Source organism: Drosophila pseudoobscura, chromosome 5, assembly GCF_009870125.1.
Source record: "Drosophila pseudoobscura strain MV-25-SWS-2005 chromosome 5, UCI_Dpse_MV25, whole genome shotgun sequence".
Lineage (NCBI taxonomy): Eukaryota > Metazoa > Arthropoda > Insecta > Diptera > Drosophilidae > Drosophila > Drosophila pseudoobscura.
The window spans coordinates 1-231343 of NC_046682.1; the positions used below are offsets into that span (position 1 = coordinate 1).

The following is a 231343-nucleotide window of genomic DNA, read 5'->3' on the forward strand; positions in this document are numbered from 1 at the left end:
GGCATAAGCACAATATGGCAATATAGCCCCAAAAAAGTGGAACCTCCGCAACTATATGGCACCTGCACTTATATAGAACCCTTCCCTATCCAGCACTGGCATGTATACTGAACCACCGCACCTATATAGCACCACGCTCCAGGAAATGTGGCAGGATCGCATATTTGGGCATAAGCACCAATATGGCAATATAGCCCCAAAAAAGTGGAACCTCCGCAACTATATGGCACCTGCACTTATATAGAACCCTTCCCTATCCAGCACTGGCATGTATACTGAACCACCGCACCTATATAGCATCCACGCTCCAGGAAATGTGGCAGGATCGCACATCTTGGGCATAAGCACCAATATGGCAATATAGCCCCAAAAAAGTGGAACCTCCGCAACTATATGGCACCTGCACTTATATAGAACCCTTCCCTATCCAGCACTGGCATGTATACTGAACCACCGCACCTATATAGCATCCACGCTCCAGGAAATGTGGCAGGATCGCATATTTGGGCACTAGCACCAATATGGCACTATAGCCTCAAAAAAGTGGAACCTCCGCAACTATATGGCACCTGCACTTATATAGAACCCTTCCCTATCCAGCACTGGCATGTATACTGAACCACCGCACCTATATAGCACCCACGCTCTAGGAAATTTGGCAGGATCGCATATTTTGGGCATAAGCACCAATATGGCAATATAGCCCCAAAAAAGTGGAACCTCCGCAACTATATGGCTTCTGCACTTATATAAAACTCTTCCCTATCCAGCACTGGCATGTATACTGAACCACCGCACCTATATAGCATCCACGCTCCAGGAAATGTGGCAGGATCGCATATTTTGGGCATAAGCACCAATATGGCACTCTAGCCCCTAAAATAAGTGGAACCTCCGCAACTATATGGCACCTGCACTTATATAGAACCCTTCCCTATCCAGCACTGGCATGTATACTGAACCACCGCACCTATATAGCACCCACGCTCCAGGAAATGTGGCAGGATCGCATATCTTGGGCATAAGCACCAATATGGCAATATAGCCCCAAAAAAGTGGAACCTCCGCAACTATATGGCACCTGCACTTATATAGAACCCTTCCCTATCCAGCACTGGCATGTATACTGAACCACCGCACCTATATAGCATCCACGCTCCAGGAAATGTGGCAGGATCGCATATTTGGGCATAAGCACCAATATGGCAATATAGCCCCAAAAAAGTGGAACCTCCGCAACTATATGGCACCTGCACTTATATAGAACCCTTCCCTATCCAGCACTGGCATGTATACTGAACCACCGCACCTATATAGCATCCACGCTCCAGGAAATGTGGCAGGATCGCACATCTTGGGCATAAGCACCAATATGGCAATATAGCCCCAAAAAAGTGGAACCTCCGCAACTATATGGCACCTGCACTTATATAGAACCCTTCCCTATCCAGCACTGGCATGTATACTGAACCACCGCACCTATATAGCATCCACGCTCCAGGAAATGTGGCAGGATCGCATATTTGGGCATAAGCACCAATATGGCAATATAGCCCCAAAAAAGTGGAACCTCCGCAACTATATGGCACCTGCACTTATATAGAACCCGTCCCTATCCAGCACTGGCATGTATACTGAACCACCGCACCTATATAGCATCCACGCTCCAGGAAATGTGGCAGGATCGCATATTTGGGCATAGCACCAATATGGCAATATAGCCCCAAAAAAGTGGAACCTCCGCAACTATATGGCACCTGCACTTATATAGAACCCTTCCCTATCCAGCACTGGCATGTATACTGAACCACCGCACCTATATAGCATCCACGCTGCCAGGAAATGTGGCAGGATCGCACATCTTGGGCATAAGCACCAATATGGCAATATAGCCCCAAAAAAGTGGAACCTCCGCAACTATATGGCACCTGCACTTATATAGAACCCTTCCCTATCCAGCACTGGCATGTATACTGAACCACCGCACCTATATAGCATCCACGCTCCAGGAAATGTGGCAGGATCGCACATCTTGGGCATAAGCACCAATATGGCAATATAGCCCCAAAAAAGTGGAACCTCCGCAACTATATGGCACCTGCACTTATATAGAACCCTTCCCTATCCAGCACTGGCATGTATACTGAACCACCGCACCTATATAGCATCCCACGCTCCAGGAAATGTGGCAGGATCGCATATTTTGGGCATAAGCACCAATATGGCAATATAGCCCCAAAAAAGTGGAACCTCCGCAACTATATGGCACCTGCACTTATATAGAACCCTTCCCTATCCAGCACTGGCATGTATACTGAACCACCGCACCTATATAGCATCCACGCTGCCAGGAAATGTGGCAGGATCGCATATTTGGGCATAAGCACCAATATGGCAATATAGCCCCAAAAAAGTGGAACCTCCGCAACTATATGGCACCTGCACTTATATAGAACCCTTCCCTATCCAGCACTGGCATGTATACTGAACCACCGCACCTATATAGCACCCACGCTCCAGGAAATGTGGCAGGATCGCACATCTTGGGCATAAGCACCAATATGGCAATATAGCCCCAAAAAAGTGGAACCTCCGCAACTATATGGCACCTGCACTTATATAGAACCCTTCCCTATCCAGCACTGGCATGTATACTGAACCACCGCACCTATATAGCATCCACGCTCCAGGAAATGTGGCAGGATCGCACATCTTGGGCATAAGCACCAATATGGCAATATAGCCCCAAAAAAGTGGAACCTCCGCAACTATATGGCACCTGCACTTATATAGAACCCTTCCCTATCCAGCACTGGCATGTATACTGAACCACCGCACCTATATAGCATCCACGCTCCAGGAAATGTGGCAGGATCGCATATTTGGGCATAAGCACCAATATGGCAATATAGCCCCAAAAAAGTGGAACCTCCGCAACTATATGGCACCTGCACTTATATAGAACCCTTCCCTATCCAGCACTGGCATGTATACTGAACCACCGCACCTATATAGCATCCACGCTCCAGGAAATGTGGCAGGATCGCACATCTTGGGCATAAGCACCAATATGGCAATATAGCCCCAAAAAAGTGGAACCTCCGCAACTATATGGCACCTGCACTTATATAGAACCCTTCCCTATCCAGCACTGGCATGTATACTGAACCACCGCACCTATATAGCATCCACGCTCCAGGAAATGTGGCAGGATCGCATATTTGGGCATAAGCACCAATATGGCAATATAGCCCCAAAAAAGTGGAACCTCCGCAACTATATGGCACCTGCACTTATATAGAACCCTTCCCTATCCAGCACTGGCATGTATACTGAACCACCGCACCTATATAGCATCCACGCTCCAGGAAATGTGGCAGGATCGCACATCTTGGGCATAAGCACCAATATGGCAATATAGCCCCAAAAAAGTGGAACCTCCGCAACTATATGGCACCTGCACTTATATAGAACCCTTCCCTATCCAGCACTGGCATGTATACTGAACCACCGCACCTATATAGCATCCACGCTCCAGGAAATGTGGCAGGATCGCACATCTTGGGCATAAGCACCAATATGGCAATATAGCCCCAAAAAAGTGGAACCTCCGCAACTATATGGCACCTGCACTTATATAGAACCCTTCCCTATCCAGCACTGGCATGTATACTGAACCACCGCACCTATATAGCATCCACGCTCCAGGAAATGTGGCAGGATCGCATATCTTGGGCATAAGCACCAATATGGCAATATAGCCCCAAAAAAGTGGAACCTCCGCAACTATATGGCACCTGCACTTATATAGAACCCTTCCCTATCCAGCACTGGCATGTATACTGAACCACCGCACCTATATAGCATCCACGCTCCAGGAAATGTGGCAGGATCGCACATCTTGGGCATAAGCACCAATATGGCAATATAGCCCCAAAAAAGTGGAACCTCCGCAACTATATGGCACCTGCACTTATATAGAACCCTTCCCTATCCAGCACTGGCATGTATACTGAACCACCGCACCTATATAGCACCCACGCTCCAGGAAATGTGGCAGGATCGCATATTTGGGCATAAGCACCAATATGGCAATATAGCCCCAAAAAAGTGGAACCTCCGCAACTATATGGCACCTGCACTTATATAGAACCCTTCCCTATCCAGCACTGGCATGTATACTGAACCACCGCACCTATATAGCATCCACGCTCCAGGAAATGTGGCAGGATCGCATATTTGGGCATAAGCACCAATATGGCAATATAGCCCCAAAAAAGTGGAACCTCCGCAACTATATGGCACCTGCACTTATATAGAACCCTTCCCTATCCAGCACTGGCATGTATACTGAACCACCGCACCTATATAGCATCCACGCTCCAGGAAATGTGGCAGGATCGCACATCTTGGGCATAAGCACCAATATGGCAATATAGCCCCAAAAAAGTGGAACCTCCGCAACTATATGGCACCTGCACTTATATAGAACCCTTCCCTATCCAGCACTGGCATGTATACTGAACCACCGCACCTATATAGCATCCACGCTCCAGGAAATGTGGCAGGATCGCACATCTTGGGCATAAGCACCAATATGGCAATATAGCCCCAAAAAAGTGGAACCTCCGCAACTATATGGCACCTGCACTTATATAGAACCCTTCCCTATCCAGCACTGGCATGTATACTGAACCACCGCACCTATATAGCACCCACGCTCCAGGAAATGTGGCAGGATCGCACATCTTGGGCATAAGCACCAATATGGCAATATAGCCCCAAAAAAGTGGAACCTCCGCAACTATATGGCACCTGCACTTATATAGAACCCTTCCCTATCCAGCACTGGCATGTATACTGAACCACCGCACCTATATAGCATCCACGCTCCAGGAAATGTGGCAGGATCGCACATCTTGGGCATAAGCACCAATATGGCAATATAGCCCCAAAAAAGTGGAACCTCCGCAACTATATGGCACCTGCACTTATATAGAACCCTTCCCTATCCAGCACTGGCATGTATACTGAACCACCGCACCTATATAGCATCCACGCTCCAGGAAATGTGGCAGGATCGCATATTTGGGCATGAGCACCAATATGGCAATATAGCCCCAAAAAAGTGGAACCTCCGCAACTATATGGCACCTGCACTTATATAGAACCCTTCCCTATCCAGCACTGGCATGTATACTGAACCACCGCACCTATATAGCATCCACGCTCCAGGAAATGTGGCAGGATCGCACATCTTGGGCATAAGCACCAATATGGCAATATAGCCCCAAAAAAGTGGAACCTCCGCAACTATATGGCACCTGCACTTATATAGAACCCTTCCCTATCCAGCACTGGCATGTATACTGAACCACCGCACCTATATAGCATCCACGCTCCAGGAAATGTGGCAGGATCGCATATTTGGGCATAAGCACCAATATGGCAATATAGCCCCAAAAAAGTGGAACCTCCGCAACTATATGGCACCTGCACTTATATAGAACCCTTCCCTATCCAGCACTGGCATGTATACTGAACCACCGCACCTATATAGCATCCACGCTCCAGGAAATGTGGCAGGATCGCATATTTGGGCATAAGCACCAATATGGCAATATAGCCCCAAAAAAGTGGAACCTCCGCAACTATATGGCACCTGCACTTATATAGAACCCTTCCCTATCCAGCACTGGCATGTATACTGAACCACCGCACCTATATAGCATCCACGCTCCAGGAAATGTGGCAGGATCGCACATCTTGGGCATAAGCACCAATATGGCAATATAGCCCCAAAAAAGTGGAACCTCCGCAACTATATGGCACCTGCACTTATATAGAACCCTTCCCTATCCAGCACTGGCATGTATACTGAACCACCGCACCTATATAGCATCCACGCTCCAGGAAATGTGGCAGGATCGCATATTTTGGGCATAAGCACCAATATGGCAATATAGCCCCAAAAAAGTGGAACCTCCGCAACTATATGGCACCTGCACTTATATAGAACCCTTCCCTATCCAGCACTGGCATGTATACTGAACCACCGCACCTATATAGCATCCACGCTCCAGGAAATGTGGCAGGATCGCATATTTGGGCATAAGCACCAATATGGCAATATAGCCCCAAAAAAGTGGAACCTCCGCAACTATATGGCACCTGCACTTATATAGAACCCTTCCCTATCCAGCACTGGCATGTATACTGAACCACCGCACCTATATAGCATCCACGCTCCAGGAAATGTGGCAGGATCGCACATCTTGGGCATAAGCACCAATATGGCAATATAGCCCCAAAAAAGTGGAACCTCCGCAACTATATGGCACCTGCACTTATATAGAACCCTTCCCTATCCAGCACTGGCATGTATACTGAACCACCGCACCTATATAGCATCCACGCTCCAGGAAATGTGGCAGGATCGCATATTTGGGCATAAGCACCAATATGGCAATATAGCCCCAAAAAAGTGGAACCTCCGCAACTATATGGCACCTGCACTTATATAGAACCCTTCCCTATCCAGCACTGGCATGTATACTGAACCACCGCACCTATATAGCATCCACGCTCCAGGAAATGTGGCAGGATCGCATATTTGGGCATAAGCACCAATATGGCAATATAGCCCCAAAAAAGTGGAACCTCCGCAACTATATGGCACCTGCACTTATATAGAACCCTTCCCTATCCAGCACTGGCATGTATACTGAACCACCGCACCTATATAGCATCCACGCTCCAGGAAATGTGGCAGGATCGCACATCTTGGGCATAAGCACCAATATGGCAATATAGCCCCAAAAAAGTGGAACCTCCGCAACTATATGGCACCTGCACTTATATAGAACCCTTCCCTATCCAGCACTGGCATGTATACTGAACCACCGCACCTATATAGCATCCACGCTCCAGGAAATGTGGCAGGATCGCATATTTTGGGCATAAGCACCAATATGGCAATATAGCCCCAAAAAAGTGGAACCTCCGCAACTATATGGCACCTGCACTTATATAGAACCCTTCCCTATCCAGCACTGGCATGTATACTGAACCACCGCACCTATATAGCACCCACGCTCCAGGAAATGTGGCAGGATCGCACATCTTGGGCATAAGCACCAATATGGCAATATAGCCCCAAAAAAGTGGAACCTCCGCAACTATATGGCACCTGCACTTATATAGAACCCTTCCCTATCCAGCACTGGCATGTATACTGAACCACCGCACCTATATAGCATCCACGCTCCAGGAAATGTGGCAGGATCGCACATCTTGGGCATAAGCACCAATATGGCAATATAGCCCCAAAAAAGTGGAACCTCCGCAACTATATGGCACCTGCACTTATATAGAACCCTTCCCTATCCAGCACTGGCATGTATACTGAACCACCGCACCTATATAGCATCCACGCTCCAGGAAATGTGGCAGGATCGCATATTTGGGCATAAGCACCAATATGGCAATATAGCCCCAAAAAAGTGGAACCTCCGCAACTATATGGCACCTGCACTTATATAGAACCCTTCCCTATCCAGCACTGGCATGTATACTGAACCACCGCACCTATATAGCATCCACGCTCCAGGAAATGTGGCAGGATCGCACATCTTTGGGCATAAGCACCAATATGGCAATATAGCCCCAAAAAAGTGGAACCTCCGCAACTATATGGCACCTGCACTTATATAGAACCCTTCCCTATCCAGCACTGGCATGTATACTGAACCACCGCACCTATATAGCACCCACGCTCCAGGAAATGTGGCAGGATCGCATATTTTGGGCATAAGCACCAATATGGCAATATAGCCCCAAAAAAGTGGAACCTCCGCAACTATATGGCACCTGCACTTATATAGAACCCTTCCCTATCCAGCACTGGCATGTATACTGAACCACCGCACCTATATAGCATCCACGCTCCAGGAAATGTGGCAGGATCGCACATCTTGGGCATAAGCACCAATATGGCAATATAGCCCCAAAAAAGTGGAACCTCCGCAACTATATGGCACCTGCACTTATATAGAACCCTTCCCTATCCAGCACTGGCATGTATACTGAACCACCGCACCTATATAGCATCCACGCTCCAGGAAATGTGGCAGGATCGCATATTTGGGCATAAGCACCAATATGGCAATATAGCCCCAAAAAAGTGGAACCTCCGCAACTATATGGCACCTGCACTTATATAGAACCCTTCCCTATCCAGCACTGGCATGTATACTGAACCACCGCACCTATATAGCATCCACGCTCCAGGAAATGTGGCAGGATCGCACATCTTGGGCATAAGCACCAATATGGCAATATAGCCCCAAAAAAGTGGAACCTCCGCAACTATATGGCACCTGCACTTATATAGAACCCTTCCCTATCCAGCACTGGCATGTATACTGAACCACCGCACCTATATAGCATCCACGCTCCAGGAAATGTGGCAGGATCGCATATTTGGGCATAAGCACCAATATGGCAATATAGCCCCAAAAAAGTGGAACCTCCGCAACTATATGGCACCTGCACTTATATAGAACCCTTCCCTATCCAGCACTGGCATGTATACTGAACCACCGCACCTATATAGCATCCACGCTCCAGGAAATGTGGCAGGATCGCACATCTTGGGCATAAGCACCAATATGGCAATATAGCCCCAAAAAAGTGGAACCTCCGCAACTATATGGCACCTGCACTTATATAGAACCCTTCCCTATCCAGCACTGGCATGTATACTGAACCACCGCACCTATATAGCATCCACGCTCCAGGAAATGTGGCAGGATCGCACATCTTGGGCATAAGCACCAATATGGCAATATAGCCCCAAAAAAGTGGAACCTCCGCAACTATATGGCACCTGCACTTATATAGAACCCTTCCCTATCCAGCACTGGCATGTATACTGAACCACCGCACCTATATAGCATCCACGCTCCAGGAAATGTGGCAGGATCGCACATCTTGGGCATAAGCACCAATATGGCAATATAGCCCCAAAAAAGTGGAACCTCCGCAACTATATGGCACCTGCACTTATATAGAACCCTTCCCTATCCAGCACTGGCATGTATACTGAACCACCGCACCTATATAGCATCCACGCTCCAGGAAATGTGGCAGGATCGCATATTTTGGGCATAAGCACCAATATGGCAATATAGCCCCAAAAAAGTGGAACCTCCGCAACTATATGGCACCTGCACTTATATAGAACCCTTCCCTATCCAGCACTGGCATGTATACTGAACCACCGCACCTATATAGCACCCACGCTCCAGGAAATGTGGCAGGATCGCACATCTTGGGCATAAGCACCAATATGGCAATATAGCCCCAAAAAAGTGGAACCTCCGCAACTATATGGCACCTGCACTTATATAGAACCCTTCCCTATCCAGCACTGGCATGTATACTGAACCACCGCACCTATATAGCATCCACGCTCCAGGAAATGTGGCAGGATCGCATATTTGGGCATAAGCACCAATATGGCAATATAGCCCCAAAAAAGTGGAACCTCCGCAACTATATGGCACCTGCACTTATATAGAACCCTTCCCTATCCAGCACTGGCATGTATACTGAACCACCGCACCTATATAGCATCCACGCTCCAGGAAATGTGGCAGGATCGCACATCTTGGGCATAAGCACCAATATGGCAATATAGCCCCAAAAAAGTGGAACCTCCGCAACTATATGGCACCTGCACTTATATAGAACCCTTCCCTATCCAGCACTGGCATGTATACTGAACCACCGCACCTATATAGCATCCACGCTCCAGGAAATGTGGCAGGATCGCACATCTTGGGCATAAGCACCAATATGGCAATATAGCCCCAAAAAAGTGGAACCTCCGCAACTATATGGCACCTGCACTTATATAGAACCCTTCCCTATCCAGCACTGGCATGTATACTGAACCACCGCACCTATATAGCATCCACGCTCCAGGAAATGTGGCAGGATCGCATATTTTGGGCATAAGCACCAATATGGCAATATAGCCCCAAAAAAGTGGAACCTCCGCAACTATATGGCACCTGCACTTATATAGAACCCTTCCCTATCCAGCACTGGCATGTATACTGAACCACCGCACCTATATAGCATCCACGCTGCCAGGAAATGTGGCAGGATCGCATATTTGGGCATAAGCACCAATATGGCAATATAGCCCCAAAAAAGTGGAACCTCCGCAACTATATGGCACCTGCACTTATATAGAACCCTTCCCTATCCAGCACTGGCATGTATACTGAACCACCGCACCTATATAGCATCCACGCTCCAGGAAATGTGGCAGGATCGCATATTTGGGCATAAGCACCATATGGCAATATAGCCCCAAAAAAGTGGAACCTCCGCAACTATATGGCACCTGCACTTATATAGAACCCTTCCCTATCCAGCACTGGCATGTATACTGAACCACCGCACCTATATAGCATCCACGCTCCAGGAAATGTGGCAGGATCGCATATTTGGGCATAAGCACCAATATGGCAATATAGCCCCAAAAAAGTGGAACCTCCGCAACTATATGGCACCTGCACTTATATAGAACCCTTCCCTATCCAGCACTGGCATGTATACTGAACCACCGCACCTATATAGCATCCACGCTCCAGGAAATGTGGCAGGATCGCATATTTGGGCATAAGCACCAATATGGCAATATAGCCCCAAAAAAGTGGAACCTCCGCAACTATATGGCACCTGCACTTATATAGAACCCTTCCCTATCCAGCACTGGCATGTATACTGAACCACCGCACCTATATAGCATCCACGCTCCAGGAAATGTGGCAGGATCGCACATCTTTGGGCATAAGCACCAATATGGCAATATAGCCCCAAAAAAGTGGAACCTCCGCAACTATATGGCACCTGCACTTATATAGAACCCTTCCCTATCCAGCACTGGCATGTATACTGAACCACCGCACCTATATAGCATCCACGCTCCAGGAAATGTGGCAGGATCGCACATCTTGGGCATAAGCACCAATATGGCAATATAGCCCCAAAAAAGTGGAACCTCCGCAACTATATGGCACCTGCACTTATATAGAACCCTTCCCTATCCAGCACTGGCATGTATACTGAACCACCGCACCTATATAGCATCCACGCTCCAGGAAATGTGGCAGGATCGCATATTTGGGCATAAGCACCAATATGGCAATATAGCCCCAAAAAAGTGGAACCTCCGCAACTATATGGCACCTGCACTTATATAGAACCCTTCCCTATCCAGCACTGGCATGTATACTGAACCACCGCACCTATATAGCATCCACGCTCCAGGAAATGTGGCAGGATCGCACATCTTGGGCATAAGCACCAATATGGCAATATAGCCCCAAAAAAGTGGAACCTCCGCAACTATATGGCACCTGCACTTATATAGAACCCTTCCCTATCCAGCACTGGCATGTATACTGAACCACCGCACCTATATAGCATCCACGCTCCAGGAAATGTGGCAGGATCGCATATTTTGGGCATAAGCACCAATATGGCAATATAGCCCCAAAAAAGTGGAACCTCCGCAACTATATGGCACCTGCACTTATATAGAACCCTTCCCTATCCAGCACTGGCATGTATACTGAACCACCGCACCTATATAGCATCCCACGCTCCAGGAAATGTGGCAGGATCGCACATCTTGGGCATAAGCACCAATATGGCAATATAGCCCCAAAAAAGTGGAACCTCCGCAACTATATGGCACCTGCACTTATATAGAACCCTTCCCTATCCAGCACTGGCATGTATACTGAACCACCGCACCTATATAGCATCCACGCTCCAGGAAATGTGGCAGGATCGCACATCTTGGGCATAAGCACCAATATGGCAATATAGCCCCAAAAAAGTGGAACCTCCGCAACTATATGGCACCTGCACTTATATAGAACCCTTCCCTATCCAGCACTGGCATGTATACTGAACCACCGCACCTATATAGCACCCACGCTCCAGGAAATGTGGCAGGATCGCATATTTTGGGCATAAGCACCAATATGGCAATATAGCCCCAAAAAAGTGGAACCTCCGCAACTATATGGCACCTGCACTTATATAGAACCCTTCCCTATCCAGCACTGGCATGTATACTGAACCACCGCACCTATATAGCATCCACGCTCCAGGAAATGTGGCAGGATCGCACATCTTTGGGCATAAGCACCAATATGGCAATATAGCCCCAAAAAAGTGGAACCTCCGCAACTATATGGCACCTGCACTTATATAGAACCCTTCCCTATCCAGCACTGGCATGTATACTGAACCACCGCACCTATATAGCACCCACGCTCCAGGAAATGTGGCAGGATCGCATATTTGGGCATAAGCACCAATATGGCAATATAGCCCCAAAAAAGTGGAACCTCCGCAACTATATGGCACCTGCACTTATATAGAACCCTTCCCTATCCAGCACTGGCATGTATACTGAACCACCGCACCTATATAGCATCCACGCTCCAGGAAATGTGGCAGGATCGCACATCTTGGGCATAAGCACCAATATGGCAATATAGCCCCAAAAAAGTGGAACCTCCGCAACTATATGGCACCTGCACTTATATAGAACCCTTCCCTATCCAGCACTGGCATGTATACTGAACCACCGCACCTATATAGCATCCACGCTCCAGGAAATGTGGCAGGATCGCATATTTTGGGCATAAGCACCAATATGGCAATATAGCCCCAAAAAAGTGGAACCTCCGCAACTATATGGCACCTGCACTTATATAGAACCCTTCCCTATCCAGCACTGGCATGTATACTGAACCACCGCACCTATATAGCATCCACGCTCCAGGAAATGTGGCAGGATCGCATATTTTGGGCATAAGCACCAATATGGCAATATAGCCCCAAAAAAGTGGAACCTCCGCAACTATATGGCACCTGCACTTATATAGAACCCTTCCCTATCCAGCACTGGCATGTATACTGAACCACCGCACCTATATAGCATCCACGCTCCAGGAAATGTGGCAGGATCGCACATCTTGGGCATAAGCACCAATATGGCAATATAGCCCCAAAAAAGTGGAACCTCCGCAACTATATGGCACCTGCACTTATATAGAACCCTTCCCTATCCAGCACTGGCATGTATACTGAACCACCGCACCTATATAGCATCCACGCTCCAGGAAATGTGGCAGGATCGCATATTTTGGGCATAAGCACCAATATGGCAATATAGCCCCAAAAAAGTGGAACCTCCGCAACTATATGGCACCTGCACTTATATAGAACCCTTCCCTATCCAGCACTGGCATGTATACTGAACCACCGCACCTATATAGCATCCACGCTCCAGGAAATGTGGCAGGATCGCATATTTGGGCATAAGCACCAATATGGCAATATAGCCCCAAAAAAGTGGAACCTCCGCAACTATATGGCACCTGCACTTATATAGAACCCTTCCCTATCCAGCACTGGCATGTATACTGAACCACCGCACCTATATAGCATCCACGCTCCAGGAAATGTGGCAGGATCGCATATTTGGGCATAAGCACCAATATGGCAATATAGCCCCAAAAAAGTGGAACCTCCGCAACTATATGGCACCTGCACTTATATAGAACCCTTCCCTATCCAGCACTGGCATGTATACTGAACCACCGCACCTATATAGCATCCACGCTCCAGGAAATGTGGCAGGATCGCACATCTTGGGCATAAGCACCAATATGGCAATATAGCCCCAAAAAAGTGGAACCTCCGCAACTATATGGCACCTGCACTTATATAGAACCCTTCCCTATCCAGCACTGGCATGTATACTGAACCACCGCACCTATATAGCATCCACGCTCCAGGAAATGTGGCAGGATCGCATATTTGGGCATAAGCACCAATATGGCAATATAGCCCCAAAAAAGTGGAACCTCCGCAACTATATGGCACCTGCACTTATATAGAACCCTTCCCTATCCAGCACTGGCATGTATACTGAACCACCGCACCTATATAGCATCCACGCTCCAGGAAATGTGGCAGGATCGCACATCTTTGGGCATAAGCACCAATATGGCAATATAGCCCCAAAAAAGTGGAACCTCCGCAACTATATGGCACCTGCACTTATATAGAACCCTTCCCTATCCAGCACTGGCATGTATACTGAACCACCGCACCTATATAGCATCCACGCTCCAGGAAATGTGGCAGGATCGCACATCTTTGGGCATAAGCACCAATATGGCAATATAGCCCCAAAAAAGTGGAACCTCCGCAACTATATGGCACCTGCACTTATATAGAACCCTTCCCTATCCAGCACTGGCATGTATACTGAACCACCGCACCTATATAGCATCCACGCTCCAGGAAATGTGGCAGGATCGCATATTTGGGCATAAGCACCAATATGGCAATATAGCCCCAAAAAAGTGGAACCTCCGCAACTATATGGCACCTGCACTTATATAGAACCCTTCCCTATCCAGCACTGGCATGTATACTGAACCACCGCACCTATATAGCATCCACGCTCCAGGAAATGTGGCAGGATCGCACATCTTGGGCATAAGCACCAATATGGCAATATAGCCCCAAAAAAGTGGAACCTCCGCAACTATATGGCACCTGCACTTATATAGAACCCTTCCCTATCCAGCACTGGCATGTATACTGAACCACCGCACCTATATAGCATCCACGCTCCAGGAAATGTGGCAGGATCGCATATTTGGGCATAAGCACCAATATGGCAATATAGCCCCAAAAAAGTGGAACCTCCGCAACTATATGGCACCTGCACTTATATAGAACCCTTCCCTATCCAGCACTGGCATGTATACTGAACCACCGCACCTATATAGCATCCACGCTCCAGGAAATGTGGCAGGATCGCACATCTTGGGCATAAGCACCAATATGGCAATATAGCCCCAAAAAAGTGGAACCTCCGCAACTATATGGCACCTGCACTTATATAGAACCCTTCCCTATCCAGCACTGGCATGTATACTGAACCACCGCACCTATATAGCATCCACGCTCCAGGAAATGTGGCAGGATCGCATATCTTGGGCATAAGCACCAATATGGCAATATAGCCCCAAAAAAGTGGAACCTCCGCAACTATATGGCACCTGCACTTATATAGAACCCTTCCCTATCCAGCACTGGCATGTATACTGAACCACCGCACCTATATAGCATCCACGCTCCAGGAAATGTGGCAGGATCGCATATTTGGGCATAAGCACCAATATGGCAATATAGCCCCAAAAAAGTGGAACCTCCGCAACTATATGGCACCTGCACTTATATAGAACCCTTCCCTATCCAGCACTGGCATGTATACTGAACCACCGCACCTATATAGCATCCACGCTCCAGGAAATGTGGCAGGATCGCACATCTTGGGCATAAGCACCAATATGGCAATATAGCCCCAAAAAAGTGGAACCTCCGCAACTATATGGCACCTGCACTTATATAGAACCCTTCCCTATCCAGCACTGGCATGTATACTGAACCACCGCACCTATATAGCACCCACGCTCCAGGAAATGTGGCAGGATCGCATATTTGGGCATAAGCACCAATATGGCAATATAGCCCCAAAAAAGTGGAACCTCCGCAACTATATGGCACCTGCACTTATATAGAACCCTTCCCTATCCAGCACTGGCATGTATACTGAACCACCGCACCTATATAGCATCCACGCTGCCAGGAAATGTGGCAGGATCGCACATCTTGGGCATAAGCACCAATATGGCAATATAGCCCCAAAAAAGTGGAACCTCCGCAACTATATGGCACCTGCACTTATATAGAACCCTTCCCTATCCAGCACTGGCATGTATACTGAACCACCGCACCTATATAGCATCCACGCTCCAGGAAATGTGGCAGGATCGCACATCTTGGGCATAAGCACCAATATGGCAATATAGCCCCAAAAAAGTGGAACCTCCGCAACTATATGGCACCTGCACTTATATAGAACCCTTCCCTATCCAGCACTGGCATGTATACTGAACCACCGCACCTATATAGCATCCACGCTCCAGGAAATGTGGCAGGATCGCATATTTTGGGCATAAGCACCAATATGGCAATATAGCCCCAAAAAAGTGGAACCTCCGCAACTATATGGCACCTGCACTTATATAGAACCCTTCCCTATCCAGCACTGGCATGTATACTGAACCACCGCACCTATATAGCATCCACGCTCCAGGAAATGTGGCAGGATCGCATATTTGGGCATAAGCACCAATATGGCAATATAGCCCCAAAAAAGTGGAACCTCCGCAACTATATGGCACCTGCACTTATATAGAACCCTTCCCTATCCAGCACTGGCATGTATACTGAACCACCGCACCTATATAGCATCCACGCTCCAGGAAATGTGGCAGGATCGCATATTTGGGCATAAGCACCAATATGGCAATATAGCCCCAAAAAAGTGGAACCTCCGCAACTATATGGCACCTGCACTTATATAGAACCCTTCCCTATCCAGCACTGGCATGTATACTGAACCACCGCACCTATATAGCACCCACGCTCCAGGAAATGTGGCAGGATCGCATATTTGGGCATAAGCACCAATATGGCAATATAGCCCCAAAAAAGTGGAACCTCCGCAACTATATGGCACCTGCACTTATATAGAACCCGTCCCTATCCAGCACTGGCATGTATACTGAACCACCGCACCTATATAGCATCCACGCTGCAGGAAATGTGGCAGGATCGCATATTTGGGCATAAGCACCAATATGGCAATATAGCCCCAAAAAAGTGGAACCTCCGCAACTATATGGCACCTGCACTTATATAGAACCCTTCCCTATCCAGCACTGGCATGTATACTGAACCACCGCACCTATATAGCCCCACGCTCCAGGAAATGTGGCAGGATCGCACATCTTGGGCAATAGCACCAATATGGCAATATAGCCCAAAAAAGTGGAACCTCCGCAACTATATGGCACCTGCACTTATATAGAACCCTTCCCTATCCAGCACTGGCATGTATACTGAACCACCGCACCTATATAGCACCCACGCTCCAGGAAATGTGGCAGGATCGCATATTTTGGGCATAAGCACCAATATGGCAATATAGCCCCAAAAAAGTGGAACCTCCGCAACTATATGGCACCTGCACTTATATAGAACCCTTCCCTATCCAGCACTGGCATGTATACTGAACCACCGCACCTATATAGCATCCACGCTGCCAGGAAATGTGGCAGGATCGCATATTTTGGGCATGAGCACCAATATGGCAATATAGCCCCAAAAAAGTGGAACCTCCGCAACTATATGGCACCTGCACTTATATAGAACCCTTCCCTATCCAGCACTGGCATGTATACTGAACCACCGCACCTATATAGCACCCACGCTCCAGGAAATGTGGCAGGATCGCACATCTTGGGCAATAGCACCAATATGGCAATATAGCCTCAAAAAAGTGGAACCTCCGCAACTATATGGCTACCTGCACTTATATAGAACCCTTCCCTATCCAGCACTGGCATGTATACTGAACCACCGCACCTATATAGCACCCACGCTCCAGGAAATGTGGCAGGATCGCATATTTTGGGCATAAGCACCAATATGGCAATATAGCCCCAAAAAAGTGGAACCTCCGCAACTATATGGCACCTGCACTTATATAGAACCCGTCCCTATCCAGCACTGGCATGTATACTGAACCACCGCACCTATATAGCATCCACGCTGCCAGGAAATGTGGCAGGATCGCATATTTGGGCATGAGCACCAATATGGCAATATAGCCCCAAAAAAGTGGAACCTCCGCAACTATATGGCACCTGCACTTATATAGAACCCTTCCCTATCCAGCACTGGCATGTATACTGAACCACCGCACCTATATAGCATCCACGCTCCAGGAAATGTGGCAGGATCGCACATCTTGGGCATAAGCACCAATATGGCAATATAGCCCCAAAAAAGTGGAACCTCCGCAACTATATGGCACCTGCACTTATATAGAACCCGTCCCTATCCAGCACTGGCATGTATACTGAACCACCGCACCTATATAGCATCCACGCTCCAGGAAATGTGGCAGGATCGCATATTTGGGCATAAGCACCAATATGGCAATATAGCCCCAAAAAAGTGGAACCTCCGCAACTATATGGCACCTGCACTTATATAGAACCCTTCCCTATCCAGCACTGGCATGTATACTGAACCACCGCACCTATATAGCATCCCACGCTCCAGGAAATGTGGCAGGATCGCATATTTTGGGCATAAGCACCAATATGGCAATATAGCCCCAAAAAAGTGGAACCTCCGCAACTATATGGCACCTGCACTTATATAGAACCCTTCCCTATCCAGCACTGGCATGTATACTGAACCACCGCACCTATATAGCATCCACGCTCCAGGAAATGTGGCAGGATCGCATATTTGGGCATAAGCACCAATATGGCAATATAGCCCCAAAAAAGTGGAACCTCCGCAACTATATGGCACCTGCACTTATATAGAACCCTTCCCTATCCAGCACTGGCATGTATACTGAACCACCGCACCTATATAGCATCCACGCTCCAGGAAATGTGGCAGGATCGCATATTTGGGCATAAGCACCAATATGGCAATATAGCCCCAAAAAAGTGGAACCTCCGCAACTATATGGCACCTGCACTTATATAGAACCCTTCCCTATCCAGCACTGGCATGTATACTGAACCACCGCACCTATATAGCATCCACGCTCCAGGAAATGTGGCAGGATCGCATATTTTGGGCATAAGCACCAATATGGCAATATAGCCCCAAAAAAGTGGAACCTCCGCAACTATATGGCACCTGCACTTATATAGAACCCTTCCCTATCCAGCACTGGCATGTATACTGAACCACCGCACCTATATAGCATCCACGCTCCAGGAAATGTGGCAGGATCGCACATCTTGGGCATAAGCACCAATATGGCAATATAGCCCCAAAAAAGTGGAACCTCCGCAACTATATGGCACCTGCACTTATATAGAACCCTTCCCTATCCAGCACTGGCATGTATACTGAACCACCGCACCTATATAGCATCCACGCTCCAGGAAATGTGGCAGGATCGCATATTTGGGCATAAGCACCAATATGGCAATATAGCCCCAAAAAAGTGGAACCTCCGCAACTATATGGCACCTGCACTTATATAGAACCCTTCCCTATCCAGCACTGGCATGTATACTGAACCACCGCACCTATATAGCATCCACGCTCCAGGAAATGTGGCAGGATCGCATATTTGGGCATAAGCACCAATATGGCAATATAGCCCCAAAAAAGTGGAACCTCCGCAACTATATGGCACCTGCACTTATATAGAACCCTTCCCTATCCAGCACTGGCATGTATACTGAACCACCGCACCTATATAGCATCCACGCTGCCAGGAAATGTGGCAGGATCGCATATTTTGGGCATAAGCACCAATATGGCAATATAGCCCCAAAAAAGTGGAACCTCCGCAACTATATGGCACCTGCACTTATATAGAACCCTTCCCTATCCAGCACTGGCATGTATACTGAACCACCGCACCTATATAGCACCCACGCTCCAGGAAATGTGGCAGGATCGCATATTTTGGGCATAAGCACCAATATGGCAATATAGCCCCAAAAAAGTGGAACCTCCGCAACTATATGGCACCTGCACTTATATAGAACCCTTCCCTATCCAGCACTGGCATGTATACTGAACCACCGCACCTATATAGCATCCACGCTGCCAGGAAATGTGGCAGGATCGCATATTTGGGCATAAGCACCAATATGGCAATATAGCCCCAAAAAAGTGGAACCTCCGCAACTATATGGCACCTGCACTTATATAGAACCCTTCCCTATCCAGCACTGGCATGTATACTGAACCACCGCACCTATATAGCCCCACGCTCCAGGAAATGTGGCAGGATCGCACATCTTGGCAATAGCACCAATATGGCAATATAGCCCCAAAAAAGTGGAACCTCCGCAACTATATGGCTACCTGCACTTATATAGAACCCTTCCCTATCCAGCACTGGCATGTATACTGAACCACCGCACCTATATAGCATCCACGCTCCAGGAAATGTGGCAGGATCGCATATTTTGGGCATAAGCACCAATATGGCAATATAGCCCCAAAAAAGTGGAACCTCCGCAACTATATGGCACCTGCACTTATATAGAACCCTTCCCTATCCAGCACTGGCATGTATACTGAACCACCGCACCTATATAGCATCCACGCTGCAGGAAATGTGGCAGGATCGCATATTTTGGGCATGAGCACCAATATGGCAATATAGCCCCAAAAAAGTGGAACCTCCGCAACTATATGGCACCTGCACTTATATAGAACCCTTCCCTATCCAGCACTGGCATGTATACTGAACCACCGCACCTATATAGCACCCACGCTCCAGGAAATGTGGCAGGATCGCACATCTTGGGCATAAGCACCAATATGGCAATATAGCCCCAAAAAAGTGGAACCTCCGCAACTATATGGCACCTGCACTTATATAGAACCCTTCCCTATCCAGCACTGGCATGTATACTGAACCACCGCACCTATATAGCACCCACGCTCCAGGAAATGTGGCAGGATCGCATATTTTGGGCATAAGCACCAATATGGCAATATAGCCCCAAAAAAGTGGAACCTCCGCAACTATATGGCACCTGCACTTATATAGAACCCTTCCCTATCCAGCACTGGCATGTATACTGAACCACCGCACCTATATAGCATCCACGCTCCAGGAAATGTGGCAGGATCGCATATTTGGGCATAAGCACCAATATGGCAATATAGCCCCAAAAAAGTGGAACCTCCGCAACTATATGGCACCTGCACTTATATAGAACCCTTCCCTATCCAGCACTGGCATGTATACTGAACCACCGCACCTATATAGCATCCACGCTCCAGGAAATGTGGCAGGATCGCACATCTTGGGCATAAGCACCAATATGGCAATATAGCCTCAAAAAAGTGGAACCTCCGCAACTATATGGCACCTGCACTTATATAGAACCCTTCCCTATCCAGCACTGGCATGTATACTGAACCACCGCACCTATATAGCATCCACGCTCCAGGAAATGTGGCAGGATCGCATATTTTGGGCATAAGCACCAATATGGCAATATAGCCCCAAAAAAGTGGAACCTCCGCACTATATGGCACCTGCACTTATATAGAACCCTTCCCTATCCAGCACTGGCATGTATACTGAACCACCGCACCTATATAGCACCCACGCTCCAGGAAATGTGGCAGGATCGCATATTTGGGCATAAGCACCAATATGGCAATATAGCCCCAAAAAAGTGGAACCTCCGCAACTATATGGCACCTGCACTTATATAGAACCCTTCCCTATCCAGCACTGGCATGTATACTGAACCACCGCACCTATATAGCATCCACGCTGCCAGGAAATGTGGCAGGATCGCATATTTGGGCATAAGCACCAATATGGCAATATAGCCCCAAAAAAGTGGAACCTCCGCAACTATATGGCACCTGCACTTATATAGAACCCTTCCCTATCCAGCACTGGCAATGTATACTGAACCACCGCACCTATATAGCACCCACGCTCCAGGAAATGTGGCAGGATCGCATATTTTGGGCATAAGCACCAATATGGCAATATAGCCCCAAAAAAGTGGAACCTCCGCAACTATATGGCACCTGCACTTATATAGAACCCGTCCCTATCCAGCACTGGCATGTATACTGAACCACCGCACCTATATAGCATCCACGCTCCAGGAAATGTGGCAGGATCGCATATTTTGGGCATAAGCACCAATATGGCAATATAGCCCCAAAAAAGTGGAACCTCCGCAACTATATGGCACCTGCACTTATATAGAACCCTTCCCTATCCAGCACTGGCATGTATACTGAACCACCGCACCTATATAGCATCCACGCTCCAGGAAATGTGGCAGGATCGCACATCTTGGGCATAAGCACCAATATGGCAATATAGCCTCAAAAAAGTGGAACCTCCGCAACTATATGGCTACCTGCACTTATATAGAACCCTTCCTATCCAGCACTGGCATGTATACTGAACCACCGCACCTATATAGCATCCACGCTCCAGGAAATGTGGCAGGATCGCATATTTTGGGCATAAGCACCAATATGGCAATATAGCCCCAAAAAAGTGGAACCTCCGCAACTATATGGCACCTGCACTTATATAGAACCCTTCCCTATCCAGCACTGGCATGTATACTGAACCACCGCACCTATATAGCATCCACGCTGCAGGAAATGTGGCAGGATCGCATATTTGGGCATGAGCACCAATATGGCAATATAGCCCCAAAAAAGTGGAACCTCCGCAACTATATGGCACCTGCACTTATATAGAACCCTTCCCTATCCAGCACTGGCATGTATACTGAACCACCGCACCTATATAGCATCCACGCTCCAGGAAATGTGGCAGGATCGCATATTTTGGGCATAAGCACCAATATGGCAATATAGCCCCAAAAAAGTGGAACCTCCGCAACTATATGGCACCTGCACTTATATAGAACCCTTCCCTATCCAGCACTGGCATGTATACTGAACCACCGCACCTATATAGCATCCACGCTCCAGGAAATGTGGCAGGATCGCACATCTTTGGGCATAAGCACCAATATGGCAATATAGCCCCAAAAAAGTGGAACCTCCGCAACTATATGGCACCTGCACTTATATAGAACCCTTCCCTATCCAGCACTGGCATGTATACTGAACCACCGCACCTATATAGCATCCACGCTCCAGGAAATGTGGCAGGATCGCATATTTGGGCATAAGCACCAATATGGCAATATAGCCCCAAAAAAGTGGAACCTCCGCAACTATATGGCTACCTGCACTTATATAGAACCCTTCCCTATCCAGCACTGGCATGTATACTGAACCACCGCACCTATATAGCATCCACGCTCCAGGAAATGTGGCAGGATCGCATATTTTGGGCATAAGCACCAATATGGCAATATAGCCCCAAAAAAGTGGAACCTCCGCAACTATATGGCACCTGCACTTATATAGAACCCTTCCCTATCCAGCACTGGCATGTATACTGAACCACCGCACCTATATAGCACCCACGCTCCAGGAAATGTGGCAGGATCGCATATTTTGGGCATAAGCACCAATATGGCAATATAGCCCCAAAAAAGTGGAACCTCCGCAACTATATGGCTACCTGCACTTATATAGAACCCTTCCCTATCCAGCACTGGCATGTATACTGAACCACCGCACCTATATAGCATCCACGCTCCAGGAAATGTGGCAGGATCGCACATCTTGGGCATAGCACCAATATGGCAATATAGCCCCAAAAAAGTGGAACCTCCGCAACTATATGGCACCTGCACTTATATAGAACCCTTCCCTATCCAGCACTGGCATGTATACTGAACCACCGCACCTATATAGCCCCCACGCTCCAGGAAATGTGCAGGATCGCATATTTTGGGCATGAAGCACCAATATGGCAATATAGCCCCAAAAAAGTGGAACCTCCGCAACTATATGGCACCTGCACTTATATAGAACCCTTCCCTATCCAGCACTGGCATGTATACTGAACCACCGCACCTATATAGCCCCACGCTCCAGGAAATGTGGCAGGATCGCACATCTTGGGCACTAGCACCAATATGGCAATATAGCCCCAAAAAAGTGGAACCTCCGCAACTATATGGCACCTGCACTTATATAGAACCCTTCCCTATCCAGCACTGGCATGTATACTGAACCACCGCACCTATATAGCACCCACGCTCCAGGAAATGTGGCAGGATCGCATATTTTGGGCATAAGCACCAATATGGCAATATAGCCCCAAAAAAGTGGAACCTCCGCAACTATATGGCACCTGCACTTATATAGAACCCTTCCCTATCCAGCACTGGCATGTATACTGAACCACCGCACCTATATAGCATCCACGCTCCAGGAAATGTGGCAGGATCGCATATTTTGGGCATAAGCACCAATATGGCAATATAGCCCCAAAAAAGTGGAACCTCCGCAACTATATGGCACCTGCACTTATATAGAACCCGTCCCTATCCAGCACTGGCATGTATACTGAACCACCGCACCTATATAGCATCCACGCTGCAGGAAATGTGGCAGGATCGCATATTTTGGGCATAAGCACCAATATGGCAATATAGCCCCAAAAAAGTGGAACCTCCGCTACTATATGGCACCTGCACTTATATAGAACCCTTCCCTATCCAGCACTGGCATGTATACTGAACCACCGCACCTATATAGCATCCACGCTCCAGGAAATGTGGCAGGATCGCATATTTTGGGCATAAGCACCAATATGGCAATATAGCCCCAAAAAAGTGGAACCTCCGCAACTATATGGCACCTGCACTTATATAGAACCCTTCCCTATCCAGCACTGGCATGTATACTGAACCACCGCACCTATATAGCCCCCACGCTCCAGGAAATGTGGCAGGATCGCACATCTTGGCAACTAGCACCAATATGGCACTCTAGCCTCAAAAAAGTGGAACTCCGCAACTATATGGCTTCTGCACTTATATAGAACCCTTCTCTATCCAGCACTGGCATGTATACTTAACCACCGCACCTATATAGCACCCACGCTCTAGGAAATTTGGCAGGATCGCATATTTTGGGCATAAGCACCAATATGGCAATATAGCCCCAAAAAAGTGGAACCTCCGCAACTATATGGCACCTGCACTTATATAGAACACGTCCCTATCCAGCACTGGCATGTATACTGAACCACCGCACCTAAATAGCATCCACGCTGCAGGAAATGTGGCAGGATCGCATATTTTGGGCATGAGCACCAATATGGCAATATAGCCCCAAAAAAGTGGAACCTCCGCAACTATATGGCACCTGCACTTATATAGAACCCTTCCCTATCCAGCACTGGCATGTATACTGAACCACCGCACCTATATAGCATCCACGCTCCAGGAAATGTGGCAGGATCGCACATCTTGGGCACTAGCACCAATATGGCAATATAGCCTCAAAAAAGTGGAACCTCCGCAACTATATGGCACCTGCACTTATATAGAACCCTTCCCTATCCAGCACTGGCATGTATACTGAACCACCGCACCTATATAGCACCCACGCTCCAGGAAATGTGGCAGGATCGCATATTTTGGGCATAAGCACCAATATGGCAATATAGCCCCAAAAAAGTGGAACCTCCGCAACTATATGGCACCTGCACTTATATAGAACCCGTCCCTATCCAGCACTGGCATGTATACTGAACCACCGCACCTATATAGCATCCACGCTGCAGGAAATGTGGCAGGATCGCATATTTTGGGCATGAGCACCAATATGGCAATATAGCCCCAAAAAAGTGTAACCTCCGCAACTATATGGCACCTGCACTTATATAGAACACTTCCCTATCCAGCACTGGCATGTATACTGAACCACCGCACCTATATAGCATCCACGCTCCAGGAAATTTTGGCAGGATCGCACATCTTTGGCATAAGCACCAATATGGCAATATAGCCCCAAAAAAGTGGAACCTCCGCAACTATATGGCACCTGCACTTATATAGAACCCTTCCCTATCCAGCACTGGCATGTATACTGAACCACCGCACCTATATAGCATCCACGCTCCAGGAAATGTGGCAGGATCGCATATTTTGGGCATAAGCACCATTATGGCAATATAGCCCCAAAAAAGTGGAACCTCCGCAACTATATGGCTTCTGCACTTATATAAAACCCTTCCCTATCCAGCACTGGCATGTATACTGAACCACCGCACCTATATAGCATCCACGCTCCAGGAAATGTGGCAGGATCGCATATTTTGGGCATAAGCACCAATATGGCACTCTAGCCCCTAAAAAAGTGGAACTCCGCAACTATATGGCACCTGCACTTATATAGAACCCTTCCCTATCCAGCACTGGCATGTATACTGAACCACCGCACCTATATAGCACCCACGCTCCAGGAAATGTGGCAGAATCGCATATTTTGGGCATAAGCACCAATATGGCAATATAGCCCCAAAAAAGTGGAACCTCCGCAACTATATGGCTTCTGCACTTATTTAGAACCCTTCCCTATCCAGCACTGGCATGTATACTGAACCACCGCACCTATATAGCCCCCACGCTCCAGGAAATGTGACAGGATCGCATATTTTGGGCATGAGCACCAATATGGCAATATAGCCCCAAAAAAGTGGAACCTCCGCAACTATATGGCACCTGCACTTATATAGAACCCTTCCCTATCCAGCACTGGCATGTATACTGAACCACCGCACCTATATAGCCCCCACGCTCCAGGAAATGTGGCAGGATCGCACATCTTGGGAACTAGCACCAATATGGCACTCTAGCCTCAAAAAAGTGGAACCTCCGCAACTATATGGCACCTGCACTTATATAGAACCCTTCCCTATCCAGCACTGGCATGTATACTGAACCACCGCACCTATATAGCACCCACGCTCTAGGAAATTTGGCAGGATCGCATATTTTGGGCATAAGCACCAATATGGCAATATAGCCCCAAAAAAGTGGAACCTCCGCTACTATATGGCACCTGCACTTATATAGAACCCTTCCCTATCCAGCACTGGCATGTATACTGAACCACCGCACCTATATAGCATCCACGCTCCAGGAAATGTGGCAGGATCGCATATTTTGGGCATAAGCACCAATATGGCAATATAGCCCCAAAAAAGTGGAACCTCCGCAACTATATGGCACCTGCACTTATATAGAACCCTTCCCTATCCATGCACTGGCATGTATACTGAACCACCGCACCTATATAGCATCCACGCTCCAGGAAATGTGGCAGGATCGCATATTTGGGCATGAGCACCAATATGGCAATATAGCCCCAAAAAAGTGGAACCTCCGCAACTATATGGCACCTGCACTTATATAGAACCCTTCCCTATCCAGCACTGGCATGTATACTGAACCACCGCACCTATATAGCATCCACGCTCCAGGAAATGTGGCAGGATCGCACATCTTGGGCATAAGCACCAATATGGCAATATAGCCCCAAAAAAGTGGAACCTCCGCAACTATATGGCATCCTGCACTTATATAGAACCCTTCCCTATCCAGCACTGGCATGTATACTGAACCACCGCACCTATATAGCATCCACGCTCCAGGAAATGTGGCAGGATCGCATATTTTGGGCATAAGCACCAATATGGCAATATAGCCCCAAAAAAGTGGAACCTCCGCAACTATATGGCACCTGCACTTATATAGAACCCTTCCCTATCCAGCACTGGCATGTATACTGAACCACCGCACCTATATAGCATCCACGCTCCAGGAAATGTGGCAGGATCGCATATTTTGGGCATAAGCACCAATATGGCAATATAGCCCCAAAAAAGTGGAACCTCCGCAACTATATGGCACCTGCACTTATATAGAACCCTTCCCTATCCAGCACTGGCATGTATACTGAACCACCGCACCTATATAGCATCCACGCTCCAGGAAATGTGGCAGGATCGCATATTTGGGCATAAGCACCAATATGGCAATATAGCCCCAAAAAAGTGGAACCTCCGCAACTATATGGCACCTGCACTTATATAGAACCCTTCCCTATCCAGCACTGGCATGTATACTGAACCACCGCACCTATATAGCATCCACGCTCCAGGAAATGTGGCAGGATCGCACATCTTGGGCATAAGCACCAATATGGCAATATAGCCCCAAAAAAGTGGAACCTCCGCAACTATATGGCACCTGCACTTATATAGAACCCTTCCCTATCCAGCACTGGCATGTATACTGAACCACCGCACCTATATAGCATCCACGCTCCAGGAAATGTGGCAGGATCGCACATCTTGGGCATAAGCACCAATATGGCACTCTAGCCTCAAAAAAGTGGAACCTCCGCAACTATATGGCACCTGCACTTATATAGAACCCTTCCCTATCCAGCACTGGCATGTATACTGAACCACCGCACCTATATAGCACCCACGCTCTAGGAAATTTGGCAGGATCGCATATTTTGGGCATAAGCACCAATATGGCAATATAGCCCCAAAAAAGTGGAACCTCCGCAACTATATGGCACCTGCACTTATATAGAACCCTTCCCTATCCAGCACTGGCATGTATACTGAACCACCGCACCTATATAGCATCCACGCTCCAGGAAATGTGGCAGGATCGCATATTTTGGGCATAAGCACCAATATGGCAATATAGCCCCAAAAAAGTGGAACCTCCGCAACTATATGGCACCTGCACTTATATAGAACACTTCCCTATCCAGCACTGGCATGTATACTGAACCACCGCACCTATATAGCATCCACGCTGCAGGAAATGTGGCAGGATCGCACATCTCGGGCAATATAGCCCCAAAAAAGTGGAACCTCCGCAACTATATGGCACCTGCACTTATATAGAACCCTTCCCTATCCAGCACTGGCATGTATACTGAACCACCGCACCTATATAGCATCCACGCTCCAGGAAATGTGGCAGGATCGCATATTTGGGCATAAGCACCAATATGGCAATATAGCCCCAAAAAAGTGGAACCTCCGCAACTATATGGCACCTGCACTTATATAGAACCCTTCCCTATCCAGCACTGGCATGTATACTGAACCACCGCACCTATATAGCATCCACGCTCCAGGAAATGTGGCAGGATCGCATATTTGGGCATAAGCACCAATATGGCAATATAGCCCCAAAAAAGTGGAACCTCCGCAACTATATGGCACCTGCACTTATATAGAACCCTTCCCTATCCAGCACTGGCATGTATACTGAACCACCGCACCTATATAGCATCCACGCTCCAGGAAATGTGGCAGGATCGCACATCTTGGGCATAAGCACCAATATGGCAATATAGCCCCAAAAAAGTGGAACCTCCGCAACTATATGGCACCTGCACTTATATAGAACCGTTCCCTATCCAGCACTGGCATGTATACTGAACCACCGCACCTATATAGCATCCACGCTCCAGGAAATGTGGCAGGATCGCATATTTTGAGCATAAGCACCAATATGGCACTCTTGCCCCTAAAAAAGTGGAACCTCCGCAACTATATGGCACCTGCACTTATATAGAACCCTTCCCTATCCAGCACTGGCATGTATACTGAACCACCGCACCTATATAGCACCCACGCTCTAGGAAATTTGGCAGGATCGCATATTTTGGGCATAAGCACCAATATGGCAATATAGCCCCAAAAAAGTGGAACCTCCGCAACTATATGGCACCTGCACTTATATAGAACCATTCCCTATCCAGCACTGGCATGTATACTGAACCACCGCACCTATATAGCCCCCACGCTCCAGGAAATGTGGCAGGATCGCACATCTTGGGAACTAGCACCAATATGGCACTCTAGCCTCAAAAAAGTGGAACCTCCGCAACTATATGGCACCTGCACTTATATAGAACCCTTCCCTATCCAGCACTGGCATGTATACTGAACCACCGCACCTATATAGCACCCACGCTCCAGGAAATGTGGCAGGATCGCATATTTTGGGCATAAGCACCAATATGGCAATATAGCCCCAAAAAAGTGGAACCTCCGCAACTATATGGCACCTGCACTTATATAGAACCCTTCCCTATCCAGCACTGGCATGTATACTGAACCACCGCACCTATATAGCATCCACGCTCCAGGAAATGTGGCAGGATCGCATATTTGGGCATAAGCACCAATATGGCAATATAGCCCCAAAAAAGTGGAACCTCCGCAACTATATGGCACCTGCACTTATATAGAACCCTTCCCTATCCAGCACTGGCATGTATACTGAACCACCGCACCTATATAGCATCCACGCTCCAGGAAATGTGGCAGGATCGCATATTTTGGGCATAAGCACCAATATGGCAATATAGCCCCAAAAAAGTGGAACCTCCGCAACTATATGGCACCTGCACTTATATAGAACCCTTCCCTATCCAGCACTGGCATGTATACTGAACCACCGCACCTATATAGCATCCACGCTCCAGGAAATGTGGCAGGATCGCATATTTTGAGCATAAGCACCAATATGGCACTCTAGCCCCTAAAAAAGTGGAACCTCCGCAACTATATGGCACCTGCACTTATATAGAACCCTTCCCTATCCAGCACTGGCATGTATACTGAACCACCGCACCTATATAGCCCCCACGCTCCAGGAAATGTGGCAGGATCGCACATCTTGGGAACTAGCACCAATATGGCACTCTAGCCTCAAAAAAGTGGAACTCCGCAACTATATGGCACCTGCACTTATATAGAACCCTTCCCTATCCAGCACTGGCATGTATACTGAACCACCGCACCTATATAGCACCCACGCTCTAGGAAATTTGGCAGGATCGCATATTTTGGGCATAAGCACCAATATGGCAATATAGCCCCAAAAAAGTGGAACCTCCGCAACTATATGGCACCTGCACTTATATAGAACCCTTCCCTATCCAGCACTGGCATGTATACTGAACCACCGCACCTATATAGCCCCCACGCTCCAGGAAATGTGGCAGGATCGCACATCTTGGGAACTAGCACCAATATGGCACTATAGCCTCAAAAAAGTGGAACCTCCGCAACTATATGGCACCTGCACTTATATAGAACCCTTCCCTATCCAGCACTGGCATGTATACTGAACCACCGCACCTATATAGCACCCACGCTCTAGGAAATTTGGCAGGATCGCATATTTTGAGCATAAGCACCAATATGGCAATATAGCCCCAAAAAAAGTGGAACCTCCGCTACTATATGGCACCTGCACTTATATAGAACCCTTCCCTATCCAGCACTGGCATGTATACTGAACCACCGCACCTATATAGCATCCACGCTCCAGGAAATGTGGCAGGATCGCATATTTTGAGCATAAGCACCAATATGGCACTCTAGCCCCTAAAAAAAGTGGAACTCCGCAACTATATGGCACCTGCACTTATATAGAACCCTTCCCTATCCAGCACTGGCATGTATACTGAACCACCGCACCTATATAGCCCCCACGCTCCAGGAAATGTGGCAGGATCGCACATCTTGGGAACTAGCACCAATATGGCACTCTAGCCTCAAAAAAGTGGAACTCCGCAACTATATGGCACCTGCACTTATATAGAACCCTTCCCTATCCAGCACTGGCATGTATACTGAACCACCGCACCTATATAGCACCCACGCTCTAGGAAATTTGGCAGGATCGCATATTTTGGGCATAAGCACCACTATGGCAATATAGCCCCAAAAAAGTGGAACCTCCGCAACTATATGGCACCTGCACTTATATAGAACCCTTCACTATCCAGCACTGGCATGTATACTGAACCACCGCAACTATATAGCATCCACGCTCCAGGAAATGTGGCAGGATCGCATATTTTGGGCAGAAGCACCAACTATATGGCACCTGCACTTATATAGAATACTGCCCTATCCAGCACTGGCATGTATACTGAACCACCGCACCTATATAGCCCCCACGCTCCAGGAAATGTGACAGGATCGCATATTTTGGGCATGAGCACCAATATGGCACTCTAGCCCCTAAAAAAAGTGGAACCTCCGCAACTATATGGCACCTGCACTTATATAGAACCCTTCCCTATCCAGCACTGGCATGTATACTGAACCACCGCACCTATATAGCATCCACGCTCCAGGAAATGTGGCAGGATCGTATATTTTGGGCATAAGCACCAATATGGCAATATAGCCCCAAAAAAGTGGAACCTCCGCAACTATATGGCACCTGCACTTATATAGAACCCGTCCCTATACAGCACTGAATGTATACTGAATCACCGCACCTATATATCACCCACGCTCCAGGAAATGTTTCAAGATCGCACATCTTGGGCACTAGCAACAATACGGCACTCTAGCCTCAAAAAAGTGGAACTCCGCAACTATATGGCACCTGCACTTATATAGAACCCTTCCCTATCCAGCACTGGCATGTATACTGAACCACCGCACCTATATAGCATCCACGCTCCAGGTAATGTGGCAGGATCGTATATTTTGGGCATAAGCACCAATATGGCAATATAGCCCCAAAAAAGTGGATCCTCCGCAACTATATGGCACCTGCACTTATATAGAACCCGTCCCTATACAGCACTTGCATGTATATTGAATCACCGCACCTATATATCACCCACGCTCCAGGAAATGTTTCAAGATCGCACATCTTGGGCACTAGCAACAATACGGCACTCTAGCCTCAAAAAAGTGGAACTCCGCAACTATATGGCACCTGCACTTATATAGAACCCTTCCCTATCCAGCACTGGCATTTATACTGAACCACCGCACCTATATAGCACCCACGCTCTAGGAAATTTGGCAGGATCGCATATTTTGGGCATAAGCACCAATATGGCAATATAGCCCTAAAAAAGTGTAACCTCCGAAATTATATGACACCTGCACTTATATAGAACCCTTCCCTATCCAGCACTGGCATGTATACTGAACCACCGCACCTATATAGCATCCACGCTCCAGGAAATGTGGCAGGATCGTATATTTTGGGCATAAGCACCAATATGGCAATATAGCCCCAAAAAAGTGGAACCTCCGCAACTATATGGCACCTGCACTTATATAGAACCCGTCCCTATACAGCACTTGCATGTATATTGAATCACCGCACCTATATATCACCCACGCTCCAGGAAATGTTTCAAGATCGCACATCTTGGGCACTAGCAACAATACGGCACTCTAGCCTCAAAAAAGTGGAACTCCGCAACTATATGGCACCTGCACTTATATAGAACCCTTCCCTATCCAGCACTGGCATGTATACTGAACCACCGCACCTATATAGCATCCACGCTCCAGGAAATGTGGCAGGATCGCATATTTTGAGCATAAGCACCAATATGGCACTCTAGCCCCTAAAAAAAGTGGAACTCCGCAACTATATGGCACCTGCACTTATATAGAACCCTTCCCTATCCAGCACTGGCATGTATACTGAACCACCGCACCTATATATCCCCCACGCTCCAGGAAATGTGGCAGGATCGCACATCTTGGGAACTAGCACCAATATGGCACTCTAGCCTCAAAAAAGTGGAACTCCGCAACTATATGGCACCTGCACTTATATAGAACCCTTCCCTATCCAGCACTGGCATGTATACTGAACCACCGCACCTATATAGCACCCACGCTCTAGGAAATTTGGCAGGATCGCATATTTTGGGCATAAGCACCACTATGGCAATATAGCCCCAAAAAAGTGGAACCTCCGCAACTATATGGCACCTGCACTTATATAGAACCCTTCACTATCCAGCACTGGCATGTATACTGAACCACCGCACCTATATAGCATCCACGCTCCAGGAAATGTGGCAGGATCGCATATTTTGGGCATAAGCACCAACTATATGGCACCTGCACTTATATAGAATACTTCCCTATCCAGCACTGGCATGTATACTGAACCACCGCACCTATATAGCCCCCACGCTCCAGGAAATGTGACAGGATCGCATATTTTGGGCATGAGCACCAATATGGCACTCTAGCCCCTAAAAAAAGTGGAACTCCGCAACTATATGGCACCTGCACATATATAGAACCCTTCCCTATCCAGCACTGGCATGTATACTGAACCACCGCACCTATATAGCATCCACGCTCCAGGAAATGTGGCAGGATCGTATATTTTGGGCATAAGCACCAATATGGCAATATAGCCCCAAAAAAGTGGAACCTCCGCAACTATATGGCACCTGCACTTATATAGAACCCGTCCCTATACAGCACTTGAATGTATATTGAATCACCGCACCTATATATCACCCACGCTCCAGGAAATGTTTCAAGATCGCACATCTTGGGCACTAGCAACAATACGGCACTCTAGCCTCAAAAAAGTGGAACTCCGCAACTATATGGCACCTGCACTTATATAGAACCCTTCCGTATCCAGCACTGGCATTTATACTGAACCACCGCACCTATATAGCACCCACGCTCTAGGAAATTTGGCAGGATCGCATATTTTGGGCATAAGCACCAATATGGCAGTATAGCCCTAAAAAAGTGTAACCTCCGAAATTATATGACACCTGCACTTATATAGAAACCTTCCCTATACAGCACTTGCATGTATATTGAACCACCGCACCTATATAGCACCCACGCTCTAGAAAATTTGGCAGGATCGCATATTTTGGGCATAAGCACCAATATGGCAATATAGCCCCAAAAAAGTGGAACCTCCGCAACTATATGGCAACTGCACTTATATAGAACACTTCCCTATCCAGCACTGGCATGTATACTGAACCACCGCACCTATATAGCATCCACGCTCCAGGAAATGTGGCAGGATCGTATATTTTGGGCATAAGCACCAATATGGCAATATAGCCCCAAAAAAGTGGAACCTCCGCAACTATATGGCACCTGCACTTATATAGAACCCGTCCCTATACAGCACTTGCATGTATATTGAATCACCGCACCTATATATCACCCACGCTCCAGGAAATGTTTCAAGATCGCACATCTTGGGCACTAGCAACAATACGGCACTCTAGCCTCAAAAAAGTGGAACTCCGCAACTATATGGCACCTGCACTTATATAGAACCCTTCCGTATCCAGCACTGGCATTTATACTGAACCACCGCACCTATATAGCACCCACGCTCTAGGAAATTTGGCAGGATCGCATATTTTGGGCATAAGCACCAATATGGCAATATAGCCCTAAAAAAGTGTAACCTCCGAAATTATATGACACCTGCACTTATATAGAAACCTTCCCTATACAGCACTTGCATGTATATTGAACCACCGCACCTATATAGCACCCACGCTCTAGGAAATTTGGCAGGATCGCATATTTTGGGCATAAGCACCAATATGGCAATATAGCCATAGCTATATATATAGAACAGTTCCCTATCCAGCACTGGCATGTATACTGAACCACTGCACCTATATAGCATCCACGCTGCAGAAAATGTGGCAGGATCGCACATCTCGGGCATAAGCACCAAAAAAGTGGAACCTCCGCAACTATATGGCTTCTGCACTTATATAGAACCCTTCCCTATCCAGCACTGGCATGTATACTGAACCACCGCACCTATATAGCACCCACGCTCTAGGAAATTTGGCAGGATCGCATATTTTGGCCATAAGCACCAATATGGCAATATAGCCCCAAAAAAGTGGAACCTCCGCAACTATATGGCACCTGCACTTATATAGAACACTTCCCTATCCAGCACTGGCATGTATACTGAACCACCGCACCTATATAGCACCCACGCTCTAGGAAATTTGGCAGGATCGCATATTTTGGGCATAAGCACCAATATGGCAATATAGCCCTAAAAAAGTGTAACCTCCGAAATTATATGACACCTGCACTTATATAGAAACCTTCCCTATACAGCACTTGCATGTATATTGAACCACCGCACCTATATAGCACCCACGCTCTAGGAAATTTGGCAGGATCGCATATTTTGGGCATAAGCACCAATATGGCAATATAGCCCCAAAAAAGTGGAACCTCCGCAACTATATGGCACCTGCACTTACATAGAACACTTCCCTATCCAGCACTGGCATGTATACTGAACCACCGCACCTATATAGCATCCACGCTCCAGGAAATGTGGCAGGATCGCATATTTTGGGCATAAGCACCAATATGCCACTCTAGCCTCAAAAAAGTGGAACCTCCGCAACTATATGGCACCTACACTTATATAGAACACGTCCCTATCCAGTACTGGCATGTATACTGAACCACCGCACCTATATAGCATCCACGCTCCAGGAAATGTGGCAGGATCGCATATTTTGGGCATAAGCACCAAAAAAGTGGAACCTCCGCAACTATATGGCTTCTGCACTTATATAGAACCCTTCCCTATCCAGCACTGGCATGTATACTGAACCACCGCACCTATATAGCATCCACGCTCCAGGAAATGTGGCAGGATCGCATATTTTGGGCATAAGCACCAATATGGCAATATAGCCCCAAAAAAGTGGAACCTCCGCAACTATATGGCACCTGCACTTATATAGAACACTTCCCTATCCAGCACTGGCATGTATACTGAACCACCGCACCTATATAGCACCCACGCTCTAGGAAATTTGGCAGGATCGCATATTTTGGGCATAAGCACCAATATGGCAATATAGCCCCAAAAAAAGTGGAACCTCCGCTACTATATGGCACCTGCACTTATATAGAACCCTTCCCTATCCAGCACTGGCATGTATACTGAACCACCGCACCTATATAGCATCCACGCTCCAGGAAATGTGGCAGGATCGCATATTTTGGGCATAAGCACCAATATGGCAATATAGCCCCAAAAAAGTGGAACCTCCGCAACTATATGGCACCTGCACTTATATAGAACACTTCCCTATCCAGCACTGGCATGTATACTGAACCACCGCACCTATATAGCACCCACGCTCTAGGAAATTTGGCAGGATCGCATATTTTGGCCATAAGCACCAATATGGCAATATAGCCCCAAAAAAGTGGAACCTCCGCATGTATACTGAACCACCGCACCTATATAGCATCCACGCTGCAGGAAATGTGGCAGGATCGCACATCTCGGGCATAAGCACCAAAAAAGTGGAACCTCCGCAACTATATGGCTTCTGCACTTATATAGAACCCTTCCCTATCCAGCACTGGCATGTATACTGAACCACCGCACCTATATAGCATCCACGCTCCAGGAAATGTGGCAGGATCGCATATTTTGGGCATAAGCACCAATATGGCAATATAGCCCCAAAAAAGTGGAACCTCCGCAACTATATAGCACCTGCACTTATATAGAACACTTCCCTATCCAGCACTGGCATGTATACTGAACCACCGCACCTATATAGCATCCACGCTGCAGGAAATGTGGCAGGATCGCACATCTCGGGCATAAGCACCAAAAAAGTGGAACCTCCGCAACTATATGGCTTCTGCACTTATATAGAACCCTTTCCTATCCAGCACTGGCATGTATACTGAACCACCGCACCTATATAGCATCCACGCTCCAGGAAATGTGGCAGGATCGTATATTTTGGGCATAAGCACCAATATAGCAATATTGCCCCAAAAAAGTGGAACCTCCGCAACTATATGGCACCTGCACTTATATAGAACACTTCCCTATCCAGCACTGGCATGTATACTGAACCACCGCACCTATATAGCATCCACGCTGCAGGAAATGTGGCAGGATCGCACATCTCGGGCATAAGCACCAAAAAAGTGGAACCTCCGCAACTATATGGCTTCTGCACTTATATAGAACCCTTCCCTATCCAGCACTGGCATGTATACTGAACCACCGCACCTATATAGCATCCACGCTCCAGGAAATGTGGGAGGATCGCATATTTTGGGCATAAGCACCAATATGGCAATATAGCCCCAAAAAAGTGGAACCTCCGCAACTATATGGCACCTGCACTTATATAGAACACTTCCCTATCCAGCACTGGCATGTATACTGAACCACCGCACCTATATAGCACCCACGCTCTAGGAAATTTGGCAGGATCGCATATTTTGGCCATAAGCACCAATATGGCAATATAGCCCCAAAAAAGTGGAACCTCCGCAACTATATGGCACCTGCACTTATATAGAACACTTCCCTATCCAGCACTGGCATGTATACTGAACCACCGCACCTATATAGCACCCACGCTCTAGGAAATTTGGCAGGATCGCATATTTTGGGCATAAGCACCAATATGGCAATATAGCCCTAAAAAAGTGTAACCTCCGAAATTATATGACACCTGCACTTATATAGAAACCTTCCCTATACAGCACTTGCATGTATATTGAACCACCGCACCTATATAGCACCCACGCTCTAGGAAATTTGGCAGGATCGCATATTTTGGGCATAAGCACCAATATGGCAATATAGCCCCAAAAAAGTGGAACCTCCGCAACTATATGGCACCTGCACTTATATAGAACCCTTCCCTATCCAGCACTGGCATGTATACTGAACCACCGCACCTATATAGAATCCACGCTCCAGGAAATGTGGCAGGATCGTATATTTTGGGCATAAGCACCAATATAGCAATATTGCCCCAAAAAAGTGGAACCTCCGCAACTATATGGCACCTGCACTTATATAGAACACTTCCCTATCCAGCACTGGCATGTATACTGAACCACCGCACCTATATAGCACCCACGCTCTAGGAAATTTGGCAGGATCGCATATTTTGGGCATAAGCACCAATATGGCAATATAGCCCTAAAAAAGTGTAACCTCCGAAATTATATGACACCTGCACTTATATAGAAACCTTCCCTATACAGCACTTGCATGTATATTGAACCACCGCACCTATATAGCACCCACGCTCTAGGAAATTTGGCAGGATCGCATATTTTGGGCATAAGCACCAATATGGCAATATAGCCCCAAAAAAGTGGAACCTCCGCAACTATATGGCACCTGCACTTATATAGAACACTTCCCTATCCAGCACTGGCATGTATACTGAACCACCGCACCTATATAGCACCCACGCTCTAGGAAATTTGGCAGGATCGCATATTTTGGGCATAAGCACCAATATGGCAATATAGCCCTAAAAAAGTGTAACCTCCGAAATTATATGACACCTGCACTTATATAGAAACCTTCCCTATACAGCACTTGCATGTATATTGAACCACCGCACCTATATAGCACCCACGCTCTAGGAAATTTGGCAGGATCGCATATTTTGGGCATAAGCACCAATATGGCAATATAGCCCCAAAAAAGTGTAACCTCCGAAATTATATGACACCTGCACTTATATAGAACACTTCCCTATCCAGCACTGGCATGTATACTGAACCACCGCACCTATATAGCATCCACGCTCTAGGAAATTTGGCAGGATCGTATATTTTGGGCATAAGCACCAATATGGCAATATAGCCCTAAAAAGTGTAAAGTGTAATAAAATTGCGATATGTTCTTTAATGCGTGACATCCAAATTGCAAGTGTGGCTTGCCTGCCCTTTACATTGCCGCTCCGATCGCTGAGCGCAGCTTCGCTCGGCAGACGTCGGTAGGCAGACGCAAAGCGGAGATAGCGAAGAGCGAGCTGGCAGAGAGCGTTTAGCAGGGCAAGCAAGCGCAAAGCTTGAACAAACAAATGAGTGACATAGACATAAGTAACAAACAAAATAAGCGGCTGAGGGCCAGGAATTAGGTGCTATTTGGCAAGCAGCTAATCGGCTGGGTTCTGCTCCGAACATTCACCCCCCGTTGGAAGGCAAAGGCTTTCAACAGATCCATCCTGAAGATGCTTGCTTGGGCGCAGCTGGCGGCTACGCTGGGATGATCGTCGAACGCAGCAATCGGCGCTTCTTTACGAAGGCGGCTTGTCGTGATTACGTCTTGATCATCGGGAACCTCTGTAATTGCATAGAATGGCAGGAAATTTGGCAATGTAGAAATTGTTGAAAGTTGAATTTCATTTAGCGTGGATATGTAGGTTTTTAATATATCGAAAAGTTCGCGCTGCAGTTCCTGATTCTCCGATCGCAGTTTTTCCACTTGCACCTGGCATTCGAGCAGCTGCTTCCTGCACTGCTGCTCTAAGTTTTGGTCCTCCAGCGTTGTGGGCCGAAAATCGTCATTAGAGATGGAGGAGGAATTTTCAAAAGCGGCTAAAACTGCACGCTTATTCTCCGAGCTATCAATGCTTCCTGACACTATCCAACCAAGTTTTGTCTCCTGCAATGTTGGCAATTGGTCTGATAGTCGAATCTGTCCGACGCACATTAAATCGAAGAACAAACCACCACCTATCAACAGATCGATACGTTGGGGCTTGGAGAAATTAGGATCAGCTAGTTTTAGATTATTCGGCATGGGCCAATCCTTTGCGTCTAGGCCGAAGTTAGGCTGCATTTCCGTAATTGAGTTGGTGACAATTGCAGCGAAGGAAGCTCGATAGCCTGCGTCCTGGGATTGTACAACTATATGTACAGACTTGCTCGAAGGTAGAATGGAATCTCCGATTCCAGAGATGTGAACATAAGACGAGCGATGATCCAACTGCAACTGATCAGCAAGTCTAGATGTTACAAAGTTTGCCTGTGACGCAGAATCCAAAATGGCACGACATGGGATAAGTGCTCCATAACGATCTGTTACATGGACGAGGGCAGTAGGTAGCAACACGTTCTGGCTAGGCCGAGATTTCTGGATCGAGGGGGGAGGGCTAGAACACCCGCTTGCTAGAAGCACAGTCGCGGCCTCTTGCTGGATCGATTCCTCGGCCGGTGAAGAGGAAGATGAAGCACCAGTTCCCGATGGAATGTGGAGTAGCGTGTGATGTTTGGCCTGGCAATGCCTGCAAAGTCCTGACCTGCACCTCTGCAATTCATGGCCTTTGTTGAGGCAGTTCAAACACAAGCGGCTCTTCTTTGCTTCTTTGTATCTTTCAAACGCAGAGAGATTCAGGAATGCCTGACATCTAGATATGTAATGCTCGGAGGAATTGCAATGGTTACATATGGGGTTAGGATGGTCGTTACTGGAGGTGATAAGGGTGACAGGTTTGTCTTCTCCCACCTGTTGACTAGGACTTGTTGCCATGGCTGATCCCAAATTCTCCAGCATCCGACATCTCGCTTCCAAAAATGAGGCCATGCTTGACCACCGAGGCAATCCTGACGTCGGCAAGTTCTCTTCCCATTTCTCTTTTGTTTTGTGGTCCAGTTTCGTGCCTATGATGAAGATCAGCAACCCATCCGAAAAATCTCCTGCGGGGTCGCCAAGGTCTGAAGTGCACGCAAGTGCGAATTGATTTTGTCGCTGAGCGCGCGCAAGCCGATAGCTGAGCCCTTCTCCACCCCTTGCAGCCCGAAAATAGCCTTGACGTGTGCCTGAAAATGTAACAGTTTATTATCGAATCGCAACATTAGCAAATTCAACGCCTTGTCGTAATTCTCCTCAGAAAGTTCCAAGGAACGAATCGTATCCAGCGCAGCACCATCTAGACATCCACGAAGATATTGGAATTTTTCGATGATTGGGATACGATGGTCTTTGTGCACCATTGTCGAGAACATCGAGTGGAATTCTGGCCAATCCATGTAGTTCCCACCGAATCGCGGAAGCTGCAACTCGGGCATTCGAGAACGGCCTATACTATTATAGGCGAACAACGGCGAATTCCCCTCGAGAGTATGCCGAGCTGTTGAATTGGCAACATTTACCGTGCGAGCAGCCATCAACTCCCGCGACAGCCTGGACCTAACCTTGACATAAACATTCGCAAAGTCCAGCCGGGCATCATGGGTTAACTGCAGGAAATCCAACCTTTCAAGGCTCGTTTGAGCGGCATCGAAATCCGCATTCATTCGCTCGATTTGCTCTAAGCGAGCTTGAAGTTCTGCCTCATCTAACTCGGCAAGCTCTTCCTTGGTGAGAAAGCGATCCATGGCCTTTAGTTGGCGCGCGATGGACTCGGCCTTGTGCCTGTAGAAATCAACATCACTCGGCATTGCTGCGTTCGCGACATTGGTAGGCTCAGGTGCTGCCATGTTGAGGTTTTAAAAGAGTCACTCAGCACGACCGAAAAAGACACCCTGTATACGTATAAACGTGCGAACCGAAAGCAAAGGGATTACAGCTAATGCCTTTAGCTGTGCGGCTGTGCGAGCTGTCCGATTCCGCTTTGTACTCCGCTTGTGTGTATTAGTGAGTTCGCTGCACTGCACTGACCGAATTGTCGCGACAGAGAAATTAATAGCCAGCAATTCGTGTATGTAGGTGTATGTAAGTATGTTTTAGCACCGAATTGTGCTTAACCGCCGAAAATTTGTTAAGGCTAACGAATGTCGATCGCGAATGATAATTAATTGACACTGCAACTCAGAGATCACGTCGGGGTCACCAAATTTTATGTGGAGATAATGTTTTTTATCCCCAATCGGCCGACTAATTATTCCAATTATTCTCGGCGCAGAAATAAAATTGCGATATGTTCTTTAATGCGTGACATCCAAATTGCAAGTGTGGCTTGTCTGCCCTTTACATTGCCGCTCCGATCGCTAAGCGCAGCTTCTCTCGGCCGACGTCGGTAGGCAGAAGCAAAGCGGAGATAGCGAAGAGCGAGCTGGCAGAGAGCGTTTAGCAGGGCAAGCAAGCGCAAAGCTTTAACAAACAAATGAGTGACATAGACATAGGTTAGGTTAGGTTAGGTAGAGACGGCCGCCAAGCTCGCTCGGAGCCCAGCACACATAGGCCGGTTTCGGCCCGTTGTGATACCGTTTGGGATCATTCCCTCCCTGCAGATGAGACTTCATGTCAACAGTTGTCCCATCCAGATGCCCTTATAAAGTTGACGATCTTTCTGGGACATAGCGTGGACATCTCCGAGATGTCGTTCAGAAAGGCAGAGCCCAAGTAATGCAGCCTCCTTCTGCTGAGAGCTTGCAGGTGGCCATAGGCATACAAATATCCTCCTTATCTTGGAGAAGGGGGGTTGTAGTGCCAGATCTGGCCAGCTCGTCCGCTATGCAGTTGCCCTCGATATCCCGGTGACCCGGGACCCATATAAGGCTGATAGCAAATTGCTGAGCCATCTCGTGAAGAGATCTGCGGCACTTCGCCACAGTAGCCGAGTTCGAGGAGATCGCGTTAAGTGATCTGATCGCAGCTTGGCTGTCGCTGTAGATGTTTAGATTGGTTGCCGTGGTGGTAACCGTATGAAGGCAGTACAGAGCCTCCCTGATTGCTGTAACTTCCGCTTGGAAGACGCTACAGTGATCCGGAAGCCTGAAAGATTGCCTTATGTTAAGTTGTTCAGAGTAGATTCCTCCTCCAACCCTGCCGTCCAGCTTTGAGCCATCCGTGAAGATGCTTATGGAACCGTCTGGGCCGGGGGGTCCCTCGAGCCAATCGTCTCTATGAGGGATGATTATGCTGAATGGAGTCTCCGTGTGCTCCATTGGAACTTGATAGTCCATTCTTGCTGGGACCTTGTTGTTTTTGTTTAGTATAGATGAGTGACCTATGTTCTGGGGTACCCATTGTTCAGAGTCCCTAAGACGTATTGCTGCCATTTCTGCCCGCTCCTTTCCTGCAAAGTCAAGGCTCTGAAGGCATAACATGGCGTTTAGCGCATCATTTGGTGTAGTTCGAAGAGCTCCACTGATGCAGAGGGCGGCTGTTCGCTGAACCTTGCCCAGCTGATTGGTTATTGTCCTTTTCGCTAGGGCAGGCCACCAGACAGTAACTCCGTAGAGTATTATAGGTCTGACTATTGCCAGATATATCCATCGGACTATGCTTGGGTTCATGCCCCACTTTAGGCCGATAGCTTTTTTGCAAGTATAGAGTGCTGTCGTTGCCTTCCTCACTCTATCCTTGACATTCAGGTTCCAGCTAAGCTTTTTGTCAATTACCAACCCTAAGTAACTGGCACTGTCGCTGAAGGAGAGCCTGTATCCGTTTAGTGTTGGTGGGTTGAGGGGCGGGACCTTGTATTTTTTTGTGAATAACACTAGTTCCGTTTTCGAGGGATTTAGTCCCAATCCGCGCGATTCTGTCCATTGGGACAATCGAGCAAGCTTTGTGGTCATTAGGTCGCATAGTGTTTGGGGGTATTTCCCCGCAAAGATAATTGCAACGTCATCCGCGTATGCCACTACTTTACAGCCCCCCTCTTCCAGGTCGCAAAGAATCTTATTGACTGCAATGTTCCATAGAAGAGGAGACAGAACTCCCCCTTGCGGGGTTCCTCTGTTGACATACCTTGACTGGGTGGACGATCCCATCGATGATGTCACCGTCCTGCGTATGAGCAATTGATCAATGAGCATCACCAAGTGACGGTCCACCCCCAGGTCAGTCAGGGCTTCTGTAATGGCGCCCGGTGTGACGTTGTTGAAGGCTCCCTCGATATCGAGAAAAGCTATTAGTGAGTATTCTTTGAGATGCAGGGATTTTTCTACACTCGAGATCACTTCGTGAAGTGCCGTTTCCGTGGATTTTCCTTTCCGGTAGGCATGCTGCGCACTTGAGTACAGCTGGGGACTTATGGTGGTCCGTAATTGTAACCCGATAAGTCTCTCAAAGGTTTTGAGTAGGAAAGACGATAAACTGATTGGTCTAAAGTCTTTTGGGGTTGAGTGTGAGGCTTTGCCTGCTTTAGGGATGAAAACTATCCTAGCCTTAAGCCACGCTTGCGGTATTGTACATACCGCCAGTATCTTCCTGAAGATACTATGTAGCCAGTTGATGGCCGTCTCCCCGGCCCTCTGAAGCTGGGCCGGGATTACCTGGTCCGGGCCTGGCGATTTAAACGGGTTGAAGCTGTTTACTGCCCAACTTATGTTCCGTTTTGTAAGGATATGGTCCATCGATTCTACCGATCCCTCTCTTGGGAGGTGAGACGGCTCGGTGGATGTGCATCCGGGGAAGTGCGTGTCGAGCAAAATGTGCAGGGACTCCTCACTAAAGTTGGTCCACGTGCCATCATTCTTTTTGAGGTACCCTACCGAGGGGATGGTTTTTGAGAGAACTTTCCGGAGTCTTGCGGCCTCCGAGGTTTCCTCGATTTCGGAGCAAAATTTTTGCCAGGAGGCTCTTTTAGCCTTCCTCGTTTCCTTTTTGTATAGTGCTAGACTGGTTTTATAGTCTGCCCAGTGAGTATCCTCCTTAGTTCTTGTGGCTCTGTTGAATAGAGTCCTGCAAGTTCTACGAAGGGTGTCTAGTTGCTTGGACCACCAGGGGGGTTTCTTTTTTCCCCTTGGTCTGGTAGAGGGACATGCTGCCTTGAAGGCTTTGTTGCACGCATCCGTAAACCTGTACACAAGACGGTTTAGGTTGTCTTCAGTGGAGGGAGGGAGTAGCTCCTCCAGCGTTGTGCTATATTTTTCCCAGTTGGCTTTTCTAGGGTTGATATAGTCTGTTGGTTTGGGAATATCGAAGGATAATATCGTCTCGATATACCTGTGGTCCGAGAAGGAGTGGTCTCCTAGGACTCTCCAGCTCTTGATTGTGTCCAGCAGTTTGCTTGACACTAACGTGAGGTCAATGACCTCCTGCCGATTTTTAATTATAAAAGTGGGGTCATTACCCCGATTGCATATGAATAAATTTGAGTTCAGGATGAAGCTGAACAGTGTCTCACCCCTTACATTCGTGTCCGTACTCCCCCATTGGGTGTGGTGGGCGTTGGCATCGCAACCTATAAGTAGGTCTTTGTCCGTCCTTTCGCTGTCGCTGGCTATTTTGCGAACAAGGTCGCTCGGAGGATCATCCTCCTCGTGGGCCATATAGGATGCCACCAGCCTGAGATGATGACCTCTTAGTTCTAGGCTTGCCGCCGTGTTATCTCCATCGCTATAATTGTGGAGCAGAAAGATATTTAGGTGCTTTCTAGCAAGTATGCAGGTATGGATTTTACCTTCATTTTGGGATACAATGATCTTGTATTCCCTCGTCCCCAATCCACAGACCTTGCCTCCTACCACCCAAGGCTCCTGGATCAGGACTACGTCGGCTCCGCTTGCGTCTAGGCGGAGTATGAGAGCAGCCGATGCTGCTTTACAGTGGTGGAGATTTATTTGAAGGATCCTTAGGACCATCTTCAAGATTCTCCACCACCGTGATGTCCGCGTCCGAGTCATCTGAGACTCTCTCTCGGCACATTGACTCGAAGTCGAGCATCAGTTCTGTATCTGAGGAGAAGCCTTTCTGGTCTGGCTCCAGCTCGTCGTCAGGCGCTTCGATCTCCGCAACGACATCCTGCACGTCTGGGTTGACGACAGGAAGCGCCGCGGCCGCCGCGTCCGATTTGTACACCTTGATGGTGACCGAGCTGAAGCCGAAGTTGAGCTCTCCTTTTGCTGCCTCTATCGGGGCCAGCGACTCTTTATTGAGAACGAGAACTGCCTGGTTAGTCGGCCCTTGTGTCGTCTCAACTTTGGCTACCTTCCAATCGGAGGTTGGTAGTCCTGGGTTGCACCTCTGCAACATCTTGATGATGCGTTCTGGCTCCTTAAAGGTAGCTGGCACCCAAATTCTGGCCCTCGGTCTGCTGGGCACCTCGCTCCAGTCGACTGCGACGAGTTTCGCCCCAGCATAAACCTCGCCGACCTGCGCTACCGCCGCTTTGTACAGCTTCACAGAGCGCTCGTCTTCGCAGGCAATTATCTTTACATTGCCCTGGAACCACCCCATGTCCTTGCAGACTGGCGGAGGTCCAGGGTCTTTGTCGAGGAGTTCGAAGCAGCGGTCGGCCAATGCCGCTTCCACCCACTTCCACTGACTCCTTGGGATTCTCCCCTCTGCGCTGCCTTTGTCGAGGACACCAATTAGCGTCCTCTCCTTGGCAATCTGCGCAAAGGAGACATTTGGCAGCACTCTGGAGCGCTTTGCTACCGGTCCCGGTGTCTCCTGCGAGCGCTGCCTCTTGGCTTGGGGAGCCACCTTTTTCTGTTCTAAGGTGAACTCCGGAAGTACGGCCGAAGCCCATTCCACCTTCTTCAGCCATTCGGCTGATGGGCTGGCTTCACTGCTGGCGTGTTGCCGACGGAGTATGTGCCCTGCACTCCTCTTTTCGGCATATGAGTATCGTCTGGCTTGGGCACTTGTCGACGGCAAGTCAACCCCCTCCGCTTTACCAGAAGGTCGGGCAGCCGCAATATTGCTTAGCTTCCCTTCCAAGGTGTCAGCTTCGGGAGTTACCTTGCCACCCACACCGGATTCGGGATGGGACCCCCTCGGGTTCGCACAGGCACCTTCCACCTTGTGGGTATTCCCCACTATAGAGCCGGTTGGGCCAGGCCTTTGGGCCGCTGCCTCATTTGTTTTTTTGTTGGTTTTGTTTTTATTGTTATACATCTTGTTCCCACGAGATACAGAGAAAGGGAAAGGTCAGCCCGGGCAGAGATCCACGTTGCCCGGGTAAGGCATCATTAGAACAGGGGGCTGCCAAGTCCCTGAGCCCTCCGTTAGAGACTGGGCTATTTTTTATACCGGGCCCCCAGCCAGGCTGACTCTCGGCACGGGTCGAGTAACACACTTAGTCCGGCCCGGTGTGAGGTGGATGTGGGGGTTGGGATATGGGTAGGTATTGTGTATGGATGGGAGTGTGTGAGCTACTTATTGAGGCGGCACCACAAGCGCATCGTCAGTGTTGCTGCTTCGCGAACACCCGCTGGCTGTCCGGGACTGCTTATTTCGGTACTCTCCCGTGAGGGATGCCCGCTTATTCGCAGCTGACCTACCGAGGTAGGCCGTTCGCTATCCGCAACCCGCGACCCATCCGGTGGCCTCAGCTAGGCCCCCTTTGAGCTAGCTCACAAGCTCATCAGACCAGAGACATAGACATAAGTAACAAACAAAATAAGCGGCTGAGGGCCAAGAATTAGGTGCTATTTGGCAAGCAGCTAATCGGCTGGGTTCTGCTCCGAACAATGGCAATATAGACCCAAAAAAGTGGAACCTCCGCAACTATATGGCACCTGCACTTATATAGAACCCTTCCCTATCCAGCACTGGCATGTATACTGAACCACCGCACCTATATAGCATCCACGCTCCAGGAAATGTGGCAGCATCGTATATTTTGGGCATAAGCACCAATATGGCAATATAGCCCCAAAAAAGTGGAACCTCCGCAACTATATGGCACCTGCACTTATATAGAACCCTTCCCTATCCAGCACTGGCATGTATACTGAACCACCGCACCTATATAGCCCCCACGCTCCAGGAAATGTGGCAGGATCGCACATCTTGGGAACTAGCACTAATATGGCAATATAGCCCCAAAAAAGTGGAACCTCCGCAACTATATGGCTTCTGCACTTATATAGAACCCTTCCCTATCCAGCACTGGCATGTATACTGAACCACCGCACCTATATAGCACCCACGCTCTAGGAAATTTGGCAGGATCGCATATTTTGGGCATGAGCACCAATATGGCAATATAGCCCCAAAAAAGTGGAACCTCCGCAACTATATGGCTTCTGCACTTATATAGAACCCTTCCCTATCCAGCACTGGCATGTATACTGAACCACCGCACCTATATAGCACCCACGCTCTAGGAAATTTGGCAGGATCGCATATTTTGGGCATGAGCACCAATATGGCAATATAGCCCCAAAAAAAGTAGAACCTCCGCAACTATATGGCACCTGCACTTATATAGAACACTTCCCTATCCAGCACTGGCATGTATACTGAACCACCGCACCTATATAGCATCCACGCTCTAGGAAATTTGGCAGGATCGCATATTTTGGGCATAAGCACCAATATGGCAATATAGACCCAAAAAAGTGGAACCTCCGCAACTATATGGCACCTGCACTTGTATAGAACCCTTCCCTATCAAGCACTGGCATGTATACTGAACCACCGCACCTATATAGCATCCACGCTCCAGGAAATGTGGCAGGATCGTATATTTTGGGCATAAGCACCAATATGGTAATATAGCCCAAAAAAAAAGTGGAACCTCCGCAACTATATGGCACCTGCACTTATATAGAACCCTTCCCTATCCAGCACTGGCATGTATACTGAACCACCGCACCTATATAGCACCCACGCTCAAGGAAATGTGGCAGGATCGCATATTTTGGGCATAAGCACCAATATGGCAATATAGCCCCAAAAAAGTGGAACCTCCGCAACTATATGGCTTCTGCACTTATATAGAACCCTTCCCTATCCAGCACTGGCATGTATACTGAACCACCGCACCTATATAGCACCCACGCTCCAGGAAATGTGGCAGGATCGCATATTTTGGGCATAAGCACCAATATGGCAATATAGCCCCAAAAAAGTGGAACCTCCGCAACTATATGGCTTCTGCACTTATATAGAACCCTTCCCTATCCAGCACTGGCATGTATACTGAACCACCGCACCTATATAGCATCCACGCTCCAGGAAATGTGGCAGGATCGTATATTTTGGGCATAAGCACCAATATGGCAATATAGCCCCAAAAAAGTGGAACCTCCGCAACTATATGGCACCTGCACTTATATAGAACCCTTCCCTATCCAGCACTGGCATGTATACTGAACCACCGCACCTATATAGCACCCACGCTCCTGGAAATGTGGCAGGATCGCATATTTTGGGCATAAGCACCAATATGGCAATATAGCCCCAAAAAAGTGGAACCTCCGCAACTATATGGCTTCTGCACTTATATAGAACCCTTCCCTATCCAGCACTGGCATGTATACTGAACCACCGCACCTATATAGCATCCACGCTCCAGGAAATGTGGCAGGATCGTATATTTTGGGCATAAGCACCAATATGGCAATATAGCCCCAAAAAAGTGGAACCTCCGCAACTATATGGCACCTGCACTTATATAGAACCCTTCCCTATCCAGCACTGGCATGTATACTGAACCACCGCACCTATATAGCACCCACGCTCCTGGAAATGTGGCAGGATCGCATATTTTGGGCATAAGCACCAATATGGCAATATAGCCCCAAAAAAGTGGAACCTCCGCAACTATATGGCTTCTGCACTTATATAGAACCCTTCCCTATCCAGCACTGGCATGTATACTGAACCACCGCACCTATATAGCACCCACGCTCCAGGAAATGTGGCAGGATCGCACATCTTGGGAACTAGCACCAATATGGCACACAAGCCTCAAAAAAGTGGAACTCCGCAACTATATGGCACCTGCACTTATATAGAACCCTTCCCTATCCAGCACTGGCATGTATACTGAACCACCGCACCTATATAGCATCCACGCTCCAGGAAATGTGGCAGGATCGTATATTTTGGGCATAAGCACCAATATGGCAATATAGCCCCAAAAAAGTGGAACCTCCGCAACTATATGGCACCTGCACTTATATAGAACCCTTCCCTATCCAGCACTGGCATGTATACTGAACCACCGCACCTATATAGCACCCACGCTCCTGGAAATGTGGCAGGATCGCATATTTTGGGCATAAGCACCAATATGGCAATATAGCCCCAAAAAAGTGGAACCTCCGCAACTATATGGCTTCTGCACTTATATAGAACCCTTCCCTATCCAGCACTGGCATGTATACTGAACCACCGCACCTATATAGCACCCACGCTCCAGGAAATGTGGCAGGATCGCACATCTTGGGAACTAGCACCAATATGGCACACTAGCCTCAAAAAAGTGGAACTCCGCAACTATATGGCACCTGCACTTATATAGAACCCTTCCCTATCCAGCACTGGCATGTATACTGAACCACCGCACCTATATACCACCCACGCTCTAGGAAATTTGTCAGGATCGCATATTTTGGGCATAAGCACCAATATGGCAATATAGTCCCAAAAAAGTGGAACCTCCGCAACTATATGGCACCTGCACTTATATATAACCCTTCCCTATCCAGCACTGGCATGTATACTGAACCACCGCACCTATATAGCATCCACGCTCCAGGAAATGTGGCAGGATCGTATATTTTGGGCATAAGCACCATAAGCACCAATATGGCAATATAGCCCTAAAAAAGTGTAACCTCCGAAATTATATGACACCTGCACTTATATAGAAACCTTCCCTATACAGCACTTGCATGTATATTGAACCACCGCACCTATATAGCACCCACGCTCTAGGAAATTTGGCAGGATCGCATATATTGGGCATAAGCACCAATATGGCAATATAGCCCCAAAAAAGTGGAACCTCCGCAACTATATGGCACCTGCACTTATATAGAACCCTTCCCTATCCAGCACTGGCATGTATACTGAACCGCCGCACCTATATAGCATCCACGCTCCAGGAAATGTGACAGGATCGCATATTTTGGGCATGAGCACCAATATGGCAATATAGCCCCAAAAAAGTGGAACCTCCGCAACTATATGGCACCTGCACTTATATAGAACCCTTCCCTATCCAGCACTGGCATGTATACTGAACCGCCGCACCTATATAGCATCCACGCTCCAGGAAATGTGACAGGATCGCATATTTTGGGCATGAGCACCAATATGGCAATATAGCCCCAAAAAAGTGGAACCTCCGCAACTATATGGCACCTGCACTTATATAGAACCCTTCCCTATCCAGCACTGGCATGTATACTGAACCACCGCACCTATAAAGCACCCACGCTCTAGGAAATTTGGCAGGATCGCATATTTTGGGCATGAGCACCAATATGGCAATATAGCCCCAAAAAAGTAGAACCTCCGCAACTATATGGCACCTGCACTTATATAGAACCCTTCCCTATCCAGCACTGGCATGTATACTGAACCACCGCACCTATATAGCCCCCACGCTCCAGGAAATGTGGCAGGATCGCATATTTTGGGCATAAGCACCAAAATGGTAATATAGCCCCAAAAAAGTGGAACCTCCGCAACTATATGGCACCTGCACTTATATAGAACCCTTCCCTATCTAGCACATGCATGTATATTGAACCACCGCAACTATATGGAACCCACGCTCCAGGAAATGTGGCAGGATCGCATATTTTGGGCATAAGCACCAATATGGCAATACAGCTCCAAAAAAAGTTGAACCCCGCTACTATATGGCACCTGCACTTATATAGATCCCATCCCTATCTATCTCGTGCATGTATATTGAACCACCGCACCTCTATAGCACCCACGCTAGAGGAAATGTGGCAGGATCGCACATCTTGGGCACTAGAACCAATATGATACTATAGCCCCAAAAAACTGGAACCACCGCAGCTATATGGCACCTGCACTTATATAGAAACCTTCCCTAACTAGCACTTGCATGTATATTGAACCACCGCACCTATATAGCACCCACGCTCCAAGAAATGTGGCATATTTTGGGCATAAGCACCAATAGGGCAATATACCCCCAAAAAAGTGGAACCTCCGCAACTATATGGCACCTGCACTTATATAGAACCCTTCCCTATCCAGCACTGGCATGTATACTGAACCACCGCACCTATATAGCAGCCACGCTCCAGGAAATGTGGCAGGATCGCACATCTTGGGAACTAGCACCAATATGGCAATATAGTCCCAAAAAAGTGGAACCTCCGCAACTATATGGCTTCTGCACTTATATAGAACCCTTCCCTATCCAGCACTGGCATGTATACTGAACCACCGCACCTATATAGCACCCACGCTCCAGGAAATGTGGCAGGATCGCACATTTTGGGCTTTTGTAAGCCAAAAGCCGCGGTATTTTGTCAGGTCACATATTAAGGTGACTGCATATTCATTTCCTTGTTCTGATTTAGAATGTGGACCGATCGTATCCACTATTACCCTATCAAAAGCCATGTATGGTGTATGATGTATTACAGAAATAATAGTCAATGGAGTTATTGTGTGCTTGGTTACTTTAGCTTTTTGGCATTTCGGACATTTTCGTATGTAATTGGTTATTTCTTTAGTCATACCTTTCCAAAAATAATGTCTTTTGACCTTGGCCAAGGTTTTTGTTATGCCTGAAAATCTTTCTGAAAATCTGGGTACTGTAACTGAGTGGGTTCCATAAGTTTATCTTTTAAATATTGGAATGCATTTTGAAATTCAGTTGACCACTCAAAGGGGGCATTCTTTTTACATAATCTAGTTATGTGCCGGGAATAGTCGGCGAAGTTTTTAATAAAACGTCTATAATAATTGCAAAATGCAATAAATTGTCTAGCGCTGTCCGCATCATGTGGGACTGGATAGTTTTTGATGACGTCATATTTCTTGTCATCTGGCAAGATTCCTTTATCTGTGCATTTATGACCAAGAAACGTCACTTCATGCAAAAAAAGTTAACATTTTTGTGGATGTAATTATACCCGATACTCAAAATGAGTATTGGGGTATATTAGATTTGTGGTAAAAGTGGATGTGTGTAACGTCCAGAAGGAATCGTTTCCGACCCCATAAAGTATATATATTCTTGATCAGCATCAATAGCCGAGTCGATTGAGCCATGTCTGTCTGTCCGTCTGTCCGTCCGTCCGTCTGTCCGTCCCCTTCAGCGCCTAATGCTCAAAGACTATAAGAGCTAGAGCAACGATGTTTTGGATCCAGACTTCTGTGATATGTCACTGCTACAAAAATATTTTAAAACTTTGCACCGCCCACTTCCGCCCCCACAAAGGGCGAAAATCTGTGGCATCCACAATTTTAAAGATACGAGAAAACCAAAAACGCAGAATCGTAGAGAATGACCATATCTTTTAGACTGCAGAATCTGAATTGGATCGTATTATTATTGTAGCCAGCATCAAGAAAACAATTTCATTTTTTCTCGCCCTGTCTCTCTCTAACACACACGTAGCATAGGCGGCTTTGCTTAGAGTAAAACATTAGCGCCTAGATCTCAGAGACTATAAAAGCTAGAGCAACCAAATTTGGTATCCACACTCCTAATATATCGGACCGAGACGAGTTTCAAAATTTCGCCACACCCCCTTTCGCCCCCGCAAAGGATGCAAGTCTGGGGATATTCACAAATCTCAGAGACTAACCAAATTTAGTATCCGCACTCCTGTTAGATCTCACTATAAAACGTATATCTCAAAATTTCGCCCCACCCCCTTCCGCCCAGAGAAAGGACGAACATTTTTTGCATCCACAATATTGCAGATTTGAGAAAACTAAAAGCACAGAATCATAGATAACGACCATATCTATCAGATTGCAGAATCTTTGTCAGATCAGATCATATTTATAGCCAAAAGGAACAAATCAATTTGCACTGGCTACGCAGCGCCCGACGTCACGCTCAGACTGATTTTCTGTCTCTCTCGCACGCACTCTTTGCCGTGTCGTTTAATATTAGCGCCGTCTGCCGGAGGAGAGCCATACTGACTTAGTATCGGGTATAACTGTAGAGTTGCGGTGTCCGCAGCAACTCACAACGTTCAACGTTCAACGTGGCAATATAGACCCAAAAAAGTGGAACCTCCGCAACTATATGGCACCTGCACTTGTATAGAACCCTTCCCTATCAAGCACTGGCATGTATACTGAACCACCGCACCTATATAGCATCCACGCTCCAGGAAATGTGGCAGGATCGTATATTTTGGGCATAAGCACCAATATGGCAATATAGCCCAAAAAAAAAGTGGAACCTCCGCAACTATATGGCACCTGCACTTATATAGAACCCTTCCCTATCCAGCACTGGCATGTATACTGAACCACCGCACCTATATAGCACCCACGCTCAAGGAAATGTGGCAGGATCGCATATTTTGGGCATAAGCACCAATATGGCAATATAGCCCCAAAAAAGTGGAACCTCCGCAACTATATGGCTTCTGCACTTATATAGAACCCTTCCCTATCCAGCACTGGCATGTATACTGAACCACCGCACCTATATAGCACCCACGCTCCAGGAAATGTGGCAGGATCGCATATTTTGGGCATAAGCACCAATATGGCAATATAGCCCCAAAAAAGTGGAACCTCCGCAACTATATGGCACCTGCACTTATATAGAACCCTTCCTTATCCAGCACTGGCATGTATACTGAACCACCGCACCTATATAGCATCCACGCTCCAGGAAATGTGGCAGGATCGTATATTTTGGGCATAAGCACCAATATGGCAATATAGCCCCAAAAAAGTGGAACCTCCGCAACTATATGGCACCTGCACTTATATAGAACCCTTCCCTATCCAGCACTGGCATGTATACTGAACCACCGCACCTATATAGCACCCACGCTCCAGGAAATGTGGCAGGATCGCATATTTTGGGCATAAGCACCAATATGGCAATATAGCCCCAAAAAAGTGGAACCTCCGCAACTATATGGCTTCTGCACTTATATAGAACCCTTCCCTATCCAGCACTGGCATGTATACTGAACCACCGCACCTATATAGCACCCACGCTCCAGGAAATGTGGCAGGATCGCACATCTTGGGAACTAGCACCAATATGGCACACTAGCCTCAAAAAAGTGGAACTCCGCAACTATATGGCACCTGCACTTATATAGAACCCTTCCCTATCCAGCACTGGCATGTATACTGAACCACCGCACCTATATAGCACCCACGCTCTAGGAAATTTGTCAGGATCGCATATTTTGGGCATAAGCACCAATATGGCAATATAGTCCCAAAAAAGTGGAACCTCCGCAACTATATGGCACCTGCACTTATATATAACCCTTCCCTATCCAGCACTGGCATGTATACTGAACCACCGCACCTATATAGCACCCACGCTCCAGGAAATGTGGCAGGATCGCATATTTTGGGCATAAGCACCAATATGGCAATATAGCCCCAAAAAAGTGGAACCTCCGCAACTATATGGCACCTGCACTTATATAGAACCCTTCCCTATCCAGCACTGGCATGTATACTGAACCACCGCACCTATATAGCATCCACGCTCCAGGAAATGTGGCAGGATCGTATATTTTGGGCATAAGCACCAATATGGCAATATAGCCCCAAAAAAGTGGAACCTCCGCAACTATATGGCACCTGCACTTATATAGAACCCTTCCCTATCCAGCACTGGCATGTATACTGAACCACCGCACCTATATAGCACCCACGCTCCAGGAAATGTGGCAGGATCGCATATTTTGGGCATAAGCACCAATATGGCAATATAGCCCCAAAAAAGTGGAACCTCCGCAACTATATGGCTTCTGCACTTATATAGAACCCTTCCCTATCCAGCACTGGCATGTATACTGAACCACCGCACCTATATAGCACCCACGCTCCAGGAAATGTGGCAGGATCGCACATCTTGGGAACTAGCACCAATATGGCACACTAGCCTCAAAAAAGTGGAACTCCGCAACTATATGGCACCTGCACTTATATAGAACCCTTCCCTATCCAGCACTGGCATGTATACTGAACCACCTATATAGCATCCACGCTCCAAAAAATGCGGCAGGATCGCACATCTTTGGCATAAGCACCAATATGGCAATATAGCCCCAAAAAAGTGGAACCTCCGCAACTATATGGCTTCTGCACTTATATAGAACCCTTCCCTATCCAGCACTGGCATGTATACTGAACCACCGCACCTATATAGCATCCACGCTCCAGGAAATGTGGCAGGATCGCATATTTTGGGCATAAGCACCAATATGGCAATATAGTCCCAAAAAAGTGGAACCTCCGCAACTATATGGCACCTGCACTTATATATAACCCTTCCCTATCCAGCACTGGCATGTATACTGAACCATCGCACCTATATAGCACCCACGCTCTAGGAAATTTGGCAGGATCGCATATTTTGGCCATAAGCACCAATATGGCAATATAGCCCTAAAAAAGTGTAACCTCCGAAATTATATGACACCTGCACTTATATAGAAACCTTCCCTATCAAGCACTGGCATGTATACTGAACCACCGCACCTATATAGCATCCACGCTCCAGGAAATGTGGCAGGATCGTATATTTTGGGCATAAGCACCAATATGGCAATATAGCCCAAAAAAAGTGGAACCTCCGCAACTATATGGCACCTGCACTTATATATAACCCTTCCCTATCCAGCACTGGCATGTATACTGAACCACCGCACCTATATAGCACCCACGCTCCAGGAAATGTGGCAGGATCGCACATCTTGGGAACTAGCACCAATATGGCACACTAGCCTCAAAAAAGTGGAACTCCGCAACTATATGGCACCTGCACTTATATAGAACCCTTCCCTATCCAGCACTGGCATGTATACTGAACCATCGCACCTATATAGCACCCACGCTCTAGGAAATTTGGCAGGATCGCATATTTTGGCCATAAGCACCAATATGGCAATATAGCCCTAAAAAAGTGTAACCTCCGAAATTATATGACACCTGCACTTGTATAGAAACCTTCCCTATCAAGCACTGGCATGTATACTGAACCACCGCACCTATATAGCATCCACGCTCCAGGAAATGTGGCAGGATCGTATATTTTGGGCATAAGCACCAATATGGCAATATAGCCCAAAAAAAGTGGAACCTCCGCAACTATATGGCACCTGCACTTATATAGAACCCTTCCCTATCCAGCACTGGCATGTATACTGAACCACCGCACCTATAAAGCACCCACGCTCTAGGAAACTTGGCAGGATCGCATATTTTGGGCATGAGCACCAATATGGCAATATAGCCCCAAAAAAGTAGAACCTCCGCAACTATATGGCACCTGCACTTATATAGAACCCTTCCCTATCCAGCACTGGCATGTATACTGAACCATCGCACCTATATAGCACCCACGCTCTAGGAAATTTGGCAGGATCGCATATTTTGGCCATAAGCACCAATATGGCAATATAGCCCTAAAAAAGTAGAACCTCCGCAATTATATGACACCTGCACTTATATAGAAACCTTCCCTATCAAGCACTGGCATGTATACTGAACCACCGCACCTATATAGCATCCACGCTCCAGGAAATGTGGCAGGATCGTATATTTTGGGCATAAGCACCAATATGGCAATATAGCCCAAAAAAAGTGGAACCTCCGCAACTATATGGCACCTGCACTTATATAGAACCCTTCCCTATCCAGCACTGGCATGTATACTGAACCACCGCACCTATAAAGCACCCACGCTCTAGGAAACTTGGCAGGATCGCATATTTTGGGCATGAGCACCAATATGGCAATATAGCCCCAAAAAAGTGGAACCTCCGCAACTATATGGCACCTGCACTTATATATAACCCTTCCCTATCCAGCACTGGCATGTATACTGAACCATCGCACCTATATAGCACCCACGCTCTAGGAAATTTGGCAGGATCGCATATTTTGGCCATAAGCACCAATATGGCAATATAGCCCTAAAAAAGTGTAACCTCCGAAATTATATGACACCTGCACTTATATAGAAACCTTCCCTATCAAGCACTGGCATGTATACTGAACCACCGCACCTATATAGCATCCACGCTCCAGGAAATGTGGCAGGATCGTATATTTTGGGCATAAGCACCAATATGGCAATATAGCCCAAAAAAAGTGGAACCTCCGCAACTATATGGCACCTGCACTTATATAGAACCCTTCCCTATCCAGCACTGGCATGTATACTGAACCACCGCACCTATAAAGCACCCACGCTCTAGGAAACTTGGCAGGATCGCATATTTTGGGCATGAGCACCAATATGGCAATATAGCCCCAAAAAAGTAGAACCTCCGCAACTATATGGCACCTGCACTTATATAGAACCCTTCCCTATCCAGCACTGGCATGTATACTGAACCGCCGCACCTATATAGCACCCACGCTCCAGGAAATGTGGCAGGATCGCATATTTTGGTCATAAGCACCAATATGGCAATATAGCCCCAAAAAAGTGGAACCTCCGCAACTATATGGCACCTGCACTTATATATAACCCTTCCCTATCCAGCACTGGCATGTATACTGAACCATCGCACCTATATAGCACCCACGCTCTAGGAAATTTGGCAGGATCGCATATTTTGGCCATAAGCACCAATATGGCAATATAGCCCTAAAAAAGTGTAACCTCCGAAATTATATGACACCTGCACTTATATAGAAACCTTCCCTATCAAGCACTGGCATGTATACTGAACCACCGCACCTATATAGCATCCACGCTCCAGGAAATGTGGCAGGATCGTATATTTTGGGCATAAGCACCAATATGGCAATATAGCCCAAAAAAAGTGGAACCTCCGCAACTATATGGCACCTGCACTTATATAGAACCCTTCCCTATCCAGCACTGGCATGTATACTGAACCACCGCACCTATAAAGCACCCACGCTCTAGGAAACTTGGCAGGATCGCATATTTTGGGCATGAGCACCAATATGGCAATATAGCCCCAGAAAAGTGGAACCTCCGCAACTATATGGCACCTGCACTTATATAGAACCCTTCCCTATCCAGCACTGGCATGTATACTGAACCACCGCACCTATATAGCATCCACGCTCCAGGAAATGTGGCAGGATCGTATATTTTGGACATAAGCACCAATATGGCAATATAGCCCCAAAAAAGTGGAACATCCGCAACTATATGGCACCTGCACTTATATAGAACCCTTCCCTATCCAGCACTGGCATGTATACTGAACCACCTATATAGCATCCACGCTCCAGGAAATGCGGCAGGATCGCACATCTTTGGCATAAGCACCAATATGGCAATATAGCCCCAAAAAAGTGGAACCTCCGCAACTATATGGCACCTGCACTTATATATAACCCTTCCCTATCCAGCACTGGCATGTATACTGAACCATCGCACCTATATAGCACCCACGCTCTAGGAAATTTGGCAGGATCGCATATTTTGGCCATAAGCACCAATATGGCAATATAGCCCTAAAAAAGTGTAACCTCCGAAATTATATGACACCTGCACTTATATAGAAACCTTCCCTATCAAGCACTGGCATGTATACTGAACCACCGCACCTATATAGCATCCACGCTCCAGGAAATGTGGCAGGATCGTATATTTTGGGCATAAGCACCAATATGGCAATATAGCCCAAAAAAAGTGGAACCTCCGCAACTATATGGCACCTGCACTTATATAGAACCCTTCCCTATCCAGCACTGGCATGTATACTGAACCACCGCACCTATAAAGCACCCACGCTCTAGGAAACTTGGCAGGATCGCATATTTTGGGCATGAGCACCAATATGGCAATATAGCCCCAAAAAAGTGGAACCTCCGCAACTATATGGCACCTGCACTTATATAGAACCCTTCCCTATCCAGCACTGGCATGTATACTGAACCACCGCACCTATATAGCATCCACGCTCCAGGAAATGTGGCAGGATCGCATATTTTGGCCATAAGCACCAATATGGCAATATAGCCCTAAAAAAGTGTAACCTCCGAAATTATATGACACCTGCACTTATATAGAAACCTTCCCTATCAAGCACTGGCATGTATACTGAACCACCGCACCTATATAGCATCCACGCTCCAGGAAATGTGGCAGGATCGTATATTTTGGCCATAAGCACCAATATGGCAATATAGCCCAAAAAAAGTGGAACCTCCGCAACTATATGGCTTCTGCACTTATATAGAACCCTTCCCTATCCAGCACTGGCATGTATACTGAACCACCGCACCTATATAGCACCCACGCTCCAGGAAATGTGGCAGGATCGCACATCTTGGGAACTAGCACCAATATGGCACACTAGCCTCAAAAAAGTGGAACTCCGCAACTATATGGCACCTGCACTTATATAGAACCCTTCCCTATCCAGCACTGGCATGTATGCTGAACCATCGCACCTATATAGCACCCACGCTCTAGGAAATTTGGCAGGATCGCATATTTTGGCCATAAGCACCAATATGGCAATATAGCCCTAAAAAAGTGTAACCTCCGAAATTATATGACACCTGCACTTGTATAGAAACCTTCCCTATCAAGCACTGGCATGTATATTGAACCACCGCACCTATATAGCATCCACGCTCCAGGAAATGTGGCAGGATCGTATATTTTGGGCATAAGCACCAATATGGCAATATAGCCCAAAAAAAGTGGAACCTCCGCAACTATATGGCACCTGCACTTATATAGAACCCTTCCCTATCCAGCACTGGCATGTATACTGAACCACCGCACCTATAAAGCACCCACGCTCTAGGAAACTTGGCAGGATCGCATATTTTGGGCATGAGCACCAATATGGCAATATAGCCCCAAAAAAGTAGAACCTCCGCAACTATATGGCACCTGCACTTATATAGAACCCTTCCCTATCCAGCACTGGCATGTATACTGAACCATCGCACCTATATAGCACCCACGCTCTAGGAAATTTGGCAGGATCGCATATTTTGGCCATAAGCACCAATATGGCAATATAGCCCTAAAAAAGTAGAACCTCCGCAATTATATGACACCTGCACTTATATAGAAACCTTCCCTATTAAGCACTGGCATGTATACTGAACCACCGCACCTATATAGCATCCACGCTCCAGGAAATGTGGCAGGATCGTATATTTTGGGCATAAGCACCAATATGGCAATATAGCCCAAAAAAAGTGGAACCTCCGCAACTATATGGCACCTGCACTTATATAGAACCCTTCCCTATCCAGCACTGGCATGTATACTGAACCACCGCACCTATAAAGCACCCACGCTCTAGGAAACTTGGCAGGATCGCATATTTTGGGCATGAGCACCAATATGGCAATATAGCCCCAAAAAAGTGGAACCTCCGCAACTATATGGCACCTGCACTTATATATAACCCTTCCCTATCCAGCACTGGCATGTATACTGAACCATCGCACCTATATAGCACCCACGCTCTAGGAAATTTGGCAGGATCGCATATTTTGGCCATAAGCACCAATATGGCAATATAGCCCTAAAAAAGTGTAACCTCCGAAATTATATGACACCTGCACTTATATAGAAACCTTCCCTATCAAGCACTGGCATGTATACTGAACCACCGCACCTATATAGCATCCACGCTCCAGGAAATGTGGCAGGATCGTATATTTTGGGCATAAGCACCAATATGGCAATATAGCCCAAAAAAAGTGGAACCTCCGCAACTATATGGCACCTGCACTTATATAGAACCCTTCCCTATCCAGCACTGGCATGTATACTGAACCACCGCACCTATAAAGCACCCACGCTCTAGGAAACTTGGCAGGATCGCATATTTTGGGCATGAGCACCAATATGGCAATATAGCCCCAAAAAAGTAGAACCTCCGCAACTATATGGCACCTGCACTTATATAGAACCCTTCCCTATCCAGCACTGGCATGTATACTGAACCGCCGCACCTATATAGCACCCACGCTCCAGGAAATGTGGCAGGATCGCATATTTTGGGCATAAGCACCAATATGGCAATATAGCCCAAAAAAAAAGTGGAACCTCCGCAACTATATGGCACCTGCACTTATATAGAACCCTTCCCTATCCAGCACTGGCATGTATACTGAACCACCGCACCTATATAGCACCCACGCTCAAGGAAATGTGGCAGGATCGCATATTTTGGGCATAAGCACCAATATGGCAATATAGCCCCAAAAAAGTGGAACCTCCGCAACTATATGGCTTCTGCACTTATATAGAACCCTTCCCTATCCAGCACTGGCATGTATACTGAACCACCGCACCTATATAGCACCCACGCTCCAGGAAATGTGGCAGGATCGCACATTTTGGGCTTTTGTAAGCCAAAAGCCGCGGTATTTTGTCAGGTCACATATTAAGGTGACTGCATATTCATTTCCTTGTTCTGATTTAGAATGTGGACCGATCGTATCCACTATTACCCTATCAAAAGCCATGTATGGTGTATGATGTATTACAGAAATAATAGTCAATGGAGTTATTGTGTGCTTGGTTACTTTAGCTTTTTGGCATTTCGGACATTTTCGTATGTAATTGGTTATTTCTTTAGTCATACCTTTCCAAAAATAATGTCTTTTGACCTTGGCCAAGGTTTTTGTTATGCCTGAAAATCTTTCTGAAAATCTGGGTACTGTAACTGAGTGGGTTCCATAAGTTTATCTTTTAAATATTGGAATGCATTTTGAAATTCAGTTGACCACTCAAAGGGGGCATTCTTTTTACATAATCTAGTTATGTGCCGGGAATAGTCGGCGAAGTTTTTAATAAAACGTCTATAATAATTGCAAAATGCAATAAATTGTCTAGCGCTGTCCGCATCATGTGGGACTGGATAGTTTTTGATGACGTCATATTTCTTGTCATCTGGCAAGATTCCTTTATCTGTGCATTTATGACCAAGAAAGGTCACTTCATGCAAAAAAAGTTAACATTTTTGTGGATGTAATTATACCCGATACTCAAAATGAGTATTGGGGTATATTAGATTTGTGGTAAAAGTGGATGTGTGTAACGTCCAGAAGGAATCGTTTCCGACCCCATAAAGTATATATATTCTTGATCAGCATCAATAGCCGAGTCGATTGAGCCATGTCTGTCTGTCCGTCTGTCCGTCCGTCCGTCTGTCCGTCCCCTTCAGCGCCTAATGCTCAAAGACTATAAGAGCTAGAGCAACGATGTTTTGGATCCAGACTTCTGTGATATGTCACTGCTACAAAAATATTTTAAAACTTTGCACCGCCCACTTCCGCCCCCACAAAGGGCGAAAATCTGTGGCATCCACAATTTTAAAGATACGAGAAAACCAAAAACGCAGAATCGTAGAGAATGACCATATCTTTTAGACTGCAGAATCTGAATTGGATCGTATTATTATTGTAGCCAGCATCAAGAAAACAATTTCATTTTTTCTCGCCCTGTCTCTCTCTAACACACACGTAGCATAGGCGGCTTTGCTTAGAGTAAAACATTAGCGCCTAGATCTCAGAGACTATAAAAGCTAGAGCAACCAAATTTGGTATCCACACTCCTAATATATCGGACCGAGACGAGTTTCAAAATTTCGCCACACCCCCTTTCGCCCCCGCAAAGGATGCAAGTCTGGGGATATTCACAAATCTCAGAGACTAACCAAATTTAGTATCCGCACTCCTGTTAGATCTCACTATAAAACGTATATCTCAAAATTTCGCCCCACCCCCTTCCGCCCAGAGAAAGGACGAACATTTTTTGCATCCACAATATTGCAGATTTGAGAAAACTAAAAGCACAGAATCATAGATAACGACCATATCTATCAGATTGCAGAATCTTTGTCAGATCAGATCATATTTATAGCCAAAAGGAACAAATCAATTTGCACTGGCTACGCAGCGCCCGACGTCACGCTCAGACTGATTTTCTGTCTCTCTCGCACGCACTCTTTGCCGTGTCGTTTAATATTAGCGCCGTCTGCCGGAGGAGAGCCATACTGACTTAGTATCGGGTATAACTGTAGAGTTGCGGTGTCCGCAGCAACTCACAACGTTCAACGTTCAACGTGGCAATATAGACCCAAAAAAGTGGAACCTCCGCAACTATATGGCACCTGCACTTGTATAGAACCCTTCCCTATCAAGCACTGGCATGTATACTGAACCACCGCACCTATATAGCATCCACGCTCCAGGAAATGTGGCAGGATCGTATATTTTGGGCATAAGCACCAATATGGCAATATAGCCCAAAAAAAAAGTGGAACCTCCGCAACTATATGGCACCTGCACTTATATAGAACCCTTCCCTATCCAGCACTGGCATGTATACTGAACCACCGCACCTATATAGCACCCACGCTCAAGGAAATGTGGCAGGATCGCATATTTTGGGCATAAGCACCAATATGGCAATATAGCCCCAAAAAAGTGGAACCTCCGCAACTATATGGCTTCTGCACTTATATAGAACCCTTCCCTATCCAGCACTGGCATGTATACTGAACCACCGCACCTATATAGCACCCACGCTCCAGGAAATGTGGCAGGATCGCATATTTTGGGCATAAGCACCAATATGGCAATATAGCCCCAAAAAAGTGGAACCTCCGCAACTATATGGCACCTGCACTTATATAGAACCCTTCCTTATCCAGCACTGGCATGTATACTGAACCACCGCACCTATATAGCATCCACGCTCCAGGAAATGTGGCAGGATCGTATATTTTGGGCATAAGCACCAATATGGCAATATAGCCCCAAAAAAGTGGAACCTCCGCAACTATATGGCACCTGCACTTATATAGAACCCTTCCCTATCCAGCACTGGCATGTATACTGAACCACCGCACCTATATAGCACCCACGCTCCAGGAAATGTGGCAGGATCGCATATTTTGGGCATAAGCACCAATATGGCAATATAGCCCCAAAAAAGTGGAACCTCCGCAACTATATGGCTTCTGCACTTATATAGAACCCTTCCCTATCCAGCACTGGCATGTATACTGAACCACCGCACCTATATAGCACCCACGCTCCAGGAAATGTGGCAGGATCGCACATCTTGGGAACTAGCACCAATATGGCACACTAGCCTCAAAAAAGTGGAACTCCGCAACTATATGGCACCTGCACTTATATAGAACCCTTCCCTATCCAGCACTGGCATGTATACTGAACCACCGCACCTATATAGCACCCACGCTCTAGGAAATTTGTCAGGATCGCATATTTTGGGCATAAGCACCAATATGGCAATATAGTCCCAAAAAAGTGGAACCTCCGCAACTATATGGCACCTGCACTTATATATAACCCTTCCCTATCCAGCACTGGCATGTATACTGAACCACCGCACCTATATAGCACCCACGCTCCAGGAAATGTGGCAGGATCGCATATTTTGGGCATAAGCACCAATATGGCAATATAGCCCCAAAAAAGTGGAACCTCCGCAACTATATGGCACCTGCACTTATATAGAACCCTTCCCTATCCAGCACTGGCATGTATACTGAACCACCGCACCTATATAGCATCCACGCTCCAGGAAATGTGGCAGGATCGTATATTTTGGGCATAAGCACCAATATGGCAATATAGCCCCAAAAAAGTGGAACCTCCGCAACTATATGGCACCTGCACTTATATAGAACCCTTCCCTATCCAGCACTGGCATGTATACTGAACCACCGCACCTATATAGCACCCACGCTCCAGGAAATGTGGCAGGATCGCATATTTTGGGCATAAGCACCAATATGGCAATATAGCCCCAAAAAAGTGGAACCTCCGCAACTATATGGCTTCTGCACTTATATAGAACCCTTCCCTATCCAGCACTGGCATGTATACTGAACCACCGCACCTATATAGCACCCACGCTCCAGGAAATGTGGCAGGATCGCACATCTTGGGAACTAGCACCAATATGGCACACTAGCCTCAAAAAAGTGGAACTCCGCAACTATATGGCACCTGCACTTATATAGAACCCTTCCCTATCCAGCACTGGCATGTATACTGAACCACCTATATAGCATCCACGCTCCAAAAAATGCGGCAGGATCGCACATCTTTGGCATAAGCACCAATATGGCAATATAGCCCCAAAAAAGTGGAACCTCCGCAACTATATGGCTTCTGCACTTATATAGAACCCTTCCCTATCCAGCACTGGCATGTATACTGAACCACCGCACCTATATAGCATCCACGCTCCAGGAAATGTGGCAGGATCGCATATTTTGGGCATAAGCACCAATATGGCAATATAGTCCCAAAAAAGTGGAACCTCCGCAACTATATGGCACCTGCACTTATATATAACCCTTCCCTATCCAGCACTGGCATGTATACTGAACCATCGCACCTATATAGCACCCACGCTCTAGGAAATTTGGCAGGATCGCATATTTTGGCCATAAGCACCAATATGGCAATATAGCCCTAAAAAAGTGTAACCTCCGAAATTATATGACACCTGCACTTATATAGAAACCTTCCCTATCAAGCACTGGCATGTATACTGAACCACCGCACCTATATAGCATCCACGCTCCAGGAAATGTGGCAGGATCGTATATTTTGGGCATAAGCACCAATATGGCAATATAGCCCAAAAAAAGTGGAACCTCCGCAACTATATGGCACCTGCACTTATATATAACCCTTCCCTATCCAGCACTGGCATGTATACTGAACCACCGCACCTATATAGCACCCACGCTCCAGGAAATGTGGCAGGATCGCACATCTTGGGAACTAGCACCAATATGGCACACTAGCCTCAAAAAAGTGGAACTCCGCAACTATATGGCACCTGCACTTATATAGAACCCTTCCCTATCCAGCACTGGCATGTATACTGAACCATCGCACCTATATAGCACCCACGCTCTAGGAAATTTGGCAGGATCGCATATTTTGGCCATAAGCACCAATATGGCAATATAGCCCTAAAAAAGTGTAACCTCCGAAATTATATGACACCTGCACTTGTATAGAAACCTTCCCTATCAAGCACTGGCATGTATACTGAACCACCGCACCTATATAGCATCCACGCTCCAGGAAATGTGGCAGGATCGTATATTTTGGGCATAAGCACCAATATGGCAATATAGCCCAAAAAAAGTGGAACCTCCGCAACTATATGGCACCTGCACTTATATAGAACCCTTCCCTATCCAGCACTGGCATGTATACTGAACCACCGCACCTATAAAGCACCCACGCTCTAGGAAACTTGGCAGGATCGCATATTTTGGGCATGAGCACCAATATGGCAATATAGCCCCAAAAAAGTAGAACCTCCGCAACTATATGGCACCTGCACTTATATAGAACCCTTCCCTATCCAGCACTGGCATGTATACTGAACCATCGCACCTATATAGCACCCACGCTCTAGGAAATTTGGCAGGATCGCATATTTTGGCCATAAGCACCAATATGGCAATATAGCCCTAAAAAAGTAGAACCTCCGCAATTATATGACACCTGCACTTATATAGAAACCTTCCCTATCAAGCACTGGCATGTATACTGAACCACCGCACCTATATAGCATCCACGCTCCAGGAAATGTGGCAGGATCGTATATTTTGGGCATAAGCACCAATATGGCAATATAGCCCAAAAAAAGTGGAACCTCCGCAACTATATGGCACCTGCACTTATATAGAACCCTTCCCTATCCAGCACTGGCATGTATACTGAACCACCGCACCTATAAAGCACCCACGCTCTAGGAAACTTGGCAGGATCGCATATTTTGGGCATGAGCACCAATATGGCAATATAGCCCCAAAAAAGTGGAACCTCCGCAACTATATGGCACCTGCACTTATATATAACCCTTCCCTATCCAGCACTGGCATGTATACTGAACCATCGCACCTATATAGCACCCACGCTCTAGGAAATTTGGCAGGATCGCATATTTTGGCCATAAGCACCAATATGGCAATATAGCCCTAAAAAAGTGTAACCTCCGAAATTATATGACACCTGCACTTATATAGAAACCTTCCCTATCAAGCACTGGCATGTATACTGAACCACCGCACCTATATAGCATCCACGCTCCAGGAAATGTGGCAGGATCGTATATTTTGGGCATAAGCACCAATATGGCAATATAGCCCAAAAAAAGTGGAACCTCCGCAACTATATGGCACCTGCACTTATATAGAACCCTTCCCTATCCAGCACTGGCATGTATACTGAACCACCGCACCTATAAAGCACCCACGCTCTAGGAAACTTGGCAGGATCGCATATTTTGGGCATGAGCACCAATATGGCAATATAGCCCCAAAAAAGTAGAACCTCCGCAACTATATGGCACCTGCACTTATATAGAACCCTTCCCTATCCAGCACTGGCATGTATACTGAACCGCCGCACCTATATAGCACCCACGCTCCAGGAAATGTGGCAGGATCGCATATTTTGGGCATAAGCACCAATATGGCAATATAGCCCCAAAAAAGTGGAACCTCCGCAACTATATGGCACCTGCACTTATATATAACCCTTCCCTATCCAGCACTGGCATGTATACTGAACCATCGCACCTATATAGCACCCACGCTCTAGGAAATTTGGCAGGATCGCATATTTTGGCCATAAGCACCAATATGGCAATATAGCCCTAAAAAAGTGTAACCTCCGAAATTATATGACACCTGCACTTATATAGAAACCTTCCCTATCAAGCACTGGCATGTATACTGAACCACCGCACCTATATAGCATCCACGCTCCAGGAAATGTGGCAGGATCGTATATTTTGGGCATAAGCACCAATATGGCAATATAGCCCAAAAAAAGTGGAACCTCCGCAACTATATGGCACCTGCACTTATATAGAACCCTTCCCTATCCAGCACTGGCATGTATACTGAACCACCGCACCTATAAAGCACCCACGCTCTAGGAAACTTGGCAGGATCGCATATTTTGGGCATGAGCACCAATATGGCAATATAGCCCCAGAAAAGTGGAACCTCCGCAACTATATGGCACCTGCACTTATATAGAACCCTTCCCTATCCAGCACTGGCATGTATACTGAACCACCGCACCTATATAGCATCCACGCTCCAGGAAATGTGGCAGGATCGTATATTTTGGACATAAGCACCAATATGGCAATATAGCCCCAAAAAAGTGGAACATCCGCAACTATATGGCACCTGCACTTATATAGAACCCTTCCCTATCCAGCACTGGCATGTATACTGAACCACCTATATAGCATCCACGCTCCAGGAAATGCGGCAGGATCGCACATCTTTGGCATAAGCACCAATATGGCAATATAGCCCCAAAAAAGTGGAACCTCCGCAACTATATGGCACCTGCACTTATATATAACCCTTCCCTATCCAGCACTGGCATGTATACTGAACCATCGCACCTATATAGCACCCACGCTCTAGGAAATTTGGCAGGATCGCATATTTTGGCCATAAGCACCAATATGGCAATATAGCCCTAAAAAAGTGTAACCTCCGAAATTATATGACACCTGCACTTATATAGAAACCTTCCCTATCAAGCACTGGCATGTATACTGAACCACCGCACCTATATAGCATCCACGCTCCAGGAAATGTGGCAGGATCGTATATTTTGGGCATAAGCACCAATATGGCAATATAGCCCAAAAAAAGTGGAACCTCCGCAACTATATGGCACCTGCACTTATATAGAACCCTTCCCTATCCAGCACTGGCATGTATACTGAACCACCGCACCTATAAAGCACCCACGCTCTAGGAAACTTGGCAGGATCGCATATTTTGGGCATGAGCACCAATATGGCAATATAGCCCCAAAAAAGTGGAACCTCCGCAACTATATGGCACCTGCACTTATATAGAACCCTTCCCTATCCAGCACTGGCATGTATACTGAACCACCGCACCTATATAGCATCCACGCTCCAGGAAATGTGGCAGGATCGCATATTTTGGCCATAAGCACCAATATGGCAATATAGCCCTAAAAAAGTGTAACCTCCGAAATTATATGACACCTGCACTTATATAGAAACCTTCCCTATCAAGCACTGGCATGTATACTGAACCACCGCACCTATATAGCATCCACGCTCCAGGAAATGTGGCAGGATCGTATATTTTGGCCATAAGCACCAATATGGCAATATAGCCCAAAAAAAGTGGAACCTCCGCAACTATATGGCTTCTGCACTTATATAGAACCCTTCCCTATCCAGCACTGGCATGTATACTGAACCACCGCACCTATATAGCACCCACGCTCCAGGAAATGTGGCAGGATCGCACATCTTGGGAACTAGCACCAATATGGCACACTAGCCTCAAAAAAGTGGAACTCCGCAACTATATGGCACCTGCACTTATATAGAACCCTTCCCTATCCAGCACTGGCATGTATGCTGAACCATCGCACCTATATAGCACCCACGCTCTAGGAAATTTGGCAGGATCGCATATTTTGGCCATAAGCACCAATATGGCAATATAGCCCTAAAAAAGTGTAACCTCCGAAATTATATGACACCTGCACTTGTATAGAAACCTTCCCTATCAAGCACTGGCATGTATATTGAACCACCGCACCTATATAGCATCCACGCTCCAGGAAATGTGGCAGGATCGTATATTTTGGGCATAAGCACCAATATGGCAATATAGCCCAAAAAAAGTGGAACCTCCGCAACTATATGGCACCTGCACTTATATAGAACCCTTCCCTATCCAGCACTGGCATGTATACTGAACCACCGCACCTATAAAGCACCCACGCTCTAGGAAACTTGGCAGGATCGCATATTTTGGGCATGAGCACCAATATGGCAATATAGCCCCAAAAAAGTAGAACCTCCGCAACTATATGGCACCTGCACTTATATAGAACCCTTCCCTATCCAGCACTGGCATGTATACTGAACCACCGCACCTATATAGCACCCACGCTCTAGGAAATTTGTCAGGATCGCATATTTTGGGCATAAGCACCAATATGGCAATATAGTCCCAAAAAAGTGGAACCTCCGCAACTATATGGCACCTGCACTTATATATAACCCTTCCCTATCCAGCACTGGCATGTATACTGAACCACCGCACCTATATAGCACCCACGCTCCAGGAAATGTGGCAGGATCGCATATTTTGGGCATAAGCACCAATATGGCAATATAGCCCCAAAAAAGTGGAACCTCCGCAACTATATGGCACCTGCACTTATATAGAACCCTTCCCTATCCAGCACTGGCATGTATACTGAACCACCGCACCTATATAGCATCCACGCTCCAGGAAATGTGGCAGGATCGTATATTTTGGGCATAAGCACCAATATGGCAATATAGCCCCAAAAAAGTGGAACCTCCGCAACTATATGGCACCTGCACTTATATAGAACCCTTCCCTATCCAGCACTGGCATGTATACTGAACCACCGCACCTATATAGCACCCACGCTCCAGGAAATGTGGCAGGATCGCATATTTTGGGCATAAGCACCAATATGGCAATATAGCCCCAAAAAAGTGGAACCTCCGCAACTATATGGCTTCTGCACTTATATAGAACCCTTCCCTATCCAGCACTGGCATGTATACTGAACCACCGCACCTATATAGCACCCACGCTCCAGGAAATGTGGCAGGATCGCACATCTTGGGAACTAGCACCAATATGGCACACTAGCCTCAAAAAAGTGGAACTCCGCAACTATATGGCACCTGCACTTATATAGAACCCTTCCCTATCCAGCACTGGCATGTATACTGAACCACCTATATAGCATCCACGCTCCAAAAAATGCGGCAGGATCGCACATCTTTGGCATAAGCACCAATATGGCAATATAGCCCCAAAAAAGTGGAACCTCCGCAACTATATGGCTTCTGCACTTATATAGAACCCTTCCCTATCCAGCACTGGCATGTATACTGAACCACCGCACCTATATAGCATCCACGCTCCAGGAAATGTGGCAGGATCGCATATTTTGGGCATAAGCACCAATATGGCAATATAGTCCCAAAAAAGTGGAACCTCCGCAACTATATGGCACCTGCACTTATATATAACCCTTCCCTATCCAGCACTGGCATGTATACTGAACCATCGCACCTATATAGCACCCACGCTCTAGGAAATTTGGCAGGATCGCATATTTTGGCCATAAGCACCAATATGGCAATATAGCCCTAAAAAAGTGTAACCTCCGAAATTATATGACACCTGCACTTATATAGAAACCTTCCCTATCAAGCACTGGCATGTATACTGAACCACCGCACCTATATAGCATCCACGCTCCAGGAAATGTGGCAGGATCGTATATTTTGGGCATAAGCACCAATATGGCAATATAGCCCAAAAAAAGTGGAACCTCCGCAACTATATGGCACCTGCACTTATATATAACCCTTCCCTATCCAGCACTGGCATGTATACTGAACCACCGCACCTATATAGCACCCACGCTCCAGGAAATGTGGCAGGATCGCACATCTTGGGAACTAGCACCAATATGGCACACTAGCCTCAAAAAAGTGGAACTCCGCAACTATATGGCACCTGCACTTATATAGAACCCTTCCCTATCCAGCACTGGCATGTATACTGAACCATCGCACCTATATAGCACCCACGCTCTAGGAAATTTGGCAGGATCGCATATTTTGGCCATAAGCACCAATATGGCAATATAGCCCTAAAAAAGTGTAACCTCCGAAATTATATGACACCTGCACTTGTATAGAAACCTTCCCTATCAAGCACTGGCATGTATACTGAACCACCGCACCTATATAGCATCCACGCTCCAGGAAATGTGGCAGGATCGTATATTTTGGGCATAAGCACCAATATGGCAATATAGCCCAAAAAAAGTGGAACCTCCGCAACTATATGGCACCTGCACTTATATAGAACCCTTCCCTATCCAGCACTGGCATGTATACTGAACCACCGCACCTATAAAGCACCCACGCTCTAGGAAACTTGGCAGGATCGCATATTTTGGGCATGAGCACCAATATGGCAATATAGCCCCAAAAAAGTAGAACCTCCGCAACTATATGGCACCTGCACTTATATAGAACCCTTCCCTATCCAGCACTGGCATGTATACTGAACCATCGCACCTATATAGCACCCACGCTCTAGGAAATTTGGCAGGATCGCATATTTTGGCCATAAGCACCAATATGGCAATATAGCCCTAAAAAAGTAGAACCTCCGCAATTATATGACACCTGCACTTATATAGAAACCTTCCCTATCAAGCACTGGCATGTATACTGAACCACCGCACCTATATAGCATCCACGCTCCAGGAAATGTGGCAGGATCGTATATTTTGGGCATAAGCACCAATATGGCAATATAGCCCAAAAAAAGTGGAACCTCCGCAACTATATGGCACCTGCACTTATATAGAACCCTTCCCTATCCAGCACTGGCATGTATACTGAACCACCGCACCTATAAAGCACCCACGCTCTAGGAAACTTGGCAGGATCGCATATTTTGGGCATGAGCACCAATATGGCAATATAGCCCCAAAAAAGTGGAACCTCCGCAACTATATGGCACCTGCACTTATATATAACCCTTCCCTATCCAGCACTGGCATGTATACTGAACCATCGCACCTATATAGCACCCACGCTCTAGGAAATTTGGCAGGATCGCATATTTTGGCCATAAGCACCAATATGGCAATATAGCCCTAAAAAAGTGTAACCTCCGAAATTATATGACACCTGCACTTATATAGAAACCTTCCCTATCAAGCACTGGCATGTATACTGAACCACCGCACCTATATAGCATCCACGCTCCAGGAAATGTGGCAGGATCGTATATTTTGGGCATAAGCACCAATATGGCAATATAGCCCAAAAAAAGTGGAACCTCCGCAACTATATGGCACCTGCACTTATATAGAACCCTTCCCTATCCAGCACTGGCATGTATACTGAACCACCGCACCTATAAAGCACCCACGCTCTAGGAAACTTGGCAGGATCGCATATTTTGGGCATGAGCACCAATATGGCAATATAGCCCCAAAAAAGTAGAACCTCCGCAACTATATGGCACCTGCACTTATATAGAACCCTTCCCTATCCAGCACTGGCATGTATACTGAACCGCCGCACCTATATAGCACCCACGCTCCAGGAAATGTGGCAGGATCGCATATTTTGGGCATAAGCACCAATATGGCAATATAGCCCCAAAAAAGTGGAACCTCCGCAACTATATGGCACCTGCACTTATATATAACCCTTCCCTATCCAGCACTGGCATGTATACTGAACCATCGCACCTATATAGCACCCACGCTCTAGGAAATTTGGCAGGATCGCATATTTTGGCCATAAGCACCAATATGGCAATATAGCCCTAAAAAAGTGTAACCTCCGAAATTATATGACACCTGCACTTATATAGAAACCTTCCCTATCAAGCACTGGCATGTATACTGAACCACCGCACCTATATAGCATCCACGCTCCAGGAAATGTGGCAGGATCGTATATTTTGGGCATAAGCACCAATATGGCAATATAGCCCAAAAAAAGTGGAACCTCCGCAACTATATGGCACCTGCACTTATATAGAACCCTTCCCTATCCAGCACTGGCATGTATACTGAACCACCGCACCTATAAAGCACCCACGCTCTAGGAAACTTGGCAGGATCGCATATTTTGGGCATGAGCACCAATATGGCAATATAGCCCCAGAAAAGTGGAACCTCCGCAACTATATGGCACCTGCACTTATATAGAACCCTTCCCTATCCAGCACTGGCATGTATACTGAACCACCGCACCTATATAGCATCCACGCTCCAGGAAATGTGGCAGGATCGTATATTTTGGACATAAGCACCAATATGGCAATATAGCCCCAAAAAAGTGGAACATCCGCAACTATATGGCACCTGCACTTATATAGAACCCTTCCCTATCCAGCACTGGCATGTATACTGAACCACCTATATAGCATCCACGCTCCAGGAAATGCGGCAGGATCGCACATCTTTGGCATAAGCACCAATATGGCAATATAGCCCCAAAAAAGTGGAACCTCCGCAACTATATGGCACCTGCACTTATATATAACCCTTCCCTATCCAGCACTGGCATGTATACTGAACCATCGCACCTATATAGCACCCACGCTCTAGGAAATTTGGCAGGATCGCATATTTTGGCCATAAGCACCAATATGGCAATATAGCCCTAAAAAAGTGTAACCTCCGAAATTATATGACACCTGCACTTATATAGAAACCTTCCCTATCAAGCACTGGCATGTATACTGAACCACCGCACCTATATAGCATCCACGCTCCAGGAAATGTGGCAGGATCGTATATTTTGGGCATAAGCACCAATATGGCAATATAGCCCAAAAAAAGTGGAACCTCCGCAACTATATGGCACCTGCACTTATATAGAACCCTTCCCTATCCAGCACTGGCATGTATACTGAACCACCGCACCTATAAAGCACCCACGCTCTAGGAAACTTGGCAGGATCGCATATTTTGGGCATGAGCACCAATATGGCAATATAGCCCCAAAAAAGTGGAACCTCCGCAACTATATGGCACCTGCACTTATATAGAACCCTTCCCTATCCAGCACTGGCATGTATACTGAACCACCGCACCTATATAGCATCCACGCTCCAGGAAATGTGGCAGGATCGCATATTTTGGCCATAAGCACCAATATGGCAATATAGCCCTAAAAAAGTGTAACCTCCGAAATTATATGACACCTGCACTTATATAGAAACCTTCCCTATCAAGCACTGGCATGTATACTGAACCACCGCACCTATATAGCATCCACGCTCCAGGAAATGTGGCAGGATCGTATATTTTGGCCATAAGCACCAATATGGCAATATAGCCCAAAAAAAGTGGAACCTCCGCAACTATATGGCTTCTGCACTTATATAGAACCCTTCCCTATCCAGCACTGGCATGTATACTGAACCACCGCACCTATATAGCACCCACGCTCCAGGAAATGTGGCAGGATCGCACATCTTGGGAACTAGCACCAATATGGCACACTAGCCTCAAAAAAGTGGAACTCCGCAACTATATGGCACCTGCACTTATATAGAACCCTTCCCTATCCAGCACTGGCATGTATGCTGAACCATCGCACCTATATAGCACCCACGCTCTAGGAAATTTGGCAGGATCGCATATTTTGGCCATAAGCACCAATATGGCAATATAGCCCTAAAAAAGTGTAACCTCCGAAATTATATGACACCTGCACTTGTATAGAAACCTTCCCTATCAAGCACTGGCATGTATATTGAACCACCGCACCTATATAGCATCCACGCTCCAGGAAATGTGGCAGGATCGTATATTTTGGGCATAAGCACCAATATGGCAATATAGCCCAAAAAAAGTGGAACCTCCGCAACTATATGGCACCTGCACTTATATAGAACCCTTCCCTATCCAGCACTGGCATGTATACTGAACCACCGCACCTATAAAGCACCCACGCTCTAGGAAACTTGGCAGGATCGCATATTTTGGGCATGAGCACCAATATGGCAATATAGCCCCAAAAAAGTAGAACCTCCGCAACTATATGGCACCTGCACTTATATAGAACCCTTCCCTATCCAGCACTGGCATGTATACTGAACCATCGCACCTATATAGCACCCACGCTCTAGGAAATTTGGCAGGATCGCATATTTTGGCCATAAGCACCAATATGGCAATATAGCCCTAAAAAAGTAGAACCTCCGCAATTATATGACACCTGCACTTATATAGAAACCTTCCCTATTAAGCACTGGCATGTATACTGAACCACCGCACCTATATAGCATCCACGCTCCAGGAAATGTGGCAGGATCGTATATTTTGGGCATAAGCACCAATATGGCAATATAGCCCAAAAAAAGTGGAACCTCCGCAACTATATGGCACCTGCACTTATATAGAACCCTTCCCTATCCAGCACTGGCATGTATACTGAACCACCGCACCTATAAAGCACCCACGCTCTAGGAAACTTGGCAGGATCGCATATTTTGGGCATGAGCACCAATATGGCAATATAGCCCCAAAAAAGTGGAACCTCCGCAACTATATGGCACCTGCACTTATATATAACCCTTCCCTATCCAGCACTGGCATGTATACTGAACCATCGCACCTATATAGCACCCACGCTCTAGGAAATTTGGCAGGATCGCATATTTTGGCCATAAGCACCAATATGGCAATATAGCCCTAAAAAAGTGTAACCTCCGAAATTATATGACACCTGCACTTATATAGAAACCTTCCCTATCAAGCACTGGCATGTATACTGAACCACCGCACCTATATAGCATCCACGCTCCAGGAAATGTGGCAGGATCGTATATTTTGGGCATAAGCACCAATATGGCAATATAGCCCAAAAAAAGTGGAACCTCCGCAACTATATGGCACCTGCACTTATATAGAACCCTTCCCTATCCAGCACTGGCATGTATACTGAACCACCGCACCTATAAAGCACCCACGCTCTAGGAAACTTGGCAGGATCGCATATTTTGGGCATGAGCACCAATATGGCAATATAGCCCCAAAAAAGTAGAACCTCCGCAACTATATGGCACCTGCACTTATATAGAACCCTTCCCTATCCAGCACTGGCATGTATACTGAACCGCCGCACCTATATAGCACCCACGCTCCAGGAAATGTGGCAGGATCGCATATTTTGGGCATAAGCACCAATATGGCAATATAGCCCCAAAAAAGTGGAACCTCCGCAACTATATGGCACCTGCACTTATATATAACCCTTCCCTATCCAGCACTGGCATGTATACTGAACCATCGCACCTATATAGCACCCACGCTCTAGGAAATTTGGCAGGATCGCATATTTTGGCCATAAGCACCAATATGGCAATATAGCCCTAAAAAAGTGTAACCTCCGAAATTATATGACACCTGCACTTATATAGAAACCTTCCCTATCAAGCACTGGCATGTATACTGAACCACCGCACCTATATAGCATCCACGCTCCAGGAAATGTGGCAGGATCGTATATTTTGGGCATAAGCACCAATATGGCAATATAGCCCAAAAAAGTGGAACCTCCGCAACTATATGGCACCTGCACTTATATAGAACCCTTCCCTATCCAGCACTGGCATGTATACTGAACCACCGCACCTATAAAGCACCCACGCTCTAGGAAACTTGGCAGGATCGCATATTTTGGGCATGAGCACCAATATGGCAATATAGCCCCAGAAAAGTGGAACCTCCGCAACTATATGGCACCTGCACTTATATAGAACCCTTCCCTATCCAGCACTGGCATGTATACTGAACCACCGCACCTATATAGCACCCACGCTCTAGGAAATTTGGCAGGATCGCATATTTTGGCCATAAGCACCAATATGGCAATATAGCCCTAAAAAAGTGTAACCTCCGAAATTATATGACACCTGCACTTATATAGAAACCTTCCCTATCAAGCACTGGCATGTATACTGAACCACCGCACCTATATAGCATCCACGCTCCAGGAAATGTGGCAGGATCGTATATTTTGGGCATAAGCACCAATATGGCAATATAGCCCAAAAAAAGTGGAACCTCCGCAACTATATGGCACCTGCACTTATATAGAACCCTTCCCTATCCAGCACTGGCATGTATACTGAACCACCGCACCTATAAAGCACCCACGCTCTAGGAAACTTGGCAGGATCGCATATTTTGGGCATGAGCACCAATATGGCAATATAGCCCCAAAAAAGTGGAACCTCCGCAACTATATGGCACCTGCACTTATATATAACCCTTCCCTATCCAGCACTGGCATGTATACTGAACCATCGCACCTATATAGCACCCACGCTCTAGGAAATTTGGCAGGATCGCATATTTTGGCCATAAGCACCAATATGGCAATATAGCCCTAAAAAAGTGTAACCTCCGAAATTATATGACACCTGCACTTATATAGAAACCTTCCCTATCAAGCACTGGCATGTATACTGAACCACCGCACCTATATAGCATCCACGCTCCAGGAAATGTGGCAGGATCGTATATTTTGGGCATAAGCACCAATATGGCAATATAGCCCAAAAAAAGTGGAACCTCCGCAACTATATGGCACCTGCACTTATATAGAACCCTTCCCTATCCAGCACTGGCATGTATACTGAACCACCGCACCTATAAAGCACCCACGCTCTAGGAAACTTGGCAGGATCGCATATTTTGGGCATGAGCACCAATATGGCAATATAGCCCCAAAAAAGTAGAACCTCCGCAACTATATGGCACCTGCACTTATATAGAACCCTTCCCTATCCAGCACTGGCATGTATACTGAACCGCCGCACCTATATAGCACCCACGCTCCAGGAAATGTGGCAGGATCGCATATTTTGGGCATAAGCACCAATATGGCAATATAGCCCCAAAAAAGTGGAACCTCCGCAACTATATGGCACCTGCACTTATATATAACCCTTCCCTATCCAGCACTGGCATGTATACTGAACCATCGCACCTATATAGCACCCACGCTCTAGGAAATTTGGCAGGATCGCATATTTTGGCCATAAGCACCAATATGGCAATATAGCCCTAAAAAAGTGTAACCTCCGAAATTATATGACACCTGCACTTATATAGAAACCTTCCCTATCAAGCACTGGCATGTATACTGAACCACCGCACCTATATAGCATCCACGCTCCAGGAAATGTGGCAGGATCGTATATTTTGGGCATAAGCACCAATATGGCAATATAGCCCAAAAAAGTGGAACCTCCGCAACTATATGGCACCTGCACTTATATAGAACCCTTCCCTATCCAGCACTGGCATGTATACTGAACCACCGCACCTATAAAGCACCCACGCTCTAGGAAACTTGGCAGGATCGCATATTTTGGGCATGAGCACCAATATGGCAATATAGCCCCAGAAAAGTGGAACCTCCGCAACTATATGGCACCTGCACTTATATAGAACCCTTCCCTATCCAGCACTGGCATGTATACTGAACCACCGCACCTATATAGCACCCACGCTCTAGGAAATTTGGCAGGATCGCATATTTTGGCCATAAGCACCAATATGGCAATATAGCCCTAAAAAAGTGTAACCTCCGAAATTATATGACACCTGCACTTATATAGAAACCTTCCCTATCAAGCACTGGCATGTATACTGAACCACCGCACCTATATAGCATCCACGCTCCAGGAAATGTGGCAGGATCGTATATTTTGGGCATAAGCACCAATATGGCAATATAGCCCAAAAAAAGTGGAACCTCCGCAACTATATGGCACCTGCACTTATATAGAACCCTTCCCTATCCAGCACTGGCATGTATACTGAACCACCGCACCTATAAAGCACCCACGCTCTAGGAAACTTGGCAGGATCGCATATTTTGGGCATGAGCACCAATATGGCAATATAGCCCCAAAAAAGTGGAACCTCCGCAACTATATGGCACCTGCACTTATATAGAACCCTTCCCTATCCAGCACTGGCATGTATACTGAACCACCGCACCTATATAGCATCCACGCTCCAGGAAATGTGGCAGGATCGTATATTTTGGACATAAGCACCAATATGGCAATATAGCCCCAAAAAAGTGGAACATCCGCAACTATATGGCACCTGCACTTATATAGAACCCTTCCCTATCCAGCACTGGCATGTATACTGAACCACCTATATAGCATCCACGCTCCAGGAAATGCGGCAGGATCGCACATCTTTGGCATAAGCACCAATATGGCAATATAGCCCCAAAAAAGTGGAACCTCCGCAACTATATGGCACCTGCACTTATATAGAACCCTTCCCTATCCAGCACTGGCATGTATACTGAACCATCGCACCTATATAGCATCCACGCTCTAGGAAATTTGGCAGGATCGCATATTTTGGCCATAAGCACCAATATGGCGATATAGCCCTAAAAAAGTGTAACCTCCGAAATTATATGACACCTGCACTTATATAGAAACCTTCCCTATCAAGCACTGGCATGTATACTGAACCACCGCACCTATATAGCATCCACGCTCCAGGAAATGTGGCAGGATCGTATATTTTGGGCATAAGCACCAATATGGCAATATAGCCCAAAAAAAGTGGAACCTCCGCAACTATATGGCACCTGCACTTATATAGAACCCTTCCCTATCCAGCACTGGCATGTATACTGAACCACCGCACCTATAAAGCACCCACGCTCTAGGAAATTTGGCAGGATCGCATATTTTGGGCATGAGCACCAATATGGCAATATAGCCCCAAAAAAGTAGAACCTCCGCAACTATATGGCACCTGCACTTATATAGAACCCTTCCCTATCCAGCACTGGCATGTATACTGAACCACCGCACCTATATAGCCCCCACGCTCCAGGAAATGTGGCAGGATCGCATATTTTGGGCATAAGCACCAAAATGGTAATATAGCCCCAAAAAAGTGGAACCTCCGCAACTATATGGCACCTGCACTTATATAGAACCCTTCCCTATCTAGCACATGCATGTATATTGAACCACCGCAACTATATGGAACCCACGCTCCAGGAAATGTGGCAGGATCGCATATTTTGGGCATAAGCACCAATATGGCAATACAGCCCCAAAAAAAGTTGAACCCCGCTACTATATGGCACCTGCACTTATATAGATCCCATCCCTATCTATCTCGTGCATGTATATTGAACCACCGCACCTCTATAGCACCCACGCTAGAGGAAATGTGGCAGGATCGCACATCTTGGGCACTAGAACCAATATGATACTATAGCCCCAAAAAACTGGAACCACCGCAGCTATATGGCACCTGCACTTATATAGAAACCTTCCCTAACTAGCACTTGCATGTATATTGAACCACCGCACCTACATAGCCCCCACGCTCCAGGAAATGTGGCAGGATCGCACATCTTGGGAACTAGCACCAATATGGCAATATAGTCCCAAAAAAGTGGAACCTCCGCAACTATATGGCTTCTGCACTTATATAGAACCCTTCCCTATCCAGCACTGGCATGTATACTGAACCACCGCACCTATATAGCCCCCACGCTCCAGGAAATGTGGCAGGATCGCACATCTTGGGAACTAGCACCAATATGGCAATATAGTCCCAAAAAAGTGGAACCTCCGCAACTATATGGCTTCTGCACTTATATAGAACCCTTCCCTATCCAGCACTGGCATGTATACTGAACCACCGCACCTATATAGCAGCCACGCTCTAGGAAATTTGGCAGGATCGCACATCTTGGGAACTAGCACCAATATGGCAATATAGCCCCAAAAAAGTAGAACCTCCACAACTATATGGCACCTGCACTTATATAGAACCCTTCCCTATCCAGCACTGGCATGTATACTGAACCACCGCACCTATATAGCCCCCACGCTCCAGGAAATGTGGCAGGATCGCACATCTTGGGAACTAGCACCAATATGGCAATATACCCCCAAAAAAGTGGAACCTCCGCAACTATATGGCACCTGCACTTATATAGAACCCTTCCCTATCCAGCACTGGCATGTATACTGAACCACCGCACCTATATAGCCCCCACGCTCTAGGAAATTTGGCAGGATCGCACATCTTGGGAACTAGCACCAATAGGGCAATATACCCCCAAAAAAGTGGAACCTCCGCAACTATATGGCACCTGCACTTATATAGAACCCTTCCCTATCCAGCACTGGCATGTATACTGAACCATCGCACCTATATAGCACCCACGCTCTAGGAAATTTGGCAGGATCGCATATTTTGGCCATAAGCACCAATATGGCAATATAGTCCCAAAAAAGTGGAACCTCCGCAACTATATGGCACCTGCACTTATATATAACCCTTCCCTATCCAGCACTGGCATGTATACTGAACCATCGCACCTATATAGCACCCACGCTCTAGGAAATTTGGCAGGATCGCATATTTTGGCCATAAGCACCAATATGGCAATAAAGCCCCAAAAAAGTAGAACCTCCACAACTATATGGCACCTGCACTTATATAGAACCCTTCCCTATCCAGCACTGGCATGTATACTGAACCACCGCACCTATATAGCAGCCACGCTCTAGGAAATTTGGCAGGATCGCACATCTTGGGAACTAGCACCAATAGGGCAATATACCCCCAAAAAAGTGGAACCTCCGCAACTATATGGCACCTGCACTTATATAGAACCCTTCCCTATCCAGCACTGGCATGTATACTGAACCACCGCACCTATATAGCCCCCACGCTCCAGGAAATGTGGCAGGATCGCACATCTTGGGAACTAGCACCAATATGGCAATATAGTTCCAAAAAAGTGGAACCTCCGCAACTATATGGCTTCTGCACTTATATAGAACCCTTCCCTATCCAGCACTGGCATGTATACTGAACCACCGCACCTATATAGCAGCCACGCTCTAGGAAATTTGGCAGGATCGCACATCTTGGGAACTAGCACCAATATGGCAATATAGCCCCAAAAAAGTAGAACCTCCACAACTATATGGCACCTGCACTTATATAGAACCCTTCCCTATCCAGCACTGGCATGTATACTGAACCACCGCACCTATATAGCCCCCACGCTCCAGGAAATGTGGCAGGATCGCACATCTTGGGAACTAGCACCAATATAGCAATATAGCCCCAAAAAAGTGGAACCTCCGCAACTATATGGCTTCTGCACTTATATAGAACCCTTCCCTATCCAGCACTGGCATGTATACTGAACCACCGCACCTATATAGCACCCACGCTCCAGAAAATGTGGCAGGATCGCACATCTTGGGAACTAGCACCAATATGGCAATATAGCCCCAAAAAAGTGGAACCTCCGCAACTATATGGCACCTGCACTTATATAGAACACTTCCCTATCCAGCACTTTCATGTATATTAAACCAACGCACCTATATAGCACCCACGCTCCAGGAAATGTGGCAGGATCGCACATTTTGGGCTTTTGTAAGCCAAAAGCCGCGGTATTTTGTCAGGTCACATATTAAGGTGACTGCATATTCATTTCCTTGTTCTGATTTAGAATGTGGACCGATCGTATCCACTATTACCCTATCAAAAGCCATGTATGGTGTATGATGTATTACAGAAATAATAGTCAATGGACTTATTGTGTGCTTGGTTACTTTAGCTTTTTGGCATTTCGGACATTTTCGTATGTAATTGGTTATTTCTTTAGTCATACCTTTCCAAAAATAATGTCTTTTGACCTTGGCCAAGGTTTTTGTTATGCCTGAAAATCTTTCTGAAAATCTGGGTACTGTAACTGAGTGGGTTCCATAAGTTTATCTTTTAAATATTGGAATGCATTTTGAAATTCAGTTGACCACTCAAAGGGGGCATTCTTTTTACATAATCTAGTTATGTGCCGGGAATAGTCGGCGAAGTTTTTAATAAAACGTCTATAATAATTGCAAAATGCAATAAATTGTCTAGCGCTGTCCGCATCATGTGGGACTGGATAGTTTTTGATGACGTCATATTTCTTGTCATCTGGCAAGATTCCAAGATTTCCTTTAGATGCATTTATGACCAAGAAAGGTCACTTCATGCATAAAAAGTTAACATTTTTGTGGATGTAATTATACCCGATACTCAAAATGAGTATTGGGGTATATTAGATTTGTGGTAAAAGTGGATGTGTGTAACGTCCAGAAGGAATCGTTTCCGACCCCATAAAGTATATATATTCTTGATCAGCATCAATAGCCGAGTCGATTGAGCCATGTCTGTCTGTCCGTCTGTCCGTCCGTCCGTCTGTCCGTCCCCTTCAGCGCCTAATGCTCAAAGACTATAAGAGCTAGAGCAACGATGTTTTGGATCCAGACTTCTGTGATATGTCACTGCTACAAAAATATTTTAAAACTTTGCCCCGCCCACTTCCGCCCCCACAAAGGGCGAAAATCTGTGGCATCCACAATTTTAAAGATACGAGAAAACCAAAAACGCAGAATCGTAGAGAGTGACCATATCTTTTAGACTGCAGAATTATTATTATTGTAGCCAGCATCAAGAAAACAATTTCATTTTTTCTCGCCCTGTCTCTCTCTAACACACACGTAGCATAGGCGGCTTTGCTTAGAGTAAAACATTAGCGCCTAGATCTCAGAGACTATAAAAGCTAGAGCAACCAAATTTGGTATCCACACTCCTAATATATCGGACCGAGACGAGTTTGTTTCAAAATTTCGCCACACCCCCTTCCGCCCCCGCAAAGGATGCAAATCTGGGGATATTCACAAATCTCAGAGACTAACCAAATTTAGTATCCGCACTCCTGTTAGATCTCACTATAAAACGTATATCTCAAAATTTCGCCCCACCCCCTTCCGCCCAGAGAAAGGACGAACATTTTTTGCATCCACAATATTGCAGATTTGAGAAAACTAAAAACACAGAATCATAGATAACGACCATATCTATCTGTTTCCTACATATCTCAAAAATATCTGTTATGTTTTTCGGAACAACCCATGACTATTAGATCGTCCATATACAGGAAGGCTTGCGAAGCTTCAAGTCCAGAGAATGCTATAGTCATCATTCTTTGAAATGAATTCGGCCAATGAAACCAAATGGTAGTCGCTTGAAGCGATATGAGCAATTGCTCGTTGAAAAAGACGTTATATTTCGCGAACTTTCTTCTAGTTCGATTTGATGAAAACTTGACATTAAGTCAAGGCATGAGAAACTTTGCTCTACCTAGTTGATCCAAAATGTCATCAATTCTAGGTAGTGGAAATTTGTCGGCCAGGATTTTTTTGTTTATTTGACGATAGTCAACTACTAATCGCCATTTCTTTTGTTCTGAGCCCGGAAGGGCTTTCTTTGGGACAAGTAGAAGTGGGCTGTTGTATTCTGATACGGATGGTTCGACAATATTGTCGTTGGTTAATTTTCCTACTTGTTTTTTAATTTCCTCAACTTGCATATGCGGGCTTCGATAGTTCTTTATATATATAGGTTCGTCATCCCTCAATCTCAATTTCTGTTTATAAAAATTATTTTTTGTGATTGATTCGGTTTCAAGCCCGAATACGTCACTAAAATTGGTGCACAATTTAGTTAATTGCTTCTTGAATTGTACTGGGAAATGTTTGCTTAATTCAGCTATGACAGTTTTTTCTCGGATTTTTTGAGTTGTTTGAACTACCTTGTAATTCGAATGTGATTCATATTGTATGTTATTTATATGTACTAATTGGTTGGTACTGGTTGTATTCAGCAATCGGACAAATGTATTATTTTTGAAGTTATTGTATTTGCTACATAAATACCAGGTTGAATTTCCTGGTTTGGGATTAATATGGTTTCTATATCGGACATTTATTGTATTTTTCGGACAACTTGTGATCTTGCTGGTAGAGGAATTGTATTGTTACCAGAACTGTATGTTATTGGAACATAAATTTTAATTTTTATATTATTTGGTCGTATTATTAACCAATCCTCTGAAGGTTTTAAGTCTATTAGGCAGTTTAATTCTTGTATGAAATCAATGCCTATTATTCCATCACACGGAATTGCAAAATTCTGATTAACTAAATGGAAATTGTGTAGAATTATGTACTTATCTGTCTGTAGCTCTCTTAGGGCAAGGCCTTGGGATGTTATTATACCTTCCCCTATTCCTTGAATATCTATTTTATTTTTTGTTTGAATGTCGTTAAAGACATCTGAATTTTCTTTTAATAGTGATATATTGGCACCTGTATCTATAAGGAATGTAAGTTGTTTTCCTGTTTTAGAATTGAGGAATGCCACGAATATATTGAGATTGAGGTTGATTGTGTGAACCGCTGGATATTTTAATTTAGTGTATCTAAGGGATCTTGGGAGTTTCCCGAAGCTGTCTGGGTAACACGAACATTGTTCTGTCGTGTGTTTCCATTGCTATTGTATCTTTGGTTGTTATAGGTTCCACCGTTATTACGGTTATTTCCCCTATAGCCACCACGACCTCTATTGTTATTATAATTATTGTTGTTGTAAATATGGTTGTGGTTGTAACCACGACCATTTCCTCTACCACGATAGTTACCTCGAAAGTTACTACCGCGGTAGACTTGTCCTTGTCTGGTGTACAATATTGAACTTGCACTACCAGTCATCTCTGTACTACCAAAGACTATACAATACCAAGATGTTGCATGAGGAACAAATTCTTTTTCAATTTTCGTTTGAAGCTTCATGGTACGGGCGCGCGGGGCTATTACTTCAATTCTCTTTTACGCTAGCTTCGCCTCCGAAATGCTACTCGGCTTCGTCAATGCCTCGGTCAGAGTCGAGTCGGTGTGTCTCGAGAGAAAGAATACAAAAACAAAATATGAATCGTCTGCGTGCCGAAACCGTAGGGCAGCGTGGTCGCTGATGTCTTTGGCGCGGCACAGTGGGGCGGAAATAGTGAAAAAAAATTGTATGAGTGCTTTAGATAAATTTAATGTACGCATCTAATAGTGTGGCGCGGTTCTTATTTTACTTTTATTCTCTTCTTTATTTCACGTCTCTCTTATCTTCTTGTCGATCCCAATGAATTGCCCGTGACTTATCGCAGTATTATATCGCATCAAAACTATCGCATAAAACCTATCGCATAAAACCTATCGGGATCGGGGTTAATATCGGTAAGGGCTAATATGGGGTTGGTTAGGGTTAATATGGGGTTGCCTTAGGGCTAATATGGTGTTGCCTTACAGCTCGGCCATCCTGACAAATGGATCGCCCTCGATCCTTACAATTGGTTACTTTTATTTTCTACTAGGCTAAAATTATAAAATACAGATTAGTAAGAGATAGTTCTACTCTGATCACGCCAATTTACATATTTCCGAAGTCGACAGGCTTCTATTACACCGTCGTACGGAATCTGAGATACTTGACAATTATCAATGTCAGTTATAACATATCGATCATTTGGTAAATTTTTTTTGATAATGTATGGTCCTTTAAATTTTGGTATAAATTTCTTATTTGTACCTATCGTAGTGTCAACGTTTCGTACGAGAACAAAGTCTCCTTCTTTAAATTCTATATGTTTTCTAATATTTTTATCATAATAGTGTTTTATCTTAGTTTGGTTTTCAGTTATTTTATCTAATGCACCTTTCCGAATTGCTATTAAGTCTCTATTTGGTTTTGGATTATTTTTGTCTTCTAGAAATTCCGTTAAAGCGTCAATATCACAGCCTCTTTGCTGAACACCGAATAGTACCACCGATGGTATTTCCCCAGTAAACGAATGTTTTGAATTGTTTATTGCATATTCCGCTTTTGTGAGTAGTTTACACCAATCTGAATGTTGCAATGGTTCAGTTATCTTTGCTAACATACTTTTCATTGTTCTATTTACTCTCTCCACTTGCCCATTTGCCTGTGGTGAGGCAGTTGCTGCTCTAACATGTTCAATGTTGTTACTTAGCATGAACTCGCTGAATTCCAACGATGTGAAACATGAGCCCCTATCACTGACAATTCTCCTAGGTCTGCTGTAATTTTCAAAATATTTCGTTAAGCATGCGCAAACTTCCTTAGTACTAGTTGTGTTTGCAGAATACAATTTGACAAACTTTGTGAACCCATCAATGACTACCAATATGTGTTTCTTTTTATTAATGACTGAGGGGAGAGGTCCGAAATGGTCAATATGCAATGTGTCGAATGGAATTGGTCTTTTCGGTATACTATGTAATGAGCGATTGTTGGAATGGGACGGAAGGCTAAATGTAATACACTTAATGCAATTTTTTATAAAACTATCAACTTTTGCGGTCATATTCGGAAACCAATAATGTTTCTTAATTTCAGTTACACATTTTTCAACTCCCAAATGGCACAATTTTTCGTGAACAGTTCTTATTAAATTATTTTCCATTTCTGACGGGACATAAAGCAATTCGAAATCAGCATATTTTCTATAAACAATATCATCTTCCAATACGAAATTTTTTACTGGTTCTCTTTCTAACTTATCCTTTAACTGAATTATAGTGCTATCTCTATTTTGCGTGACCTGAAGCTGGAAATTGATGTCATCTATATCTATAACTGAAACTATTCGATCCTTATTATTGTTTTCCTGAACTGAAACTTTTGGTTCGTAACTGAATTCTGGACTTATTGTGGGGTATCTACTTAAGCCATCGACATGGGGCATGTTTTTACCACTTCGATGATTCACTGTGTAGTCATAATTTTCAAGTTCAAGGGCCCATCTAGCAATTTTTGAATTTACAGTTTTCTTACATAAGGTTAGAGTAAGGGCATTACAATCGGTTATTATTCGGAACGGTATTCCTTCAAGGTAAATCTTAAATTTATTCAATGAGTAGATTATGGCTAGAGTTTCTAATTCATAACTATGATACCTACTTTCTGCTGGCGTTGTTGCTTGAGAAAAATATGAGATTGGATGAAATTTGTTATCATCCTGTTTTTGTAATAAAATTCCTCCAAACCCTTCGGCACTAGCGTCACAATGCAGTTCTGTTTCCTTAGTCGGACTATACAGGGCTAGAACTGGTGCTGAGGCCAGTCTCTCACAGAGATAATTAAATATTGTAACACATTTGTCATCTAACTCAAATTTCCCTATAGTTTTTGTCAGAGCTTGCAATGGTTTGGCAACTTTCGAGTAACCCGGAATGAATCTCCTGAAGTAAGAGAAGAGTCCTAAACATTTTTGCATATCTGCGGAATTAGTAGGTTTCGGAAGGTGCTTAATTGTCGTGATGTGATCATTATTTGGCTTAATTCCATCCTTGCTTAATGTGAATCCCAGAAATTCTATACTAGTGTAACAAAACAGTCACTTGCTTAACTTGATTTCTAATCTATATTCTGCTAGGAGGCGTAATACTTTACTTAAGACAACAAAGTGTTCTTCTATAGTTTTTGTTCCGATTGCAATGTCATCCATGTATACAACTACATTTCCTTGTTTTATTAATGGGCCGAATATATTGTTTACAAATCGCTGAAAGACAGCTGATGCGTTTCGCAAACCTAATGGCATGCTAAGATATTCGTATTGTCCGTTTGGTGTCACAAAAGATGTAAATTGAATTGAATTCTCTGCCACCTTCACCTGGTGGAAACTACTTTTCAGATCCAGAAGGGAGAAATACTTATTACCTTCCATTCTCTCTATGCAATCATTTATAAGTGGCAATGGGTACCCATCCCTTACTGTTATCTTATTTAATTGTCTATAATCAACGCACAGCCTTTTCTCACCTGATTTTTTTTTTGTCAGTACAATTGCAGAGGTATAAGGGGAATCACTCGGTCTGATGTGGCCTTCAGTCAGCAATTCAATAAGTTTGTCAACTACTCTTTTGTCATGATATGAAAGCTTTCTTGGTGTTGAATATATTGGGGCTTGTGACATAATTTTTATCTTCATTTCATACTTATGTTCAATGGCTGGTATGTTGGGCAGGTCTAAATAATTAAATTCAATTAATGTTCGGATTTCACTACGCGAGTTTTCACTAAGTTTGTAATCAATATTGTAATCCTCAATGTCAATTTGTTCTATATTGTAAATATTCTGAATATCGGAAGTTTGCTCAATTACATCTAGAAGCGCATTACTTATCGGAAGTTCACTGTTATTCGGGGGTTTTTTTTTAATGCTACCTGCTGTCTCATTCCCTAATTTGTCTAATTTATGGTCTAATGTTTCTGAATTATTAATTGGTGTTTTTGATTTTTGAAGGGGTTCATAACTATTAGCAGTGTCAACCGGATGCGTGGGAATTAGTTGATCTAAGGCTATATCGTTGGAAACAATTATGCTGGGCGAAATGGTTTTTTTCTCACTTAATTTGAAACTTAAATTTTCAATTTTATTTGTCTCGGGCTTATGATGTTCATAAAATGATAATTTTAACTTATACTTCTTCAAAAAAGGTCTACCCAATAGCAAATCTTCTGACATGTATTCATCTGGCATAATGTAAAACAAAATCATATTTTCAATGTCATGATAGGTTACGTGTAATTAAATTTTTCCGTAAGTGAAAAGATGTGAGCCGTTGACGCTACGTAGGTTTGATGGTAAAAGAGTGTATTTTTTGATGTTTTGGAATCGTAATGTTGAAGCTCTCACAATATTAACGGCGCTGCCCGTGTCGAACATAGCGGAAAGAATATTTTTATAAGTTTTGCGTTTTGGATCAGTGTAAAAATATACTCCTACCTGGTCAAATATCGGAACAAATGGGTATTCGTCGCTGTCTTCATATCTGGGAGTTTTCGGTTCCATTGCTGATTTGGTGTACTTTTGCTCCGGACACGTCTTTATAGTGTGGCTGAGAGAGCCGCAACGGATGCAGGACCCCTTCGCACGTTTGGGAGCCTTGCAATCTGAAGCGTAGTGTCCAAACAACGAACAATTGTAGCATCGCATCTCACCATTCGATGTTAATGAAGATTGTGCTGAAGCTGAAGTTAAAGCTGAAGAGATAGTCGATGAGTTCCACTTTGGTTTGTTTTTTGCTCTTAAGTCTGCATATCGATGAGATAATTCCTTAAGCTCATTGAAGGTCTTCGCTCCATACAGCAAGGCAAAGGCTGGCGACGTGTCACGGAAACCGTCGATGATAAAGTGGACTGCTTCAATCTCACATACACTTGCACGCAACGCCAACTCTTGCATCTGCAAAATGTACCCCATAACGGATGTTTTTGCCGGAATGTAGAAAGTTTTCTGAAGTTGCATCACTAATTCGGTTGTCGAACATGCCTTGTCAAATGTTTTCAGAAAGTTGGTTTTAAATTGATCATAATTTTCTGAAGTGTCAAGCCGCATAAATGTGTCTGCCTCTGAATTTGGTGCCATTAATAAGCGTGCGCATCGTAGCTTGTAGGCGTCACTTTCATCAACAGCAGAACAAGCACGCTCTAATTTCATAATCCACAATCCAGCGTCTTGGTCCCTCGGATTCGAGAATGGGACCATTGCACGGATCACTTCTTTGACGCTGCTGCTCTCCGCCATTAGTTTTGTGAGCAAAGCCCTTTTTTGTAATATTCTAATGGCGGCATCTAACTCTTCTTCTTCTGGTATGCGTGCCTTGCCGACCACCGGCGTCAGCGTGTCGGCGTCGTTTTCCAAATTAGGGTCGGCCGGAATGTCAGGGTCGTTGTCGGATGAAGCGTTAAATTTGGTCTGAACTACAGGGCTGGTTGGACGATCAGGGACATAACCATTCTCGTACGCGAGTTTCTGCAGCTGCCGCAAAGTTGCATTGCTCGAGTGCGCAATTCCTTGCCCGTCCATCCAGTTCAAAAGCTGCTGCTTCTCAATGGCAGCGGGGTTCATACTGACTTTGATTAAAATTTGAATAACTGTAGGCGTTTTTAAAGTAGCTTTGGATTGCGTATCCCACTTCTGAAGTTGTGGCGCGGTTCTTATTTTACTTTTATTCTCTTCTTTATTTCACGTCTCTCTTATCTTCTTGTCGATCCCAATGAATTGCCCGTGACTTATCGCAGTATTATATCGCATCAAAACTATCGCATAAAACCTATCGGGATCGGGGTTAATATCGGTAAGGGCTAATATGGGGTTGGTTAGCCATGGCCAAAGGTCCCACTGTGCCGCTCCAAAGACATCGGCGATCCGCGACCACCGCTTCGACGGTGCTGAGGCTCGAGAGTCCAGAATTGCCGAACAGACGAAACCGATGGGCAGCGGGGTCGCGGTAGAGACGAAGCCGTGCTCGCAATTTTTAACCATTGTACTAATGGCCTCTTTGCAGCTGAACTGCAAACAAAATGTTGTCTATTTTTTCGATTGTGATGGGTCAATTTTTAGCTTTTTTGTTGTTGATAGCGACGACAAAATTTTGTCGATTTTTTCGATAGTGGTGGGGGAATTTTTTGCTTTTTTTGTTGATAGTGATGACAACATTTTTTCGATTTTTTCAATAGTGGTGTGTGAATTTTTTGCTTTTTTTTTTTTGATAGTGATGACAAAATTGTATAGATTTTTTCGATAGTGATGGGTGAATTTTAAGCAATTTTTTTTGATAGTGATGACACAATTCTGTCGATTTTTATACCCGATACTCAAAATGAGTATTGGGGTATTTAGATTTGTGGTAAAAGTGGATGTGTGTAACGTCCAGAAGGAATCGTTTCCGACCCCATAAAGTATATATATTCTTGATCAGCATCAATAGCCGAGTCGATTGAGTCATGTCTGTCTATCCGTCTGTCCGTCCGTCCGTTCTTCCGTCTGTCCGTCCCCTTCAGCGCCTAGTTCTCAAAGACTATAAGAGCTAGAGCAACGATGTTTTGGATCCAGACTTCTGTGATATGTCGCTGCTACAAAAATATTTCAAAACTTCGCACCGCCCACTTCCGCCCCCACAAAGGACGAAAATCTGTGGCATCCACAATTTCGACGATACGAGAATACTAAAAACGCAGAATCGTAGAAGATGACTATATCTTCTAGAGTGCAAAATCTGAACCAGATCGTATAATTATTATAGCCAGAATCAAGAAAACAATTTCATTCTTTATCGTTCTGTCTCTCTCTTACACACAGGTTTCATGGTCGGTTTTGCCAATTGCAAAATATGAGTTCAAGGATTTCAAGTTCAAGAGAGTTCAAGAACCAGAGCAACCAAATTTGGTATCCACACTCCTGTGATATCGGACCTTGACCATTTTGTGTCAAAATTTCGGCACACCCCCTTCCGCCCCCGCAAAGGACGAAAATCTGAGGCATCCACAAATCTCAGAGACTATTAAGGCTAGAGTAACCAAATTTCTTACACATACTCCTTTAAGATGTCACTATAAAACGTATATCTCAAAATTTCGCCCCACCCCCTTCCGCCCCCACAAAGGACGAAAATCTGTTGCATCCACAATATTGCAGATTCGAGAACTAACGAGAGGGAACGTTGTGAGTTGCTGCGGACACCGCAACTCTACAGTTATACCCGATACTAAGTCAGTATGGCTCTCCTCCGGCAGACGCCGCTAATATTAAACGACACGACAAACAGTGCGAGAGAGACAGAAAATCAGTCTGAGCGTGACGTCGGGCGCTGCGTAGCCACTGCAAATTGATTTCTTGCTTTTGGCTACAAAAATGATCCCATCTGATCCAGATTCAGCAACCGGATAGATATGGTCATTCTCTATGATTCTGCGTTTTTAGTTTACTCGAATCTGCAATATTGTGGATGCAAAAGATTTTCGTCCTTTCTGTGGGTGGAGGGGGGTGGGGTGAAATTTTGAGATACACGTTTTCTAGTGAGATCTAACAGGAGTGCGGATACTAAATTTGGTTAGTCTCTGAGATTTGTGAATATCCCCAGATTTGCATCCTTTGCGGGGGCGGAAGGGGGTGTGGCGAAATTTTGAAACAAACTCGTCTCGGTCCGATATATTAGGAGTGTGGATACCAAATTTGGTTGCTCTAGCTTTTATAGTCTCTGAGATCTAGGCGCTAATGTTTTACTCTAAGCAAAGCCGCCTATGCTACGTGTGTGTTAGAGAGAGACAGGGCGAGAAAAAATGAAATTGTTTTCTTGATGCTGGCTATAATAATAATACGATCCAATTCAGATTCTGCAGTCTAAAAGATATGGCCATTCTCTATGATTCTGCGTTTTTGGTTTTCTCGTATCTTTAAAATTGTGGATGCCACAGATTCAGGGTCGAGTTCCTCCGTAGGTAGAACCGACGGTCGTGGGACGAGGTCCTTGACAACTTTCACCATCTCGTCAAAGGACAAGCGGCGGAGTGGTATTGGCAGGAGTGGTATTTGTCCGAGAACGGCCTCCGGAAGTATGGGATGATTTGAAGGTCGAGTTGGTGTCCCGGTTCCGAGCAGTGGGTGGCGAGTTCGAGCGGCTACGCACCTTGCATGAGCGACGACAACAATCTGGCGAATCTGCGGAAGAGTACTTTAGAGCGATGCGCAGGCTGGCAGCTAGACTCACCACACCATTGGTTGAGTCCGAAATGGTGCGAGTCTTGAAGAAAGGACTCGATGACGAGATCGCCCGCTACGTTTACGCGATCCGAGTCCGAAACGTGGAGCAGCTGAGGGAAGAGTGCCTGGAAGTGGAATACCACTTCCGCGGACGCGAGCAGAAGTCGACGTTCCGTCCTGCGCCGAAATTCCAATCAGCCGGGAAGCGAGTGGAGGAGCTAGAGCCGGAAACGGAGTTTCTGGATGAAGACGAAGCAAGGATAGTAAAGAAACTCACCTGGCGAACAAACCCAGGCTGTGTTGCTGGAATTGCGTCCAGTTCGACCACGGGTTCCGAGACTGCATGGCGAAGGAACGCAAAATATTCTGTTACCGCTGCGGAAAGCCAGAAATGTTTACTCCAACGTGTCCAAATTGCTCGGGAAACGCACGAGCGGGCATGATGAAAGCGGGAGATCAGCGCTCGGGACAGAAGCCCGCGAAAAAATGAACGATGGTCCTATAATCAATATAGAAATTAAGAATAATAGCCCAAATAAATTTAATAAAAATAGTTTGAAGTTCATACCGGCCGAAGAGAGGATGAGGAGATACATACAAATTCGAAACCAGATCTTCGATGACAGGCAGCTGGAGGGGATGCGCGGTGTCAGTCGTGGACTCCAAAAGGCCCGTTCCAGATTTAAGGAAAGGCGACAGACTCTCAAAGAGGTGGCCGAGGCAGTCAGACGAGGAGCAGGACGCGATCCCAGAGTGTTTGCCGAAGTGCATATAAGAGGACATCGGATTGCTGGACTCCTAGATACTGGGGCATCCGTTAGTGTCTTAGGAAAGGGCAGCCGTGAACTCCTTGCCGACCTCGAGGTGGAAATGGACAATTATGTCTCGATCATTAAGACAGCCTCTGGAGAAGACAGGTCCATAATCGGCAAAACCAAACTCTGCGTAGGATATAACGGAATGAATAAAGAGATTTTGTTTTACGTATGCCCATACCTAGAGCAAGCCATGTACTTGGGTATTGATTTCTGGAGATCCTTCGCGCTGGCTCCCACAGTCCTCGGAGAAGAGCCCAGTAGATCCAGCGAGGCCCAAGTAGGCGAGATGCAAATGTCACAAATCAGCCAGTACGCGGAACATCGCCAGGAGGACGCGGATGTGGAGGCTTGGACCCCGGAAGACACAGAAACCGAAGAGCTGGAGAAGGTAAAGAAGGAGTTTCTGACCTATGAGGATGCCGGATTAGGAACAACGACGGTAGAGCAGCATCGGATCCAGTTGATCGAGGGCGCAGAACCATTTAAAGATCGGCATTACCCTCAATCCCCAGCGATGCATGAAGTGATCTGGACCGAGGTGGATAAAATGCTGGAACTAGGAGTGATCGAGGTCAGCGATAGTCCATGGAGCAATCGGACGACGGTGGTGCGAAAGCCAAACAAAAATAGATTCTGTTTGGACGCGCGGAAACTGAATCAGCTCACCGTAAAAGATGCTTACCCTCTTCCTAGCATCGAGGGTATACTGTCCAGGATTGACCAGACATATTACATTTCCAGCGTCGACCTCAAATTCGCATTCTGGCAAATTAAATTGGACCCAGAAAGCCGGAAGTGCACCGCATTTACCGTTGCAGGCCGTCCGCTGTATCAATTCGTGATGATGCCCTTCGGTCTGTGTAACGCTGCCCAGAGATTATGCAGAGTGATGGATAAGGTAATCCCGACGCAGCTCAGATCAAACGTTTTCGTTTATTTGGACGATCTTTTGGTAATAGCCCCGGATTTCCAGACGCATCTGCGATATCTGCGATTGGTGGCCCAGTGCCTGAAAAGAGCGAATTTGACAGGTCTAAAGAAATCCAAATTCTGCTTTAAGTCGCTGAAATACCTGGGGTTTATCATCGGAGGCGGCAAAAGATCCCGATCCCGAGTTCAGTGAAGGAGCTACGGAGCTTTATAGGAACCGCAGGGTGGTATAGGCGCTTCATCAAGGACTTCGGCACCATCGCGGTACCGTTAACAGATGCTCTGAAGAAGCATCCGCGCGGGAAGTTTTCCTTGCCAACGGAAGCGAGGGCGGCCATAGAATCCCTGAAGAAGGCACTCACCACGGCTCCTGTATTAGTCCATGCCGACTTTAAACGCCATTTCTACATCCAGTGCGACGCCTCCAATTTTGGAGTGGGAGCAGTGCTTTTTCAGCTGGATGATGACAAAGCAGAACGCCCAGTGGCATTCTTTTCCTCCAAGCTGAACAAACATCAATAAATTATTCGGTAACGGAGAAAGAATGCTTAGCTGCGGTATTGGCGATTGAAAGATTCAGGCCATATGTGGAATTGATGCCGTTCACGGTAATCACCGACCACGCCAGCCTTAAATGGCTAATGTCACTCACGGACCTGAATGGGCGTCTAGCTAGATGGTCATTGCGACTGCAGAGGTTCGACTTTGAGATCGAACACCGCAAGGGTGGTCCTAGACCCAACGGAAATCTTCGGATTTCAGACGACGGAATTCAAATCAACGGAATACGAGGAGCTGAAAGAAGAAATCTGCAGGAACAAAGAATTATTGCCTGACCTGCGAATAGACGGGGACCTGGTATTCAAGCGAATGGCCTTCGCGCAAATCGACGACCAAGTGAAAGGTTCCATATGGAAATTATGGATTCCCGCGTCACTGACGAAAACCCTCATCGCGAAGGCCCACGAAGTCCACACAGCTGGACACGGTGGAATGAAGAAGACCTTGCATAGGTTAAAAAGGCACTACTACTGGCCGGCGATGACGGCACAAGTGCGGGAATACGTCCGAAGCTGCACCGAATGCAAGGAATCCAAAGCCCCCAATTACCGTAGCCAAGTCGGGATCGGTCAGGAAGTGGTCACTGAGAGGCCACTCCAAAAGATCTACATAGATTTCCTGGGAAAGTATCCCAGGTCAAAAAGGGGACAGGCCTGGATTTTCGCCGCAGCCGAGAGAGTAAATCGGACGATACTCGCTGCAATAAGGACGTATTTGGAAAAGGATCACAGAGACTGGGACATCTACCTACCGGAGATCGAAGTTTCAATCCGTCACTCGGTACACGAAGCCACAGGCGTAACGCCGTTTTTCGCTGTATTTGGACAACAGATGTTCCTGAATGGGAACTGCTATAAGCTAGCGAGGAAGGTGCAGTCTTTGACGGAACACGAAGTGCACGCAGAGACTGGGACATCTACCTACCGGAGATCGAATTTCAATCCGTGACTCGGTACACGAAGCCACAGGCGTAACGCCGTTTTTCGCTGTATTTGGACAACAGATGTTCCTGAATGGGAACTGCTATAAGCTAGCGAGGAAGCTGCAGTCTTTGACGGAACACGAAGTGCACGCATTAGATCCCGCGGATAAGCGACACCTCATCCGCGAGCAAATTAAACGCAGCCTACACCAAGCGTATGAGCGGAGCAGCCAGCGGTACAACAAACGGGCCCGAATCTTTTTCGCCAGACCTGGCCAAGAAGTCTACAGGCGCAACTTCACCCTCAGCGACTTTGGCAAAAGCTACAACGCCAAGTTCGCCCGGAAATTCCTAAAATGCAGAGTCGTACGTCCAGTAGGGAATAACGCCTACGAGCTGGAGGATCTGTCGGGGAGGCCGGTGGGGATTTTTCACGCCAAAGACCTAAATTTGTAGCGAAAGGCCAGCAGTTTTAGGGAAACGCGTATTTCTTCGATTGTTGCGAATAATTCTCCGCGGCCATGGTCGCTCGAATTTTTGCTAGGTGTTGCATGCGAAGATATCGATAGGTGATATCCCATAGTAGCGGTGATGAGGAAGGAAGTTCGAACATAGTGGCAAGGCCAAAATTTGAGGGGAAAAGGTTAGCAAGAGTGGCGCCACCTGGTCCTGGAGAGTGAGAGTTCCGCGCGCTCTCCGGAGCCGTTATGAGAGAAGATTTCCGATCTCATCCCATAACGGAGTCCCAAAGCCAACTCACCCATACCCCAAAGAAAAGAGAGCCGCCAGCAGCCCGAATCAGGCCATGCCCTTGAACCTAGTTCAAGGGCGATAGAAGAGAGAGCGATGGGGATCGCGGCCCGGGAGCATTAAACAGAGCGGCTAAGCCAAGAGGGGGTTCAGAGAAAGAAATTCCCGCAACGGAGGAGCATGCGCGCCGGTCATTTTGATCTAATGATTTTTTTTAGTTTGAAAGAAAAAGTGAGTGGGATGATGATGGAGTAGTGGCCATCACCCGATAAAAGATAAATAAATCTGTGATTCCAGGGGATCAAGATCAGTGAAACACCAGGAACTTTGGAGCTGACCAGCGGGACGGAAAGTAAACCCGAAAAGCACAAGAGTGAGTCCGCTCCAAAGGGGGAGTAAAGAAACCCCAAATTTATTCTTTTTGTTGGCAAATCCATAGGGAATAGGCCACAGCTCCGCTATCCTGGCTTGGTTTTGCTGGTCTCGATGAAACTATCCTGGCCACCTAGTGCGGGTCCCTCGCTCATTTAGGGAGAAAAAAAAGCATCAATTAACTTATTTACTCCCATTATTTATTCTTGTTAGACGTCTCCAGTTATATGTATATATTAATCCCCTAATTTAAGTCCGTCCATATTATATCTATATGTAACTTATTTATATTTATTATATTAATTATTTCTATTTATCTATTTATTTATTAACCGCCCGTAGTGATAAGATGAGGGGGGTATGAATAGGCAGGCTTAGTGTAGCGATGATACCGTGTAAAAGTAGGAAATTGAAGTGAAAATTATAAGGAAGAAAATGAATTGCTAAGCCTTTCATATGGGGGGAAGAGGAGCAACGACAACGAGAGGGTAAGGCTGCTGCACATGTCAGGGAGATCCAGAACGTCGTGATTCGGATCTCAGGTAGGGTGGGTACGTCACGGGTAAAAACATCGACCCCTCGACCTGGTCCACGTCTGTGTTGAAAGAGGTTACTATCATGTTGTTTGTCGAGTAGTGTCCGTTTGCAGTTTTTTTGTCGGTTAATTTTGTTGTTTCAATTTGTTCGAGATGTCCAATTAGTTGGTATATTGTGCGACCTGAGGGCTTGGGAAGTACCCAGCCCTGGGATGACTGGCTAGCCGGCCTTGCCCCGAAGAAAACAAAGGTTCGTAACAAGTTGCGGTGTCCGCAGCAACTTATACCCTTCCCCCTCGTTTCGATTGTGATGGGTGAATTTTTAGCTTTTTTTTTGGTAGTGAGGACAAAATTTGATCGATAGTGATGGGTGAATTTTTAGCTTTTTTTTTATAGTGATGACAAAATTTTGTCGATTTTTTCGATAGTGATGGATGAATTTTTAGCTTTTTTTTTGATAGTGACGACAAAATTTTGTCGATTTTTCGATAGTGGTGGGGGAATTTTTTGCTTTTTTTTTATAGTGATGACAAAATTTTGTCGATTTTTTCGATAGTGGTGGGGGAATTTTTTGCTTTTTTTTGATAGTGACGACAAAATTTTTGTCGATTTTTTCGATAGTGATGGGTGAATTATTTGCTTTTTTGTTGTTGATAGTGATGACACAATTTTATCGATTTTTTCGATGGTGGTGGGTGAATTTTTAGCTTTTTTTTGTTGATAGTGAGAACAAAATTTGATCGATATTGATGGGTGAATTTTTAGCTTTTTTTGTTGATAGTGATGACAAAATGTTGTAGATTTTTTTGATAGTGATGGGTGAATTTTTAGCTTTTTTTTTCATAGTGAGGAGAAAATTTTGTCGATCTTTCGATAGTGGTGGGGGAATTTTTTTGCATTTTTTGTTGATAGTGACGACAAAATTTTTGTCGATTTTTTCGATAGTGATAGGTGAATTATTTGCTTTTTTGTTGTTGATAGTGATGACACAATTTTATCGATTTTTTCGATGGTGGTGGGTGAATTTTTAGCTTTTTTTTGTTGATAGTGAGAACAAAATTTGATCGATAGTGATGGGTGAATTTTTAGCTTTTTTTTGTTGATAGTGATGACAAAATGTTGTAGATTTTTTCGATAGTGATGGGTGAATTTTTAGCTTTTTTTTTCATAGTGAGGACCAAATTTTGTCGATTTTTTCGATTGTGATGGGTGAATTTTTAGCTTTTTTTGTTGATAGTGAGGACAACATTTTGTCGATTTTTTCGATTGTGATGGGTGAATTTTTAGCTAAAAAGCTTTTTTTTGTTGATAGTGATGACAAAATTTTGTCCCTTTTTTCGATAGTTATGGGTGAGTTTTTAGCTTTTTTTTTGTTGATAGTGATGACAACATTTTTTCAATTGTGATGGTTGAATTTTTAGCTTTTTTTGTTGATAGTGATGACAAAATTTTTTCGATAGTGATGGGTGAATTTTAAGCTTTTTTTATAGTGACAAAATTTTGTCGATTTTTTCGATAGTGATGGGTGAATTTTTAGCTATTTTTATTTTATAGTGATGACAACATTTTTTCGATAGTGATGGGTGAATTTTTAGCTTTAACAGTATTGCTTGCCCTATAATCAAGAATATGCGTTATTGGGTCGGAAACGATTGCTTCTGGGCTTAAAAAATAATTTAAAAATCTCTATATGGGGGGATGGTGGGGATTTTTCACGCCAAAGACCTAAATTTTTAGCGAAAGGCCAGCAGTTTTAGGGAAACGCGTATTTCTTCGATGTTTGCGAATAATTCTCCGCGGCCATGGTCGCTCGAATTTTTGCTAGGTGTTGCATGCGAAGATATCGATAGGTGATATCCCATAGTAGGAAGGTGATGAACCTAGTTCAAGGGCGATAGAAGAGAGAGCGATGGGGATCGCGGCCCGGGAGCATTAAACAGAGCGGCTAAGCCAAGAGGGGGTTCAGAGAAAGAAATTCCCGCAACGGAGGAGCATGCGCGCCGGTCATAGTGATCTAATGATTTTTTTTAGTTTGAAAGAAAAAGTGAGTGGGATGATGATGGAGTAGTGGCCATCACCCGATAAAAGATAAATAAATCTGTGATTCCAGGGGATCAAGATCAGTGAAACACCAGGAACTTTGGAGCTGACCAGCGGGACGGAAAGTAAACCCGAAAAGCACAAGAGTGAGTCCGCTCCAAAGGGGGAGTAAGGAAACCCCAAATTTATTCTTTTTGTTGGCAAATCCATAGGGAATAGCCCACAGCTCCGCTATCCTGGCTTGGTTTTGCTGGTCTCGAAGAAACTATCCTGGCCACCTAGTGCGGGTCCCTCGCTCATTTAGGGAGAAAAAAAAGCATCAGTGATGGGTGAAGTATTTGCTTTTTTGTTGTTGATAGTGAGAACAAAATTTGATCGATAGTGATGGGTGAATTTTTAGCTTTTTTTTGTTGATAGTGATGACAAAATGTTGTAGATTTTTTCGATAGTGATGGGTGAATTTTTAGCTTTTGTGAGGACAAAATGTTGTCGTTTTTTTCGATAGTGATTGGTGAATTTTTAGCTTTTTTTTCATAGTGAGGACAAAATTTTGTCGATTTTTTCGATTGTGATGGGTGAATTTTTAGCTTTTTTTTGTTGATAGTGAGGACATTTTGTCGATTTTTTCGATTGTGATTGGTGAATTTTTAGCTTTTTTTTGTTGATAGTGATGACAAAATGTTGTCCATTTTTTCGATAGTTATGGGTGAGTTTTTAGCTTATTTTTTGTTGATAGTGATGACAACATTTTTTCAATTGTGATGGGTGAATTTTTAGCTTTTTTTGTTGATAGTGATGACAAAATTTTTTCGATAGTGATGGGTGAATTTTTAGCTTTTTTTTATAGTGACAAAATTTTGTCGATTTTTTCGATAGTGATGGGTGAATTTTTAGCTATTTTTATTTTATAGTGATGACAACATTTTTTTGATAGTGATGGGTGAATTTTTAGCTTTAACAGTATTGCTTGCCCTATAATCAAGAATATGCGTTATTGGGTCGGAAACGATTGCTTCTGGGCTTAAAAAATAATTTAAAAATCTCTATATCTCTATCTCTTTACTAATCTATCCAATTTATCAAAATAAATTTGATAAAAAGTTGTATTTAGTTACCTAGCCTCTTATTATGTTTCATGGTCTTAGAACGCTTATTTCTGGCTGTTATATCCTTGTACATTTCCGAAGTCGGCTTGGACTTTGTCGCGCTTAGAGACTATATGAAGTCCTGAAGGTCCTCAGCGGGCCCTCAGCGGTTGTCCGGATAGGGGGGTATGAACCGTCGCGGCAGTGTTTAGGGGATTTTAAAGTCCTCGAGAATCGAGGTAATTTTCGCATAGGCCAGTAGTTGCTGTGGCGTCCTCTTGGAGGCATCTTCCAGTGATGCCAGCACTGCCGCGCCCAGGAATTTCCTCCTTTCACTTAAGAGAGCAGGACAGTTGCAGCTGAGATGTTTCAGCGTTTCGGTTGCCCCAGGCTCTTCACATTTCCTACAACTGTCTCTGTTTGTGATGCTTAGCTTTGTTGCATGCGCCGCAGCCAGACAATGGCCCGTTAGTATTCCCACTAACAATCTGCAGTCCTTCCGTGGTAGGTGCAGTAGGTAGTGGCTAAGTTTCTCATTGCGGTCCTTGCACATTTCGGTTTGTGATCTGGCCTGCTTTTCTAGATCGCTTTTCAGCGTTCTAAGAGAGACAAGCACATATTCGACAGCCCGACGCATTCCTTAGCTTCCTCTGCGTCTTCGAGCGCAAGACCCTGGGCGGCCTCCACGATGGACTTGAGACGTAAATCCCTTTCCACCTCGCCTGCCTGTAGGGTGTGCGCGTCCTTGTCTCCGGGGTGGCGCTTTTTGAGGCGCAGGTAGACGCTACCCATGCCGCCGCCATCTTCCCAAATTTGGGGTACAGCAGTTCCTCTGCTTCCTTATTTATTTGGAGGATCACACATTGTCCCCCTCGTTGGGTTGTGGGCTACCAATGTGGAAGATCCTCCAATCGGTCGTTTGCACGTCTGCGTTTTGCCGCTGAAGAAGATTCAGCGCTCGGTCCCCCTGGATTGTGATGGGGAAGAGTACCTTCGGCTTAGGTTTGGACGGGATAAGCTCCCGGTCCACAACCTCCAGCTTGGCACCCTCTTAAATCGCCTCCAATTGGCAGACCGTGCGCGTCAGCCACCTTAGGGTTGGATCGTCGTTGCACTTTAGGATTTTAACCCCATTTAGCCAACCAGCACCATCGAAAGTGGGGATTGGGGGCGGCGGGGTCTTCCTCCATATCTGCAAACAGTGCGTCGACGAGACGCATCTTGCCGTTCTCCTCGCTACGGTCGATGAGTGCCACGATCAGATGTCGCTTGGTCACATCGCTGACCTTCGCTTTTGGCGAAGGGGAGGGGCTGCACTCTTGGGCCTGCGTTGCCGCTTGCTGGCAGGAGTGTATTTAATGGCACTCTCAGTCAAGCGTTGCCTCTTGGTGGCCATCATCCCCTTCCACCTTATTGGCAAATTCGCCATTCGACGCCCTCATCTGTGGCATCTGAGCGTAGTGTAGCTGGCCCTCCTCTACTCGCTGCTCGGCCCAGGCTAGACTTTCTCATCCTGGGAGATGTCTGCTTTACCTTGCAGCCGGCTTTTGATGTTGATGGCCGCTTTGTACTGTGCTTTGGCCTTCATCCCCACTTTGGGACGAAGTGTGACCGCTGGCGACATGCAGAGAGGATTGCTCCTCCCCGTGCCCGCCGGTGGTAGCAGTCACGCTTCCCACCGACGTTTGGGTTGACATCCCAGCCCGTGCTTGATCCAGTAATTTAAATTATCTATGTAGTAAATTAATTTATCTATTTATTTCTTTTATTTTACATCACACAAAAGAGCAACACCACGCAAGATCCAATGATCTGGTGGCTTATTTGATTGCAGCCATAGGGGGCAAATATAATTCAAGTCGGTACGATTGATTTTTTTGTAAACAGGGCAAGTGTATAATTTTGGATTTTTTGCAGCTGTTGAAAATATGGCATATATGTGAACCACAGGCATTAGAGTAAACAAAACCTTATTTGTTGCTTCTACCAATCGAGATGTGCGTCTATCCCAACCAGCGCCATCTACGTATAATCCATATACAAATACTCCTTCCTTAGGTGGTTTCTTGCATTCTTCTGTACCAACTTTAAGAACGTCATTGTGCATTGTAACTTGATCTAATGCCCATCCTTGGTGAGCCCGAGCTACCTCTTGTCGCATTGCCGTCAAAAAACCTTGGGGATTAAAAAAGCCTGACATCCAAAAGACTACGGGACGAGAACCAAAACACCAGTTATTAAATTGAGTGTGACGTTCAACAAGTTCAGTAAACCAAAAACCCAAACTAGATGACAGCCAGCTTCCGCGCTTGAACACTGTAGGAACGCGAGCATTAAAAATGTTATCCAGAGCATCGCGCAAGGTTTCACTCATTATTATAGTTCCTTCAACAGCAAGTAGTAAATCTTTCAACGTTGTACGTACAAGTATGATTATCTGAAAATAAAGAAAGGTCAATTGTTACAGAGCTCATTTAACAGTTGCTAACAACATCAGACGTTTATTTATATCGCACTGTCGTATGACTTAAACATGGTGCAGTTAAGCATAAATTAATTTGTGAAAAGACGCTCAGGTAATGCATCCAAATATCAAGTCTGGACAAGCAATTGACATCTTGTAAGAGCACACACTCTGTTTGCAATAAACACAATAAACACGAACGTCGACTCTCGTAAATCAGCAACAACGCTTACTTCTCAATACATGCACTCGAGGGTGTTGTTGGTGAACAGAAAATACTTTACTGTAAGTTAACGCGAAAAGAGTACGCTCTCTCCCATATGATATTATGCAGCACGTAGCAAAGTAAATTGTCGAATGCCCAGTGCACGTCCACGACCAAACTATCTTACCAACTAGTTCCTGATAAAAAAATCGACCAGTTTCTTAAAACAGTGACTTCGACTTCAACAAAGACAATGACAACAACAACAACAGCAGTTTCTCAGCGCCCAGCATTGTCGACTCGTTGCAACAAGCTCCCCCTCTCCCAACCAAAAGGTACGCAAAACGCTGTCGGGTCAAGCAGCATAAATATTGTAAATTATAGCCAGTGGTGCGGCCCAAAGGAAATGCATTTGTTGTTGCTTGCCATGTGCAATGCCCACTGTAAGTATTATTTGTTACCGCATACGCTTACGCACGGCAGCGAAGTTCTTTCGTCTCTTTATATCGCCTCCATTAATCTTTAGTACTTAGCTTAGCAGCAGCCCAGAGCAGCTCTAACGCTCTCGCTCTATCCTCCCCTGGGGCCGGCAATTTGGCCCGTCAGCCTTTTGAATTTTTGTCTGGAGCATCTATTAGATTAACATTCTCGCATCAACAATAATAATATGCAAATAAATTGTAAATATTATTCAAACTTTCGACTAAGAATTGCGGCCGCATGTCGTTTCATTCTACCTCGGCATGAAGAGAAACACTACGGTTTAGTTTGCCAACTCGAAATTTCTACCTCACCGTAGACAGTTACCAACCCTGTCGCCTATACATTTGCAAACGTTTAGCGGCAAACATGTAAACTAGACGGATTTTTATTTAATGTTTGTCACCATCATCGACAGACAACCTGACTTAACAAACATAGAAAAGCTCCAGAATTTGCGTTCCTGTCTGCGGGATTCGGCATTGGAGACTATTCGGTCGCTGGAAATCTCGGATGGCAATTATGCAGTGACATTAGCTTTGTTCAAACATGAATATATTATCGTCAAAACCATGCCACTTTCGACCCCTTGCAGAATGTTCAAACATAAACATATTATTGTATACATTCACTCATATATCCAAAAAACTGATCTCTAAAGAAATCACATCAAGTATCTACAGTAATGACAGTTCGGGTGTAAACAAAGATCTATAACCCATTAAAAGATACCACAACAAAACACAAGTGGAGAACACAGTTAACCAATGGTTGTCCACACACACAACCACACTTATCCTTTGCGTAGGTCTAACGATAATTATAGAATACAAAATTGTACCTAAGGAGGTAGGACTCATTGTCAAATCACATATAACGCTCTGATTTTAAGAATAAAATTTAGTTTGAATTTACAACTCAAACGCGCAAATGTCTAGACTTTTCTTTTAAGGTAACATTTTGGTTCTTCGAGACTCTCCGTTGTTTCCCCCCTGGGGTAAGAGCACGGATTTAAAACAGCGCCTTTGAGACTGAACAAGTGTCAAGTTCACTGACAGCTAGAGTTAGCAGAATAAAAATTCTGATTTCCCTCCTGTAGGAAGAAACAGAGTATAAAATAAATTAATGAGACGTAAGATTCAATTAATAAATTGAAAAAATACTGCATTCTGTATTCGTAATAGATTACTTGGTAATCTAAAAATAAAACGAGGGGGAACGTTGTGAGTTGCTGCGGACACCGCAACTCTACAGTTATACCCCATGCTAAGTCAGTATGGCTCTCCTCCGGCAGACGCCGCTAATATTAAACGACACGACAAAGAGTGCGTGCGAGAGAGACAGAAAATCAGTCTGAGCGTGACGTCTGTCGCTGCGTAGCCAGTGCAAATTGATTTGTTCCTTTTGGCTATAAAAATAATCTGATTTGATCCAGATTCAGCAATCTGATAGATATGGCCGTTATCTATGATTCTGCGTTTTTAGTTTTCTCGAATCTGCAATATTGTGGATGCAAAAGATTCTCGTCCTTTGTGTGGGCGGAAGTGGTGGGGCGAAATTTTGAGATATACGTTTTATAGTGAGATCTAACAGAAGTGCGGATACTAAATTTAGTTACTCTAGCGTTAATAGTCTCTGACATTTGTGGATATCGCAGATTTTAGTCCTCTGCGGGGGCGGAAGGGGGTGTGGCAAAATTTTGAAACAAAACGGTCAGGGTCCGATATCACAGGATTGTGGATATCAAATTTGGTTGCTCTAACTCTTATGGGTTCTGAGATCCTTGAACTCATATTTTGCAATTGGCAAAACCGACCACCTGTGTGTTAGAGAGAGACAGAGCGAGAAAGAATGACATTGTTTTCTTGATTCTGGCCATAATAATTACATGATCTTGCAGATTTTGCACTCTGGAAGATATAGTGATCTTTTACGATTCTGCGTTTTCAGTTTTCTCGTATCTTTGAATTTGTGGATGCCACAGATTTTCGTCCTTTGTGGGGGCGGAAGTGGGCGGTGCGAAGTTTTGAAATATTTTTGTAGCAGCGACATATCACAGAAGTCTGGAACCAAAACATCGTTGCTCTAGCTCTTATAGCCTTTGAGCACTAGGCGCTGAAGGGGACGGACAGACAGACAGGGCTCAACCGACTCGGCCATTGATGCTGATCAAGAATATATATACTTTATGGGGTCGGAAACGATTCCTTCTGGACGTTACACACATCCACATCCACATTCACCACAAATCTAATATACCCCAATACTCATTTTGAGTATCGGGTATAACAAAAAGCTATCCAATTCAGTTCCGAATAAAATAAAAATTTGTTCCTTTTGTTTTGAATAAACAGCCGGTGTTTTCCTAACTAAATTCTAATTATACTTCCTAACCAGACAACAATCTGGAAACCCATTCTATTACGCGAGTGCATGCCTTTTGATTTGTGTTAAAACATTATTTAACTTTTTATTTTTCGGCGTCGGCTTGTGTTTGTGTTGTTGCAGTGAGTGAGTACGCATTACATTGCATTGCAGTCCGCTCTCGTCTGTTAGCTTTTGTTGTTTTATCACTCTCTCGCTATCACCTCAACTTCAATAACTGTTCTTTCTCTCTCGGTCTTGAAACTTTCTGAGCAATAGCGCTCTCTGTTTAGTAGCTCTCGCTATAACCGCTCTCCACTATGCTCTCTTTTTTTTTCTTACCAATTCCGCTTTGAGCGTTGTCTGGCACATTGGTCTGATACCAATTTGTTTTGAAAATTTTAATTTTTCTTCGTAAATTTTCTTAAGAAAATATTTAAATAATAAAAATGGAATTCGCTTTGGTCTGCGCCAAAAAAACCTGTGAGAAGCAGATCACTCACGATCAGCCGAATGTCCCCTGCTGGCTCTGCGACAGCGTAGTCCACGCAAAATGCGCGGGATTTTCTGGCCTCGTGAGTGATGCTATAGCCAAACGTAATGGCTTGCATTACAGTTGCGAGGCATGCCGTGCGGTGGAGAAAGACATGGTATCTTTCATGAGGCAGACGCGGAGTGGCTTTAAGGAGCTGACCGTTGGTTTCAAAAACCAATACGATCGGCTCCTAGCCATGGAGGCTCAGTTTAGCGGTTTAAAACTGCTGAATGAGTCTCCGAGACGCAAAAAGGTCACTCCGCGGGATCTGCAATTGCCAACCGTCACTCAGCCGTGCGCCGCCGAAAAACTGACTCCGACCACTCCAAGTGTGCAGCAGTTGATCTCGTTTGCCACTCCAAGGGCAACGACAGCTGCTGGCGATGCAGATTCGGTAGCCGAATTCATCGCTTCGGAGAATGTGCAGCCAAGTACGTCTGCAGCGTCCGTGGTGTCCTCAAGTTCGCTAGTTGTCCCGTCTATCCCGATCCCACCAGTAAATAGACGTCCGTGTCCGTGGTGTCCGCAAGTTCGCTAGTTGTCCCGTCTATCCCGATCCCACCGGTAAATAGACGTTCCGGACCTGCGGATATTGCCACCACAGGTACTAGACCTGTGGTGACTAAACCACTGGTGGGAGTCCCACCAAAACGACAAGTTTTTGTTTCACGGCTGGTTCCTGACCTCACATCTAATGATGTAATTGCTTTTATTCAAAGCAAAATAAAAGCCGTGGGTTTAAAGGTGGAGAAATTTAACTTCTCTTATGCCAGGGAGATAGCCTCGTTTAAGATAAGCATCTCCCCAACTCAATTTGACACTATTTGCTCCGCCAAATTTTGGCCGGAGCATTTGGTGGTGAAAGAGTTTAAGGCTAAGAAGAAGAATAGGCCCCCCATATCCCTTCCAAATCTTTCCAGTGTGCCACCCCCAACCTCAACTTCCTCTTCCTCAACTTCCCGTCTTGCTTTCCAAAAAACTAACTTCTCTTTTAGTAACCTATCAGAATGTAAGAGGCTTGCGTAGTAAGCTCAGCATTCTTTTCCGGGATAGTGTTGCATTTGCTTCCCACGTTATTGTGTTTATTGAAACCTGGTTAAAGCCGGACATTCTTAGTTCCGAGGTTTTGGCAGGGCGGTACACAACTTTTAGAAAGGACCGTTCGTCTCGACGTGCAGGAGGGGTTCTAATTGCAGTGGACTCTTACTTCACGTCAGAACACTTCACAGTCCAAGTTCAACAGGAACTGGAATTCCTGTGTGTAAAACTGATTCTTCACGCTTTCACTATATTCATTACTTGCTCGTATATCCCACCTTCTTCGGATATTTCAATTTATGAGCAGCACTTGTCCGCTTTAACCGCTGTTTCTTCCTCGCTATCTGATAAAGATCGTATGATAATTATTGGTGAGTTCAACTTGCCAGGAACTGTTTGGTCTTCGGTAAACGAGTCTAGTATCCTAGTGCCCATGTCACGACATGACTTTGTTGACGGCTTGCTTGACCTGTCCCTGTCTCAAGTCAATCATGTCAAAAATTCCTTGGGTCGATTGCTTGATCTATGCTTTGTATTGATCCCGAGCCCTTCCGCTCACTATACCTGAAGACGCCTACCACCCTACTTTCGAGGTGTCGCTAGACATAGGACCAACTGTATTGGATCGGTCCAGTAGACTACCTGAACGTGTCCGCTGCTTTCGTAAAGCCGAGTTTGCGAAGCTTAATAACCTAATTAGGGATTTTGATTGGTCCGCTTTGTACTTGTGCACTGATGTCACAAAAGGCACAAACATTTTTTACAATGCTCTTGGCAAATTTTTTGATTCTTGTGTCCCGCTTTCTTTTCCGATTAGATCTGGGAAACCCCCTTGGTTTACCAAAGAGTTATCCAGTCTAAAAAACTTAAAATCAAGCCTTTATAAAAAATTTCAGGAAGTGGGCTCTCCTACTACTCACTCTCGTTATGTAATAGCTCGGTCAAACTTTTCAGTTCTTAATGCTCAATGCTATAAGAACTACCTATCTCGTTGCAGGATACGTTTTTCTCAGGACCCTAAACAGTTTTACTGCTTCGTAAACAGTAAGCGTAGAACATCCGCACACCCATCCTCGCTATCATTTTGTAATACGTCGGCAAATAATGATCAGGCATTTGCCGATCTTTTTGCCCAGTTTTTCCAAACCACCTATTCTGAGGAAAGCTACTCTGGTCAACCGTACCCATACGGATTACCGAGGTCGAACGGCATTTTCAGTCCCTTGTTAAATGAATATTCCCTACTTCATGATCTTTTACTAGTTAAGCCGGTGTTGTTACCGGGTTCAGACGGGGTTCCAGGTTGTGTACTCAGGTACTGCGCCGAGGATCTGTGTGGACCATTGCTTAAACTATTCACCCTGTCCATTGATTCCTCTTGCTTCCCCCCAATCTGGAAGGAATCGTTTATAATTCCTCTCCAAAAAAAAGGTAGCAAGTCTGATGCAAAAAATTATAGAGGTATAGCAAAGTTATCCGCTATTCCCAAATTTTTTGAGAAGGTTTTAACTCCGCACTTGCAACATCTCTGCAAGTCACTTATATCTCCAACTCAGCATGGATTTATAAGGCGGCGATCAACCACCACGAACTTGTTAGAGTTTACCTCTTTCATTATTAAAGGCTTTCAAGGTAACTTACAGGCGGATGTTATTCACAACGCTTTAGTAGAGCATTCGACTCTGTAAACGATTCCCTTTTAGCACAAAAACTTTACCTTTTAGGGTTTCCGCCCAACCTCCTGAGATGGATTTCTAGCTATCTTTGTTCTAGGACAGCCATCGGGTGCTACAGGGGGACAAACGGATGACGGGTCGGCTCGCACAACTGTGAACTCGGAACTGAGGCGCAGCCGCTCCGGTTAGTAATACCCGGTGCGGTCTGCGTCTCACCCCCTTAGGACACAGAGGGTTGCGAGCGAACCGTCACCCGCCGTAACTGTGCACACCGGTGGAAGTGCGACTATACTCTCCCCGTGAGGGCGGCTGGAAACAGGTCCTAGCACGGTCATGTCTCTGCTAGGATGCTGGCGAATGGTAGTCGGGCGGAGAGAAGAAAACTCTCAGTGAAATTACCCCAATCCAAGGTGACAATGTTATATGCTGAGGGATGCATGGCCGGGGGGGTGCCCGGTCGCTAATATACGGACTCTGGATACCTGCCGACCTCCAGTTTAAATCAGGCTTCCCGGGGCAAGCGGGCTATGCCTCGGGTGACCATCCCTTTCCCGCCTACTCGTGGGAACTACTATGTCAAATACTCAAAATATAAAAACAATCAAAACCGCAAAGGAACTCGGTACTCCTCTTAAAGTACCGGAGGGACAAGCCAATCCCTCTGCACCAGCGCCTGGTAAACCGGGTCCAAAGAAGACGGGGAAGGAGACTGAGTCGGTGCACCGTCTTCAGGCAGCAGCCGCAGCGAGGGGGGGCCCGAAAAGCCAATCGGGTCCCTCCAAGTCGGGTGGCTCCAAGGGCGAAGCGGATACCGGGGTGGCTGCTAAGCAGAGCGTAATCGCGGCTGGTAAGCGCACCGGGACCGAAGAACCCATGGGAGCCCCGGCGGGCAGCGTCTCTGCAGGAGACAGGAGACGAGCGGCTTTCATCCTGTCCAACGAAGACCCGAACTTCAGGGCGTCAGCCGAAGGAAAGGAGCAGAGGCTGTGGGCCTCCTCAATCCTTCCACTGTTCCAGCCAGCCAAAGCCGGAAAGGGCGCAGCCAAGGCCCCCAAAAAGCGGCAACCCTCAGCGGTGGACCCCCCGAATTAGCCAGGCCAAGCCCAGCAAGCCAAGCAGGTGAAGGCCCACCTCACGAACCGGTCGTTCGCTGAGGTGGCAAGGGGCAGGACCCTGATCGGTGTCCTGGACAGGTGCGCCGAGGACGGCAATGTCCCTCGCGATAAGTGGCACCTGGTGGAGAACGAGCTCCAGGACCGGTTCCTACTGGAACTGGAGGAGAACGGCGGACCACCGCCAAATTGTGAGGACGCAGGTGACATCAAGGCAAGGTGAAAGCCATCGCCTGCCAAGACGCTCGCTCTGCGGCCCTTTACATGAAGGCGGTGGCGGCCTGCAAAGAGGTATATCCAGGGGCGAAACTGGAGGCCGTGAAGTGGGAAGATGTCCCTAGTCGCCCGAGAGCCAGACCGTGGGTCTCGGCTAAGCCTGCAGAGCCTGAGAAGATCCTCAGGTTACTGCAGGTCTGCAACCCCCACCTTCCTACAGCCGATTGGAAGGTGGCAAAGGCGGAGGATATCCAAGGGCATAGGCGCCAGATCATCCTCGTCCTAAATGAGGAATCCATTGATCTCCTCGCAAAGTCGGACGGTGTAGTGGATTATGGCTACAAGAAGGTCACCATATCCACTTACAAGTCCGATCGCAAGGGCAGGCAAGCGGAGGTCGAGCCAGACCCGGAGCTGCCGGAGATCCCGAAAGAGGGGCCTCGTGCGAGGTAGACAACCCGGCGTCGGATGCAGCGTCCGTGATGTCGGACGACATCTTGGACGACTACGCGTTCGACGAGAGCGAAGACCTAGCCAGAGGTCTCAGCCACATCGTTGTCGGGGAGGAGCCGGAGTCCCCTGACAGCGATCTAGATCTAGAATCAACAATGGTGGAGGCGAGCCTCAGAAATGTCGTTGACGCTCCTGCAGATAAACCTCCACCATTGTAAGGCAGCATGCGCTGCTGTACTGCTCCACCTGGCCAAGGGTGGAGCCGACATAGTCCTCATTCAGGAGCCCTGGGTCCTCGGAAACAGGGTCTCCGGTCTGAGGACTTCTGACTACAAGCTATACGTAGCTGAAACCGCAGGTAAAATTTGTACCTGCATTCTTGCAAAAAGAGAGTTGCACTTATTTTTGCTCCCAAATTTCAGCAATGAAGACCACACCGCAGTGAGCCTCGAAGGCCAGGAGCGCAAGGAGGTCCTGGACCTCACGCTTTCCTCTCATGAGATACAGCGTAACATTGTATCCTGGAGGGTCCTGGAAGAGCACTCCTTCTCGGACCACAGGTAGGAGCCCCCATCTGAGGAGGAGTTCTTCACTGAGGCCACGACTCGTCTTCTTAAGATCTTTACCGACGCCTGCAATAAGGCGCTCGACAAAGCATGCCCCTCTGGCAAGAACAGAGGCCGGAAGAAACCTGAATGGTGGAATCCAAAACTGGGTGAACTCCGGAAAGCCTCCCGGAGACTCTTCAATAAAGCTAAGGCTGAAAACGTTGAGCAAAACTGGGCCGAATACAAGGACAGTCTGTCAACCTACAACAATGAACTTAGAAAAGCCAAACGCGCCTCCTGGCGTAAGTTCTGCAGCGAAATCGAGAGTAACTCAGAAACCTCACGCTTGCGCAGAGTTCTCTCGAAGACAAAACCCACCCTGGGATACTTGAAGAACACCGTAGTCGTGGACTACGTCCAGCGATGAGTCGCTAAATCTTCTCCTAAATACCCACTTCCCTGGCTGCGATGAAAACAGACCCAACTACCTCACGCCTCCTTCTGTCGCCTCAAATGCCATCCTGAGACTGTTAAGCCAGGAGAACATTTCCTGGGCGATCAGAAGCTTTAAACCCTACAAGTCCGCGGGGCCAGACGGCATTTTCCCTGCCCAACTGATTCACGCGGGTCATAAAGCCATTAACTGGCTCAAAATAATTTACGAGGGAATCTTCTCCCATTCCTGAAACCTGGCTTCAGACCAAAGTCGTATTCATACCCAAGGCAGGCAAGCCCTCGCACACTGCCCCAAAAGATTTCAGACCCATAAGTCTATCGTCTTTTCTTCTAAAGGCGATGGAGCGGCTCCTGGGGCTGCATCTCACGGCGTGCATTCCGTCCAGTCTGATCTCAGACTCCCAGCATGCCTCTCGGAAGAGAAGATCCACCGAAACGGCCCTACGCTCGATCACATCGATCATCGAAGCGTCCCTTAACTTTAAGGAGTACACCCTAGTAGCCTTTCTCGACATAGAAGGCGCCTTTAACAACATCCTTCCAACCGCCATCACGGGTGCACTGACGGATCTGGGCGTTGACTCCAGGACGGTGAGCCTGATCGATCAGATGCTACAATTCAGGACGGTTGAGGCATCACTGGGGACGACAACGTGTACCAGATTTGTCAGGAGAGGCACACCGCAGGGCGGAGTCCTCTCGCCCCTCCTATGGAACGTGGCAGTGAACACACTGCTGCGGGAAATAGAGGGGGGTGGCTGCCGTGTGGTGGCGTACGCGGACGATGTTGCCATAGCTTTCTCCGGAAAATTTCCGCAGACGTTGTGTGAGTGCATGACAAGTACTCTCACGAAAATGTCGAAATGGGCAGACAGATGCGGGTTAGGCGTTAACCCGTCTAAAACGGAACTGGTGCTTTTCACTAGGAAGTACAAAGTTCCGGTACTGATTCCCCCAAGACTATGTGGGGAAACGCTAGTCTTCAGCAACAACGCCAAGTATCTTGGCCTAATCCTCGATAGAAAGCTCGATTGGAAATTGAGCGTAGAGGATAGAGTAAAGAAGGCCACAGTGGCCCTCTATACTTGCAGGAAAGCCATCGGACTAAAATGGGGAATGACCCCCTATATAGTTCGGTAGCTCTACACCGCCATCATACGACCAATCATGCTCTATGGAGTGGTGGTATGGTGGCCAGCCTTAGACAGAAGGACATGCCTCAATAAACTCATCAGAGTTCAACGCATGGCAGAGCTATGCATAACTGGCGGGCTACGCACTACTCCAGGGGAAGCCCTGGATACTGTGCTGGACCTCCTCCCTGTTGATCTCATGGGAAAGAAGGTGGCAACACTTTCCGCCCTCAGAATGAGAGAAGCCAGACTGTGGAAAGCATCCGCGGTTGGGCACTCGGGAATCCTGATGATCACCTCTCGACGGTCCACTTCTACACTGATGGCTAAAAGCTAGACGGCCGCGTGGGAGGCGGAGTCTACTGCAGCGAGCTGAACATCAGTCATTGCTTCAGGCTCCCGGATCACTGTATTGTGTTCCAAGCGGAGGTTGAAGCCATCAGGGAGGCCATTTCGATCGTCTCCAAACTACTTCTAGATACGCACTTAGTGTGCGTCTTCTCGGACAGTCAAGCAGCTTTCAAAGCTCTAGGCTCAATATCGTCGAACTCAGCGACTGTAAATGACTGCCGCAGGTCTCTGCACGAGATCGCAGAGCAGTTAGATCTCTTCCTTATATGGACCCCGGCCACAGGGACATCGAGGGGAACGACGCCGCCGACGAGCTAGCCAGGCAGGGTAGTACGATTCCTCTCCTATCGGAGAGGGAGCAAGTAGCGATTCCCTTGACTACGTGCAGGCTCCTAACGCACGAATTGTTCGAGCAAAATGCCAATAGGAGATGGCAGCAAACCGTTTCCTGTAAAGTCTCAAGTTTGATATGGCCATATCGATCGAAGAAGCGCTCAGCAGAGCTGTATAAACTCAGCAGAGCACAGTGCTCTGCAGTTACTAGAACCATTACGGGACACTGGCAGATCGGCACTCATGCCTCTAGACTGTCAATCCCTCATAACGACTTCTGCAGGAGTTGTCGCGACGAGGAGGAGGAGGAATCCGTCCCCCACTTCTTCTGCCACTGCCCAGCCCTTGGAAATCGTCGTCTTCGTATTCTCGGGGCCGCTTTCCTCACGGACATTTCGGACCTGTCCGAAATCAAACCAGGGACCTTGTCCAAATACATCCAAGCCATCGGATGGGACTGCCCTTAACCTGCAGTAGCATGCTCTCACGGTTCAGGCAACGCGAAGGGGCACATGCCCATGCGGCAACACAACGGACCTTTTATAGGTCCAAGTGAGCTTGGGGGCGGACGGCTCTTATCCCCCCCCTCCCGGCTGACGCCTTAACCTAACCTAACCTTGTTCTAGGTCTCAAAGAGTCCTCTTCAAAAACTCCCTCTCTTTACCAGTAAAGGTTTCTTCGGGAGTACCAAAGGACAGCCATCTAGGCCCCTTACTCTTCACACTCTTTATTAATGACTTACCTTCAGTATTAACATACTCTCGAGTACTTATGTATGCGGATGATGTTAAACTCTGTGTCCAGTACAAGGACATTTCAGAGGCATAGATGTCTGCCCTCTGGTACTCCCGAAGAAACCTTTACTGCTAGAAATCCATCTCAGTAGGTTGGGCAGAAACCCTAAAAGGTAAAGTTTATGTGCTAAAAGGGAATCGTTTACAGAGTCTAATGCTCTACTAAAGCGTTGTAAATAACATCCGCCTGTAAGTTACCTTGAAAGCCTTTAATAATGAAAGAGTTAACTTTAACAAGTTCGTGATGGTTGATCGCCGCCTTAAAAATCCATGCTCAGTTGGAGATATAAGTGACTTGAAAAAAAAACCTCAAAAATTTTGGGAATAGCGGATAACTTTGCTATACCTCTATCATTTTTTGCTTCAGACTTGCTACCTTTTTTATGGAGAGTAATTATAGACGATTCCTTCCAGATCGCGGGGAAGCAAGAAGAATCAATGGTCAGGGTGAATAGTTAAAGGTCCACACAGTGAGTCGGCGCAGTACCTGAGTACACAACCTGGAACCCCGTCTGGACCCGGTGAAAACACAGGCTTAACTAGTCGAAGATCATGAAGTAAAGAACATTCATTTAACAAGGGACTGAAAATGCCGTTCGACCTCGGTAAACCGTATGGGTTCGGATGACCAGAGTAGCTTTCTTCAGAATAGGTGGTTTGGAAAAATTGAAATTTTTTGTAAAGTCTTGATTTTAAGTTTTTTAAGTTTCTGGTCTGATGAGCTCGTGAGGTAGCTCAAAGGGGGCCTAGCTGAGGCCGCCGGAAGGGTCGCGGGTTGCGGATAGCGAACGGCCTACCGCTATCAGCTGCGAATAAGCGGGCATCCCTCACGGGAGAGTACCGAAATAAGCAGTCCCGGACAGCCAGCGGGTGTTAGCTAGGTAGCAGCACTGACGATGCGCTTGTGGTGCCGCCTCAATAAGTAGCTCACACACTCCCATCCATACACGATACCTACACACATCCCAGCCCTCAAACCTACCTCACACTGGCCGGATTAGGTGTCTTACTCGACCCGTGTCGAGAGTCAGCCTGGCTGGGGGCCCGGTATAAAAACTAGCCCAGTCGCTAACGGATGGGTCAGGGACTTGGCAGCCCCCTGTTCTAATGATGCCTTACCCGGGCAACGTGGATCTCTGCCCGGGCTGACCTTTCCCTTTCTCTGCATCTCGTGGGAACAAGATGTACAACAATAAAACAATAAAACAAAAATGAGTGCGGCGCTCCCCAAATGCCAACCGGGAGCAATCCCAAGCACGGATAGGCAGCAGCCCAAAGGCCTGGCCCAACCGGCTCTACAGCAAAGAATACCTTTAAGGTGGAAGGCGCCTGTGCGAACCCGAGGGGGTCCCATCCCGAATCCCGCGTGGGTGGCAAGGTAACTCCAGAAGCTGACACCTTCGAAGGGAAGCTAAGCAATACTGCGGCTGCCCGACCTTCTGGTAAAGCGGAAGGGGTTGACTTGCCGTCGATAAGCGCCCAAGCCAAACGATACACCTGTGGCGAAAAGAGGACTGCAGGGCACATACTCCGTCGGCAACACGAAAGCAGTGAAGCCAGCCCAACAGCCGACTGGCTGAAGAAGGTGGAATGGGCCTCGGCCGTGCTCCCGGAGTTCACCTTGGAACAGAAAAAGGTGGCTCCCCAAGCCAAGAGGCAGCGCTCGCAGGAGACACCGGGACCGGCAGCAAAGCCAAATACCAAGAACCCCAAGGAGTCCGTGGAAGTGGGTGGAAGCGGCACTGTCCGACCGCTACTTCGACGTCCTCGACAAAGGCCCAGGACCACCGCCAGTTTGCAGTTGTCCCGCCCCTCAACCCCCTAATACTAAATGGATACAGGCTCTCCTTCAGCGACAGTTCAAGCTACTTAGGGTTGGTAATTGACAAAAAGCTTAACTGGAACCTGAATGTCAAGGATAGGGTGAAGAAGGCAACGAAAGCACTCTACACTTGCAAAAAAGCTATCGGCCTAAAGTGGGGCATGAGCCCAAGCATAGTCGGAGATGTCCACGCTATGTCCCAGAAAGATCGCAAACTTTTTAAAAGCATCTGGATCCCATCCAACTGTTGACATGAAATCTCACTGCAGAGAGGGAATGATCCCAAGCGGTATCACAACGGGCCGACACCGGCCTAAGTGTGCCGGGCTCCGAGCGAGTTTGGCAGCCGCCTCTACCTAACCTAACGTGAGTTTTTTAGGCTGGATAACTCTTTGGTAAACCAAGGGGGTTTTCCAGATCAAAGCGGACCAGAAAGCGGGATACAAAAATCAAAAAATTTGCCAAGAGCATTGTAAAAAATGTTTGTGCCTTTTGTGACATCAGTGCACAAGTACAAAACGGACCTATCAAAATCCCTAATGAGGTTACTAAGATTCCCAAACTCGGCTTTACGAAAGCAGCAGACACGTTCAGGTAGCCTACTCGTTCGATCCAATACAGTTTGTCCTATATCTAGCGACACATCGATAGTAGGATGCTAGGCGTCTTCAGGTATAGTGCGCTGAAGGGCTCTGGTTAACAACACTATGGTCGGAACCGATACAAAGCACAGATCAATCCATAGACCCAAGGAATTTTTCACATGATTGACTTGAGACAGGGACAGGTCAAGCAAGCCGTCAACAAAGTCACCAAGGACTATTATACGATCTTTATCTGATAGCGAGGAAGAAACAGCGGTTAAAGCGTTAGCGGGAAGAATTAGTTTTACACACAGGCGTTCCGACGTGAATTTAGGGTCCACTGCAATCAGAACCCCTCCTGCAAATCGAGACGAACGGTCCTTCCTAAAAGTTGTGTACCGACCTGCCAAAGCCTCGGAACTAAGAATTTCCAGCTTTAACCAGGTTTTTGTGAACACAATAACGTGGGAAGCAAATGCAACACTATCCCGGAAAAGAATGCTGAGTTTACTACGTAAGCTATATATTGCCGTATTCGTGTGCAAGGCGATAAAGGCGATTAATTTGGAAGTAGTAGAAGTAGTAGCAGTAGAAGATTTTTCTCAAGAGGAGGAAAATGTGCAAAAATCTTTTCCGATAATGGTACGAACTTTGTGGAACCAAAGAGCCCTCAAAAACAACATTAAAGTGGTTCCAATATTAGAAAGAGAACAGATCGAGTGGCATTTTACTCCCCGGGCAGGACCGGAGGCACATCGGAGGTTTTGGGGAAGCTGGGGTAAAATCAGTGAAATATCACTGGGGACAATAATTTAACCTATTAGGAAGTGGCAACTCTATTATGTCAAATTGAAGCGGTACTTAATTCACGCCCTACATATGATATTGACGATCTGGATGTATTAACACCAGGTCATTTTTATACCCGATACTCAAAATGAGTATTAGGGTATATTAGATTTGTGGTGAAAATGGATGTGTGTAACGTCCAGAAGGAATCGTTTCCGACCCCATAAAGTATATATATTCTTTATCAGCATCAATAGCCGAGTCCATTAAGCCCTGTCTGTCTGTCCGTCTGTCCGTCCCTATCAGCGCCTAGTGCTCAAAAAGACTACAAGAGCCAGGGCAACGACATTTTATATCCGGACTTCTGTGATATGTCGCTGTTAAAAGTATATTTCAAAACTTTGCCCTGCCCACTTCCGCCCCCACTTCCAGTCGAAAATCTCTGGCATCCACAACTTCAAAGATACGAAAAAACAGAAAAGGCAGAATCGTAGAGGATGACTATATCTTCAAAATCTGAACCAGATCGTATAATTATTATAGCCAGAATCAAGAAAACAATTTCATTCTCTCTCGCTATGTCTCTCTCTAACACACAGGTTTCATGGTCGGTCCTGCCTATTGCAAAATATGAGTCCAAGGATCTCAGAGACTATAAAAGCTAGAGCAACCAAATTTGGTAATTTCACAGGAACAATACGGGAATCTGGACAGGTGGAGATTAATTCAGAAATTTAAAAGAGATAACCACTAACCACTAACCAATAATTTGTATATTCCAAGCAGAAGAAGTTACAATAGCCAGGACGTCAGTAAGTCTCAAAGCAAATAATTATCAAAGTGCCGAGCCACGATTTCATCTTTCAATTAAATTACGACTATAATAATTATCATGAGATGCAACAGAAACAAACAGGGGGAAGGGAGGCTGGGAGGTTACAGTGGTTTAGATGTTGAAGCCGGCGTTGCGCATGCACTTCTTATGCGCCTCAATCTGTTCAGTGCAGTTCTCCTCGCCGCGCTCTACCATGCACTGGTCACGTGCCCGCTTGGTCTCGGGACAGACGCAGCATGCATTGCACTTGGGTTTGGCACCACCACCATTTGTCGCGGCGACGGGTTCTGATGCAGCGGATTGAGCGACTTCGACACCCTTGGATGTGCTGCTGCCCATTGCTGAGGAAATTGTGTATGTCTGGACAGGCCTTGATACAGGTTCAAGATAGAGGCAGATATTTCACCACAATTGTGTTTGTCGCCGAATTCAAGTTCACGCACACTCCCTAAAGAGCTCATAGAATTGCCGAGCTGTGAAGTATATTTTCTCACCTTAATATTTAACTGTCATAACAATGATCCAAAGGATTCATCCGGAAAGGACAAGTCCCAGACAGTCTCCTGCCGTGCCTATCAAAGACACTTGAAAAGCTGCTTCTGAATCATATCAAGCAACACCCACACAACAACAGTGCAATCCCAATGCACAAATTTGCTATTCTCAAAAAACATGGAAGTATTGAACAAGTAAACAAACATGTCACCTTTACCCTAAACAGACAAACTTGCCCACCAGTGCCTCTGAACAACATTAAGATTCCACAAACCAACGAAGTAACATACCTTGGTGTCCATTTCGATAGACGGCTCACTTGGCGTCAACACATCGAAGTTAAGAGAAATCTATTTTCATTTAAATCTAGTAAACGTCCGTTCACCACTAAAACTGCATTACTTTTGTAAAATGCAGTTCTCAAACCTATTGGGAAAATGAGAAATAATCCATAGAGCTCATTCGAAGATAATTAGAGCTATCAGTGAATCAAAATTTTCATAAAGGCGAATATGTAATCGACAAAGAGTCGGTGAGAGAGAGAGACAGAAAATCAGGCAGAAAGTGTAGAGCGCTGTATGTCTATTTGGCTATAAAAATGATCCGATCTGACCCAGATCTAATATATATGGGCCATTCTCTATGATTTTCGTTTTTGACTTTCTCGTATTTTTAAAATTGTGCATGGCACAGATTTTCGTCCTTTGTAGGGGCGAAAGGCACGAAATTTTGAAATACATTTGTAACAGTGAGATACCATAGGTGTGGTTCAATTTGGTTTCTCTAGATCTTATAGTATCTGAGATCTAGGCGCTCATAGGTATGGACGGGCAGACGGACAGACAGACACATCTTAATCGACTCTGCTGTTGATGCTGAACAACTATACATATATATATGTAAGAACGAGTGGACCAGCCAATTGAGTGGGCAGCGGTGATAAGCAACAGCAGTAGTAACAGCAGCAGATCAACAGCGGACAGAGAAGAAGAGGAACCGAGCGAAGCAGTGAAAAGGAGAGAGCAGCAGCATACGGACGCGAGTCAAGCAGCAGCAGAAAATCAGCAGAAATAAGCCGTAACATTAAGAACTTTTGTAAGCACACCTACCAGGCCACCGCGATAATAATACGAATAAACAATACTCTAAATAATATCTTACATTTGGGGGCTCAACCGGCCGCGTACTGCCTGTGTAAAGTGGAAAAAATCTAAAATTGTGTGTCTCATGTCTCAGAAGCCGGCAGCAGACGAAGCGAGACGGAAAAGCAAAAATTCGGTGCAAAAAAACTGCGCATTTGACTCTCAGAAGCCACAAGCAGAGGAAACGAGTCAGCGAGTGGGTGAAAAGAACCGAGAAAAAAGGGTTGTTTCAAGCCGGCTGCCCACAAGAGTATTGCGCAGTATAATTATAATGGAAAATACAAGTGGACCACCAGCCGGAAATATGCAGCAAAACGAAGGCCCAAGTGGATCAGAAGAAAACAGGATCAATCGCCGGCAAAACGCGAACGAGGAAGCGATGAGGTCAACACTCCTAGAAGAAAACACACAGACGCTCCAACAGCTGGTTCAACTGCTCTTGATGAAAATAAATGCTGATGAAATAGACAAGAAAAATAATGCAAAGCTGGTAGTGGAAAATTTTGCCAAAATTATTCCAGAATTCATCGGAGAAAATATGTCGGTACAGCAGTGGTTTATTAACTTCGAGCTGAACGCTGAAGCGTACAGACTAAATGACAAACAAAAATACGTGCAAGCCCGAGCAAAGATGACAGGTACATCCGCTCTTTTTCTCGAGTCCACAGCAGTCTATGAGTACGGCCAATTGCGTCACCAACTTTTACAGGAGTTTGAGTGTGAGCGTTCATGCAGTGCGCAAATTCACAGTCTATGCGAGTGAAGATTGCCGGCGAAAGTTTTCACGAATATATACTACATATGAAACGCATTGCTGCACGTGGGACAACAGAAACGAAGTCGGTGATTCGATACATTGTCGACGGACTGAATTTAAAAACGGATTATAAGTACACCTTGTATGGATGCAGCTCATACAAGCAGCTGCGAGAGAAGTACGAAATCTACGAAAGAACGCTCGCGGTTGATGGGGGTTTGGCCCCGAAACAAAAAGACTCACAGCCGTTCGGAAAGAAGTCCAATTTCACCAAATATGAAAGGAAGCAACACTACTAAAATTGTGGATCCCAGGAGCATCTACGCAGTGATTGCCGAGCTGCATTAAAGTGTTTCCGCTGCAATCGGACTGGACACATGTGAAAAGATTGCCCGAGTGCTGCTGCCGTAAACGTTGCATACGAGGAAAAACACCTGAAGTCTCTTAAAATTATCGACGTGCAAGTCAAGGGGCTCATAGACACCGATGCAGATGTTTCCCTATTAAAGATGTCAGTGTTCTGCAAAATGAGTGGTATCCATCTGCAAGCCAGTTCGTCAACTTCGAGGGGACTTGGAAAGAACATCACACGCTCCGCTGGGCAGTTTACGGCAGAAGTGGAGATCGACGGAATGCGACTGGCACACAAATTCCTTGTGGTGGCCGATCATGCCGTCGGATGCGAATTGTTGCTTGGACACGACTTTATATCCAAGTTCACAATGACATCAACGCCAGGAGGATATAAGTTTTCTCCCCTGCCGGCAAGTCGAGTGGCCATCAGCGAAGCCGACGTTGTCAAGCAGCAGATCGATGAATGGGCCAACGTTCCTGTGGAAGAAAGCAGCAAAAAATATACGGCGTTCATAACGAAGGAAGGCCTCTTTGAGTTCAACCGTGCGCCTTTCGGTTTTTGCAATTCGCCAGCAGCTTTCAAAACCTTATAAATGAAAACATTCTTGACCTGTACATGGACGATATCGTTATACACGCTGAAACCGCCGACGAATGCCTGGGAAAGCTGAAGAAGGTTTTTGATGCTGCAGCTGAATACGGGCTGAAGATGAAGTGGAAGAAGTGCCGATTTCTGCAGTCGACCATTACATTTTTGGGTCATCAAGTTGGAGGAGGTGAAATCAAGCCTGGATTGGAGAAAACCAAAGCCGTCAGCAAGTTCCCGATGCCGAAAAACATAAAGGCTGTGCAGTCGTTTTTAGGATTAACTGCGTTTTTGCGTAAATTCATAAGAAACTATTCGCTAATCGCCAAACCACTGACCAATCTGCTGCGAAAAGATGTCCCATTTAAAATGAGTCTGGAGGAGCAGCAGGCGTTCGCTACATTAAAGGAAGCATTGGTGAAAGAGCCGGTCTTGAAACTTTATCGCAGGAATGCAAAAACCGAGATACACTCTGATGCGTCAAAGGACGGGTTTGCAGCGCCGTTGTTACAATGGCACGAAGGACAATTGCATCCGATCTTATTCTGGAGTAAGAAAACCTCGGAGTCTGAAGCACGACAGCATAGCTATATACCAGCCAAAGCCAAAGCCAAAGCAATTTTCCTAGCGTGGAACCAACTTTAAGCTCATAACGGATTGCGCTGCTTTCAAGCAAACGTTAAGCAAGAAGGACGTTCCGCGGGAGGTAGCCCAATGGGTCCTTTATGCAGGACTACGACTTTGAAGTGGAACACAAACCAGGAGAACGGCTGAAGCATGTGGATTGCCTGAGTAGGTACCCAATTGATGTCATGATGGTATCTTCGGAAGTCACAGCAAGAATTAAGAAAGCCCAGCAGGAGGATACGATGATCAAAGCAGTTTCCGAAATTTAGAAAAGTAAACCATATGACAAAGCTGGTCTCGTATACAAAGTGGTGCAAGGCACGGACTTGCTGGCAATACCGAAGTCATTAGAAAAAGAAATAATAACCGACGCACACAACGCAGGACACTTTGCCGCTCAAAAAACAATGCATACCGTACAGCAGAGCTATTGGATTCCACATCTGGAAGGAAAAGTAATGCAGATCATAGGAAACTGTATGAATTGTATAATCTACAACAAAAAGCTTGGCAAAAAAGAGGGGTTTCTGCATCAAATCGACAAAGGACCACAGCCGCTGTATACTATACACGTGGATCACCTTGGGCCTATGGATGCTACTTCAAAGCAGTACAAGTACATCTTCGCAATGGTTGATAGCTTCAGTAAGTTCGTATGGATGTATCCCACAGAGACAACAGGAGCAGACGAAGTTCTCAAGAAGTTAAGGGAGTGGTCTGATGTATTTGGTAATCCGGCACGCATAGTAAGCGATCGTGGAGCAGCATTTACATCTTCAAGCTTTGAGGAGTTTGTCAAGGAAAAGAACATCGAACACATATGGAGCACTACAGGGGTACCAAGAGGAAACGGACAAATTGAACGCGTAAACCGATCTATTCTGAGCATCATTTCCAAATTGTCGTCGGAGGAACCTGGAAGATGGTATAAGTTCGTACCGCGAGTTCAGAGGGCTATTAACAGCGTTGTCCATTTGAGCTGATGATCGGGGTAAAAATGCGTTGTGGACCGGATAGCGACATACTTCAGCTAATAGAAAAAGAGATGGTTGATAATTTTGAAGACGAGAGGCAAAAGATGCGACAAGAGGCAAAAGAAAATATTCAGCAGGCCCAGGACAGATACAAGGAACAATTCGATAACAAGCGGAAATGCGAATACGGATACAACGTCGGAGATCTCGTAGCCATACGTAGAACACAATTTGTAACCGGAAGAAAGATGGCCAGCGAATCCTTAGGGCCATACGAAATAACCAACGTGAAACGAGGCGGACGCTATAATGTTCGGAAGACAGCAGACGTCGAAGGACCAAGCAATACGACCACAAGCAATGATAACATGAAACTATGGAGCTTTTCTGTAGAAAACGAGGACGCATGGTCATCACGGACCGATGACTAATCAGGTTGACCGAGTGTAAGAAGGAGTGGACCAGCTGGCCTATTGAGTGGGCAGCGGTGATAAGCAACAGCAGTAGTAACAGCAGCAGATCAACAGCGGACAGAGAAGAAGAGGAACCGAGCGAAGCAGTGAAAAGGAGAGAACAGCAGCATACGGACGCGACTCAAGCAGCAGCAGAAATAAGCCGTAACATTAAGGACTTTTGTAAGCACACATACCAGGCCACCGCGATAATAATACGAATAAACAATACTCTAAATAATATCTTACATATATGTTTATACACCCCTATATTCATTTTGATTATCGGGTATAATTAAATGATATGATATCATTAACAACACCCTAAGGTCATTCTACATTCTAAGGTCAATGAATTATATTTATAGGTAACAAAAGGTTTAAAAACTGCTGAGTCTATAGAAGCCTTCGTTATGTGTTCGGTGAAATGGGTGCCATTTATCAGTTCGATAACAGTGGCATGTTCATTTCGTAATATTACCTATGCATAATTCTGCAACAGAACCAGTTTAAGATTAATTTGACTTACGCGTTGCATTCTGTCGATTTCCTGGCGAAGGAATATGTTCATCGAACTGGTCGCTCCCATAGCAAGAAGATGGTGCCTTACGTCAAACATATCAAAAGCTAAAGGTGTTTTGACTAACATCTCCTTTACTTGACGAGCTACACGATCTTCTCTTGTTTCTCCAGTGCCCGATGAAGACTCTGTGTAAAATTCGCAGAATTATTTATCGAATTTTTAACTTAATATAAAATAGCTAAGAAAAATACAGTACAGCCCTATTGAATTTTATTGTGAATTCTAATAGTGTACACATCAAAATTAAGTGTATCTGTTAATGTACACGAAAAGGACCTTGTAGAATGAGAATTGAAATATAATTTAAAAAGAGAAAACACTTCTGTTCAGCCTTTTGGTTTTGTTCGGAATGAATCCAATTTATTCTTCATAAACTTCTTTAGCCTAAGGTTCATAATATTCTTGGTTGAGATCTGTCGCTAAGAGCAGCGGAAGAACGGGATTATATAGCATGCCATATGTATGTGTATATTTATGTTTGTAAGAATGGAATGCTCATTTGGCAACTTGGAATATATTGCCGACACTGCAGTTCTCACGATGCAGGCCAGTCCACATATAAGGGACTGATCGTATTACAGCTCTTGAGTGCGGTTGTGTTACGTAAACATTGCGACAAAGTGTCTTTATGTTTATGAGCGTGATACTCTACATTAACTTTGACCACTTGACATATTGTATACACTACAATACTGTGGGCATATGTATGCTTATTTGGCATACAACACCAATACGACACCTCCCTTTTTAGAGAAATAACGTAATATAATTATGTAGTTTTTTTAAAAATAATTTTTTTTTATAAAAGTGGATGTGTGTAATGTCCAGAAGGAATCGTTTCCGACCCCATAGAGTATATATATTCTTAATCAGCATCAATAGCCGAGTCGATTGAGCCATGTCTGTCTGTCCGTCTGTCCGTCCGTCCGTCTGTCCGTCCGTCTGTCCGTCCCCTTCAGCGGCTAATGCTCAAAGACTATAAGAGCTAGAGCAACGATTTTTTGGATCCAGACTTCTGCCCCGCCCACTTCCGCCCCCACAAAGGGCGAAAATCTGTGGCATCCACAATTTCGACGATACGAGAAAACTAAAAACGCAGAATCGTAGAAGATGACTATATCTTCTAGAGTGCAAAATCTGAACCAGATCGTATAATTATTACAGCCAGAATCACGAAAACAATTTCACTCTTTCTCGCTCTGTCTCACTCTAACACACAGGTTTCATGGTCGGTTTTGCCAATTGCAAAATATGAGTTCAAGGATCTCAGAACCTATAAAAGCCAGAGCAACCAAATTTGATATCCACACTCCTGTGATATCGGACCTTGACCGTTTCCTGTCCAAATTTCGCCACACCCCCTTCCGCCCCCGCAAGGGACGAAAATCTGAGGCAACCACAAATCTCAGAGACTATTAAAGCTAGAGTAACCAAATTTGGTGCACACACTCCTTTAAGATGTCACTATAAAACGTATATCTCAGAATTTCGCCCCACCCCTATCCGCCCCCACAAAGGACGAAAATCTGTTGCATCCACAATATTGCAGATTTGAGAAAACTAAAAACGCAGAATCATAGATAATGACCATATCTATTAGATTGCTGAATCTGGATCAGATCAGATCATTTTTATAGCCAAAAGGAACAAATCAATTAGCAGTGGCTACGCAGCGCCCGACGTCACGCTCAGACTGATTTTCTGTCTCTCTCGCACGCACTCTTTGTCGTGTCGTTTAATATTAGCGGCGTCTGCCGGAGGAGAGCCATACTGACTTAGTATCGGGTATAACCGTAGAGTTGCGGTGTCCGCAGCAACTCACAACGTTCCCCCTCGTTTTTTTATTGGTATTATTTTTATTTTTATATCTTTATATACTATGTTGTATTTAAAATTTTTTGGTATTTTGAAATATATATATACATACATTCGGTTTGTTTTTTTTTATTTATTAATCTTTTTAGCCTACCCTTATGAACTTTTTGTTCCTTATCTTTCTTATTCTTCATAATTATATTATTATTGTTTTCTATACCAACGACCTCAAAAGGTCCTATATAAGAGGGTTTTAATTTATGACCTGTTTCATTTTTTAAGTAAACTTGGTCTCCTATTTCTTTTTAAAATCTGATACTTTCTTATCATTTATTTCTTTTTGATTGATTTTATGTTTTTCTAAAAGTATTCGCGCTCTTTTATACGCGTTTTCTAGTCTAAACTTAACTTCTTTAGAATAATCTTCTATATTATATATTGGCTCTATGATATCTACGCTGTTAAATTGTATTGGTAAGTTATTTTGGCTTCCAAATACTAGTTCATATGGACAATAATTATGACTTACTGATGGTGTTGTGTTAAAACAATACACGAAATATTGTAACCATAAGTCCCAGTCAGTTTTATCTACTGATATATATGAGCGAATGTACTCATTGAATGTCGTTTGACTTCAACGGTACCTAATGTCTGGTGGTGGTGTGCTGTAGGCGTTATGTTTTCTATTTTTAAATATTTTCACAAGTCAGTTATAACGGAACTTTTGTATTCTGTTCCCATGTGCGTAACGAACGTCTTCATTGGACCGTACTTCAAAATAGTGTTTCGGCTAGTATTTTGGCTAGTTTTTGACGTCAGGCATGTACTCTTTTACATGTTTAGTCATGTTTTTCCAATAATATTGTCTCTTTATTTTTGCTAGCGTTGTATGACCTCATTGAATTGGATCGTCATGGAATGTAGACAATATTGCTTCTTTTTCTTTTTCATTATTTGTTTGGTTCACCGGCTTGAGTAGCGCTACTCTTAATGATTTTAAATTTTCTTTGCCCAATTGTTTGAAAGTATCTATTGAAATTGATTCAAAGATCTTTTCGCTCGGTGCCACTTTTAGTTGGCTGATTTTAGATACACCGGCTTGCCATTCAAGCCTTTGGAAAAACTGACCTAACTCAAGAATTCCATTGTAGTATAAATTAGTATATTAATTCTTGCTACAACTGTTTTTCCATGTTTCAATAAACACGTGGATTCTGTTATTCGCAAAGTCACTACTTTTCTTACCTCGTCATTTGTGATGACTTCGTATACGTTGGGCTTAGAAGCTTTTTCAAGACTTTCTTGTTTATTTCCTCCGCAGGAATTGTTTTGTCTACTTTGTTGCCTGGTAGTGATCTTCAGGACTTTTCCATTCATGTCAATTAGGTCGGATATTGTTATCCTTGACAAGGCATCTGTCACAAAATTGTCTTTTCCTCTCAAATACTCTACTGTAAAATCATATTCTTCTAGCTCGAGTTGCCTGCGGTTTAATTTTGAACTTGGGTTTACCACAGAAAATAAATATGTTAAAGGTCTGTGATCTGTTTTAACTGTAAAATGTTTGCCATATATGGTCGAAAATGTGTTATTGCCCCCAATGTATTGCTGCTAGTTCTTGTTCTGTAGCTTCTCTTATTGCTTTCACCTTAAGTGAATGTTCTTGATGCACATGCAACTGAGAGTTGGAGTCCATTATAGTTTTGAGTTAAAACTGCTCCACATGCTTGCTTGCTTGCATCTGTGATTATGCAAAATTCTTTGCTAAAATCTGGGTACTGTAATACATTTGGCTGAACAAGTTTATTTTTTAGGTACTGGAATGATTTTTCACACTCTGTTGTCCATTCAAATGGGACATTCTTTTTACATAATCTTGTTATGTGCCGTGAATATTCGGCGAAGTTTTTTATAAAACGTCTATAATAATTGCAAAATGCAACGAATCTTCTAGCGCTGTCAGCGTCCGTAGGGACAGGATAATTATTGATGACGTCAAATTTTTTGTCATCTGGTAAGATTCCTTTATCTGTGCATCTGTGACCTAAAAACGTCACCTGCATAACAAATTAACATTTTTCTGGGTGTAATTTCAGATTGTGTTTTCTACAAAGATGAAAACATCTGTTAAATTTTTAATTATATGTTGCTCAGAACAAGGAAAACTTGTGTAGGCTCAAGGCCTGAGAAAGCAATTGTCATCATTCTCTGAAATGAATTAGGCGCTATTTTTAAACCAAATGGTAATCGCGTGAAGCGATATGAACCATTGCTTGTTGAAAAAGACGTTATAATTCTTGAGTTTTCCTCAAGTTCGATTTGGTGGAAGCCTGACATTAGATCAAGGCATGAAAAATATTTAGCTCGACCCAATTGATCAAGAATATCGTCAATTCTTGGGAGTGGAAATTTATCGGACAGCAACTTTTTATTTATTTGCCGATAGTCAATTACTAATCGCCATTTTTTCTCTGTAGAACCCGGAAGGGCTTTCTTTGGGGCTAATAAAAGTGGGCTATTATAGGGTGAAACAGACGGTTCAACAATATTTTGTTCGATCAACTTTCCAACTTGATGCTGGATTTCTTCTATTTGGCTTTGTGGACATCGATAATTTTTTACTGGTTATACTGGTTCATCATCCTCAGTTTTTGCTTATAGAAATTGTTCGTAGTTATTGGTTCGCTTTCAAGTCCGAACACATCGCTATACTGGGTGCATATTTCTTCAAGTTGTTTCTTAAATAAAGTTGGAAAATTTTTCTTTAATGTATTATTTACAGACTCTTTTCTATTGTCTTTGATATTTTGAACTAACTTGGTAGGATAACCCCTATCACTCAGTACGGCAGCCCCATTACAACCTATACCAGCCAATACAGCATCCATAGCTTACATTAAGAATCCGTAAATGTACGGCCACTCCAGGAAAATACCGAAGAGACGGCCAAATGAAAAGTATGGAGATGGACGCTTGAATAAAGACGTGCTCGGAAAAATAAACCATCTAAATCTATTTCACTCTCACAATCTCAGAAGTGGGCCCTACTCACAATGTGAGACATCTAATTAAACCAATTCTCGGTAGTGCAACTAAAGAGGTGGATGTCTGGACTCGGGCTATCAACCCAAGGCTCGAAAGCCGAACTAATCGCACGTGTTAGCGCACGCGGCGACCCACCGAAGGTTCGATCTGCCAAACGGCCGCAACTGCAGCAGCAGTTGGCAGGTTAAGCACCAACTTTGGCGCCACCAGTCGTAGAAGACATCGGTTCAAGACATGCAGGAGGAATTCCTACTCTGCACGGAACAGCCAAGCGCAGTAGAAGCCGAGAACGACGCCCTGATGAAATTACACGCGGAGATAGATGCAGGCAAAGTCTTGCTAAAAAAATTCATGACGAAATAAATAATATCGGGCATGTCGGCCAAGCCAATGACGTCATCAACGAGGGCAACGAAGCCACCAATATCGATAACAGTGGCAGCGCTAACAGCACCACAGTTAACAGTGGCTGCGCTAACAGCACCTATGTTAAAAGCACCATCGACTACAGTGATGAAAATGACTACGATTCAGACAGTGTTACAAAACGTCAGGACACAAATGTAAACAACATATGGGGATCTTCGGCAACATCGCTCACATTGGCAAAGGAAGTGACTATGGAATTCGACGGGACACAGTGCGCCAAAAACTGGAGAATATTGCCGAAATCTATAAGCTGGACAAAATCACTAAACTAATGCTCCTGATTGCTAAGCTCAAAGGAAACGCTCAGAGTTGGCTCCATGCAGATCCCGCACGTATATTGGAATCAGCTCATTACTTGTGCGAGCAATTGATCGTGGCATTTGGGGCAACCTTGTCTAAAGGAGATCAAAGAGACAGATTCCAAAATCGTCAATGGCGTTCAGAAGAAAATTTTGCCAGGTATTTTGAAGAAAAAATGATGCTGGCCAGAAACATCAACATAGACACAGAGGAGTTGAAGGAAAAGATAATCGATGGAATCCCGGCTTCGGGCTTCCGAGATCAGGCTCGCATTCAGTGCTTCTCGGATCCGAAGCAAATTCTACGTGCATTCTCGGAAATCCGCCTTCCGCAGCAGAAGCTGCAGCTAACAAGGGTTTAAACTGCGCCAACTTCAATTCATGTGGTCATTTCGCCAAGGACTGCTTCAAGTCAAAAAGGGAGCCTGGATCATGCTCCGCATGTGGGGCATTTGGCCACCTAGTCGGACAATGCCCGAAGATTAAAAGCCAAAGTTGATCAAATTGTTAGTGATACCGTTAGTAAAGAGTTGATGAAATTGTTAGTTATACCGTTAGTAACGATGATAATGAAATTGTTAGTGAAGCTGTTAGCAAGGATATTGAAGTTGTTACGGAAGTAGTCAGTGAAGCAGTTACTGAAAATTTAACCGATCATACCATACCAATAAGTTATATGAGTGAAACAGATACTTCGATAAATGACGAAGCGGTGGTTACTGATGAAATCGTTGCTCAAGACATTTTTAATATCAATTATTTGGATGATGAGAGGAGAAAATGTAAGTCATATGCTGAAATGTCAACTAAGGCAAACAATCGAAGGTAATGTCGGTAAGGCGGTAAGGCCAATGGAACCATTAGTCAAAAGCGAGATAAAACTTAATTTAGAACGAGGGGGAACGTTGTGAGTTGCTGCGGACACCGCAACTCTACAGTTATACCCGATACTTAGTCATTATGGCTCTCCTCCGGCAGACGCCGCTAATATTAAACGACACGACAAAGAGTGCGTGCGAGAGAGACAGAAAATCAGTCTGAGCGTGACGTCGGGCGCTGCGTAGCCACTGCAAATTGATTTGTTCTATTTGGCTATAAAAATGATCTGATCTGACCAGATTCAGCAATCTGATAGACATGGTCATTATCTATGATTCTGCGTTTTTAGTTTTCTCAAATCTGCAATATTGTGGATGCAACAGATTTTCGTCCTTTGTGGGGGCGGAAGGGGGTGGAGCGAAATTTTGAGATATACGTTTTATAGTGAGATCTAACAGGAGTTAGAGTTAGGATACTAAATTTGGTTACTCTAGCTTTAATAGTCTCTGAGATTTGTGAATATCCCCAGATTTGCATCCTTTGCGGGGGCGGAAAGGGGTGTGGCGAAATTTTGAAACAAACTCGTCTCGGTCCGATATATTAGGAGTGTGGATACCAAATTTGGTTGCACTAGCTTTTATAGTCTCTGAGATCTAGGCGCTAATGTTTTACTCTAAGCAAAGCCGCCTATGCTACGTGTGTGTTAGAGAGAGACAGGGCGTGAAAAAATGAAATTTTTTTCTTGATGCTGGCTATAATATTAATACGATCAGATTTTGCACTCTAGAAGATATAGTCATCTTCTACGATTCTGCGTTTTTGGTTTCCAAACGATAAAGAAAAATGTTCCGGTCATATTGAAAATTGTTTGAAGTGCGTTGCGTTTTCGCCTAAATCAGAAAAAGAAGGATATTTACACTCCATTCCAAGAATGTGATTTACCTATTTCAGTCTGAGGTAAGCTCAGTCCCGTCTAGGGGTCAGTCCACAACAAATTTGTAGAATGGATGGAACCTTAAGGGCGGCGTCAGGGGGCGGCCTATCGCAGAGCGGTTGATCGGGGCTAGAACGGGCGTCGCTCGTAGTGTATACAAATGGCTGCGTAGACTCGGGGTGGGGTGGCGTCGGTGCCTCGACTAATTAGGGGGAAATTACGCAATCGGGGGTTTTTCTTTGATAATTTGACACTTTATTTTACTTATTAGTAGTTTAAATGAACTTATTTTACTTCGTCGCCGATGTCTTCTCGTGTGTTCCGGGCACCGCGTCTGTACTCCGGACCGGGTCTCTGCGTAAGTTTTGGTACAACGACCGTACCGTGAGCCGGATTTCTGCGTAAGCTGCTGTTTGGTTCTCGTCGCCGTCTTTTTATAGGCCCGTATTGCTGGGTCTGCGAGTTTGACAAATGCACTTCCGCGTCGGGGTGCACTTTGCCGTTCTTGGTGATAGTCGCAGATTTTCGCGGCGTCGAATTTCCTCCGTCGATGAACCCGGAAGACCGGGTTGACTCGGGTAGATCAAAAAAGCACATATTAGTAGTTTTTGTTGTACAACAAGAACAACGAATACACGAAAGGTCATCGTTTCGTTAAAAGACGACTTTAAAGCATACAGCAAACCCATCAAATGAATTCGACGAGTTCATGACAGAAACTGATATTAAACACATTAAAATCGCAACAGGATCGCCTCAGGTGAAATGAGTCAATAGAACTCTTGGGCCAATGATAGCGAAATTAGTAGAGCCAGAAAAGGGATGTAGTGATAGACAAAGTAGAACATGCATTCAATAACACACAGCACAGGAGCACACAGAAAGTGCCCTGTAAACTTTTATTCGGCATAGAACAGAGATGAAAGAGATGAATTCGTTGAAAGACGAATTAAAAGAAAAACTAGAAGAGTTAAATGAAGTACAAGAAAACAAAGATCTTACAGAATTAAGAGATTAAGTTTCTGCATCTAAAAAATTAATCCCCAAAAACAAAGGCCCCTATGTAATCGAAAAAGTTTTAAAAAATGACAGGTTTTTGTTAAAAGATGTAGAAGATTTTCAAGTATCCCGTAAGCCGTATCAAAGTGTTCGGAGTATAAAAAACATAAAACACTGGATAGTGTGAAGGCATAAGCCTCCACAAAAGAGGACCAACACGAAATAGAGACGCATACTACGCAGCAAAGAGAGCCAGCAGGGAAGAGAGCGAAGCGGCAGAGAAGCCGTCGATCGGTCTTACGCCCACGCAGCCGAGGGAGAGAGCCGACGGCGAACCATGCAAACACCCCCGAGCCGAGGCCGGCAGCCGAAAGCTGCGCAGCAGCGAAGCGGCAGAGAAGCTGCCAAAAAGAAAAGCCGAGGCCTGGCACGGTCCTGCGCGGGCCAGGCTCGGGAGTGATCTCCAAGTGCTGAACCAGAACGGTTGGGAAAAAATAAACAGTGCCCCGACCCCGCGATAAGTGAGAAAAAAATATATAAGTCGTGGCCTCATCACGGTGGCGAGGACCGGCCGCCGGACCCAAGGAAGGGAAAGCAAGGGTGATCCACCTCACGTATGTGAGCTCTGGGGGGGATAGATCGGTGTAGTAGGCAGTAGGGTGTAAGCTCCGGAGTAGAAGTTTCCCAAAATGTTAAATGCGTATCGAAATCCACATGGTAGCTATTAAATTTTTGTCGTTTATTCCCCCACAATAAAGACACCCACCGGTTTCAGAACTTTCGCCCGTAGGATTCCCTCAGCCCCTCTCTTTCCTATTCCCTGGGGCCCGGCGAAGTGGATGTGAGTCGTGGATCATGCGGCATCCACCAAGCCGGGCTTCCCTTTCCCATACCTTTCTCCCCTGGGGACCCGGCGATGCTGGATGTGAGTCGTGGATTCACGCGGCAACCGCAAATTTGGGTTCCCTCTCCTACACTTTGGCTGCGAACGGCTCTCCCCTTAGGTCCTCACACAACAAATTTTTCTGTGGGGAAGGACCGGGCCCTGGACAGACTGAAAAGCTGTACCTCGGCCTGAGAATTTCCTTACAGATGGCGCCCGAGCAGGGACGCACGAGGGGAGAGTCGGTGAGCATAGGGGAGAAGTGAAAAGCAGTGAAAAGTGAAAAGGGAACTAAGCATCAGCAGAAAACTTCAAATCAGGGATTAGCAGCCCAAAATCAGAGCCCCGGCGAATAGCCAGCACCAATTTTTGATCCCTCGACTTGTGTACAGCTGAGGCTGGTTTACCTAATACCCCCCAAGCAACAGCCGCCGGCACGTGTCCCAGACGCGCCGGCGAAAACCACGCGGAAAATCACGCAGCCAGCCACCTACGCAGTAGAAAGAGACGGGGAGAGACGCCGAAGACACCACGTGCCAGGAGAAAATGGCCGCGGACGGCGCCTAGAACTTTGGCACGCGACGGCGACAAAGCGGCACCAGCGATAGAGCAGCAAAGCAGCAGAGACAGAACAGAGAGACAGCGGCAGAGCGGAGAAGAGCAGCATCGACAGAGCAGCGAGCCAGCGGCAGAGCGGCAGAGCGGCGACAGAGCAGCAAAGCAGCAGCGACGGAACAGCGAGACAGCGGCAGAGCGGAGAAGAGCAGCAAAGCAGCAGCGTGACAGCGGCAGAGCGGAGAAGAGCAGCAAAGCAGCAGCGACAGAGCAGCGAGACAGCGGCAGAGCGGAGAAGAGCAGCAAAGCAGCAGCGACAGAGCAGCGAGCCAGCTTCAGAGCGGAGAAGTGCAGGAAAGCAGCGGCAGCGGCGCAGTGACAGAGCAGCAAAGCAGCAGCGGCGTCCCAGCGACAGAGCAGCGAGGCAGCGGCAGAACAACGGAGCAGCGGAGGACAGAGGGCGAAGGCAGAGGAACAGCTAGATAGCAGAGGAGCCCTCGGTCACAAAGGAATGGTCACGGCCAATATAAGGCGGAGCAGGAACACGAGTCAGGGAGTTACCACCGAGCAGTCAGGGAGTTACCACCGAGCAGTCCGGGAGTTACCGCTCGGTGGTAGTCACTAACGAGCAGTGAAGGAGTTACCACCGGACAGTCAGACAGTTAATATCGAGCAGTCAGAGAGAGATTACCGAGCTTCCACAGGAAACCGTTCCCTGTACCGTGCCCCATATCCTTCGACAGGATCATCCAACCCAGTGCTGTGTATCCTAGTACTCCGGTATTAGACGACTTCATCTTGGGACTCGACTTCCTCTGTGGCATCCGCGCAAGAATCCACTGTGGACGGGCATATCTACAGCTGAAGTTGCAGTAGAAACCCGCCGGGACGATACCATCATGCACCGCCCAGCCACGCCCACGGCCAGGGCCAGCTCGTCGAACCAGGAGTCACCAACAGGACAAAGCAGGAAGCAAGGGACTTTGGCAGAGACAGCTACGGCTCCACTGGATCAATCTAGGGCCAGCTCGTCGAACCAGGAGTCACCAACAGGACACAGCAGGAAGCAAGGGACTTTGGCAGAGACAGCTACGGCTCCACTGGATCAATCCAGGGCCAGCTCGTCGAACCAGGAGTCACCAACGGGACACAGCAGGAAGCGAGGGACTTTGGCAGAGACAGCTACGGCTTCATTGGATCAATCCAGGGCCAGCTCGTCGAACCGGGAGTCAGCCACAGGACCCAGGAATCACCAGGATACTCCAGCAAAGATAGCTGCGGCCCCGCGGGATCAATCCAGGGCCAGCTCATCGAACCGGGAGACACCACGTAGTCACCCAACACGACAGACATCACGCAAGCCACGAGCCCCGATACCACAGGACGAGATCACAGAAACCCCGACGACGGACTACCAACTGGAGCCATTAGCCGACGCCGAGATAGCTCGGCAACGCAACCCGATTCGCCCAGCCGACTCGGATGACTACGAGAACGCGATCTTGGCCACCATTACCGCCCTGGAACTGGAGGACCTATCGCCGTGGCAGTAAGACCCAGACCCCGAACCACCCCCCACGCCGTGGGCAGGCAAGTAAGACTAACTGGAGTCTCCCCCATCGTCGAACACACGATCACAATGCGAGACAACAGGCCCGTGAAGCAGCGCTACTTCCCGAAGAACCCGGCCATGCAGAAGATCATCAACGCAGAGTGGACGAGATGCTCCGGGACGGAAGGATCGAACCATCCCGAACTCCCCACAGTGCCCCAATCGTTTTGGTAGGAAAGAAGACCGGAGAAATGCGAATGTGCGTGGATTATCGCCAGCTAAATGCCCGCTCGGTGCCTGACGCGTATCCGCTGCCACGGATTAACCACATTCTCGAGAGACTACGCCACGCTCGCTACATCTCCACGCTGGACCTCAAAAACGGATACTGGCAGATCCCGGTGGCCAAGAGCAGCAGAGAGGCAACAGCATTTACCGTCCCGGCAGAGGACTCTTCCAGTGAAAGGTCATGCCTTTCGGCCTGCACTCAGCCCCAGCGACGTTCCAGCGAGCCTTGGACAGCGTCATCGGACATGGAGCCGTACGCGTTCGCGTATCTCGACGACATCATCGTCATCGGAGCCACACTAGAAGAACACATCGACCACCTTCGCGAGGTCTTCAGGAGGCTGTGTAGTTTCTTCAGGAAGAGTTTAGTCCACCTCGGCCATGTCATCAGCGAACAAGGCATCCACACGGACCCAGACAAGGTCAGCGCAGTCAAGAAACTAGCACCGCCCACCACACTGAAAGAACGGCGACGCTGCATCGGGATGGCATCCTGGTACCTACGTTTCGTCCCCAACTTCGCCACGGTGGTCCAGCCCATGACCAACCTGCTCAAAAAGGATCAAAAGTGGGAGTGGACAGACGAACAACATCAGGCATTCGAGACTCTCAAGGAAAGACTCACGCAAGCACCAGTCCTGGCATGCCCCGACTTCGCCGAGCGATTCGTACTCCAAACGGACGCCAGTTCGTATGGCCTCGGAGCAGTGTTGACACAACAGACCGACGGAGCAGAAAGAGTCATCGCCTACGCAAGCCGTCGACTACTCAAGGCAGAGGAAAACTACTCGGTCACCGAGAAAGAGTGCCTTGCCATAGTATGGGCAATTAGGAAGCTCCGATGCTTCCTGGAAGGATACCACTTCGATGTAATCACCTCGCCTTGAAGTGGTTGAACTCCATCGATAATCCAACAGGACGCATCGCCCGCTGGGCCTTAGAGCTCCAGCAACTACCGTCGAGGAAGCCAGAACGTTGTGGCTGACGCCCTCTCGCGACAGCCAGTAGAAACCCTGCAGCGAGTGGACGAGGACCGGGACCCCTGCCCCTGCCCCTGGCTGCAGAAACTCCGCAAGCGGATCCAGGAACAGCCGGAGAGGCATCCGGAGTTCATCATCGTATACAAACGAGCCAGCAGCAGGACCAGCGAAGAAGATCCTATGGAATGGAAATTATGTGTCCACAGGGACCACCGCCGACCCGTGCTACAAGAGTGCCACGACCATCCGACAGCAGGACACCTCGGGATCAGGAAGACAGCGACACGAATAGCCCAGTGGTACTACTGGCCCGGGCTTCACACGGCAGATATCGCCCGATATATGAGGCAGTGCGCCAAGTGCCAGCAGTACAAGGTAAGCCAAACCAAACCAGGAGGAAAGATGCAAGCCCAAGTACCATTGGACATCGTCTGCGCCGACCATTGGACCATTGCCCGGACCATTGCCCCGATCCAAACACGGCAATACTATGTTGCTGGTGTTCTTCGACACTTTCAGCAAGTTTCAGCAAGGAAATTCGTATGCGACAACGGGACCCAATTCACAAGTCGCTCTTTCCGAAAGTTTTGCAAACTCGCAGGCATGGAATTGGAGTATACGGCGCCCTATACCCCACAACAAAACCCCACGGAACGAGCCCAGTACATCGATGGAGACCAGCGGACATGGGACGAGCTGCTGCCCGAACTCAGCCTAGCCATCAACAGCAGCACATCGGACACCACAGGCTTCAGCCCAGCATTCATCAAGGACTCAAGGAAATCCTCGCCATCGTACAGGAAAATACCCAGCAGGCATCACAGACGCAGAGCAGGAACTACAACCTACGTCGACGCGAATGGAGACCCACGATCGGGACGCTCGTGATGCTACGCCAACATCACCTGTCCAAAGCGGCGGACAACTTCGCTGCCAAACTGGCTCCCAAATATGAGGGGCCTTACAAAGTAGTAAAATTTTTTCCCGCACCATAGCACGACTCCAGAAGCATCCGGGAAGACAACGACGAAAGGCCGGACTAGCCGACCTCAAGGCCTACCACGACCACGAGCACACCCTCACCAGCGACGACGATGAGCACACCCTCACCAGCGAAAACGAAGAAGACAACGATGAGGACGACCCCAGCACCAAGAAAACCGCGAGTTCATGAGGGCCACTTATAATAGTGCGCTGCCGTAATGTCCTCGCCCCACAAGGGGCAACCGCGTACACACGCAATAAGATAGCTTAACTCCCCTTAAGGGATTAGAGTAAGAAATAGTCAGAAAACTAGAAAACGCACCGATCAGGAAAACCCGGACCCGACGGGCTGCACAGCCCAAGAGGCCGAACCAGGAAACCCGAGTCACCCAAAGGAGGACATTGGGCTTGGAAGAGGCAGAGGCGGGCATACTGCTCACAGCGTTCGAGGAGATGCCCGAGGAAGAGAGCCGACGGCGAACCATGCAAACACCCCCGAGCCGAGGCCGGCAGCCGAAAGCTGCGCAGCAGCGAAGCGGCAGAGAAGCTACCAAAAAGAAAAGCCGAGGCCTGGCACGGTCCTGCACGGGCCAGGCTCGGGAGTGATCTCCAAGTGCTGAACCAGAACGGTTGGGAAAAAATAAACAGTGCACCGACCCCGCGAGAAGTGAGAAAAAAACGAGGTGGAACGTTGTGAGTTGCTGCGGACACCGCAACTCTACGGTTATACCCGATACTAAGTCAGTATGGCTCTCCTCCGGCAGACGCCGCTAATATTGAACGACACGACAAAGAGTGCGTGCGAGAGAGACAGAAAATCAGTCTGAGCGTGACGTCGGGCGCTGCGTAGCCACTGCAAATTGATTTGTTCCTTTTGGCTATAAAAATGATCTGATCTGATCCAGATTCAGCAATCTAATAGATATGGTCATTATCTCTGATTCTGCGTTTTTAGTTTTCTCAAATCTGCAATATTGTGGATGCAACAGATTTTCGTCCTTTGTGGGGGCGGATGGGGGTGGGGCGAAATTCTGAGATATACGTTTTATAGTGACATCTTAAAGGAGTGTGTGTACCAAATTTGGTTACTCTAGCCTTAATAGTCTCTGAGATTTGTGGTTGCCTCAGATTTTCGTGCTTTGCGGGGGCGGAAGGGGGTGTGGCGAAATTTGGACATGAAACGGTCAAGGTCCGATATCACAGGAGTGTGGATACCAAATTTGGTTGCTCTGGCTTTTATAGGTTCTGAGATCCTTGAGCTCATATTTTGTAATTGGCAAAACCGACCATGAAACCTGTGTGTTAGAGTGAGACAGAGCGAGAAAGAGTGAAATTGTTTTCGTGATTCTGGCTGTAATAATAATACGATCTGGTTCAGATTTTGCAGTCTAAAAGATATGGTCATTCTCTACGATTCTGCGTTTTTGGTTTTCTCGTATCGTCGAAATTGTGGATGCCACAGATTCTCGCCTTTTGTGGGGGCGGAAGTGGGCGGGGCAAAGTTTTGGAATATTTTTGTAGCAGTGACATATCACAGAAGTCTGGATCCAAGACATCGTTGCTCTAGCTCTTATAGTCTTTGAGCATTAGGCGCTGAAGGGGACGGACAGACGGACAGACGGACGGACGGACAGACGGACAGACGGACGGACGGACAGTCAGACATGGCTCAATCGACTCGGCTATTGATGCTGATCAAGAATATATATACTTTATGGGGTCGGAAACGATTCCTTCTGGACGTTACACACATCCACTTTTACCACAAATCTAATATACCCCAATACTCATTTTGAGTATCGGGTATAATATATAAGTCGTGACCACCGTGACGAGGACCGGCCGCCGGACCCAAGGAAGGGAAAGCAAGGGTGATCCACCTCACGTGTGTGAGCTCTGGGGGGGATAGATCGGTGCAGTAGGCAGGGTGTAAGCTCCGGAGTAGAAGTTTCCCAAAAAATTTAAATGCGTATCGAAATCCACATGGTAGATATTAAATTTTTGTCGTTTATTCCCACACAAGAAAGACACCCACCTCAACCCACCGGTTTCAGAACTTTCGCCCGTAGGAGTCTTCAGCCCTTCCTCCTCTCTTCCCTATTCCCTGGGGCCCGGCGAAGTGGATGTGAGTCGTGGATCATGCGGCATCCACCAAGCTGGGCTTCCCTTTCCCATACCTTTCTCCCCTGGGGACCAGCCGATGCTGGATGTGAGTCGTGGATTCACGCGGCATCCGCAAAGCTGGGTTCCCTCTCCTACACCCTCGCCCTGGGGAACCGGCAACGCAGATGTGAGTCGTGGATCATGCGGCATCTTCTAAGCTGGGCTCCCCTCTCCCCTACCCTTCCGACCCCAGACCAAAACCCCCTCCTCCCGCCACGCATGACCCCCAACGCACGTCTCTTCAGCTCCCCAAGCACGGGTTCACCTACGCCTCGATCCACCCCACGGGTACGCTTTCGCTGCGAACGGCTCTCCCCTTAGGTCCTCACACAACAAATTTTGCTGTAGGGAAGGACCGGGCCCTGGACAGACTGAGAAGCTGTACCTCGGCCTGAGAACAATAGGTAACAGAAATAAAAGCTAATATATATATAAGAAAAAATTTAATACATACTAAGAATACGAATTGTAAGCCACAATAGAATTCCCTTATCTTTAAATGGATCAAGTGATCCAGCAGTCAGGATGGCCGAGTTGTGTTGGATAAACCCTATCACTCAGTACGGTAGCCCCATTACAACCTATACCAGCCAATAAGACATCCCTAGCTTACATAAAGAATCCATAAATGTACGGCCACTCCAGGAAAATACCGAAGAGACGGCCAAATGAAAAGAATGGAGATGGACGCTCGATCATTCTAAATGGCGGATGAGTTAAATAAAGACGTGCTCGGAAAAGTAAACCATCTAAATGTATTTCACTCTCACAAAAGTGATTCAAATTTTAAATTATAAATGCTTACTATTTGGCATGTATCTGTTGTATTTAAGAATCGGACGAAGGCATTCTGGGCTGTTGCAATCGTGTTTGCAACATAAACAACCGGTTTAATTTCCTGACTGGGAATTAATACGTTTTCTTCTGCTGAAGACAACTCTAATTTGCGTATCACTTGGGATCTTGCTGGTAGAAGTGCTGAATTAGTACCAGAACTAAATGTTATTGGAACATAGATAGGATACTTTAGGTTTTGCGGTCTAATTATAAACCAATTCTCGGAAATATTGTAATCTAATTGGCAATTAAATGTTTTTATGAAATCTAATCCTATTATTCCATCGCAAGTAGTAGATGTAGATGAAAATTGTATGGAATAATGTATTTGTCTGTTTGGAGTTCAATTGAGGCTAGTCCTTTGGAGTTTATTACTCCTTCACCTATGCCTCGAATGTCTATAAGTCTATTGATTTGGATGTAAAGAAAGACATCAGAATTTTCTTTTATAATTGAAATATCTGCACCTGTATCGATCAAAAATGTTATTATACCCGATACTCAAAATGAGTATTGGGGTATATTAGATTTGTGGTAAAAGTGGATGTGTGTAACGTCCAGAAGGAATCGTTTCCGACCCTATAAAGGATATATATTCTTGATCAGCATCAATAGCCGAGTCGATTGAGCCATGTCTGTCTGTCCGTCCGTCCGTCCGTCCGTCTGTCCGTCTGTCCGTCCGTCCGTCTGTCCGTCCCCTTCAGCGCCTAATGCTCAAAGACTATAAGAGCTAGAGCAACGATGTTTTGGATCCAGACTTCTGTGATATGTCACTGCTCCAAAAATATTTCAAAACTTTGCCCCGCCCACTTCCGCCCCCACAAAGGGCGAACATCTGTGGCATCCACAATTTCGACGATACGAGAAAACTAAAAACGCAGAATCGTAGAAGATGCCTATATCTTCTAGAGTGCAAAATCTGAACCAGATCGTATTATTATTACAGCCAGAATCACGTAAACAATTTCACTCTTTCTCGCTCTGTCTCACTCTAACACACAGGTTTCATGGTCGGTTTTGCCAATTGCAAAATATGAGTTCAAGGATCTCAGAACCTATAAAAGCCAGAGCAACCAAATTTGATATCCACACTCCTGTGATATCGGACCTTGACCGTTTCCTGTCCAAATTTCGCCACACCCCCTTCCGCCCCCGCAAAGGACGAAAATCTGAGGCAACCACAAATCTCAGAGACTATTAAGGCTAGAGTAACCAAATTTGGTGCACACACTCCTTTAAGATGTCACTATAAAACGTATATCTCAGAATTTCGCCCCACCCCCATCCGCCCCCACAAAGGACGAAAATCTGTTGCATCCACAATATTGCAGATTTGAGAAAACTAAAAACGCAGAATCAGAGATAATGACCATATCTATTAGATTGCTGAATCTGGATCAGATCAGATCATTTTTATAGCCAAAAGGAACAAATCAATTTGCAGTGGCTACGCAGCGCCCGACGTCACGCTCAGACTGATTTTCTGTCTCTCTCGCACGCACTCTTTGTCGTGTCGTTCAATATTAGCGGCGTCTGCCGGAGGAGAGCCATACTGACTTAGTATCGGGTATAACCGTAGAGTTGCGGTGTCCGCAGCAACTCACAACGTTCCCCTTCGTCTTTTTATTTGTTGCTTAAGTTAACAGTATATATTTCATTATTTAATAATTGTTTCTATTTTGGTTATTGCCTCGGTTGTAATTATTCCTACCTCTGTTATAACTTCGTCCACCTCTATAGTTGTTTCTGTTATTGTTGTAATTATTGTTATTGTTATAGGAATTGTAGTTACCGCGGCCATTGCCGCTACCTCTTTGCGGTGGGTAACTATCTCCTCTATTGTTGCGGCCTCGTTGAAATAATATTGCACTAGAACTTCAAGTCATTTCTGTGCTACAATGTATGTATTTACCCATTACATCATTGAGAGTAACGAAATTACCAGCTTCCAATATCATTTTAAACTTTTCATGCTCGCAATTTCGTGTCATTGCAGTTATTGATTCCTTTGTGGAGAATTGTTCTGCATTTTCTGGGTCTAAGCCATCATCAATATATGATGCTTCCAATTGCATTCGCAAATTGTCGATTTCCGTTGTATATTGTGATGCTGTTTTGCCCTTTTGTTTAGTATTTGCCAATTTAGCTTTGAGTACGTAAGAAGGTTCTCCTTTTACGTTACTGCTCAGCTTGCTAATGATTCCGGATATAGTAGTTTCGTCTTGTACTTTGTACAAAATTGTGCTGGTTATTTTTGATTTAATAACCTCAACTGCTATATCTTCTTGGTTGCCTTTGGTTCCTTCCACAATGCGCAAAGCAGGTAGGAATCTGTTTAGTGATAGTTTTTTACCATCAAATTCAGGGACGGAGCAGGAAACCTGCTTCACATATTCCCTATCTAAGGTTACTTGGTTAGTCATTGTAATTTCTGTATTTTCCTGGCGCGTTTCGATAACACTATCACTATCTGGATTGATTATTGGTTTAGATTCATCTAAATCTTGTAACTGGTTCTCGTTGAATTCAGCTAGCAGATTTTGATTTTCTGGGATTGTTATTACAATAGAGGCGATGCAGTTACTGCACCGTCAAGTGGCCCGTGTGACACCAGCAGAAGGCTGTTACGCGCGGATCCCTGGCAAAACGCAGCCCTCCTCCCGCCCAACCGACCGAGGGGCGCTGCCGCATGACGCGCGGTGCGTAGCCGAACCAAACCCGAACATGCAAGAAAGAAAGATATTAGACTAACATTCGAGGAAAATTAGCACTAAACTTACTAAGAAACTAAGCATGCAATCAAAATACAAATACCACTACAGTTACTAGTTAATAGAAAGGTGTGTAAGGATTAATAATTTAATAAGAGGAAGAGAATTAGTGTTGGATATAATATGGTAGAGGGAATTATAATCCGAGCATATGACCCTAAACGGTTCATGCAAGGAATAATTCGATCTACAAAGTGGAAGGAACAACGGTATAAAATTTCTAGTCAGTGTAATAGGAATCGTAAAGTTTATGCGGCTCAACAGATCAGGGCTGTCTATGTCACCCCTGATCAAGTTTTGCATAAATATCACACCAAGCATTTTAGTACGGTTAACTAAGGATGGGAGGTTTACTAATAGTAGTCTACTAGAGTAAGATGGGAGTCTTACACCCGCATCCCAGTTAAGGCCCCGCAGAGCAAAGAGTAAAAAGTTTTTCTGTACTGATTCTATACGGTCCTGGTGTACTTTGTACTGAGGGCACCATACACAGGAGCCGTATTCTAAGATCGGACGAACAAGCGAGGTATAGAGAGTCTTTGTTATATAGGGGTCGTCAAATTCCTTTGCCCACCTCTTTATAAACCCAAGCACGCCCATGGCCTTATTTACCATGGTAGAAATGTGTTCGGAAAACTTTAACTTGGGGTCTAACATAACACCCAGATCATCCACCAGGGTAATTCTCTCAAGAGAACCCCCAAATAGGGTGTAGGGAGCCAACAAAGGGCTATATCGATGAAATGTCATAACTTTGCATTTCAAGGCATTAAGGTGTAACAGGTTTGCACAACACCATGACTGAAAGCTATTGAGATCGGATTGCAAGCGAGAATGAAATGAAATGTCCTTGTACTGGACACAGAGTTTAACATCATCCGCATACATAAGTACTCGAGAGTATGTTAATACTGAAAGAAAGTCATTAATAAAGAGTGTGGAGAGTAAGGGCCCTAGATGGTTGCCCTGTGGTACTCCCGAAGAAACCTTTACTAGTAAAGAGAGGGAGTTTTTGAAGAGGACTCTTTGAGACCTAGAACAAAGATAGCTAGAAATCCATCTCAGGAGGTTGGGCGGAAACCCTAAAAGGTCATGTTTATGTGCTAAAAGGGTTTTAAAATGGTTTACAGAGTCGAATGCTTTACTAAAGTCGGTATAAATAACATCCGTCTGTAAGTTCCCTTGAAGCCTTTAATAATGAAAGAGGTAACCTCTAACAAGTTCGTGGTGGTTGATCGCCGCCTTATAAATCTATGCTGAGTTGGAGATATAAGTGACTTGCAGAGATGTTGCAAGTGCGGAGTTCTCAAACAATTTGGGAATAGCGGAATACTTTGCTATTGCTTGTTATTGTATTTACTATGTTATTGTATTTGCGGGTGATGTATCAACGTATCTGATCTTATTGTTTTGTCAGAATTGATATATTTGTATGATTTCTCTTAATAATCATGTATTTTTCTCTCTAATGCATTCCATTCCATTGTTCGATGGACTCTGGAGTTTCTAGCAGTTTAAGCGCAGCATCAATATGGTTGTGATACCTAGTATTGCATGTGTTTTTTACTGATTATTTTGATCATTACGTACGATAATGTACTCAATACCATGGCTTTTTCAGTTTTTGAACAATTGATTAAACGGCTTGCGATTCTTTGGAAGGTTTTTATATATTCATTCGCGAATTCAACTATTTTGATGAATTCGCGATGTTTTTGCAATATTCGCAATGCATTTATTCTAAAATTTGGTTCGCTATTATAGATTTCATTTATTTTGTCCATAATTTTACTTCTACTTGCATATTTTTTCTTTATGCACTTATTGTGCAACTTATATAGCTTGGCAAGTGCATTTGCAATTATTATAAGCATAACTTTTATTACCTTTAAGTCGACTGAGGCAGTTTCGACATTGTTAATTACGTTTGCGGTTGAGTTCGCTACTTTAGACTCGTGGTCCAACATCTTTCCTACTTCTGATATATTATCCTCTTTTGGGATAGAATTTGAACGCAACTAACTTTTAATTTTTGTTTAAAAAAAAAAAAAAGAATATATACATATATTGTATTAAATGTATTTATTTTTTTTTTTTTAGAGAAGGAAATATTTTTTTTTTGATTTGTTTGTATTAGTAATTACTTAAAAAATTGTATTTTCATTTAATGTCAGTTTATTCGTATTCGATCAACGCAGTGATCTCCTGTCTAATATTTCATATGGCTTCACAGGCCATACTCTATTACGAGCAACGCAATTATCGCTCAGTATTACAAAGGGTTCTTTTACATTTCATTTTTATACCCGATACTCAAAATGAGTATTGGGGTATATTAGATTTGTGGTAAAAGTGGATGTGTGTAACGTCCAGAAGGAATCGTTTCCGACCCCATAAAGTATTAATTTTCTGTGATTTTCAGTGTCTCTCGCACGCACTCTTTGTCGTGTCGTTTAATATTAGCGACGTCTGCCGGAGGAGAGCCATACTGACTAAGTATCGGGTATAAATGTAGAGTTGCGGTGTCCACAGCAACTCACAACGTTGAAATAGAATTTAAACAGAGAAAACACTTCTTTTGGTTTTGTTCGGAATGAATCCAATTTATTCTTTATAAACTTCTTTAGCCTAAAGTACATAATATTCTTGGTTGACTTCTGTCGCTAAGAGCAGCGGCAGAAGGGGATTATGTAGCATGCCATATGTATGTGTATATTTATGTTTGTAAGAATGGAATGCTCATTTGGCAACTTGGAATATATTGCCGACACTGCAGCTCTCACGCTGCAGGCCAGTCCACATATAAGGGAATGATCGTAATACAGCTCTTGAGTGCGGTTGTATTACGTAAACATTGCGACAACTCTACATTAACTTTGGGCATATGACCACTACAATACTACAATGACCACTATACACTACAATGCTGTGGGCATATGCTTATTTGGCATACAACATACTACAACCTACCGGGAGACCATGCCGAACAAAATTCAGTCCACTTGAAGGAGGCCAACAAACCAGCAGTACGCGGTCACCAACTTTGCTGTTTAAAAATGGTTGTATTATTTTTTTAGAAATATGGCCGTCTGCCATCGGGTGCTACAGGGGGACAAACGGGTGACGGGTCGGCTCGCACAACTGTGAACTCGGAACTGAGGCGCAGCCGCTCCGGTTAGTAATACTCGGTGCGGGCGCGACTACACTCTCCCCGTGAGGGCGGCTGGCAACAGGTCCTGGCACGGTCATGTCTCTGCCAGTATGCTGGCGAATGGTAGTCGGGCGGAGAGAAGAAAACTCTCAGTGAAATTACCCCAATCCAAGGTGACACTGTTTTATGCCGAGGGATGCATGGCCGGGGGGGTGCCCGGACACTAATACGCGGACTCTGGATACCTGCCGACCTCCAGTTTAAATATTAGGCTTCCCGGGGCAAGCGGGCTATGCCTCGGGAAACTAACCCCTTCCCGCCTACTCGTGGGAACAAAAATGCCAAACAAATTAAAAATAACAAATAAAAAAACCGCAAAGGAGCTCGGTACTCCTCTTAAAGTACCGGAGGGTCGAGCCAATCCCTCTGTACCAGCGCCTGGGAAACCAGGTGCAAAGAAGACGGGGAAGGAGACTGAGTCGGTCCGAAAAGCCAATTGGGTCCTTCCAAGTCGGGTGGCTCCAAGGGCGAATCGGAGACCGGGGTGGCTGCCAAGCAGAGCGTAATCCCGGCTGGTAAGCGCACCGGGACCGAGGAACCCATGGGGGCCCCGGCGAGCAGCGTCTCTGCACCACGGGGAGGAAAGCCGTCGTACTAGGACAGGAGACGAGCGGCTTTCATCCTGTCCAACGAGGACCCGAACTTTAGGGCGTCGGCAGAAGGAAAGGAGCAGAGGCTGTAGGCCTCCTCAATCCTGCCATTTCAACAACTCCTGCCCCCAACAAGCGGCAACGCTCAGCGGAGGACCCCGCTAACCAGCCAGGCAAGCCAAGCGGATGAAGACCCACCTCACGAACCGGTCGTTCGCTGAGGTGGCGAGGGGCAAGACCCTGATCGGTGTCCTGGACAGAAGCGCCGAGGACGGCCATGTCCCTCGCGATAAGTGGCACCTGGTGAAGAACGAGCTCCAGGACCGTTTACTACAGGAACTAGAGGAGAACGGCGGACCACCGCCAAAGTGTGAGACCACCGTCTGCAACCGCACCTTCCCACAGCCGATTGGAAGGTGGCCATGGACATCCAGGGGCAGAGGCGTCAGATTATCCTAGTCCTAAATGAGGAGTCGCTAGAGCCCCTCGCCAAAACGGACGGTGTGATCGAGTACGGGTACAAAAAGGTCACCATTACCACCTATAAGTCGGATCGCAAGGGCAGGCAAGCGGAGGTCGAGCCAGACCCTGAGCTGCCGAAGATCCCGAAAGAGGGGGCCTCGTGCGAGGAAGACAACCCGGCGTCGGATGCGGCGTCCATGATGTCGGACGATATCCTGGACGACTACGCGTTCGACGAGAGCGACCCAGAGGTCTCAGCCATATCGTTGTCGGGGAGGAGCCGGATTCCCCCGACAGCGATCTAGAAGCAACAATGGTGGAGGTGAGACTCAGGAATGTCACTTGCATTCTTGCAAAAAGGGAGTTGCACTTATTTTTGCTCCCAAATTTCAGCAATGAAGACCACACCGCAGTGAGTCTCGAAGGCCAGGAGCGCTCACTGAGGATCTGCTCCGCATACATGGGGCATGATCAACCAGACCCCCCTCCACACGCGCCTCTTCGGGCTCTAATCGCAGAATGTTCGGCCAAAGACATCGGCCTAATTGTGGGGTGCGACGCCAATGCACATCACTGTCAGTGGGGAAGCACTGACACAAACGAAAGAGGTGAGTACCTTTTCAGTTAAACCGGGGTAGTAATCCTGGAGGGTCCTGGAAGATCACTCCTTCTCGGACCACAGGTACGTAGAAGCTGTTTTCTCATTCTCAGTACCGAAGCCAGTTCGTTTCCGGAACATCAGACGGACAAACTGGACTCGGTACTCTGATAACCTCTGTCGTATTCTCCCCGAGCAACCATCTGAGGAGGATTTCTCCACGGAGGCCACGACCCGTCTTCTTAAGATCTTCACCGACGCCTGCAATAAGGCGCTCGACAAAGCATGCCCCTCTGGCAAGAACAGAGGCCGGAGGAAGGTATCGTAGGGAAACCTGAATGGTGGAATCCGAAACTGGATGAACTCCGGAAAGCCTCCCGGAGACTCATTAATAAAGCTAAGGCTGAAAACGTTGAGCAAAACTGGGCCGAATACAAGGACAGTCTGTCAACCTACAACAATGAACTTAGAAAAGCCAAACGCGCCTCCTGGCGTAAGTTCTGCAGCGAAATCGAGAGTAACTCAGAAACCTCACGCTTGCGCAGAGTTCTCTCGAAGACAAAACCCACCCTGGGATACTTGAAGAACACCGTAGTCGTGGACTACGTCCAGCGATGAGTCGCTAAATCTTCTCCTAAATACCCACTTCCCTGGCTGCGATGAAAACAGACCCAACTACTTCGCGCCGCGTTCTGTCGTCTCAAATGCTCTCCTGAGCCTGCTAAGCCAGGAGAATATTTCCTGGGTGATCAGAAGTTTTAAACATTACAAGTCCGCTGGCTCAGACGGCATTAACTGGCTCAAAATAATTTACGAGGGAATCTTCTCCCACGGGTGCATTCCTGACACCTGGCTTCAGACCAAGGTCGTATTCATACCCAAGGCAGGCAAACCCTCGCCTACTACCCCAAAAGATTTCAGGCCCATGAGTCTATCCTCTTTTCTTCTAAAGGCGATGGAACGGCTCCTGGGGCTGCATCTCACAGCGTGTATTCCGTCCAGTCTGATCTCAGACTCCCAGCATGCCTATCGGAAGGGAAGATCCACCGAAACGGGCCTACACTCGATCACATCGATCATCGAAGCATCCCTTACACCCTCGTAGCCTTCCTCAACATAGAAGGCGCTTTTAACAACATCCTTCCGACCGCCATCACGGGTGCACTGACGGATCTGGGGGTTGACTTCAGGAAGGTGAGCCTGATCGATCAGATGCTGCAATGCAGGACGGTTGAGGCATCACTGGGGACGTCAACATGCATCAGATTCTTCTGCAGAGGCACACCGCAGGGCCGAGTCCTCTCGCCCTTCCTATTGAACTTGTCAGTGAACACACTGTGGCGGGAGATAGAGGGGGTGGCTGCCGTGTGGTGGCGTATGCGGACGATGTTGCTATAGCACTCTCCGGAAAATTTCCGCACACGTTGTGTGAGTGCATGACAAGTACTCTCACGAAAATGTCGAAATGGGCAGACAAGTGCGGGTTAGGCGTCAACCCGTATAAAACGGAACTGGTGCTTTACACTAGGAAGTACAAAGTTCCGGTACTGATTCCCCCTAGACTATGTGGGGAAGCGCTAGTTTTCAGCAGCAACGCCAGGTATCTTGGCCTAATACTCGACAGAAAGCTCGACTGGAAATTGAGCATAGAGGACAGAGTAAAGAAAACCACAGTGGCCCTCTATACTTGCAGGAAAGCCATCGGACTAAAATGGGGAATGACCCCCTATATAGTCCGGTGGCTCTACAACGCCATCATACGACCGATCATGCTCTATGGAGTGGTGGTATGGTGGCCAGCCTTAGACAGAAGGACAGCAGAGTTCAACGCATGGCAGAACTTGTGCTGGACCTCCTCCCTGTAGATTTCATGGGAAAGAAGGTGGCAACACTTTCTGCCCTCAGAAAGAGTCTACTGCTGCGAGCTGAAAATCATTCATTGCTTTAGGCTCCCGGACCAATGTAGTGTGCTCCAAGCGGAGGTTGAAGCCATCAAGGAGGCCATTTCTATCGTATCCAAACTACGTCTAGATACGCACTTAGTGTGCGTCTTCTCGGACAGCCAAGCGGCTATTTAAGCTCTAGGCTCGAACTCAGCGACTGTAAATGACTGCAGCAGGTCTCTGCACGAGATTGCAGAGCAGTTAGATCTCTTCCTTATATTCCTTCCCAGCCACAGGGACATCGAGGGGAACGACGCCGCCGACGAGCTAGCCAGGCAGGGTACTACGATCCCTCTCCTATTGGAGAGGGAGCAAGTAGCGATGCCCTTGGCTACGTGCAGGCTACTAACCCACGAATTGTTCGAGCAAAATGCGAATAGGAGATGGCAGCAAACCGTCTCCTGTAAAGTCTCAAGATTGATATGGCCATATCGATCGAAGAAGCACTCAGCAGAGCTGTATAGACTCAGCGAGCACAGTGCTCTGCAGTTACTCGAGCCATTACGGGACGCTGGCAGATCGGCACTCATGCATCCAGACTGTCAATCCCTCATAACGACTTCTGCAGGAGTTGTCGCGACGAGGTGGAGGAGGAATCGGTCCCCCACTTCATCTGCCGCTGCCCAGCACTTGGAGGTCGTCGTCTTCGTATTCTCGGGGCCGCTTTCCTCACGGACATTTCGGACCTGTCCGAAATCAAACCAGGGACATTGTCCAAATACATCCAAGCTACCGGATGGGACTGCCCTTAATCCTGCAGTAGTCTGTTCTCACGGTTCAGGCAACGAGAAGGGGCACATGCCCACGCGGCAACGCAACGGACCTTCTATAGGTCCAAGTGAGCTTGGGGGCGGGAGGCTCACATCCCCCTCCCGGCTACCTCCTTAACCTAACCTAACCTTTTAGAAATATTCTCCAGGAAGATGACTACGCAGTTTGAAAGGCTTAACCCAACCAAATTCTTGACCAACAAATTTATTTGGTAGATGGGAACAAAAATATGTACCGAATTGTATAACAATAGTCTATATCAGCCAATATCACATTTTACATGTTTTCGGCACAATGATCTTCTAATTAGTTTGTCATTGATCTTCAAACAACGTGCACTAGAAATGGAGCGCTAACCAATAGTTCGCGTTATATTTCCTACATAAAAGACTGTAGTGTATCCGTGGCTGACAAACAAAATGAGTCTGGCACTCCCCAAATGCCAACAGGGAGCAATCCCAAACAGGGAAAGGCAGCGGCCCAAAGGCCTGGCCCGACCCGCGAATCAGCAGTGAAAACCTGCGCGGCGGAAGATGCTAGGGAGAGCCCAAAGGGGTCCCATCCCGGTGTCGGGGTGGGTGGTGAATTGGCTCCCAAAACCGATACCTTGGCAGAGTGGCTATGCAATCCTGCGGCTGCTCTGCCTGCTGTTAAAGTGGCGGGTGATGAGTCACCATCTACTAGTGTCCAAGCCAAATCTTTTACATATGCCGATAGAAGGAGTGCTGGCAATATACTCCGTCGGCAGAACGCAAGCCAGATGTCCAGCCCAACGGACAAATAGATAAAGAAGGTTGAGTGGGCCTCGAAGGTGCTGCCGAACTTTGGCAAGGAAGCAACGAAGAAGGAAGCCCCTCAGCCAAAAAGGCAGCGCTCGCAAGAGACTCCGGGGCCAACACCGAAGCGCTCCAGAGTACTGCCTAACACATCATTCGCGCATCATTCGACAAGCCAGTCGAGCAGGACGCTGCCTCGGAGATCGAAGCACCCGACGATCACACAGAGATATACTCAGAGGGCTACTCCACCGATGGCACGACTTCGAGGCGGTGTGTTGCCACGAGGAAGTCGAGGACGATCCGGATGCCGACATTACAGTGGTGAAGAACACTAAGGATGTCCTTGAGGCTCCTTCAGATCAATCTCCACCACTGTAAAGCAGAATGCGCTGCTCTTATACTCCGCCTCGAAGAGAGCGGAGCAGACGTAGCCCTGATCCAGGAACCTTGGATAGTGGGAGACAAGGTTTGTGGACTAGGGTCGAAGGAGTACAAGAGAATTGTAGCTCAACATGAAGGTAAAACCCGCACCTGCATTCTCGCCAGAAAGCACCTTAATATCTTTCTGCTCCATAATTATAGCGATAGCGACAACACGGCGGCAAGCCTAGAGCTGAAAGGGACACATCTAAGGCTGATGTCGTCCTACATGGCCCATGAGGGAAACGATCCTCCCAACGACCTTGTTCGCAAACTAGCCAGCGACAGCGAGAGGTCGGACATAGACCTATTAATAGGTTGCGATGCCAACGCTCACCACACTCAATGGGGGAGCTCGAACACAAATGTAAGAGGTGAGTCACTTTTCAGCTTCATCCTTAACTCAAATCTATTTATTTGTAATCGGGGCAACGACCCCACTTTTATAATTAAAAATCGACAGGAGGTTATTGACATCACCTTAGTGTCCCCCAACCTGTTAGACATAGTCAAGAGTTGGCAAGTCCTTGATGACCACTCTTTCTCTGACCACAGATACATCGAGACCACACTATCCCTCGAGTGTCCGAAACCTAAGGACTACATTAATCCCAGGAAAGCCAACTGGGAAAAATATAGCTCAGCCCTGGAGGACTTACTCCCCTCCAAAGCACCATCATGCCTGGACACAAAAGACGACCTAGATCGCCTAGTGAACAGGTTCACAGAAGCATGCAACAAAGCCTTCGCGGCAGCATGCCCCTCTAGCAAACCTAGGGGGAAAAAGAAACCCCCCTGGTGGTCAAAACAAATAGACATCCTACGTAAAAGCTGCAGGACCCTCTTCAACAGGGCCAAAAGCGCGAACGAGGAGAGCCACTGGGCAGACTACAAAATCAGTCTGTCACTATATAAAAAGGAAACAAGGAAAGCAAAAAGGGCTTTCTTGGGCTCTCTTGGGCTTATTTGCTCGGAAATTGAGGAAGCGTCAGAGGCCGCAAGGCTTCGCAAGATTCTCTCAAAAACTAACCCCTCGGTAGGGTATCTTAAAAGGAATGACGGCACGTGGACTAACTCCAGTGAGGAGTCCCGGCACATTCTACTAGACACGCATTTTCCAGGGTGCACAACCATCGAGACGGTATATCTCCCAGGAAAGGGACCGGTAACCTCGATGGATCACATCCTCACAAAACGTAACATAAGCTGGGCAATAAACAGCTTCAACCCGTTCAAATCGCCAGGCCCAGACCAGGTAATCCCGGCCCAACTTCAGAAGGCCGGGGATACGGCCATCAACTGGCTACAAGGTATCTTCAGGAAGATACTGGCTGTGGGTACCATCACCAAGCAACTGGACAAAGTCCATCGGACTGCCGCCCTATGTATCAGCGGAGCTCTTCGCACCACCCCAAATGATGCGATAAATGCCATCCTATGCCTACAGAGCCTTGACCTCGCAGGAAAGGAACGGGCAGGAGCAGCAGCAATACGTCTAAGAGACTCAGATCAATGGGTGACACATTGCATAGGTCACTCATCCATATTAAATAATAGCAGTACCGTCCCCTCAAAAACAGACTACCAAGTTCCAAGAGAGTACACAGTCACTCCCTTTGACACAATCATCCCTCACAGAGATGAATGGCTCGAGGGACTCCCAGGCCCAGATGGGGCCATAAACATTTTCACAGATGGATCAAAGCTGGACGACAGAGTCGGAGGGGGAATCTACTCTGAACAGCTAAACATAAGGCATTCCTTCAGACTCCCAGATCATTTCAGTGTCATTCAAGCGGAAGTCATAGCAATCAGGGAGGCTCTAGACTGCATACAAGCGGCTGCCGTTACGGCAACCAAGCCAAACATTTATAGCGACAGCCAGGCTGCGATCAAATCGCTAAGTGCGATTTCCTCGAACTCGGCCACCGTGGCAGACTGCCGCAAATCTCTGCACGAGATGGCTCAGCAATTTGCTATTAGCCTGATTTGGGTCCCGGGCCACCGGGACATCGGGGGCAACTGTATAGCGGACGAGCTGGCCAGATCTGGCACTACAATCCCCCTTCTCCAAGACAAGGAGGATATCTGTATGCCAATGGCCACCTGTAAGCTCATTATAAGGGAGCAATACAAGCGACTAACAAACGATATGTGACAAACAGTGCCACGATGCCGCAGCGTAGTCATACGTTCCCTCACGGGATACTGGCTAATAGCAAAGACTATACAATAACGATTTTTGTCGCAGCTGTAGAGACGAGGAAGAGGAGGAGACAGTGGAACATCTGTTCTGCTCCTGCCCAGCTCTCAGCAAAAGAAGGCTACAGCACCTGGGCTCAGCCTTTCTACACGACATCTCAGAGATGTCTAAACTATGTCCCAGGAGGATAGCGAACTTTGTGAGAGCATCTGGATGGGATAATTGCTGACAGGAAGTCTCACAACGCAGGAAGGAATGATTATATGCGGTATCACAACGGGCCGAAACCGGCCTAAGTGTGACGGGTTCCGAGCGAGCCCGGCAGCCGCCTCAACCTAACCTAACCGAACCATCCGTGGCTTTGTCCAAAAATGGCGTGAGCACTCAAATGAGTCACGAGTGCAACCACAACAATGCTTTTTCCTACGAAAACTTCGTTCTCGTTCGTATATCAGACGCGTTTTTGCTTTGCGCTTCGCATATTTTCCATTTTATTTTTGCATAAACAGTAGTGTTGGGTAAACATTGCTCATTTTGGTGAACATGTTCACTTGTTCTTTTTTAGTAAGTGAGTCAACTTACTCATACTGCTCACTTGCACTCTTAGATTGCTTAGCTATTCACTTGCTCACTTGCTCAGTTGCTGACTTGCTCACTCAGTTGTTCACTATTCATGCACAGATGATACCAAATTTCACTATACTTTCGAATTAGCGACATACTGAATTTTTGAAAGAGTAAACAGCTTTGCCGGTAATACAAAAAGTGTGAAGTAAACGCAAATATGAGCAACAGCCGCAAAATGCCCTTTGAGGAGCAAAATTGCGAAAAAAGTGAGTAGAGAACAAAGAACAAGTGAGCAAAAAAGAACAAGTGAACAACAAAGAACAAGTGAACAAAAAAGAACAGTTTGGAAGGAACATGTTCAGTTGCTCACTTAAGTGAACAATTCTTTTTTTCACTCACTCATGAGCAACACAACACTAATAAACAGCCGGTGTTTTCATAAAAAAACTTGAATTAACTTCCTAACCAGCCTACAATCTAGAAATCTATTCTATTCCGCGAGTGCATGCCTTTTGATTTGTGTTGTTACCGTGAGTACGCATTACATTGCATTACAGCTCTCGTCTTGTAGCTTTTGTTGTTTTATCACTCTCTCCTATCACCTCAACTTCAATAACTGTTCTTTCTCTCTCGCTCTCGTAACTTTCTGTTTAGTAGCTCTCCTCTATTAGCTGCAACTATTCTCCTCTCCTCCTCCTGGGACCTCACATCTAATGATGTAATTGCTTTTATTCAAAGCATAATAAAAGCCGTGGGTTTAAAGGTGGAGAAGTTTTTCTCTTCCTCATCTTCCCGTCCTGCTTCCACCCTTCCAAAAAACTATCTTCCCTTTTAGCAACTTATCAGAATGCTAGAGGCTCAGCGTTCTTTTCCTGTCCTTTTACTGAAACTTGGTTAAAGCCGGACATTTTTAGTTCCAAGCTTTTGGCAGGTCGGTACACAACTTTTAGAAAGGACCGTTCGCCTCGACGTGCAGGAGGGGTTCTGATTGCAGTGGACTCTAATATCACGTCGGACCACTTCACAGTCCAGGTTCAACACGACCTGGAATTCCTGTGTGCAAAACTGATTCTTCCTGCTTACGCTTTAACCGCTGTTTCTTCCTCGCTATCAGGTAAAGATCGTATAAAAGTCCTTGGTAACTTCAACTTGCCAGGAACTGTTTGGTCTTCGGTAAACGAGTTTAGTATCCTAGTGCATATCCTATCACGACATAACTTTGTTGACAGCTTTCTTGACCTGTCCCTGTCTCAAGTCAATCATGTGAAAAATTCCTTGGGTCGATTGCTTGATCAGGGAGGCTCTAGACTGCATACAAGCGGCTGCCGTTACGGCAACCAAGCCAAACATTTATAGCGACAGCCAGGCTGCGATCAAATCGCTAAGTGCGATTTCCTCGAACTCGGCCACCGTGGCAGACTGCCGCAAATCTCTGCACGAGATGGCTCAGCAATTTGCTATTAGCCTGATTTGGGTCCCGGGCCACCGGGACATCGAGGGCAACTGTATAGCGGACGAGCTGGCCAGATCTGGCACTACAATCCCCCTTCTCCAAGACAAGGAGGATATCTGTATGCCAATGGCCACCTGTAAGCTCATTATGCTTTGTATTGGATCCGCTCCACGAGCCCTTCCGCTCACTAAATCTGAAGACGCCTACCACCCTACTTTCGAAGTGTCGCTAGATATAGGACCAACTGTATTGGATCGGTCGAGTAGGCTACCTGAACGTGTCAGCTGATTTCGTAAAGCCGAGTTTGCGAATCTTAATAGCCTCATTAGGGATTTTGATTGGTCCGTTTTGTACTTATGCACTGATGTCATAAAAGGCATAAACATTTTTTACAATGCTCTTGGCACATTTTTATACCCGATACTCAAAATGAGTATTGGGGTATATTAGATTTGTGGTGAAAGTGGATGTGTGTAACGTCCAGAAGGAATCGTTTCCGACCCCATAAAGTATATATATTCTTGATCAGCATCAATGGCCGAGTCGATTAAGCCCTGTCTGTCTGTCCGTCTGTCCGTCCGTCCGTCTGTCCGTCCCCTTCAGCGCCTAGTGCTATAAAAGACTATAAGAGCTAGAGCAACGATGTTTTGGTTCCAGACTTCTGTGATATGTCAGAAGTATAGAGAATGACCATATCTTTTAGAGTGCAGAATCTGAAATGGATCGTATTATTATTATAGCCAGCATCAAGAAAACAATTTTATTTTTTCTCGCCCTGTCTCTCTCTAACACACACGTAGCATAGGCGGCTTTGCTTAGAGTAAAACATTAGCGCCAAGATCTCAGAGACTATAAAAGCTAGAGCAACCAAATTTGGTATCCACACTCCTAATATATCGGAGCGAGACGAGTTTGTTTCAAAATTTCGCCACACCCCCTTCCGCCCCCGCAAAGGACGAAAATCTGGGGATATTCACAAATCTCAGAGACTATTAACGCTAGAGTAACCAAATTTAGTATCCGCACTCCTGTTAGATCTCACTATAAAACGTATATCTCAAAATTTCGCTCCACCCCCTTTCGCCCCCACAAAGGACGAAAATCTGTTGCATCCACAATATTGAGGATACGAGAAAACTAAAAACGTAGAATCATAGATAATGATCATATCTATTAGATTGCTGAATCTGGATCAGATCAGATCATTTTTATAGCCAAAAGGAACAAATCAATTTGCAGTGGCTACGCAGCGCCCGACGTCACGCTCAGACTGATTTTCTGTCTCTCTCGCACGCACTCTTTGTCGTGTCGTTTAATATTAGCGGCGTCTGCCGGAGGAGAGCCATACTGACTTAGTATCGGGTATAACCGTAGAGTTGCGGTGTCCGCAGCAACTCACAACGTACCCCCTCGTTTGATTCTTGTGTCCCGCTTTCTAGTCCGATTAGATCTGAAAAACCCCCTTGGTTTACTAAAGAGTTATCCAGCCTAAAAAACTTAAAATCAAGACTACAAAAAATTTCAATTTTTCCAAACCACCTATTCTGAAGAAAGCTACTCTGGTTCACTGTACCCATACGGTTTACCGAGGTCGAATGGCATTGTCAGTCCCATGTTAAATGAATGAATGGATTTTTAGGGCGGCGGCGGTAACTTACAGGATGTTATTTAAACCGCTTTAGTAGAGCATTCGACTCTGTAAACGATTCCTTTTAGCACATAAACTTTACCTTTTAGGGTTTCTACCAATCTACTGAGATGGATTTCTAGCAATCTTTGTCCCAGGTCTCAAAGAGTCGACTTCAAAAACTCCCGATATTCACCAGTAAAGGTTTATTCGGGAGTACCAGAGGGCAGCCATCTAGGCCCCTTACTCTTCACACTCTTTAGTAATGACTTTCTTTCGGTATTAACATACTCTCGAGTACTTATGTGTGCGGATGATGTTAAACTCTGTGTCCAGTATAAGGACATTTCATTCCATTCTCGCTTGCAATCCGATCTCAATAACTTTCAGTCATGGTGTTGTGCAAACTTGTTACGCCTTAATGCCTCGAAATGCAAAGTAATGACAATTAGGGTCTTGAGCTCGGATTATAATTCCCATTACCATATTATATCCACCACTAATTCTCTTCTTCTTATTAAATTAAAATTACTAATCCTTACACACCTTTCTAGTAATTAGTAATTTTAGTGGTATTTCTATTTTGAATGCATGCCTTATTCTCTTAGTAAGTTTAGTTCTAATTTTCCTCGAATCTTAGTCTAACAGCTATCTTTCCTGCATGCTCGCGTTACAGCCTTCTTCTGGTTTCAGAACGGCCAGTAATTGCATCGCCTCTTGCAAGATGCAGTCATTACATGTCAACGTTCAAGAAGAAGACGGTCTGCTCACTGAGCAGAACACTTTTGTCTTTCCCTTGTGTTAGATGTTTCCGGCTTTCGGTTGAGCCGATACGATCGTGAGGGAAACATGAAACAGGGAAAAATCTTTAATCGACCGTCTGGCGGCTCCTTTCTCCTGGCAAAATTCGAATCGAATCCGGCAGCGCATTGTACTGGGGAAGAGTCTTACAGATGGGCTCATTATTTCTATAGTTGGGCCTGGCGATCAACCACAAGATATGCATATGTACACATGGCTCTTGACAGATAAAGATCTGGTCCGCAAAGGCCTTTTTATCCTCGAGAGATGTACGAGACGATGTCTGCACTCATAAGACGTAAACGGGATTGAAAAGTGCACAGGCTTCAGACAATGAGTGTAGGGCTTCGCCTCATATATAGGTGCCCAAGCGGGGATGCATTGCCATGTATACGAGGACGACATATCATCGGCCCTAGTAGGAGGCACATATAACAACTAGAACAACTTAGGTACGCAGACAACACGGTCAATATAAGAAATTATCGATTAAGGGATACGAGAGCTTTTAAACAGCAAAAAAGCTCATTCGATTTTAATTTAAGACGAGCGGAAACTTTTATACCCGGTATTCAGTTAATATATATGTGATTTATATTTTATATGTCACTTGGTATCGCAATTAAAAAATCGGTATTAGAAAAAAAAAGTTCTCTCGTCGCTCAGAGGCTACGCCTCGTCCGCAACACAAAACGGGTTCACACTTCTGACTCACTTTCGCGTAAAAGCGTTACCTGTGGACATGGCTGCGCATCGGACTCGCTCGACTCGCTCAGTGGCTACCTCCAGGCGTGGATCCGTTGGGCAATGGCTGGAAGCTCTGACTCGGCGTCCGCCACGTCCACCACACTCAGCACCGCACGCAATGTGCTTACCCTTCTCTTATACTCACATCTAAGCAAGGAACTCTGCAGTAATTATCGCAAGTTTCTTGCCTTTGGTCCTGACTCTGTTGCTAAGTGTATTTATCGCACTTTTATTTTACTCGCACTCGCTTTGGCGGTGGTAAATTTCCGTCGGTGTCTCCGTACGTTTCCACTCCATTCTTAACGGGATCCTGACGGTGGCGTGATTTTGTAACACTGCATATATATGCTCAGGGCTACTGCCGGCACAATCCCACCGTTCCTGACCTCTCACGTAGACGCCCGCGAGCGCCGCTCCATGCTTGCTCCTTCATTTCATACTCACGTAAGGGGATGCGCTGGGCCACTGCCATCCCGATCCCGACGGTCCCTCTCTCTTACGTCACCATCCTCCGCTAAGCTTCTCGTTGGTGAATCCACCGTAGCAGCCGACCTCATACCCTTACACGTGTGTTGCTAAGAACATTGATTCCTCAGAATATTGTGCATAGGTTTTGAATATAAAATCTATTCGAATTTCCAGCTCAACTCAGTTACCAAATCATGTTTTCGATTTAGATTCATTATAGATCTGGAATAGAGAAGTCAATCGAGCTTCTGCTTTTTGCCCCCAAGAGTGGAAAACAATTCGAAGACACTAGCACCAGAAAACGGAGAAACTGAAATGACGATACTAAAGCTCTGATCTCCGCCAAAGGAGGAAGAGTCAGATTATATAAAATCGCAAATGAAGTCTATTGTCATACAATCCGAGATTTCCTGCGATTGAACAGTTTCCAACACCGAATCACGCAGACAAAGCCGAAAATGCTGAATATTTGTACAACCGATACTCAAAATCACATGGATCCAACTAATTTTCGGTCTCTCTGGCACACACTCTTTGTCGTTCAATGTTAGCGCCCTCGGGTATAAATGTAGAAATGTTACCTACATTATGCAGTCCGAATGGAATTTTAATTTTATTTTGATTTAGACAACCAAAGCCTCTTTGAAGAATTGTTGTCAAGGTATTATTTGTCAAAATATCAAAAAATTGAATTTAGTGAAAATCGATTTTTTGCAGCGGTAGTGAGCAAAGTATAAAACTAAAATGAACAACTAATAAGAAAATAATTGAATTGCAGCTTAAGCATTTAAAATTAGTGAGTTGTAAATGTGTACTCGATATAATAATGATAAATACCTTTAGGTTGAATCGATATAATTTCGTCTAAAATATTCCGCATTGTATTAGTTTGGTAGGTAATTTCGGCATTTGAATGAAATCCATACACTTGAGGGGGATCTACATTTAACATTTCATCTATTGATAACAAGTATGCTTCCTGCTCTTTAAAACTGTACACTTTATAGCCTTTAAAAAATTGAAAATTATCTTCGAAAAGATTATCATGGAACCACACTCTTGTAAATGTATTTAATAAACGTTTGTCGTAGTCATCAGTAACTCGGCCACCATATTGGACTTCACCTAGCATATATCGTACCGTTACCCAACTTATCCCTTTTCCTTGTTCGAGATCATCAAGATGATTTTGAACAAACAAACAACTGGCATACCAATCAGAAGAATTAAATTCATATGGGATATTCCAACCAAGCGGGCCAAACTTTCGCCGCTCTTGTACAACAGTGTGTAGAAATGATATTGAGTAGACGAGAGGCAAGTAAAAAGGTGATTGTGAGTAGTCCAAAAAATCTTGTGACAAATTTGTATAAGTTCTTTTTAAACCAGCACGAATTCCAGCAGGTGGCTCATTGGTATACTTCAAAGCCATTTGCAGTAATGTTATTGGAAACTTTGGATGCGGCTCTGTTGTTATCCATATACGAAAATTAGGGCTGACTGGGGCATCTTTACCCTGGCGTTCAAGCTCCAAAAGCTGTACTGTAAGCTCTGTCATATATTCCAATCCTAAATGACAATTTTGCAAAAGCACCCATCCCCCATCCTCCAAGCAGGCCAAAATCAACTTTCGTGCATGTATTTCCTGACCCTGGCCCATAGATATGGGGTGACATTTAAGCTCATTTTTCTTAGCAAGAAGTTCAATGTTCGAAGAAGGATCCGACCCAAGTGATAAAAAACATATCATAGGCATTAGTATTCGACTTTCCAGCAGCAGCTCCTCAAAATTTAACACAACTGGTTCTGCAAACCGTTCACCTAAAGAATTAGCTATATATTTCCGACTTTGAGCAATTGTTCGATCCATACACCATGAACGTATTAGAAGCATCTTACGGAATGGGTCTAACGAATTAAAACCATCTGGGACTGATTCATTTTCGGGAGCATCTTTTTTATACCACGAAAGCCAAGCACGTTCATTTCCACTCACTTTTGTCAATATGTTAACGAAAGGAGTTAAGTTAGTAAGCTGAACCAGGTTGAGCCATGTTTCATCTGTCACCCACCGAAATGGTACCGGAGGGCAGTCGTTTAGATTTAATGCTGCACCTCCTTTGATAAATGTTTGAAACTCATCAAATGTTATTAGCTCAAGCTGGCGATCAATACTCAGTGCCATTAACAATACAAGCAAAAACTTATCTTTTTCGTATAGACCACGAGATTTATATCGATAGATTTCGAATGTTAGGTAATTAACAATTCGCCTTATGCGTTTCTGTGTTATATGAGTTTTTGCTGAATTATACATTGATGCGTCAAAACGTTCTAAGAACTGTACTAGAGATGTCTGATACATGTTGTTTACCCTTGCCATACTACATACGAGAAAATACAAGACGCTACCACGGGTTGCAACAACTCGATATTCTTCACGAGCGGTATTTATTTTAGCCTCAGTTACTTTTGCTATTTCAATTTTCTCTTTGACTTCAATAGCGGTATTTTTACTCGTGTTTAAAACTTCAATCACTGTAACATCATCAAGCAAACTACCCTGTGTAGTTGAAAGTTTATGAAGCAAATTTGCTTCTAATTCTTTCATTTTTTTCATATTTCCAGTAACAGTCTCAACCAATTGTACGCGTTCATCTTCAAGCTCCTTTCTTTCTGCAAGAATAACTCTGCCTAGGAGTTGGTCCTCCAGGCCACGCATGGTTACAGTAAAGTCGATAATTGATGTTCGAGCGAATATCTCAGGTGTATATGCTGGGTTTGGTAGCTTTGTGGTAATGTAGCACCTAAATGCAGAATTCCAATCCACTTCTTTATCGCCGATTTTTATTTTATACTGAGTACCGACTTTAAGAAGATTACGATCTAATAGATTATCCAAACAAGGATCCAATTCTTCTGCAACATCTTCAATAATAATAGGTAGTCCCATACTAACTGAGTCTTCTAAATGGTTCCTAAAATACTTATGATTTAAGGTGGTCACTATTAATCTATTTTGCTTCTCCTTGTTTTTGATCCAGACTTTTCCTTGCGATTGAGGGTCAATAAGTAGAGGGAATCTCATTGCCTTTGTAGCAATTATTCCATTTTGTATAGAAAGTTCATCCGTTGGTAAGCCTTGTATATTCCATTCGCCAATCTGAGAGCGATCGGTAAGGTTTTCAATTATATTAATATTGGCTGATATTGGTATCATTTTTTCAATAATTTGTTTTGTCCATAAGCTTTGTAGGTCACTACGAAATTCTTGATTAAATGGACCAGTATATGATAGAAATGCAGTCAAGAGTACGACGTCGCCTACCAAACGATCAGTCTCGCTTTTAAATGAAGCGATCTGTTCAGTCCATCGAATTTTTTCTCCGGCCAATCCACCAATCAGGGCCGTTGCTGCGTCCATTTTATCCTGACACTTTTTAGCTTCGCCCAAAACGGCGTCTTTCTTGGATACTGCTTCCTCTAATGTTTGCTGGACTTCAGCTAATTCATTTTCTTTCTGCTGAAGCAGTTCTTCAGCTTCTTTCAGATCACCAGAAGCTTTTTGATATTTAGCCTCTTGTACGGCTAGATTGGCTTTTAACGGTAGAACCTCCTTGTTAACTTCAAAGTATTTTGCCATAGCCATTGTCCAGGATAATAAACCAGCTACGTTACCACAAGCCACCTTAGCAGCATCAAATGTATATTGCCTGAAAATAGATAAAAATATATACATTTTTTTTTTCTTATAATAAAACAAGTTGGTAGGTTATGAGTCACAGGCATTAGCTCACAAATTAATATTAATTGTTCCGCTCATCCGAAAGATTAGTGCTGATTAGTGGACAAAGAATGTCCCTATTGTCAAACATGATTCAGATGGTATGTGTTGGGTATCAGGAAGAGGGAAACTAACAGATTTTTGTATCCACAGTATCCGAATATCCTACACATAATATAAACATAATCAAGTATGATTAACTGTACTTGTGTGTGTACGTATTTTGTGGATGTGAAAGGTTGGCATGCCGATTTTCATCAGAAAGAATAGCAATGTCGTCAAATTGTGTGTGCTACAGTAAACAATGCCAGATAGACGAAAGTTCCATCATTGGCCGTCGAACGAATAATTTAATAAACATGAGAAATAAGACATCTGAATGATCAGACGAACAAATTCAACACAATAACGAAAATATGCGTGTGAGCTTCTCTCAATTGGTTAAAAAATGGCAGCGATTATTACGTGCAATGTCCAACTACTGACTCACAAAGAACAAAATTATTTATATCTACGCATTATCAGTTTCGATAGGACAAGTTGGATTACTTTGATTCCATGCAGGAAAACGAGCTCATTCAGCATTTATTGCTGAATATTGATCATAATACAAACTGAGTGAAACAAACAAACCAGTGGAAACGTTGTGAGCTATGGTTAGCGGACGCGGCCTTGTACTCAGGTAGTATATAGATAAGCTTATGATTTATCTAAGTTAAGCAATATGTTTTATCAGTCAGGTTCCGGTTTTTATACCCGATACTCAAAATGAGTATTGGGGTATATTAGATTTGCGGTAAAAGTGGATGTGTGTAACGTCCAGAAGGAATCGTTTCCGACCTCATAAAGTATATATATTCTTGATCAGCATCAATAGCCGAGTCGATTGAGCCCTGTCTGTCTGTCCGTCTGTCCGTCCGTCCGTCTGTCCGTCTGTCCGTCCCCTTCAGCGCCTAATGCTCAAAGACTATAAGAGCTAGAGCAACGATGTTTTGGATCCAGACTTCTGTGATATGTCACTGCTCCAAAAATATTTCAAAACTTTGCCCCGCCCACTTCCGCCCCCACAAAGGGCGAACATCTGTGGCATCCACAATTTCGACGATACGAGAAAACTAAAAACGCAGAATCGTAGAAGATGCCTATATCTTCTAGAGTGCAAAATCTGAACCAGATCGTATTATTATTACAGCCAGAATCACGTAAACAATTTCACTCTTTCTCGCTCTGTCTCACTCTAACACACAGGTTTCATGGTCGGTTTTGCCAATTGCAAAATATGAGTTCAAGGATCTCAGAACCTATAAAAGCCAGAGCAACCAAATTTGATATCCACACTCCTGTGATATCGGACCTTGACCGTTTCCTGTCCAAATTTCGCCACACCCCCTTCCGCCCCCGCAAAGGACGAAAATCTGAGGCAACCACAAATCTCAGAGACTATTAAGGCTAGAGTAACCAAATTTGGTGCACACACTCCTTTAAGATGTCACTATAAAACGTATATCTCAGAATTTCGCCCCACCCCCATCCGCCCCCACAAAGGACGAAAATCTGTTGCATCCACAATATTGCAGATTTGAGAAAACTAAAAACGCAGAATCAGAGATAATGACCATATCTATTAGATTGCTGAATCTGGATCAGATCAGATCATTTTTGTAGCCAAAAGGAACAAATCAATTTGCATTGGCTACGCAGCGCCCGACGTCACGCTCAGACTGATTTTCTGTCTCTCTCGCACGCATTCTTTGTCGTGTCGTTTAATATTAGCGGCGGAGGAGAGAGGAGATACATACTGACTTAGTATCGGGTATAACCGTAGAGTTGCGGTGTCCGCAGCAACTCACAACGTTCCCACTCGTTTTTACTTACTTTTGCGGATTATATTTGGTATCGATGTGTTTAATTATATCCGATACTTAAAATGAGTATAGGGGTATATTAGTTTTTTGGTGAAAATGGATGTGTGTAACGTCCAGAAGGAATCGTTTCCGACCCCATAAAGTATATATATTCTTGATCAGCATCAATAGCCGAGTCGATTGAGCCCTGTCTGTCTGCCCGTATGTTCGTCTGACCGTCTGTCCGTCCCTATCAGCACCTAGTGCTCAAAGACTATAAGAGCTAGAGCAACGACATTATAGTATCCGGACTTCTGTGATATGTCACTGTTACAAGAATATTTCAAAACTTCACCACGCCCACTTCCGGGCGAAAATCTGTGGCATCCACAATTTCAAAGATTCGAGAAAACAGAAAACGCCGAATCGTAGATTATGACTATATCTTCTAGATCGTGTAATTATTATAGCCAAAATCAAGAAAACAATTTCATTCTCGCTCGCTCTGTCTCTTTCCAACACACAGGTTTCATGGTCGTCTTTGCCTATTGCAAAATATGAGTTCGTAGATCTCAGAGACTATAAAAGCCAGAGCAACCAAATTTTTTATCCATATCGGACCTTGACGAGTTAGTTTCAAAATTTCCCCTTCCGGAAGGGGGCAGGGCGCAGTTTTCAAAAACACTTGTAATTGTGACATATCACAGAAGTCAGGATACAAAATGTCACTGCTCTAGCTTTTATAGTCTCTGAGCACTAGACGGTCATAGGGACTAACAGAGGGACAGACGGACAAACAGACATGGCTCAATCGACTCGGAAAAGCTTTCGTCTAGACGTTACACACATACAATTTCACCACAAGTCGAATATACCCCTATTTTGAGTATCGGGTACAAAAATTCGTGTGATTTGTATATCAGTGCACAAATTACTGTAAATAAAATTGACTTCACTATGGCAGACGCAGAAAAAGAGCCCGAGAAGACTATTGCCGAGGATTTGGTCATCTGGGGCCGCTCTTACTTTTACTTCTTAATATACTTTATTATTGTACCGACCGATCCAATATACTTGATCCTACATCTATCGACTCTTCGACAGTAGGATGGTAGGCGTCTTCAGGTATAGTGAGTGGAAGGGCTTGGGTTTACAACACAATGGTCAAATCCGATATAAAGCACAAATCAAGCAATAGATTCAACGAATAGGTCAAAAAAGTCATGCCGTGACGTGGGGACTAGGTTACTAGACTAGTTTGCCGAAGTTGACGTGAGCAATGAGTAATGATCATATGATTATTATCTGATAGCGAAGAAGAAACAACGTTTTTTTTAAGCACAGGAGTTCCTGTTTTCGTTGAACATGGACTGGGAAGTATTTCGACGGAAAGCTTGAGTCCACTGCGATCAGATTCTTTACTGTACGTCGAGATGATCGATCCTTTCTAAAAGTTGTGTACCAACCTGCCACAACCTCGGAACTAAGATTGTCCGGCTTTAACCAGTTTTCGGTAAACACAATAACGTGGTAAAACATTCTGATAGGTTACTACAAGAAAAGAGGTTCGATAACAACAATTTCTGAAAACTGGAGCACCTAAAAATTAAAACGAAACGTTTTGGCTAAAAACGCAAAGCGCAAAAGTAAGGGATAAATAAGTGCCTGATAATATCATAGTACCTGATAATATAATAGACCCGTTAAAAAAATTAATTTTGTGACCTACCTACATAGTTACATTTTTTCTTAACAATGATAACGGAGTGAATTTACTACTTACGGGTACTGAAAATATGGAACCATCATGTCGACCATTTCAGCATTTATCAAATCGGTTGGATACTCTACTATTTTTCGAAGAAAACTTGTATCGGACATAACTTTTAATGACTCGTCCCAGGAACTTTGGATAAAAGTTTTCTCTGTATCCGGACGAATGGGTTTGATCTTTCGCCTAAATAGTATACATACACAATCCATAATAAGCGTTATTAGGTACGGTGGCTTTCCAAGTTTTCGAACAGTGGCTATGTCAGCTGCTTTTATTGTTTTTAAAGCCGCTTCAGCTTCTTCCAAAGCAGGAAGAGCCTTTTCCAACTTTGCTTCAGCAACTTGTTTTACAGCCGATATATTCTTAACAAGAACTTCAGCATTACCTTTCTTTTCTGCCACCTCTACTTTAACTATCTCAGCAGCTGCTTTTGATTCTTCAACGGTTGCCAGAACTTCTTCAGCTTCATCACTAGCAATAGCAATAACTTTGTTCATTTCGATTAAATCCTTTTTAAGTATGGCAACTGAAGCCCCTGCCTCATCGAGTTTGTCTAATCCCGAACTCATGCGCTCAGACATTATAACAATATGATCCTGCTTATCTTTGTACAATAATTTATAGCTTTCCAAAAACGATATTAATGATTTTGGAGTTATAAAAGTAACTCGCCTAAATCGATCGTAATAACAGACACAAGCTTCTTGTACAGTTTCGTGAATCCAGCTCATTATATCTATTACTTGATTCTTCACCTTGTCACTGCAAACAAGCTGAAACTCTGCCAGATAGTGTCGGGAGACAGCAATACGCGCATCTTCCGGCCATTTTTGAAACCAGTCTATTACGCACCCAGAAATAAGCCCAGGAAACTTTAATGAACGCATACGGAATTTTTCGCCCACCTAAAAGACCACTTTTCAGTTAAAAAATAATTACTTTGTAAGTGGTCGACTTACCGGTGAGAAACATAGTGCTATATGGAGATTAAATCGGGCACGTGATATGAAAAAATCGTAAAGATTATCTTGTGTTGCGGGTCGCCGCGGATGGAGTTTTTTCATAATTGGAATGAGCTCGCTATAAATTTCATCCATCTCGTCTTTTGCGAACAGATTAGCGATTTCCCCAGAGCTTAATATGTTATTGATAAATTCTAGAAATGACTCTTCTTTAATTTCGTTGTCTGTAAATATGAATGTCATGCCACTTCCTTCCAGCCCAGCAGTTCGATATAAAAATTTAAGGTCATCTGTTAAATTTCCATTATTATATGATCGGGTTAAAGTTATTTGAAAGAATTTATAGCCGGCTATAAAAGAAGCAAGACGCGTTAGGCTCTGTTTACCAGAACCACCAACTCCCACAAGTAAGGCATTTCCACGAGGATTGCTTATTATACGAGAGACTATTATTAAGTGTTTGAGAGCATCCATAAAAAAAACAAGATCCATATGATACCCGCGTATATATTCATTAAACTGTGACATAAAATGCATAACTTTCGCTCTTACAAAATCAAAACTAGAAAATAAAATATTTTTTTGTTAATCAAATAAATTTTCAAATCATATATTTCGTTTAACACACCTTGGTATTTCCTCATAGACTTTTGGGGGCTCAAAAGACATTTCCTCATCGTCATCTTCTTGCCCTTCTGGTGCATCACGAAGGAAATCTACCCAAAAGGTGGGTTCCTCTGGATAATCTTCGAAAATTTCTCCTAAATAAGATTCAGCATCAATTCGCATTCTCGTCAAAAACCAGATTTTGTCCTTTTCCGCCGTAAATCGATCAGAAATAACTCTAGTGCACTCGTGGCACCATAGCTTAAGCACCTGAACTCTCGTTCGGCATTCTTCTCGTTTTACTTTCAGAATTCCTTCCCAGATGCGTGATAGATCACGCAAGTTAAAAACATAGTGAAAGTTTGATGGTGTTGGTAACATTTTCGTCTTAATATTTTGCCAAAATATCCGAGTCAACGGTACTAGGAAAGGTATTATTTGCACAACTTCATCATCAAATCGTTCCAAACAAAAGTAGCCAGCACTTATGCTTTTAAAAATCTGATCCATTGAATTATTACTCGGCAATGTGCAGTTAAAAATACATAGATGACGTTTCAAGCGATTTGGAATATCATTTCGTCCACCCCCTGGATGAATCATGGCTGACAAGAACTGTATATCCATGATGGTAGAAAAATCACCTGGCCGCTCCAAAGAATAGAAACCGTGTTGCTCGATCATTTGCCGCACTATTTCATTTGTGATTTGATCTCCCCACTCGTTTATAACTGGCATGTTTATGTCATCAATAAAAACTGTCATTGACCGTTGATTCGGTGGTCCATATGTTGTACCTTGTCGTTTTTCTACGTAAGACTCAATAATACGCTAAGAAACAATGCAACAAAAACAGATGTTAATTTGAAAATAATAATAATAATCTTCTATATATTTGTGTATTTCCGTGGAAATGTCAACGAGGCCAAACAACAAGTCCAAAAACAAGTCAATAAAAAAAACATTTTGTCCATTTTGTTTATGTGCAGGTTCGATATCACAGGAGTGTGGGGTATAGGGGTATATTAGATTTGTGGTGAAAATGGATTTGTGAAACGTCCAGAAGCAAGCGTTTCCAACCTATACTGGGCGCAATTCCCAAAGAGGTGGCATAAAGTCGAAAATTTTGTCGAAGCAAATATTAATTATATTTCAATATATTGAAAGTAGAATCCCTATATATTACAAATCAATCAATTTTGTTGCTAAAAATGCAACCCTGTCATTCTGATCAAACTTCAAAGTCAGTTGATTAGTCAGCTGATTCCTGCGACAAAATTGGCGGGAAATTTTTATTCACATTGAGCGCTTGGCAAATTCACACATTGCAAAAATAAAATATTGTGAAATATGGATTTTAAAGGCCCGGGTATGTAGATTGAATAAGAAGAAACATTTTTTGTTAAAATGTGTTATATTTTATATATGTTAATTGTTTTGTATTGTCCAAAAAAAAAAAAAGAAAACCAAACCAATGTGTTCGTCTTGTGTGGAGTAAAAACTAACCTGCGTGATTGTGCGTTATGTAATGTATGTTAAAATAAAGCAGAAAGTGTGTATTAAAAGTAAGTAATAATCCGGTTTGCCGCTTTTTGCGGCTCTTGCGGTACTTTGAACTTTTAGATCAGCTTGAGTTCTGTCATGCAACGCTGCTGGACGTATGGATCGACAACGGCCGCAACTCTACCGCCCTTGCAAACTGGATAGTTGGCCAATTGACGGAATGTTCACTAACCAATGAAAACACTAGTGAAATTAACAAGAAAGTTAAAAGCCTTGCAATTTATATTTCTTCGAATCTGCAAAAGTAGGCTGTCTTGGAGAAAATGCGTCTGAAGCAAAAAATTAATTTTACAAGCGTGACCGGCTAATGCACGCTCGACACAATTCGCGGGTAAACAATATGATGGATGTATTCCAAAGATCTATGGACTCTTCAGATCCCCTCATCTCAAGTATATCCATTAAGAAGAGGGCAGCTCGACATAAAAAACGAGGGGGAACGTTGTGAGTTGCTGCGGACACCGCAACTCTACGGTTATACCCGATACTAAGTCAGTATGGCTCTCCTCCGGCAGACGCCGCTAATATTAAACGACACGACAAAGAGTGCGTGCGAGAGAGACAGAAAATCAGTCTGAGCGTGACGTCGGGCGCTGCGTAGCCACTGCAAATTGATTTGTTCCTTTTGGCTATAAAAATGATCTGATCTGATCCAGATTCAGCAATCTAATAGATATGGTCATTATCTATGATTCTGCGTTTTTAGTTTTCTCAAATCTGCAATATTGTGGATGCAACAGATTTTCGTCCTTTGTGGGGGCGGATGGGGGTGGGGCGAAATTCTGAGATATACGTTTTATAGTGACATCTTAAAGGAGTGTGTGTACCAAATTTGGTTACTCTAGCCTTAATAGTCTCTGAGATTTGTGGTTGCCTCAGATTTTCGTCCTTTGCGGGGGCGGAAGGGGGTGTGGCGAAATTTGGACATGAAACGGTCAAGGTCCGATATCACAGGAGTGTGGATACCAAATTTGGTTGCTCTAGCTCTTATGGGTTCTGAGATCCTTGAACTCATTTTTTGCAATTGGCAAAACCGACCATGAAACCTGTGTGTTAGAGTGAGACAGAGCGAGAAAGAGTGAAATTGTTTTCGTGATTCTGGCTGTAATAATTATACGATCTGGTTCAGATTTTGCACTCTAGAAGATATAGTTATTTTCTACGATTCTGCGTTTTTAGTTTTCTCGTATCTTTAAAATTGTGGATGCCACAGATTTTCGCCCTTTGTGGGGGCGGAAGTGGGCGGGGCAAAGTTTTGAAATATTTTTGGAGCAGTGACATATCACAGAAGTCTGGATCCAAAACATCGTTGCTCTAGCTCTTATAGTCTTTGAGCATTAGGCGCTGAAGGGGACGGACAGACGGACAGACAGACATGGCTCAATCGACTCGGCTATTGATGCTGATCAAGAATATATATACTTTATGGGGTCGGAAACGATTCCTTCTGGACGTTACACACATCCACTTTCACCACAAATCTAATATACCCCAATACTCATTTTGAGTATCGGGTATAACAAACCCTTCCGCGAGATGTCATTGAGCTTTTAGAAACACCCCATTGTAATTTTCAGTTTCGATTATGACTCGGATGAGTCGGAATTAGAGGATATAAATCCATATTATCCATATTGAATTATCTGTACAAAACAACTGAATGATAATTTAATATAAATTGTTAGAAATAGTTAAATAGTAGAATAAGAATTTGATCATAATAAAAATTGTTTATGAAAAAATTTGTTTTATATTTTTATATTTACCACTATTACATCAAAATTACAACTGAATAATAAATTCCCTTAAAATGTTAGTACTTTTTTATAGCTCTCATGACTTTCCTTTGTGATCACGTATACGCCTTGTTGCCATATATGGGCTATTTCGGTAGGCGTAGTCAGATGAACTTAAAATTTTGTTCAAATATTTAGAGTGTTATATTTATTAAATACACCAAGTTTCAGCTCGATATCTGCTTTATTCGACTTTATGCCACTTATTTGGGAATTCCGCCCAGTGTGCAACCCCATAAAGTAAATATATTCTTGATCAGCATCAATAGCCGAGTCGATTGAGTCATGTCTGTCCGTCTGCCCGTCCGTGCGTATCATTTCCTAACTAGACTTCTGTGATACAATGTCACTGTTACAATTGTATTTCAAAACATCGCCCCACCCCTTTCCGCCCCCGGCACATGTGCATTTCAATATTTCGCCCCACCTCCTTCATCCTCAATTTTGAGGATAAGAGAAAATTAAAAACCGACAATCATAGAGAATGACCATATCTACCTGATTGCCGAATCTGGATCAGATCGGACTATTTTTATAGCCGAAAGGAACAAATTGGAATGGAATGTGCTACCCCCGATTTACTTGTACAATTATTTACTTACTTGAAACATATTTGGAGTACTTGCCGATGAGAAATTAAATGATTTAAAAAGGTGTACTTCTGGATCGTAATGGCCCATGTAAGCTTTTATCATTACTGTCTTCGCAGTACCCTGTTCACCAATCAAAAGCACCTGCTTAAGCTGCTTTGCACTGTTATTTAAGAGAAATGCAGTGCGTACATTATCTACGTTTGGTACTAAAATAGATGCAAACTCTAATGATTCATCCTCTGGATATCGGAATTCTTCCACACGTGTATTCCAATGCTGCCAATTTCCATTTTCGTCTACATAGTATTCAAATATGGTCTCATTTACACCACGTTTTGGCCAACCTATGTAATAAACAAATAATGATATATTCAAAGTATATGTTGTTTAAAGCTTGGGAAAAAACTTACGTAATTTAGAAGGATGTTTAACAAGAAATTCTTCGAGTTTTTCTCGCTCGGAAAGCTCAAGAACGGCACCAAGAGACCACATCATCGAAAACAAGAATACACGTTCAAGGGCCTTTTCAGAATAAATTGACATATCCATTAATAAGCCATCCATTATATCCAACATTTGTCTAATATAGATAGCTTCTAGGATTCTCATCTTTGTCGTAAGGCGTGACTGTAGAAATATATGAGCATCATCATAAAGGCTATCGTAACACCGTCTAAATATTTCACTGCTATCCCCCTGTTTCATTAACCAAGCCTCCATGTAAACTTTCCAGCTTAATACGGACGAGCTTGTAAATACCATACCGACACGACTAACTGTTGCTGGGGAAGCGTTATCAACATTATCAGGCTCAAAAACTAATTTTGAGTTGTCTGCCATTTTAATCCGATCGCCGTTTGCAAGAGTAAGTGTCTTGTTATCGTCTAGCACTGAATTTAAATTCTCAATCCAAACTGCGTCAACTGGGCCATCTAATACAATCCAGCAATTTTGATGATGAGGAACCTTTAAAGAACGACGCCAAAGAGTTGAAAAAATGCCATCTGTCCAATCATTAGTAGCCACGTCCAAACGACCAAACATTTGTGGTGCTGTTATAGCTTTGGGGTTCATTCTCATTTCCTTATGAAGTCGTCCCATCTCGGTAAAACAACGAAGCATACAATTAGTGCAACTAGTTTTGCCCGAACCGGTGGGTCCCATTAACATTAGTCCGTGCCGTACTAAAGAAGTCTCATATAACTGCACGACTTTTAGGTTCCACTCAGGATTATTGACATAACCCAAATCATCACAAGCCTTTATAATAGCCTTTTGCAGATCTTTGTATACATTTGTAGTTAATTTTATGCCTGGAAACATATCTTCTACTAGTGACACAAACAGTCCTTCATCTTCGTCAATAAGTTTTGACACATTCATATCACGCAAGACGCGCATTACTATGGTTTCCTCAGTATCAGTCGGATTAGACCTTTTCTGGGAACCAAGTGTCCGAAGCACAGATAATATATTGCGAAGTCCAAAATCATAATGGACTTGTTTCGATAATTGCTCCTCGCACAATTTATATAGTGTAAACATCTTTCGTGATAGTACAACATTTTCTTTAAATCCACAACTAGCCATTTTAACTCGTATAATAATCTGACGATCAGGTACCATCATAGCTACTGTACGAAACATAATTTTCAGATTTTCGGGTAACTCCTGGCGACCAGCATATCCTGGATTCATGGTTATAAATATGCCGAATTCCGGATTTAATGAAACGACATCACCATCTAAAAATATGAACGTAGACCTTTTCTCCTTCCGAGCTGTTAAAACAATGCTTTAGAAAGTATAGAGCTTTAGTATTTTGTATGCACACATACCAATAAATTAAAAGGACTTACTAAATTTGCTGTGCAGCAACAGAGAGTACCGGTAGCTCAATTCGATTAAATTCATCGAAGCATCCCCAAGAACCAGACTGTGCCAGTCCCTTATAGATACGGCCCAGCCCACGAAAATCCATTTGATCCGAACAATTGAAAACAACAACAAGTTTACCCAATGCGCGGCCCATGTCTTTTGTTGTTTCAGTCTTTCCTGTTCCTGCAGGACCAGCAGGAGCACCTCCCATACACATACCTACAGCCTGAGCGAGAGTTATATAGCACCGATCTGTCAGTGGCGTTATAGCCAGGCGTTCAGTTACACCAAGATACTCGTTTTGATATATAAAATTTACGTCTGTTATTCCTACAACAATTTCATCATTATCTTCATTATAATAAAAGCGCGCTTGCTTCTGCCATTCAAAGTCTCCAGTAAATTTAATACGCTGCGTACACAAGTCGTCAAAAATGTCCCGCTGATGAACATGTATAGTAACCATAGTCTCAAACCGTATTCGATCCAGAGAAGTTAGATCCTTTACAGTTAAATCAATAAAGAAATTTAAAAGAACTAAAAACTTATTATTTGTACGCTTCATTATTGTCTTATCAGTACGACATTTCCGCAAAGCGTATTCAGAGTCTTTTGTCCAAAGCAGTTGCACGCCTATCACACCGGCTTGGCCACAGAATGTTGGAAACTCTTCAGCGAAATTGAACTCGGGATCATTTAAGCTTACAGCCATGCTAGCAAGTACCGTTTTCATAGTATCTTGCATTTCCTTTAGTAAACGACCTAGCCAAATCTCCACGCTACCTGCACATTGTACGGTATTTTCAAATTTGACTTTCTCACGATTCATAGAATTCATTGATTCAATAATATCAATCGTCTTATCCTGAAAGTCAACAGTTGCGATCGCATCAAATATACTTAACAGGTGTGGCTGTATCGACGTTGGATCGGAGGCTTGACCAAGAATCTCCAACAGAACAGGATCCGAAACAAAAAAAAAACGAGGAAAAAGTAAACGCTTGGATTCCAAATATCCTGTTAAACTTTTCTGGCAGGTCTCGAGCTGATCTAATAGCCATGTTAGATTCGTAGTGAGCGACTCGTCCCCTGTGCAGCAATCGACGGCGTTCGGTATTTCCCGTGCACGCATCATAATCTTAACATAACTTTTGTCTATGTTCGTAAAACGTTTGGCTTCCATAGGCAATTGCTTTGATATATCTCCGCCAACAAAAACGGCTTCTAAATAAATCCAAAGATTTTGCACCATTAGCCATTTTTCTAATATATCTCCAGTGTTCACTAGCTTAGAAAGCCATAATTGTATTTCCTTTTTAAATGGCGCGTTATATCTGTTTGATGCTAGTGAGTTCATTATCATAAGACTGTCCTCTAACGATGAAATTATTTCCAATGTTTCGGCTCCCTTAAGAACTAGCTCTCCCCTATTTTTGAATTGTCCAAGCTGCAAATTAATTAGAGACCAATCGTAAATAATCTGTTTAAGCTTAGCTTCTATATCCAACTCCTTGCTTGCTCCTACACAAATATCTTCGACATCCTCTTTGTATTTAAGAATTGGTGCCTCGAGCAATTTTCCCAGAGTAAATTTTGGACTAGTTGGATCAAAATCGGTTTTAAAAAGTGCGTTTAAACGAACCCAATGCCGTTCCTTCATTGCCTTATTCGTCATTAGCTCAAGCAGAGGGCATGTCTCATTAAAATCATCAATTTTTGTTTTTAGATCAATAAAGGCAGGCCATGATTGCATTCCTTTAGGTAACTTTCGACAACGTAACTGAAAATCAGCCAGTTCAGCACTTATTTTTTCAATATTTACATCAGCCCATGGCATTTCATAATAGTCTGAAATTGTCTTCAGCACTTGTATATATAATGAGTATAAACGATTAAGGTAATTAAACTCGCGTTTGCGCTGGTGAAGTAATGGATATTCAGTTATTGGCAATCCAAAAAGTTTTTCCCCACTACTATACATTTCATATTTTCTCCAAAGCTCATCGAATCGATTCTGAAAGAGGAAAACTCTATCGCTTGCCTCTTTGGCTGAAATTCCTTCGACCATTGGACCATTTGCTTCAAAGTCACGATTAAACTCATCAAATTCTTGAACAAATGTAGATATACCATCATTCAGTTCTCTTAGTAGCGGCTCTTCCATTTCCGATATGCGATCAGAAACCTTTTTAGCCTGTAGTGTAGTACTAGTAAAAATTTTAATATTTACAACTATTGAACACTTACATTTTCTAACATTTTGTTAAACATAATCTGAAGGCCTTCCACTTTATCATAATCTTCTTGTGGAACATATATAACAAACTGAGAGAAGAGAGCATACGTGTCTGTTATCAAGTGCAGATTTAAGTCCATTCTGCAATGAGATAAAAACACATTTTTCACTAACATATGTATATAGTATAAGCAATTATAGTTAAAGTGACAAGATTTGTAAAGACTATATGTTGAGGTTGCAAACCTCTTCCGGGCGTTACACACATCCATACCCCTATACCCCTATACTCTCTGTATAATTTTGCAATAAATTATATTAGCTGCCTTTAATCAGACTTCGGACACGGGGGCTTAGCGAGGTGCACCAGAAGGCGAGAACCAAAAAGCACGACTGTTTTCCATCCATTCGACATGGCGACTCCTACCTAAGTTCATTAGGCTATGCTGCAGCGAATTTCGCTCAACATCGTTATGTTGCTTCATTAGATTGACTTCATCTAAATATGTTAGGCGGTAACAACTTCATTCATAGCATCGACCGCTCTACCGACATTCTTCTGCACGTCGGTCTTCTGTATCCTTGCGGCAGCGAGTGAAGAGCCTGGACGATCAGATCGCTGGGATCTGTGCTGGCCAGAGTGAGTGGCCTGGAGATCTGAATGGCCTCTGCCTCGGCCAACACCGTCTGAACTTCGCTTCCTGCGAGCGAGGCGTCGGCGATCTGACGGACTACGATGTGCTTCGCCGAATTGACCGCCATCTCACACAATTAGTTGAGAGGTCCGGGACAGGCTCTAAAAGTACGGCCTTCGAAACCAAAAAATACCGCGATATACATTTTGACGGTTGCCTGTCCTCGAATCCGAAGTGAGACGTTAGTAGGACCACAAAAGTCCACCCAACTAATCAGGAATGGACAACATTCTCTAAATCTGTCTGTCGAAAACAATGGATGCACCTCCTAACTATTCGAGTGCATTCTCGACGTGCAATTACAAGCCAAATCTTCCGTCTCAGCATGACAGATTTTTAAGTGCAAATGCCTCAAAAACAGTTCTACTAAATGACTCTTGGCGGGCAGTAGACTACAACCTCTCCCTTTTGCAAGATAACGTAATATAATGAAGTTATTTAATTAAAGTTATTTTATTATTATTATTTACCCTAAGTAATTTTTTTTTTACTTAGTAATCTATTTTTATTTTTTTTTGTATTGAAATGTCTTATTTCTGTATGGCCATATCAGAAATAAAAATAATTATGAAATTATTTTGTGAATTGTGTGAATTAAATATATATGTATATACGTACATATATTTTTTTAAGAATTATGGTTGATCAGACCGTTATCATGAACCTTTTTATATCCGATACTCAAAATGGTATTGGGGTATATTAGATTCGTGGTGAAAACGGCTGTGTGTAACGTCCAACGACATTTTATATCCGAGCTTCTGTGATATGTCACTGTTACAAGTATATTTCAAAACTTTGCCTCTCTCACTTCCGCCCCCACAAAAGGCGAAAATCTGTGGCATCCACAATTTAAAAGATACGAGAAAACGCCGAATCGTAGTGGATGACTTCTAGAATGCAAAATCTGAACCAGATCGTATCATTATTATAGCCAGAATCAAGAAAAAAATTTCATTCTTTCTCGCTCTGTCTCTCTCTAACACACACGTATCATAGCCGGCTTTGCTTAGCGCAAATCTACGATTTACGATCTTTCGTAGATCAGACGCGTTTTTGTTTTGCGCTTCGCATATTTTCCCTTTGTTTTACATAAACAACCGGTGTTTTCATAAATAAACATTGAATGCCTTTCTAATCCACCTAATATCTGGAAATCTATTCTATTCCGCGAGTGCATGCCTTTTGATTTGTGTTTAATTATTATTTATTGAACTTACAATTTTTCGGCGTCGGCTTGTTGTGTTTGGGTTGTTGCCGTGAGTACATTACATTGCATTGCAGCTCTCGTCTCTTGTCTTGTAGTTTTTGTTGTTTTATCACTCTCTCGCTATCACCTCAACTTCAATAACTGTTCTTTCTCTCTCACTCTTTAAACTTTCTGAGCAATAGCGCTATATGCTATAGCCAAACGTAATGGGTTGCATTACAGTTGCGAGACATGCCGTGCGGTGGAGAATGGTGGTGGTGGCTTTTATGAGGCAGACGCGGAAGGGCTTTAAGGAGCTGACCGTTGGCTTTAAAAAGCAATACGATCGGCCATGGAGACTCAATTTGGCAGTCTGCAACTGCTAAATGAGTCTCCTAGGCGTAAAAAGTAACTCCGCGGGATCTGCAAGTGCCAACCGTCACTCAGCCGTGCGCCGCCGAAAAACTGACTCCGACCACTCCAAGTGTGCAGCAGTTGATCTCGTTTGCCACTCCAATAGATTACTCCAATTACTCAATTTGACACCATTGGCCCTCCATATCCCTTAAAAATCTTTCCAGTGTGCCACCCACAACCTCAACTTCCTCTTCCTCAACTTCCCCTCTTGCTTCCACCTTTCCAAAAAACTAACTTCTCTTTTAATTACGTATCAGAATGTTAGAGGCTTACGTAGTAAGCTATCCTATCCTTTCCGGGATAGTATTGCATTTGCTTTCCACGTTATTGTCTTTACTGAAACCTGGTTAAAGACGGACATTCTTAATTCCGAGGTTTAGGCAGGTCGGTACACAACTCTTAGAAAGGACCGTTCGTCTCGACGTGCAGGAGGGGTTCTGATTGCAGTGGACTCTATCTTCTCGTCGGAGCACTTCACAGTCCAGGTTCAACCGTAACTGGAATTCCTGTGTGTAATTCCTGTGATTCTTCCCGCTTTCACTATATTCATTACTTGCTCGTATATTCCAGCTTTCCGCTTTGTCCGCTTTAACCGCTGTTTCTTCCTCGCTATCAGATAAAGATCATATGATAGTTCTTGGTGACTTCAACTTGCCAGGGACAGTTTGGTCTTCGGTAGAGTCTTGTAACCTAATGCCCATGTCACGACAGGACTTTGTTGACGGCTTGCTTGACCTGTCCCTGTCTCAAGTCAACCATGTGAAAAATTCCTTGGGTCGATTGCTTGATCTGTGCTTTGTATCGGATCCGACCTTAGTGTTGTTAGCCCGAGCCCTTCCGCTCACTATACCTGAAGTGTCGCTAGGTATAGGACCAACTGTATTGGATCGGTCGAGTAGGCCACCTGAACGTCTTCGTTGCTTTCGTAAAGCCGAGTTTACGAAGCTTAATAATCTAATTAGGGATTTTGATTGGTCCGCTTTGTACTTGTGCTCTGATGTCATAAAAGACACAAACATTTTTTACAATGCTGTTGGCACATTTCTTGTCCGATTAGATCTGGAAAACCCCCTGGGTTTACCAAAGAGTTATCCAGCCTAAAAAGCTTAAAATCAAGACTTTATAAAAAATTTCAGGAAGTTGGCTAAAGTTGGTTTTTGGCTCGGTCAAACTTTTCAGTTCTTAATGCACAATGCTGTAAGAACTACCTATCTCGATGCAGGATACGTTTTTCTCAGGACCCTAAACAGTTTTACTGCTTCGTAAACAGTAAGCGTAGAATGTCCGCACACCCATCCTCGCTATCATTTAGGTAATACGTCGGCAAATAATGATCAGGCAATTGCTGATTTTTTTGCCCAATTTTTCTAGTAATTAGCAATTGTAGTGGTATTTTAACTTTTATTTTGAATGCATGCCTAGTTCTCTTAGAAACTTTAGTGCTAATCTTCCTTGACGGTGCAGTAATTGCATCGCCTCTTGAAAGATGCAGTCATTGCATGTCAACGTCCACTGTGGTTGCCACAGATTTTCGTCTTTTGTGTGGGCGGAAAGGGGTGGGGCGAAATTTTGAAACACACTTGTAGCAGCGAGCTCTCTACAGTAAGCAAAAGAAATACACTTGTAACAGTGAGTTCTGCAGTGAAATATTACAAATAGTTTTGTAGCAGTAAGAGCTCTACAGTCAGTTCTAATATCTCTGAGATTTGTGGATGCCCCAGATTATCGTCCTTTACGGGGGCGGAAGGGGGTGTGGCGAAATTTTGAAACAAACTCGTCAAGGTCCGATATCACAGAAGTGTGGATCAAAATGTGGTTGCTCTAGCTTTTATAGTCTGAGATCTATGCACTAATGTTTTACGCTAAGCAAAGCCGGCTCTGATACGTGTGTGTTAGAGAGAGAGACAGGCCGAGAAAAAATTAAATTGTTTTCTTTATTCTGGCTAAAATAATGATACGATCCAATTCAGGTTCTGCAGAAGATATGGTCAGCCTCTACGATTCTGCCTTTTTTTATTTTCTCTGTGGATGCCACAGATTTTCATCCTTTGTGGGGGCGGAAGCGGGCGGGGCGAAGTTTTGAAATATTCTTGTACCAGTGACATATCACAGAAGTCTGGATCCAAAACATCGTTGCTTTAGCTCTTATAGTCTTTGAGCCCTAGGCGCTAGTAGGAACGGACAGACGGAAAGACAGACAGGGCTTAATCGACTCGGCTTTTGAGGCTGATTAAGAATATATATACTTTATGGGGTCGGAAACGCTTCCTTCTGGACGTTACACCCAACCGTTTTCACCACGAACCTAATATACCCCAATACTCATTTTGAGTATAGGGTATAATAATTGAATTTGTATATTCTGTTCCCATGTCAGTAATGAAAGTCTTCATTGGACCGTACTTTAGCATAAAAGAATGTAGTTTTTGCACTGTTTTTGCACTTTTATTTGCAATTGGAATAGCTACTAAATATTTTGTTATATCACATATTAAGGTGACTGTGTAGTCATTTCCATTCTCTGATCGTGGTAATGGACCAATAGTGTATATTATCACTCTGTCGAAAGCATACATTGGAGTGTGTCGGGTCAAGCAGCTTAAATATTTTAAATTATTGCCAGTGGTGCGGCCCAAAGGAAATGCATTTTGGTGTTGTCGTTTCCAATGCCCCCACTGCAAAGATCATTTGCTTCCGCATATGCGCATGCAGCGGAATTTTTCGTCCCCTTATGTCGCAATCTCTCGGACTCGGCTTAACAGCGTCCCCGAGCAGCTCTAACGCTCTCGGGCTATCATACGCTCTCGCTCGCGTCTAAGCTTGCTGCATAGGGCCCGGCAGATTGGCCCGTCAGCCCTTGCATGGGCAGTCTTGAGCCAATCGTCGCAGCTATTAGATTAACATCCTCGCATCAATCGTTCGCCCAATCATCCCCATATGTACATACGCGATAAGTTGGTTTACATATGCAAATAAATTGTGAATTATAAACAGCCTCTCGACTTTCATTAACTTCAAATTGCAACAGTTATTAAAAACGCTTAATAGCTTAACATTTGGTGACCCCGACGTGATTGTGCAATAAATAATCCATCAGTGCAATCACAAACTAATATAGCATTCAAAGATCTAAATGGCCATCTTAACCAGTGTCATCGACCACATAAGTTATCCACACATATATACACCGGCCTCCCCTGCATATTCGGTAGTGCACGTACATAGCTGTTGGCTTGCGCTTCTCTTTTCGGTCATCTTCCCGCAAGAAACGTTTCTTACAGTTACTTATACTTATACAGTTCGTACATAGCTGTTCGCTTGCTGGGCTCGGTTCTTGTCGTCTATTGCTCGTGTTACTCTTTGCGATCATCTTCCCGCTAGAGACGTTGGTCTTTCTGCTAACGCTGCCGCTACCATGGAAATTAATGCTGCTAACGAAATTCCAATGACCAGTAAGCAAAACTGGGTGTCTTTTTTGAAGCTTAAGTCAACGGAATTATGCGAGACAATGAAAAGGTTAGCTACCGCTTGGCAGAATGAGTCGTTGGACTGTGACTACTACATGCTCGTGGTAAAGCAAGAGCAAGTTGAGAAGGTCATCGGTAAATTTGAGACGTTTCACGGCGAGCTTGAGGAATTGGATCGAAGCGAAATTCACAGTGGTTTGTGTGACATTTTTGAGTCGCTTGGGAATGGCTAAGAGTAGCGGCCGCATGCCGTTTCATTCCAGCTTGGCTGGAGGAAACACTACGGTTGATTTTGCCGGCTCGCAATTTCTACCTCACCGTAGACAAGTACCATCCCTGCCTCCTATACAATTGCCGACGCTTAGCGGCGGGAATGCGAACTGGACGAACTTTTATTCAATGTTTGCCACCATCATCGACAGCCATCCGGACTTAACAAACATAGAAAAGCTCCAGTATTTGCGTTCCTGTCTGCGGGATTCGGCATTGGAGACTGTTCGGTCGCTGGAAATCTCAGATGGCAATTATGCTGTGGCATTAGATTTGTTGGAAAACAAATAATCGGCGATTGGTTTTTCAGGCACACATCAATGAGATCTTGGCGCTTCAGGCTGTGGAACCTGGGTCAGTGGTTATGCTTCGGGAGCTTTCAGACCAGTTCAATTCACATATGCACGCGCTCCAGGGTTTGGGCACCACTGAGCAGATCGCAGGATGCATCATCGTGCAGGAGCTTCTCCGAAAACTGGATCCAGCGAGCCAAGAGAAGTGGGACGAACTATTCAACGACCCCTCATTCGCCAACTTAATTCCGTCGTGGGAATCTATGGCCTCGTTCTTGGAACAGCTGCAGATCATTGGAGACGATGGACTTTTCTATGGCAAGCTATGCGTTGAGCAATCAGGTGGGCAGAAGTAGAAAGCATAATAATTCTAGGTACACATTGGTTACAACGAACCAAACCGTAGCCCACTGCGCGCTGTGCAACGATGGTGCTCACGAGGTCCAGCACTGTCAGAAGTTTAAAGCGCTGTCCCCCACAAATCGCCATAAAGAGGCCAAGCGGCTTTCGTTGTGTATAAATTGTCTCAGAACAGGGCATCGATTACTTCAGGGGACCTCGAGCAACTGTCGTACCTGCGGGGGTAGACACCATACCCTCCTTCATTTTGGTAGCCCTGAAGATACCGCAGTCCAAGGGAAATCAGAGCCGTATACTCCATCTCAGTCTGCGCTGTCTGAGTCTACGCCGTCTGAGCATACCACTGAGCCCTCTACTTCAGCGGCCCTTATTGCCCAAGATCTCAGGAATGGTGTTGTTCTACTTGCCACGGCCACGGTCTTAGTCAAAAATCGTTCCGTTGCTGGATTCCGGCTCTCGTTTCGCAAATCAGCTTCAGCTTCGAAAAATGAAATCATCGACTGCAGTCTCGGGAATAGGCGACTCTAGCTTCGTCACGGATGGATTTTCGGTCAACGTTAGCCTGCACTCTCGCTCATCGGATTACTCAACTCTCATCACTGCCATTGTAGCATCTAGCATAACCGATCGACAGCCAAGCTTTGGAATTGACACTCAAAACTGGAACATTCCATCTAACATACCACTAGCTGATCCGGAGTTTTATAAGCCACAGCGCGTCGATTTGCTAATTGGCGCAAGTCTGTTTTTCGAGCTCCTGTGTGTTGGTCAGTTCAAGTTACTGCCAGGATTGCCTTCAATTCAGAAAACGCGCTTGGGATGGGTCGTGTCTGGAAGTTGTTCGCGTTTAAAAGGTTCCTTGTTGATGGTCTCTCGCGCTCTGGCCGTAGCAGCTGAGAATAATAGTCCAGAGGATCGGCTTGAGGTGCTTCTTCGGAGGTTTTGGGAGGTAGAAAATTGGATCGAACCAATAATAAAGTCTACCAAAGAAGAGCTAGATTGTGAAGCACACTTTGTGCAGGATTTCCGTCGACTACATAAATGCGATTATTGTGTTCGGCTGCCAGCAAAATATAATTTGGATCTCCTTGGCGAATCTTACAATCGAGCGCTTCGTAGATTCCTGACCCTTGAGAGAAAGTTAGATCGTCGCCCTGATGTTAAATCTCAGTATGCAGCATTTATAAAGGAGTACCTTGATTTAGGCCATATGTCGCAGGTTCCTACCCAGTCAATCAGCAACGATATTTTTTGCCTCACCATTGCGTCATGAAGGAAGATAGTTCTACGACCAAGCTTCGCGTCGTTTTTGATGGATCCGCTTCAACCTCATCTGGATATTCCCTGAACGACGTTTTAATGGCTGGTCCCGTAATCCAACCCAACCTGTTTCATATTCTTGCTCGATTTCGGTCATACGCCGTTGCGATTACGGGAGATATCTGTAAGATGTATCGTTGCGTAAGAGTCTCGACCGACGATAGCAACTTGCAGTGTATTCTGTGGAGAAACTCCAGGGAAGAAGACTTGCGTGTGTTTCAATTGGACACCGTTACTTATTAGACGAAGCCTGCCTCCTATCTATCTGTGCGATGCATCAGTTGGCAATGGACGAGCAGATGGCGTTTCCAGTTGGAGCTGAAATCCTTCACCGTGACTTCTACGTGGATGACTTGATATCTGGAGCCAGCTCGCAGGAGGAGGCTATCCGAATTCGGGAGCAAACTACTGGAATTTTGGCTAGAGGTCAGTTCAGATTGAGGAAATGGTGTTCGAACGTCCCTGCTGTGCTGGATGGAGTTCCGGAAGAGGACAAGGAAACATTTTTGAATTTCGACGATGGCAGCCATGTGACTAAAACTTTAGGACTTGCGTGGGATCCGGTTTCTGATCTACTATTATTTTCGTTCTCGGCCCTTCAATCTTCTTTGAATTCCTGCAGGCGCTCTGTTCTGTCATCCATAGCGCGATTCTACGATCCTCTCGGACAAGCTGGTCCCGTAATTACTAAATCCAAAATCTTTCTCCAGCGTTTGTGCCAAGAGAAGTTGTCCTGGTATGAAAGCCTTTCAGTCGCACTGAACACCGAGTGGCAGGAAATATGCACCAGGTTTCGTCAGATTCGTCGACTTGAATTTCCTCGGCTTGTACTCCTTCCAGACTCTACGCTGGAAACTCACGGATTTTGCGATGCCAGCATCGAGGCTTATGGTGCATGCATTTATGTCGTGTCCAAGGGTCAGCATTCCAGCAGTCACTTACTTTGTGCCAAATCTCGTGTGGCTCCTTTGAAGACACTTACAGTACCAAAGTTGGAGATTTGTGGAGGTGAGTTGCTGGCTAGGCTCACATCTGAGGTAGCTGGAATGAATGTATTCAAGGGAAGGTGTTATTGTTGGTGTGATTCTGCCGTTGCGCTCTCTTGGATTCGTTACGAGGCGTCAAGATTTAATATTTTTGTTGCAAATAGAGTGTCAACGATTCAGGAAATGACCGAAAAAATGGAATGGCGCTATGTACCCACAGCTTTAAACCCAGCCGACATTCTGTCTCGAGGGGCTCATCCGACTGAGCTGAATGAGTCACCTCTTTGGGCTCATGGTCCTCCATTTCTTTGCGGCTCCTCAGATGACTGGCCACCCACTGTGCTACCTGGTAAGCCAGCCCTTGAACTTCGTCGGAAGGCTCTTCTGGTCAAATCGCCCTACATGGACATTATTGCTGATTCCAAGTATGCGAATTCATTTGCTTCTTTGCAACGTGTTTTCGGATACATTCACTGTCTCAGACATTGAACATGGAACCCAGGTATTGCTACGACTAGTCCAGCGCCCTCAGCTATGGGAGGACATGAAGTCACTGCGGGCAAGGGGAGCAGTCTACTCATAGAGCTCAATCGCATCGTTATCGCCATTCATGGATCAGTTTGGACTTCTCAGGGTAGATGGTCGACTGAAAAACTCTTCGTTGGATTTTGATGGCCGTCATCCAATCATCTTGCCCAGCAGCCATCCACTGACTCTTGCAATAATCTCCCATTTTCATGAGCGGAATCTGCACGCTGGTCATCGAGCATTGCTTGGACTAATTCGATCCCAATATTGGCCTATTGGGGGGAGGAAGACGGTAAACAAGGCAGAAAACAAGTGTGTAAGATGCTTTCGGCTAAAGCTCAGGGTATTGGAGCATATTATGGCGGATCTTCCAAAGGAGCGGCTCGATGGTTCTCATGCCTTTGAGCCACGCAACAAGGCTCCAATCAAGTGCTACGTGTGCGTTTTCATTTGTTTCGCTACCAAGGCTGTTCATCTGGAGCTTATAAAGGACTTATCCACAGTTGCTTTTCTACATGGACTAAAGCGCTTCATATGTACTAGACGAAAGCCGCGGCAAAATTGGTCAGACAACGCAAAGAATTTTGTCGGCACTAAGAATAAGCTGATGGAATTAAAGCGCCTGGTCCTCAGCGATGACCATCAGACGGCGCTGCTGGATTTTTGCTTGGTCGAGGCTATAGACTGGCATTTCATTTTGGTTGTCTATGGGAGGCTGCAGTGAAGACGGCCAAGTACCACTTCTACCGTGCGATAGGCAACTCGGTTCTTGGATTTGACGAGCTGCGGACGCTGTTGTGCCACATCACGGCAGTGATTAATTCAAGATTTAAATATTTTAAATTATTGCCAGTGGTGCGGCCCAAAGGATATGCATTTTGGTGTTGTCGTTTCCAATGCCCCCACTGCAAAGATCATTTGCTTCCGCATATGCGCATGCAGCGGAATTTTTCGTCTCCTTATGTCGCAATCTCTCGGACTATCATACGCTCTCGCTCGCGTCTAAGCTTGCTGCATAGGGCCCGGCAGATTGGCCCGTCAGCCCTTGCATGGGCAGTCTTGAGCTAATCGTCGCAGCTATTAGATTAACATCCTCGCATCCATCGTTCGCCCAATCATCCCCATATGTACATACGCGATAAGTTGGTTTACATATGCAAATAAATTGTCAATTATAAACAGCCTCTCGACTTTCATTAACTTCAAATTGCAACAGTTATTAAAAACGCTTAATAGCTTAACAGAGTGTTTGTAATAATTAGCGGTGATCTTGTATGTTTCGTAATTTTCGACGTCAGGCATTTATGACATATTTTTATGTACTCTTTGATATGACGAGTCATATTTTCCAATAATAGTGTCTTCTTCTGCGTGACTTCGTTCAATTGGATCGTCATGGTGTGTGAACAGTATCGCTTCTTGATCTTTTTTATTATTTATCTGGGTCACTGGTTTGAGTAGCGTTACTCTTAATAATTTGAATATTTTATGACCCATTTCTTTAAAAGTATCTATTGAAACTGATTCAAAAACCTTTTCGCTCGGTGCCACTTTGAGTTTGCTGATTTTATGTATACCGGCTAGCCTTTTAAGCCTTTGGAAGAACTGACCTAAGTCGAGAATTCCATTGGTGCACAAATCGCTAACGTCAATTCTTACTATAACTTTATTTCCTCGTTATTCGTAAGCTCACTACTTTTCGCACTTCGTCATTTGTGATGACTTCATGAACGTTGGGCGTAGAAGCGTTTACAAGAGTTTGCATAGTCAAATTTACTTCTTCATTTCCTGCGCAGGATTTATTCCGTTTACTTTGGTTTCTTGTAGTGACTTTGCAGAGATATTTTTAAAATCATTTATTTTGATGCGTGATAATGCACCGGCCACAAAATTGTCTTTTCCTTTGAGATTTTCTACACACAGCCAAAGCCAGAAAGAGCACAGCCAAGGCCCCCAACAAGCGGCAACGCTCAGCGGAGGATCCCGCTAGTCAGCCAGGCCAAGCCCAGCAAGCCAAGCGGATGAAAACCCACCTCACAAACCGATCGTTCGCTGAGATGGCGAAGGGAAAGACCATAACCGGCGTCCTGGACAGGGGCGCCGAGGACGGTCATGTCCCTCGGGACAAGTGTCATCTGGTGGAGAACGAGCTCCAGGACCGGTTCCTACTAGAACTGGAGGAGAATGGCGGACCACCGCCAAAGTTTGAGGAGGCAGGGTGGAATAAAGGCAAGGTGAAAACCATCGCCTGCCAAGACGCTCGCTCTACGGCCCACTACATTAAGGCGGTGGCTGCCCTCAAAAAGGTCTATCCAGGGGCGAAACTGGAGTATGTGAAGTGGGAAGATGTCCCTAGCCGTCCGATAGCCAGAGCATGGGTCTCGGCTAAGCCTGTAGATCCTCAGGTCTGCACCTCACCTTCCTACAGCTTATTCGAAGGTGGCCAAAGCAAAGGATATCCAAGGACAGAGGCGCCAGATCATCTTCGTCCTTAATGAGGAGTCTCTAGAGTTCCTCGCAAAGACGGACTATAAGCTATACGTAGCTGAAACCGACGGTAAAATTCGTACCCGCATTCTTGCAAGAAGAGAGTTGCACTTATTTCTGCTCCTAAATTTTAGAAATGAAGAACACACAGCAGTGAGCCTCGAGGGCCAGGAGCGCTCACTGAGTATCTGCTCCGCACACATGAGTCACGAACAACCTGTCCTCCGTGCTATAATCGCAGAATGTGCGACCAAGGACATCGGCCTAATTGTGGGGTGGGACGCCAACGCCCATCACTGTGGGGAAGCACTGACACAAACGAAAAGGGTAAGTACCTCTTTAGTTACTTACAGACCACTCAGATGGTCTTATTAAACCGGAATAAACCTTTATTATTAAAAACCGCAAGAAGTCCTGGACTTTACGCTTGCCTCTCATGAGATACAGGGGAACATTGTATCCTGGACGGTCCTGGAAGAACACTCCTTCTCGGACCACAGGTATGTGGAAACAAGCCTCTTTATAGTTCTGTAGCGAGATAGAGAACAACTCAGAAGCGTCGCGCATGCGTAGAGTTCTCTCGAAGACAGCACCCACCCTGGGCTACCTGAAGAACGCCAACCAGTCTTGGACTACGTCCAGCGATGAGTCGCTAAATCTTCTCCTAAATACTCATTTCCCTGGCTACGATGAAAACAGACCCAACTACTTCGCGTCTCCCTCTGTCGTCTCAGATGGTATCCTGAATTTGGTTAACCAGGAGAACATTGCCTGGGCGATCAAAAGTTTTGAACCATTCAAGTCTTCGGGGCCAGACGGCATTATCCCTGCCCAACTGATTTACCCAGGAAAAAAAACCATTAATTGGCTCAAAATAATTTACGAGGGAATCTTATCCCACGGGTGCATCCCTGACACCTGCATCGCCCCAAAACTCTGTGGAGAAGCGCTAGTCTTTAGCAACAATGCCAAGTATCTTGGCCTAATCCTCGAAAGAAAGCTCGATTGGAAACTGAGCATAAATGATAGAGTAAAGAAAGCCACAGTGTCCCTCTATACATGCAGAAAATCTCTCGGAATAAAATGGGAAATGATCCCGTATATAGTTCGGAGACTATGCACCACCATCATACGACCAATCGGGCTACGCACTGCTCCAGGGAAAGCCCTGGATACCATAATGGACCTCCTCCCCGTAGATCTCATGGGAAAGATGGTGGCAACACTTTCCGCCATCAGAATGGATGGATTACCGGAAAGGACAGATTATTGACCACCTAGGGAGGACTGGGAGATGGGCGAACCTGTCAATGCGGTAAACTTTTACACTGATGGCTCATATCGATATTGTCAAGTTCAGCGACTGTAAATGACTGTCGCAGGTCTCTGCATGAGATCGCAGAGTAATTAGATCTCTTTCTTATATGGGTCCCCGGCCACAGGGACTTTAAGGGGAAGAACGCCGCCGACGAGCTCGCCAGGCAGGGTACTACGATTCCTCTCTTATCAGAGAGGGAGCAGGGGATCCCTACTCTTCACACTCTTTATTAATGACTTTCCTTCGGAATTAACATACTCTTAAGTACTTCCACTATAAGGAAATTTCATTTCATTCTTGAATGCAATCCGATCTCAATAACTTCAGTCATGGTGTTGTGCAAACTTGTTACACCTTATTGCCTCGAAATGCAAAGAAATGACATTTCATCGTTCTAGTACCTTATTGGCTCCCTATACCCTATGTGGTGGTTCTCTTGAGTGGTGGATGATCGCCAAGCTAAAGCTCAACACATTTCTACCATGGTAAATAAGGCCATGGGCGTGCTTGGTTTTGTAAAGAGGTGGTCAAAGGAATTTGACGACCCCTATATAACAAAGACTCTCTAAACATCGATAGTTCGTCCGATCTTAAAATACGGCCCCTGTATATAGCTCCTCGTATAGAATCAGTTCAGAAAAACTTTTTACTCTTTGCTCTGTGGGGCCCTAAATGGGATGCGGGTGTGAGACTCCCATCTTACCCTAGTAAATTGCTATTAGTAAACCTCCCATCCCTATTTAACCGTAAAAAAATTGATTGATTGTTTGATTTTTGTGCACAACTTGAGCCATAATCTTCACGATTACTATTAGATCTATCTATTAGAAACTAATTACCGTTGACACTTCCGTTTAGTCGATCGAATTTGTTTGTTTTTAGTTAGTTGTTAGTGCTAGAACGTAATAATATTTATTTAGATTACTCGTTACAATACTTACTCGATGTAATTGTCCCGCACTTTCTCTAACACTACCATGGCTTGGCGTACATCATCTAAATCATTAATTGTTTTATCCAATATATTATTTTGCTCAGCAATAAATTCGATCATTTCATCCAATTGTTTTTTGTACTGCACACTTAGCAATTGTCCTAATAAAACTTTCCATTTTTTTGACTCTACAACCAATTTATCGAGAGTATTACTCATGCGAACCTCGATGGGCCCTATAGTACGTTTAGGGCTCATAGTTTCAAGCTTTTGGGTAATGCTATCATAATGTAGAAACATATCTCGTATATCAACTGTCAATGGGTTTGTTAAAACAAAAGTATTAATAATATCTTCCCTATCTTCAGCCCATAAGTATTTGTATTTTTCAAACATTTCTCGTTGAAATTCCTCCATATCCGACTTATAACTTAGTAGACCATTAGCCAAATTTTGAACGGCGCGGATAACATCCTTATGTTCCACTACGTATCTAAAGTAACTCCTTTCATATTTATTTTCATCTTAAAAGAAAATTAAAATCTGTTATTCGATAGCACAGGCCAACAGTGATTTTGCATCAGTCCTACACTAACTTGTTCTTGTTATATAAGACTTTCTAAGATATGCTGTTTATAAAGTATTTTTTGGGCTGAGCCTTTGAACCAGGCGCGTGATTATTAAATAGAAGGGGAATTGTACGACGATAGAAAACATAAAACAAGCTCTATAAAATGTCACTATACATAATAAATTTATTCTAAATGAAAAAGTAAAGACGCTTTTACTTAAAAAACGATTAAAACAGCCTCTGTTATTTAAAAAAATTTGTATAGGCCTACTACAAACAAAATGTTTTTTTTCTGTGGGCTGTGTCATTTATAAGACAAATAAGATACACTCACCAACAGTAACACGCCTATCTTTCCGGTCTTGAGTCTTTGCTTGTTTACCCCAAGTGGATACAAAATAATTAATTTCTGTGCAACAAAGAATAGCATTATTAAAATCATTTTGCATTACATCTAAATTAGGCTGTATATAGCATCCATTAATAAAATCCATTTCCAACTCAGTATATAATATAGGCTTCATAGGATTAGTACGCCAATTTGTCCTGCATATGTTAGGAAAAAGGTTGTTTATTAGTTTATTAATATGTACATATATAGTTATTCTCCATTAGATGGACGAATGACAGATACATTTTACATCACACAAGATCACGTTTGTCTACAACCGGAAACAAGCCAACTACTAGGCCATAGAGCTAAGTATTGCACAAATACTGCCGTTTGTCCCACCTGCAACTTTCCACCCACCCGAACGCAAAATGCACACGCATCCACTGTGCTAATTGCTTTGAGCAACACCCTGCCAACTCCCCTAATAGTAAACGAGGGGGAACGTTGTGAGTTGCTGCGGACACCGCAACTCTACAGTTATACCCGATACTAAGTCAGTATGGCTCTCCTCCGGCAGACGCCGCTAATATTGAGCGACACGACAAAGAGTGCGTGCGAGAGAGACAGAAAATCAGTCTGAGCGTGACGTCGGGCGCTGCGTAGCCACTGCAAATTGATTTGTTTCCTTTGGCTATAAAAATGATCTGATCTGATCCAGATTCAGCAATCTGATAGATATAGTCGTTATCTATGATTCTGCGTTTTTAGTTTTCTCAAATCTGCAATATTGTGGATGCAACAGATTTTCGTCCTTTGTGGGGGCGGAAGGGGGTGGGGCGAAATTTTGAGATAAAGGTTTTATAGTGAGATCTAACAGAAGTGCGGATACCAAATTTGGTTACTCTAGCTTTAATAGTCTCTGATATTTGTGAATATCCCCAGATTTGCATCCTTTGCGGGGGCGGAAGGGGGTGTGGCGAAATTTTGAAACAAACTCGTCTCGGTCCGATGTATTAGGAGTGTGGATACGAAATTTGGTTGCAATAGCTTTTATAGTCTCTGAGATCTAGGCGCTAATGTTTTACTCTAAGCAAAGCCGCCTATGCTACCTGTGTGTTAGAGAGAGACAGGGCGAGAAAAAATGAAATTGTTTTCTTGATGCTGGCTATAATAGTAATACGATCCAATTCAGATTCTGCAGTCCAAAAGATATAGTCATTCTCTACGATTCTGCGTTTTTTGTTTTCTCGTATCTTTAAAATTGTGGATGCCACAGATTTTCGCCCTTTGTGGGGGCGGAAGTGGGCGGGGCAAAGTTTTGAAATATTTTTGTAGCAGTGACATATCACAGAAGTCTGGATCCAAAACATCGTTGCTCTAGCTCTTATAGTCTTTGATCATTAGGCGCTGAAGGGGACGGACAGACGGACAGACGGACGGACGGACAGACGGACAGACGGACGGACGGACAGACAGACATGGCTCAATCGACTCGGCTATTGATGCTGATCAAGAATATATATACTTTATGGGGTCGGAAACGATTCCTTCTGGACGTTACACACATCCACTTTTACCACAAATCTAATATACCCCAATACTCATTTTGAGTATCGGGTATAACGAGAGGGAACGTTGTGAGTTTGCTGCGGAGACCGCAACTACCCGATACTTCAGTCAGTATGTTTAAATAAATAGTTTAAATAGTTTTGAAATAAACTTGTAACAGTGACATATGACAGAAGTCCGGATATAAAATGTCGTTGCTCTAGCTTTTATAGTCTTTGAGCACTAGGCGCTGAAGGGGACGGACAGACAGACAGGGCTTAATCGACTCGGCTATTGATGCTGATCAAGAATATATATACTTTATGGGGTCGGAAACGATTCCTTCCGGACGTTACACACATCCACTTTTACCACAAATCTAATATACCCCAATACTTATTTTGAGTATCGGGTATAATTACAGAATACCTCATACTCACAAAGAGGAAGTTAACGAACAAGTCACAAAACTCATTTTAGATAAAATAGTAGAACCTTCCGTATCAGAATAAAATAGCCCAATACTTCTTGTCCCAAAGAAAGGATTACCGGATTAGTAATAGACTATCGTCAAATAAATAACAAATTACTTTCCGATAAATTCCCACTGCCACGCATAGACGACATTCCTGATCAATTACGCAGATCATCAAATTGAGTTTAAAGAAAATTCCAGAAATATAACGTTTTATGGTTTTAAAATAGCGCCAAATTCTTTTCAAATAATGATGACAATAGCATTTTCAGAATTAGATCCTTCGCAAGCATTCTTGTACATGGATGACCTAATGTCATCGGTTGTTCCGGTTGATCAAAGCACAACCTTAAGTTACATCCAGAAAATTACTCTTTCTTCATACACGAAGTGACTTTCCTAGTGTAAGGTATTTTACCAGATGACAAGAAATACGATGTCATCGAAAAATATCCAGTCAGTACAGACGCAGATAGCGCTAGAAGATTTGGTGCAATTTGCAATTATTATAGACGATTCATTAAAGACTTTGCTGATTATTTACCCCACACAACAAGATTATGTAAGAAAAATATACAATTTGAATAGACAAGCGAATGCCAACGAGGGGGAACGTTGTGAGTTGCTGCGGACACCGCAACTCTACAGTTATACCCGATACTAAGTCAGTATGGCTCTCCTCCGGCAGACGCCGCTAATATTGAGCGACACGACAAAGAGTGCGTGCGAGAGAGACAGAAAATCAGTCTGAGCGTGACGTCGGGCGCTGCGTAGCCACTGCAAATTGATTTGTTTCCTTTGGCTATAAAAATGATCTGATCTGATCCAGATTCAGCAATCTGATAGATATAGTCGTTATCTATGATTCTGCGTTTTTAGTTTTCTCAAATCTGCAATATTGTGGATGCAACAGATTTTCGTCCTTTGTGGGGGCGGAAGGGGGTGGGGCGAAATTTTGAGATAAAGGTTTTATAGTGAGATCTAACAGAAGTGCGGATACCAAATTTGGTTACTCTAGCTTTAATAGTCTCTGATATTTGTGAATATCCCCAGATTTGCATCCTTTGCGGGGGCGGAAGGGGGTGTGGCGAAATTTTGAAACAAACTCGTCTCGGTCCGATGTATTAGGAGTGTGGATACGAAATTTGGTTGCAATAGCTTTTATAGTCTCTGAGATCTAGGCGCTAATGTTTTACTCTAAGCAAAGCCGCCTATGCTACCTGTGTGTTAGAGAGAGAAAGGGCGAGAAAAAATGAAATTGTTTTCTTGATGCTGGCTATAATAGTAATACGATCCAATTCAGATTCTGCAGTCCAAAAGATATAGTCATTCTCTACGATTCTGCGTTTTTTGTTTTCTCGTATCTTTAAAATTGTGGATGCCACAGATTTTCGCCCTTTGTGGGGGCGGAAGTGGGCGGGGCAAAGTTTTGAAATATTTTTGTAGCAGTGACATATCACAGAAGTCTGGATCCAAAACATCGTTGCTCTAGCTCTTATAGTCTTTGATCATTAGGCGCTGAAGGGGACGGACAGACGGACAGACGGACGGACGGACAGACGGACAGACGGACGGACGGACAGACAGACATGGCTCAATCGACTCGGCTATTGATGCTGATCAAGAATATATATACTTTATGGGGTCGGAAACGATTCCTTCTGGACGTTACACACATCCACTTTTACCACAAATCTAATATACCCCAATACTCATTTTGAGTATCGGGTATAAAAATATATAGAGCAGAAAGAAATCCTGACAATAAAAACACGAAATAAATGCAGCATTCGCGAAGCACGTGTATTACAAAAAACAATCTGTATCTCCCTCTACTTCTTCGTTCAGTTTTGCAGCTGTTACAACCGCAACGACAAATGAAAACGCAAAAGAAAACAAAAACGAGGGGGAACGTTGTGAGTTGCTGCGGACACCGCAACTCTACGGTTATACCCGATACTAAGTCAGTATGGCTCTCCTCCGGCAGACGCCGCTAATATTTAACAACACGACAAAGAGTGCGTGCGAGAGAGACAGAAAATCAGTCTGAGCGTGACGTCGGGCGCTGCGTAGCCACTGCAAATTGATTTGTTCCTTTTGGCTATAAAAATGATCTGATCTGATCCAGATTCACCAATCTGATAGATATGGTCATTATCTATGATTCTGCGTTTTTAGTTTTCTCGTATCCTCAATATTGTGGATGCAACAGATTTTCGTCCTTTGTGGGGGCGGAAGGGGGTGGGGCGAAATTTTGAGATATACGTTTTCTAGTGAGATCTAACAGGAGTGCGGATACTAAATTTGGTTACTCTAGCTTTAATAGTCTCTGAGATTTGTGAATATCCCCAGACTTGCATCCTTTGCGGGGGCGAAAGGGGGTGTGGCAAAATTTTGAAACAAACTCGTCTCGGTCCGATATATTAGGAGTGTGGATACCAAATTTGGTTGCACTAGCTTTTATAGTCTCTGAGATCTAGGCGCTAATGTTTTACTCTAAGCAAAGCCGCCTATGCTACCTGTGTGTTAGAGAGAGACAGGGCGAGAAAAAATGAAATTGTTTTCTTGATGCTGGCTATAATAGTAATACGATCCAATTCAGATTCTGCAGTCTAAAAGATATGGTCATTCTCTACGATTCTGCGTTTTTTGTTTTCTCGTATCTTTAAAATTTTGGATGCCACAGATTTTTGCCCTTTGTGGGAGCGGAAGTGGGCGGGGCAAAGTTTTGAAATATTTTTGTAGCAGTGACATATCACAGAAGTCTGGATCCAAAACATCGTTGCTCTATGGACAGACGGACGGACGGACAGACGGACAGACGGACGGACGGACAGACAGACATGGCTCAATCGACTCGGCTATTGATGCTGATCAAGAATATATATACTTTATGGGGTCGGAAACGATTCCTTCTGGGCGTTACACACATCCACTTTTACCACAAATCTAATATACCCCAATACTCATTTTGAGTATCGGGTATAACGAGAGGGAACGTTGTGAGTTTGCTGCGGAGACCGCAACTCTACATCTATACCCGATACTTCAGTCAGTATGTTTAAATAAATAGTTTAAATAGTTTTGAAATAAACTTGTAACAGTGACATATGACAGAAGTCCGGATATAAAATGTCGTTGCTCTAGCTTTTATAGTCTTTGAGCACTAGGCGCTGAAGGGGACGGACAGACAGACAGGGCTTAATCGACTCGGCTATTGATGCTGATCAAGAATATATATACTTTATGGGGTCGGAAACGATTCCTTCCGGACGTTACACACATCCACTTTTACCACAAATCTAATATACCCCAATACTTATTTTGAGTATCGGGTATAATTACAGAATACCTCATACTCACAAAGAGGAAGTTAACGAACAAGTCACAGAACTCATTTTAGATAAAATAGTAGAACCTTCCCTATCAGAATAAAATAGCCCAATACTTCTTGTCCCAAAGAAAGGATTACCGGATTAGTAATAGACTATCGTCAAATAAATAACAAATTACTTTCCGATAAATTCCCACTGCCACGCATAGACGACATTCCTGATCAATTACGCAGATCATCAAATTGAGTTTAAAGAAAATTCCAGAAATATAACGTCTTTTTCAACGAGCAATGGTTTTATGGTTTTAAAATAGCGCCAAATTCTTTTCAAATAATGATGACAATAGCATTTTCAGAATTAGATCCTTCGCAAGCATTCTTGTACATGGATGACCTAATGTCATCGGTTGTTCCGGTTGATCAAAGCACAACCTTAAGTTACATCCAGAAAATTACTCTTTCTTCATACACGAAGTGACTTTCCTAGTGTAAGGTATTTTACCAGATGACAAGAAATACGATGTCATCGAAAAATATCCAGTCAGTACAGACGCAGATAGCGCTAGAAGATTTGGTGCAATTTGCAATTATTATAGACGATTCATTAAAGACTTTGCTGATTATTTACCCCACACAACAAGATTATGTAAGAAAAATATACAATTTGAATAGACAAGCGAATGCCAACGAGGGGGAACGTTGTGAGTTGCTGCGGACACCGCAACTCTACAGTTATACCCGATACTAAGTCAGTATGGCTCTCCTCCGGCAGACGCCGCTAATATTGAGCGACACGACAAAGAGTGCGTGCGAGAGAGACAGAAAATCAGTCTGAGCGTGACGTCGGGCGCTGCGTAGCCACTGCAAATTGATTTGTTTCCTTTGGCTATAAAAATGATCTGATCTGATCCAGATTCAGCAATCTGATAGATATAGTCGTTATCTATGATTCTGCGTTTTTAGTTTTCTCAAATCTGCAATATTGTGGATGCAACAGATTTTCGTCCTTTGTGGGGGCGGAAGGGGGTGGGGCGAAATTTTGAGATAAAGGTTTTATAGTGAGATCTAACAGAAGTGCGGATACCAAATTTGGTTACTCTAGCTTTAATAGTCTCTGATATTTGTGAATATCCCCAGATTTGCATCCTTTGCGGGGGCGGAAGGGGGTGTGGCGAAATTTTGAAACAAACTCGTCTCGGTCCGATGTATTAGGAGTGTGGATACGAAATTTGGTTGCAATAGCTTTTATAGTCTCTGAGATCTAGGCGAAAAAATGAAATTGTTTTCTTGATGCTGGCTATAATAGTAATACGATCCAATTCAGATTCTGCAGTCCAAAAGATATAGTCATTCTCTACGATTCTGCGTTTTTTGTTTTCTCGTATCTTTAAAATTGTGGATGCCACAGATTTTCGCCCTTTGTGGGGGCGGAAGTGGGCGGGGCAAAGTTTTGAAATATTTTTGTAGCAGTGACATATCACAGAAGTCTGGATCCAAAACATCGTTGCTCTAGCTCTTATAGTCTTTGATCATTAGGCGCTGAAGGGGACGGACAGACGGACAGACGGACGGACGGACAGACGGACGGACGGACAGACAGACATGGCTCAATCGACTCGGCTATTGATGCTGATCAAGAATATATATACTTTATGGGGTCGGAAACGATTCCTTCTGGACGTTACACACATCCACTTTTACCACAAATCTAATATACCCCAATACTCATTTTGAGTATCGGGTATAAAAATATATAGAGCAGAAAGAAATCCTGACAATAAAAACACGAAATAAATGCAGCATTCGCGAAGCACGTGTATTACAAAAAACAATCTGTATCTCCCTCTACTTCTTCGTTCAGTTTTGCAGCTGTTACAACCGCAACGACAAATGAAAACGCAAAAGAAAACAAAAACGAGGGGGAACGTTGTGAGTTGCTGCGGACACCGCAACTCTACGGTTATACCCGATACTAAGTCAGTATGGCTCTCCTCCGGCAGACGCCGCTAATATTTAACAACACGACAAAGAGTGCGTGCGAGAGAGACAGAAAATCAGTCTGAGCGTGACGTCGGGCGCTGCGTAGCCACTGCAAATTGATTTGTTCCTTTTGGCTATAAAAATGATCTGATCTGATCCAGATTCACCAATCTGATAGATATGGTCATTATCTATGATTCTGCGTTTTTAGTTTTCTCGTATCCTCAATATTGTGGATGCAACAGATTTTCGTCCTTTGTGGGGGCGGAAGGGGGTGGGGCGAAATTTTGAGATATACGTTTTCTAGTGAGATCTAACAGGAGTGCGGATACTAAATTTGGTTACTCTAGCTTTAATAGTCTCTGAGATTTGTGAATATCCCCAGACTTGCATCCTTTGCGGGGGCGAAAGGGGGTGTGGCAAAATTTTGAAACAAACTCGTCTCGGTCCGATATATTAGGAGTGTGGATACCAAATTTGGTTGCACTAGCTTTTATAGTCTCTGAGATCTAGGCGCTAATGTTTTACTCTAAGCAAAGCCGCCTATGCTACCTGTGTGTTAGAGAGAGACAGGGCGAGAAAAAATGAAATTGTTTTCTTGATGCTGGCTATAATAGTAATACGATCCAATTCAGATTCTGCAGTCTAAAAGATATGGTCATTCTCTACGATTCTGCGTTTTTTGTTTTCTCGTATCTTTAAAATTTTGGATGCCACAGATTTTTGCCCTTTGTGGGAGCGGAAGTGGGCGGGGCAAAGTTTTGAAATATTTTTGTAGCAGTGACATATCACAGAAGTCTGGATCCAAAACATCGTTGCTCTAGCTCTTATAGTCTTTGAGCATTAGGCGCTGAAGGGGACGGACAGACGGACAGACGGACGGACGGACAGACGGACAGACGGACGGACGGACAGACAGACATGGCTCAATCGACTCGGCTATTGATGCTGATCAAGAATATATATACTTTATGGGGTCGGAAACGATTCCTTCTGGGCGTTACACACATCCACTTTTACCACAAATCTAATATACCCCAATACTCATTTTGAGTATCGGGTATAACGAGAGGGAACGTTGTGAGTTTGCTGCGGAGACCGCAACTCTACATCTATACCCGATACTTCAGTCAGTATGTTTAAATAAATAGTTTAAATAGTTTTGAAATAAACTTGTAACAGTGACATATGACAGAAGTCCGGATATAAAATGTCGTTGCTCTAGCTTTTATAGTCTTTGAGCACTAGGCGCTGAAGGGGACGGACAGACAGACAGGGCTTAATCGACTCGGCTATTGATGCTGATCAAGAATATATATACTTTATGGGGTCGGAAACGATTCCTTCCGGACGTTACACACATCCACTTTTACCACAAATCTAATATACCCCAATACTTATTTTGAGTATCGGGTATAATTACAGAATACCTCATACTCACAAAGAGGAAGTTAACGAACAAGTCACAAAACTCATTTTAGATAAAATAGTAGAACCTTCCGTATCAGAATAAAATAGCCCAATACTTCTTGTCCCAAAGAAAGGATTACCGGATTAGTAATAGACTATCGTCAAATAAATAACAAATTACTTTCCGATAAATTCCCACTGCCACGCATAGACGACATTCCTGATCAATTACGCAGATCATCAAATTGAGTTTAAAGAAAATTCCAGAAATATAACGTCTTTTTCAACGAGCAATGGTTTTATGGTTTTAAAATAGCGCCAAATTCTTTTCAAATAATGATGACAATAGCATTTTCAGAATTAGATCCTTCGCAAGCATTCTTGTACATGGATGACCTAATGTCATCGGTTGTTCCGGTTGATCAAAGCACAACCTTAAGTTACATCCAGAAAATTACTCTTTCTTCATACACGAAGTGACTTTCCTAGTGTAAGGTATTTTACCAGATGACAAGAAATACGATGTCATCGAAAAATATCCAGTCAGTACAGACGCAGATAGCGCTAGAAGATTTGGTGCAATTTGCAATTATTATAGACGATTCATTAAAGACTTTGCTGATTATTTACCCCACACAACAAGATTATGTAAGAAAAATATACAATTTGAATAGACAAGCGAATGCCAACGAGGGGGAACGTTGTGAGTTGCTGCGGACACCGCAACTCTACAGTTATACCCGATACTAAGTCAGTATGGCTCTCCTCCGGCAGACGCCGCTAATATTAAACGACACGACAAAGAGTGCGTGCGAGAGAGACAGAAAATCAGTCTGAGCGTGACGTAACGCGCTGCGTAGCCACTGCAAATTGATTTGTTTCCTTTCGCTATAAAAATGATCTGATCTGATCCAGATTCAGCAATCTGATAGATATAGTCGCTATCTATGATTCTGCGTTTTTAGTTTTCTCGAATCTGCAATATTGTGGATGCAACAGATTTTCGTCCTTTGTGGGGGCGGATGGGGGTGTGGCGAAATTTTGAGATATACGTTTTATAGTGAGATCTAACAGAAGTGCGGATACCAAATTTGGTTACTCTAGCTTTAATAGTCTCTGAGATTTGTGAATATCCCCAGATTTGCATCCTTTGCGGGGGCGGAAGGGGGTGTGGCGAAATTTTGAAACAAACTCGTCTCGGTCCGATATATTAGGAGTGTGGATACCAAATTTGGTTGCTCTAGCTTTTATAGTCTCTGAGATCTCGCTAATGTTTTACTCTAAGCAAAGCCGCCTATGCTACCTGTGTGTTAGAGAGAGACAGGGCGAGAAAAAATGAAATTGTTTTCTTGATGCTGGCTATAATAGTAATACGATCCAATTCAGATTCTGCAGTCTAAAAGATATGGTCATGCTCTACGATTCTGCGTTTTTAGTTTTCTCGTATCTTTAAAATTGTGGATGCCACAGATTTTCGCCCTTTGTGGGGGCGGAGGTGGGCGGGGCAAAGTTTTGAAATATTTTTGTAGCAGTGACATATCACAGAAGTCTGGATCCAAAACATCGTTGCTCTAGCTCTTATAGTCTTTGAGCATTAGGCGCTGAAGGGGACGGACAGACGGACAGACGGACGGACGGACAGACGGACAGACAGACATGGCTCAATCGACTCGGCTATTGATGCTGATCAAGAATATATATACACACATCCACTTTTACCACAAATCTAATATACCCAAATACTCATTTTGAGTATCGGGTATAAAAAGCATTTGATTATGTAAAAATTACTCTAATGAAGCCTACTTTATTGAAATACCCAGATTGTAATAAAGAATTTTGCATCATAACAGATGCCAGTACACAAGCATGCTGAGCAGTTTTAAATCAAAATATGGCGATAAACATTTTCCCGTAGCATAATGCTTCCCGCTCATTTACAAAAGGAGATAGCAATACGAATACCACAGAGCAAGAATTGACAGCCACTCACTGGGCAATAACACATTTTCGACCATATATATATGGTATACACTTTACAATTGAAACAGACCATTAAAATATTTGTTTTCAATGATAGGTTAGGTTAATGACCTTTCAATGATAGAACCTAGTTCAAAATAAACGAGAACGAGATTAGACTTAGAAGAGTATGATTTTGCTTTAGAATATCTCAAAGGAAAAGACAATTTAGTGACCGGTGCATTATCACGCATCAAAATAAAAAAATTATTGTAAAAATATCTCTGCAAAGTCACTACAAGAAACCAAAGTAAACGGAATAAATCCTGCGCAGGAAATGAAGAAGTAAATTTGACTATGCAAACTCTTGTAAACGCTTCTACGCCCAACGTTCATGAAGTCATCACAAATGACGAAGTGCGAAAAGTAGTGAGCTTACGAATAACGAGGAAATAAAGTTATAGTAAGAATTGACGTTAGCGATTTGTGCACCAATGGAATTCTCGACTTAGGTCAGTTCTTCCAAAGGCTTAAAAGGCTAGCTGGTATACATAAAAACAGCAGACTCAAAGTGGCACCGAGCGAAAAGGTCTTTAAATCAGTTTCAATCATAGCTCGCAATTAACAGTTGACACTTTCGGCGTGTCTGATAAAAAATCTGTCTGACGGACAGATTGAGAAAATGGACTGAAAAGACCCGATCAAATCTGTTTTTGCTCAACTCGCTCTTCGCTCAAGCAAAGACCGATTTTTTCACTTCTCTTTTGTTCCTGTTTTTCACTGAGCATCTTGTCTCAAGCGAACGAACAAAGTTTTTTTTGCGTGCTTGTACGTATGATGCTTACAATAGCCCAAAAGATGCGGAAGACATGAAACATACATATACACATACACATGAAAAAAAAACTAAAAACACTTTACTCAGACACTTTTTGGGTTCTGCTCATCTAAAGACACTTTTACTGCGAGCGCTTCACCAAAGTGTCTCTTTAAGTTTTTATTGTGAGACACGATCGTGTGTCGGGCTCAACTGAAAACCCGAAACACATAACACAAGCGAAGAGACAAAAAGTGTTCTGCTCAGTGAGAGACCGTTTCTGCGTGGTCTTTTTCGGTTTTGTCAGTGACGAGACAGCAATGGGAAAAAGTGTTGACCGTCGTTTGCGAGCTATGGTTTCATAGATACTTTTAATGAAATGGGTCATAAAATATTCAAATTATTAAGAGTAACGCTACTCAGGCCGGATCAGGATCAAGAAGCGTTACTGTTCACATACCATTACTATCCAATTGAAGGAAGTCACACAGGCATAACAAAAAAACGAGGGGGAACGTTGTGAGTTGCTGCGGACACCGCATCTCTACAGTTATGCCCGATACTAAGTCAGTATGGCTCTCCTCCGGCAGATGGCGCTAATATTAAGCGACACGACAAAGAGTGTGTGCGAGAGAGACAGAAAATCAGTTTGAGCGTGACGTCGGGCGCTGCGCAGTCAGTGCAAATTGGTTTGTTCCTTTGGCTATAAAACATCTTAAAGGAGTGTGTGTACCAAATTTGGTTACTCTAGCCTTAATAGTCTCTGAGATTTGTGGTTGCCCCAGATTTTCGTCCTTTGCGGGGGCGGAAGGGGGTGTGGCGAAATTTGGACATGAAACGGTCAAGGTCCGATATCACAGGAGTGTGGATACCAAATTTGGTTGCTCTAGCTCTTATGGGTTCTGAGATCCTTGAACTCATATTTTGCAATTGGCAAAACCGACCATGAAACCTGTGTGTTAGAGTGAGACAGAGCGAGAAAGAGTGAAATTGTTTTCGTGATTCTGGCTATAATAATTATACGATCTGGTTCAGATTTTGCACTCTGTAAGATATAGTCATCTTCTACGATTCTGCGTTTTTAGTTTTCTCGTATCTTTAAAATTGTGGATGCCACAGATTTTCGCCCTTTGTGGGGGCGGAAGTGGGCGGGGCAAAGTTTTGAAATATTTTTGTAGCAGTGACATATCACAGAAGTCTGGATCCAAAACATCGTTGCTCTAACTCTTATAGTCTTTGAGCATTAGGCGCTGAAGGGGACGGACAGACGGACAGACTGACATGGCTCAATCGACTCGGCTATTGATGCTGATCAAGAATATATATACTTTATGGGGTCGGAAACGATTCCTTCTGGACGTTACACACATCCACTTTTACCACAAATCTAATATACCCCAATACTCATTTTGAGTATCGAGTATAATTAGCAAAAATTAGAAGACACTATTATTGGAAAATATGACACGTCATATCAAAGAGTACATAAAAAGTGCCTGGCGTCGAAAACGACGAAACATACAAGATCACCTCTAATTATTACAAACACACCAATATATGCTTTCGACAGAGTGATAATAGACACTATTGGTCCCTTACCACGATCAGAGAATGGAAATGACTACACCATTAAGGTGTACACCTACAGTCACCTTAATATGTGATATAACAATATATTTAGTAGCTATTCGAATTGCAAATCTCAGCGTCCTTTGTGGGGGCGGAAGGGGGTGGGCCGAAATTTTTAAATACACTTGAACATTGAGATCTAACAGAAGTGTGGATACAAAGTTTGGTTGCTTTAGCTCTAATTGTCTTTGCGATTTGTGGATGCCACAGATTGTCGTCCTTTGTGGTACCGGAAGGGGGTCGGGCAAAATTTTTAAATACACGTGTTATAGTTAGATCTAACAGGAGTGTGGATACCAAATTTTATTACTCTAGTCTTAAAAGGCTCTGAGATTTGGAACGGATAGACAGACATGGCTCAGTCGACTTGGCTATTCAAGAATATATATACTTTATGGGGACGGAAACTCTTCCTTCTGAGAAACAAATAAAATATTCCATAAATCTAATAAAATTTGGTTTTAGGTATAAGGAGGATAACCGGTGAGAAAGAATCAGTTCGTCCCTTTTGCGAACAGCGATACAAAAGTTAAATAAATTATAATCTCACATATATGCATAATGACTGATTACCGGATATAAAGGTACAGCAGTGTCATTATCGCGGCTCACACCGTTCCTTCTCGTTTTTACCTACAGATTTTAAGGTGCGGGTTAAATAAAGAACACACAACTACTACAATTGATAATGAAAATAGCTCACCTGAGTATATTTTGGCGCACAAAATCTAATGACCGCTTAGAACCAGCTACTAGCGCCAAAATTATCTTCGAGTTATAATACGAAAATAAATCCATGCAATCGTTACGCAAATGATGAAGTTCATATCGAATATTTTCATAGTTACGAAACTGAAGGGTCTTTAGCACATCCTCAGGTGCCAGATAAATGGTCCGATATATTTTATGGAATTGTATAAAATCCCATTTATCTATGGGTAAAAATCCCTCTGTTCGCCAATTCGAATCATTCAGTTTTTCTGGTGGCAGCTGAAAGACTCTTCTACCCTTTGAATCAGTTTGATCAAAATCAAGTAAATCAATAAACATATTTATTATGTCAATAACGGCACGCTCCATACACACAGATTTTTTTTCCAACACGCGCTCTAAATGATCATGTGGGAAAATATTATTGATGGATTATTTTCTTAAATAATAATAGAGTGAGAAAAACTGGTCAACAAAATAAAGATATAAGAAGTTACCTATTTCAGATCGTAATTTGTTGCTCTCTTCAAGAAATTCATATGAAGAGACTGGTTCATCAGGTATGTATATGTAAAGAAATTCCGATATACTATACATTTCCTGCAATATTCGAAGTTCTTCAATGTCCAAAATCATTTTGAAAAAGGTTTCTACATCTAATATTTTCTGTGAAGATGAGAATTTAACTATAAATTTAAAAAATATATATAAATTCTATCTTACCTGGCAAACTTTTTTTACATATTCTTCAAGGTTTTCAGATATCCAAGTGACGGATGATAGCGAAGATTTTAACAAAATAGACACTTCTTGTAACCGAAATCGCATTATGTTTATAAAAACAGGTGTCAATGACGATCGCAACCGATCAAATCGTTCCAAACTTAATTTTAAAGTTGTTGCAGGTCCTAATAAACGATCTTTGCAATAAGTTAAAGTTGCAGCCATATTAGGTACCTCTAGATGAAGCTTCCACATCCACTCTGTTTCTGATATCAGTTGTAAAATGGCGCGATCTAAGTTAACGGTATATAATGCTTCATCCTTATTTATTGTCATCACAGGAGCATTGAGAAGGCAACGCACTTCCTCAACGTAGTCAAACCAAGCTTTGTGATAAGCCATCTCATAGTGACAAATTATGCCATTCATATAGTTATAGTAGCGTACAGTTCGCTGTGCCTTTTTATGAGAAAGGACACATTGACGAAGCTTCAAAGCCTGCATGGGAACATCAATTTTTTTAAAAATTGAACGAATCCAGACAATACGACCGGCAACGGGAGGCAGGTTTCGAGGTATAAAGGGATTTCCCCGTTCCTCATTGTATACATCCTTTAACAAAAACATTTCTTTTTCCAACATTTCAGCTACTTCCAAGTAACGGCGATCGAGACAGAGACACTCCAAATTTAAAGCTTCAAACCGTTTAAGCACTAATAATACTGATTCAGCAGACGGGCATTCAGTTGAAAGTAATTTGACAAACTGCTGCATACCAACCTCCGCTTCTTCTACCTCATTTACGAATTTTTCAAAATCCGTATTAAACGTTTCAATTCGATAGTTTAACGGATCGTAAATTTTACTGCTAATAGTAATACGGGCTCCTTTTATCAGAGCGTTAAACCTTTCCATTCCACTAATCATAATACGATCTAAGATAGAATATGTTATTTCAGTATTAGCAATCCATTTTACTTTTTGAAGACGCTGTAGAAATTTCTCTAAGCATGTGAATATGTAAACTGAAGATACAATCCATGGACGTTCATTGCTGCTTTTCATCTCCTCAACTGTATGCATATATATATTTTTATAGTTCTCCATAACATCTTTACATTTTTCAATCTTTTCGATTAGTTCGGAAGAAGGTATATGCCAATGACTTCGGTGTTCACTCTCTGTAATAAAGCTTTTGCTAGTAATAGTAAGTTGATTGGATATCTTCACCATAAGCCCTGTCACATTAACGGGTGTATTAAAGTAGTGAGCAGTTTTGGACACATTTCGTATTGCGACCATTAGTCCAGGTAAGCTGCTGATAATATCATCAGGAGACGACCTGTGATAACAAATTTCAGAATAATGTCAACCATGCTGTCTTTAAGCACTTTACCTATATAATGGGTCCCAAAATTTTTGCAACGAAGATATATAACGAACGTTGTCTTTAGCTTCATTTAAAGCCAATGTGACCTGGTTGTCAATTTCAGCCCACCGCTAAAAGAAAAGTACGCATTAAAGTCTCATAAAAATATTTTTAAGTAACTATAATGTACTCTTCGAAGCGAAGTTCAAATGTAAATGATCTTAAACAGAGGGCATCGATCCGCTAGATTGCCGAATCTGCATCAGATCGAGTTAGTAATATTTCCAGAATGAACAAATCGATTTGCAGGGGCTACGCTCTAATACATTATTTCTCGTATATAACGGTTGGTTACGTATAAAATTTATTGCCTAGATAACATAAATCAGCGACCCATGTCGGCTCACAATGTTCCTTATGGCTATAAAAATGATCTGATCTGATCCATATTCTGCAATCTCATAGATATGGTCATTATCTATGATTCTGCGTTTTTAGTTTTCTCAAATCTGCAATATTGTGGATGCAACAGATTTTCGTCTTTTGTGGTGGCGGAAGGGGTGTGGGGCGAAATTTTGTGATATACGTTTTATAGTGAGATCTAACAGGAGTGCGGATACCAAATTTGGTTACTCTAGCGTTAATAGTCTTTAAGATTTGTGGATATCCCCAGATTTTCGTCCTTTGTGGGGGCGAAAGCAGGTGTGGCAAAATTTTGAAACAAACTCGTCAAGGTCCGATATCACAGGAGTGTGGATCAAAATGTGGTTGCTCTAGCTTTTATAGTCTGTGAGATCTAGGCGCTAATGTTTTACGCTAAGCAAAGCCGGCTATGATACGCGTGTGTTAGAGAGAGACAGGGCGAGAAAAATGAAATTGTTTTCTTGTTTCTGGCTATAATAGAAGCAGTCTAGAAGACACCACAGATTTTCGTCCTTTGTGAGTGCGGAAGTGGGTGTGGCGAAGTTTTTAAATATTCTTGTAACAGTGACATATCTCAGAAGTCTGGATCCAAAAACATCGTTGCTCTAGCTTTGATAGTCTTTGAGCACTAGGCGCTAATAGAGACGGTCAGACGGACGAACGGACGGACGGACGGACAGACAGACAGGGCTCAATCGACTCGGCTATTGATGCTGATCAAGAATATATATACTTTATGGGGTCGGAAATGACGTCCTTCTGGACGTTACACACATCGATTTTCACCACAAATCGAATATACCCCAATACTCCTTTTGAGTATCGGGTATAAATATAAATCTATATACTAAATCTATATATATAAATGCTCTGCTATGACTTAAAAACTCTAAAAATTATGCACCGACTAAGCTTAAATTTTAACATAAAATTCAGTCTCAGGATGTGTTTTGGGGTATCAGCCATATTGTGAAAATTAAATCGCAATTATGTCATGTTTGCTGATACTTTAAGTTTATATTAATACAATTTGAAGTTTATTTTCGTATATGTATATTAAGATATAATAATTTATATTTTTTCTAATAACATCTTAAATTTTACTTCACCAAATAAACCAAAACAACACAAAATTGCGAGTTCCCGTTGACAGATCAAATATTGATTTTAATAGTTGGCAAAGTTACAGGTTACAGATTTCGTTTGTTCTTTATTTTACGAATTATTCGATTTCCTTAAGTTTTATGTAATTTGATTGCCAATACAAAGGCATAATTAACAAAACGAATTCAGTACACAAAAAAAAGCGAGGGGGAACGTTGTGAGTTGCTGCGGACCACAACTGTACATTTATTTACTTAGTGGCGGCGGAAAGGGGCGGGGCGAAGTTTTGAAATACAGACTGAAAGACTAGCTCTTATAGTCTTTGAGCACTAGGCGCTGATAGGGACGGACACACGACTCGATCGACTCGGCTATTGATGCTTGTCAAGAATATATATTGATCAACATGATCAAGACTATCTTTAATAGTCTCTTTTCGTCGTTGGTGTGGCCGGAAGGGGGTAGTACGAAACTATGAAATACACTTGTGCAGGTTCCATATCAATTCAATTCAATTTTGAAATACAATTGTAACCGTGAGCATTTTGAGCATCGGGTATAAACCCTAAAACTTGAAAAAATCGGTCAGAATATGTGTGCAAGTATCCAATGGCCGATGGAAAGCAAATTAGAGTCGTCCTAGTTCAGAGTTGTTCAGACCAAATTAATGCCTCGCAGAAAAACATATTTTCTGTAGTCGCACTAAAGGCAGATAAGTATCGAGAAGACGGCTTTCGAATAACAGACTTAACATACAATGGCGCACAGGAGACAGGTATGGTTCGACAACGGTGAAAACGGGAGAAGAAAAACTGTAGATGTCGGGAACGGAATATGTGTAATTTATATGAAAGATTTGTTTCTTCTTCATTTCTTCATCCTCATTTCTCTTCCGCCAGTTAATAAATACTCGATATACCATCGTCATAGTAAAACAATAATCCACACAAATACGAATTTTATTTAAATTACTTACATTCAATAGTTTTGATGATCGTGATAAGGTCAAACAGTCCTTGTGGTTATTAAATGCCCGTGATGTAACAAACTCTGTAATTGAAGTATATCTTGCCAGCATACGTCGCCAATTCACCAACATTTGTAATGGACCTACATCTGGAGTGTCACGCTGAATTTGTTTTCCTTCAACTAGTATCCCCTGGATTTGTCTGAGCCATTGTTCAAAATATCTCTCAACTAGACGAACACGCGTCACTATTTTTGAGCTTGCTTCAATTTGCCATCTTACTAGTAAAAACCCTTTGAATAGGTCGTGTGACACATCAAAAAGTACACGCGAAGACACAGTTGCTTCTGAGGATTTGAGAAACGTATTATACATATTAAGTATATGAAAAAACTTTTGAAGTTGCTCTTTTTCCGCCAGACCAAACTCTGTTACAGCCTCAACCGATGGTTTTAAAACATAATCGATAAAGGTTTTAACTACATTTAAGCAAGCATTTCGCTCTTCTGCGTTAATCATAAACATTGCCACCTCATCGCTCACTGTACGATTTTCAATGGACCTGTCATTGTGATGCCGATAAACAACCATCCATTTACCAATCATGTCCACTGAGTCGGCCCGTAAACAGATAGTTCTCTGTATTTCGGTATACTTGAGCTTTTCTTGATAACGTCCAGACTCGGTAGGATAACCCATCATTTCCGCGTTACTGAGCATGATTGCCATTGGGCCTCTCTCATTAAATAGTCCGTTTAGATTGTCGACATACTTATTTTCGTCCACAACCCCTGTTACCACTTCCTCTGTATCTAGGCCACACATATCTGCACATATTTCTAAAACATACCGGTGATTAGCACCAAGACTAGAGATCCGCTGCTGACGCATTTCTCGAAGAAATTGAAATCGCTTTCGCTGCTGTTCTTCACGCTCCTGATCGCTTACACTAGGACGACGTGCTGCCCGTTTTAATATAGTACGAGACACACCGAACAGCTTCCGTAGGCGTTTAACATTTCTGTCTGGATCCATTCTTGAAAAGATAAATATATTTTATACAATATTACTATTAAAATCAAAAAATATATATTTGTTTATATATCTGACGCTGATATTACTCAAGAATGAATGAATTCAACTAATATAACAAAAATGAACAGGTCTCCTTTTCTAAACAAAATTTTTTAATGTTCAGTGTTTCAGCCTGTTCGCACTAGGGTTTTGTCATGCTTCATTGCATTATATCTTTATTAAATTAAGAGCGGGAACGTTACGAGACGCGGCCAGGTAGAGTATGGGAGCTATAAGAAAATTATTATATATCTTGAATTTCTCAAAATATAGCATGTGTTTCTCAGCGTTTTGTTATCCTGCAGATGCTGCTCTTCCGTAAAATTGTTGTTATACCCGATACTCAAAATGTGTATTGGGGTATATTAGATTTGTGTAAAAAGTGGATGTGTGTAACGTCCAGAAGGAAGCGTTTCGGACCCCATAAAGTATAGATATTCTTGATCAGCATCAATAGCCGAGTCAATTGACCCATATCTATCTGTCCGCGCGTCTGTCCGTCCGTCCGTCCGTCCGTCCCTATCAGCGGAAGGTGCTGAAAGACTTTATGACCACCAATCCTAAACACACCGAAATTTTAAACAAACTAATTACAAATGTTGTTACAACAACAACAAAAACAACTCACTCCGTGCCCTGCAAGTTGAGCCGCACAGATGCCGTAGTCGATACCGACACGGATCTGGAGAGCGTGCTCTCTCTAAGCAGGACGGACGAAGAGAGCCTTCTCCGCTCGCCGGAACCAGGCACCAGCTCCCTGCGTAGGGAAGGGCCGAAGCGTTCCAAGGAGGGGATGAAGGCCAAAGCGTAATCCAAAGCGGCCCTCAACATAAAAAGCCGGCTGCAAGGCAAAGCAGACATCTCCCAGGAGGAGAAGGTCAAGCTAGCCTGGGCCGAGCAGAGAGTAGAGGAGGGTCGGCTACACTATGCCCAGATGCCACAGATGAGGGCGTCGAATGGCGAATATGCCAATAAGGTGGAGGAGATGATGGCCACCAAGAGGCAACGCTCGACTGAGAGTGCCATTAAGGACACTCCAGCGAGCAAGCGGCAACGCGGGCCCAGGAGTGCAGCCCCTCCACCGAAAGCGGCCAAGAAGCCGAAAGCGAAGGTCAGCGAGGTGACCAAACGACACCTGATCGTGGCACTCATTGACCGCAGCGAAGAAAACGGCAAGATGTCAGCGGCACAGTGGAAGCTGGTGCACGCGCGTCTTGTCGACGCACTCTTTGCACAGATGGAGGAAGACCCCGCGGCCCCAATGCCCACGTTCGATGGCGCTGGGTGGCTAAATGGGGTTAAGATCCTGAAGTGCAATGATGACCCAACCCTAAGGTGGCTGACGCGTACGGTCTGCCAACTGGAGGCGATGTGGGAGGGGGCCAAGCTGGAGGTTGTGGACCGGGAGCTTATCCCGTCCAAGCCTAAGGCGAAGGTACTCTTCCCCATCATGATCCAGGGGGACCGAGCGCTGAAGCTCCTTCAGCGGCAAAACGCGGACGTGCCAACAGCCGACTGGAGGATCCTACACATTGGTAGCCCACTACCCAACGAGGGGGGCCAGTGTGTGATCCTCAAAATAAACAAGGAAGTAGAGGATCTGCTATACCCCAAGTTCGGGAAGATGGCGTGGGGCATGGGTAGCGTCTACCTGCGCCTCAAAAAGCGCCACCCTGAGGACAAGGACGCGCATACCCTGCAGGCAGGCGAGGTGGAAAAGGACCTAGGTCTCGAGTCCATCGTGGAGGCCGCCCAGGGTGTTGCGCTTGAAGATGAAGAAGAGGAAGACGGTGACCTGACGCTGGTAGTCAACCCGTCAGGTGCAAGCGAGCCAGCCACCCATGCTGAGTGTGCTGCAGCTCAACTTGCATAAAAGCAAGGTAGCGTCGGCGGAGCTCCTCATCGCCATGGAGCAAGGGCTCGCCGACATAGCTCTAGTCCAGGAGCACTGGATTGCGACAGGCAATTCAGTGGCCGGACTAAAGTCCTCAAATCATAACCTGTTCTACTCAACATCGGTAAGCAGGAGCAGAACCGTCGTACTCGTACGAAAGGGAATCCATGCTTACCTTATGTCTCATTACAGCACGGATGACCTGACGGTTGTGATGCTGGAAAGTGAGGAAAAGCGCCTTCTGGTGGCTTCCTGCTACATGGCTCACGACAGACCCGCACCACCCGACGAACTCAGGATCCTGGTGACAGAAGCCGGCACCAAAAACTATCAACTCGTCATCGGAACGGACGCCAACGCCCACCATAATGTGTGGGGAAGCACCGACATCAATGACAGAGGTGAGTCACTCTTAGACTTTATACTAGCAACTAATCTATATATAGCAAACGTTGGGGAGGAGAACACCTTCGTAGGTCCGACCTCATCTAACGTGCTAGACCTAACACTTGCAATGGGAAACAGTACTACGGTATCTAGCTGGAGGGTCCTCGATAGACCATCCTTCTCAGACCATAAGTACATTCAGTTCAAGTGCGAATTCAAACACCTTTCGAAGACAACAGTCTATAGAAACCCCCGGAACACAAACTGGGCAAAGTTTAAAAAGACAGTTACTTCGAAGATCGCGAATCCGGGCTCAGTGAAATCCGCGGAGGATATAGAGAAGTCCCTAAAGACCCTATCCAACGAGCTACTGAACGCCTACCATGCATCGTGCAAACCCTCGAGAACGAAGAGGAGGTCCAAGCCACTCTGGTCATCATCGTCATCGGAACGGACGCCAACGCCCACCATAATGTGTGGGGAAGCACCGACATCAGTGACAGAGGTGAGTCACTCTTAGACTTTATACTAGTAACTAATCTATATATAGCAAACGTTGGGGAGGAGAACACCTTCGTAGGTCCGACCTCATCTAACGTGCTAGACCTAACACTTGCAATGGGAAACAGTACTACGGTATCTAGCTGGAGGGTCTTCGATAGACCATCCTTCTCAGACCATAAGTACATTCAGTTCAAGTGCGAATTCAAACACCTTTCGAAGACAACAGTCTATAGAAACCCCCGGAACACAAACTGGGCAAAGTTTAAAAAGACAGTTACTTCGAAGCTCGCGAATCCGGGCTCAGTGAAATCCGCGGAGGATATAGAGAATTCCCTAAAGACCCTATCCAACGAGCTACTGAACGCCTACCATGCATCGTGCAAACCCTCGAGAACGAAGAGGAGGTCAATGAGGAATATAAAATCCTACTTAGGAGCTACAAGAAGGAAATACGTAAGGCACAAAGGAACTCGTGGAGAAACTTCTGCTCCAACATCGAGAAAGTGCCCGAAACCGCCAGGCTTCGGAAGCTGCTTTCAAAGCAGCCCACAGTACAGAGCCAACTAAAACTAGACAACGGACAGTGGACAGAGGGCAGCAAAGAAGCCCTAACAGCACTAATGGAGGCGCACTTCCCTGGATGCACCGAGGTCACTGACGCCAAGGAGCATCAGGACCTAGCAACCGAGGAACACCACCCTCCAATAGGTCTGTTAACCACTAAGAGAATACACTGGGCCATAGACTCCTTCGCGGGCAAAAAGCACCAGGACTGGACGGGATATTCCCAGCCATGATGCAGTTGACCAAAGAGGTTATCACCCCATGGCTCCTCGCAATATACTCAGCATGCCTAAGTACGGGCTATATCCCCATCCAATGGAGAACCTCGAGAGTTGTCTTCCTCCCTAAGGCAGGAAAGTGCAGCCACGTGAGTCCCAAGGACTACAGACCGATAAGCCTTACCTCCTTTATACTAAAAACACTAGAAAAGCTGTTGGATTTGCACATCAGGAATGAGGTAGAGGGACTGATGTCAACAAACCAACACGCCTACACTAAAGGGAAATCAGTGGAGACGGCACTACACTCGCTAGTAGCCACCATCGAGAACGCCCTTTACAACAAAAAGTATGCTTTGGGAGCATTTGTGGACATCTCAGGAGCATTCAACAACGTGGCCACAACCGCAATAACAAGTCGCCTAGAAGCAAATAACATACACCCTGCAATCAACGTCTGGATCAAAAACCTCCTAAGTTGCAGACGGGTGCAATCGGAGTGGGGCACTGCTTCCATGGTAAAGGGGGCACACAGAGGCACACCTCAGGGTGGAGTCCTGTCGCCACTACTGTGGAATCTGGTGGTCGACGACCTCATCAAGAGATTTGAAAGGAAGGCCCCAAAGATAACAGCTTATGCAGATGACATAAGCATACTTATTACGGGTGTATGTCCATCGACCCTCAGTTCCTTAATGGAACGTACACTCAGGGAGATACGTGAGTGGGCGGAAGAGGTAGGACTCAGTATCAACGCGGACAAGACGGACCTCATCCTCTTTACCAAGAGGTAAAAGGTACCGATATGGACCCCCCCCGAAAATTGACCAAACTAGGCTGACCCCAAAATCACAGGTGAAATACCTAGGCACAGTACTGGACAGCAAGCTGGCATGGAGGCCCAATGTAGTGGAAAGGGTGAAGAAGGCTACCATTGCGCTTTATGCATCCAAGAAGATGCTCAGCAGCACATGGGGCCTGTCACCTGCTCTAATGCACTGGATCTACATCTCGGTGGTGCGACCAACTCTGCTGTATGGAGCCTTAGTGTGGTGGCAGGCTACTGAAAAGAAGACATACCATAAGCTTATGGAAAAGACTCAGCGACAGGCTCTGCTCTGTATTACAGGGGCGTTGAGGTCAACCCCAACAAAAGCACTCGAAACCATACTCGGAATCGACCCCCTGGACATTCACGCTCGCCTGATTGCGGGAAAGGCAGCACAACGCCTCATAGCATCAGGAAATCTATCGCCACAAGGATACGGGCATAGTTCAATCGGCAGGGAAATGACCAGATCAACTGACTACATGACCCCCCAAACTTGCCTTGACGTCAAAACAACCACATCTCTGGGACCTGAAGACTGGAAAATTGGAAGGGACCAAACTGAGCACCTCAATATATACACAGACGGCTCCAAGATGGACGGAGGAGTAGGAGCGGGCCTATACTGCACAGACCCTGAGATAAGGCTGTCGTATAAGCTACCGGACCAATGCAGCATATTCCAGACAGAAGTTTTTGCCATCGGGAAAGCAGCGGACGTCGCTCTCCTCACAGAACGAGCACACGATGCGGTCAACCTATTCGTCGACAGCCAAGCGGCGATAAGATCCATGCAGTCGTCCGTGGTCAGTTCCAGAAGTGTCTTGGCGAGCAGGGAGGCATTAGACATCCTAAGCACGACAAAGACAGTGCGGATCTATTGGGTTCCCAGCCACCAGGGCATCGAAGGAAACGAAGCGGCGGACGTACTAGCTAAGGAAGGCGTCGGGCTGGAGAATAGGAGAACCGAGAACGTGCCTGTCTCCCTCAGAACGCTGCAAGGCGATCTAGAGAAGCAGGCTAGAGCACAGACTGATAGCAGGTGGAGGAGTACCACCACCTGCAGAACCTCGAAGATAATGTGCAAGGAGCGCAACGAGAAACTTAGCCACTACCTACTGCACCTACCACGAAAGGACTGCAGACTGATGGTGGGAATACTAACAGGTCACTGTCTGGCTGCTGCACATGCAGCAAAGCTAGGCATCACCAACAGAGACAGTTGCAGGAAATGTGAGGAACCTGGGGCTATCGAAACCCTGGAACATCTCATCTGCAACTGTCCGTCTCTCTCAAGGGCAAGGAGGAGATACCTGGGCGCCCCAGTGTTGGCATCACTGGAAGATGCCTCCAAAAGGACGCCTCAGGAACTATGCTATGGCTGGCCTATGCTAAAAACACCTCGATTCTCGGGGACTTTTTAAAACCACATTAACACTCCCGCGACGGTTCATACACCCCCCCCCCCCCCCCCCCCCCCCCATCCGGATAACTAAGGGCCATATTGGCCTATGCGCGGCCCCGCTGAGAGCCGTCCGGGTTAACCTAACCTAATTACAAATGTTCCCACACAAAACCATTCTCACAGAAAAATGCACCAAATATCAACTAATAATTTGTATAAACAAAAGATGATAATGAAAGATGATATATTAAATACTATAGAATTTCCCATAGTCAAAAAGAGAAAGTAATAAAACAAGTGTGCAAACTAATAAAAGACAAAAAGTAGAACCCTTACCAAATTCAGATAGTAAAAGATGGCGCCTAGTGATTGACTACCGCCAAATAAACAAAAAATATTATCAGAAAAATTCCCACTGCCCAGAATAGATGATATTCTTTTGCTGCGCGGGGCGAGGCCGGCCGGCTGATCGAGCCAAGAGAGCGGATTTGACGTGTGCACCGGCGGTGCTATGACCTAGGAAAACTGATCGAAAACAAATCGACGCTGCAAGTGCGGAGATCGGGAACCGCGTGCGAACCTAACCACAAATGGAATTAGTAGCAGTGTAAGAATAAATTCTCGTTCATATAAATACCCCGCCGTAGATATTGGTCTATTAGAGCCTTCTGTTCTGGAATAACGCCGTGAAATGTTTTGTTAACGGCCTCTGCTTAGCCGTGCGATACATGTGTCGGTGTGACTTGTGTCTGTGTGTCCGAAATATAATAACCGAAATATAATACGATCCGAAAATCTAGGCCATGTCCATTCCAAAGGAATCTAAGTAAGATAGGAGGCCGATATATATTCAGAAAATAATTGATAAAATAACTAGGGTTTGAAAAGAAGCAAGTTTGAGTTCAAAAGTGTCCGACCAGTGAGCTAATATCAGCCAGCGGAAGCGGGTCATCTTTCGTCGCGGGAACGCAATTGTAAGTGAGCTTTACTTAGTGTTTATACACGGAGCGTTTTCCGCATTAATGTTAATTCACGGGTGGGGGTTTGTTAGTTTTTTTTTCTGCAAACGAATCAAAGTCTATGTTCGGGCCAGCCGCTGAAGAATAACCGTAATTTTAACATTATTATTGTATGAGCATAGAGAGCCGCCTACAAATGTTGTATAGGGGCTCTCTGCCGCCGCCACTTCGGCAACTACTTTGATCTGCTGCCGCCACTTCGGCAGTCACTTTGATCTAACGCCGTCGTCTATAGTTTAGTTCTATGCTAACCCCTCTGCGCATTGGTTGCATATCGATCTCGCATAAAGTTCATCTGGCAATAGCAAGCAATCGGCTTCCGCTAAGCCACCAAGATTAAATAAGAATTATAAAGTTTAACCCAAAATCTCTTTTTATTTTGAAATACATAGGTGCCAAAAAAGCTTGGCATCTCAAACATTGGTGACCCCCCGACGTGATATAAAACCATTTCTTAATCGCGTTCCGTTAAAACACTTATTAATTATACAATATTGTGTTGTTGGGTAGTTTAACTACCAACAAATACATTTGAGTGCACATTGAAAAACAGTTTAAAGTGCAAATTCAGTGAGAGTGCGGCTGGAATATTTATAGATACATTCCGGTACTTTAAGCGTCGAATCTCTCATTCTCTGCGCAGCTGCAGCCGCGGTTCTTGACTTTTCGTGTCTTGCATTCTCGCTCTCGCGTCTATACATCGTCGATTAAGCGGTATTTAATTTTCCGTTGTTGTGTCGATTGCACAACGGTTAACATGGACAACGATCCAAATACAGGCGCGGGCGGAAATATTGTGGTGGCTGATTCCAGACTGAGTCTGTATAAACGTAAAAGTCAGTCATTATATGATCGATTGCACAGGCTTGGCGAATCCTTCGCGGGGAATAAAATCGACAAGCTGACCGCCGCGGAAGTCGAGGTGCGCCTTGATATGTTGGCAGAAATTCGAGCGGAATTTAATAAGGCCCATAATGAGTTGGAGGCTCTCGATCAAAACGAGATTGGGAGTGAGCTGCGCGAAATCTTCGATACTCTTTTCATATCGTTGAAAGCTGAGTTGCTGGCTGCTGTTGAAGTAAGCCAGTCACACGCCGCTACCCTTTCTACGACTCTGCCAAGGCATTCCGGACATAGTGACATCATGGCTCACAAGCAGCGACTTCCTGAGCTGAAGGTGCCTAAGTTTTCTGGTGGATACGTCGAGTTTTCGGATTTTATGGCAATGTTCAAATCGGCGATTGAAGCGGATGCGGATCTCAGTGACATCGAGAAATTCCAGCACCTTCGCTCTTGCCTCGCTGATGCGGCTTTGGATTCGGTTCGATCGTTGGAGCTCTCCAGTGCCAATTATCGTGCGGCTCTGGATATACTTAATAAACGCTTTAATAACAAAAGACTTGTTTTCCAGGCACACATCAAGAAGATTCTTGGGCTAAAGAGGGTAGACTCGCCTTCTGCTAAAAGGCTTCGGGAGTTTTCGGATGCAGTCAATTTACACATGCGAGCGGGACAGACATTGGGAACTGCTGAGGAGATTTCGGGATTCATGGTTATCAACATGCTGCTGCAGAAGTTGGATTCGAAGACGCAAACCAAATGGGAGGAGCACACATCGTCGGATGCTATACCTACCGCAGAGGAATTCTTCGAATTCTTGCAGCAACGCTGCCAGAAAATGGAGCGATTGGAATATGCTACAGCGACACACGCTAGTAGCGATCAGGTGGGAAAAAACCATTCCTATACGCATTTTAAGAAAACGTTTGTAGCTTCCAACTCTTCCGCCGACCCGTCTGTATGCGTCTTTTGCCACTCAGCGGGCCATGGAATATACTCGTGCAAGATATTCGAAAATCTCTCACCGTTGCTGCGCCACAAAGAAGTGAAGAAGCTTTCCCTATGCTTCAATTGCCTAAAACCGGGGCACCGGACCCGCGCATGCAATAGTGGAACATGTCGAGTATGCGGCGGTAGGCATCATAGTTTGTTGCACTTCGTTAGTATGCAGCCCACAAGACAAGGCTGCCCAGGTATTACTCCTCCCGATCTGGCCGTTCAACCGGACACTCTTTCCGTTGCTCAAAATTCTGCTAGCAGCTCGTCTCTACCTTCGTCTACCTCTCTTGCTGCCCAAGGTCTTCACTCTGATGTCGTGCTTCTGGCTACAGCCGTGGTTCTCGTGAAGAATCGGTCTGGCGTTTTAGTTCCTTGTCGTGCCATCTTAGATTCAGGATCGCAGCTGCATCTCGTCACATCCAGGTTCGCCCAGCAGCTTCAGCTTAGGAGAACTCAATCGTCTGCACTTGTGTCTGGGCTGGGCGATACCAGCGTTTCTACTGAGGGATCCACCATAAGCATTTGTATGCATTCTCGCACCTCTGCTTACACAACTACGCTTACTGCTCTCATCGCCCCCACGATTACCGATTCTCAACCAAGTATGGCAGTAAATGTATCCGATTGGCGTATTCCATCTAACATTCAGCTCGCTGATCCTGCATTTTTCAATCCTCAACGGGTTGATCTTCTCATTGGTGCGAGCGTTTTTTATGATCTCCTCTGCGTAGGGCAAATCAAACTCACCAATGGACTGCCTCTTCTGCAGAAGACCCGGCTTGGGTGGATCGTATCTGGTGGTGGACAGAAGGTATCAAGCTCGGCGCTTTTGGCCACGCACAATTGTCCAGATTCGATAGCTGAGATGGAAGCAAGGTTGGATAAAACTCTTCGTATGTTTTGGGAAGTCGAGAATTGTGTGGAGGTTGGGTTGAATACCAAAGAAGAAGACGATTGTGAAGCACATTTCGTAAGCCACCTTTCACGGTTGCCATCCGGGGAGTATGCAGTTCGTCTGCCGCTAAATAACAATTCTGATCGTTTGGGAGAATCTTATGCTCAGGCTTATCGACGGTTCATCAGTCTGGAGCGAAAACTGGAGCGTAATCCTACACTAAAGGAGCGGTATTCCGCCTTTATGAGGGAGTACATTGATTTGCATCATATGCACCAAGTCAACCCTGATTCCCGTAGCCTCTGCAAATATTTCTTGCCTCATCACTGTGTCCTAAAGGAGGACAGTACGACGACAAAACTCCGTGTCGTTTTCGATGGATCCGCAGCTACATCAACTGGATATTCTCTAAATGATGTGATGATGACAGGCCCTGTTATTCAGCCTGCATTGTTCAACATATTGATTCGCTTTCGAACATATTCAGTCGCTCTCACTGGGGACATTTGTAAAATGTACCGCTGCGTACGAGTGTCTCCACCCGACAATTTGTATCAATGCATCCTATGGCGAGATTCCATCGAGTCCGAGGTTCAAGTCTACACATTAGACACCGTCACATACGGGACGAGGGCTGCATCATTTTTAGCGGTCCGCGCAATGCACCAGCTGGCCATCGACGAGGGTGAATCCTACCCTCTTGGCTCAGCTGCTCTGCGGCAGGAGTTTTACGTGGATGACCTTATTTCGGGCGGTAATTCGGTCGCACAGGTCATGGAAAATATGCACCAAACATCAGCTTTACTGTCCCGTGGTAACTTTAGACTTAGGAAATGGTGCTCCAGTCACAAGGAAGTACTTGAGGGAACCCCTGAAGATGACATAGAGAAGTTCCTAAAGTTTAATGATGGAAGCGACATAGCCAAAACTCTCGGCTTAGCGTGGGACCCTGCTTCGGATCAGCTGCTTTTTGCCTTGTCCGCACTGGACACAACCTCAAAGCCATCAAAGCGGTCGGTTTTATCTACGATTGCGCGGTTCTACGACCCTCTTGGATTGATAAATCCAGTCATTGTCAGGTGCAAAATCTTCCTTCAGCAGCTTTGGAGAGAAAATTTGGATTGGGATGAAAGCCTACCCTCAGCATTGCATTCAACTTGGATGGACTTGAGAAATAGTTTGGCAAGCATTTCTCGGATCTCATTTCCTCGCTTGGTTCTTCGTTCTAGTGTGGCTACAGAAGTTCACGGATTCTGTGATGCCAGCCTAGAAGCATATGGCGCTTGCGTGTATATCGTGTCCAGGGAAGCCCAGTCTTCGAGCCACGTTTTGTGCTCAAAGTCGCGAGTGGCGCCGCTAAAGGCTATATCGATTCCTAAGCTGGAATTAGCTGGAGTTTGCTGCTTGCAAAAATCATGAAAAATGTAAAGGACATGGGAATCTTTACAGGTCGGTTCTATTGCTGGTCGGATTCGTCAACAGCATTATCTTGGATTAGGGACGAGCCAGCTAAATTTCAAGTTTTCGTGGCAAATCGAGTGGCATCAATTCAGGAGTTGACGGCAGACATGGAATGGCGCTATGTTCCCACATCTTTAAATCCTGCTGATATTCTCTCGAGAGGCTCGCTTCCCAACCATCTTATCCAGTCAGAGCTATGGTTTCACGGCCCATCCTTTTTGCTATGCTCCAAGGATGAGTGGCCTGTATCTCCTACTAACAACATAGCAACTTTGGAGCTTCGCAAGAGAGAATTGCTAATCACGTCTCCACATGCCGATCTCACGTCCGGATGCAAATTTGCGAATTCATTCTTTCGCATGCAGCGCACATTCGCCTACATGCATAAATTTATACATCTTCTTAGGCATCCAGGACTCACCGTTTCTGATATTCGGCAAGGAACGCATCTTCTAATTCGACATATTCAGCTGGCAAGTTTGTGGATGGACATAAAGGAGATTCGGCGCAATGGTCAAGTCATGAAATCCAGTTCTATTAGTTCGCTCAACCCGTTCATCGATCATTCTGGACTACTTAGAGTTGGAGGTCGTCTTGGCAACTCATCGCTAGGATTTGACGCTCAGCACCCGCTCATTCTGCCAAAAGGACATTCCATTACCTTTGCGCTGATAAGATATTATCACGAAAGAAACCTCCATGCCGGACCTCGCGCCTTGCTATCCAAAATTCGGCTGGAATATTGGCCCATTGGAGGTGTTAAGGCAGTGTCAAGGGTCGTCAGCAGATGTGTGAGATGCTTCAGGACTAGGCCGCGCATGGTCGAACACATCATGGGAGACCTACCTAAGGAGCGTTTGGAAGGATCTCGAGCTTTTGAAGTCACTGGAGTAGATTACTGTGGACCTTTTTTCTACCGATCAGAAATCCGCACAAGGCCTCCGATCACTTCCAAGGCTATACACATGGAGCTCGTAAAGGATTTGACCACTGCATCGTTTCTAGGCGCACTAAAGCGTTCTACTTCCACTCGAGGAAGGCCAAGTCAAATTTGGTCGGACAATGCGACAAACTTCGTTGGCGCCAAGAACGAGCTTCTGGAGCTAAAGAAGCTCTGTCTGAGCGAACCGCATATGAAGGAGGTCCACGAATCCTGCTTGGCTGACTCGATCGACTGGCGTTTCATCCCACCTGGCTCTCCGCATTTTGGCGGGTTGTGGGAAGCGGCCGTGAAGACCGCAAAATATCACCTGTACCGCTCAGTTGGACCATCTGTGCTTAGCTTCGACGAGCTGCGCACTCTGATCTGTCAGATCACTGCAATTGTTAACTCTCGCCCTTTGCTCTCGCTTTCAGAAAATCCTGATGATTTAGACGTTTTGACTCCTGCTCATCTGCTTTTAGGCGGCCCCCATGAGCAAATCCTCGAGCCTGACCTAACGAAGCTGAACTACAATCGTCTGGATGGCTGGCAGCGGGTCACCCAACTACAGCAAATATTTTGGAGCCGTTGGCGCGAAGAGTATCTCACTCTTTTGCAAGAGCGCGCGAAGTGGCGCACCCCCGCGCAAAACATCTGCAAGAACGACCTCGTTCTGGTGAAGGACGAAAATCTTCCTCCAATGCGTTGGCCACTGGCTAGAGTGGTCGATGTCGTTTTCGGCAAGGACGGAGTGTGTCGCGTCGCTGACCTGAAGACATCCTCAGGAAACATCAGGAGGGCCGTCACTTTGCTATGTTTGCTGCCCCTTAAGGAATCTGTTGAGAGACTAGCTCCCAACGGGGGGAGTATGTTCGGGCCAGCCGCTGAAGAATAACCGTAATTTTAACATTATTATTGTATGAGCATAGAGAGCCGCCTACAAATGTTGTAAAGCGTTGACTTTCTGCAGAGCTGCTGCGCTCTCCCGCTAAAGGGGCTCTCTGCCGCCGCCACTTCGGCAACTACTTTGATCTGCTGCCGCCACTTCGGCAGTCACTTTGATCTAACGCCGTCGTCTATAGTTTAGTTCTATGCTAACCCCTCTGCGCATTGGTTGCATATCGATCTCGCATAAAGTTCATCTGGCAATAGCAAGCAATCGGCTTCCGCTAAGCCACCAAGATTAAATAAGAATTATAAAGTTTAACCCAAAATCTCTTTTTATTTTGAAATACATAGGTGCCAAAAAAGCTTGGCATCTCAAACATTGGTGACCCCCCGACGTGATATAAAACCATTTCTTAATCGCGTTCCGTTAAAACACTTATTAATTATACAATATTGTGTTGTTGGGTAGTTTAACTACCAACAAATACATTTGAGTGCACATTGAAAAACAGTTTAAAGTGCAAATTCAGTGAGAGTGCGGCTGGAATATTTATAGACAAATTCCGGTACTTTAGGCGTCGAATCTCTCATTCTCTGCGCAGCTGCAGCCGCGGTTCTTGACTTTTCGTGTCTTGCATTCTCGCTCTCGCGTCTATACATCGTCGATTAAGCGGTATTTAATTTTCCGTTGTTGTGTCGATTGCACAACGGTTAACATGGACAACGATCCAAATACAGGCGCGGGCGGAAATATTGTGGTGGCTGATTCCAGACTGAGTCTGTATAAACGTAAAAGTCAGTCATTATATGATCGATTGCACAGGCTTGGCGAATCCTTCGCGGGGAATAAAATCGACAAGCTGACCGCCGCGGAAGTCGAGGTGCGCCTTGATATGTTGGCAGAAATTCGAGCGGAATTTAATAAGGCCCATAATGAGTTGGAGGCTCTCGATCAAAACGAGATTGGGAGTGAGCTGCGCGAAATCTTCGATACTCTTTTCATATCGTTGAAAGCTGAGTTGCTGGCTGCTGTTGAAGTAAGCCAGTCACACGCCGCTACCCTTTCTACGACTCTGCCAAGGCATTCCGGACATAGTGACATCATGGCTCACAAGCAGCGACTTCCTGAGCTGAAGGTGCCTAAGTTTTCTGGTGGATACGTCGAGTTTTCGGATTTTATGGCAATGTTCAAATCGGCGATTGAAGCGGATGCGGATCTCAGTGACATCGAGAAATTCCAGCACCTTCGCTCTTGCCTCGCTGATGCGGCTTTGGATTCGGTTCGATCGTTGGAGCTCTCCAGTGCCAATTATCGTGCGGCTCTGGATATACTTAATAAACGCTTTAATAACAAAAGACTTGTTTTCCAGGCACACATCAAGAAGATTCTTGGGCTAAAGAGGGTAGACTCGCCTTCTGCTAAAAGGCTTCGGGAGTTTTCGGATGCAGTCAATTTACACATGCGAGCGTTGCAGACATTGGGAACTGCTGAGGAGATTTCGGGATTCATGGTTATCAACATGCTGCTGCAGAAGTTGGATTCGAAGACGCAAACCAAATGGGAGGAGCACACATCGTCGGATGCTATACCTACCGCAGAGGAATTCTTCGAATTCTTGCAGCAACGCTGCCAGAAAATGGAGCGATTGGAATATGCTACAGCGACACACGCTAGTAGCGATCAGGTGGGAAAAAACCATTCCTATACGCATTTTAAGAAAACGTTTGTAGCTTCCAACTCTTCCGCCGACCCGTCTGTATGCGTCTTTTGCCACTCAGCGGGCCATGGAATATACTCGTGCAAGATATTCGAAAATCTCTCACCGTTGCTGCGCCACAAAGAAGTGAAGAAGCTTTCCCTATGCTTCAATTGCCTAAAACCGGGGCACCGGACCCGCGCATGCAATAGTGGAAAATGTCGAGTATGCGGCGGTAGGCATCATAGTTTGTTGCACTTCGTTAGTATGCAGCCCACAAGACAAGGCTGCCCAGGTATTACTCCTCCCGATCTGGCCGTTCAACCGGACACTCTTTCCGTTGCTCAAAATTCTGCTAGCAGCTCGTCTCTACCTTCGTCTACCTCTCTTGCTGCCCAAGGTCTTCACTCTGATGTCGTGCTTCTGGCTACAGCCGTGGTTCTCGTGAAGAATCGGTCTGGCGTTTTAGTTCCTTGTCGTGCCATCTTAGATTCAGGATCGCAGCTGCATCTCGTCACATCCAGGTTCGCCCAGCAGCTTCAGCTTAGGAGAACTCATCACCAGCTGGCCATCGACGAGGGTGAATCCTACCCTCTTGGCTCAGCTGCTCTGCGGCAGGAGTTTTACGTGGATGACCTTATTTCGGGCGGTAATTCGGTCGCACAGGTCATGGAAAAGATGCACCAAACATCAGCTTTACTGTCCCGTGGTAACTTTAGACTTAGGAAATGGTGCTCCAGTCACCAGGAAGTACTTGAGGGAACCCCTGAAGATGACATAGAGAAGTTCCTAAAGTTTAATGATGGAAGCGACATAGCCAAAACTCTCGGCTTAGCGTGGGACCCTGCTTCGGATCAGCTGCTTTTTGCCTTGTCCGCACTGGACACAACCTCAAAGCCATCAAAGCGGTCGGTTTTATCTACGATTGCGCGGTTCTACGACCCTCTTGGATTGATAAATCCAGTCATTGTCAGGTGCAAAATCTTCCTTCAGCAGCTTTGGAGAGAAAATTTGGATTGGGATGAAAGCCTACCCTCAGCATTGCATTCAACTTGGATGGACTTGAGAAATAGTTTGGCAAGCATTTCTCGGATCTCATTTCCTCGCTTGGTTCTTCGTTCTAGTGTGGCTACAGAAGTTCACGGATTCTGTGATGCCAGCCTAGAAGCATATGGCGCTTGCGTGTATATCGTGTCCAGGGAAGCCCAGTCTTCGAGCCACGTTTTGTGCTCAAAGTCGCGAGTGGCGCCGCTAAAGGCTATATCGATTCCTAAGCTGGAATTAGCTGGAGTTTGCTGCTTGCAAAAATCATGAAAAATGTAAAGGACATGGGAATCTTTACAGGTCGGTTCTATTGCTGGTCGGATTCGTCAACAGCATTATCTTGGATTAGGGACGAGCCAGCTAAATTTCAAGTTTTCGTGGCAAATCGAGTGGCATCAATTCAGGAGTTGACGGCAGACATGGAATGGCGCTATGTTCCCACATCTTTAAATCCTGCTGATATTCTCTCGAGAGGCTCGCTTCCCAACCATCTTATCCAGTCAGAGCTATGGTTTCACGGCCCATCCTTTTTGCTATGCTCCAAGGATGAGTGGCCTGTATCTCCTACTAACAACATAGCAACTTTGGAGCTTCGCAAGAGAGAATTGCTAATCACGTCTCCACATGCCGATCTCACGTCCGGATGCAAATTTGCGAATTCATTCTTTCGCATGCA

At 44.9% G+C, this 231343-nt stretch overlaps 3 protein-coding genes across 3 annotated transcripts; all 3 read right to left on the minus strand.

Moving 5' to 3' along the window:
• Window positions 1–91040: 91040 nt before the first annotated feature.
• LOC117184352 (uncharacterized) lies at window positions 91041–92693 on the minus strand. The gene is made up of 2 exons (XM_033381367.1): window positions 91444–92693; window positions 91041–91366 (listed from the first exon to the last, which is right to left on the minus strand). Exons 1-2 carry the CDS (start codon window positions 92566–92568, stop codon window positions 91358–91360), a joined length of 1134 nt encoding a protein of 377 aa, XP_033237258.1. The 5' UTR covers window positions 92569–92693; the 3' UTR covers window positions 91041–91357.
• Window positions 92694–104950: 12257 nt separating this feature from the next.
• Window positions 104951–215138, minus strand: kl-3 (dynein heavy chain 8, axonemal kl-3). The gene is made up of 17 exons (XM_033381310.1): window positions 214037–215138; window positions 211561–211664; window positions 210165–211506; window positions 209939–210107; window positions 209434–209839; window positions 195576–195787; window positions 194678–195194; window positions 180418–180547; window positions 178152–180364; window positions 176703–178087; window positions 176302–176636; window positions 172363–173171; window positions 171732–172296; window positions 170782–171677; window positions 164208–167083; window positions 127321–127499; window positions 104951–105653 (listed from the first exon to the last, which is right to left on the minus strand). The coding sequence occupies exons 1-17, from the start codon at window positions 215060–215062 to the stop codon at window positions 104982–104984; spliced, it is 13836 nt and encodes a 4611-aa protein (XP_033237201.1). The 5' UTR covers window positions 215063–215138; the 3' UTR covers window positions 104951–104981.
• On the minus strand, window positions 121429–121857 carry LOC6904037 (cytochrome c oxidase copper chaperone-like). The gene has a single exon (XM_002136445.3). It carries the CDS (start codon window positions 121741–121743, stop codon window positions 121516–121518), a length of 228 nt encoding a protein of 75 aa, XP_002136481.1. The 5' UTR covers window positions 121744–121857; the 3' UTR covers window positions 121429–121515.
• Window positions 215139–231343: the final 16205 nt, after the last annotated feature.

What these genes read in the sequence shown, in the direction of transcription:
- LOC117184352 (XM_033381367.1), bottom strand. Translation starts at nt 92,568, where the DNA reads ATGAACCCCGCTGCCATTGAGAAGCAGCAGCTTTTGAACTGGATGGAC.
- LOC6904037 (XM_002136445.3), bottom strand. Translation starts at nt 121,743, where the DNA reads ATGGGCAGCAGCACATCCAAGGGTGTCGAAGTCGCTCAATCCGCTGCA.
- kl-3 (XM_033381310.1), bottom strand. Translation starts at nt 215,062, where the DNA reads ATGGATCCAGACAGAAATGTTAAACGCCTACGGAAGCTGTTCGGTGTG. An exon ending in AGATAGGCGTGTTACTGTTG is followed by an intron (nt 195,195 to 195,575) that starts GTGAGTGTATCT and finishes TTTTCTTTTAAG; the next exon opens with ATGAAAATAAATATGAAAGG. An exon ending in TAGCACTATGTTTCTCACCG is followed by an intron (nt 171,678 to 171,731) that starts GTAAGTCGACCA and finishes GTGGTCTTTTAG; the next exon opens with GTGGGCGAAAAATTCCGTAT.